Below are 286,882 nucleotides of genomic sequence, written 5' to 3'. Positions count from 1 at the left end.
GAACAGGCAGCTGCAGCACTGAAGAACGCTGGCCAGACAGTTACCATCATCGCACAGTACCGACCCGATGGTAAAACTACTGAGAGACCTTCTCACAAAGAACTTTATACGTTGCAAAACTTGTTTGAGCAATGAGTCTAAAAATTGGCCTTTAAAATAAGCTTCAAAATCTCTTTTTGAAGAAAATGACTAAATGCAATGGTAGGACTACTTTTTAAATAAGGTGGAAATGTAGGCGATGGGCAAAGAACAAAACAATGACTTAGTAATTTCTCATTTAGATTCTTTTTGAAACAAAGAGATCAAACATCTGCAGCTAAATCCATTTATCCACGCTTCAGCCACTGAAGGACTAGACATGGAAAAGAGAAAGATCTTTATTTTTATTGAAGCAAACATTTTAGGTGTCTGAGAGTAAAATATGGAATCTTATATGTTTGTGTTTCTCTGTTGCAGAGTACAGTCGTTTCGAGGCTAAGATCCATGACTTGAGGGAACAGCTGATGAACAGCAGCATGGGCTCTGGGACGACAACCCTAAGGAGTAATCCAAAGAGAGGCTTCTACATCAGGTCTCACACTAAAAGCAGAAGAACTACCTTTGATATTAGCCTTATAGGATGAGATCAAAGTGGCTCGAGGATACGGTTTTTGGGTTAATGCATCGTTTGACTGCAGCATAGCAGAAATCCACAGCTTTTTATCATTAATAAGAGTGGTTATATTGCAGCATAGTATGGATGTTTCAAATACTTCAAATAATGCAGATTTAGTTCCATTTAATGTTGTTTAAAGTATTTTGAGTCAGAGCTAAAAATCTACCTGCACAAAGCCAAAAATATGTCAAGCATATTTAACTAAAGAAAATGTCATTATTTGAACTCAGCCGTCCTTCCACTTGAACGCCATTATGCTGCCAACTGCTACAAAGAAACATTTGCAAAGCCTCGTTCAGTTGAAGTGTTGAGTTTTGAAAGTCAGAATAGGATCTATAGCCGCAAGAGTAGAAGTAGAAGCGTTATCAAAGGCAATGTATAGTCAGGCTTCAAAGGCACACAATATGAAGTAAGAATAGAGAAATAAAATGACAAGGCGAGCACTAGACATACAAAAATCACAAAAACTACAAGCCTTAAGAGGAAGAAGAATAAAGAGGAAAAATGTAAAGTATCTGTCTGCAAATATGTCTCAGTCAACAGCATTAGAGTGTTTATTATTGTTTCCTGGGCCTTTATATGCATTTAGCTACCATTTGATGTATTCACCGCCAATATTAGATTTACAGGGAGTACCAGCAGGACATCATTGCATTACTGTGTTTACTGTGTATACAACAGGCTCACGTGTATACTGAAGGTAATCATTTAGAGCAGTCAACACAACGTTACTGAAACGCTCTTTATTTTCTGCGCAGTTAAATAAAAATGTCACGATTAATCCATGGAAACTAAGCTCTACAGCCACACAGCAACCGACCCACATTGAATTTACTCTGAAATGTTCCATTTAAAGATTTACACCAACCAACTTATTAGCTATGTTTATTAAAGACAAACTAAAGAGTACTTGTGGTGCAAATTATCTTCAAAATCACTGCAGGTTGCAGAAATACTTTAAGCCAAAAACCAACAAGCAAACATCCAAACACCACATCACACTGCACAGAATACACACTGGTCTTTATAAGAAGTGTGGGTGAGAGGACTAGTCGCTGGTATTCAAGGTATGCTTTGCTTGACCGAAAAAAATCCTGGAAAGAGAAGCAGTTCATGGTTACATTTCACACAGTGTGTTATACGTCCACTGGCACATGGAAAGCAGACGCTGTCAGTCATGCTTTTAAAGCTCATAATTAGGCTAAATCCAATATTTCATACAAATTCTTCTTTTCTGAATAACTGAAGTCGTGCGGGGCACTCAGTGCTAGCCACAGGTGGCTAAAAACAATTATTTTTAAAAATGCCAGTATAGCAGCGTACCCCCAATGTTTTATTCCTATCCGCTTTGTCTTTATGAAAATGTCAAGCATGTTTCTGGTCCTCTCTCTCCATTTAGTCAGCACACTTGTTAAAATTCAAAAATTATTTTTTTAGTACACATCTCTTACAATGTAACGTTTCCAACTGTACGGATGTTTCTGTTATCACGATGCACATTAAAATATACTAAAAGCGCAGTTTTTGGAATATCAGTGGCTTTTAAAAAAAAAAGATATTTAAAGGCTTTTTATGAAATGCCTAATTGAAATCCTCTTTTTCCTTCCAGGGCTCTTTTTGACTATGATAAAACTGCCGACTGTGGCTTTCTCAGTCAAGCACTTGGGTTCAAGTTTGGAGACGTGCTGCACGTGTTGGACTGCGGAGATGAAGAGTGGTGGCAGGCCCGTAAGGTCAGCCCGCAGAATGAGGCTGAAGAGGTTGGCTTCATCCCCAGCAAGCACAGGTCAGACACTTTATATGTAGCAAACTTACTGAAATGTAGAGTAAAGCACTGCAGCTCAGTGCTAATGACAGGTTGTCTCACCTTTGTCACACATTTTTCTTCCTTACAGGGTGGAAAGAAAAGAGTGGTCTCGTGTTAACACCAAAGAGAGGGTACGTTTGTTCATTATAGCTTTCTGAAGGAGGGGAGTTCATTCAAAGTGTGTCCTGATCGGTAAATATCTGCTCTTGTCTCTGTTACAGGACCTTGGTCGGGACAGCTTGAGCACACAAGGTAATTCGGTGGATGCTCTTTTGCATCCATTAAGAGATTAGTAATATGCATTAAAGGTGCAAGTAGCTGGAACTAAAACAAATGTGTGAACAAAGCAGTGTTATCATCACCTTTGCTCTACTCTTGGCATTGCTGATATCTCTAAATGCCTCCCCACTATTATTTGAGCAGATCATTGACTGCCAGATATGAATCTAAGACTTCTCCTTCAGTATTTCCCAGAAGGCTATAATCCAAAGCACACATTACGTCAAACAGTCACGCCTTTAACACCTTGCCAATAATGATATCTCATACATTTGCTGCCACCTTTGAAGATACATCATCTGCCCTGCATATAAGTACAAACACGCGCATGTCGATGCAAACGTGTCATTTGTAAGAAGGCAAAAAGAAACCGAACGCTTCTGTGTTCTCTCACCAGGGAGAGATAAAGCCTCACACAATTATGAGACAGTTACCCAAGTGGAAGGTAAGGTGAAGTCTGTACTTTCAGGCTTTTATACGAATGTTCATTGTTTTGATTTTCTCTTTTGTGAATGATCCCGCTCTCTCTTTATCCTTTCATTCTCTTTATGATAAGTACATTATGCAAGGCCCATCATCATTCTGGGTCCTGTGAAGGACAGGATAAATGATGACCTGTTGTCTGAGTTCCCCGATAAGTTTGGATCTTGTGTCCCACGTAAGTGATTACGCTGTCAGTCTCGGAGACAGATGTGTTCGCCAGTTTTCACTTGCTGCCACCGCTGCACAATGCGACAATATTAAAGCGATGTGTGCGCAGTGCATCAGACAGAGGTGATGCTGAGATTCAAAATGAGGTGCGCTTTCTGTTCTTCATTTGACAGACACCACGCGGCCCAAGAGGGAGTATGAGGTGGACGGGCGAGACTATCACTTTGTGTCCTCCAGGGAACAGATGGAGAAGGACATCCAGAGCCATCGGTTCATTGAGGCCGGACAGTACAACAGTCACCTGTACGGCACGAGTGTCCAGAGTGTCCGTGAGGTGGCTGAGCAGGTGTGCAGCAGCGTGTTGGATAATGGGTTTTGTAAAATGGGATCATTACCTCCAGATTCATTGAGATATTGAAAAATAATGCCATAAAAACCACGGCTTTTAGTACCCAGAGTATGAAGTCAGGCACAAGGACATTACTTAAAGGAACAGTTTACCCCCAAATATATTTACATATTTTACCTCTATACCTGCTTTTTATTCATCTAAATGGGTTTGGGTTTGAGTAGATATGTGCAGACTCGACCTTCTATCATGTATAATATACTAAATAGCACTTGGGCTGTGTGGTGAAACATCAGTAGTAACGCTTCTTTCAGAAACCACAAAATCACAGTTTTTAGGAGCTTGAAGCACCACAAGGCAAATATTTAAGATATCTAATGGCAGATATCTCTTCAAAACTGGTCAACTGACGCAAAACACTGTAGATAAATAATACTAAAAGACATGGGGAAAAAAACTCTTACCCCTTTAAGTATGATGAATCCGTTTGCACTAAAAACACTTTGTGTTTTATAACAGCAATGCTCCGTTTAAGTAATAAGCTCGTTTAAGCTCAATTAACCTACAATATTCATTAGTAAAATAACATTCTATTTTTGTATTTACTTATCATTTCTGTTCTTGCTTGCATGCATGAGCAGCAGGGGAAACACTGCATCCTGGATGTCTCAGCCAACGCTGTGCGCAGACTACAAGCAGCTCAGCTTCACCCAATTGCCATCTTTGTGCGGCCCAAGTCGCTGGAGAATGTCCTGTATGAGCTCAAATCTTCTATATGCATTTAGAAAAAAAATTCTGACAATGATTATTCTTTACAGCTTGAAAGCAGGTGTGATTTTATATTTGTTTGATTTGATTAACAGAGAAATCAACACTCGCCTGACAGAGGAGCAGGCCAGGAAAGGAATGGACCGAGCCCTCAAACTAGAACAAGACTTCCTAGAGTGTTTTACTGGTAAGAGCATGCAGCAATCACATGTGCACGAGGTTTGGTTTTAGATTGCACTTAATTACATGGACATTTTAAATGTAAAGTCAACAAAAAAGTACGCTTTTTTCAATGCACTGTCTATCACTGTATTCTTAGCAGAGGGATTCACATTTAGGTTTTGGCAGAACCAGATGGAAAAACAGGATTTTATGCGTCTGTGTTTGCACTCAAATGTAGGATTACTCATAATCTATTTGATATGGAAAAAAATCATCTCTTTTATCATTACAAGATTCTAGAAACAACAGGCTGACCGTGTTTTGCTGGCGCTCGTACGCACACTTTAGAAGGTGATCAAACTTCCTCTTGTAGCTCTCGTAGATTTTTTTTGTTTAATGCCAACAAATGCCAGCGACCGGGCTCCGCGCTCCCGTTTGTACTGGCACGACTGAACAATCTGAATAAGAAAAGGAATGCCTTTTGGGAGGACTCAGGGCATTTTAACATTTAAGCGATGCATTTAGGGCAAATCTCAGCAGTTGGCAGAATATGAATGCGAGGTTTCACAGCAAATTCAACACTGTCTACAGTTTCTAACAAATCATGAACAGTGGGGGGGTGTGACATTTCATCAACCACTCAAAGCACGTGGGAAACTGTGTAGAACTACTTAGCTGATGTAAATGTGCCTCTTCTTTGATGTCGTACACAGATTGTAAAACTATATTCATAATTGATTATATCTTAAATTGTCATTTCCCCTGTTTCTCTTTATCCCCACGCCACCACCCAACCAATGTTTCAATTTCATCTCCTGTCTTTGCTCTTTTCTCTTAATTTCCTGCTGCCTGTGTCATTTTTTTCTTTAACCCATACCTCGTTCTATTTGTTCTTTTCTTTTCTCTCCTTCTGTCGCACATGCTGTGTCCCGCTGCAGCTGTCGTGGAAGGGGACAGCTTTGAAGAGGTCTATCACAAAGTAAAGACAGTGATTGAGGAGCAATCAGGGCCTTACATCTGGATCCCCACTCGGGAGAGGCTGTGATGCTGCACCCACTCGACCACCCCTCCCTCACAACCACCGATCGACCGCCACCCTTCACCCTCACAGCCAAGCCAGCCTCGCCTGCCTGCCTGTCTGTCCTCCAGCAAAGTCAGTGCTTAGGCAATCACTGAGAATGACACAGAGAGATAAACGCATACTAAGACAAAACACAGCGACACCGCGAGGCAAAGAACGATACCAAAAAATAAAAAATAAAAAGGAGAGAGACTCTGACACAGATGTAAATGCAGCGATGTATAAAGAGACTGAGAGAAAAGACTAAACCAGTATCCCACTATAATGAAGCCAACCCAGTTCACACTTTGCATTAAAATGCATCTCGGATACATGAGTGGACAGCTCTAGATGCAGCTGTGACTGCACCCTAAACTGGGTGCTGGTGGGGGTGGGGGGGATGCAAATATCCAAATCACAGATAATAACTTGTGTATATGTAATGTGTTTAACCTGTGTTTGGATACAGGTGCACTTTCCCACCAGATAGGGAGCAAATGAAGTGACTATTTCAGGCGGATTTCAGTTGCATTTTGATGCTGGGTGTGAACTGCAGCCCACGTCACCTGGAGCTCAACACAGCAGTCTAGATGTATGTGGACATGAGACATTAATTCTGAGCAGGGCTCGAAAGAAAATAAAGGATGACCTTGCAGAGATGGACCCTGAGGTGCTATCGCCTCACCTACAGAGCCATCTCGAGTCTCATGCCGACATTGAACACCTCAGTGCACCGATGTCTCAGATGGAGGTCCCCCCTCACTTTAAAAACAAACAACAAAAGACAGTGGCCACTCTTTTTATATCACCTCCTGGCTTTCTGTCCTCCTCGTCCTGCCACCTCTGCCTTGTTTCAGGACAGGAACGGGGAAGACCGAGAACAGGGGCCCAGATCCAGCTGAGTCCCACGTGACCAGGAGTCCTTTCTCAGCAAAGACCCGCTTTTTTTTTCTTTTCTTTTTTTTTTCTTTTTGTGATTCTCATCTTGGTTCTGGGTGTGAACTCAGAATAACACCTCAGAGGCCAAGACTGACGTTTGTTCGGGTCACCCCATGTTGAATATTGCAAGGCATTATTTAAAGGCAGTTCAAATAATTATATTGCTAAAAACCTCATACGCTGAATTTCTGCATGCATCCTCAAAGACAACGGAGAGAGAAGAGAAAAACAAAGGAAGAAAATCGTGATAATAATCTAAAGGAAGGAGAAAAAAGTGAAGGAGTTTGTTTTTTTTAGCATGTCTCAAGAAGAGAAGAGAGACATGATCATGTGATTATGGTCATGAGAGGCCAGTGCTGAGCATACTAGATGCTCTGGCGTGTAGTTTAGCCTCAACTCTCTTATGCACACAAACACACTCATGCACCCACACACACACACCCTCACTCCCTTACAGCGGCACACACACACACAACCGCACACACACACACACAGACACACAATCGTAGGGTCGTAAACTCAGCTGTAACCTAGCACACCTCTACAGGCGGATTGGCTGTTCTGACCTGCTAGTCAGCATCCAGGATGAATGTTATCTCTCTAGGCACAAACAGCAGAGCTCTTAGCTTCATCGCACCACAGCAAACTCATCGGTCATTCTTCCAAAAGATACCCCCCTTCCCCTGCCGCAGACGTACACACCGTCTCCAGTGGTCGCAGTTAAAAGCCATGGCGTATGTGTGTGTAAGTGTGTGTGTCTGCGTGTGCACGGTGGTGCTCGTTCATGTGCGGGGACTCCTCTGTGTGGGAGGAATATGTCCTTTTATCCGTTCTCTCTCTTCCAGTTTTCCCTGCTTCTTTCTCCTTCCCGTGTCCACACAAATTAAAGCTAAGTCATGTTTAACAAATAAATAGCCTATATATATAAATATATATATATGCATATATATCTTTTTTATGACAATTTCTAACGGGATTAAGTCTGTAAAAAAAATTAACATTTCCAAATAATATTCCATTGATTTTTTTTTTTGGGGGGGGGGGGGGGGGGGTAATATTGCAGTTTGGTTTTTGGATTTACACACAATCCCATTTTTCATGTTGCAAAGCGCAGCAGAAAGCTACACACAACTAACTGAACCATTGAAGTCAACGTAAAGCAGACCTCACACTAGAACCGAGAACACACGACGTGTTCTCGTACGCGCTGAAGACAAACTGAAACACGTGTGCAATGCAGCTGCGTGCGTCTGTGTGACTGTGTGGGTATGTGTTTGCCGCTTGTGTGCGAGAGTGGCAAGAAAGCGCGTGTCGTGTATAAAATAGAAGCGATGCTATATGAGAACATCCATCCTTATGGTTGTAATGTGTGTGTGTGTGTGTGTGTGAGTGAGCGAGACACGCACGCGAAGATGTAGTGCAATACTGCTATGATGTTATGCAATGAAGATGGTTTTATGGGTCTAAGATTTAAACTGTATAAAGTTTGCACTGACGGCATTATATGCTACAGGTATCGGCGGGATAAAGATGGCGAGCGAAAGCAGGAGGACCCCATGTCAAGATTTTAAGAGCATGTGTTTTGTATTTACTTATGATTTGTTCTGAATTAAAAGAGTAAAGGTGGAAGTATCGATGGAAGTGACCATTCATATTTATATTTGTTTACTTTATGCTCACATGCTTCTGTTGGCTCGGTTTGGAATAGCTGAAGCTTGTGAATGACGACTATCAATTTCTGTTTGAAATACATATATATATATATATATATATATATATATATATATATATATATATATATATATATATATATATATATGTATGATTTATTCAGAACTGTCACCAGTTGCATCACCTGTCTGTATATTTTTGTATTTTTTCACATTGAGAGAACTCTCGGGTCTTGGCCAGAAATGCTGTAAATATGTTGTTGGAGTGCCGTGTGGGTTTAGGTTTTAGCCGTTCACACTGCTGAATTGGTACAAGTGCAGCATCCATCAGAGCCACAGCCCAGTTTCTAACTGCTCAAACACAGAAACGACACACGCAAGGAGATATCAGCACGTCCACACACATGCATTTAACATTTACACATAGAGAGAACTCACGGAAACTACGACACACCGCGACACATCCATGAATTGAACAATATGTTTTGGGTTTCTTTATTTGAGGGTTCAGTGTATTTCTTAATATCTCTCTCAGCCATCCTTATCATAGTGTGATATTCCTTATAAAGTATATGAATTTTTACAGAAAAGACTGATTACAAAGTTACAACAGAGTCAGCTGATGCAGAAAAATATATTTAACAATGACAGTATCAAGCAAAATAAAATGTTCCAGTTCAGTGAAGCGCTTGTTGTAAATTAGCTATAAAATAATAAAAATTAATTTAAAAAATGCTTTCTGAAAATGGACTCAGCAGCCTTCTTTTTTTCCTTTGTTTGCTTGTTCCTGTTAATAGTTGGACTCCCACCCCAGTTCCACAGGTGAAGAAAATAACAGTCCGGCCAGAGGAGGGCACTCATTCTCCATTTACAGCTGCTTACACAAGCTCCACTCAGATGTATTTGCACAGACTTGGTCTGGCTCTTATTTGCTGGTTGCTTCCCCACCCTGCCTTCACTCATCGGGGGAACCATTTTCTCTTTAGAAAAGCACACAATCACGAGGATCCCTTCTTTTGATCGCATGATATGCTGCAGTGCCTGACTGTGTGTAGGTAGACATTCAGATTGCGTGTAAGGCCGCTGTGATGCTATATCCCTGTGATTGCTTAACCTCTTTGGATTAGAAACTCGCAAATGCCACGTTTATTTATTACCTGAGCTCGTTCTCTTCATGAACTCTGAATTTATTTCTTATTATGCAGCCACAAATTAACTATCGCCGCCAGAAAGCTTTTAAGCTTACTGACTTGCCAATGGGCAGGTCATTACAAACTCCTGCTGTGCAACCAAGCAACCCACTGAACTTTTGTTTGTGCTTGTGTAAATCCCATTTTCCCTAAGATATCCCAGCTTTGAGCAGAATCAAAACATATCACCTTTGTAGAGCTTAATAAGAGTTACTGAAAGAAGTTAAGTGGTTTAAATTACATTTTATCTCAAACCACTTATTCGGTTCCTGAAATACAGAACATTGTTATTCTATCTGACCCGAGCCCAGTGCCTGATGCATTATAACTACAAGTGACAAACAGAATCAGGCAGAAGGATGAGAGAACATCCATCAAAGACCTTAAACAGGATTCGAGCTGACAAAACGGTGAAGTCTTACAGCCATCAGGTTATTAACATCCACATGATTCTGTTATCCTCCTATCAGTCATCATGTCTACTTCATGTACCAAGGCACGCAATGCATATACCCACAAGCTGGTGTAAGAATGCACAGTTGGACTCTCGAAGAAGCCAGATGCCTGACAGATGGATAGATGCGGGGAGAGAGAAGAGGGGGGAAAAAAACAACAAAATTAAGTTGCTTACTTCAAAGTTAGAATTTGAAATTTCCTCCTAATTAAGAAACCGACTCTGTGAATAAACTCTCTCTTTAATCATTAAAGTGATTCATGGTTTGCAACCCTGATTCGCAGATGTACAAACACTCCAGTGCATGTATCCCGTCTTACTGCCAGGATGGGGGGGGGGGGGTTCCTTTTAAACAAAAAAGGGTGCTATGATTTACCAATCACTCGGACCCAAAAGCAGCACAAAGTCAAAGGGAAAACGTCTAAAAGATTTATTGACTGAGAGATGGTGGACTGAGTAGAGGCTGAGGAGTGAGTAGTCTTTAAATGGCAAGCTGGAGAGTAATGCATTGAGCAGCGAGGGAGTGATTGAGCAGGGAGGTGGGCGAAGAGAATGGTTTGGTGGTCATCTGTCTGCAGACAAGCAGATGACAGTGAGCAGACAGGCGATTTGGCACACACAGGAGGCTCAGCGGAGGTGACCGTGCGATCTGCCTCGGAGGAGTACCGAGGGGTTGGTGTGCCGCTGAAGCTGACTGAAAGAGGACGTGCAGGTGTGGCGGCCGCAGGGACCTCGGGCAGGGAAAGGAGTGGCCATGGCCAGGGAAACGCAAACACACAGAGATACACAGAAACACCCACAGAAACAGAAGGGAGAATGCAAGAGAGACAGAAACACAGGGACCAAACCAGATTTCTGGCAGAGCCACGACAGAGGGATGAGGAATGAACGCTTCCAAATGTAATAATTAAATCATGCCAGTTATTAGAATCAAATTTCTCTCCAAATATGAAGAATGTGAAATCTGGTGGAAGGAAATTAATCGTTAGACTGTTTGATCTTATAACTCTGTGCAATGGAGCCTATAGTCATTATGAGTTGCAAGTCTGTCGCGTTCCACCGGCAATTATTCACAGCGGGCTTCAAAATGGGCCGATGAGGGAGCAGTGCCTCTTTTTACCTGTTGCTGTACAGAGCTGCAGTGACATTGCTGGATTTGGATGAAAGAACAGCTGACGTGCGAGTGCTGGAAAGAAGATTCAACTGAGAATATTTTTTTTCCTAGGTATTCAAAGCAACCTCCAAACCTCTGAACTTCTGTACGGGGAAACCGGTGAAGCATTTCAGTACAACACAAGCTATCGCACAACTCAAAGCCAAAAGCCTTCAGTGGACCTGAAGGCCCCCTCCTGTGGTCTTCCTGGAACCTTTACTTTTAGTCCTAACTTCAGCAGGGGTAGCCTTACGAAAACAGTGGGATATTTTCAGTAGACAGGCCCACTTTTTTTCTTCTTCTTTGTTTTTTTTTTTACAGTTGCATGAGCTGTCAGAAAGGCATGCCTGTATTCGTCTGAACAGCTGTAACTCTTTGGTTAAGCTAATCCTCTTACATCTACATGATAATATAGCAGGCATCCAGGAGTCTTAAAAAAAATTCACCAGGAACAGTCAGCGATAGGCTTGCTTCACCGAGATGCTTCAGTCACACAGCCAAACATACGGCTCTAACAGACGACTGTCAGTATCATTTGTTACCTTAATTACAACACGACAGCGGCAGCCTGAAGTGGAGGATCAAACGCAGAGCCATTCCTCCTCGTTCATATTTCATACCAGCCCGCTGTGTTTGACTGATCCCTTCTTCTCCTCGTTATGCTCTCGCACCCCCGAGGCCCCACCTGGTGCCAGCTTAGCTGTTTGTGCAGGATGACTTTGAGTTCATTGCTCAATTGTTCGTGTCTCTATTGTTTATCACGTGCCGTATTAGTAAATCTGGATGATGTCAGTTTGGATGCTTCATTGCTCTTTATCCATGTATCAGACTGTCTGCATGAAAATGAGATGATTCATCCTCAGACTGATGATGGGCAGGGTGTGGTGCAGGATTTTTGCCATTACGATGACACTTTACACCGGTGTGAAAACAGCTGTCATCCCAAATCCCTAGACCAAGATAATAACTCCTCCTGCAGTTAAGTCTAATGGGTTCCTTTGCTTTTCTCTGAGTCTTAAGGGCTCATTTAAAACACACATACACACACACACACACACACACACACAGACACACACAGTGCAGTCAAGACAACCATCAAAAATATTTGTATGTGTTTTTTCCCCTTGTTTCTTTTTGTGATAATGATTTGAAATGGATTGTGATTTTACTTCTCTTGAAAAAAGAGAAAAAAACCAAACTGAATACCCATGCGCACCCAATTAAAGTGAGGAAGGGCGGTTTGTGAGAAATTTTTACCTCGTGCTTATTTAGCCGAAAAACAGCGACGTGGAAAAGATTTTAATTTTGCACCGTGAGGTTTTGCCAACCCGAGAGAACGAAAGCGATTTCAGAGTACAGCCTTGTGGTGTCACTTTTACTAAGCTGCATCTGCAAAAACAGAGCTTAACCAGTGAAAGCTTATAATGTCACCTGAGCCAAATGCACACGTTTCATTTTGTAGTATTAGTGATGAGGTACGATGCCATTAGGATGATGGCCCACAGAAACATGCCAGCATTTGCATTTTTAAATTTCTGCTTAATACCCCCGTTTGCCTACTGAGGAATACACAAAATACCAAATGCACACGTGTACAGCTGGAAAATAATAGATAATGAAAGCATGCAGACATTTTAGGGCATTTGTGGATGGCTCCTGTTCTGTTGCTTCAGAAAAGGAAGAGAAGCAGAGCTGAAAATATCCGATTGTGCAGTGAGTCAAGATAGAAGCTCGTGCGTGGCTCTGCCAGTAGAGCTTGGCTTACAAAATGTTAATGTGCATTTTTACCACTTGTTCCTGATGTGTAAATAGCTCTTTAGCTCATTACATGCTCTGTGTCATTATGTCACTGTGAAAACAATTTAAGACCGTTAGAAGTTCACATCTACTGAATGTCAGGCTGACCGGACTTAGACAAACCTGAGGATGCTAAAGATCAGCTAAAGTTTGATCTGCTATTGACTGCAAGGTGATTTGACATCCTTGGACCATCAAATGATTAGTTAAGTGATCTTGAGCAAAATCCTGAATGCCAGACTTTTAACAAGCCAGGGTTTTGCTACTTTTTTTCCCTTCCCAATACTGACATCAGACTGAATCTCATAATTTTAGAGACGTTAAATGTAAAACCACAAAAATAAACTTAGTAAAGGAAAGAAAAAGCGGAGAAAGGGATACTTCAAATCAGCAAATTAAGTCGATTACCTAAGATCCACAGACGGGTCCAGATTCTGGGTCTGAAAGGTGAAGTGCATTTAGTCTGCATTCTTTCTAATGGCCACCAGGGAGTAATCGCTCTCATTTTGTTCTACAAACCTCTATGATCAAATTCTCCAACTTCTCCCTTAGTTTAATACCTCCATAAACATTTACCTGGTGACTTTCTTGTCTCAATTGCTAGTTTGAAGTTCCATCTAATACAGCAAGGTGTCTATTTTGTAAATGATGGTGCTATTTAGAGTAAAAACGTATGATTAAGCCGAGTACGCTTTAGGGTGTGGCGATACTTGTGAGTGACAAGTTGCTACTGGATAAGCAGTGTTTTTGGTTTCTCAGACTTGGCTTCAAAAACCAAGATGTGGGCAGTGTGGCTACATTCATGCTTTATATACAGTCTATGATATCACCAGTGTCAGTGAGGTCAGTGAGATACATCACATGAGCGATGTTTTAAAAACAAATATTTCAGTTTTCCACTTTTTTTTTTTTGACACATTTTACACAAAAAAGATAGAAAGCGGTCACCTCAAGGCTAATGCTGAGGGAAAAGTCAAAACACCGCTGAGGTCGGTATGATTTTTTGCTTTGTGGCGGTGATTTTTGCAGCTTTACATCCAGTTTTCATTCTAGACCGAAAGGACTAACCAGCTGACAAACTAACAGCTTCGGTGAATTCTCTGTGACCGTGAAGTGTCATTGCTTTGCCAAAGACAGTAAAATGACCTGCTTTGAGTGCGTTTTTACATACAACATCAACACCGTTAGAAGTCTGGCAGGAACGTTTTTATGGCTCCATGACATTTATCCAAGTACATCTTCTGCTCGCGTCTATGTTTGAATCCTCAAAACAACTAGCTCTACTAGTCTCACAAAGCTCTGCATTTCACAGGTTTTGAACATTTCATGGCAATCACTAAAACAGGGATGACATTCAGGTGTCCTAACTAAGCGGCGTCGACAATAAACGGGGTGTGAAAAAAAACGCGGCTGACAAATAGCTTTGTTTTCTACCTTTAGTGGGTCATTCTGGTCTAAAGGCTCCTCTGGCTCACACTCTGGAGGTCTTAGAAGTTTTAGATTTATATTTTAAAGACAAATTGAACTTCACAAGGACATTTCTCATTTTATGTTTTCCTGTTGAAGCTCCCATTGCATCTTCCTGCTGCAAGAAGAAGAAGAATTTCATGCATTGAATACAGTAAATATGACAGCTTTGATGATATGGACACCCTCAAGCGGCATCTGAATGCATGCTGTCTGGACCCTCTGACCACTTACTGTATATAACAGACAAACAAACAGAAATAAAGTTTGACGCTTAGCCTATAAAATGTGCAAAAGGCTTTGTTACTGAGTCGGGATGAGTTGTTGACTTTTTGCTTGTACGATATTTGCACTCCAGTGAGATCCACAGAGATGCAGGCAATGCTTTTTCTAACATTTGACCTTTATATTTTCCGAACAACTTTCACAGCAAGTAAACAAATACTACTGTTGTGCACACGATATGTAGAATATAGACCCCTTCTCTTCATCATGTTCACATATAGCTCATTACAGACGTTTGCACATCTTCACAATCCATCCTCTGACATTTGTATACTCAGGTTTTTTGCAGCTGAGACTTGACCTCTGACTCAACTGTCCATTTTTCTTCTTCAGTCTTTCTCTCTGGGACACAGCAGATCCTTAACCTCGGATTTTGGGTGATATACCATGTGCTGTGTTGTCAGTGGGCTGGATCATTTGATGGTTGGAAGTGGATGTACAGTAACCCAGATGTTTTACTTAATTATTCTGCTTTACAGACATTACATCAACAACAACAAAAATGAAACAGCTGACCCCAGGAGAACGGGAATTGCTGGTCTCGCCCTGCCCAAATTAAGCATTGGTCTGGCCTTGTTAGCAAGCTTGAAATGCTAATGTCTGATTTACATTTTATCACTTAGATTTAAAATATGCAATTTTCTCTTGTTTATGCTGCTGTCTTTGCCAGACTTCCCAGAAAAAACAGCCATGAATTAAATAAGAAAATAGGTTGTGCTCAAACACCAGTGCTGTGATTTAGCAATGTTATTAGCTCTCTTGATATCACACTGTGGTCAAAATGACTGAACTTACAGAAGAACGAGCGGATCCGTGGCACATTTCATTACTTAAGTACTGGCACATCTCGTGGAAAGATGCGCTTCAAAATGGACAGAGAGATGGTACAAATTCATGCACCAGATTTCTAATGCTATTTTTTTTTTTAAAGAGAACACAACTTCTAATAGCCAAAGGCCATATTGCAGAAAAGTTGCATCATGAATCAGGTGAAGTAGTACTGAGCTGATCCATCATCATTTCGTATTCTTTAGCATTTCAGACCTTAGCTCGATTCCATCATACTTACATACATACAGGTTAATATCCCTCCCTGCTCCTTAAAGGCAATAAAGGCTCAAAAATTGTCCTCTCTGTTTTGTCCAAACACACTGATTTCTTATTCATGGGGATTAATTCAAGGAATATTGGCTGGAGTCTGATGGGCTGGATTATAAGTACCGCCAACTTCCTGCTGATTTTATCTACAGCACAGTTTACAAAAACTGCATGCCAGCGTTTGCAATAGGACGGAATTAATTGTAGTGTTGGAGTCAAGACGCTCGTGAAAGTAATCTAAGCGACACCGGAAATCGTGTTACATTATTGTCAAAATAAAAGCATTCCAGAAAAAAAACAAGATACCAGCTGAGTGCGAAACTGAGATGCGCAAAGAAATGAAGTGCTTCCTATAGCGCCATGTTTTAAGATATTTTTATTCAACAAATGTGTGAAATTACAAACATGTTATCAAACAGACACCAAATATATTAGTTTGCAAATAGGAATTTATTTGTCAAAACAATGAATGGTAAGTTGTGAATCATGTAAAGGTCATATATTCTCTATTTAGTTCTCTTTTTTCCCCAACTTGCTGGTTCATTCGTATAAAATGTTATCGGCCTATATAATTTTATTTTGAAGGTGCTTGCCGGAAATTCCATAACTTTCTTTTGACCTACGCTTTTGACGCTGCTGTTATGGTAACGAGAGTGGGCGGAGCTTGCCCGTGCCATTCGACTCTGGGTTTGATGCGGTGTTGAAGTCCTTGGTGACCAGCTTACAGTAGTCAGAGCCACGAGCGCCCAACTTTTGATATCCAGCGCACATTCAGTTCGCTGACTTACTCAGAATACAAAGTAGACGTTTTCTTCCAGTTTCAGTCTAATTTTTCGAGTAAAACCAGGCCAGCTTAGACCTGTCGCGCAATATATCCCCACCACCTTTCGTTGGGGTTTTTCCCCCCCGCAGCCAAATAGTCTGGTTGCTGAAGGAATTAAAAAAGGAAATTAAATCAGACTTTTTTTCCTGGATATTTTTCCCGAACGTGGAGATGTGGAAGAAGGTATGAAGCGACTGCTATGTGAGGACTAAATGTGTATCTAACAGATATGCAGTGAGGTGCCCTGGTTGCAGTCTGCTCGGTCATCGAGCTGAGGGGGGAGAATCTTTCTCTTTTTTAGGGGGAGAAGTCGTGTGGTGCACAAAGAGCTTATTAAGCCGAGCATACAAGTCTTTTTTCTTAACCATGCAGCCCGTGTGCTGACAGAGGGCTGAGCCTCACGAGGAGTTGCAGCACCGCGGTTTGTTTCTGCCTGTGTGTGTGTGTGTGTGTGTTTTTTCTAGACTTTCACCACAACACAAAGTTGGACAAGTTTTGAGCCTGCTTATAAACGCTCACTGTCAACGGAGCCACGTACGGACAGGCGTTAGTCAAAGTGTGCTTTCTCTCTGCGGCACAGTGTTGAGGCTTTTACTGAAGTCCAATTTAAATGCGGACTGGTTTTCGGTCAGTGGGTGCACAGCCGAGCTGCCAGTCGAGTGGCTGCCAGCGCCACTTGGTTTTTAATTCAAGTCGATTCATTTTTCACCTTCTGGTAACGACACCATGGAGCTGATATACCAGAGCATTGTCCTGCTGGGGTGCATCTTCCTGGACTGGGCTCTTCTGTCGACTGCAGATGAAGGTGAGTGGTTTTTTTTCCTCTTAAATATTTATTTATTTTCATATTATTATTATTATTATTATTATTATTTTCTTGACGTGCTGCCCACACTTGTCTGGGTGAGTGAAATGTCCAATTAGCATCACATCCCGTCTCTTACCAGCGGGAAGTGTCGTAAAACCACAATGCATTTTTAAAAAGCATGCTGTGCAAAACACCACACAAGTCATTTTTTATCCAAGTAATCGCAGAAAAATCACGGCCACAAGCTCACTGTTACTGATAAATAGCAGTAAGAATGTCACTGTAGACACTGTGTTTGCAAGAAATGGCTTTTTTCTCCTCCATCTGGCAGTGGATTATTTAGTTTGTTTTGACAGAACTGTGTCACCGTGGTGCCAATCAATATTGTTTTGTTTTTTTTTTGTTTTGTTTTTTTACAAGCTCCTTGTGGCTTCAGAAAGGCCATTTCTAAGACCAGCTCACTATTGTTTTTTTCTTCTTTTTTTCACTTTTAAGTCATCACAAGGTTCCCACTCTGCTTCCTGGGGGATTATTAACCATCTTACCTTAAAATCAATACTAAAACATTCAGTGGATAGAGGCTAGTACAGGCGTGGTGTGGTTTTAGTGGGTTAATGTAGAGTGCTTTTAAACTTTTACATTAAGCCCTGGAGGGAAAAAGGAAATCAAAACAACAAAAAAAAAACATCTCACATTTCATATCAAATGTGTAATCTGGATCATAATTTCTATTCAGTTCTGGCAGCAGGCTTGACATTAACAGGCAAATTGTCCTGGATCAGCTTTGTGAACCATGAAGGGGGAGAAACAAGGCAGCCTGAAATTATCTGTCATAATGTTAAAGAAGATGATGGTTTCAAATGGTCTGGTTTTTACAAGGGAGTATAGCTCCACATCATCAGCATAACAACAGGGGCAGTGTCTGGATAATTTGCTTAATGCAAGGGTGGAAGAGTAACTCTGAGTGAGCCACGCTGACAAAAAGCAGAGGCTGAGTGTTTATTTGTTCCTAGTCTTCTGACACGTCTCTGTCTTATTGTGACATTAATAGGGAAGTTTCGGCTACGCGGAGGGTACTGCAAACTGATTTAAGTTTGTTAAGGCTGCTGCCGAAACATCTCTCTGCAAAAGCCATTTATAGAAAATGGTCTTTGGAAATAATAGGCCTGTGTTTACCGAGGATCAAAGGATCACAACTGGGTTTCTTTAAGAGCTGTTGAACTGCAGGGTCTTTAAAAAGTACCTTACTGCTGTGTAGGCTGCTCGCTCCTGTTCACCTGCGAGGACTACGTTTTATTCCACGTTGTGCTTTTTCGTTTTTGGCACTGCTTATAACTTTGCACACAGCACTGTAGTCATATTTGCTCACTGGCTCACAGCTAGTATGTTTATTTCCCTCTCCATCACTTGTTGGCATTAGTTAATCAAGGCGAAATGACATGCAGTCTATATATTAAGTTAAAGCAAAATGCTGGCGTTTCTCTTGTAGTTTCCCAACACGTGCTTCTTCAGGTAGTTTTACTAATTTTACCATTATTCACCCCCCCCACCCCCCCCCCCCCGCAAAAAACCCCAAACAAAACAATAAGGCTATTAAAAAAAAGCCCACTTTTTCCTGGGTATTTCCATTCCAATCGAAAACCGTTCTAAACAGGAACTCCATGTACATGCATGACTTCACATATACAGTGCTGTGAACACAAATCTGTCAGCTGCATCTGGTTTGAGGCCTCAACCCTCCCTTCTTACTGAGGCTTCCAGTTTGGCTTCATGCTGTACATACACATGGATGTGGCGTACATGACATGGCCCGCAGTTTTATTAAAGGGCTTTTAAGGATTGGATTTGCCACTTGTGCACGCACACCCGTCACATGTAGAAGTTAAATTACTGCAGCTACCGAGAGCCTGAATTCTTGCGGGGAAAACTTTGTTGACTTTGTATTTTGAGAGCGTAGTATGGGATTTTCCCAGACACTTAATTTTGGTCAGTTTTCTGGGAGTTCGGAATTTGGCCGTTAGAGGAGCTGGAGATTCTCCTCCAGCTGGAGCAGCAGGTTTTTTGCAGCTGAGACTTGACCTCTGACTCAACTGTCCATTTTTCTTCTTCAGTCTTTCTCTCTGGGACACAGCAGATCCTTAACCTCAGGCTCTGTGTGGGAGGTTACGTCCCACATGTTTTTGGTGTCAGAGTTATTGAGCATCTCCTGAATAGCTTGTCAACTCGTCTCCGCTTGACCTTTTCTGCGTATTTGCAAAGATGCTGGTTCCAAACAGGTGCGGCGCAGACAGTGGCGGTGAAGAACTGGCGTGTAGACGGGAGCCGAGGCCTCGTAGCACCTTGTCGGCCGGCTCTAGAACATCTGTGTCTTTCCAAGTGTGAACAAGATGTCTGGTTTTTCGTGTCTTGGGTAATGACCCACTCCTCAGCCGGCACACTCTGGATCACTCCCCCCCCCTTGTTCTCCACCTAGTAGGGAATTCTGTAATGAACTGATGGGAGGGCAGATGAAGCTCACAGCTGCCAAATCTCTCCTCCTTTTCCAACTAAAGGATAAATGACTCATTTACACACCACTTGGTTGTTCAGAGCATGGATCTCTCTTCCCTCTGTCTTTGTGAAGATTAAAACACAGACCTTTTGATCAGATAATTAGTTTGGCTGGAAATTAATACCACTCTTTCTTTTTTTTTGGTTGAAATCTGCAGCGAGGATGAACACATACAGGCACACCAGACAACATTTTTGTCTGCCTTCCACAGAAAACACATAATTTACAGAAAATTATAACCACGGGTTTAAAGTATTAACCGCTATTAATAATTCCCACTTATGTACTACAATTTTAAAACATATTTGACTTCATAAATGTAAGCCATAATGACGCCTTATCCTCCCACACGCACACTCAACCTAGAAAGTGCTCATTTTGTTTCTCTCCCAGCCCCTTTATATCTTTCATGTACAATTTCTCTTTCTCAGCAATGCCAAGATGCAGCCGGTGACAGGACCACTGCAGTCTTTTCCACCTGTTCGGGTCCAGAGCTTTAATGATATGCCAACACTTATCACTTATCAGTTATCTCTTCCATCTTGCAATATGCGATGTGGCTTGAAGCCATTTTTGAGTGCTAGTGCACCTCTGTCACCCCTGTGATCATCTAAGAGGCTAGACGTAAATTCTTGATATGAGTAAATGCACTTATTTGGCTTAAATCTGCTGCAACTTTCATAAAATTGGGGAAAATGGATTAATGTAGGTGTGTTTTGTTGTTGTTTTTTCTCTATCCATTATTACACCACTGCAATTCTCCAGCGGGGTGCCATTAAACTGTAATTAAGTAATTAAAGAATGACTTCAGCTAAAAACAAATGAAAACAGTGTGGAAAGCGTGATGGGGAAAGGAAATGGCGTTTATGTTGATTTCATGTATTAATTTGAGGAAGGTTGTGCTCATTGGTCCACACTGATCACTTTACTGGTTCTCTTCTATCCAGAACAACTTGTGCTTTTCTTTCTTATCAATACATCAACTTTCCATGTTAGCCAAGTGTTATTTTTTGTAATCATTTCTACGATTCACCTTCTTTTAATCAAAGTCAACTGCACGTAGGTTTAATTGGTAGTGGAGAAATGGCTCAGTTGATGACTAAATGTCTCTTGAACTTGACGTAAACAGTTTTGAAATCCATGTCCATCTCTCTTGAACAGGAATGGGAAGTACATGTGCAATATGGATTTTTTTTATTTATTTTTTTTACTGCAGCTGTTACTTCCTTATAATTTACAAGTCATCTTTTCACATAATGCACAACAAGAGAGTGCAGCTGCCAGAGTAATATATTTGGCTGAGGCCTGGCTTGTTGGGTTGAAAAATACAGACAGCACTTTTTTAGCTTCTGGCGACGGAGCGAGGAGGGGGGAAGTGTCATCCTGTCTCTTTAGCGGTTTCTTCCATATCACTTTCTCAAACCACGGCTACCCTAATGCTAAAGCAGGTGATGGTAACATCTTTTTGTGTGGCACCTGAAAAGATGCACCATCCACTCTCTATTCCAAACAATGAGTTTGCACAGCTACAGGTTGGTGCCTTGGAGGCAAAGCAGTTAGTAATGAAGCCACTTTTAAAATAGTCAACTGCGTCAAAACGTATTGTGATACTTTGTCTGCAGGTAGGCATCTTTATCGACAGAAGCGCCAAGATTTTTCACTAACGAAGTTAATGAAGCTCCTGTTCTATTTTGGTGCAGATGCTTAATTAATGTGATTAGCAGCACCTGTGTTAACCTACTATTTCCTGTCCACATGGCAAATTTTTGCTGAGTAGTAAAGGCACTGAATTTCTGGCATATTGTTAATTATTTCTGAAAAACTAATATAAAATTATTAAACCATCTGTTGAGACTATATCTATTTTTCCTTATAAAATAGGCTAACCCCATTAGCTGACAGTGGTGCAGCTCTAGCTGACAAGTGGTGCATCTCCAAAGTGTTTTGGGTGAAAGTCACATGGAATGGCGAAGGTGAGACTACCCTCTAAAACCCAACGCCCATCATCGGTTTATTCTTTTTCCTCCTAGCTCGTCCAAGGCACAACTGCTGTGATGAATAGCGTAATGCCGCTCAGTCTAATCGAAACCCCAGTGTCTCAAATGGAGAAAGGATGTTTTTTCTATTTTTTTTATCCGAGAGGCCTTACTTGAGCCTCAATCCTTTCTTTCACAGACATGTATCCTTTTCTTTTGCTACTCCTTCCACATCCTCTGTCTCCTTGATGTTTGACTGGTGCTATGCTGTTTTCTCTTGCTGACTGTCTCCCCTGCCGTGGAAATGTGGATCGTTTCCCAGAAATCCTTTTAAATGGAACCGATTTTTATAAGAAAGGGATTTGCATTTAAAGCAACCTCCCCCCTCTCTGAAAGCCTGTAGCCCATCATCCTCAGTACCTCAATCCGATGATTAGCTTCCTCAAGAGTTAAACAGGCATCTGAGTGCCACAAGTACTCTCAGTCCGTGTCTCTCTCGTTCCCTTTCTCCCCTCCTCCTCTTCAGAGAGGGATACATATGGCAGCTGGGAGTTGCAGGTGGATGATAGTTTAGCTTGGTGAGAGGATACACCCCCAGCCCATACATCCATGTCAGGCATTCACTTTGGAGAGCCAGTCTGTCCTCCACCCACACGCTACTCTCTGAGAGTGGGACACAATGGGGACAGGCTGCAGCGGAGAGGGAATGAGGCCACAGCCTATCAGCCATAAGCACCAAGGAGAATGGCACTTTTAGAGGGATGGGGGTTCTCTTTGAAGTGAGTCAAGGAGAGATGGGCAGACCGGCATGAGTCAACGAAATGGAAAGAGCAAGTGCAGTGAGGGCAAGGAGGGTGCAAGTATGTGCACGTCTGCACAGCATATAATGAGCAAAGTTAGGTATACTGCCTATTTGCATTCTTTAATCACACACCTAGGGCCAGATATGAGAGATATATGCAATGGGCTAAATATGTGATTATAATAAAGGGATTAAGAAGGCCTTTAATTAGAAGACAACAACAGAGAAGGAGCTATTTATCTCGGGTCCATCTTTCTCATTTATCTTGCACACTAATCACAGTTCTCATTTGAGGCACACCGAGTATTGTGTTGGAAATAAATCCTTTGTGAAACGTTTCTTCATGCCATTGTTGCACGATACCTTATGATGTTTTTGTCGCTACATTCGAAAATAGAATGAAGTCTTAACGGGGAAGAAGCAACATGAGGCCAGCGAGACATCTGAGGCTGGATGTGCAAGAATTGATTAAAAAAGGCAACCTTGATTTAACAACAAAAAAAAATTCTCTGCTTGAAGCACGCTCCATCAGTAGACTTGATTCGATTCGTGTCTGGGATATTTTTCCTCACTGTGTCAGAGGTTGACCTACATCTTCCGTTTGGCCGTTTTGAGTTAAAATGCAACTCATTTGGTTCGACATCAACCTGGAGAGCACGTGCATATTTGATCCTACCTTCATGCATATGTACACATCTTGAGCGTGTCTCCCAGGTACTGCTTTCATATACCACTCTGAACCAAGTGGGCTCTGCTATATACGGCATAACATAGAAGCACTGCCGTGTAGCTGCCCTCCTACAGTTCTCACACAGCTTAAAGCTTTAAGAGAATGTCATGCTCCAAAATAGAGAGGGTCAAAAAGCATTAAACACCTTTCTTTTTTTTTGCAGCGTGGTATCTTAGTATCTAAATTTCTGTGGATTTGCCACACATGAAAAAGTTCTTTACCTTCTTGTCTTCCTTCATATCCACAAATAGCTGCTCAATCCCATCCAATCATTGCGCTGTTAAACTTTGTCCTTTTTTCTGTCATTGGACAAAAGCGTGGTTTAGCAATTCAAACAGTTTGCAAACTACTGAATCCGCCTCCTAATGAAACCATAATGTAGCTGGCTGAGGAGGCAAAATAATGCTCTTTGTACTCGAGCAAATAGCTCCACATCCGAAGATGAGTTTATCTTTATTCCAGATATATCGGTCACCGCCACACAAGCAGCCAATTGCAGCCTCGTAGCGGCAATTCGTGGCTCAATGGAAGAGAATTAACTCTCAGTTGGGTCTGTTGTTGGTTGAATGTGGGAAAAGTGTGATGTGTCAGAATAAAAGGGAAAATTCTCGCCGAGAGTCTGTTCTCTTGTATCTTTACTTAGATGTGTCAATCCTTAGATGGTTTATTTAGCTGGAGTCTGCACTGTTAGCTTCAAGCTGTCCACCTCCCACAGCAGATTAGTCACTGGGAGCTGTGAGAGTGAGTGTGTGTGTGTGTGTGTGCATGCATTTTCTTCTGCAATTTCTTCCCCCCAAAAATGAATTGGAGATTCTGCTTTAGTCGAGGCTTTGATAAAAACTCAGTTGTAAGTACAGCAGCAGACATTTTTGGGGCTCGTAGCAAGGTCGTTAGATGCATCACAGCAGTCGATGGCTCTATGTGGGTTTTTAATCTTTTCATCTAGAAAGATTTGAAATAATATAGGTCACCTGTTATATATTATTTTATAAAAGTAAAGATTTGCATGTCTTTTCTCTCCTTTATATATATTTTGCAGCTTCCAAAGCTGTAGTGCATCAATCTTTGTGAATGAAATAGTTTGGGTGTTTTTTTGTTTTTGTTTTTTTTTTTGTAGTCACGACTAAATGGCACAAAGCTCCAATCATGCTAATAATTAATCTATAGTTATCTAGCTTGCAAACTAGCTTGTCTAATTATTAAAAGACTAAGCCAGCACGGGGGTGGAAGAGTATCCTGCTGGTTAGGAAGATCATCCCAGATTTCGGCGCTGTGTGACTCCAAAGTATCCACTCTGCGGGGGTGCCAGCCTGTTACTGACCCAGACATCAGCCTTCCTGACAGGAGAACAAAAGTATGAATATCCTCTTAAGACACCGAGAAAGTGTTTGAAAACAAGAATGCAATTTGCACCTTCCCCTTTTGCTTTTGTCAGCTCTGGACTTTCAGTTTACGTTCTTCAAACTTTTAAGATGCTGACCTAAATTGAGGCTTGCGGGCATTTGAGAGCAGTGTTGACCACAGCGTAATGGTGTATGGTGGGTCAGTTATAGGGCAATGAAGTGTCTTTATAAACTGGTCACACCTGAATTTGGTCTATGAATATCTTCTGCTCTGGTTAAATAAGCAAATTAATTGCGTGCTGTAGGCCAAATGTTTATGCATGTTTGTAGAGGTATTTTCCTTCTTTGCTGTGATCAGTGTTGGAGTCGTTACTCAAAACGGCAATTATTACACATATTTCACTGAACACTTTTAAGAAAAGTAATGCAGTATGTTACCTAATTACCCCTGGGAAAAATTAATTTGTTATACTATTCGTTACATTACCTACTCGTTACGCTGTAAAATAGCTGAAACACACCGTCTCATAATCACCGTTTAACAATATAAACCTCAGGCTACAACCCCACACACCAACACAAATCCCTAATGAGGACACACATCTCTAAGTTCTTTCTCTTAGTAGAATACAAAGCTGACAACACAACCAAGGGTGGTTACAACCTGACTGCTCATCTGTTTGTTACCTGTTGAAATTCTGTATCTCAAAAGACAGAACTTCAGTGCTGATCCCAGCAGGCAGCTTTCACTCAGCTTTCACTGTGGGTTCTTGACTATCTAATCCACACTCTAGATTGCATTGCTATTTTCCTCCTCTGACACTCGAACTGAAATCAGCTGATTGTAGTGCAAATGCAAGACCCGGGATCAATAGGCAGGCAGACTAACAACTCCAAAGAATTGGACTACTTGGAAACAGTTTTCTTCAAGAACCGGTTCTCGATTCCCATCTCTCATCCAGGGTGATTTTTTTTTCTGATGTATAACAAACTGAAAATTTGTGACATTTGTCTTTTTGCAGTCAAACGTGCAATTGTGGCAGTTTCTTCTACCAACTCTATCACAGGATTCAAGACCATTTTATACCCAAAGTCAATGTTAGATTGATGTTGTGGATAGACGTGATTTTTGCACGATTTTTTTTAATCTGCTGCTTTGTGCCGCTGCTGCAGCAGCTGGGTTGGAGACACATGTATGATGGTGTCAGTCATAGTGATATGTCAGCAGAGAAGCTCAAAGATTTACAGATTACACCGAGGGAGATATTGCGACAGTTTGAAAAGATTCAACTTTGTGGAAAAAACTTTGAAAAAACACTGTAAACATCATATTTAAATGGATGATTTTTCATTTAGGCAGTTTCTGTATATCTCTGTACTCCAGCAAATATCAGCCTTTGTATCAAAGAAAAACTTTTTATCTAAGGCACAGCTGTGCAGGCTTCCATAACAGAAAATGGTATTGTAAAAGTCTCAAGCACTAAAATGCACCATCTAGTAAATGTCTGTTTTGTAAGATGCTTTGCTTTCAAAATCCTTGATAATGAGTGATAGTCTTTCAAGATCAGAAGCTTGAACTGAAAGATTAAAAGGTGTAGCACCCTCGCAAAAACATACCATGGAGTATTAGGGCCACCATTTGTGCAGTATTAGGGAACAAGTTTTGTTCATTTTGAAAAAGTTTCCAAGTGCAAATTTCAACAACAAAATACTATTTATAGAATAAAGAAAAAATTAAGTCAACTCCTTTAAGATGAATTTATGGCCCAGGTTAGCTAATGTGTTTGCTGTCCAGGGATAGCGGGTCTGTGTCCAGAGAGCCTTGTTGCTAGTTTGGGGCAGTGTACAAAGTATGTGGCCACTACTGCTTGTACTGTTGTTGGTCCTTCAACAAGCCAAAGAAATCAGCAAATATATAACATACTAGAAGCTGGAGCGAAACAAGTGGTAAAAAACAATGAAACATGTCCACTACAGTCCCCGTCTGTGCTTTCCATGCTTTATTTTTATATTTGAAGTTGTTGGTTTTTTTCTTTTTCTTTTCATTGCTCTTCCATTCCCGGTGAACTCCGATGTCATTCGTTTCCCTATTCCGGATCACTTGTCAACCAGTCAGCATTTGACAAATGCATACTTCATCTGCTTTCAGCAATGCAAGGTTTTGGAGAACAGTACAGGAGCATGTAATGTGGCTCTAAAAGGAAGGCGTTACTTGTCCTATCATATTTGCATTTGGTGCCCGCTTACAAGTTAATTTGTTTCTTTAATTCAGTTAACTTTCAGTAACTATCCTGTGTAAATAATGTTATATTTTTAAAAAAAAATCAATACTTATAACCCTAATTTCAAGGAGCCTTCCTTCTCTTATCTCTGTGAGTAACAACAGGGAGCGTTCATAAAGAGAAACTAGATCAACATTTTGATGCATTTCTACATCAAAATGTAGGACCATGGCCACCTTTAATTGTCTTTTGAGATACAGAATTTAAGTTAAATTGCATAATATAGGCGATTTGAGGGAAAAGAGAATATGAGTATAAATAAGAGAAGACGAATGAAACGGGAGAATCAAGAAATCAGTCAGCTGACAGGATATACGTTGCAGGTATTTTTTCTGAATTGGATAGTTATTTGTCTCTTTTTTTAAGCAAAAGTGTCCAACCATGGAGGACTTTGCTTTTTTTTTTCTTTTCCCTATGATACTTTAAAAGCAAACAGATTAATTTTAAAGAGTGCATTAATCCATTAATCACCACTAGTGGTGGGGTTTCGTAATTATGGTCTCCAGATTTCAGTAAAAATGATGCATGATCTGTTCTGCCTCGAAAGTCAACACAATCAGCCAGCACCAGTAATTTGTCTTCTTTGTATTTTGGGCCTCATCAAGTTATGTGTCTGTCTTTCTAATTTTATACGTTGTACAGTATCCGAAAGCAGAATGGCTTGTGGAATAGCAGAGGTTTTGAGAATTGCACTCTACCCTGCAAAATAAAAAAAAAAGTCTCATCAAGAAAATCTTTTTAAGTTTTCCTTTGTAATTCATTCTTTCTTTTATAGGATTCTGGATCAGGAGGCCACTAGGGAGCTGGTGCAGCCCGCAACAATGTTCTCAAAAAGCCTTTCAGTTTTTCTCAGACTTGGGTTATTTTTGAAGAAGACTTGAGAAACTGTTGCCCATAATTGGAAGTAGCAGGAGGTGAATTCTCACAGTGGCAGATCAATATGCCAAAGAATGTGAAATATGCAGCAAGGCAATTTAACCAATCATGCTTTATAGAAGTGAGTGCAGGGCCTTACGTGTTTAAAACCTGAAGTTTTTAAATGTGTCTGCTTGGAATTTAATTTGGAATGATTAACAATTTGGGCAGAAAGAAGGACGATCAATTCCTTTTGCCGCTTCTTGCCAATATTAGCCAGTTGCTCGTGTTTGCGGAAGTCCATTGGCAGGTATTTTATTATAGAAGTACTCATACAGTGGGGCAAAAAAGTATTTAGTCAGCCACCAATTGTGCAAGTTCCCCCACTTAAAATGATGACAGAGGTCAGTAATTGTAAAGCTTCTTACAGAAGACGTTACAGGTCTGTGAGAGCCAGAGATTTTCCTTGTTTGAGGTGACCAAATACTTATTTTCCACCCTGATTTACGAATAAATTCTTTACAAATCCTACCATGTGAATTCATGGATTTTTTTTTCACATTCTGTCTCTCACAGTTGAAGTGTACCTCTGGTGCAAATTACTGACCTCTGTCATCATTTTAGGTGGGGGAACTTGCACAATCGGTGGCTGACTAAATACTTTTTTGCCCCACTGTAGATGTCAGATCTCCTTAAGTGATTTTTTTCTTCTAGTTTACCTGCTTTGGGAATATACCTCACAGCTATGTGTATTTTTGTGTGTTTGAGATAAAAAAGGACTGTTTGAGTCTGAGTTGCACAAGTGCTGTTCAGCAGTTGACATCACAGGTCAAGACTCATTATTCGTAGGTGGCAATATAAAAAAGCCACGGAGGCAAGCTGATGTCTCATATCCTCTTAACCTTAACCTCTCATTTTATGCCGTGGCTAAAGCTTTTTCATACAATTGAGATTAGAGGTAAATATCCGCTGCGCGCTGACATGACTTGAATAAGTTAACAGTTTTTCTTTTCACTTAAACGCAGTTAATTAAGAGTGAATTGCAGTGCATTACAGGTGCACCCTTTGAATTCTTTTACCTTCTTATAAATCAATATTTGTTTTGTGTTTCAGAACCAACACTTTCTGGTGCGACATACAATAAAAGCTACTTTCCCTTATTCACAAAGGGTCACCACAGAGGGTAGCTCTGCATGTTTGAGTCTGTGTATTTTTATGCCAGATGCCCTTCCTGGCGCAATCTCAAAGGGATTCGTGTCTCCTCCTGGGATCAAACCAGGTATCTCTCGCTCGATAGGCGAATGTGTAAACCCTTTACGCTATAAACGTTTTACTTTAAAAGGTGAATTATCCAGGGATTAGGGCATACCTTCAGCAATGCAAGCAGTTTTAGTGTTGTAGTGAATTTATTAATAGCTAAGGAAGAGAGGGCGATCTTTCATACCGGTTCTCCAGCGTGAACTCGAAGATTCGCTGGGGAAATACACCTTCACTTGGAAATGATTAACATAATGATTCTGTCGAGCAAATCTCAGGTGACCGTGTAAGCCGGAGCCAAAACATTCAGAGGGCAGGTATTGTAGACCTGGTCTTAAATCCACAGAGCTTTGGGGTCAGTGGGTTTAATTCGGAGCACCGTTGATCTCTCTCCCAGCTTCTTTTGGTTTCTGTCCAGATTGAAGCTTCCTCCTTAACTAGGTCACATCCTGTCCTGGGACAGAAACCAACCACAACACTTATTGATATGCGTCCCTGCGGGCAAAAAAGAGAAAAGGTGTCGAGCATTAACACCTTCCCCAGCTCTTTCATCTTACTGCTCCTGTGAGGCTTACTTATAGTACCTGGGCTCATCCACATGTGCCTCGAGGGGAGGGGGTCTTTGTTATACAGTAGGTGGGGAGTGAAACTGTATCCTGCCCGGCTGCTATTCACGTGAATGATGTATGCATTGGTGGCACCAGACCAGGAGACAGGAAAAGGACAGGAACTACAGGAAGCTGGTGTCTAATCCCAGTAGACACAACTTTGTCAAAGACACACAAACACGCTTTATACACATACATTCATTTCATCACTCGCTAAGCATTCATTTTCACGTGCACTCGCCGTACAACAATAAACTGTTGAAATGTGACGGAAAATCCCCTCTTCCTTCTTTTCCGTGTCTTCATTTGCACTGTGAGATAAGCTTGGTGTACCAAAAATGATCATTCTTGCATACTGTCAGTAAAGCCTGGAACACAGTCACTTCTACCTCCTTAGCTTAGCTAATCATACAGACATGACAGCGCTATCAATATTCTCATCTAAAGCTGGCTTATTGGTTGGTAAGCTTCAGAATCTCTCTCTTTAACACCTTGCAGCCCATTACCCACGATCCTTCATTCCTCCCACTCAGCGCCGTGTTTGGCCAGCTGAGTAGAGGTGACAGAGGAGCTGGGCATTGTACTCCTCAGTCTCTGCATTTGTAACTTCACAATATGCGACACTTCTCATGTGACCAACCCAATGCAACAATCTCTGTGTCCCCAGAGAGCCTGTCTGAAAATGTGCACCATTATCGCATCTTTAAACAGTATTGCATCTCTGTCAGCCATTCTCTGTGGCGACTTTTTACTCTAAGCTGCTGCTGTGGACAATTGTAACCCATCACTCCAGCCTTAATTCCTGGCAGGAAAGCAAAACGCTGAATGTTTAAATGTGAAGCGTGTAGCTTTCAGATGGCTCCGGGGCAACAATCATGTCTGATTTCAGGATATTGGCTTTGTAAAATTACATGTGCCAGCAGTGTCCCCTGATAAACAGAAGATTCTCAGTTATAGCCAGAGGACAGAAAAACTCCTATCAGGAATCTACTTTGCTGCCACCGAGAAACAGAACGACCCTTCATATCAAACAAAGAAGACAGCAGATTATATTCCAAAACTATCAAATAAGTAGTATCCAAGTGCTTTCCTTTATTTAGCTGTTTATTAATTATTATATTTGTGTATTGATTAGAATACTTGGGAGGGAAGGAGACCTGAAAAATGGTATCATATGTTCAGTTGATGTGATATAAAAAGGATAATGTGTTCAAATAAATTGTCAAGATGACATCAAGATGTTAGCGTGTTAGCTGGACAGGCTAAATATTCAGAGCAAGTTGCTGTGGAATGGAAAATACATTGAGCCCATCCACTTTTTATACATTCGTCATCTGTGAATCCCAAATTTTCCCCTTCTCACATTCCTCTTTTTCATTATCCCTGCTCTTCTCCTTTGTTTCAATTTCGCCAGGTGTACAAGGGTAATTGGCTCTCTGTTTCTTTAATTAAAATGAGGTCTAATTGTAGCTGAAGCAGGGCAAATGTTCTTAGGCCTATAATTTCCCTATCATACTCCAGAGCCACAGAGAGAGTGGAAAATAGGCAGCAAACGGGCATGCAGGGAAGGAATGAACATACAAGTTAAGGATAGAGAATGAAGCAGTTGGGGTGGGGGGTCATTTATAATGGCTCCAGATCTTGAATATGAAGGCAGTTTGAAACCTGAACACGGCTCGATATAGAACATGGGGGTGAGGTGTTTTCTGTACATGCCCCAATTTTAAAAAATGAAGGGTCAGGTTTTACATTTCAAAAGAAAAGCATGTACAACACTCCCTGTTGTTGTCTTGCTTTGACATAGAACAGTTAAACCCATTTTCTTTTGTTTCCACAATATTTTTTTTTAACTTTTTGCCTTAACAATATTTAACATGTTGATACTGTGTTTTTTCTGTAATTGTTAGTCGAAGGCTAAGGCCTAATCATCTCGCCACCACCCGTATCAGTTTAGACTTCTCCGGTGTCTAGTATTGCGTACAGTTGTCCTGTAATTACTGTACAGTTGTTTGTTTTGGATGTTAAAATTCATCCAGATGACGAATTTTCATTGTTCCTACATTTTTCGAGCACTGGGGGCAATTTTCCGGCGGTGGGTGGTCGCCGCTGCTGAAAGAATGCAGGGGAAAAGCCAGCTTCCTCTAACAGGGCTTAAGACTGTATCTACTTCAGCGAAAGGCAAGGCCATGCAAGCACATAATAGGAGCGCTCACCATCTCATAGAAACACTCACGCTCACGCATCCTGTCTCATAAACCTTAATGATAGAGCAGTGATAAACAGTGATTACCATGCCTGTGGGGGTGGGGATTTCATCTCTACTCCTTCAGAAAAAAAAGAAAAGAAAAATAATTATAAACACAGAGGCAGGTGTGTATATGAAATGTGGAGATGTGGAAATATGTATAGCCTTTGTGGTAAGGGTGTTTTTTAGATTATGCTGGAGTGAACTCAGGGTAGACTAAATGTGGGGAAATCACCACTCTGAACTTTGTCATCCAATTATCCTCCTCATCCACCTCTTCCCTCTTTTTTTTTTTTTTTTTTCCCCTCTCTGCTCTCTCCAGGCTTTCCTTTCTTTTCCTTTGTCACCTTAGATTGTTGTTAGAAAGCTGGTGGGCTTCTGTGGTTTTGAAGTGGAAATGGCTGAGAAGCACGGTTGTGTTTCTTCAGCTTTCAAAGAGTGTAAAATTGTGAGATTATAAAAAAGCGAAATGGGGTATGAGAAAGGAGGACTTAATGACGAAAGCGGACCCGTTATGCTCATTTACAGCTCGCTCTTTTCGCTTTTGGGCTCTACTAGAATAGCTTTGACTTATTGACAGCCTCCTTTAATCCAACTTTTTTTCTGATTGGTTGCACCTTGCAAACAGAAGGTTTGAAGACCAGGTGGGTGGAGCCGAACCCAAACTCAGAGCTGTGTGTTTTGACCATATTAAGGATGTCCCCTCTCCATGACATTATACCGAGCCAAGATAAGGGGGAAAAAAGCTCAGGATTTACCTGAGCTTTAAGTTCAAAGGGATTATTTGCACATATGTTGAACTTACTATTTAAAACATTATAGTTCCATACTAAAGCCACGTCCCTTTTTCTTCTCAATATGATGCATGACCTGTTGCATATGCAGTGCTGATGACAAGTGATGCCATGTCCTTGCTTTTATATGCAGGTGGAAGGCAGTAAAAAAGATTTGACTAATTTGCGTGTACAGCAGGGAGAGTGCTGCGGCGAGAGTGGGATCGAGAAGAGTGAAAATTCTGTGTTTGAGTGTGTGTGTTGGCCACAGAGAAAATGTATTAAATTAGCTGGAGAGAGAATGTGAGCGGTGGTGGGCGTGATTGAGTGATCAGTGAAATCATTATGGGAAAAAACAAAGAAACAAAGAGTGACCTGTTATGGATGAAACAGTTTATTTTTATTTCATAATAGTATTGTTATTGTGTTACTCATTTATTGTAAGTTGTGTTTGGTGTTGCGGATATGCGTGTTTAGAATAGGTTTATTTAAAGATAAATTATATAAGATTATTAGTTTAAAAATTGAGCACTGAGATTTAAGAACTTAATTACAGTATAGATAATGTATATAATTTGCTTGTTTTATGCATCCTCTCACAGAGTGACTGTGTCGTGTCTTCAGCTCAAACTTCACTGGGTGTTTTAGCCCTTAATCATGAGTAAACAGAGGTTGTGGCTAAATCACTGCCCACCAGCTCCAGGCTTCTAACCCCCCTCCTCCCTTTTATACCCGAGCCAACAAGAGGCTCTTTCTGCTGCTTCCCCAGTCCTGTGCACAGCTGTTTTCCTGCTTGTTCCCTGAAACTCCAACTGTAGTGTGCGACTGTGCTGGGAAACCTCTACACTCCACTTTTACAGGAAACAGCCATACTTAACACCTTTTCTCTCCACACTCCTGGATGAGGTTATGGTATTTTAGATTTGTCCTTTTTGTGAGACTCATCACAGCCGTTTTCCCATGGCCGCAGTGGTATTTGACTTCTGGTGCCGTCTCCGCCGGTGTTGTTTGTGCAATTCTTCTCATTAGTCGTATTTCAGTCCTGCCCATTACCATTGTGTCTCACCTTTCAAGCTTCTTGTCCTCTCCCACTTTCAGGAGACTCTGGGGGTATTATTCTGTTTTGTAATTGGTAACATGTTGCAGTGCCCTCTTGCACATAGTGTACATCAGGTTTCTAGCCTTAATCACCCATGCCAGACTTTTCAGCTGTCTTTCACTCGTCTTTCCAGCATCACCAATCAAAATCATTCTTGTTTGCCATCCAGTCTCTTCCTGGATGTCACTGGTTACCAGAGTTTACTTGCTGAATGGGATGCCACAACTGCAGATACTCTATAGGGTAACAGTGACTTTCCACCTGGATCTGCTGTGTAGAGCAGCTTTGACGTATTGATAGCTCCCCTTTTAACTTTCTTCTGATTGGCTTCACCTGGCAAACAGAAGGTTTAAAAAGCAAGTGGGTGGTGCTTCTGTAACTAATCTCTACTCTGTGTGTCTCTCTGTGTCACTACAGAGTCAGAGAAAGAAGTAGGACTTCTCAGAGATAATTTTTTTCTTTTATAAAGATAACAATGCCGATCTGATTAACAGTCACTGCACTTATGCTTTCTCACACCCTGCTTATAACGCCCCTCCCCTGCCCAATGGCATCAGGCAAGGCAGACGAGTGGAGACTGTGTAGCTTCTCTGGCAGATCACCATATAGGTTAGTTGTATGATGATTCCTATTCTCTAGCACCAAACAGGTTGAACTTAAACACTGGTTGTTTAAAATTAAAGAAAAGATTTAGCACAACCTAGCATTTGGACACCAAGTGTTACTGAATAGCTGCAACCCCTTTATACAGTAAGGTATTCTAAATATTGCTCTCTTAATAATATAATCGCAATCACCGCCCAATTAAAGTGTTAAGGTCATCTATTCAACTGCTCGTTAATGCAAATATGTAATCATCCAGTCTAATGACTGCATATTTATGCATTTAGGTATGTAGACGTGGTCCAGAGAACCTGCTGAAGTTCAAACTGAGCATTTAAATTGGGAAAGAAGATGATTTAACTCACTTTGAATGTGGCCATGTTTTTTTGCTGCAAGATTCGCTGGTCTGCGTATTTTAGAAACTGCTGTTCTACTGGGATTTTCCTGCACATCTCTAGGGTTTACAGTGAACGGTCAGAAAAAGAAGAAAATATCCAGTGAGCAGCATTTCCCGTGGGTGAAAATGTTAGAGGTCAGAGGAGAATGGCCACGCTGCTTCCAGCTGATAGAAAGGCGACAGTAACTCAAATAATCACTCGGTACAACCAAGGAATACAGAAGAGCATCTCTGAAGGCATTGAACATGGAATCAGATGGGTACCATTCCTGTTAGCTAAGAGCAGAAAAGTGAGAATACATTTCACACAAACTCACCAGAGTTGAACAATGAAGACTGGAAAAACAATGCCCAATCTAATGAGTGTCCATTTCTGCTGCAATGATCAGACGCTAGGGTGTGGGGGATATTTTCTTAGCATACTTGGGGCACCTTAGTATCAGTTGGGTATTGTTCAAATCCCACAGCCAACCTGAGTGTTTATGACCACAGTGTACCATCTTCTGATGACTGCTTCGAGCAGGATAATGACAAAGCGATCATCAAGGGCGATCGTGGCTCGAAGAGTTGGCAGTTCGTCTTGTAACCGGAAGGTTGCCGGTTCGAGCCCCGGCTCGGACAGTATCGGCCGTTGTGTCCTTGGGCAAGACACTTCACCTGCCGCCTACTGGTGATGGCCAGAGGGGCCGATGGCGCGATATGGCAGCCTCGTTTCTGTCAGTCTGCCCCAGGGCAGCTGTGGCTACAACTGTAGCTTGCCTCCACCAGTGTGTGAATTATATAAATGCAATCTATTATTATTATTATTATTATTATTATTATTATTAAAGCTTAAATCGTCTCAACACAGTCACCAGATCTCAATCCAGTAGAGCACCTGTGGGATCTGGTGGGACAGGAGATTTACATCGTGGATGTGCAGTCACCAAATCTCCAGCAACTGTGTGATTCTGTCATGAATCTGTGCCGCAGAAATTAATGGCAGTTGTCTGGATTTATAGGACATGAAGACTTGGTGAGCTAGAGTTGTAGCGCTTGACACAACAGGAGCCAGATTCAGCTTTACCTCAGAATCTTTTTGCACCTTCGTGTGTATTTCACTGGGATGTGGGCTGGTAAGTGGTAAATGCGATTGCCTCTCACTTCACACAGGATCACAGAGATTAGTAACTGTAGGCGTTGGAGTTATTTTTGTAAAATACTACAAGTGCTGGTGTTTTGCAAAATATATTCAAAGAGCACGAGGAGTCCATGACAGCCTTGATGTCCTCGTAATGTTCGGTGTTAAAGGTTTCCCCAAACACCCTCTTATCCTGTACACAATCTTTCACAGGCAACACAATATCTACAACATCCACAGAAAATGAAAGTAACTGAGAGAGCGATATTAGGATTACACTGTGAGGATGAATTTTCATAATTTTGGCAGCAATATTTATCACACTGACACTGCTAGTCATCAGTCTGGGGATGGTGGTGTGAGAAATGGTATTAGATGTAAGTATTTTTCTTTACTTAGGGCTTGAGTTAATGAGTGTTTTTATTATTGATTAGCCTCCTTCTTTTTTTTTAAATAAATGCCTAGCACTGTTTTGTTTTCTTTTTTCTTTTCAGAGCCTAGTCAAATCTTCACATAGTTCTCACATTTTTGCTTAAACTTATCTGATGATAAGATTGCTGGCAATTCATCATAATTAACCACTGTGTTTTACAAGCTGACGGTTGTAGAGGAAAGAGAGAAATCATTTCTACTCTTGATGTTTTGTAGTGTGTTTTGTGTAGTTTAAAAGAAAATTCCTTTAATAAGCCTTTATTAAACTTCAATGGCTGAAGTCATTATTGAAGCAATAAAAGAAGCCCCATTGAAGAACTACGGGCTTTAGATAAATGCAGATGGAATCACAGAGTTTGTATTTAATGCCGGATGCGTGATTGTATGACACACGTACGCAGCAGATGTTTTGAGAAACAAAGCAACATGTTGAAGCGAGTAGGCGGTGGAAACGCATCTTAAACAACTGAGAAAAGCAACACGTTGTCCTCATTGAGAATTCAGAGTAATTGTTTAGTTTCTGAATGAGCTGTTCAGCGGAGTTTGTCAGCTCGAGGTAAACGAACAGGCAGCAATGCGAGGCAAGATATTGATATGTTATTAAAATTAAAATTCTATTTGAAAGTATGGATTTCCGAGGAATTCAAGCACTGCTTTATTATTTATGTGAAGGATATTGATCTAATGGGAAAACGTTTGAGTGCAAAAATCGAAACGTGGGGGAAAAAATAAAGCACAAAAAGTGGAGATCTGGGGCAGATGAAGCGTTGTATTTGTCTGTGTGTGCAGAGGGTGTACTGCGGCGTTATGGCATGCTGACTTAACTGCCGAGCCTTATATTGGAAGCCTAATTCAACAAAGCACCTTACTAACCCCAATGATAAACCTCCTGCTGAAACCCCCATTTCCTCCAGCATCCATTTTCATGGAAGCGCTCCTTGGTTTGTAGCCACATTAAATCTGTTTATTCGTAAAACCAAACTGCGCAACCCTTTTGGGATGAGCTTCTGTGGGGAACAGGTAGGGCACTAAAAGCCACTCTGTGACAGAAACCGCATCCCATCAGTGTAAATATGACTCGGAGCCTGCTAATGCAGCTAAAGCGGGGAGGGGAAAAAAAAAAGATGTCCTCACATCAAAAGAAGTCCCTGCACCCAAACTAAACTGTGCTTCCAGTTGCACGCAGTTCAGGTCTCGGATTTTATTGGGTTACTGAATCATAGCAGAAGTCCTCAGATTGTTTGTGAGCTGGCAGCCTAACCCTCAAAAGATTACAAAAAATCAATTCTATTGTAATCACAGATTGTGACTGGAAGGGCTTAAATCTTGGTGTGCCTGTGCACACGCCTGTGCATGCGCGCGTGTGCGTATCTGTGTAAGTCTGTTCGATTCTGCTGTTCTACTTGTCCCTGCTCTCCCTGGACAGACTCCTTTTTTTTGAGCAGGTTCAGTTCGACCGCAGGCGCGGCGTGTCGCTGGGAACTGGGGGGAGATGGGGGGAATAAAAACAAACATGAGAGGAAAGACAATTTTAGAGTAGTGGGAATGTTTCTGTGGATGTAATTGACTGGTGAAACCTCATCTTCTATACTAATCCCAGCATAAGCCATAGCTGATACTTTGCAGAGCGCTTGGGACTCAAAATATGTTCTCTCTGTGATTTTTAGATTCGATTGTGTGTTTTCTGAATGTAAATGAGCCTTATACGTGTCGTTTTTACATTTCCTGCTGTGAGTGGTGATATATTTTTTTTATCTCTTCTGCAGAGGTCCTGATGAACACTAAGACAGAGACTTCAGATCTCAAATGGACCGTCTTCTCCCATGCCAAGCCACAGGTATGTAACCTCAGCTTCACTGTGTTATCTGTATTCCTGCCACAGAGCCTAGTGGTGACTGGGGATTTTTGGCCTCCAGCTGTTCCTTTGTTACTTTGGCTATAAAAGATTTCCTTATATGGCAGGTAACTGACAGAGTAAAAGAAACACCAGAGTGAATGTGGGATTTAAAGTGTATTGAAAGCAGATGCTTTGATAGATCTCATCAACCTTGGAGTCGAAGTCACAGGCTGCTCGCAATTTTTGGTCCTGCAGCCAGAAAAAGACATATTTGTAATTTGATCAGCTGAGTAGTGGTTGCTAAGGTATTTCTGCCAGCAGCGTCTGTGACCAGAACTGCTCAACTTGCCGATTGCCTTGGAAGGAAAATGGTCCCAGTGATGGCGGTAGGAGGATTTCTGGTGCTGGACTGAAATACTCAACAAATGTGTCTGTGCTTTTGATTAAGATGCAAGGCTGAAGCAGGCAGACTGTCTCTAAATAGCCTGCACAGCATTTATCATTTGAAGCAGTTTATCAAAAGCTCTGTGTTGTCAGAAGAGTGGCCGGGCTTGTGTTTTTAAGCATTACCTTGGCACAAAAGAGTATAAAACCGTGATTTAGTCAATGATGACAAGCAGCGGTGGGGAGATGCCACGAGCTGTCTGCTTCAAAAGTGCAGACATAAAAGGGATACTGTATTATTCTTTATTTTTAGGATTAAAGGATTATGATACCCTTGTAGGAGATATTTGTGGCAACTTACAACCCAGTCAGATAAAAATTTCTGGCTTCTCAATTTCAAAAATACTTGAATGTCACTGTTGCATTAATAATTCATGAGGAAGCCAAATAAAGCTAATATTCATATTAAACCTTTTGGTGTAATGATGCGAGTGTGACAATTGTTTTAATGAAACTGGGATGTGCTTCCGACTAAATCTGTCACAGTTAGACCCTGTTGCATATTAACACACATCTATGGGCCTCCATCACACAGACGCGCACATTTGAAGGTAGTGCCATTGCGCTCTTTGTGCAGAGATCATGGCTCCCAGTTTTTGAACTTTTTGATTAGTTGTGCATCCATTTAAAACTTGACTGTCCTGAAACGACTCACAATCTTATTCATGAATCACTTGCTCTTTCTCACATATTAAGTGTACGCAAAGCTTTATTTTTATACTACATTTCATTCCAAGCAGGAGCACAATGCACTGCACAATGCACAAGCTCCTTCAGAGTGTGTATCACCAAACTATAAAGATGCTGTAAAACGAAAATGTACGTAAGAACGATGAAAACCAAAAGTCAGTACAAGGAGTAAGGTGAAAAAAGTGAAGTAATAATTATGATCGTTTGTTGTCCAGTTAGAGTAATAAAATACTTCAAGGTGAAGTCCACAAACAGTCAGAAATAAAGTAAAATGTTAAAGCCAAACAGCATGGATAAGCAGGACAGGTTTTAGTTTAGGTTTAACATTGATGATTTATTAGGTTTTTACAGTCTGCATTAGCCAGCATCAGATGCATTCAGTGGCCAATTCATTAGTTACCAGGTTGGACCCCTTACACCTTCGTGACTGACTTGAACGCGTGGCATAGATGCAGAGTGGCACAGATTTGTTGAACAGCAGTTTCTAAAATACTCAGACCAGCCCATCTGGCAGCAACAACCTTACCACATTCAAAGTCACTTACATCACCTTCTGCTCACTTTGAACTTCAGCAGGTTCTCTGGACCACGTCTACATACCTAAATGCATAAAGATGCCATCATTACACTGGATGATTACATATTTGCATTAACGAGCAGTTGAATAGAGGTGTGGGAAAAATCCAATCCATCTGACAAGAACAGCCATGCAACATTCAAAGGCACTCGAATCACTTTTCTTCCTCATTCTGATGCTTGTTTTGAACTCCAGCAGGTTGTCTTGACTATGTCTAGATGCTTAAATACAGACATTTAATTGGCTGACTAGATACCTCATGAAGACATGTGCCTAATGAAATTGCCAGTGTTTGTATATGTATAGTATTCATCTAAGTTGGATTGGCCATGTGTGCTACCTACTGACTGCGACTCCACCAGAGGTTTACCTGGATCATTCTCATAGGTGCAGTTAGACATGAACACACACTTTATGCTAAATAGCTGGCAAATCAAAGAACATTTATTGTCCAATCTGACTGCGTTAGACATTTGCTCTCTACGTGTCTAGTAAAGTTCAGTTCATGCGTGAAAATGGCTCTAAACAACAAGGCAAAATCAATGATTGTAAAAGATTTGTTGAAATGTCATCAGTGCCGGATGTATGTCGTAAATGTCATCCACTGTGATGTCGAGACTTCAGTACTATTAAATACAGAAGGTGTGACTTGCTGCCAAAGAAATGTAATTATTTTTTTCAGGAGGTAATCTATATCTTGTAAAAAGTATTAGATTACTTTTTTAAAAGTAACACTATATGCTTTTTTTTAAAAGTCCCATTTATGTAACTGCACTTTCTCTGTGTACTTGTAGCTCATTCTCTCATTTGCCTTCAAGTCACACTTCTCTTTGAATGGTTTTTGTCAAATCCAGATGAGTCCTCACAGATTCGGTGCATCTTCATCACAGAAAACATTTTGTTCACAGACACATGTGCTGCCAAAGTCCACGGTATTTATTTTTTTTGGGATTAGAAGGGAAATTCTTCTTTCCAGCGTCTCAAACCTGTCTCTCGGTGCTCTGCTGCACTGTAATTCATTCACACCACAATTCTGCCTCATTCAACACATCATCTGAAAATGGATTTTTAAAGATTTACATATTTACATAACCGAATTTCTGAGCCTCAAGTTCAGCAAATCTGCTAAATTCTGCCCCGAGTATGTTAATTTCTTGCTTGTTTCCCGCTCTTGGGAACATAGTGATGGTGAACATTTTGCTGTTGACTCAGAAGTCAAACATTAAAGCATTTTTCTGTTGCATTTGGCTGCCCAACAAATGTAGATTTCTGTGCAGTTTTTTTTTACTTCACTCATATTTGCGATATCCCCTCTTTATTCTTGTGTTTTAGGCTATAAATGTGTTTGAAAGGTGAAAGCTTTGTCTGTCTCGATGCTGTTTGCAGAAGTGTGCTTTGTTTGACAAGTGAGACTTGTATTCCCACTGGCTGTGCTGGAGCTCAGTGGGAGGAATGATTTAACAACCCAGATTCAAATTCGGGCTGGATTAAAATCCACAGTGGGCCAGATCTGTCCCACGGGCCTCTGACAGGTGCAGAAGGCCAACAAAAGATTGTAACATTATTATGATGAATAGGATTTTTAATGTGACCAATTATATAAATATATAAATACCCCAGTGAAAGTCTTTATAGGTGAAGTAAATCTACTCTGTGCTCACAAGTTATCTGGGTCAATCTGACAGCCCTTTGTTCTCTCTGCTCTCAGTGGGAGGAAGTAAGCGGTTTAGATGAGGAGAACAACAGCGTAAGGATCAATCAGATTTGCCAAACGGACAGTTCGTCCAGCCACTGGCTGCGCAGTGGCTACATCCAGCGACGGGGAGCGTCTCAGGTGTACGTGGAACTGCGATTCACCATGATGGAGTGCTCTTCCAGGAGCACACACCACCGTAGCTGTAAGGAGACCTTCAACCTCTACTACTATGAGGCAGACTCCAACGAAGCCACTGCTACGAACCCACCCTGGATGGAGAACCCCTACATCAAGGTACCCATTACATTACATTATAAAAAATAATGCAGGTTTCTTTTCTGTTGGCTAGTCTGATAAATATTATAGGAGCTAATTCGTTGTTTAATTGTTTGAGAAAATCAATTGAATTGAATTCTCGTGGTATTGCCACTCGGCTTCTAAGACTGTTGTATTATTATGTCTTGCTCAGCAGGAACATTTTTATATTTGACAGCGTAATAAACTGCAGGGCTTATCTTGATTATCGATCAGTCTGCCTATTATTTCCACAATTAATCGATTGATTCCACTGTGGTGGCTCTAATTTGCTTTGCTTTACCCAAAAGTATAAACAAGTGATGTATATCAAGAAAAATAGGGTAAAAACTGCCTGAAATGGTCGTGTCTGAAATTGTACTCTTAAAAAAAAAAAGAAGCAGCAAATCAATGGGAAAAAAAAGTTCTGTCGCAATGAGGGAACTCGAAGCTCCAAATCTGAAGGTTGCCAAGCAGTGAGGACCTGAGAAAAATAAGTTATTGAATAGCTGTGTGTATTGCTACCAGTGAAAGTCTGTTGCATTGAATTTGATGACTCACAAATACCCTCATAAACTGGATAAAAAAAGCTGTGCATGATGTCCAAGTCATTGTTGGGAAAAAAACTTAAATGATGAAACCATTAACAATAAGTATTCTTGCCTTTCACTTTTGCAGAATTATTTATAATCTCACCATGTTCTTGTTTTCGCTGACAAACAACTGTTTTTGAAGCCTCATAAGGCGCATGTGTGTACAGCATGCAGTACTGTGAAAAAGTACCAACTCTCACTTCTTCTTTATATAGGATATATGAAGCATATAGGGTAAATGGTGTGGCGATTGACTGAAATGTCTGCAAACAAACATGGTATATAAACAGAGTTTGTCTGAATAGCTTGAAACTCAATATTTGGTGTGACCATCTTCATTCTTCAACACAGCCTGAACTCTCTTAGACAAGCTTGCCTGCAAGTTCTCTAAATGTCTGCAAGAATAGTTTTCCAGGCCTCTCGAAGTACATTCAAAACTCTTCTTCAGATGTTGGCTGCCTTTTTTTCCCCATTTTCTGTAAAAATGATCCAAAACTTGCTTCATTAGTGTTGAGATCGGTGCTCTGGTGAGACCAATCCATGACTGATAGTGTTCCACTGTGTGTGTGTGTGTGTGTGTGTTTTTCATTCAAGTATGATTTTACTGCATTGCCAGTGTTTTTGGAATCACTGTCGTGCTGAAAAATGAAGCCGATGCCAAGCAGATTATAGCTGCATTGTGCATCATAATCTGATGGTACTTTTCTGTGTTCATGATTCCATCAATTTTGACAAGATCTCCACTGGCAAACTATGACAGATCCTCCATCGTGTTTGACAGATGGCTGTCGACACTCAGTGCTGTAGCTCTCTCCTGAACTTCTCTGCACATATTGATAAAGGTTTAAACCAAAAATGTCAAAATCTCGATCCATCACTCTGTAAGTCCAGTTATTGTGTAATTTAGCATACCGCAACATTTTCTTGCCACTTCCGTTTCTTAAGAATGGCCTTTCTGATGAGGCTTCACTTGGCCAGATGCATCTGCCAGGTCCTGTGTCAGGTCTTTGCTGGACTTTTTGCTATTTCTTAAGGACATGAATATCATATAGTGCCCATCTGTTTGGTTTTTAGGTCTGCGACTTATTCTTGTGTCCTCCACATGCCATTTTTTCTCATTTGTCTTTTAGGACACACTGCACTCCAAGTTATGCCAAGTTTTTTGGTTTACAGCTCTTTGTGAATCACCTTGTTGGTGCAAAAATAATACTTTATGCCTGTTAAACTGTTATTTTTTTATTCCTTTGTTAGTGTGAAGTAGCTTTAAAACACTTATCTGAAAATGTCTAGGTATTAGGACTGGATTAAAATGAGTAAAAAAGCAGACATGTCCAAAGAAAAACTTTAAAAGACCTTCTTCAGACCACTTTAAAAAGTTACAAGAAAGTCTGGCTCCTTGGAAGCAGGCTCAAGTCTTTTGCACAGTACTGTACACGTTTGTGACGGATTTCTTTCCCCCTCAGTGTGCAGCTTTTCATACAGATTCAAAACAAGTTTGCAGAGACCAAGATTTGCTTTAAATGTCAGTTTCACAACATCGTCAATGTTCGGGGACTTTTTTAATGTTCCAATCATGTTCTCGCCTCTTGGGAGCAAGCACTGCTTTAAAACCCACCTTGTCAGTGCATTCAATCTGTTTCACAGCCTGAATCTTTTCGTAATGTTTATCTTCTGGGTTTCATTTTCCAAACACATAGCTTAGGAATGCAGCACAGTCAATCTAATTGTCAAACCTTAGTTGTTGGCCGTGTCCTTGAACACAACACCAAACAGTGGCGTCAAAATAGTCCCTGCTTCTCAACTTCATTACCACCTAATAATGTAACTTTGACAGAAAAATAAAAGTGATGAAATGTTCGCCGTGATGAATTGCCTTCCTCTCCAGCAAGTTTCTCGTCCCTGCAAGTTGAGGTTCAAAGCACACTGTAATAAATGGGAAACAATGGCTGCCAGAAAGGCAGTGAATCAATGTAAAAATCACAGTGGTATGCTTTGTAAAATTTTCAGTAATATGAAGCATATGTAATTTCTAATTAATGGGCTAAACATGCAAAACTATCAGTTTGATCTTTTTCATGGCTGAACAGGAATGCAGGCGTGCAGGAATCTGGATATTACATAAGGTCTTTTCTCTTTCTCCCTGTCTTAGGTGGACACAGTGGCTGCAGACTTTCTACTAAGGAAGGACGGGGAGAAGAAATTGAACGTGAAGACCTTGAGACTCGGCCCTCTTAATAAGAGAGGCTTTTACTTGGCCTTTCAGGCTCAGGGTGCCTGCATGGCTCTGCTGTCTGTCAGGGTCTTCTTCAAGAAGTGTCCTCCCCTGGTCAGTGCTCTTTCCTCTTTCCCTGAGACTATACCGCGTACTCTTGTGCAAGAGGCACAGGGTGTGTGTGTGGAGCACGCAGCTCAGCAAGGTCCCCGTCCTCGGCCGCCTAAGCTCTTCTGCGGGGAGGATGGCCAGTGGGTGGGCCAGCCAACAACCTCATGTGCATGCGTACCAGGATTTGAACCAGCTGAGGGGTACACGAGATGCACAGGTAACGAAAGAGGCAAGGTTAAGCCAAATAAAACTGACATGCGTGCATGTATGCATATAGACTACACCCATATAGGCAACAGGGCAGGCAGACTAAACAAGAACACAATGGTAAGGCGAGGGTGGCGGGGAGTTCACTGAGGGTTGAAGTGTTTGAGAGGAAATGAGAGACCGAGGAAGTTAATGAGGCAGGGGAATGGCTGTGACACAGAGGAGACAGAAAGAGAGGTCAGGTGGAGCAGCACTTATCTCTGAAAGGAAGAGCAGGGTCAAAGGCTTACTGCTGCGACAACTCCTGGCTCAGCCGAGATAGGAGCGCAGGAGGACTGCAGAGGTGAGGGGCGAGAGGGAGGGGAGGTGGTGCTCGGGGTAAAGATCATAACACTTTGAGAACATCAAAGCAAAGCAGACAAAAAAAGAAGGAAGAAGCAGGATGATTCTCTCAGGAGCCGTGCAGCAGCTCTGCCTAATGAGTCCAATTAACAAGCCTCGCGCATGGACTACCCCCTCACACGCGCACAGACTCGCCGCATCGCAGCGACACAGATAAATGGCGAGCACTAAAAACACAGAAACAAAAGGAGAAATGCCACATTTTCCCAGGGAAACGCCTGGTTTCATCTGTCTGTGTTTGAAGGTAGGCTGTAGTTTGATCTCCGTGGGCGGTATAATGATTTTTCATAACAAAAAAATAATTTCCGACATTTTGCTCCTGGTGAGGTGGCATTTTCCAGCGTTCTGTCACAGAAGAGAGTTGCAAGGCAAAACATTCACAAGGCCATAAAGGGAAATTGCCTCGCAGAAAAGACCGGACAGTTAATTTGCTTGGGAGGCTGGTCATTTCGGAAAAATGAAATCGACGCCAGGGTTTAAAATTAAAATTCATTTTGCTGTAATACCATTATTTGCCAGAGACTATACATATATTTTCTGGGGCAAACACGAGCATTTAAATATAAAAGTTATGAATGCTGTCAAGTTGATTTAGTGTTTCATCTAAGTATGGTTAGAATATTTAAACCAGGTCTCTGAAATGAACTATAAGACCATAAATACTGCTCTGGGGGAGGGGTATATTTCCCCTCATGTGGCAGTATTGCTTTATTATTGTTAGACAAGTACATCATTATAAAGGTTAAAAACTAAATAGGTTAGAACTAGCCCCTAATCTACTCCAAACAAGATTCATTTCTATTTCAAAAGCTTTGTTTCGTTCAGGAAAAAATGCCAGAACCAGAATACTGACTTATCTTAATGTGAACTGCTGCAAGTGCTAAACAATCTTACAGCTGAATTCACTGAAAAGTTGCACAGTAATCGATAGCGACGGCTCCTGTAAATCACAGTGTTATTTGTGTCATCTTGTGGGAGCTCGTAAGCACCGAGGTTACAGCCGCCTCTTCACATGTGGCAAATTCCTTGCGGTAAATGTCAGTCAGGAACGATCAGCGAGAGCGTTGACCCTGTGAAATGTGTCAGTTTTTCGCTGCAGCGATGCTCCCGCTCGGTGTGAAAGTTTCTTGTTGTATTTCTCTCGCTCAGCAGCTGCGTATCAGCCGCCCAGACTGAACGCAGAAAGTAAACACGTTTGCTGCCATTGTGTGCGGTATTAGCAGGGTGACGGCTTATTACACATTCACATGTTAGAACAAGCGTTGGATCGGGCTTTGCTGGTGAGCAGAAGCTGAGGTGTGCACGGTTTCAGACCATGTAGTGACTGCAGCTAATGACTGTTGTCATTCTTAATTTCTACGTGTATTTATTTTCTTTGATCGATTGATTGTTTAGTCTGAAACGTCAGACGTGGTGATGTTTACTGCGATATGAAGCGAAGAAATACAGGAGTGGTGTTGTAGATTTGGTCAAAATTGTGCTTAATTGTTTTTCCATCGCTCGACTAATTGATTGTTCAGCCAATCCTTTCAGCATGAGTTCAGACTCCATTCACGGTGTCCTTACATGTTACCGCGGTGCTGGTTTGGGCTTTACAAAAGGAGACCTGGAACAATGTTTGAATCAATAAACAATGACATTTTTTTCATAAGGACCGCCACATGTCTGGTCTCATTATCCAGATATGGCCAGGTAAATTCAATGATAAGCAGCATGTCAGTCACAGGCAGTTTTTTTTTTTCCTCCACTAAATTGACTATTAGTGTCAGTCTCATTACTGTGATTGTCTCAGTTTATAGCCCTCATTACATGCTTCTGTCTGTCAATCTGCAGCCATCTGGCACCTAAGCACTCCGAAATAAAGGATTTATTTGCAAATTGAGTTTGACCCAGGCCTATACAGGACACAGTGAAGGCGTTATGCAATGTACTGTTGTATTTAATGCTAATGTGCCTTTATTTGTTCTCACATCTTGTCCTCTTCAGCGTGTCCTGTGGGCCAGTTTAAGTCAGGCATAGAGGGACAGTGCAGAGGCTGCCCAGGATTCAGCCAAGCCACCAACAGGGGGGCGTCAATGTGTGAATGTCGCCCTGGGTACCTACGTGCCGAATCAGACACTCCTGACACACCGTGCACTAGTAAGTAAAACAGTGCTTAATCCACATGCAAATATGGAGGTGCTAAGCAACACTCTTTACTGTCTCCTCCTCTCTTTTTTTGTCTTCCTCTGACACCTCTGATGCTACTTCTTTTTTTCCCTCCGGTGTCATTTAGCCAGGGTCCGCTGAGCTGCTTTGTGGCTTTTGTCTCACGGCTGGCCATTGAGATGCATGTCCTTTGTGACAGGTTGTTGGTGAGGGTGGGAGGGTAGGGCTTTCTGTCCAAAGTGAAGTAGGCATTGATGGTCTCAAGTGACACATCCATGCGGATTGAGGAATTTCAATTCAGGCTCATTTTGGGTGTGTGTGAATGGGAAGGGGGGTCTTTAATTAGGTGCGCTCTTTCGGAAGGGCCACAAAGCTGATGTGAAACAATGTGACACTGTGACTGTGGCTGTTACCCCTGCAGGTGTGATATAAATACCAACTGGAATTCACACCCACCAATTTTATTTTTTACTGATAACTTTAATTACAAAGACTTATCTTAATAATGGATCTCTTTAAGAAGCTAATTTCTATTATGTATTCTGTTGTTGTATCAGATTGCCTGAGCAGTTCGGCACGTAACGTTATTTTCAATTTGTATGCAAAGTTTTAAACCAGCCGAGCCACCTGAAATTCACGCCAGACCTTTTCCCTCCTGAAAATAGGTATACGTTTTTACATTTTTGCGACAGGCGTGGTGGTTTTTAATTAAGCGCATTGTGATTGCCAGGACTTAAAAATGCGTCACCTCCAAAAATCCCCTGTTGCCAAATGCTGAATTCAGAATTCATGCTCGCCCAGATTGAGCGTGATGTTACTCCACTCGGGTTTCCAATGAGAACACCATTAGCACTTAAGTTAGCTGCAGGCTCAGTGACAAAGCTCTCTCTCCTTGGCAGGAACAGAAACTCATTCACAGTGCCTGAGTGGTCTTGCTGTTTAGTTATGCTTGGCTTGAGGCAATAGCTATCTTCTTACAATTTTCAGGCGGTGATCATTATCATCCAGTTTTAGACAAACGTAATTGCACCAGTTAAATCCAGCAGCACATATGCTCCCGCTGTGACGCAAAGCCACTGCAAGAGCATTGTTCTGCTTCGTGAGTACATGTGCGGGCTGAGTAAAATGGCTTCAGCTTATATCAGAAATCATAAAGAAACAATATGTGTGGGTCATGGAAAAGTAAAACAGTGGCAAAATGGCACAGCGGAGATCAACACAGAACTTTCATATATTGTAATTTCACCGAGGCAACTTTCCACAGGGGAAAAAACATGAAGTACGATTCAATATTTTTTCCCATATAACTTGATAATATGTGAAGAACAGCTACTGGTGCTCCCTGAAGGTACTTTATCATAGCAAAAACAAAAAAATCATAACAGGTGATGCTGCTATATTGATATTGTTTAAATGGTCTTAAGAGGTTTAGAAAATGCTCCCTTTGGGATCAGGAAAAGGCCAGATTGAACGGAATAGTTTGACATTTTTGCGATATTTGAGTTTGATCGGATTAATGTGTAATTCTGTCATGTATACATGATGCTCCAGTTCTGAAAGAGAGTCATGTTCGGTGGGTTATGAAATCCCGAACATGCAACATGCAGGTCTGACCAACCATGAATCCTGCTTTTATGGTTAAGTCAAGCTAAGTGGATGCTGCCTGCAGCAAGAGATTTACTCATAATCAAATTTAACAACATCATTTGTTGTATTTTGTTTTAGTGTATATTACCTATAAGTAAAAACATTATAGGTAAGCACATACATGAAAGTTTCATCAATTTTCTCATTCAGCTCTTTTTTTATTAAGCAAATTGGTTCACATACAGGAACTTGGATGACTGCCAGTTTGCAGTATTTTTTAAATGTGGAAAAAGCGTGCTATTTTAACTATTTCTCTCACGGTAGGAACTCCCTCGGCCCCTCGCGGCATAATCCGTAAGGTCAACTTCACCACAGTCACTCTGGATTGGAATGAGCCGCTGGACAGCGGCGGCAGAAACGACCTGAGCTACGCCGTCAGGTGCTCTCTGTGCAGGTCACCAAAGGAAGCGTGCCTCCCCTGCGGAGATGGCGTCAGTTACCGGCCTGCGAAGGACGGCCTGCTGGGTCACAGGGTAGAGGTGTGGGGCCTGCTGCCACACACAACGTATACGTTCACTATTCAGGCACTTAACGGGGTGTCTCAGCTCAGCGAGAAGGAGCCTGCCAGCGAAAGTGTCAACATCACTACAAGCCATGACGGTAAGAGCTGCAGGAGGATGGGTGGAAAGGTATAAATAGTCCGAATTTCACTGTATTTATAATTCTGCTGCCATCTGTGCAGTGCCGCCACTGGTGTCTGTGATTCGGAAGAGCGACTCCACAGAGAGCAGTCTGACTCTACACTGGTCGGCCCCGACTCAGCCACACTACACCATCCTGCAGTATGAGCTGCGCTACTGTGAGAAGGTAAGAGCTCCCTGATGACATCCCCAAACTTTCCCTTCAGATAGATGATCTATTTTTTTTTTTTAACAGGCTCATGAGAAGAAAGCACTCTCAGTGCAGATGTAGTTAAAGGGTCACGGCACGCGGCTTAGACCATGTGGATCTGTGAAGAAGCTCTCTAAATTGTGCAGTATACACTTTAACAATTAAGATATTAGTAACATATTTGTAATGTTTTTTTTTATTATTATCTGATGTAATTGAAGTTAGTGTTCAGTTCAGGACAGTTTGACTAATTAACTAGCTTGACATCATCATCTGTTCTTCTTTCACTATTGCCTTGGACTCATTCTTTTTTTGCTTTTAGAAGGAGCAGCGTAGCGAAGATCAGTGCCACTCCATACAGAGTAACAGAAACCAGGCTGTACTGACAGACCTCCGCCGGGCTAGTCAGTATGAAGTGCAGGTCCGGGCGCGTACCCAGGCCGGCTACGGCAGTTTTAGTCCACCAACCATTTTCCGCACGCTGCCCGATGGTAAGAAGAGGTCTTGTTTTCTCTTGAAGAGGAGCCACACACACATTACTCTTTTTTCTTATTTAAAAAAGTAATTTCCAGTGGGGGTGTGACAGTCATTTATCCCTGCATAATCAATCTCTGCACAGTTTCTTTTATGAATTTATCATCTGCATCTTTGTTGACTCTCTTTAATAACCTAAATTCCTGCCCCCCCCCCCCCCCTTTCTTTACTACCTATGTAAACCTCCTGTCATGGCTTCTGTCGTTGTGTTGCTCTAACTCTCTCACTTTCTGTCTGCTATTTTCTCGTCTCTCTCTTTTGTTTGCCGTCTCTCCCAGGACGTGACTCTGGCTCCGAGTTCTTGGTACCTGGCATCTTTATCGCTGTCGGGATGCTGCTGCTTGTCACTTTCGTCTTTGTGGCCGCCTACTGCATACGGTGAGAACGGGAGGAAGGGAAATAGGCACAGGAAAACAAGATAGATTTGCAAGTGAAAGAAGCTCGCGGAATAACAGGAAATGGAGCGAAAAGGATAGAAATCAAAAACCAATAACAAACGTGACCCCAATTTTACAGTTTTGCACTGCTTTGTTCTTTTGTTTATACAAATCATATCTTATCAACGGTGGTTTTGCACTCTGTTACCCACACCTTTTCTTTTTTTTTCTTCCCCCTCTGTGAAGCAGTTCAGACACAAAGCAAGGCTCATGATTTCTTTTGCTTACACAGCTAAAAGCTATCCTGCTCATTAGAACATTTTCCTTAGGCTTCATTGTTTGAGTAAATAATGTCGGATGGCATCACGGGGAAAAAGAGAGGGAGAAGGTGCGTGCATTTGTGTGTGAGAAGGATGACGATAGAGGTAGAGGGCAGGGAAAGACAGGATGCAGGCGTCCCAACCCTGTTTCCACAGGACAGAACAATAGCTGTGACCTTGTGACACACACACACACACACACACACACAAACCAGTGAGTGAGGCCCAGATCTGCCACTAACTGAGGGTGGTGCATTATTGCTATTTTAGGCTTCTGAGGTGGAAGAGAGAAATGGAGGAAGGCAGCGATCCAGTAGCTACAGGGTTGTTACTGTACTGTAGGGATGAGTTTGCTCCAGCAGAATTATAATGGAGCCGCTTGCGTCAAAGAGCAGAACCATATGGGTTGTCTCAGGTATTCAGCACCACCACAAGTCACTGTGTATTGCGTGTTTACAGCACGGACAAAACTGTCCACAACAAGGCGGTGTTGGCTTCTCAAACCATAACAGTTATGATGTATTTTTAAGAGTGCATGTGGCTGAAGTGACCTCTGACCCGTGATAGCTCTGTTATGTGCTGTGCTGTTCTTATTGCATCTGAACAGTTGGTTGATGTGCATTACATTGGGTTGATAAAGCATTAGGAACACTTGTCCAAAAAAAAGTGAAATAAAACATCAATTCCTCAGATAAGTGCGCTGCAATCCTAATCTTGTTTCATTTATACTGATCTCTTTGTACCTGCAGCCGGCACAGCCGAATAAAGGATCCGGAGCTGAGTGACAAAAACAGCCAGTACCTCATTGGCCAAGGTAACACATCAAGGACATGCACGCTGAACCACAGCTCTGATTTACAATTCATTCACGTCGGGGAAATCATTTTTAATGTGACCGGTCTCTCTGTCGCTCATGGTTCTGTAACATTCCTGCTCCCACGCTTCTGTTTGTCTCCCCTCTCAAAGGGGTCAAGGTTTATATCGACCCTTTCACCTACGAAGACCCTAATGAGGCAGTGAGAGAATTTGCCAAGGAAATCGATGTTTCCTTTGTCAAGATTGAGGAGGTCATTGGTGCTGGTAAGCCCATCAGTATGCTTTTCCTGTGATTAATAAATCTGTAAACTTTGCCCTGGTCCATTCTTTCTGAGGACTTGCAGACTGCACAGGTTGCGTTTTGTTGTGATGTGTTGTTTTTATTTTTAGCATATTGTTCTCTCTCAAAATAACCTTATTAAAAAATACCTAATTACTAAATTAAATAGATTCAGTGACATTTAAAACCATTGCCCTGTTTCTTCTTTATCACTCAAAATTCAATTTGGCTGCAGAAAAAACACAATTAACTGATAAATATGTTCCCGATATTGGTGGCCCTCATTCAAACCAAAGGGCACTGCTAGCTGCGAGCAAGCGTTGCGTTTGTTAAATGTAACAGTTGTCTTCATAATGAGGTAAACTCATGCTGGGGAGGAAAAAACGGCCATAATAGTGTGTTTACGTGTCTGTGTGCTGCAGGCGAGTTTGGGGAGGTGTGTCGAGGACGGCTGAAGATACCAGGAAAAAAGGAAAACTACGTTGCAATTAAAACTCTAAAGGGTGGCTACACCGACAAACAGAGACGGGACTTCCTGTCTGAGGCGTCCATCATGGGACAGTTCCAGCACCCCAACATTATCCATCTGGAGGGAATCATTACAGCCAGCTGTCCAGTCATGATCCTGACAGAGTATATGGAGAACGGCGCTCTGGACTCTTTTCTACGGGTCAGTATGAGTCGGACAAACCAACGCCAAAGCACGCTTCTCTCAAAACACTGAAACACACCGTAGTGCCGCTCATTCTCAGACTGAACTGGTTCTGTCCTCTCCGTAGCTGAACGACAGCCAGTTCACACCCATCCAGCTGGTTGGTATGCTGCGTGGCATTGCTTCTGGCATGAAGTACCTGGCAGAGATGAGCTACGTCCACCGAGACCTGGCTGCCCGCAACATCCTGATCAACAGCAACCTGGTGTGCAAGGTGTCTGACTTTGGCTTGTCACGCTTCCTTCAGGAGAACTCCTCTGACCCGACCTACACCAGCTCTCTGGTGAGACAACAGCCATCCTCAGTTAATGCTTAAGGAGAAAAGCCTGTCATTCATTTCATACAAAGTAGTCTAGTAGGATGGAAACCATAGAAATGATCCCAATGTGTTAATTTTAATCTCTAGCACAGACATCAGGACACTGATTATCAACAATAGTGGTTATCAGTGTGATTTCTGCACTACAATTAGTTGTCAGTTAGATTTTTAAGATTTAAATAAATGCATAAATGAATAGCAGAGTTTTATTTATCCACATGCTTTTCATCTCTTGAAATATTATGTTGATCGTAAAACATTTTTAACTTTAACTTAGGATTTTACCTACCTTCAGTTTCCTCCCCAGCTCCCTGCTGGACCATGTTTACGTGAAGTTTCTGCATCACTCACTGTTTACCTTTCTGTGTAGGGAGGTAAGATCCCAATCCGCTGGACAGCACCGGAGGCAATAGCCTTCAGAAAGTTTACCTCAGCCTCAGATGTGTGGAGCTACGGCATCGTCATGTGGGAGGTCATGTCTTTTGGAGAAAGACCGTACTGGGACATGAGCAACCAGGATGTAAGTTGAAGCAAGAAAAGCCTTGCTGGGCTGTTTTTTAGATTTTTGGAAGGACTTTTCAGGTTTTGTTAGCCGAGTTTTTCCAGTCATTTCAAAACACTTGGAACTAGGTGATCAGTGAAGTGTTTAAATCTTGACTGTGACCATTAGACTCATGTTTAATGGTTGCTTCCGTCAGGTGATCAATGCCATAGAGCAGGACTACCGCCTGCCCCCGCCACCTGACTGCCCCACCCACCTGCACCAACTGATGTTGGACTGCTGGCAGAAGGACCGGTCGGCGCGCCCTCGCTTTGCGGAGCTCGTTAGCGCTTTGGACAAACTCATCCGCAATCCTGCGTCGCTGAAAATAGTGGCTCAAGAAGGAGCAGGGTGAGAGTGCTGATGTGTTTTTACAGTTGGATCAGTGAGGTTTTGGACCACCACGGTGGATTTTAAACCTAAACAAACAAAATGCGATTAAAGTGAAGCTTTTAATTCAAGATGTTTAACAAAAGTGTTGCATTAATTGTTCAGGAATTTCCTGTTTTTATGTAGTCCGCGAAAAATGTCACACAGCAAAAATCAAGCATGTCTTCACAATGTCTTATTCTTAGTGTCCATTTAAAGCCCTGACAGTGACAGGGCAGGCATTAGCCTCCTGCTGCCCAATCTTGTGCACCACCTCGGTGTCCTGCTGTGACCTGTCAGCCACTTGCTGTTCCCATTTCCCTGTCTCAACATTCTGCCTGTCGGCTAGTTATATACAGCTGAGGACACTCCACCTCTGACAAATCCCATTGTTTGTCCCTGTCAGTCACTCAGTTCGACTTGTCACCTGGAATGTTGCTGCAGGACATGTATAAGCTTCTCACTGAGGTTTTGGTGACGGTGAATGTAAGTTATTCCTTTGTTTCTGGATCCTGTCCCCTAGGCCGTCCTACCCCCTGCTGGACCAGCGCGCACCTTTAGCTCTCCCGCCGTGTGCTTCGGTGGGGGATTGGCTTAGGGCCATCAAGATGGAGCGTTACGAAGACAGTTTCCTTCAGGCTGGCTTCAACTCAGTGGACCAGCTGGCCCCAATCACCACACAGTTAGTTCATATTCCCATTTTTTTTCCTGCTCACTTATTTTATCCAAGTAAAAATTTGTTTAGGAAAATTTGTCTCTAATTAGTTTTTGTTTTGTTTGTTTTTTTTTAATTCTGTAGGGATCTGCTGCACATGGGTGTGACTTTGGCTGGGCATCAGAGGAAAATCCTTTCCAGCATCCAGACAATGACCTTTCAAAACAAGAGCACTGCAACTGTGACCTTCTAGCTGACCTGCCTCTTATTCTGGACATGACACCAGCACACAGGTGCTGCCAAGTACTGAGAGCACTCTGGATCCTCTTTCTGTGAGCCACTTTGAACACGGACTCGTAAAAGGGATTGGCGACTTTATTCGTGACCAGAAAAAATAGGGAGAAAAAACTATGGTGTGAACTGTTGTGGAGAGATTGGCAGGTCTCTGCCACACAGAGGGACCAGGTGATGAAGCTGTGCGGACTGACTGCTTCTTTATTTTTTTGTTCTTTTGTTTGTTTTTTGCAGTTTGTGCTTTTACATCCACCCAAGATTTGGACTCAGTACATGTGGTGAGCAAAGAGGAACAGCGGACCAGAGTTTACACAGTTCTGTATTGTCATGTCATTACAAAAAAACAAAACAAAAAAACCCAAACTGGTTTGTTGTCCCAAAATGTCACTTTGATCTTTCACCAAAGGAGACAAAAAAGACGAGAAGAAATGCCAAGATTTTTAGTTTTCGTATTGTTGTAATTATGAATGGGAACCGCTCTCGATGCCGACTACGTTACTTCAGAGACACCTTTCACATCAAAACGTGAACATTTTAATGTGAGATTTTACATTTTGTTGTTCTTTCTCCCCCATTTGATTTCAGTATTACCTCCTCTTTACTCAGGTGTGATGTGTAATGCAGACTTTGGAGAGCGCTGTACTTGCTCTAATCAGACTCCTGATCTTCCTCAAGTCTGGCTCTCACTTTGCCAGCTCAGCAACATGTGAGAAGAAAGGCACAGAGACATATCAGCACTTTTGTCATTTCAGAGTGAATCGTAATCTTCAGTAACTCCACGTGTTTCTCGTGGAGTGTGGTTGGTTATTTCTAACGCTGGTCTTTCTGCTGGCAGCTCAGTTTTATTATAGTCGAGCTGAACAAAGACCAAGTGGACTGAGAGACCACGAAAACTGTAGAATTGGTTTTCTTTATAGATAATAGCCAAGGACGCAGTCTGGCCTCAAACTTGTTTTTTCTTGATTATAACGGATACATTTTTAATTATCTTATTCTGTATTCTCCATTTTCCAGTGCCATTCATTTGTCTTTGTGAACTAAAATGCCATTTTTATAAAGCAGAAGCCTTTCACAAGTGATTCAGTTCTGTCTCATTTGAATGCACCTTAAAGGGTAACTGAGTAAAATGTGTCTGCTTTTGCTCTGAAGCGATGCAAAAAGAGGTTCCTAACAAAAAGCACGAAACACAATACATGACCTTAAATTAACACTCTAGCTTGTAGCCACTTTGGTTGGTTTCACCGGCAGTTTCGCTCTGCAAAACTAGTGATTCTCAGAGCTGTTGTCTTATTAGCAGGGCAGCACCTCTCACTTTGCCGGATGTAATGTCAGTAAAACATTTCTGCACTTGCACTAAAACGATTCCCTAAAATTTTGGAAGAGGAAACAAAGCACGGCTACCAACTGAGCCAGTCTGCTCAACGCAGTGTTTTTGCGTTTCTCAGAAAACTGCCTCTCGTACAAATATACAGTTAGCAGCTCGCTGTATCTGTTGCTTTCACTCATGACCTGCTCACAATACTTACTGTTTGCAAACGCAGAAGAGTTGAACTTCCAGCAGAAAGTGCCTGTGCTCCAGGAGCGTATCTTTGCATACTTTGTCCATATGAAGGCAAACAAATCTCTTGGCACATACAAGTTTGCACTTTTCAATCTTATCCAGGACCTGCCAGGATTTGCTGACTGATTGTTGTGCACTACCTACAGCTGGAGGCAAGGACATATGATGGAACAAAGCCTGGACTCTATGGATACATGGGTGCCTCCCCTGTAAGATATCCTCTGCCACCACAATGTAGCAACATTAACAAGTAGTCCAAAGGCTTTGCTCAGTTTGTCTTCAGTGGGTGTAAAATAAATGTCACATCACTCATATACCATCAAATACTCCGTTCACTAAATATTTGTAGAATATCTGTTTACAAGCAGTTTAAGTTACTTCCATGCTACTTTAGCTAACACACTGATGTCGCTAACATAGTATCTACAGCACTGAAAACTCTGGGTAAAGATTCCTTATCAGGCTAAACCCGGAAACGTTGGCTGATATCATTTGGAGTGTAATGCAGAATGATTTCATGCAGTCTGGTCTGTCTGTAACCATAAACGTCTGCGTTTTGCTTCAAAGGCGTGTCTTTACTGACAATATTCTGGCATTAAAAAGCATGAAAAGACCATTTTTACTTATTTAGATGATATTGTGGTGTCTGCTGAAAATTCTGGGTTAAAATGTTTTTTTCCTTTTCTCCAGTGCTACAAAATAAAATTGAACATGGGAAAGGATGCTAATAGGCAGTGGTCAGCTCACCGGATTGAGTGGGTAACCCATATGCTGAAAGGCTGATGGGGAGGTCAGGGTTTAGGCCTGCACTGAGGCCATTTACTTAATGTCTTCCCCCTGGTCTTTTTAAAAATCTGTCTCTTCACTGTCTTGGTAAAATAAAGGGTTAAAAAAAAGACCCAGAATGTGGAAACTGGATGCACAGCTAGCAGTAAGATCTGCAAATTGCTTTCTACTTTTCCCCCACAGCTCCGCAGAAACAGCTTGAAGTCATCAGTATCTTGTGAAATAAACATTTAACTGACTGGAGTTCAAAATGTTGAAATATTGCTCAAAGATGTTGCAAATGTTGAAGGATGAGACCAGAATTTTTGACATTTATGTGTATTTTACCCTAGATAGCAGTGCTTCAGGATACACCTGGGCTACTAAAACATACAGAAATGGCTCAGGTGCACTGAATCGCTTCTTCTAAACTTTTTAGGGTTGAGAGAGTTTTTAAAGTCCCAGAGTGCATAACAGTCATTTGAAATATGCAACGCAAACCTGAAATGTGATGCTGGTTATGACCTTACACTTACCCAGTGACAAACAGCAGACCAACACGTTCCTTTGTAGGCTTCATACTGAAGATCTCAATAATGGCAACTCTGAATAAGGGATAATGTTTATCCACCGTGTATATAGGTAAATATGAATATTTACCATCATTTCTCAGCTGTTTAACATGTCAGAAGGGCTTTGTAGATAGCCACGCTCATTTTTCACTGCAAGCGAAGCATGGAAACGGTTTAAATAAAAGGATGTCGTAGGAGGTCCATATCTGACCTGAAGTGATAACCCACATGGTTTACCTGTCTCCGGTCGTAAGGCAGGCTGTCCCAGTGACCCTGTTCGCTCCCGTCCCAGATTCAAAGAAAAAATGAGCACGCAACAAAGCAGCTACACTTTTGTCAAAAGGCGCACTGATGCTTCTGGATGTCTTTGAGCTTTTTTATTCCAGTGCTACTCAATGTGAACTAAATAAATGTTTCTTGGTTGTCTCGTTTTAATCTTTGGTTAAATAATGTGTTGCCTAAGATCATGTAAGTAAAATGTCTAATAGGATTTTTCTTTGTCTCCTTTGTGTCAGCCCTCCTCATCTATCCAGTTGGCCCGTTTTTAATAATGAGATGGAAACAAGAGAACGCAAGGACTTAAATGAGTCCCCAGCTTTGCTTTCTCGCAGCTTTTCCTCTTGCTTTCTGTTCCTCCAGAGAGCCTTTACCCCTGAGGGCTCAAAGCTTGTCCTCTTCTATGTTTCCTTTCCTGGTCCTCAGCCCTTTTAATCATGAAGAGATGTTCTTTTCTTCTCCTGTGCCTTGGGCTGAGAACAGCTTATGGCACAGCATAAGCTTAAACTCTCACACACACTTTTCTCCCCCTTCTTCTTCTTCTCCCATCTCCAAAGCTACAATAAACAAGCTAAGCTGCCAGGGCTTCCAAAAGCATTTAGGCTCATTGATTAATGTGCTTTGATTATCTCTGTGTTACTGACTCATTCCTCTTGTTCTATTGTTCTGGTGTGGACCACAAAGTATAGACCTGCGCAAGTACAGATTTTTTATTTTTATTTTTTTAAAGAAAAAGATGAGTAACTGTTGACTGTTGTTATGGTTTATTTTCAGCCCCACGGTGCATTTTGGTTTGCATGAATCCCAGTGTTGGGAGTGATTCAGTGCTTGAAAGAGAGAGATAAGCATTCATGTGGTTTCTACTTCTGTCAGTGCTTTGAGTGACCCCTGACCCTGCTGCATAGTACAAATCCAGCCTCAGCTTTGTCTGTGTATCTGAATGGCCATTCATTAGGGCTGCTGTCGGGCACTGAGTAGACCAGGCCGAGCAAGTTTTTAGCATTTGGTGGATTGTGTCATTCCCCTCGCATTCCTGCGTGCATTCGAGTGTGGAGAACGTGTGTGTGCGTGCATGGTCGCAGTGGGTGGGGGGCTACCCAGAGGGACAGGTACATGTGGATTTAAAGGAAAGGGGGAAGGGAGGTGATTTGAAATGGTTTCACCCTGTCTGGAGGAGTAAAACTCTCAGAAAATCTGAGAGTACACACATTAAATGTGTATTGGGAACGGTTTAGTCCAGCTAAGTGCACTCCCACAACACTGCAGGACTCAGAAAACTGATTTTTTAAAAATCTACGTCAAATTTAAAACAGTTGAGTCTGAAATGTTCTGGATTTGAGCTTCTGAAAAAAACACGTTATACCCATATTTGAATGATTATCCTATCTCACAGAAATCTCGGATAAATAAGTTTGCTTTGAGCAACCCCCCCCCCCCAAGTATCCCTCATGAAAGCCCCAGAGCTGCTTTATCATTCCACCCTTCAGTTTTTGGAAACCGCTGTCTAATTTCATTTTCCATTAGTCTTCTTTTTCGATCCGCAGCATTGGTTTGATTTTTCCACAACAGCACTTATCTGAAGATGGAAGTTTAGGCTGGAGATTGTCACTCCTATGCCGCTCTCCCTCCGCTTCAGCTGCCAGATTTCCTCCCCGAGATGACTCCCAGACAGTTTGCTCAAAATGGCCCAATATTTCTGAGCAAATCCACCGAGCAGCCAGCTAAGATTATTTTTCACCTGTGTACGCATTGTGATTTCGGAGGCACATTGCTCGGCAGAGCGCTTCCACTCTGTTTCGTATTAAATCTGATCACTGGAAAAGTTGTCACTCCTCGCTGCTCTACAGCATTTCTGTTGACTTTGCAGGAGATTGTGCCAGGCCGTTGCCGTAAATAAGAATTTGTTCTTTGCTGACCCACCTGATCAAATAAAAGTTGTTGGAATTTAATTATACTTTCATGCTGCAGTACAGTTTTATGTGGAATTAGTCTAGTATTTTTAATCATGTAGTTAATCCACTTAATCAATGTAAACTTTTAGACCACAATCCCCTGCTGTCTCCTCAGTACTGATGTAGAGGAGTATTCAAATATTGTTATATTAGCTACTGTCAGGCTGTTGCTTTCACAGTTAAATCGTTTGGGTTTATTTAAATGTATTTAAATGTACTGAATAACTAAGATGAACTAATAACTGAGATTATTTCCCACAATCATCTCTAGGGTTTACAGAGAATGGCTCTAAAAGACAAAAATATCCAGTGAGCAACAGTTCTCTGGGCAAAAATACCTTGTTGATACCAAAGGTCTGAGGAAAATGACCAGACCGCTTCAAGCTGAAAGGAAGGCAGCAATAACTCAAAGAACGACTCGTTACAGCCGAGGTATGCAGAAGAACATTTGGAATGTGCAACACACTGAACCCCGAAGCAGACGAGGTACCACGGCAGGAAACCACACTGTTAGTTATAAACAGACAACTAAGGGACAAGATTTAAAAAATGTATGTGTTTTAATTTCTGCTGCCATATTCAGATGATGGGATACATGCTGCCTTGTATCAGCAGTTCAGACTGGTGGTCTAATGGTGTGGAGGGGTAGTTTCTTGGCACACCTTGGGTCCCTCAGTGCCACAGCCTAACTGCGTGTTGTTAGTGGCCATGTCCACCCCTTCATGACCACAGGGTACCCATCCTCTGATGACTGCTTCCAGCAGGATAATGCTCCACATCACAAAACTGAAATCATCTCAAAGAGGTTTCTTGACCGTGACAGTGAGTTCGGTGTACTCGAATGGCCCAAACAACAGTAGGGGTGGGTGATGTACCCACAAAATTTTATCAAGATATTTCAAAAAACATTTGTAATAATGATGTTTGTGACAATATAGAAAAAATACTGAAGGAAATTTTTATGGATGCTTGCACCTTTCAGGCAGCAGCATTTGTACGTGTAAGTAAATAAAGGGCGTTTTTCCATCCATGTTTTCCAATGAGCCACTGTCTCTGATGACAGACTGAAGTGTGAATCCATTGAAATAAGGTGCAGCCAGCACAGCATACGATGGTACAAGTCACGCTTAAGTAAAAAGGTAGCCTAGGCAGCGTTTTCCCTGGAAATTTAACACTTTAGTTTAACAATAACTAGACAAACTTAAGCTTGTAACTTGTCAGGAGCTGCACCATACTGTCACAGATAATAACGCAGAAATATATTTTCTACCTGAAATGTGTTATCTTGGGTTGAGGTTTTTTTTTAACCAGCTGCATACAGCCCTGCTTTTCCACCATGTAACTCCATCAGTAATTTCCATCCACCGTTTGCTCTTCCTGTCGTATGGAGCGCAGCTTGTGATGCTTGGTCGAGCCATTTGATTACTTTTGGGTCACACATCACCAGCTGCTAGTATCTCATCCTTTGCAACCTGGTTGTACTCGACAGTGTTTTTGCCTCAAGCGGTGAAACGACTTTGTTGCTTCCACCTTTAGCGAGAACAGGGTTCTGACTGTGCTTTGTTGGAGGTTGTTGAAGTCGCTCCCTCTTTAGGTACTAAAATGCCATCAGAGACTGACACCTGTGTTTTACTGCCAAGCATTAATGTAAACCCATGGTGTTGCTATAGCAATGATATCACGATATAGTACTTTTATGCCACAGAGGAATTTATACCGGTATTATTATGGACCATGTGATATGGCAACAACAGTCTGGGATAGTAAGCTGTTGGGATGTGGTGTAGTAAATATTTGTGCATGAGGAATATTTCCAGCACCTTTATGAAAAATTAAGACAGTTCTGAACTCAAGAGGGAGTACAACCTGGTACTAGCAAGGTGTACCCAGTAACATGGTTGGTGAGTATATCTTAGCTAAACCTACAGATGGATCGTTTACTTATAAAGAACGAATATTCAAGCGGTTAAATAGGGTTAGGATGCAGTTCAAACAACCCTTTATTTGTTTTAAGATTTTAAAATGGCTAGGTGTTTCTTTATATCCAGCTGTTTTATATTTTAATATTTGCTACTAGCTATACATTTAGCTAACCGATGCATCTTTGTAAGTAAGGGTTGTTTCTTTTCTTTTTTTTTTTTGAGAGTTTAACACTTTGATTTTCATTTTTTAAATAATTTCTAGCTATATTGGATATATCAACATCTATCTATCCAGTACTGTATATTAGGGCTGACACAAACGATTATTTTGATAGTCGACTAGTCACCGATTATTTTTGCGATTAGTCGACTAATCAGATCATCATCCATTGGACGTACAGCGTACAGCTTATTGCACCAGCAGCATCTGGTCTTATATAACTATCATTAGCTTACAGCTTGAAGTGTTTGTGCTAACTAAAAATAAAGACAAGATGGTAGTTTATTAATTTTTAATGAAATTTGCAGATTGTTTCGGTGAAGTTTAATAAACTCCTTGCTTTCTAAAATATAACAGGACACCGGAGTATATTCTCCAGCGTCTCACACTTCTGATAATCAGCTGTCTGCTTGACAGTTTTAGCTGTGCAAAAACTATAACTTTAATCTCACTCAGGAACAAATAAAATACTAAAGAAAGCCAAACAATAACATTTTTAAGTTATCTAAGTGACTTATATATATGTTTAACCTGACTAGCGAAAGACGGCGGTGGGTTTGAAAACGATTTGCCGGGAGTCCGGTGTTCTCACGGCTCTAGTTAGCCTTGCCCCCGCTAGCTATCGAGCTAGTGGGTAACAGACATCTCCGAAAACGTCGGAGCGCTTTTGAAAATATGTGGTGTCTTGATAAACTGAGCAGATATTTGGGGTTTACACAGCTACATTCTCGCCTGAAAATATGTTAAACGTTTATTTTGTGACCCAGAAAGAATAATAAGAGTAAAGTTAAAACTAACTAGCTGCCGCCATTGTTGACAGCTGCGCTATGAATTCTGGGACACAGCTTCTTCTTCTTCGGGGTTTAACGGCAGCTGGCATCCTTGTACATGCAGTGCTGCCATCTTCTGTTTCAGTCCGTTATTACACTCTTAAATCCTACTACTCATTCCTGCGTCCTTTGTGATCTTACAAAGCTTCAAACGATGCGTCGACTATTAAATTAGTCGTCGACGATTTTAATAGTCGACATAATCGTGACTAGTCGACTAATCGTGGCAGCCCTACTGTATATTTACCTAACACTGGATAAACATTTATGTTACCTAGACTATTAGGTAACAGTTAGCTGTAGGTTTAGCTAGCTTTTTCTACCTTTTGTTGTTCTAGGTTTTTTTTTCAGGTACTTTTATAAGCTGTTTTTATTCCTTTTTGCACAACTTTTAATTATCTAAGTTCTTTATAACATTTCTGCTCAAAGCTATGAAAGCTTGTGTCAACCACTGGGAACCCCCCCCCCCCCAAAAAAGACTTTAAATAGTTATATATAGTTTAGTGATACTGATATATAGCTATGTACTTCTCAACCACACTTCACAGAAGAGACCACATTTGATGGAGGTGTTAGTGTGATGAAGAATGCGAATATGGGTTTCATCACCTTCAGGGTGAGTGAATGGCTCCTCCAAAGGTGTTTGCTGGTTCTTGCTCTGTCAGCTTTCAGCAGCCATCCATCTCCCCCATGGCACCCTTTTGTTTTCCACTCAGCTAAGATGTGCCTCTTGCCTTCTGTGAGGAAATGAAAGTCGTGTGACCTTCCCACTTCTTATCGTCTTCATGTGAATCACTCTATATTCTAAAACTCAAGCCACATGCGTCAAGGACCACTATGTTAAGCGGAGGGAAATAAAACTCGTGGGGCTTCATGTGGCAAAAAGGATTCTGCGTATGTGTCTGAAGTGAGGGAAAGTTCAAAAAAAGGCCATGATAGGAGATGGCAAACATCTCATGTGAAAGCTGTTTCTGATCAGTGAGATTGATTACCCTTTGTGAACTCAGATTGATGGCTTTACTCTTCAGTCTTGCGCTTAACCTCTCCTATAGGTCTCACCTTTAAGTCCTAACTCATCATAACTCCTCCACACTTCTGAACCCACTGGTATGAATCTTTACCCTGAGCTGAAATGTGTATGCACCCACAGTCACCTTGTCACTAACAAAGAACACACAGACTTCATAGCGACCACCGGGAATTTTTGAGGTTTGATTCAATCAGACAAAGTTTGTAGAACTTTGAGGATTTAGAGAAACTACCAAACAACAGCAATTTAAAACATGCACAAGGTTATTTTTTTACCACGCCTCAAAAGGGCTTCTAGTTTTGTCTGTTTTCTATCTTTTTCATAATTACAGTAAGGTTTGGCCTTTATATTTGTATTGTGGCCATAGATGTTTACCCTAACTGAATGTTTATCCTTCTTCTTCTACATTTAAATCACAGTTTGCCGAGCAATTGCCTGAATGAGCTGTTTTCATAAATGTCTACAAAGCAAATGAGCAGTAAACACAGAATATTCCAGTAAACAATGACACACATCTGCACTGAGAGCACATTTTTGTTTTCAAAAGCAAAGGTAAAGCCTTCTTCAGTCTTTTTATTTTTTTATTTTTTGGAGGAGTTGCATGAATGCGTATCCCCTCACAGCAGGTCTAAGGATTAAAGCACCCCCTCCTGATCCCCTGTGGCCCTCCTCCCTGAACCTACACCCACTCCTTTAGCCTGCTTTGGAACGACAGCCTGTCAGAACTATTGATTATACTGCAAAAACATGACCACTCACGTTTAGTACTGACCCCATGAGCACATTTGTGGGGGGACGGGGTGTGCTCAAATTGTGACAATATGGAGGGTAGTAAAGTGTATGTATGCGTGTGTTTGTGTGTGTGTGCCCACTTAGAAATCTGAGCATGGAGCATATGGTTATGATTTAACCAGCATCTGGATGCAATACAACAAGGTTTACAATACAAAGCATAAACTGTGTGCGTTTGAGGGAAAGGGTGTAGTATTGAAAGTAATCAGATTACAGAAATGAGGAAACTAACCTTGGGCTTATACCATCACCCATCAACCAAAATCGTACCCAGAATGGAAGAAATAACCGTGAACACACACTCGCTCTCTCAGATCTGTATTACTGTGTTTTGAGCGCCCTCTAGTGTGCAAAAACTTGGTTTATTCGATTTTTATTCTAATGCTGAGAGGAAAATAATTCATGCTTTAAATTCTCGTTTATTTACGAATCACGCGTTCAACCCTGATCATTCGGTAAACATGAAAGCATGAAATGCGTCCTGACTCTGCTTATCAGATAAGGGTTGAAGCTGCTGTCTGTGCAGGTTTGGGCTGAGCCTCGCAGACAGTGTCTCAGCATATTCTGACCCAATATCACTCCTACTCTTTACAATCGGAAAATCTGATTGTAAACACGGCGTGCAGTCTGCGCCACTGTTTCGGCTGGCAACGTCACGCAGAAGCGGAGAGAGGACTGGTCATTAGCAGTGATCTGAAGTCATGATAAATACATTCTGATTCCGAATCTGTTCTGTGGTCGTCCATCCGGACAGATTTGTTATTCTCGAGTTTTAAAGGTTGGGCGTTCAACAGCTTATCACAAAGAAAGAGGAGCAGCTCTCCTGCAAGGTAACTTTGAGGCAGGCTCACCATTACTCACCCGCGCTGCTTTGTCGCCGCCTGGTGGCCATGGCGGACTCTGACACCCTAAAGGAAAAGCAGAGTCATGTTTCAGTGGGTCGAGCTTAGGCCTGAGAGGATGCAGAGGAGGCGCCTGCTCTCTCAAAACGAAGTCCTCCTCTCACATCGGTGTATTGTGCAACTATCGCCTCTGTAAACATAGTTTCTGATAGGATTTGAACTATTTTTCGAGTAGGTCGAATGTGTACTTGTCTTTAAACAATAATGGTCCTTTGCTCTCTCTTCCCCCCCACCTAGGCTACACTACATTATGCACTGCGTTAAAGCAAACAAAAGAAAACAAAGACCACAGAAAAAACAACAGCAGTAAGAGCCACACCTACATAAATAACACACATGACCACACCTCAATGCCTGGCAGTACAACAAAAAGAAAACCACACAAGACAAAAAAAGCTATACCAATGAGTCCTGCGGCAATAAACTTTTAGTTTAAGAAGTAGAAAAAGAAAAAAATGCATTTAGAGAATCGTGTGCTTTTTAAGCACTGAGAACAATTATTTGAGATACAGGGTTCAGTAAAGACAGAGCGTTAGTGCCTCTGAATCAGCATGCGCTTACGTTTAAGAGACGCAGCCCTCTTGGAGTTGTAGTAATTATGATAGAAGTGATGGATGAAGTCATGCACTGTTGTTATAGCGCAGGGAGGTGGTCAGGGTGGAGGAACGGGTCAGCAAAACGCTGGACACAAATACACGAGAGAGCCGTGTTCATTGTTTCCATCTGGCAGCGGAGACGATGAGCCTTTAATTGTAACCACCATGTTTCCCTAGCTTTAAACATGCTCTTCTTTTTAGGCAAAATATGGTCTCTCCTCTTGTTGTCTGGATTTAACCCAGCCTTGAGCCTACGATGCGATTCGTAAGAGTCTTAAAGGATTTGGTAAACTTTGTCCTGCTGATGTAAGCTTGTCTTTCATTTTTAAGGGGAAGATTTTTGTATGGGCCCCTAAGTGGGAATTCCTGATGTGTCTGCCTGATATTTACAGATTGCTTTGACAAGCTGTATAAAAGTAGTAGCAGGTGAACAGCACTGAAGTCGGGCGTGATTTAAGATGAAAGGCCTTTCTGGTACACCGTAGGGAAAATGCCTCCATCTGAGGCAGCCCTACTACTCACACAAACAAGCAAGCTCGCCTCCTTCTCATCACTGTACAGCATGTACAAGGTGGCAACAAATAGCTTGACTCCATCGCGCTCTACATTCCTGGGTTACTATATTGTTAGACTGACGAAATCTATCTTTGCGCGGTTACGCAACAGATAACTAAAAACAATCTTCGCTGTTCTAACCCAGATATGTGATAGTTATACAATGCAGACAGCAGGTTCTCTCTCTCCTTGAAATCAAAAGGTAAATTTCTATCATCTGGCCCTCGTGACATCACGCATAATTATAAATCCACTACTTTGAGGAAATACAGAGTGCTATGAATTACACTGACCTCTGCCAGCTGCCTGTGTGACTGTGGTCAATTGAATGAGTGATTGTAGCAGCTTAATCCCGGATGATCTCTGGCTCTGAAAGCCACTACAGCAAACGCAGGGAGGACTGCACTTTAGGAACAGTGCCTGACCGCCACGGCAGCTGGAAGATGAAGGGGCAGAGATGGTTAAGCAGATGCATGAATGAGCTGGAAGTTAATCATTGAGCTAGACGTCTGAGATACTGATGCACTTTTTTGTGGCTTTAATAATCCACATTTAACCCACTGCTGAATACAGCAAAAGAGCAGATCCAAGCAAACATTTTCACCAACTTGGAAACATGAATCACAGCTGATCTGATTGTTTTCCTATCAAATTTAAAATAAAAGGAAAAGATATAGATATCAAATCTAAATAACAGCCTGCAGATATTTCACAGCGTGAGGGAGTTGCTTAATTATTTTCACATTTGATGCGAATTTCATTTTTGTTTCCGATATTGGCTTTTAAGCTGGGACTTAACAGCCATGCACGGAGGAGATTAGAAGGTGGATTTCTTTGCGCAAACTGTCGAAAAGCTGATGGAGAGAACTAATCCTCTCTATCTGCATCATCATTCTTTAAAACTGCACGCTTTCTGTCTGTCTGTATTTCTCTTTTCAGCAGTTCAATTTCATTTTAGTGCACAAAAGATGACCTGCCCTTTTTTATGTTTAATTTTTTATGAACAGGGCACCAGTAGCCGCTGATTTTTCTTTCCCCTCCAGTGAAAAAGGGTTTCACACATTGTGCTCTGCTTTATGGTTTGTGTGAAAAACTGTCGCAGGAGGTTTGGCTCGCGCATTAACCCAGACCCCGACAATATCACGCTCAGCAGTGGCCTGAAGCCAGGCTTTGAGAGGATGCCACCCTCGCTTTGTTTGAGGGACCGAGGGCTCGATGGCAGCAAGGGTGCTGGTTATGATGACAGCGCCGCTGCAGATCAACTGATCAATTATAGCCACGCAGGTATGAAAAACAAAAAAAAAGTCATTATTAATTTATATCTGAAGAAAAAGGTCAGCGAGCTGAACTCTCACAGCCGCCGCTGATTATAGTCACAGAAGAACAGACACTTCATCCGGGTGCGCTCTTAATCTGAGCAAATGTAAGCTGGTGGTGCTTCGACACAAATCCCCCCACTGTCCTTCCTTTGAGAGATAAAGAGAGAAAGATACTGATTGCTTTTCCTATCCATTTTTACTCAAAGACGCACCTCACATCAGCAGGAGTCATTGTTTGTGACTGGGTGTTGCTGCTGACATGTCGAACTGGCTTTGTTTTATTTTGGAATTAGGCTCCACAAAGGAGAAATCAAGACTTTTTTTAAAATATTTCGCAGGTGCTTTAAGTTCTCCTTTCCAGCAGTTTGATGTCTGACACATCCTCGGGCCGGATGCTTCAAATCTACATGAAACTCCATCAAAATAGCACTGCCTTGTTATTTTGTTTCAAACTTAGAAGCAGCTTTTGTTTAAAGTAGATGTAGCAGGCAAAAAAAAAAAGAAAGAAAAAGTAAGCAAAGCAGAATCGAAGAGCCATTTCATCAGTCGGGGTGCTGGAATCTAGGCAACAATGTTTGCCAGCCGTGGTGGCAGCGGAGGAGGTAAGGGGGGGAAATACTCCGTGGAGGACCTCTATGGCATCAGTAAGAAGCCCAAGGCGTCGACCTCCTCAGGGAGTATTGTGGCCAAGGCTGGGACCCGGAGCGGCAAGAGCTCGGAACAGAAGACTGAGTCAGAGGCCTTGGCCTCTCAGATCCTGGAGGCAGCCCACAGACTGGTGGAGCGACGCCGGCTGGAGCTGTACCTGAGAGAATGTGGCCTCTCCCTGGCTGAGTGCGAGGCTGAGCGCTCTGCAATGCCGTACAGGTATGAGGAGAAGACTTTACAGCATGAAACCATGAGGCAGTTAGAGTTTGTAGTTATGACTTAGTACATTTAATTAGGCCACTAAAAAAAAAAATAAATAAAAGCAATTATTAATAATAAAGAACTGGAATGTACAGCCTACACAAGGCTGCAGATTTAACTCAGGTCTGGGTTTCGGCTGCTTTTTTAGCGAGTGCAGGACTCACACTGAATGTCTGGATTTTACAGAGATAATAAGAGACCATCGCGAGCACTCAGCCATCCGTGGATGATCCATTTTAATAACATGGTTAATATTTTTCTAACATATTACTAATGCGTTGATGTAATTGAGTGTTTGGAGAGGACTGCAATTGAAAGGCAGTGAGTGGAGACATCATTCACGAGAGATGGGGGGAAAAAAAAATTATTATTTTTTGTTTTTTTGTTGTTTTTTTCTCACTGGTGACCTAAAAAGAAACATCAGGCGTTTGATGAGATTTCAATGCAGAGGACTGATGAGTGTACGTGGCCGGACTGCAGAAGCATCCGGTTGTTCAGGAACGCTAATGTGAGTTGTACGTGAGCCATTGTCTAATTCCAGCCTTTCCAAAAAACAGCCTGACGGGGTCAGGCATCAGTGGTGCAGAAGTTTGGGGTTAATGATGCATGATTTGACAGCGGGGGACGGGCGGTTGGTTGTTGTACCGCGTGCATCTCTCTGTTTAAAGTGTGGAGGCGAATGAACGGTGGTGTTGGCTACTCTTCAATCAGTTTACCAAAAACCTAGGGAAAAATAGATTTTTGTAAATTGAATGAGACCTGAAAAAAGGAGGGGTGGGGTGCTTGCAGAGAAGAGGAAGATACAGGCCAGGCTGCTGCATATTTCATTATTACTGCTTAAACACCATCATACTAAAATACTGAGTACAGATTCCATTACATTTGTCATTTTATTTGCTATAACACATCCAAAACATGCAAACACAGTCATCTAGTCTCCAGCACAGTTGCCTCTAGGTGGCAGCGTCATCATGGTGTGAAGACAAGTCTGTGACCAATGACTCAAAAGCAGAAAGAGGGACAATAGTGCAGGCCAAGGGGTATCATTTGCAATTTCACATCATTTTTATGCTCAGATCTAGGACTTACTTTATAGCACATTTGTACTGGCAGCGTACATTTTGATAGCTGAAACAAACTAACGGCGTACCAGAGTATGATTCAGTTGATTCGACCACCTCTGGCAGAACCGCTTCCATCACTTGAACTGCCCCACAGAGCCTCCAGTGGAAGTTGTTTCCACAGCCTCTGTGCGCCTTCATTTGCATGAGATCTGGACTCCCTCCTGACAGAAAATGATTACCTGTAATCAAAACAGAAGCCAGCATCTACCTTGACGTTCTTTCTCGTTTTCCCGGTTTAGCTGCAAACATTTGAGCTGCAGAAATGTGAGCTATTTAGATTCTGAAAAACAGACAACGAGGGCCGAATGAAACGAAGCTAATAGGTCAGACAGATTCGAACATGTGTGAATCTTCATGGATTATATCAAAGGAATTCTGTCCTCTTTTCGAGGAGCTGAATTACTTTTGAATAAAAACCGCGAGGAGAAACAAGATGCCTTCAAAGTCACAGGGTCAACGCCATCAGCTTTCTCAGAACGTCATGCGAATTTCATGTTGAGGCACACCTGCAAACACTTCTTAGCGTTCTTTAGTGCTATTTTAGTTCAAGCGTGTCAAAACCAACATGAACACCACCATGGGAGACGAGTTTTCTTGCTTCATCCTGCTTTAAAAAGATATTTACACATTTATTTATTTCTCTATTTACCAGGCTATGTCGAATTGTTCTGTTTTTAAGTGAAAATGGAGCCAAAAGGGTGACAGGCAAGTCCAGGTCATTTCATTCTGTAGCATTAAAGGAATATGCTTGCAAGCACTTATCAAAGTGCGGTTTGGCAGATTTTAGGGGATTATAGCTCAGAAAGTCACACTTTGTGATGAGTTTTTACGCTGAGTTGCATGAATAACCTACCTTTTCAAGGACGTTCAAATTATAGAAGCTCTTGTATAATCCAGCTTGAGAAGAAAAAAAGCCATCTACTGTATCCCCTTATTTTCTGATAATTTGATTCTATAACCTTATCATTACTAGGAAAATAAGAATGCACCACACATGTGCTCATTTTTGGTCTTTCTCCACCCAAATACTTCAACATGAGGCTCACAAGTGCTGGTTGTGTCCCGAGGTTTTAGCGCTGTAAGCTTCTGAAGTGGAGAACAGACTGAGTCAGTGTCATTACTGTGTAATACGGCGATGCCAGTGGCCATTATTTGGAGTGAAGGGGAAGGTTAAGCCTACAGGGAGATGAAGATAAAGAAGTCGACATGATTATGCAAAAGTTTGGCTATACAAAAATAATGTGCTTCCTGGAAAATAAGCGCCTTAACAGTGAAGTGGAAGTAATTAAATCTTCTCCTCTTTTGAAGCGCCACCACGGGCAGCATTCGTATTTTCTCTCTGCCTGTACAGCTGGAAACTTCCCCGTCCAAACTTGTGCTGAATGGTTCTTTAGAAAGAGCTGATTGCCAACTCAAAGTCACATTCTGCTGGCAGTGGATGCCCTGCAATCTGCTCTGGGACTGCAGATCTGCTTCAAAACACTAGATGTGAAACCAAATTGACAATGGTGACAAATGTGGGGTATTTTGCACATCGTCCTGCTATGTGAAGCAGACTTAGCGGGGCGAGCACTAACCACAGAGTAAAGCCTTTTGGATATGGCATCACACTTTAGATGGTAAACAAAGCCTGGAAGGGGCTATTATCATTGCTTGGCCACCAAAATGACACATCCATTTCATTTCATTATGATGGGCTGCAGGATGATCTGATATGCCCTGCCGTGCTATGCCCGTGATGTGATGTATTGTGACTTAGAAACCATCTATCCTCTGTTTGCTCAGAGGTAGTAATGAGTGTAATTCTGGTGATTGGGTCATTGATGGCAAATCAAGCTATCATTGGGGAGGGCAATGTTTTGCATAGGAAGAATAGGAATAATGGGAGTGGTGGGACGACAGAATTCTGGACCTTATGGAGGGAAAAAAGATGGTTTGGGGAGGGGGTTGAGTAAGTATAGCCTAATGTGTGCCTTTGTGATGAAATGTGTGCGCATCGGTGTGATGAAAAAATGTGGATCACACCCGAAAGAAAGGGAGGGAGAGGGAGTATCTATCCAAACCCCCACACTGCTTGTGTGTCGTGAACGTTTTGAAGCCTGTGGAAAAAAAAGGAGGGGGGGGGGGGGGGGGCGGTCTCCAAATGATGCTGGAGAGCCGAGAGGCGGCACCGAGCGTTTGAAATGTCTGCTGCAGCTGATTTTGGGGCCAGTATGCCGGCATTTTTCCCCCAAATCCGCGCACCCTGAGATCCTGGCGAACAACGGGAGACGTGCACAGTTACCGCTGCTGCCGGTATGTGAACAACTTCTCACACTGAAGCTAAAGATGAACCGGCTCCGTGCTTGCTGATTTTGTTGGGTTTTTTTCCCCCCTTCTTCTTCTTTCTCCATCGCTGTTGCATCAATTGGATGCTGCGTGAAGCCGCTTGGTGATGATGCATTGGTGGGGTTTGAGTGTCTTTACCCCCGATCTGACTTTTCTCCTCGGCGATGTAAATTCGAGCTATTGAGCCCGATCTTTTTTTTTTTTTTTTTTTTTTTCCCTTTTGCTCACCCACCTTGCGACAGTAAAATAAAAGGTGGGGGAGAAATATGAGTGATTTCGACGCGAGGTGTGAGGATGCCTGTAGCTGTGGTTGTGTCATTGCTGCGGCACGTTCCGGAGCTCCTCAGCTCAAGACAGTCTCAACAAACCTCAGCTGAAGAGAAAACAGCAAGCTGGCAAGTGCTTTATCACCCTACATAAGCCATACAGAGCCCGTGCATGTTATGTCGGACGAAGCCACTCTCCAGGGAGGGCATCTATTGCACTGAGATTTTATTGGGGTGGGAGGGTGGGGGGGCTTCCCAAGAACTGCCACATCCCCAAATTCGTCTGAGGACTGCTGCGAGCACACAAGCTCCCTGATGATTTTTGGAGGGCAGCCCTGATGCATCGTGTGAGTGTGAAAGCTCCGAGAGCCTTTTTGCCAGGTTTGCATCACCAGACAGGAGACTGAGCAGACGGTAACTCTGTGTGTGTCATGTTTAGAGGCTGGACTCTTGCCTGCTCCCTCCAACTCTGAGCCAAAATCTTTGACCTGCCCTGTCTGAGCCCTTTTGTATGAGCATCACGGCGCTGCCACAACAGCACGACGGGAAACGGTGTCGAGCAGCACCAACAGTTTGTAGACATTGCTGTTTGTGTGACTCCTTGTTTAAAAGACAAAAAACAAACCCAACCCTATACTCAGACTCTCAGAATAAGAGACACAGACATCAGCTGCCAGGATGCAGGTGTCTTTTGCATGCACTGAGCACAACCTCAAAAGTCGCAGCGAGGACCGGCTTTGTGGCCTTCGCACCGCTCCACCTCCTGGAGGGAGCAGTGGCGGAGTAGGGGGAGGTGGTGGCGGTGGAGGAGGAGGAAGTGGAGGTGGTGGTGGTGGTGGAGGAGGAAGCGGAGGTGGAAGCAGTGGACAAGGGAGCAATGGCAACTACATGTCTCAAGGTTCTGTCAAGACCAGGGAGGGTTCCGGGTCTCGTCAGACTCCTCAGGGTCACGCCCACATGAAGGAGGCTATTGGGCGCCACACCAATATGAAGTACAGGTGAGTATGAGCCTGACTGGGGGAGACGAGGAGCCGGAGCTTTATTGGTTGGAGAGATGGCTTTTATTTCGCTCTGATCACTGTGGCCTTTTGACCTCCACCAGAGGTGAAAGTCCTCCACCAGAAACAAGGTGTTGGGCCTCTTCTTCACAATGAGGCTCTACCTGCCTTGCCGGGCCTTCATTATTCCTAGTTCTGCCAGTCTCTTTGCTGAGATGTGAGGTGAATTCGAGGTTAGCTTGTCACCAAACATATCACCAGTGAGCAGACTGTGCAGACTGCCTACATATCCATTAGCCAGATGAGAAACACCTCAGTGAGAGCAATGACTTCTCTGACATTACAAAAATATGACATTTATTCCTAAAAGCGCTTATGGATATAAATAAAAAAATGCTTACATAAGTCATACTATATAGCCCTAATGCTATCACAATATTTCAGACAGTATGCATATGGGAGCATTAGCCACAGACTTTGCGTTAGCCTCTTTCTCATTTCAGCAGATTAATAATACAAAAAAAGCTTTCCTCCAATAACAGCTTCTCCTGAAACCACACTAGGACGCCCGGCTTTTCTTAGAGGTTTTAAACACATGTACTTTCATAAAATAGCCTTGCAGGAGACCATCGTATGCACAGAAAATCTCTGCTGCACACACACCAGGTCTGAGTCATAAAGTAGGAAGGAAATCCAACCAGATAAACAACAAGACAAGAATGCAATGTATGTTTTTCCTCTTTTAGTTTGTTGGCAAACTTGTGGTTTACCTTTGATGGATTAGAGCTTGAAGCTAAACAAGGACAGCTGTTCATGCACAGCTCATGCATGAAGGAGGCTCGTATTTATACATAAACATACATTTTTTTTAAAAAAGGGGGGGAAAGCACAAAGCATGCACTTTAACATTAGGCTGCAGACTTCCACAGGCTCACACTGTGTTTCCATCTTTGGGCTGTAAAATTCGAGAACTAGGAGGAGAGTTTTAACGACCTGGTTTCTTGGTAATCAGGTTGATTGAATTGCTGCCATTCTCTTCAGTCAATTTAGTTTCCACTTAATAAGATGCTTAAAAAGGGAATAAGGCACAGGACAAAACTAGGATATTTCCACTCCTATTTTTTCCCTTTAGAATCACACACATACAGGACTTTATGATTGGGCTGGATTTTTCCAGTTGTTCTGTCGTCTCTAGAAAAGTGTCACTAATAGGGAGTGCAGCAGCACAATAAGTCTATACAGCATATGGCCACTTCCAGTTGCCATTGGCAACACCCCAGGCATTGCCTTTAGTTTTTGTCTTATTTTCTAATCAGCCAGCACTGCTGTCGCTTATCAGTCCTTTCCTTAACTGAGTATGCTCAAAGCTCCACCACCTGCACCACAACAGTCTGGTTGTGGCGGCGTCGTGGTGGCCGCACATTCCTCATTTCACACCGTTATTACAATTACACAGAGGTCAGGAAGGAAGCAGGCTTCTGCCTTCACTTTAAACCACCCGTGAACTATATAGATATATAGAAAAGTGGGCCATGGCCACTGTGGTGTCATCCACTGGTTTGTGGAGTCCCGGATTTGACCATGTTTGGATGAATGGCTGGAATACAAAGGTGTGTCCAGAGACTGTGTAACTGCATCGCGCAGAAACAGATATCTGCTAATTATTGCTAAGTAACATAGAAATAGAATAAAAGAATATTACTCTGCAAAAAACACCTGAGCACAGATCTCTTGTTGGTGTCATTAACCACACAGTGAGTCCTGTGACTTGTCAGATGATTGCATTAAAAATGTTCCAGGGGGGCACAAACACACAGAAGAGGTCACGATGGGTGACGAAACATTTCCCAGCTTCTGCTCAATGGTGATAACGTTGAGTATAAATGAACTTATATTATATTATATATTTAGATGGTGAAAATGAGTTAAGGAGACCAATGTGCCAGGCTGTAAACATGCCCTATAATGCTGTTTAAACGCAGTGGGAGATTGAGTCACTCTTGTAGGCAGCCTCAAGTGGCCATTTGAGGAACTGCATTTTTTGGCACTCCAGCGCTGGTTTCTATTTCCAGTTCTGGATGCTGCTGCTTGCGTTGACCACATCTTTGTGGCCCTTCTGTCTCATTAACCCAAGTATTGATCACTCACAGGCAGGTCACAGATGCTCAGAGTCTTTCTTTGCGACTCTCTCTATCTTCTTTCTTTGATCTTGTTTAAGCTCACTGTTTTCTTTTCAAATGCTGCCCTTTTTTACTCCCTCACAGTGCACTGCAGCATTCTGGTTTGTGTGTGTGTTTGTGTCTGTGTGCGTGTGCAATATGCTGGGTGTTCAGTGTGGCCACAGGGTATGCATTCGAGCTGATGGAGAGGTGACTGTAGCGGTCAGTTCTGTCACTCAGCAAAACGTCTATTTTTAAAGTAACTAAACCTTCTGTTTTCAACACCAAACTGTCCAGATGGCCCATTTTAAGGTTCCATTTGGCACAATACACTCAAGTTTGAGAAAACTGAATTAAAAGATATGACAAGATAATGCACATTTCACAGACAACGCCAAAAATGATTCGACTTTCCTCTGGAATCGCATTTTTGTCATGTTTGCACCTAAATATTTCAAAAGAGAATTTATCTAAAAGCATCATTCACAAAGTTGTCTGTGCAAATTAAAATTCACATGAGTTAGAATAAAATATGGTATATCTGAGCATCATGAATTTCTTAAAACATTTTTTTGGTATGAGTTTAAAAAAAAGAAAAGGGAATTTGATTTACATTAATACTGGAGAAGACCATAGATCTATCCACCGCTGTTCCTCACAGATGGCCGCGGGGCACGCTGTGTCTGTGGCGGATGCCTATAAATCTTAATGCATGCTTGAGAGATGGAGAATGTGAATAGGGAAGCCCTACTCAGATAAAACATTCAGCACTGACATGCAGTAAACTGTGAAACAAAGTATTATTGTTAAAGAGCCAAGATGTGAGAAAATCAAAATAAGTTCAGGACAGCTGGAAAGACATGAAGGAGTTTAGGAGCGATTACCCAAGAATGCCGTTCTACTGTATCTAAAAGAACTCAAGTTAAACTTAAAGACATGTGATTGTGAAGAGTGAGAACAAACTATTGATGACACTTGCACGTGATGTTTCACATCACAGCCAGCAGCTTAGACCAAAGACTGGAGACGAGGAGCTGTTGCTGGTTCCATGAAGAGTCTGTGACCTGATGGGAATTGCTGTGGTGTTTTTGCACTTTGGCTTTTGCAAGGATTAATCAAGTAATAGAGACCTTGTTAATCAATGAGCTTTAAGTTCTGTCACCTTAGGTGCACCAGTTGACCTCTATCATCTGCTTTGGTGCAAAGCAACCGCTCTCTGTTAGTGATGTGGCTGTACTCGTGCTACAGATCAAAATCTTAAGCTCTACAAAAGTTCCCTGATTTCAGATTATTTTGCCAAACTAATGTATTTCCAAGCTGTTTCTACATTTTTAAACATTTAGGACATGCTGCTCCAGTTAAAGCAGACGACAAACAAAAGCCTCAGCTGTACCATAAAGAGAAAAACAAGAAAAAGAAGATGTAGCGTTCATAATAATACCTGATACTGGGTAAGGTCGCATGTTAAACTGGAGAACAAAGCCTTCATGTATTTTCATGAGGATTTGAAGTGTTCTGACATTCAGCCATGCAGAGAGGTGTCGTTGTCTGGAGGAGCGGAAGGTGGAAATCTCAGTAGCGTAGTCGCAGCAGCTGAAGCTTTGGCGTCGAGCGGCCCTGTCGACTTTAAACACGCATCTCATGCTCATTTAGTGCTGCGAGACGGTGACCTACCCTTATTACTCTCGCCGCGTGCCTCTTCTTAGCATTCAGATTCTTATCTCGCCCGCGTTTATGCGCTCTGACGGCACAGCGGCGTCACCGGCTCGCTTTGTTAATTTCACTCCACGCGCCGTTCACACGCGTGCCACCGAAGGCAAAGCGAAGTGTAACAAATCCCCAGCAGCGACTAAAATATTCATCGTAACCGGCAGGTGAAGCGATAATGTAGTGATTTTGACCTCACGCTGTTGTCATGATTAACCACGGGAAATAAATGGCCTGTGTGGCAGGGAGGAGAACACGACTGCGGGCTGCAAAAACCTTGACCTTCAGCTCTCCCCTCTGTCGCTCTGGGACATTTATTTATTTATTTATTTATTTATTTATTTATTTATTTATTTTCAGGAGGGGTTCCAGTTGACTGGGCAGATTAGTGACTCACTTTGAGGTCTGGGAAGTTTTAGGCAAAGTAACGCCGGGTGTTCACTTGCTTGATTTCAACCAAAACATAATCCAAACCATGATCTGTTTACTGTCTGCTAAACTGTGGCTGCTTATTTTCATCTGCCACCCACTACTACAGCACGCTGTACGGTGCTTAATGTTATAATTACTGCATATATCGTGCATCTGAACAATATCTAGGCTGTTATTATGTGTGCAGCTGCTTGTTGGGACTTGATTAAGTGTATGCAGCGGGCAACTTAATCCTCTCAAAATGCAAAGTGACCTGCGTGTCAGTGTTGTTTGATGAAGCTCAGAGTTGTCAATAATTGACTGCATTTGGCGGCTTACTCTTAACTGAGAGGCATCGTAATCGCGGCCAGAAAATCCACATCACGTCCTCGGAGTAAGGCTGTCTCATCAAAGTCAAAGACTGGTATTGTCTTCTGGCAGAGCCATCATGGCCGCATGTTGTTATTATGTAAGAGCAGAGGGCAGCCTAATGAACAAGTGTCCGCATGCTCTGGAAAAGACTCAAAAGGCATTTAATTAGATGATATCAATTCCTCTTTCTTCTTTTAAAATCTTACTTTTATTTGAAACTCTTTTCAGTGTTTTAATATATTCATTTATTTAAATAAATCTTGGTAGCATTCATTTGCCTGCCGTGTAATACACTGCAAAATTCATTAAGGCAAAGTAGTTGAGCTGTTTTAAATCACAGGGAAACAGGAACACCAAAGAAAAACGGAGGACGGCGCGATACTCAAAAACATGCTCGCGATTGCATTCAATCACTTTGAATTCACTGCGCTGTCACTCACGGGGGCATGAGATCCGGAAAGCGCCACATCCCTCAAATACTCGTCTTTATCCGTCTGCCAGCGGACATGAAACAGAGGCAGAGTGCAGCGACCTTCTCAGCGAGCGAATTTCATTAACATTTGATTACATGTTGGGGCGAGTGAACATTTTTTGGGGTTTTTTTTTTGTCGCAGGTCACGTGTGTTCCCAAACTTGGAATAAACAGTAATGACAGCGCATTGTGTCAAATTCAGCTTGTGTGAGCTCTTTCCTGCACCACTTCATTACATGCATTTTTAGTTAACGGGAGAGTCAGGACCACTAATAAAGTGTCAGCAGCTGATACGCAGAATTGGAGGAGAGCAGCTGAGATTGTGCGTGTGTGTGTCTTTGTGCCCCTTTTTCTCCCTGCACAGCATGTGTATTTTATAATTAGGACAGACCTGATTTCCTAACTGTTTTAATATAGCTGAATTAAAAAAAAAATCACATTTACATGAAGGGTCCATTGTTTAGGCTAATGCTTTTAAAAATAGCTACATCAATAATTAGTACACTCTTAGATGCTGGGGATTTGATTAGTGCCAGGCCATGTGGCTAATTTGGTTTCATTTGTCATATAAACCCAAAAATGTAGCTCTGTTGGCATGTCTCTGGATTATTGAGAATGACAAGCAAAGTAAAAGTTTGTGGTGGCGTTTTTTTTAGTGCCATAACTTCTGCCCACTCCATTGATTGTATTTAGGCAGGCACAGGTGAGAAAAATCTGTTCTCTGTAATTTGGGTGAAGTGACCCTTTAAAGCCACAAAACAGTGTGTGCAGCATTACTGAAAGAGAACAGACAGTCCACCATCTTCCCACACTCTGTGCTCAGAAAATGTGTGTCTAAGCATACACATAAAACTGACGTGAGTGTTATTAATATCTAGGTCTTCCCTCTGGAGAAGAGCCTGCTCAGCATGTGTGTGGCATTTTATGACAACTGCAGAGGGAAGGGGGAGAAAAAAAGTCCACCATTAGCACCTAACCATCTGTATATAGTGTCTTCCTCCTGTCTCAGGTGAAAACTAACTGTGAATGTCAGCACAGGTTAAAATGCTGACTAAACCGTGACGGAGCACCTGTGTGTCTCCTCTGTCTCTCTCTCTCCAGCGTTAATAATGTATGGACGAGGCAGCCAAGTTGCTACAATCATCTCGTTTGGAGATCATGATTTATGGCAATGGAAAAAATAGAGAAGAAAACACTGGAAGACCTACTTATAAAGGCTATAGAGAAGCATCTGTGTGCCCTGCTCAAGAGTGCATTCATGCATGTCTGCATGTGGAACTGTGCCTGCGTTCCAATGCAATTCCCATCAAGCGTGAATATTCACGTGAAAGCATCGAACCCCTCCCCATAATGACACATGCACAGCATAGATGTTTTCCGTTTATTGCACAGCGTCCCTCACATCCGCCTCAGATGAAATATAGGCCGAGCGTCTGGGTGTACTGCGTGCGGGAGATAGTGGGAAAAGACTGTCAATAGGGAGATAGTGCGAGGAAAGACAGAGCATGTGTTTCTCCAGACTCACTGATAGTAATTTAGCAGACTGCAGCATTGCAGAGAGCGGCGGAGTTGAGCGCAAGGGAGGGGGCGGCCAGTTGTCACACATGGAAACAGTGACATCCTCTATTGCTCAGAAGCACACGCGCACACACAGACATAAAAATGAGATTTTTATGTGGCTCGGCAATTGTGGAATTCGCCCAGTAATGCACACCGGTTTCAAATTTGCTCCCTGTCATGATGCGTTCACAAGCAGCGTTCACCAAACACGAGGCTGTCAGCTTCATGCACTCATCTTTAACAAGCATATCGGATAGAAGAGCATTTAACAGAAGAAGGAGAAGAAAACATTTGCGTAACAGCCGTATGCCACTGGATGCTTGACACACTCCACCGAATGCTGACTCATGTTTTGGTGGTATGTGTTTTTTCCTCACACGTAAGCCTTCTGTTTGCCGTCCTGGTCCAATGTGAAAAGGAAAGTATGGACAGAAGGTGTGTGACTAAGCTGGGGAACAGATTTTTATTGTCCTTAATTCACAGCTCAAAGCCATCATGCATAATTCTAATGAGTTTTTCTCAAGTTCCCTAAAAATACTAATAAAAAAGAAGGTAATAAACAAAAATAAAGTTGGGTATAAACCATATCGTTTATTTGCTCCCGGTGTGCAGATACAGAAGCTACCTCAAAAGCAATTTTGAATCAGTTTCAAGCTTTGCTTTAGAAGCTGATTAAAACTGTAGGGAATATTTTTTCCGGATGCTGTTATTGGCCCCACCTTGTCAAATGTTGCTTGACAAAAAATAAATAAAATCCCCTTTATTCTCATCCAAATAAAGTTGAGACAAAAAAGGACTGATTTGATGGATACTACAAAAAAAAGAAGAGCCAACAAAAACGAACAAAACAAATGGTAAAATATTCAGGTAGCTCATTTGAAATAACCCAGTCTCTGAAATATGTTTTTCCCATGTGCCTCATTTAAATTTACTCCCAGTGTTCAAAGTGGCTGTCAGCGTGAGAGAACAGACAGAGCTGTCATTGGTTGACGAACCACGAAGAAAAGCCAGCTTACCATACAAGGAATCAGCTACATCCAAACCCCGCAGACACATTTCCCTTTAAATAGCTTTCCTGACCTTCCACCTGTGTGCTTTTTTAACAGTTTAACGTAATGACACAAACAATATGTATTTCACACCCACATGGAGTGCTCACATAAAGACTGATGCCCCCACTACACACACACACATAAAGATCGTGAAACAAATGCTTACATATGCAGGAATCTAAAAATAGCATAAGGTTGGGAATAGAAAATAGACCAGGAAAATAAAAGCGGGACTTGTTCGACTGAGTCTAAATGCTCTGACAGTCTGTCTTTGTGCATTTGGCTGTTTCGCGGTGGACGCAGGCAGACAAGCCGAGAGGGGAGAGGCGCTGGAGATGAAAAGACGGCGAGCAGCGAGGTGCACTGCAGTTCTGCCGGCTCTCCAGCTGGCTCCCCGGCTAATTAGAATGGGGGAGAGCACACAGGAGAGCAAAGCATGAAGCCCACATCATTTTCAGCTGTACATGCTCCTGTGGTCAGAAATGCAGCTCTCTGCTTCTCCCCCGCCTGCCCTTCAAAATTCAGCTGTCTGAATAATCAGATGTGGCATGTCAGTTAATGGACTCCTCTTTAGCTCACAGAGCATTTTTGAGCCATTTATGGTGCAGACCAAAGAAGCTTTTGCCAGGACTCTCTAACTGCGCTGAGCTCCGTCCCCTCCAGGTGTTTCACTGGCCCACTGTAATACACTGAACTGCTAACATACGAGGGATGAAAGGTCAATTGTTCAGAAATAATTAGACAGAGGAAGTCATTTTACCAGAGGCGAGAAAGACTTTCACTCAGCAGCTGCAGTGGAGGAGTGAAGTGTCGGAGACTACGATAGAAATAAATTACATCTGTGTCCGGTTTTTAATTTTGTGTCGTACTTATGTTTTACATGTGACACCAGGTTTGTGTTACATGCTGCTACAGAATAATCAGGATCTCATCAACAACATCGCCATATTAAGGCGACGTTTAGCTTTCAAATCCTGATGTGTCCAGTAAAGCAGTGAGCCAGCTCCCTCATAGACGTGAATAAATAGTTTATAACGCTGTAATGTAGTTGTGAGTGGATGTGATTATTAATAAACCGAAACTACTTCAGATGGCTCGGAGGCTTGGGTAGAAACAAATAAGACAAAATGTGTGTTAAATACAGTGTAACATTGCAGCTGCCATCTTTTTTAAACTCCACTTAGGTATCTCTTAGTCTCATCACTGCTTAACCACAGTGTCTCCCTACTGAGGATTGCTCATCACTCACATGCGTACATCTTACTGACTGTGTTTGAAGATTGTATGTCCAGATATATTCCAACTGCCCACACATTTTGTGTGTGTGTGCGCTTTACAGGCATTTCTCATCTAACCTCCTGATTTTTCCCCTTTCTATAGGAACCTGGGAAAATCGGGCCTACGTGTTTCCTGTCTCGGGTTAGGTAAGTTGGGATGAAGGCAGGGAAATATTCAGCTCAGCTTCAAACTCTTAAATAAAATCCGTCTGTCTGTCTCTCCCTCTCTCTCCTTGTTCAGGCACCTGGGTGACATTTGGATCGCAGATCTCTGATGAAGTGAGCATTCTCTCTCTGTGTTTGTATGAGAAATCGATTCCCGCACACCTTCACTCGTTTGGTTTTTGTGTAACACCGTTCGGCGCACTGTAAACAAATCTCAGTGTTCACGATCGCAGGAATATGTGTGACAGGCCTTAAGACTGCTGTAGCTTGGCGAGATATTGTCTGTATTATCCTCCCTGAGTAGTGCCCTTCATGAACGACCTCTGGGTAATTGGAATTTATCCGCCGTCTGCTTCTCTCAGTCTCAGTTTTTGTGTTCTCTCAGATGGCGGAGAACCTGATGACCGTAGCTTATGAGAACGGAGTGAACCTGTTTGACACAGCGGAGGTGTACGCCTCTGGAAGGTCAGACTTCACTTTCCTCTCCTGAGCCTCAATTAAACTTTTCTTTTTTTAAATCGTCTGATTTCTCTCACAGCAAATACAAAAATTTAAACCTGTTTTTATGTGACGTCGTCTTTTATTGTCTGCCGTTTTCCATTCTTCTTCTCTACATTAATCTGGTTTTCTTTGGTCTGCGTGTCTTTATCATTTATTTATCTCGTTAAACGTTACATACAAATAAAGTTTATTAGCCTCAGCCCGTCACAACCAATGATGTGTTTCTCCACAGGGCGGAAATTACTCTAGGGAACATCATCAAGAAGAAAGGTTGGAGGTGAGATTACTCATTCTTCCTAACTGACTCACAGGCATGCAAACCTTTTTAACTCGACCAGATCACAGATTTACTTTAAATAATCCCTAATAATCCCTTCCTGAGATGAAATGCATTACTACATGTTTTTATTACTTTTGATAGCGGCACACCATTAAATTCTCTCAAGGGAAAGCCATGCTTGGGGAAAAAATGTAGAGCTTTATCCTCAGAGAGACTAAAAAGGATAAAAATGTTAAATTCCCTGATCAGAGATGGTGGCTGACTCACCCAGCTGCCTAAGAGACACATATTGGTAATAAAATGTTTTAATTTTAACACCAGAAAGAGAGAAAGACTGTCCGTACTATTAGATTTAGGATGAGCTGATTCCCTTAACTTAAATGTTATGCTGCAATCAAAATACTCACGACTCCTGTCCTTGCCAGACGTTCAAGTTTTGTCATTACGACAAAAATCTACTGGGGAGGCCAGTAAGTATAAGACTAAAACACTAGACTCTTCACATTTCTTCAACCCAGCCTCTTCATCATTTTAACTGAGGATCAATGATTTGTATTTTCACAACTTCACAGGGCAGAGACAGAGAGAGGACTCTCCAGAAAGCACATTATTGAAGGTACAGTCTACTCATGTATTTGCAAAGTGTAAACCAAATAAGGGGTTATTCTGGTCCAGTTGAAAGCAATTTAAATAAATTTCAGTTCAGTTATATTTATAGAAAATTCAACAGATCACACATCAGTTGCCTTGGGGCATTTTATTTTGAAAGTTAAATACCCTACAATAATACGGAGAAGACGAACAGAGCAAGTGCTTTGGCGACAGTGGGAAGGAAAAACTACCATTTAACAGGAAGAAACTTTCAGCAGAAACAGACTCAGGGAGGGACAGCCATCTGCCACAACTGGTTGGCGGTGAGAGGAGAAGACATTGGATAAATATTTTTCTGCAGCTTGACTTTAAACTGACAATTTAAAATAGAAAATGGGTCATTTGGAGCTGGACCACAACATCACCATAGATACTGTGGGGATCTCTCACTCAATGACTCAAATTAGCTGAGGTGAAACTTAGCGCACAGCTGGCAGAACTTTGATATAAAATGAAGTGGTGATTTACATATATAAAAAAAGGCAGAAGTGCCACAAACTGCAGTTTGTGGCACTTCTGCGTTAGCTTTAGGCTTATTATACATTAAAGACTATAAATGAAAGCCTTGCTTTATTAGGTTGCACTGCATCTTTATTTTGTATGGCATGTTTTCCTGTGTGTTACTTCAACCACTAATGATGTGGTTGCTATCATTCATTCGGAGCCCCCTTTACCTTTTAGTGTGAGCATTGTTTGACTCACTCAGTCAGCTCCGTGTTACACGTCACAGTAAGCACAATTTCATTTTTAACTGTGATGTCAGTGGACACTATTGGGATATGAGGTGCATTCACTTTGAAGCTATAGTACAGATGTTGATGGGTAGGATGTTTCAGAGGCCTGTCATCAGATTTGTTGGGTCAAAGAAAATACAGAGGTCAGGTGAAGGTACATGTCTTGATTGCTGTTTTCCAGCCATTTCATCGGTTCCAAAAATAATCCTAAAAAAGCTAAAGGATATGGTGGTGGTCTTTGTTCCTTTTGTAAGCAGCACGGCCGCAGGATGACCATTTACCTTGGACTTGAATGACTTTTTTATGTCATTGTCATGAAGCTTTTGATTTGGGGCCGTTGCATAATGAGTGAACTACGTGCAGCTCTTAAGGCTTGCACCGCGTGCAGGGTCAACGCTCAGATTTCGACTCTATGCACTATTTTTCACTTTGCTCAGGAAAAAAAAAGTCCAACTGCTGACTTACCCAAGGTTAGACACTTGCCCAGAACATTTGAGAAGCAGAAAATCGAACATAAAACAGAATCACTCATTTTACCCTCCACCAGCACACTGTACTGAGGATAATCATTAATATCTTGGGAGGAGCTGAATGCTGTTTTGATGCCATGTAAACTTAAAATGTAAAAAATAAATCACTTTAGTGATCTGGCCTAAGATTAGGCACCAGCATGAAGTTTGTATTTATAGATCTACTGGATGAAACTCCATGAAATTCCAAACACACACTCATGTCTCAATCAGGAAAAAATGTAATAACTTTGGTCCTTCCCTTACGCTTCATTGAGCATGATTACCAGATCAATATAATGCAGCCTGATACTTTGGTTTATTGCCAAATAACTGCAAAGCTATTGACACTGTAATTAGACTCTCTGTTGTGTAGCAGTGGCTCAAAACATCACTGTGCCTTAAAGTTATGACCCTTAGTCCAATAATTGACTCGTGTTTCTCACAGGTTTACGAGGATCCCTATCAAGACTCCAGCTAGATTATGTGGACATCGTTTTTGCCAACAGAAATGATGTCAACAGTCCGATGGAAGGTCAGTTTGAACCGCTTACTACTGTTGTAGCACAAATATGGAGGGTTTTTGTATGGTAGTATGTTTTATTTGTGGAAATAAGCTTTAATCAGATGCGTTAGAGTTGTCAAATGAATGTAATTTAAGTGAGATGTCGTGTGCTGTGATTTGCAGAGATTGTACGGGCCATGACGTTTGTAATAAACCAGGGTATGGCTATGTACTGGGGAACCTCGCGCTGGAGCGCAATGGAAATCATGGTGCTGAGCTCTCACTCTTAAAGTCTTACTCTTCACAAATTCACGAGTGTCAGCTTTTTTCCAGATAACGCTGATCACTTACCATTGCATTGTGTTTCCATTTCTGCGGCACCAGGAGGCATACTCAGTGGCACGCCAGTTCAACCTGATACCACCTGTGTGCGAGCAGGCAGAGTATCACTATTTCCAGAGGGACAAAGTGGAAGTGCAGCTTCCTGAACTCTACCACAAGATCGGTCAGGCATCCAAAAACCCCACAGCAACATTTATCTCTTCTTTTTAATTAAGTTTCATTAGTTTCATTCACACTTTCCTCGCTCTGTCAGGTGTTGGAGCGATGACCTGGTCTCCGCTCGCTTGTGGTTTAATCACAGGCAAGTACAGTGATGGTGTACCGGAGTGCTCCAGAGCAGCAATGAAGGTCAGTTTGATCTTCCACTTCTTCTGGCTCCACATCAGCCTCACTATAGTTCTTGATTTTATCGGCATACAGTGTGAATCAGTGCTTTTCTCCATGTTGGTCCTGATGAAGGGGTACCAGTGGCTGAAGGAGCGAGTGAACAGTGAGGAGGGTCGGAGGCAGCTGGCTAAAATCAAGGAGCTCCATCTACTGGCAGACAGACTGGGCTGCACTGCTGCACAGTTAGCCATCGGTATGATCCGAGCAAACGGCCTTAATTTTTTAGTGCAGACATACAGAGATGCAGCTTTGCTTGTTTTCGCATCATGTGACTGCAGATTAAGACTGAATTGATTCGTATTTGCATGATTTTCACTCCTTAAATGACTGATTCATTATGTTTAATCTTACTGTACACACGCAGGTAGGAAGTGCTGTAACGGTTCTGGGAGAAGTGTTGAAAATCGATGTCTCCTGCATGAAAATAACATTACATAATCTGTGATCTTGTTAATTAAGTGCTTTGTATATGTATGGTCTGCATTAAGGCTTTCAAATGGAATCCAACCACTGGTTAAATCTGTTAACATTTTTTTTAAAAGAAGTCTAAAAAATCAGCTACTTTACTTCGGTTACAAACTGATATTCCTCCAGCAATAAAGTTTTCCTGGTTTGCTCTTTTTACAGCCTGGTGTCTGCGCAGTGAGGGAGTCAGCTCAGTACTTCTGGGTGTTTCTAATACAGACCAGCTTCTTGAGAATCTGGGTGCCCTCCGGGTAAATATGTGCTGTATTCAAATATGCTTTTATGTTTTGTGCGCAATAAAAAGAACCACCCAAAAAAACAGCAGATGACACTTTAAGCTGATGCCACCCTCCCCTTCTTTCAGATTTTATCTCAAATGACCCCTCAAACCGTTACTGAGATGGACGCCCTGCTGGGAAACAAGCCACACTCGAAGAAAGAGTCACGCGCTTGATGATTCAAATCTCAGCGACGGACGATGTTCCGAGAAGATGAAGAAGACTTTGATATTGGGGAAACATCGCTTTTTGCTCTGCTGTATACTCAACAACTTGCATGTCCTCGGCAACATTTATGCTTCCAGTATGTGCGCATATCCATTCTGCGCAGTACATTATATCATGTAGAAGAAGAAAAAAAGAAAAAAGAAAAAGAGAACTCTCTCAATTGTGGAAGAAAAAAAACATAATCGATCATATATTGCTCACTGTTGATTGTTCAGAGACTAATTATTTCAACATAGAGGAAGGCTAAAGCTGGTCAATCAAATGTCAATCCTAAAATGAGGAAAGAAAGAAAAAAAAAAAGGCCACCTCTGCCCTAACATGCAACTTTACTGCGTGAACGGTGCTTTCATTAGACGTGTGAGTCTCCTCCCCTCACAGCTGCCTGTTATTCTGTGTGATGTTTAGTACCCAGCAGCCAGAGAGCTAAAGGTTAGTCCTTATGTGTCTAACCGAACATTTCCCGTAGTGTGCATGTGACTGCTCTGCCACACTCACCGCTTTATAGGGTTGGGAACAATGAATTACTTGTGAAGTAATAAAAAAAAAAAACCCACAGCAAATAAGCCACTCTGGTATTACTTTTTTTTTTTTTAATCACATGATTTAAAAGGAAAAATTGGCAAATGAATTTCAAACATGAAGGTTACAGAGTTAGAACTGAGTCTGGCAGAAATGTTGAAATAATAATAATAACTTATGTGTGCTGTTACGTTGTCAAATTGGCAATCAGAAATCAAAAGCCAGTGACATTTTGCAAAGTGACTTTTCCCAACCCTGCTGCTTTCTCAGCGGTCCGTTTGCCTCCTCTGTGCGCATGTCCCTTTAAGACAGAATAGCCCTAACAGGGTGTAAATGTGGCATGGCTTCTTTTCTTTTTTTTTACGGCTTATGTAGATTTGCAGTGCCCTTGTAAGCCATTTATTTATTTATTTTTTAAACTCTAAGCGGTCAGATAGTTTTATCCGACATAACCGTCCTGCTGGGCACGCTCGCCTTAAAGGCTCTCAGCAGTCTGCAGACACGGCTTGTGTGTTCATGTTGCATATAATCTTTGCATCGTCCTAAACTATGTCAAAAGATGCTGACATCACTTTCTAGCGGTGCCGAGTTGCTGATCTCGAGTCGCAGGTCTGAGACGGCTGGACTGAGCGGAAAGGTTGCTGGGTGTCTGACACAAAGATTGAGACATATTGTGGTGAACGTTACGTTTTCAAAAAGATGGGAAATAAAAACAATAAGTCTGAGTTTATGAAATGTGATACGAGTCTTACCACAGACCACTTAGGGTAAGATTTCGATTAATGTTAACTTTTCTTTTTGTTTGTGGAAGCCTGAAAACACAGCTTCTCTGCTCATTTCTCTCTCTGCATCGCTCCAAATTCGTTCCCATTCTCAAACACACGCACGACAGATTTTATACTGTGCACTTTGTCTTTTTCCCTTTAGTTTTGTAATGACTTCAACACTTTGTAATGTGAAAGGGGGGTGTCTTTTGTTTTGTTTTTCTCCTTTTTTGTGTGATTTGCCATGAAAACTAATCTCCGAGGTGGAGTTTTTGATACACCGGAGTTGTTTCAGCAGACACGAGGTTGCAATATATTGTAAATAGGCTCATGTGTTTTGACGGTGACGTAACAAGAGAGAGTTCAAGTCTGTGGTTCATGAAGGTTTTCTTAAAGGAGCCGCTGAAACGTGGCTCTCCGTGAGTCTGTCATGATGTACAGTTCGACTGAGCGTAGCTTCCTGTGTACATAGGTCCTTCAATCAAACCCTGAAAATGTAACTTTGCCTGCCTAACTTATATTTTACTGTCTTGCAACAAAGAGAAACCAAAACACAAACAAAAAATAATAATAATAATAAGAGAAGAGACAACTGATTGTGAATGTATCATGTCTGTTGCTCAAACCTACTTAAGGGACAAAGCACATACCCTGTTCCATGAAGTCCAGTGGTTTTTGAACCTGCAAACGTGCAAACATTTACATTGGGATTAGCCAACTCAAGCTTCTTGCACCCCCTTCTTTCAGCTGTTAATACAAAGTCAGATGAGATTTTTGTACTTCCAAAACCCGGAGTAGTCTAATCACAGGTGTGACGCTAAACCCCCAACTGCTAGCTACTCTTCCACGTTCATTTTTGGACCACCTTTTATTTGTGTACATGTGCGATGCAATTTTACGAGTTGCATATGAGGCGGCATATGGGCCGCGAGCACTAGGATTAGTCACAACCTTCATTCTCGCATATCATGTGCTCCCTTGATGGGTTTTAGCTTCCTTATGTACACTTTGATGATCAACACAATGTTGATGGACATACTTAGATGACTAAGACACTTAAACCTGTAATTGCTTCAGATTTTTGTTTTATTTTGTTCGACATTTTTATGCAGATAGAAAATAAAGCAGCTTTCAGCTACAGATTTTTATTTTATTTGTGGTTAAGCAGTGACTGGCAGAGGAATGTTCTTAACTAAAGTCAACAGAAGCCAGCAGATAACACTGAGTGCATAATGCATACCTGCAAAGCTCGTTTGTTCCTTCCATTTGAGGTTAGCCTGCACCTTTGTGTTGCTGCTGATATAACAGAGCTTCTTTGTGTTGCACCAAAACAGCACGAGTTGACCGAGCGTGGCGACGGGTGCTGACCGTGGAAATAGTGATTTTTTTGTGTGTGAAAAGGCTCAGGGAGATGTGTTGTTTCAGAGAAATTCGAAATCTCCTCACTAAAGCGTAAAAAACTTTGATTATTCATGTGGATCTTCAGACTGTTCTTTCTCAGAGGGGGAAAAACGTCCCTCTGTGAAATCTGGCATTAAGACTGTTTGTGCTTATGTGGATTTACACTAATCAGCTCCTTCTTTTCCTTAGCGCTTCTTGCGAAGAAACGCAATGAGTTGATCAAACTTTTCCTTTTCTTGTATGTTGACGATGGTGACGTTTGTGACAGGCAGCTTTGTTGCGTGCAATAACAGACTATATTTGTAACAAAAGTCCACATCTGATTAATCACTTTGCAAGCGCTGGCTTACAGTATGAGCCACACAAATATTCAGCTGCACATCCAAAGGAGTCAAATTTGCACCTTGTAGTGTTATTGTACAATTACATTTGGGGGTTTGGTTAGCACTAAATCGCAGGTGGATTTAAAACACTAAAAAGCTCACAAATTCAAGAAAGGTGCGAGTTAAGAAGCCTTGCATTTATTTCCCTGCTTACATCCTGTTAAATGTGTGCCAGCTCTTCACCCCTGACTCTTTCAGATGGATGGTACGAGAACAATAACTCAGCCGTGTGTCCGGCGCTCTGTGCCGTGCCCGCTGGGACGCCACACATGTTTACAGCGAGCAGAAAACATCTGTGACGCCAGCACCGGTAGGCCTTCTCTTACTGGATTCCCAGGTGCCCTCAGAGCGACAGATGAAACACATGTGCTGAAAAATATTGACGTCCTCACCGCCAACACAGACAACCAAGAAGGAAACAGGTCTTGCCACGTGATTCATCCTCTGTGCGGTGAAACAAGTTGGGGATAAGGTTATAAAGAAAGAAGAAAAACAGAGAGAAAGATGTTCAGAAGCACATTGGAGATCTACAAGCCCCCACATCTAATAAAGCACATTTCATACCTTACCCAGATGCTGTTGTTTTGGTCCTACAGTGAGCCGATTATATTAGAGGTCAGACCCGGTGATGAAATCCCAGGTAACCTGTAGCTTCTGCTGTGTTGACTAAAATCCTAATACAAATGTAATAATGCAGTGGAGCAAAGCAACCCATGTCAGCACGAGCTGAGCACTCGTGCACCGACTACATTTACTGCATTTGTGTCAATAAAGAGCCTGAAATCCTTCAGCCTCCATCAGAGTGCTGAGAATGAGCCCAACTCAGTGTTTCTCGTAAGGCTCGCCTCTGCAGCCAAATCCTCATGAATGTTATTGCTGTGTTACAGACCACTGGGTGATATCTCTTTGTTACAATAAGGATGGCTTCCTGCTACTTAGCACAGCATGAAAATGTGCAACAATCTGCTGCTTAAAATATTCAGAAAGAAGAACTATACGCTGTTTGAAGTAGAAACATTTGATAATACTACAGTGCCCTGCAGTATCTAAGACATAAAATCATTTTTGTTCTTATTAATTTAGGGACCGTTTTTAAAGATTTGTTTTACACAGACACCATATGGAAGTCAGAAACAAGAAGACAAGCTAAAATAATGTTGATTTGGATCTTTGCTGATAATTCGAACACTTTGTAGTTATTGCAGTGGGCTCGCCAAGACAAGGACAGGACAGCGTTTCACATGCACTTATTCCAATAGAATAACCTCCTTCGCACATTTCAAAAAGAGTCCATGCAGATCGTTTGCTTCAAGGACACATACAACCCCAAATCTCGACTCCTTTAATCTGACCCCACCTGCTACCATACAATAAATGGATGAAGTGGACTAAGCTACTGTGGACTTCCTTTTTATTGCTGTATTTTCACGTGTTTGGCTTTCAGGTTATGCAAGTGCATATATATATATATATATATATATATATATATATATATATATATATATATATATATCAGAAACTCCCATATTAGTAGAAATGTATTACTTAGGAAAGTTGGGAGAGTGGAGGGGGAAATAAAGAGCTCCCGCTTGTCCTTAATTCCTCCCCCTCTGTTTGCACATCTGCTGAATCACATTAAACTCCCCACAGGCCGCTTCACAACAGAAGTCCTCGACATCATTTCAGCGAGCTGGAGCCCTTCAGCCTCTGTTTGCTGCCATGGGAATGCATCTGAAGTGTTTTTTATAACTGCTTAAAAAAAAAAAACACGCACACAACCATCTCTTTTACTTTTCCTGCTCTGAGTCAGCTTTTACAAGCTCTTCAATTACTTTACATTGTCACAAGGAAAAAAAGAGAAAAAAAAGGAAGCCAGGTGATCACAGGTTACCTTTATTTTACTAAAATACACGTTTCATGCAGGGGTTTTTTTGTCACTTTCCACAACAGAAACACACCTAAACTAATGCCACCTCGGGGCTTCTTATTTTAAATGTTTTTTTCTTGTCTGCCGCACAACAACAGGCAAAGAGGGACATTAAAGTCACACGGTACAATATTCCGCATGTGCAAATTCCTAGTGGCTTCATAAATAGCGAGTCCTCATCTGATGTCACATGCCGTCATTAGCGAACCAATAGCGAGCCAGATGTATCTGGTCATAGCGACGCAGTTTACGCTGGGAAAAGAAAGTCATGCTCAATGCGCCGGAAATCAACAATAACGGAGTGCTGTATTGCTTTTGAAAATTAATGTCATAAAAAAATATGTGTGCGGTAAAAAGTAGCCTTAATCTATCACGTTTTAAAAACAAACAACCAAGAAAAACTTAGATGAAGTTGGTCAGCTGGATGCATCTTTTCCCTCCAGTTTTATTGCCACCTTTATGGCACCGACTGTGACCCTGCAGGGGGGGGGAAAGCACTGACAGGCCACGTTCCAAACAGTGGAGAAGGCATACGTGAATCAGAGCACATGACGTGTAAAAAAGGAGAGACTGAGCATGGAGGAAACTCTTTCCAAGGCCTGCTATGATCTTCGTATGAAAATAAAAAGAGGTAGGCAAATTGTCTCTGCTGCTCAGAAAACACTGGCAGTTTAATAAGATGCAAACGGGGATGAAGTGCTTATCAAACATGCTACACGCAAAGCCAGTTTTTTTCCCCCTAAGTGACAGTCCAGCACAGCATGCCTGAAACAAACCACCTAGCCTATTCAGAATAGTGTTCTTCCTTATGCAGCTTGTTGCATATTAATAATATTTAATCTTATAATAACTTTTTTTCTTATGTAAACAAGGAGACAGCGAAACACACGACTCATGCATGCATTATCATCTCCAGAATGTGGAACAATAGTAAACACAGACGGATGTTACTGCACAGCATATTTAGTGGCTTTTTGTTTTGTTTTTCTCTCTATTTTTTTTTCCTTTTTTTGTTTTTAGGCTGTGGGGGAATGTCAGAGAGCTTCGTTTGCTAACACAGAAATAAAAGCGACCACAGTTAGACCGCTCAACGCTTTTCTTTCCTGCCGCCTGTCTGCATGACATCATTAAGGGAGAACGACACGAAGGCAATCTGCTCGAGTTCACTCTCTTTCCCGCACTCCATCAGGCACGAAAACTGATCCTTGTCCCCGTTGTAAGCCAGGTCCGAGTAGCCGCTGGGCCCCCTGTGGATGATCCTGGGTCTGTCCCATCCGGATGAGTGCAGGGGGGATCGGTTCAAATACACACCCATGTCCCTTCTTCTGGACTTGCTCGTCGGGTGCATGAAGAGGAGCCAGGTTTGCGTGTCTGGTGACAGGAGCGACGTGCCGCAGGCTTTGCTTTCCGCGTCGTCGTTTGGGACAAATTCCGGCGCGGGAAAGCCGATGATGCTTCCCTGACATCCGTAGCGCGTTTCCACCAGCTCCGGGGCCATGTGGGGCTTGTCGAAGTAGACGCCGCTGTTTTCACTGAGAGCCTCACACCTGTGGCCCCCGGCATTACGAGCATTGCAGTAGAGGTGGCTCCTGCCCTCGTGGTCTATGATCTCGGCCATTTCACATTCGCACGACTTCTTCCGCAGCATCTTACCTATGTGCCACGTCTGTCCAAAGTCCTCGCTATATACTGACAGTGCACGTGGGTAGACTGTGCAAGGGATGGGGAAGGAGCAGCATCTGTAAGGAATGTAGTAGGCGTACGCAGGGATGATCAGTCGGCCGTTCTCAAGCTGAACACCGTGGCCGGGGCCCACGGCGAATGTGGCCCACTTGTGAATGGCCTCGCCGATCACGCTGTCAGTTAAGTCTGTCACTTGGCTCCAAGTCTGGCCGTCGTCTCGGCTGCTGACGTAGCAAAGACGAGTCTTGTTCTTACCTGTCAGGATCTGCTTCGCTTCCGTGGTTGTGCCCCACACACAGATGAAAAACAAATAGAGCGTTTTGGTGTTTTTTTCATACACCGGGCAAGGATTCATAGTGCGGTGGTTTGGCAGGCACACCGAAGACAGCTCCTGACTGGACGACCACTGGAAAAAAAAAACAAAATCCCAGAAACATGACAAAGGCAACATTTGAAAAGAGGACAACAAATCATGTCAACTTCAACTATGAAAATCAAAGTGATCATGTGGCAATGGTAACCTGCATGGATCCATCCTCTTTCAGGGTGCCTCTCCTCATAACGAAAATTTTGGCGTCATTGTCACAGGGTGAGGATCTCTTCTCTGCAAAGGCGAGGAAGGTGTGACAGTGCCTCAGATAGACGAGAGCAGGGATTCTGTATGTTATCCCACTTGGCTCCCTTTCAAACAAAGTTGTTTTAGGAGGTTCTTCTCCGCTGTCTCCCTTCGACGACGTGTTTCCCATGGTGGATCAGAGCTCCTGTGAGCAATAAAATATCCTAAAATGCATGACAGAGCCTCAGCTTCTTTTATAGTCTTGTTATAACAACCTTCAAAGCACAGACTCGGTGAAGAGTTCACACTCCAGCAGCTCCCTATAAACACAGACCGCTGCATTGCCACAAACAGCTCGCACCGTGCATGCACAGCAAAGCCCTTACCTTCACTGATCGCTCTTCACAGGTCCCACTCGTGATCTTTGTCTGAACATCATACCGTCTATAATCGCACGCGAAACCAGAGACCTCTGATGTTCACGACACTGATGCTGTTGGTTCATCAGAAACGAAGCCGTACCTGAGACCGAGAGAGACTTTTACGCTCCCTTCCGCGTTCGCTTCTCAGCTAAACTAAACGTCGACTTTATGCAAATGAATATATCCACCTTCGTATTTGATTGTGTTTTTCTTACTAGCACTACCGCAATAATGACTACATATCAGTTATGGCTGTCACTACCTACGCCGCTCTAAAACGGCCTTCCCCCGCAGGGACGCCCTACACAGAAGCTAGCTAACTAGCCGGTTTAAACAAACACAGGTCAGGCTTAAAATCTTCCGAGAGTAATTATTTGCCAAACAATACACAAAATAAAGCATTTCCTGGTTGTAAACGTGCTTTTTTAATGTCTTTGAATGCCTCAGGTTGGCCCGGCGGAGTATTATCTTGCCATTTTAGTTAATCTTTGAACACCTAAACTCACCGGTCTCTTCCGCCTTTAGCTTAGAAAAGAAATGTTACTGCCCCCTGCTGGACGGGAGAAGCGGTACTCGTCTTACGTGCTGTTGCTAAGATACAGAGAGCTACACTGAAGCTCGGGATCAAACACATTGTAGCAGTTTTTTGACATAGTGTGGTGATAAATGGATTTGGCTGCAGTCAGGATGACTTCAGAGTCCTACACCGCTGACGCAGGGCGGAGCTATCCTGTAAATTGTTTCCCTGCCGGGACTTCACACCACAGAAGACGAGACGGTATGTTGAAATAAAGCAAGGTTGTAACTAGCTTATATTAGTGAAATAAATATAGTGAAAACGAACAGCACCAAAACCAAGTTAGCTGGTTACTCTAATGTTGTAAATGCTGTAATGTGAGCTACTGCTATGTACAGTACAAAGTAAATATTATTTATCAAAACGGGCCCAGAAGTTCAAGCAGTACCAAAGGGCACTTTTATGAATGGAATTTGGGCCATACCCTAAATAATATTTGTGCTTGGTCTACTGAGCTGTCTACACTGTATTAAACTGTATGTGTCTGTCTGTATACAGGTGTATGAATGGTGGGATTAGTTGAGAGAAATCATAGTTGGCAAAAATCATAGTTTAATTTTGAACATACATGCCCACATATCCGTAATCAGACCAGCCCATCTGGAATCAACAATTATGCCACTTAAATCACCTTTCTGATCCTCAGTTTAAACTTCAGCAGGTCATCTTGACATGTCTAAGCCAAAATATACTGGGTTGTTGCCATGTCACTGGTTCATAAGATATTTGCATTAGTGAGCAGATGCACTGCTCAGTGAGAAAAGAACTGACAGATCCAGAATGAAGAGACTAACCAATAATGAAGAGTGTTTACCTGTGTGAAAACACCTGCTGGCGTGGTTTTAGTCATCCATCTTTGCTTTTATAGGTGCTGGGCACTGGCTTGCAGCTTACAGGGAGGCAGAGGAGCAAAAATACAGGTATCAACGTAGGAGAACAAAAGCAGCTTATAAAAAATGTGAGAGCGAGCTGGCTGATACTTCTCATGGAGTCACATTAGACAGAGCTTTCCTGGTATGAACCTTGAATTCAACACACAAACGCTTATCTGACAAAAGTTAGAAAAACAGTGATATTTTTTTATTTTCTTTTTCAGCTCCAGTTGCATCATGTTGACAGACCCTCTGAGCTCTGTTCTCTGGACATCAGCGAGCAGAAACTAAGCTCTGTAAGAGCCACCTTTTCCTACTTTTACTTACCTTTATCAGCCTGTTGGTTAAAATCATTTGTGATTAGTTCCTTTATACTGGGGGTCACAGGTCAAACCAGAAGAACTCGAGGTGTTTGATAACGTGGCTTACATCAACGCATCTATTAACTCCCTCTCTCTAGGTGAATATGCATGTATACATTATCCTGCAGATTTCATTCTAGCATCGCTGTGTGTGCCTCTTTCATGAAGTCATATCAGAGGCTGTCCATTGTTTTTGCTGCAGGATCTTTCAGTAGTTTTGTGTCTCTAAGAGAACTCAACCTGTCATTAAATGAGGTTAGCGACTTGATGTTTGATGCTGCTGCCTTCCCTCTTCTCGAGGTAAGATGACTCGGCGGTGCTTTGTAACTGTGAATGTGCAAAAGAGATGCTGACATTCAGAGGAAGAGTTAAATGTGTGCCATTTTTCTTCTTCTTCTTCTCTCCTTCTTCTTTTGAATGTGGTTAAGTTCACCCGAACAGTGCATTTTAATCCTCGCAGGTTCTGGATTTGTCCTACAACTGCTTATCACCTGATGCTATTGTTTCTCTCGGTCGGCTCCCACGTCTTAAGGTCCTTCATCTAACTGCAAATCAGCTTCAGCGTCTCCCTCCTAATCTGGGCTCCTCACACCAAGACCCCACTCAGCTGTAAGTGCCTGAAATAGCAATCTATTTTTTACCACGTTTCATCCACGATCAAGAGACGTTAGCCGTCCATCAGTTCAGATGATGAATTTGCTCGTCTTTCCTGCCCACTTTGATGTACGTTTATACTGAAAAGCTTCAAATGAATAAACTTCAGAAGTATGTGCACATTGGTATTGGGCAAAAACAGAATTTGCGAGTGTAGTCTTGGTCTTCTATCCCCACCTCACACACACACAGACACACATACACACACAGTTCTGCCCTACTTTGTGTTAAATGACTGACAACAAAACAAACTTTAGGTATAAAAAGCTGCCTGATTTACAAATTTACAAATCCAATAGTGGTAGTCATTAAACTGGCTGAATCCAGCTCCCATAAATAATTAGTAAAATATTCCAAGATGAAATAATTTATGGCTATCTTTTAAAATCTGTGTTAACTCAGCATGTTTTAAGTGTTATGATTATCATGATCCATGAAGTTATCCAGTACCTTGGTTATGATTTCATGACACATTTCATTCCTGAAACATTCACAAATGTAGTTTTCAAACCCACCAAAAGGGGGAGCACAAATGCTCCAAATTCACACTTCTGAGCCGGTAAACCTGCACTCACAGGCCACTTTGTTAGGTACACCTTGCTAGTACCAGTTTGGACAGTGTTTTGACTACAGAACTGCCTTAAAGCTCCATGGTACAGATGGAGATGGAGACAGGGCATATCCTGTTGGAGACAACCACCACAAGATGGGTACTGTGGTCATAAAGGGATGAAAATGCTCTGCAGCAATACTCAAGTAGGCTGTGACATTTAGACTAAGGTAGTGTGCCAAGAAAATGTCCCATTACACCACCTGCAGTTGCCTGAACCACTGATACAAGGCAGGTTGGATCAATGCTTTCATGTTTTTTCCAGTCTTCTATTGTCCAGTTTTGGTGAACTTGTTTAACTTACAGCCCTTTTTTCCTGCTCTTAGCTCACAGGAGCTTGGTTGTAAAGAGTGGATATTTGAGTTGCCCTTGCCTTCTTATCAGCTCGAAGCAGTCTGGATATTCTCCTTTGACCTCCACCATCAACAGCACTTTCTCCCAGAGACCTGCCAGTCAAGGGATGTTTTCTCTCTTTGAGGTCAACCTCTGTAAACATTCTGATGCTCGTATTGAACTTCAGCAGGTTGTCTTGACCATGACCACATGGCTAGAGGCAGCGAGCTGCTGCCCTGTGATTGGCTAATTTGTGTAAATGAGGGGTTGAATGGTTTACCAAAGTCACTGATGAAAATAGATACATAAAATCTTATTTCACTTTAATTGTATCATCACACACATTTAGCATTTCTTCGTTTACGTGTAGGCCGGCTAAAGATGAAGACACATGCTTTCAAGCTCTAGAAGTCCTGATGCTTGATGATAATGAACTGACCTCTGGAGTCTTCAGCAGCCTTAAAAACCTAACGAGGTCTGTAAGTTTTCCTGTAAAGACTTTTTGCATACAAAATATTCATTATAAATGCACTTTTAAAAAGTCTGCATGCATATTGCCAGCCTTTGTGCGTCACAGTGCAAGTGAGAAATTGCACTTTTAAATAAAAGTGTTTCTTAACATGGACTCCTTTATCACAAGGCACAGCAAATTAGTGGAAACGCTCATTAAGCATTTTTAATTGTTGATTACAGGCTAAAGCATTTAAGCCTACAGGGGAACTGCATTTCTGAAATACCGTTCATGCAACTGGTGGGTTTTTCCAAACCTGTGCAGACTGCCACTGAAGAAGAGGAGGAAGAGGGTAAATACTCGGCATCAGCTTTGTGTAATTCACATGTGTGTCCAAAATTTCCTTTAAAAATATCTCTCCCGATCCAGCACTCGCTCACTCGGAGCCTTCCGATCAGTATTTGACAAGAATCTCAGAGGTAATTCGTCCATGATCTTTTAGATGTGTCATCACTGTAGCTCGGTGTTATTCTCCCATTAAACTTGTGTGTCTCGTGGTCACTCTAGATCTTTCGCAAACACAACTGGGAGCAGAACCGCAAAGAATCCAGTTTACCTCTTCCAGCGCTGCAGTACCTCAACCTAGCTGACAACAAGGTGTGCTGCTGCTTTTTATAAATAAATCCACTATTTTTGGGAAATGAGGTAGCGTGACACACTGGTGGTTTCTCATCAGGTTGCTAAGGAGGAAGCACTGATGGCTGCCACTCTTTTCCCGAAGCTTCGTGAAATTGATATTCAGTTCAACCCCATAACCACGCGGAGGAGAGGTAATATTCCTCCTGTAAAGAATCATTTTAAAATAGGTGTTCGGGGCTTCAGAAACAACCTCATCATGTCTTTGTTTAAATACAGGAGATCCTCCCTTGCTGGCCTACATGCAGGAGAGACTTGGAATAACAATAAAGCAGAAGAAAACACCGGAGGTTGTGAAGCGCCCGCTGAAAGTGTCCACTGAACCAAAATGGAAGGTTGGACTTTTTTGTGTTTGATCACGATCCGTTGAATTTTGCTGTATCAATGTCCAGGCTGGAGTCTTAGGTTTAGTGATTTTGCAGAAAGGACGTGTGATTGACTCCAAGGTGGTCATATTTTTGGTAGCGTTTGCCTCTAAACTTGATTGTTTTTTATGAATTCTGATAAAACTCTGTAAGGGCGTAGAGTGGGGTCATGCTAACAATCCATTAAAAGTGGATTTGCATGCACTAAGGTCTTCAAGGCCAACTTAATGATTGATTGCTCAGAAATGGATAAAAATAAGTCTGGTGTGTGTTATCAAGCTTTTTGCTTTTGTATTAATCACTGTAAAGTTCCATTTCAGTGAATGAATCATTATGTTTTCAATGTTTTCATATTGGAGGTGGATGAAAAAATACCAAAGGTGTCAAAGAAGCTAATACTGCTGAATCCACAAATCCAGGCTGGCAAAAATGAAGGCAAAAACAGCAGAAACCACACCTTCCATGAAAAAAGAAAACCCTTCTTTCTTACTCAGGTATGTTCTTCAGTAGTTTTCCTCATTGGGATATAAAAATCCATCATTTTACCAAGTTTTTTAAATGTTAGTTAATGCCGCAGCATTTTAACGTAGTCAGTGTTATTTCATGCTCAGGCAGCAGATGGACCTGAGTTTGAATTTGGTCTTCTTCCTGAAGACAAAGAAACTGCAGACAGCAAGGAGAGAAAGCAGTTTGATTTCTTGATGGATGTCGAACCGAACCCTCGTGTGCTCAAGCTCAATGGTGAGGAAGGAGGAATGTATTTTCATCTGCAGCCATTTCGTTTTTTTGTCAATTGTTTCAAAGCCAGTAAAGTTTGGCTATACAGCGGGACCGTGGAGAATACTGATGCTTTCTTTCTCTCTTCCTTTCTTTGTGCAGGAATTCAAACAGCTGTTCGGATGCTGGAGCACACACTGAAGAATCTCCATGTTTACAGGGACTCGAAACCAAAGCTCGACAGCATCCAGACGCCGTACAGGGAGCGAGAGAAAAGGGTTTGATGTTTAGCCACGCAAACTTCATTTGCAGGCTCGTAAATTGCAATAAACCGAGCGACTTTAACTACGTTTTTATTAATTACTGCACACAGATTAAGGAGCTGCCACCTCTGAAACCTGTGAAGCAGCTGACTGAAAGGGTAGAGGACATGATCAAAGAAATCAGAGAGAGTAAAACAGTAAAAGTGGTCCCTTTAGGTATGCACATTTCCTACTTATACGCAGTGAATGTCAACATATTTCCCCTGTAAAGCCCTCTTTCTTTAAATAACACTCTGTTTTCTGTCCAGCCACTACCCTACAAAGCAGAGGTGTCAGTAAGCAAGAATATAAGGAAGCTCTCTCGCTGATGAGGGACATGAAAAGAACATATAAGATGGTCCACGCGAAAACAATGGAGCAAGAAGCCGCCATCAAGTCTGACAGAGACTCTGACCAAATCTGAGTTGAATCTCCATCTGTTTAACAGTCACATCCAAATAATTAGCCGAGCAGATTTTCTTTGGCTTGAAATGTTTTCTTTGTATTACTGTGAGTAGAAATAAGTAAATCGAGCAATGTTTTCCTCGACTATCAGCTCTAGAGTTGAAGTGCAGAGTTCACAAAGCTGTAGCAGATGCAAGTGTGTCTAATTGTAACTAAAAAAGTGTGCCACTGTCTGCTCCCCGTAAGCCTGACAGTTCTGAGCAGCTGTGCCGCCACGGCTGTGACCAGAATCCATCCAGGATGAATGCATTGTATTCATTAGGAGTTTGTCAGTAGAGCTCATTGCAAAAACAGAAAGTAGAGAGAGCTTTTTCTCTCTTTTTGTTTTGTTTTGGGTGAGGAGAGGTGTTTTAGACTGTTTGTGCACATTTATATGCAAACACCCTGTTCTGTTGAAGGAACACTGGGGTAGATTAACAGTGCAACAAAGTCCACATCAAGCCCTGCTGTATTTGAAAATGTTGTACACCCTCTAATGGTTCCCAATCAGCTATTCTCCATGGGTATTGTGCATCACCCTCTCACTCACCTTTTATATGGTAAATGGCCTGTATTTATATAGCGCTTTACTAGTCCCTAAGGACCCCAAAGCGCTTTACATATCCAGTCATCCACCCATTCACACACACATTCACACATATATGAGATTTTCAAAAATGATTATGTGGCTGATTATTATCTTTTCGTAACTTTGAACAGACTTCTGCAGTGCAGAATGATTTAGGTTTCGATGCCAATGTGCGGTATTACTACAAGTTGAGAGTGGTAGTTGTTTGTTTTCGTTGCTCATTCCCTTTTTGATTTCATGGTCTTGTCCATCATATGATTTTGATTATTTGTCTCGAGTGCAGCGTGCAGATGTGGAATGCATGTTCAGCCCCTGTGGAATAAATCACTTGGCACTCTGAAGATACTGGGTGCAGGGATTCTGGGTTTTTACATTCATGTCGGGACATTTTTCTGCTCCTGTATGGATTGAATCATAAAACATTTATGCATTTCTTACGCTAAACAAAAAAGCGTGCTCTGGCAGGGGGTTCGGTTTAAGACGGGACCCAGATTCAACATGCGAGGAGGTTGTAGGGAAAAAGGTGATAAACTTTTATGGAACGAGCCGAGGAACAGCTGAGGTGTTGATCTCGGGAGGGGAAGACACAGAAGAGACGAAGAACAGGCAGAATGGGCCTAATGCAGCACAAACAATGGATCAGAGTCACCTGATCCAGCCATAGAAGGAAATTTTGAAGCCTAATGTTAGAACAGAGAGAGTCTGCCTTCCAAACCCAAACCTGGAGCCTGGTTCTGCCTCTCATTATGCTCCCGGAAACAGTGGGAACCACAAGTAAGATGTACTCTGAGGGTTAACATGCTGCTCCAGGATCTTTAGGATAAAAGCAGCTTGGTTATAATTTAATTCTGCATTTCACTGTCTTTTTCAGTTTGATCAAAAATGTAAACACAACAGAAGATAGTATGTCTGTGAAGGTTCTCAGTCATCCAGGTCATCGTAGTCAAAGGAGCTTGCAAAGAAAAGCGTCTGGACTTCTTTAAGTTACTTGAAGACGTTTCGCCTCTCATCCGAGAAGCTTCTTCAGATCTAAGGTCAAATGGTGGAGAGTCCCAGATATAAACCTAGTGGGAGTTTCCCCCCACAGAGGGACAAATTGACCCCCTGATGGTCCTCTAATCGCCTGAGCCAAGGTGTGAAATTGGGTGTGGGTCCCAATCAGCCAGAGTTTCGGGTGAGTTCATTGTGAAACCTGGCCCCACCTTATCATGCGAATTCCTGAGATCAGATGGCCCAGGATGTGAGTGGGCGTTAAGGCGTCTGGGAAGGGATCTCAAAACTGGATTATAGATGGCAGAGAGTTGGTGTCGTAAACCACCGCCTCTGTTCAAAGATGGTCGCTCACAGTGGACATAGATGGCTTCTTTCACTCCTCTTTCAAACCATCTGTCCTCTCTGTCCAAAATGTGAACATTGGCATCCTTGAAAGAGTGTCCTTTATCCTTAAGATGCAGATGGACTGCTGAGTCTTGTCCCGTGGAGGTGGCTCTTCTGTGTTGTGCCATGCGCTTGTGAAGTGGCTGCTTGGTCTCTCCAATGTAGAGGTCTGGGCATTCCTCGCTGCACTGTACAGCATACACCACATTGTTAAGTCTGTGTTTTGGCGTTTTGTCTTTCGGGTGAACCAGTTTTTGTCTGAGCGTGTTGCTGGGTCTGAAATGCACCGGGATGTCATGCTTGGAGAAAACCCTCCTGAGTTTTTCTGATACACCGGCTACATAGGGGATGACAATGTTGTTGCGTCTGTCCTTCTTATCCTCCCTCGCTGGTCGAAGCTTCTCGGATGAGAGGTGAAACGTCTTCAAGTAACTTAAAGAAGTCCAGACACTTTTCTTTGCAAGCTCCTTTGACAACAGAAGATAGTGCTTAGTTATTGAAACCGGGGTGTCTGCATGATTGGGCGTGCGCTGCTTTAACATGGTGTTGTGGTTGTGTTGTATAACTACTGTGAATTTCTGAAACCTTGCCCCCGGGAAACATGCCTAATAATAAAAACAGTGAAAAAAATTACAGTAGCTGCTCACCATAGCAATGGAGTGCATGCAGAAGGAACTCTTTTAGTTTTGTGTGTGGAAGAGTCAGCATTGGGTTCCAGTGATATGTTTTAATGAAATCAATCACTGAGCTCTAGCATGAGAATCGCTGTCATTGTGGTGTCACACAAATCTTAGCGATAAACAACTTTCAGCATTGTAATTAGTTTAAAGCAGTGTTCTATTATTTTTTCACTAAAAAGTTAGTCTTGATGGATGAACAGTTTGACACAGTGAAAACAATCGGTACAGTGCTGCTCAGTGCTATCAGGCAAACACCTGGTCTCCAGTCTGATGGCCTTGTTCAGGTCTTTTCATCCTTAACTATATTTTTGCTGGTAATGAGGAGCCTGTGCCAAATGGCAGAGACACCCTTCTACAGAAATACTCTTTTCCAGTCCAGTGGAGCTCAGCTCCACACAGCCGAGCTTGTCTGAGCTGCAGCGATATTCCACAGTATTGGACACAACAGCTGCTGAAAATCCTCGATGCTAAATAGATTATAAATGATCAGATTGTTTTCATTATTGACTCTCAAATTGCACTTTTACTCCCTATCCAGGCTTGGGTGCGACTCCATTAAAGTGCCCTGAGACTTGTTGTTGCTTTCACTAACATTATGGATTTTGTTCTGCAGCCAGGAAGTCCTAGCATGAACTTATTTTGTTTGACCAGATTGCTGTTACAAAGTAATTTAGAAATGATAATGATTAGTACTTGCAGTCCAGTGCTGTCATGTTGTAATTCTTTAATGCTGGAAGAAAAATAGACATGTACTCTTGTGCAAGACGTTTGTTACACATGTTAGTTTTCCACATTTTTGGGAATAATCAGTCCCTCTGATGGCTGTCTATTCCAAGTACACTCTAGGCGTTTACTGACCTCATCACAAACTTGGAGATCTCTCCAAGAACTCTTCACGAGATTGTGAAAAAATAACTCAGATGCACTTAGTTGGTAAACCTTCCACTTTTTTCACCAGCTCTTTTGGGACATACACCTTCCTTTTCTTTGTTTGTGTTTGTGCCAACATGTGCAAATTTTAGATTATGTAATTAATAAAGCAGATGAATCTGATCATTTCTTTTCCCGCATTACCGTTGTGCAGGCGATGAATCCTGGCTTCATGCTGTTACCTCAGGCTCCTTCTGCAATTCTAAAAGAATCTGTTATCAGGAAAAAGTCAGAAGGATAACTACCAAAGCAACTACAAATTCCCCTTTGAGTCTGATCAGTCGATGAGTAATTAATCATAGCCAGTTGTGCTTGAATCTGCCAACACAGTTTCAGTGTGAGCAGTTGCTTTATATAGACATAAACAGTACCCCAAAATACCCCAAGAATGCAGTACAAAGGGATGTTTTATACTAACAGATGTTTTTATATTTATCAGCTATGTCAATAAATAATGACAGATGCAGGACACAAAGCTGTAAAGGCCCTGTGGTACGAATGGCTTCAAAACCTCTGGATCCTACACTTCCCAAAATGCAATTTACCCAGTTTGCACTTAAACCCCACATTCCCAGCATAAATAACCTCGATGACATCAATGTGATATCATGAGCATTATTTTTTGTTGTCATATATAATTGATTTACTTGTAGACGCCTCATGGGGGTGCTTAAAAGAGGACCTCTTATGCTTCTCTTTATTTTCTACCACATATGCAGCCACATGAAAAACAAAGTACTCTCACATCTGGTGAAAAGCAAACACAGCAAGTCAGCACAAACACCTCATACTAACTGTCAAACACAGTGGCGGAGGACTGAAAATTTGGGCTTGTTTTGCAGCCACAGGACCTGGGCATCTTGGAGTCATTGAGTCAACCGCGAGCTCTTCTGTATACCAGAGCATTCGAGGGTCAAACGTGAGGCGATCTGTTATCTGTCAACAACTAAAACTTGACTCAGACTGCAACAGGACAAAAATCTCAAGCACAGCAGCAACTCTACAAAGGAAACGAAAGAAAAGAACCAAGATGTTGCAATAGTCGAATCAAAGCTCAGACCTCAACCTGACTAAAATGCTGTGGCAGGACCTTAAGAAAGCTGTGCATAAATAAACACCCACAAAGAAAAGTGGTACAAATGACTCTAAAACGATGTGAGGAACTGATAAAATTGCATGGAAAACAATTCCTTTTAGTTATTGCTAAAGGCTACAGGCTACTGAATAACTGGCTGTAGGCCTACTTTGTTTTTCCCACAGAGCGCCTTCTTTTTCACTTAGTTTGTGACAAATAAATATTGATTCATATTGATGTTCATCTGAGATTTTCTTTAATTAATTTTAGAACCTATAAAGGACTAAATCTTTTTGTAATAGGTCTTAACATGTAGAGTTTTGGGAATGTCTACACCTACTGTTTTTTGCACAACAGTAAATAGACGCCAGAGCAGTCTAGATGCTTGGACTTTTAGTTCTGCATGATAGTATACCTATATATTAGGGGTGCAACGATACACAAAATTCACGGTTCGGTTCGGTTCGATACTTTGGTGTCACGGTTCGATATTTTTTCGATACAGAAAAAAATGTTCATGCCTTTTTAATTTGTCATTTATTAAATTTTCACGGCACATTCCGCACCACATCTCTGTGCGTTCATCATTTGTTTGAAGCCAGCTCACCTCCTGCAACTACTTTTCCGAAAATACGTGCTTCTTTTGTGGTTCGGACTCCTGACATTTCTTTGGAGGTGGAGGAACATCACAGTAATTGCTTAAAGGAGCTTCTTCGACATCTTTAAGAGTTCTAAACAAATGTCGGTCCTCCTCCAGAAAATCGTATGTACGCAAATGTAACGGAGGCGGAAGGCTGATTCTACTTCCCAGAGGTGTGGACTCGAGTCACATGACTTGGACTCGAGTCAGACTCGAGTCATTAATTTTATGACTTTAGACTTGACTTGAAAAAATGTTCTAAGACTTGTGACTTGACTTGGACTTTTACACCAATGACTTGGGACTTGAATTGGACTTGAACCGGTTTACTTGAAAAGACTTGATATTTTACCCCAAATACAAAATCTAACATGCATATTATATAGAGATTGAAAATGTGACGTCATTCACGGGTAGAACCGCAAAGGATTCTGGGAACTCGTGGCAAGCGGTACTAGCGCACGCAGGCTTTCAATTAAAATCAGTTATACAGCGATAAAAAGAAACACAAGAAGCTGTTGTATTATTAACTGCAATAGCCGGTCGCATGACAGCCACGGGAAGCCGACGGGTAAAGAGATCGGTTGTTATCGGATTACCTCGTTGAAGAGAAATTGTTCGAGCCATGTTTCCGAAGTAACAAAGAGGCAACGGATGGCCTGGATTGCAGCCATTCAAAGGTCAAATATAACGTCCCAGAACCCTCCAGTTCACAGGTTAGTCTGCTCCAAGCATTTACACAAAGGTCAGTGTTTTTTAGTAGTTAATACGTCATTTTCATAACATAATTGGTGATATAGGTTACAAGCAAGTCTGGCGCTGAACAGAAATTGTCGCGCTATGCTCCTTTATTTATTGTGCATAAATAGTGAATTGTCCTGACACAATATTGCGTTTCGCCTCTGTTATTATGGTACATTGACAAAAACATATACTTTTATTCACAGGATAAAACAGTTGTTTTGTATCACTAATTGCCCAGTACGATTACAGCATACAGTATTGTTGTCACTGCTACATTTCTGTGATGCTACCAGAAATTATTTCCACTACTAATTAATTACCGTTGAGCTCAAAGGTCCTATTAATAAACGGTTAACGAATGTGTATTTATGACGACGATTTGTGAGACTGGTAAACTTATGATACGTACGATGGTCTTTACTTTCTACACGGTGCATTTCAAGGTCCTGCACCCATCCGTCGGTAAACTGTACCTGGGCTTGTTGCAGTGACCTGAAGTTACTAAACTTCATGAGTGTGTGCACTCACTCCAAGAAGCGTATGATTATAAATATGCATATAAATATGCTACGATGAGATAGCTGACTTCATCTAACTAGCAAATGTTGTCCAGGCTACGTTGGTGATACAGTTTTTTTAATGTGTATGATATTTTTGTCATGCGATTTTAAAGCTGGTCCTACAACCGCATTCAAGAATAACATGCAGCGTATCTCAGAACTGTCGGTGAAAATTATTCTTGGAGCTAAGTTTAATTGAGCTGCATTTTAAAGAGGTGCAATTTCACAATTTGTGTATATTTTCTAAGTTCACTATTTTGTCATGTGTTGAGAAAAACACAGATTTTAAAATTACATGGTCTAACATTTACATTTAGCATAACTGCAACATTATTTTTTCGTTGTTTTTTTTTTTTTTTAAAGACTCGAAAGGACTTGAAATTCAAAGTTTCAGACTTGTGACTTGACTCGGACTTTTACACCAGTGACTTGAGACTCGACTCTGACTTGCCTGACATTACTTGAGACTTGACTTGAGACTTGAGGATAAAGACTTGAGACTTACTTGAGACTTGCAAAACAATGACTTGGTCCCACCTCTGCTACCTCCACAGTGGTTTTGTGCGAAGGAAGGAAACCTTCCTCCAGACGGATTGAGCAGTGGAGCCGCCAAGGGAAAACCCGGCGGCGTCTCGCCACCCTATCAATGTTTCTGTTCCGGTTTCCCGAATGGGCAGAGCTCTCAACTCTGCCACCGCTTTCCTGTGGCAAACCAAGCAGCACCAGCCCGTCTGGGCTTGTGGCCGCCGCCACCGCCTGATACCGTTCACTCTCCCAGTCCTCACTCCACCATCAGTGTCTTCTCTCTCGTCTCCCATCACTCTTATTGGCCTCCGGGACCTCACAGGTGTGTTGGGTTCATAATCAAGGAGGGGCGGAGACTTTCCAGGACAAGTCACCGATGAATACCATAAAACATGCAATAAAACCCATAAGAATACAACACTATACAATATTAAAGAAAGTAAAACACAACCAAACATGCACAATAAAAATATCTTAGGTAACTTGTCCCTCTCCACCCCGTGACATCCCCCCACACTAAAATATTAGCAGTCCCTGCTAAGGCCCAACTTGCGGTCCTGCAACCTTCTTGGAGTCTGGTTTCTTTCTTTTTTGTTCGGCCCCCAAGGAAAAATACAAAGTGCGCCATTCTGTCCAGTTCCACAACAAGCGAACCATTTCGCATTCCATAGCATAGCTACCCGGAAACCATTAGGTCCTAAGCTGCACCTCGCTGCCACTGTGGGGATACTTCCAGGCCTAACCTGGGCTTCGTGCTTCATCCCAAGCACTGCTGCCTAGCAGCAACCCATAACCCCACTTCCCGCAACCCTGCAGCTGACCTCCCATGGCAACCTCGGTCGAATATTCCTCATTTACTCTTCTTGTGGGCAACACTCATACCTGCGCACATTATCCATACCCATCTGCTCAGGGGTCCTTGGCTTTGGCTCCAACAATCCATCCTTCTTCTTTTGTCTAACCCTTTAAACTTCAAAAATACCGGGGCACCAGAATACACATACATCATCAAAGTTGCTATTCCCTCAGCTACCCCAACTGCTCTTGACCGGATCCTGTCGACGACGCCAATTATGTAACGGAGGCGGAAGGCTGATTCTACTTCCACAGTGGTTTTGTGCGAAGGAAGGAAACCTTCCTCCAGACGGATTGAGCAGTGGAGCCGCCAAGGGAAAACCCGGCGGCGTCTCGCCGCCCTATCAATGTTTCTGTTCCGGTTTCCCAAATGGGCAGAGCTCTCAACTCTGCCACCGCTTTCCTGTGGCAAACCAAGCGGCACCAGCCCGTCTGGGCTTGTGGCCGCCGCCACCGCCTGATACCGTTCACTCTCCCAGTCCTCACTCCACCATCAGTGTCTTCTCTCTCGTCTCCCATCACTCTTATTGGCCTCCGGGACCTCACAGGTGTGTTGGGTTCATAATCAAGGAGGGGCGGAGACTTTCCAGGACAAGTCACCGATGAATACCATAAAACATGCAATAAAACCCATAAGAATACAACACTATACAATATTAAAGAAAGTAAAACACAACCAAACATGCACAATAAAAATATCTTAGGTAACTTGTCCCTCTCCACCCCGTGACACAAACACGCATTGCAACTTCTTATCTTGTGCGCGTTTTTTATTTTGACAGCGAATGCGCACCTGCGGACCACTTATGTGCACCCCTGGTTATTTAGCTCGTCATATTGCAGCCACAGAAATTATTTTGTCCATGAAACCATAAAGCTGCACTTTCTTTTTGCCTTATAGTCTGATTTGTCATAACTTTTCCGTTTTGTGGTAAGCTTTTCTTTGGCTGTCACTTCTTCACCCTGACCTGTCTTATTTGGCTCAGCAGAACTAAAATATATATCCTGCTGCTTTTACACACACACACACACACACACACACACACACACACACACACACACACACACACACACACACACATAACGGTCAGCGATTCTCTGCGCGATCAACCTCTCACATGTTTAAGCTTGCTGCGGGTGAGTTCACTTGTCATGTTTGCATAGTAAGCTAACGATTAATAAGACGATGTCAGAGGAATTGGTGCGCAAATTATCATCACTCACAGATCAGTGCTGTCGCTCTCTATACACAGTTCGCACGATTGCAAAGTGAAAGCAAAAAACAAGCGCAAATTCAAACGCGATTTCAATATGTCACATATTGACAGTGGCTCACCGATGCCAATGACATAATTACCCAGCTACATTTCCGAAAGAATGCAAAAGCATTGACATATATTTTTCCTTCCTACGATAAGCCGATGGGCAGGGCGGAGATAGATTTTGGTACCCCGACTGGAAAAATCGCTAGCCCCGGGACGTTGGGCAGGCGATTTTGCGAGCCCTGTATCTGATTGAGGAATCACTCATCTTTGGAAAAGAGAGTTTATTACAGAGAAATAGCTCTTTCCAAAATAAAAGCTATACTATACGCTTCTTCTGGGCTATATTCTCAGCAGCATATTAAACATATCAGGTCCCCATAAGGAGAATCATGTGCTAACGGCTGTCTAAATGACTCGGCTAAAGTTAGTAGCATGCTTGTTGTTTTTGTCTGCTTCCACTTGTCTTTGCACTAGGATGATGTCGGAGTAAATGTGCAGTCATATTCGTTGCGTTCCCACTAGTGCTGTCAGCGTAAATCTCATTGAAATGACGTTAACGCCACAACACGGCAAATCTCCGTTAACGAGCTACCGCGGATCGCCTGTGCGTGGGGCTGGACGGCCAACACGTTAACAAGCTAACTGCGCTAACACACTAGTTCCCACCCATGTAATTAAGCATTGCGTGGCACATCCAACATACTGTTTTACTTTAGTCCATGACGCGCTTACCTTCAGGGTCATACGTCACATGAAAACCAAAATAGTTCCAAACGCCACATCTGAATGAGGGTGGGGGAGGCTCAATTTGCCATGTTGCAAGGAGAGCTTAACTTCTGTCTCGCTAGCTTGCCCTGCGCTCTTCCTTCTGACGATGCTGTCTGTGTTGAGCGCTCAGTGGATCTGCGCTCGACAGTGCAGCCTAGGCGGAGTAGTCGAACGCAGATTCACTGAGCGCTCAACACAGACAGCATCGTCAGAAAGAAAGTTGATAAAATAAATTACAAATTTTGTATTGTTCGATACATATGCGTACCTAACCGAAATCACTGTATCGAACGGTTCAATATCGATACGAATATCGTTGCACCCCTAATATATATATATATATATATATATATATATATATATATATATATATATATATATATATATATATATGAAGGTATACCTTCATCTCTATGTTAAAGTCCCTCCTACATGCTGTTTAAGCTCTCTTTAAAAGTGGAAGCCAGGCATGAAGCTAGCTTAAAAGGGAGGGTGGTCTCAAAAGCCAGTTTCACACAGTGGTTTGAGTGAGATGCTGCCCTAAGGCCCAGAACAAACTAAAAACCATTATTCAGCACTGTGACTCATGCAACACTCCTATAGCAGGGTCCAACTTTATAAATAAGGAGCTGGAAAACATATGTCTATGTTCAAGACTGGAGACATAGTCCACATAGCTTATTGTAATACACACAAAGCTAGTTTTACTTTAGATTGCAGACCAAAGCCAATAGAGAACCCTGTTTCTCTCTGTTTTCATTGGATTTTTCCTCACATTAACATTAACCGCAGAATAAACACATAAAAGCGACTTCTTCTGTAACCTCTTTGATGTTACGATGAAAAACTGATGAGTTGAGTTAATAACTGAAAACACATTTCATCCGCGCTCTTGGTGATATAACAGAGTCTGGCAGGGGAGTCGGATACTCTGTCCAAACGCAAAAAGAAAAATAACAAAAGACATGGCGAAGAAAGGCGCTGATGTCTTAGGCACGGCACATCTGTTTACATATTTATACGTCTCTTTTCTGTACGTCTCAACGCGGCACAGCTTCACATCTGGAGCAGTCGTCACAGCAATCAAGCCTGAGAAATGTTTGGGTAAGGTTTGTTTGACTCTCAAACTGAGGGCCAACAGTTAAGCTTTGAGGATAACCCTGTGGAGACTCAAACACCAGATTTGGCTCGGAAAGAATAGGCCTGAATACCTCATCAACACTCCTCATTACTCAAGTGCCAAATGAGCTCACTGCGGACTGAACCTATTCATTATTTCCTTTGATGGACAATTGAACTGTAACACACTTATCATGTAATCCTGGAAAGGCTTCAGATATTCTGGCTGACATTTGAAAAGAGGCCATTGTTAATTATAGATCATAACTGTAAAGTTGACACTTATTTCGAGGTGGGGGGTGGTGGGGTATTCCGCCCCGCTGCGATCTGTCTTTAATAGTTTATTGCCATTGCAGGCATGCATTAATATTTCTGACCTTTAACCCTCGTCGTTCAGGGGTAAAGGAACGAAGATTTAAGCGTTCGTGACATGTAGCCTCGTACTGTCCGTATTTTTTTTGGCCCGACTCCAAGCATCGGCTAAAATGATCAGGGCCAACTTAATTAACAGGAGGGTTAAGGGTGTAAAAAACAGAGCCCTTGATAGATTTCGGAAGTATTTTGAAGAAGCATAAACTCAGGGACTCTGCTGAGCACCTTAATCAGCTATGAAAGCAAACACATCTATCAGACTTAATTAACTCAACACAATTTGGCTCCCTTTGAATCAAAAGACTGCCTGATTGATTTGCAATGCTTCAGTTCCTCAAAAACACCATACGCATCTGTGAGGATTTAGTTCCTGCAGCCATTTACAAGATGCTATATTTGATTTTTTGTAAATGTAATCACCTCTACTAAGCTGCTCTTTTTGTCAACACTGCAAGCTTAAAAAGCTCACATATAGTTACTCTGCACAAACATGCAGCCTTTTCTGCAACGTGCACCAACTGTTCTCACAAAGGAACTCACATTTTTAAGCAACAGCGAATCAGATTTGTTAATAATCACAATTTTGGCCAAGAAGTGACTCCAATCCTGGGCCGAGTCGTGACCCCGAATCTCACATTTTCTTCCCTTCTCACTGAATCGGGGCTGCATGGGCAGCAGGGTGGAGTACACATACACAGGGAGCTGACCGACTGCATGATTTATACCTACTGACTGCCCCCAGCTGTTACAATTGCAAGAGCCAAGACTAAGCATGCATAGCTGAATTAACCCACGAGACGAATTCAAACATCCACAAAAAGTGGACTGATGGGATTTCCATTAAAAATAAAAACATATCACAACATCTGATACTGACTAGGCTGCAGCGCGTCTTTTAGAGGTAAAAAGTAACTTGCAACTCAACTGACTTGCTCAAAGGAAGGGAGGGCACATGGAAACGTTCGTTTAAGTTTAATGCTGCTAATTTGAGTTGGCAGCATCAAAGTAGAACACCCCTTTCTCACACTTTTCATTGGAACAGCCTGATTGGGCAACTTAGAGACAGACTGTTGTTAGCTGTCAGGTCTAACAGCTAACACAAAAATATGACAGGTTTTTTTGTGAGAGTAATGAAGGCACACAAGGGAAGTGCGTCGCTTTCAAAATATTGTTTCATGCCTTTAGTGAGAGATGGACAGAGCTGTCTGGCGCAAAGTGTGAAAGCAACACAATTGAGTCATTGTCTGAGGGGAGGGGACAGAGAGAGCATGTCGGGGGTTCACAGAGAAGGGAAGCAATATTATTCTGAAGCGCCCACGCAGTCTACCAAATCAGCAATTGCACTCTGACTGAAGCATGGGAACCGGCAGTAATAATTTGACACCTGTTGATCAAGCTGCCCTGTAGAAAGACTGCACACAGTGCTGCTGAGCAAAATAAACCTTTGCTGCTCCCACAGATCTGCTTTGTAGCTCATTATTTCCACGAGCAGGTTACACTGTATACGGTGTTCTCACTAAAAGGTGGTTTTGTTGTTGCATTGATGTCCTTTACCCCATTTTTATAAAAACAGATACTTGCAGTCATTCATCAGATTATAACAACAGACATAAATTCTAATTATTTGACTATCTGTTCTTCATTAAACCAAGAACTGAAGCGTGGATCCAGAAATAAATAGCAACTGTGTTGTTGGTGTGCCTGCACCATTTTTGCATTTTAAAATGATTTTAAAAAGTATTTCCAGCAACAAAAGTGATTCCTTCCATAGGCTGCCATGTTAAAATGGCCAACTAAAGACCATTTGAAAAAACCCAGTGTGGTAAACAGCACACCAGCATGGCACTGTGGTGGTTAGCACTGTTGCCTCAAAGCAGGAAGGCCCTGTCTCAAAATCCACCTTTTTTCTTTCTTTTTTTTCTTTGTTCTTTGTTCTTTTTCTTTTTTCCTTCTGGAAAAAAGACAATTAATCAATGTTAAACACCTGATTAATCCTCCATTGATGGTCTATAACACAGGCTGGTTTTTTTTTCATTCATATAGTGAGGCTTGAAGTTAGGGGTGATCACTTTGCCTGACAGGTGTGCTAGCACAACATCATCCTCTGTAGGTGAAGTCACTGAAATCTCCCAGCCTGTCCAAAAAGATTTTTCTTTTCATCCTCGGTCAATAAAATTCTAATTTTTTTGTTTTTCTGTTTTTTAGCACTAATGAGCAAGTGTGTGTGTCTGTGCATTGCACCCATACAATTTAAGACTGCAGTTTGACTGAGAGCGTCAACCCATAACTACTCCGCGCCATCCATCCATCCATCCATCCATTCTCTTCCTCTTATCCAGTTCAGGGTTGCAGGGGGACTGGAGCCTATTACAGCTACCAAGGGGCGAGAGGCAGGGTGCACAGAGGACAGGTCACCAGCATGGAGAGCATACTCCACTCATTTGTCCAATATGGTAACTTTTTATTCTAAAGAAAACAAAACACTAACACTGAGGCTTCAACAAACCAAAGAAGACTTCACAGTGGCTACGTCCATGTTGGTTATGATTCAGTCTTATTTGACTCATTCTATGTTTTAATTCCACTGATCATTGGAAATTCTGTGAAGCACCTTGTATCTTTGGATTAGAAAGGTGCTATAGAAATAAATGGTATTAATAATTCATTTATTTATTTATTCCTATTATTGTGTTTTAATAAGCCATAATTTCCTCTGGCCCACATCTGTGTAATATGGGATTAATATGTAAGATTTACTGTGATTAATTTCACACAATATTTTGAATTTCTCCTCATATTCCTTTAAGTTATTCACTATGAATCTTAGAAGATTACAAGAAAAAATTAGTATGCTGACTTGCTAATAGGGCCCTTTTCCCCCCAGTTCTAGGCAACAATGCAAAATCTCTTAGAGCTTCAAAGCATCACCGACCTCCTGCAAAATTTTGGCACACTGTGAAAAGTCTAACAATTTTATTTGAATATTCCTCTCCTGGCATTGATTAAACCCCTAAAAACTCCTTTCTATTCATGAGAATTATTTATTAGAGAGTTATTCCCTGAATAATAAACCCTTTGTTCTTGCTGGTTTGGATGTAACTTCAGTTATGCTTGTTCAAACCATTAAGCCCTATTAAAGAAGGCAGAGAGCACGATATTGATCCACCAAGCCGATCCATCAGAATGATGACGTATATAACGTGTCACCATTTATAACTTTACAAACATTACAGTGATAAATTCAATGAGCCCTTAGTTTGTCTAGGATATTAAACACAAGGTGCATATGCATCACTTACTTGGAGGGGCTGACAGTTCAAGACAGTTAACGCTGCAGTTTTTAAATAATGATTTCATTTCTTAAGGGAAGAAAATAATTGCCCCTTAACCAAATAACTGGTTGTGCTGGCCTTGGCAAAAATAAAGAACTGCAATCAAACATTTACAATAACTGGCAATGAGTCTTTCACATCACTGTGGAAGAATGCAGACTTGTTTTAATTCAGGCACACTGGAGGGTTTTTGAGCATGAAGGGCCTTTTTAAGGTCATGCCAAAACATTTCAATCTGATTATGATCTGGACATTAACTAGGCCGCTGCAAAACCTTTATTTGTTTGGGTTTTTTCTTTTATTTGTGGTTTTTAGCCATTCAGAGGTGGAATTGCTGGTGTGTTTTGGACCATTGTCGGGCTTCATAGCCTGATTGTGCTTAAGCTTCAGGGTCTGATCTGATGGATAAAAAGCAGAATTCATGGTTCCATCGATTACAGCAAGTCTTCAAGGTTGTAAAACAGCAAAGCAGCCCTAGATCATCACACTACCACCACCGTGCTTGACTGTTGGTGTTCTTTTTATGAATTCAGATGTAATGGGACTCAAAGCTTCCAAAAAGGTTTGCTTTTGTCTTGTCCATCCACAGAATATCATCAGTCTTGCGGCTCATCAAGATGATTTTTGGCAAATACATTTGTATAATAATTTTAAGAAAGAAGTTACTGGAGTGGAGGATTTTACTATTAAGTGGACATATAGTGCAACAAATTAATTGTTGTCATTTTGGTTTATTGTTGTTGTTATTATTAATTGTTATTAGGTGAAAGGATTCAGTCTCAAATTTGAGTTTTGGTAGATACACCTTTGGTATCAATTTCGAACTCCATGGCTCCTCATTCTCGGCCACACCGCCTGCCAGCCCAACCAGCTGCCCGATGACCTGGTGGAGTGACAACAATACCCATCAGCCTTATACAGCTGAAGGGCAAAAAGTAGAGGGTAACTCAATGTTAATTTGGGATCACTTAAATGAGATGACAGGATGATATTGTCAACAAAAAATATTAAATTCAGATAAATGGAAATTTTATGTATATTTCAGTGAAAGTGTCAGAATCTTTTGACCACTATTTTATACATTTAGTAGCCACCATTGCTCTGGGATTTTAAGAAATTGACATCAGTATGGGAGCTAACCTTTATTTTTAAGCATGTTTCAGAATTAGAGGTTCAAAATTATGAAATTATTGCAACCTTCACAAGCAAGGGATGTTTTTGGTAAGGACACAATATAATGATGACAAATTTGAGAAACACATTCACAAATCCAATTGTAAAAACTGTCAGTTTGTTGTGGGATTGGTCCAAAGTATCTGGAAAAGAGCTGTTCCTACACCCATATATAAAAAGCTGTGATCGTTATGGTGGCTGTAGCTCAGGAGGCAGAGCAGGTCATCTACTAATCAGAAGGTTGGCTCTCACTGTGGTTTATTTGAGTCCCAAAGCCTTAGAAATGACCTTGTAGCTCTTTCCAGACTGACAGATGTCAGTAACTTTGTTTCTCAGCTGTTTCTTTCTTTTGTGGCATGTGTTTTTTTGTTTGTTTGTTTTAACTCTTTTAGCCTACCTTACTTTGTCAGATAGGTTCTCTTTAAGTGATTTCTTGATTCAGCCGATCTGGCATTAATCAGGCATGTGTGTGGCTAGTTAAACTGAACTCTGGTTTCCACAAAAAATGTGGTTAATCACGGTTAATTAACAAGGAGGGCCATTTTTGTTTTTTACACAGGGCCAGGCAGGTTTGCATCGCTTTTTTTCTCTTATTTACCTGAATGATCTTTGTCTACTATTACATTTTTTAATGCTCAGAGATACGTGTAAAGTATGATAAATATGCAAAAAAAAAAACCAAAAACCTAAGACTATGGAAGAAGGCAAACATGTTTTCAGGGCACTAACATCTCAATTCCTTGAAACCAACCTTCAGTGGTTTTTCAGAGTTTATGTCTTAATGTGTCTGAGTTGTATTTGGTGGCACAAATATACAAACTATATGGGTAGTTTGAATGTTGTGGCTGATCAGAAAATATGAGTTTAAGGTTTAGTTTGAGCTTCTGCTTTTGATTTCCACGCCTCTGATAACATTTAATTTCCAGCTGGAACACAGTTTATCCGGCCTTCCGGAGCTCGATTTATTGGAAGCCTCCAGGCGATGAAGGTCTTAGGACTGCACTGCTGTAGCTGGCGTGCAGACCACTGATGAATCAGCAAATCATTCTCAAAAACAGTTAGACACCCTGCCTCAAGTAGAAATCCTGATTCCTACTGTGACTGAAATGCATCATTTCATACATAACAGCAGGACACAAATCAGAGAAAACTTTAAGGTATTTATACCCATGAGGGGTGGTACAGAGTGCATTCAACTACATCCGCCACTGTAAAATACACAAAAGGTATGTGGAGCAGTAAAATATCAGGATATTACAACAAACTGTGCAGCTGCATACAAAAAGAAGCTACAATAGGTCTTTAGCTAACAACAGAAAAGGCACAATTGTAAAAAGCTGTGCATTTACTCCCATGTAATGCCTGAAACTACTTCAAGAAAAATAAGAAAAACATTCAAGCAGTCACATGTATATACACAGAAATCATATAGGAAACAATACCCTTTAAATAAGGTGACAAAAACTTGCTGTATTTACAATAAATACTTTGATGACCACACAAACAAACAAAATGTGGCTTCTATCCCAACTTATATTAAAATACAAGTTCCTTTCATGTACTTAAGCAAAGCCTTTCCCTTCTTCCACAAATACTGATCCCACTGAGTGAATGCCAAAACAGTCTTTGAAGCCTTCGTCCCAAAATTACAACTGAATGAAGCTGCTAAGAAATCTACATTTCTTATTCACATGTTCACATTTTGTTTATAATTACAGCACCTAGCTAAATTCATGATAGTTTTTGAATTATTACAAGTACACATCATAAGCAAGTCAGCTGTCGAGCGCACTGCTACAGGCTGTGCAACCTAACAGTTTAAAACTAAAAATATGTGATGATTAAACATGATGGTCAATGATGGATTAAAAACAGTATAGATAATATATTTGACTTGCACATCCAAGTAGTTATTCTGAATAATGATACATATAGCGACAATTAGGGTGAACACAGGCCTTCGGTTTGCTTAGGATTTAGGAAAGTCACAATCTCCCGAATGCCATCTTCACAAATCGTGGTCTGAGGAGCTTTACTCAGATTTTCTCCTTCCTCTTTAAATTTTCTCCATGTCTCTGAAAAATAAATGAGAACTGATGTAAACCTGATACACACACACACAAAATCACAGTAAGATAAGTCTAAAATAATGATTTCAAAATCTGCCACATAAATCAGTCGCTTCAAAAAACAAACCTTCATCGAGTGTTGTGAGCAACGTGCAGTTCTCTGGATGATCCAAAATGTCTTTCCTTTGAATGTCGCCAATTTCCATTAATTGCAAAACGCCTGTAAGAATAAAGGACTCAGAGGAGAATCACACAGAGGTGCAGCCGTGCTGTATGTTTGTCTTGCTTTTCACATTTTGGAAACTATAACCCCAATTTCAGAAGAGTTGAGGGGAACAAAAATAAATAAAAACGGAATTAAATGATGTATTTTTCATAGAACGATAGAAAAAACATTAAACGTTTAAACATGTGACTATTTTACAAAAGTAAGCTTATTTTTAAATTCGATGGTAGCAACACGTCTCAAAAAACTTGGAACAGGAGCAACAATAGGTGGGAAAAGTAAGTTGTACTAAAAGGAAACAGCTGGAGGAACGTTTTGCAGCTAATTAGATTCATTGGCAACAGGTTAGTAACGTGCCTGGGTAAAAAGAGCATCTAGCCAAGGCAGAGTTTCTAAGACGTAGTCATCTCTTTTCATTCCCTGTGTGTTTATACAACACTCTGCATTTAATCATTAATAGTTATGAAACTCTGTTTCTCTCTCCCTCCCCTCACTTCCAACCAATCACAAGAGATGGATGTCCCTTCCTGTTTCCTGCTCAGTGGGAGTTTTTCCTTGCCACTGTCTCCAAGCACTTGCCATAGGGGGACGTGTAGGAGTGTCTTTCTAATATTGCAGCATTTTTACCTTGGTGCTACATAAAAACAACTAATTGAACTGAAGGTAGTCACTAATCTGCAAAAACTGCAAATAGTGGAGCAAGTTCAGAATCATTTTTCTTGGTATAAAATTAAAAGATTCCATCATCTTAGTACATAATATCACCAAAAGATTCTGAGAATGTGAAGAAATTTCCGTGCTCAAAGGAAAAGGCCAAAAATCAGTACTGGAAGCCTATGATCTTCGGTATTGCATTAATCACTTCGTGAGCTCAGTTCACTGTGCCATCAACAAATGCAAGTCAAAGCTCTGTCATGCAAAGAGGAAACCACATGTGAACATGATCGAGACACATCGCTGTTTTCTCTGGGCTAAAACTCTCGAGGCAAAGTGGACAACTGTCCTGAGGTCAGATGAATCAAAATCAGAAATTTGTCTTGGAAAACATGGATGCCGCATCCTTAGAACTACACAGGAGGAGCTCGGTTTGTTGTCCAAAAGTTCAAAAGCCTGCATCTCTGAAGTATAGAGGTATAGAGGTGCATTAGTGGCTATGAGTTTGGCAGCTTGAAAGGCACCATCAGGCTTGCATCTCGGCAAAACAATGCTAAACCGCATACTCCACTGCAGTCCAGACCTTTCACCAACTGAAAACATTTGGCGTGTCACGAAATTAAAAATACAACAAAGAAGACTGTTTTAGCAATAATTTTATATTGGACAATAATGGGACAAGATTCCTCTCTTAAAAGTCCACACATTTATTGGCTGTCGTTAAAAGAAGAGAGGTGGTACACACTGGCAAACATTACCCTGTCCCAACTTTTTTTGAGGCATGTTGCGACCATCAAGAATATATTTTGATCTTAAAACTGTACATTTTCTCAGTTTTCACTTTTAGATGCTTTCTGTGATCTATTGTGAATAAAATATGGGTTTATGAGACAAATCACAGCATGATGTTTTTGTTTGCATTTTACACAGCATTCCCACTTTGTTCTAATTGGCTTTCTATTCTTTTTTGCTCTGTTGTCAAGTGTTAGGTGAGAAGAACGACAGTCGTGACACACACTATATCTTTAATATAAAGGTACGACTAAGCTGTATATCAAAGATGGATGTAACCACCATAAAGCTACTTTAGGGTTTGTGAACTACCAATTTAAAGCCTCAAGTTCAGGATTTCTTCTATTGCTGTCTTGTTTTTAAACCAAAGCTGAAGGCACTCCATCCTCACGTGGTAGCTTGAACCACAAGGTAGACCCTCTTTTTCTCATAGATTTTCATGTGTTTTTGGTACAAATCAGAGAAGTTGTTATTAATAATTTAGATTTAAGGCACTTCTGCTGGAGGTTCAGGTCTGAGAGCTGGAGCAGTGGTGCAGCTTTTATGTACAGTCTATTGGAGGGAGTTAAGTTACACTCTCATAAAGACTGGAAATATGAAGAAAATAGCTTGGCTCAGGTAAGAGAATCTGCTGACCAGCACCTCTAAAATGAATGAAAGCCACTCTGTATGCTAAGTGAGTGATGATACTGAACAGTCAGGAAACCTGTACATGCTCACAATCTTCTCATCTAATACTCGGCAAGAAAAAATGAGCACGTTTGAAAAAAATGTTAACTTTTCCTATAATATAGCTCAGAGGAGCGGGTGCAGTACCTTCTATAGTGTTCCATACTTGTACTTCAACTTCAGCAGTACTTTGTCTTTCAACAGCAATGATCCTAACTGCGTTGGGTGAGTCAACATTCAGAGCTGATTCAACTTTATACACCAAGAGGTTATTTTTATGTCCGAGATAGCACTGGGTCTGGTTACTTTCAGCTTTAGTCTCTGGGGAAAACAATTAGGAGAGCGGTTGAATGGATGATGTTTACAGTCCATCAACATCAGATCTGTATAAACAGCCAAAGTATTGTTTGACTACCTGGACAAGTCTTGCAGCACTTTCCCGCTGATTTCATAGGATGTTGGCAAGGGTACTGGGTAGGACATGTGATGCGTTTGCAGTCCGATATCCCGTCAGTACAAGTGCACAGGATGCATTCCAGGACTTTACCCAAAACTGGGTGCCACATGTCTCCATGAGAGTATGTCTTGCCATTGTATAAACACGCTGAGAGAAATGGAAAACATTTGAGTGTTGCGCTACATATGGAAACGATTGTAAAGTTGTGAGAAGCATGTACATAAAATAAAATGCCTACAAATGATCTTTCTGTTTTGACAAAGTCTCACCTCTTTGGTGTTTCCTCTGCAACAAAATCTTCACGGTGGTCTCTGAAGCCCCTTTAAGGTTGAGTTTACTGAGACTCGGGCCTCTAGGAGAGGTCCTGGGTGCAGTGGCGCGGTTGGACCGCACCCTGCTCTGTTCTCCAGAGCACTGATCAACCGAATGCCTCTATGTAAAACAGAAGACAATGCAGTAATCCTTCATGTATTTAGCTACTGGAGATACTTGCTTTGCCCCCAAAGTGAAAACTGAAGGAACATCAGAATATGCCCCAAATCATTAAAGTTAATAACATTGCTAAAGACATCTGAGTCACTGCTTTTAGCTCATTTTTTCCCCTTTAAATAGGATGACAGTGCAGCTCAGTGCTGCGCAGTGATTGGGCCAAATGAACCACAGATTGTGCCTTTGTCACTAACAATCACAGCAAATGGGTGATTCACAAAGAATCTGAACAATATGATGCCAAGTTGGGCGGATAACTGCATAAGGGGGAAAAAATCAGCCTGCTTGCTCCGACTTTTGTCGTGATCACGGTGACACGGACGAGGACAGCTTACCAGATCCTGTTAGATTTCAAGCCCTATAATTAAACTGCAGCTACTAAACTGGTGAGACCACTTTGCAGTCTTAAACTAAATTTAAATATAATTTTCAAATGCAGGCAAATTTCCCACAAAAGCAATCAGCAAAATACATACAACTCCTCTGTTTAGCTGATGGTTTCCATCCTCAGTTGATGAGGACCCACTGACGCCATGATCTAAGAGAAAAAAAGGGGAATGTAGATCAATATAAAAAAAAAACACTCTTATTAACCAGCTACATTGCTCAGCCCCTAACCTATATGTGAAAATCCTAAAATAGTGCTCCTTACTGCTTCGTGAATTCCATCTTGGAAACTGAATAAAGGCATTTTGTCAGCTCAGAGAAGATTGACTACCTTTACACAGCAAACAGCAGGTATCTGGAACAGACGCCGGGGAGGAACAGGTGATAGGTTGGCAGGTTTTCAGAGCACAGAAGATGTTTCCATCCTGTGATAAGAAAAAAATCCAATATTAAGAAAAAAATGACATTCGAGAACTATCTATTGTAAAAAGTGGAATGAATTAGATAATATTATAATAATAACCATGCTGTGATAGCAAAATGTATTTTAACAGCACATCATATCGCTACCAAAAAAACAAATTGCCCTTTGTTCAGATACAGCACGGCAAAGAAATGTGCCGAAAGCTTTTTTCACTGTTTTTAAACCTGTACCTGTAAGTTATTCACTGGTTAAATAATTGCTGTTTATTCTGTTTTTGTACAACATTTTAAGCAAAAAGCACTTAAAAGCTTAAACATTAGCTTGTCATGCTGCTCTATATTGTAAAGTACACTTTGTATTATGTGCATGTCACAGCCAAAGCAAGACAGCAATGCATTTCACTTACAACTGCATAACACTGGCAGCTACTTCTTCTCATACATGCAATAACACTATACTTAAAAAAAAACACACCCCACACATGTATATAATGATTTTTCTTTACATATCTAACATTTCAATATGAATTACATTGCAAAGGTTCTGAATATTCTCCTATTTCTTTTGCATTTTACATCCTTTTTACAATCAAACTCTCTCTGAAAAATGAAAACTCTTTATTCAGAAACTAAGAAATGAAAGTATCAAATTAGACTGAACTCACAGAGCATGTGCACATAACACACTGATTGCTTTGCTTGGATGGGAAGAGGTTGTGTTTGGTGAATGTCTCCCCGGGCTGATAAATGCTCCCATTATACCTGCAGGATTTCACCGAAGCCCTCAGCCCTGCAGGAATCCTCGGCTCGTCTGGGAGAGGGGGGAGAACACACCAAGCAGGACGGGATGCTTTAAAAACCACAACAGAAGTAGTTTTTCTCAAAAGCTTAAGCTGACAGTGTGTGACGAGTCAGTCTACCTGTGCATCTCGGACAGCATTGCTGAGGCTCAGCTACAGGGTTTTCACATGGCAGGACAGGGCACTTGATTGTGTTACATTTCACATGGCCTGTCTAAAAGAGAGCAAATCCCAGAATTTATAGGCTGCTATTTAAGCAACTTTGGCTTCTTTTGGTGTAATATCCCTTTAATGTATCAACTTTACCTCTGTGCAGACGCAGCGTATGCAGAACATGTACCCAAAAGGCTCTAGATAAGGATGCCAGCTGTCTCCTGGGATATATGTCTTGTCTTTGAAAGTACACACCAAACCGGACCCTGAGAGTTAAACAAAAAAAGATGAGCTACTGAGAAATGCATATGGCGCAGATAAACGGATCGGCAGAAAATAAAGACATTCACACTACTTCAGTACTGCATAAAACATTTTCCAAAGCAACTGTCACCTTTGAGTTGTGTAAACTGGGTTAAAACGTGAAAAACGTATCAGATGCCAAACAGCGGACTGTTCCCTAAGACTATTTAGAGAAACAGAAGTCATGATTTAACTTCTGCTGACTTCTGTGACAGCAAAAGAGAAAGAAAACTGTGCAGCAAACACGTTAATCCTAATATACGAGTCGCGGAATCCGAGCAAACTTTTCTCATTTGAGTCGCATTTTCATGCTTTTCTCCCCCTCCTTAACATTTAAAGCCCCCCTCAAAGACACGTTTGATCAGGAAAGAATAAGCATCAACAGTCTGCTCTTACCTTTCCGGGGTTTTAGCTCTGCAGCTGCAAACCAAATAATGAAAATGAACAAAAACATGGACTTCATTTCTTTTCTTGCTTCTTTTTTTTTTTTTTTTTTTTTTTTTTTTACATGTGCCCGACTGACTCTTCAATGCGCAATAAATATGTGTTTCTGCGGGACAGAAACTGCAGGACAGTGTGAAACAGGAATTTTAAAAAAAATCCTACTTTTTTTTTGTTGGATAATCTATGGCGCCTTCTTCAGGAGACAAACAGGGATGGCATTAGAGTGGACGTATCACAAGTGAAACAGCTTAAACAGCGACCGCGTTACAGAAGTGGAAGAATGTCACTGTTTCAAGAAAAAGTGTCAGTTCCTCTCTTTAGAAAGTAGAAAGTACCAAAATTACGGCAATAAAAGCACTTAAATAATTTAACCTTGCACTCATGTATTTGTATCAGCGTTAATAGGAATTCCCTAAAAGCGTTTCTTTAGCTGTTTGAGACAGGCGCCGTTTAAAATGTGGATTGAACTGTTTTAATCTTTAACAGTGTGCTGGAGTTGTAGCAAAGAGGTTATGAACCAGGATTTATGCTTTGATTATTCATAAAGTGATAAAACAAAGATGTTTGTATTTTTTTTTTATTAAACGAATCAGTAAAAGTGACCCTCTGTGCAAATGATCTTTCCAAAAGCTGCTTGGGAGTCACGTGTTAAAGCTACTGCTGTTCACTGGATATTTACTTCTTCCAGACCATTCTGTGTAATCGTCAGAGATGGCTGGGCAAAACTTCCAAGCAGATCAACAGTTCAAAGTCACTTAAATTACTTTTCCTACTCATTCTAATGCGACAGGTCCATCTTGTCCACATTTTTAAAATCACTGGGCAGCTGTCATGTGATTGGCTAATTAGATGTTTATATTATCAAAAGGCTGAACAAGTGGAGTGGCCATTAAGTTTACATACAAAAACTATATTTCCTGGCAAAATCTACATACTTCTGAAAGATTTATCAGAAGAACCCACTGGTAACAGCAAAATATCTGCACAACTCTTTTTTTGTTTTAGCATTTAGTTATATGAAAGAAAAACAGTAAATCAAAGCATCGCTTTACATGTCAGTTTTGCAACAGAAGACATAGTAAACGCCAAAACCTCATACCAACCGTGGAAGGAGTATTGTAGTTCGTGGCTGCAATGATCAAGGAAACAATAAATTCACAACTGTAAAAAATGGCCTGTATTTATATAGCACTTTACTAGTCCCTAAGGACCCCAAAGCGCTTTACACATTCAGTCATCCACTCATTCACACACTGGTGATGGCAGCTACATTGTAGCCACAGCAGCCCTGGGGTGCACTGACAGAGACGAGGCTGCCGGACACTGGCGCCACTGGGTCCTCTGACCACCACCAGTAGGCAACGGGTGAAGTGTCTTGCCCAAGGACACAACGACCGAGACTGTCAGAGTTGGGGCTTGAACCGGCAACCTTCCGATTACAAGATGAACTGCAGAGAAAGACATTACCGGAGGATGTCAGAGCAGCAGCCCCTGACCTCAAGCCAAGGCAGCGTGTATGATATAAAACAAGACATCAATAGAGAAAATGTAAAAAAGGAATTTAGTGCAAGTAGATACACTGTAACTGCCATTATGATTGGACAGTGATGTATCACAGTTGCTGATTTGATTATAAGATGTTTATGCATGTAGCTGTATTGAGTGAGAGCTTTTCGCCCTGCTGAGAGAATAGAGACGGGATCAAACATACAAAGAACTAATACTTTTCTCCATTTATTAATACATTGGGGATAAAACGATACAACCATGTTAAAAGAGACACTAAGATGCTGGGAACACCTGCATGAATTCTTGTTTGTAACAAACAAAAGACATGAAATTTAAAAAAAAAAACAAAAACAAAATATAAACAAACCCAAACAAACCAGAAAACAAAACTGAGAGCACAACATCCTAAGAAGAAGTCTGGTACTCCGACTCCTATTATGATGCCTTTTGTAAGCAATCACATGGCTTTTTAATAAAACATTTACACTGGAGTTAAAGAATACACAGTCAGTGCAGGTTTACAGAAAGATTTCTAAAAGAGGGTTTCCTCATGTGACAGACAAAAATGGTATGCTTCCATCTTTACAATGTGACATAGGTTTAGACTGAAAAGAAAAATTCAACAAACCAAACCCTTGTTAAAATATGAGATTACGGCTTTAAAAAAAAAAAAAACTGTACTGGACATTTTGGACACTGTCAGTGCAGAGTTCAATTTTAACTACCTAACAGCTGGATTTTTAAAGTTCATCCTGCGCAGCCGTGCTTAAATCTGCTAAAAATATTCTGCCATTATGGTTTTATGCATCTGAACACTCATATAACATGTTTATACTATACAGTTCACATGTGAGTGTGAGGCAAATGTTAAATGTGTTTAACAACCCAGTTCTCAGACACCAGCACACCTGAAGATCCTCCACTGAGCAAGTTTTTATAATTTTAGCACAGTCTTGGTCACAAAGCATGAGAAAACACTTGCTTGTTGATACATAAATTAAACGTTTGTACATCTGAAGTACAGGATATTGCATTATAGGATGAATGAGACACACATAAACGCACTTACGTGCTCGCACACGCAAACAGCAGACAGACAGATGGCACACGTGCCGGAGACTCAAGAGCTGCTGCCGTGCGCCCCCGTGTCGTCCTCGCGCTTCTGCCGTTTCTTTGCTCTGATTGCATTCATGGCTTCTTCTATGGAGCGAGTGTCCCTCTTGTTGGCCACCGGCACTGGGACAGAAAACAACCAACACAATGACCAAAGAGAATGACACAAAGCAAAGTGTTTCATTTCTGTAAGCCGGCCTCTACACTCACCACAGCCATAAGCCCTGTTGGCCTCAAGTGTATGTGCAGCATCTTTTGCAGCTGAAGTGCCAATCAGGTGACTGTACTTGTCTCTGTAGTTAGAGTTGGGGCATATTTGTGACTTTTCTGTCTGACTGGATGCTGCTTCTTCCAGTGCAGCCTGTTCCTAGAAGTGACAAGAAAGGGCAACATGGTGAGAAATTCAAGGTAATCATCATCAAGCACCAAAGTGAAATGTGATCAAGAAGTTAATTTTTTTTAAATTCAACTTAATTTCTTTACCTCAGAGCCATAAAGTGCCTCCACTCTTCCACTTTAACACAGAAGTAGCATAAGTAGCAACTACCATTATCACTGTTTCAAACTTTGCATATGTATGGAAGTGTTTTTTGGAAGCTTCTTAGAAGGTACATTTGTTTAGTTTCTAAATATTTAAATATAGGAATTATAACATTAGACAAGAAGAAAAAAAAATAAAAATTATATATATATATATATATATATATATATAAATAAAAAAACAGAGGAACACCAGTCTTACTTTTAGTCTGCGCCGCTGTTCGGCCAGTTTGGGGTCCCACTCTTCTCCCTTGCGATAGGCTTCCAGCTCCTCATCTGATGGAGCAAACTCCTGCCACAACAACATTTTCCCATCAGTCATATAAAACTAAAAAGATTGTTTTCAGATCCAACACTGGATTTCAAAGCACTCGTACCTTCTTGAAAAGCATGACGTAACGGCTCTCTTCATCCTCCCCAAAAGAAAAAGACGTCAAACCAGCCACCTCTGCAACATCATGTCTGAGAGACAGGAAGAGATGAAATCTTAATAGTATCGACAAGTGGGGGAGAAATGTGTTTCAAGGCAGATAAATGCTTGTTTTACTTTTTAGTAATGAAAGAAAAATAGTATGTACAATATACTCCTTTCAATCTTCCCCATGGGATTGTATTTTCTTTTCTGTTGTGAACTGTCTTGGATGAAATCTGACACCTCTTTCTCCATCTGAATAAAAGATGCATGTGATAAATAGCAGGATTAATTTAGGGCGGTCAGAAAAGCTCTGCATCACAAATTCATTTTGTCTTAGATAAGACACTTAAAGGTCTCACCTTTTTCCTGAACTCTGCTTTCTTTCTTTTCTCCTCTTCTTCCATCTTCTTGAGCCTTGCTGCTTGCTCTTCAAAGAACAACAACTGATTTTTAATGTGTTTACTCAGGCATTTTAGTACTGAAAACTTTCAGAGTGCCCCGCTGTTAAACACAGAACATCTAGTCCTACTGCAAAAACTGGTCGTTTTCCTTAATGACCCAAGGATAGTAAAACAACGGGCTTCCTGTAATCCCAAAATCACCAGGCATCAGATCCTATTATCTGTTGCATGTCTGTGATGTTTTATACAGATGCACACTCTCTAAAGTTAATTAAAGAGATTTGGTTGTGCCCATGTCCTCACTACAACTGAAAAGACATTTCTTTGTTGTTTATTTGTACCAACACTCCACTCAGTGTTGCCAGTGTTTTGAGCAGGACTCTTGAAAGCATTAAAAGTGCATCTACACAAACAAATATCCCATTTTTACTGGAGCCATATGAAACTTAAGAGTTACTGCAGTTCTTAGTACATGTGCTTTTGTTATAGCTGCTGACTGTAACTGTAAGCTTTAAGCAGCCTACACAATATTTATCAATTAAAGGGAACCAAGGTAGGAAGCACATTCCCAGACCTAATAGTTAAGATTTTGATAAGATGTTGGGAGACAGAAAGGGTTAATGACCGGTTAATGACCGTGAATTCGAATAACTTGGGTTTTCAGGAAACTGCATTTGAAAGCCGAGCATTGTGAAAGCTCAGAGGTAACTTAATCAGATGGCAAAGACGGACTGTTCTCGGCAGGTTTGCGTTTCAGCAGCTGCCCGTAGCTCAGACTTGTCTGCGACAGTCTGCAGCATGTTGTGTTGAGGCGGTGCTAACTCTTCAACCAGGTCAGCCGCCGTTTACTGAAAGCTGAACTGACCAATGGCAGCTCAAGAAATGCCTGGTTCGCCTCTTCTTTCAATTTTCACATACGTTTAAATCCCGCGTCACGTTCATTTAAACGGATTCAGACTAGCTTGACGCTATTCGCTGTTTAGGCGATACAATATGTACCTCGTGCCTTTCGTCGGCTTTCCTGGTCGCCGACTGTAGGAGGTTTTTCCATCGAGTTTAGGATTGAACCGAGGAGGTCCGCCATCTTGAAATGATAGCGCAGACCTGTAAAGGCTGTTTTTAGCTGCAGCTGTACAGGCTGCGCAGGCGCGGATGAACTGAGCCGTCTTCGCCGGGGCAAAATATCCGCATTTCAATTACACAGCGCCACCTTCTACCAGAAGGTTGTACTGCACAACTGTAGTGGAATCGATTTAGACTTCTGTTTCTCTAAATCGCAATTACATTTACCAGACCAAAAACAGTAAGCGCGTTGAAATACATAAATTGCTCTGTGCTTCATCTTGTTGCAGACAATCGTAAGGCTGCTGGGCTTCTCATGCTCATTCTTTTTTTTAAATTTTATTTTCAATTTGAAAAATTGTAGCCGAAGCCCATTTCTCATTTGATTGGCCCAGTTTCTAGGTTTATATGTGTATATAAATATTTGTTTTGTTTGTGTTGTTTGGGAGGGCCAAACATGCCAGCAAATAACTTTGCATGAGCAGTAGAGGGCATGCTGTCCAATTATATATATATATGTCTCTGTTATTGTTTTGTTAACAATCATTCCCTGCGTCACTGGACCAGCATGTTTTGTGCAGTTTGGAGTTTCCCAGCATCAGCAGTAACACATGAACTACTGCCATATTCAGAGGTGGGGAGAGCAGTACGTGCACAGAGGCTTGAACGTGCAGCAGGACAGACAGAACTGTTCTGCTTACCTTCTGTAATACAAATATATTAGATAGTCCTTTACCTTTAAATGCTACATTTTCTTTTGAAAGAGTCCACTCTCGTCTAAATTAACTGCTCTGCTCTGCCATAGGGGCATATCCTATAAGAACTAGTTTGTGTTTTGCATATTGACAGACAGTTACAGGGATGGTTCTTTTGAATAATAAACAAAAAGAAACTTCAAATTCTCAAGAGGCTGCAGCTGTTGATTATGCTGAGTGAACCGACAGTCCTGACCTTCAGCCCTCAGACTCTCATCACTCAGTGATGCTCTGCTATTGTGATTTGGACAGAGCACGCCGGACTCCTCCCCCGTGCTTCAACTGCTGTATAAATGCAGCACCAGCGCGTCAGCGGCAGTGTCTGAAAGCTCATTGGTACCCAAACATGAAGGGACTGAGCTTGGTTCTCCTCGTGCTTCTCCTGATGCTCGCAGCTGGGGAGGGTAAGGATTGAATGCATCCGCTTTGTCACAGTAAGAGACTGAAATGAAGCAAATCAAAGTGTCGCATATGCTCAAACTACACCGTAAGTGTACTGGGCCTGTTTGTGTTTGAACTGAGGAGAAGTAAGACATCATAAAACGATACAACTTTCTATGTCAGATACATTTTAGGTGCTGTAAATATCTGAAGGATTCGTTGCCACCATAGCTTATGGAAATGCCAGTAAGCCAACATTCATCAGGGATGCTGGAATGTCATTTTTAAATAATTATCTACAGGAACTGATCCAGAAACGCAGTACTGGACTTGTGGGTATAGAGGACTCTGCAGACGGTTCTGCTATGCTCAAGAATACATTGTTGGTCATCACGGCTGCCCCCGAAGATACAGGTAGGCGTGGAACGATTGTTATAGTGCTTTTGCTAAAGGTACAAACCCATAAGAAATTATCTCTAATTGCAAGTTTAACTGAAGTTTTACTCTTCTATTTTTCCAGGTGCTGTGCTATGAGATACTAGCAGCGCTCCACTTGCCTAATGCTGCCTGAAAGTTATCACATCATCAGTTCTGACATATTCAGTACAGGCAGCTGTGGTCATAGTAACGCTCCTGGATGAAACTATGACAACTTTACTGTCATTCGACCCCTCTTGGCCTCCCAGCATCCTGTGGGATCTGACAATGAGTGCTTTTGAAGTGGACTTTCTGTAGCTAGACAAAGCTCATTTGCAGCTCTTAGGTGTGTATCTGCCATGTACCTCGCATTCTTTACAACAGAACTGTTTGAGCTGTCACCTTTACCTCTCTGGTCTGCAGTGTTGACAATAAATGCATTAAAATAAATGTGCTGATGTTTGGTTTGTTGATGCCATTAAGTTGGGATGCTCCCAGTCAGTCTAAACATAATTTACATCTGAAAACCATTTAAAATATACAATTAATTTCCATATTCCACCAATTACGCCAACTTGGCTTGACCTTGGGAAAATAAAAGCATAGAAAGCAGTCTGGGTTGAGTCTGGCATGCTGTCACCCCAGCCCTGTACTGACAGGAGACAATAATGGTCAAGTGACTGACCCAAATAGCTGTGATGGATGGAATAGAGCTTTTGTGAATGAAGTGTTATGTCTCTTGTCTGTGTTTATGTTATCTCACCATTCTGTCTGTCTGGACAACATTGTCTAGAACAGACAGGCAATGTCAGGATCCACCAGTCACGACTGCAAAGCAAATTCATTGTCATGTTATCTGCCTCTCTCTGATCGTAAGGTCAGATGTTCTTGCTGATTGGCTCTGTGGTTTTCATTATCGATTTCATTTTACGAAAACGTTAAACTGTTATGTTTAAGCACTCACCACTAATCCACTGCAAAAAGGCTGCCATCATATATTTTGCAACACTGATATTTAGCAACTAGCTGATTGAAACATTAACTTATCCATATGGTCATGATGTAGAGTCAAATGAGCCATGATCCGAAGGTGGTCAATAACTGCTTTGGGGTTGTAGGTGTTAAAGGCATGGATGATATTTGTAAACATGAGCCACTGTATTGTGCCCTGCATTGTCATCTGGGGTGAACTATTCAGACAGCACAGCGTGATCAAACTACAAAAGGGAACCCACCCCCCAGCCAGACCTGTTTATACGTCCGTCTGTCTTCATAAAGCTGACAACAACAGCTTAAAACAGAAAGTTGTGTTTCACAATGGACTGCTGGGAGTATTGAGGTACTTTTAAAAACCTGACACTTGTTTTTTTAAAAACAAAACAAAAAACTGACACTCATTAATCACGTGATAATGGGAGGAATGAGCAATGTAGTGAAGAAGTCAGAGAGCTGAAATCTGATTTTAACAATTCAAATTCCTGCAGTGTCTTTGAAGTTGAAATACATTTATTTTTAACAACATGAATATAACACTCACTGGCAACTTTGTTGGATAGGCCAGTTCAACTGCTTGTTAATTAGCCAATCACATGGAAGCAACTAATTGCATCTAGGTATGCAGACATGGTCAAGAGAACCTGAGCATCAGAATGAGGGAAGAAAGTGACTTTGAACACGGTATGGTTATTGGTGCCAGTCTTGGTTTGTTTTATTTAAGCATGCAGGTGCTGTTTCATTAATGATTAAAGTGAAATGAAGTTTAAACAATATGCAGTTAAGAAGAAACTCACAGAATTACTCAAAGAGTAGTCAGTGCGGGAATGCTGATCAGAGAGTGCGTGAACTAAATTGCAGCATTGCTAAATATGAAGAATGAGAACACAGGACTCAATGGAGTCCTATGAAAGACTAATTACATCACATAATTCAGTAGCTTGCAGAAGCACCTTTAGCAGCAATAAGCTGAAGTAATAACTTGTTTTCTGCTGACTTTATCAGACACTGACATCATTGTGAAAGAATTTTTGAGCCACTCCTCTTTAGAGCAGCTTCAGTTCATTGAGGTTTGTTGGTATTTGTTAATGCAAAGCTCTCATTTCAGTTGGGTCGAGATCTGGACTTTTTTCAGCCGTTCTGTTGTAGTTTTGCTGCTATGCTTGGATGCATAGTCCTTGCAAAACAAGCCCACATCCTCACCTATCCACCACCGTGCTTGATAATTGCTATGAGGCTTCTGATATCCTATGTTTGGGTTTTTTGCCAAGCATTGCCTGGTGCGTTATGGCTAAACATCTGCACTTTGGTTTTTATCTTGTGGTTGGTTCAGATGCAATTTTGCAAACCTAAGCCTCTGATGTCATGTTTTTCTGGAGGGAATATGCTTTCCCCCAGCAACCCTTCCACACAAGCCATACTTGTTCAGTCTTTTTCTAATTGCCATGAACTTTAATATCCTGATGATACTGCTATTGTTGATCTCTTTTATAGGAACTCTAACATTAACTATTTCTTTCAGGTACATATGTTGGAAAAATGGTGTAAATCACGTAATTTGTTTATTAATAACAACAAAACAAAAGAGCTGGTCTTATTACACATGCACCGTAACAGGTCTTTCACTTTCTGGTCAGTCTGCAGAAGTCATTAATAGCTTGAAGTATTTGGGAACATATATTGATGACAAGTTTAACTCTGTGATTAATGTTGACTCAGTTTGCAAGAAAATAATCAAAGAATCACAGTTTCTTTATAGGATGTTAAGCGACTTTGGAGTTGGCCACAAAGTTTTAGACAGACTTTATGTCAGTTTGATTGAAAGCATCCTTAAAATCAATATTTCAGCCTGACTGTGGCAATTAAGAACAAACTGCTGGAAAACTTACTAGAGATGGCACGATACCACCGATACCGATACCATAAATTTGGATATCTGCCAATACCGATATGAATCCTGATATCCTGACTGATGTGAGTCAGCTGTGTAAAAGTATTTAAGCCCAGGGAAAGGTGAGCTCTGGGCCAGAGTGCCATTTGTGTGGTTGCAGCTAGTGAGCTGCTCTCTTTTTGACTTTGATTTTTTTACTGTATTGACCAACGGTTGAGTCTTGTTTGTTTTCCTTAAATGGTGATAGCGGCTTGTCCGTCTCTTTTAGTTGAGCTACTTTAATAAAACTCTTTAATTTAACCCTTTTGCCTCCTTGACTCCTTTTTCTGACCTGGACACTTTTTGTTACTTCCCCCTCACCACCTAGACCCCTCAGGGGAACGTAACAGATATAGTGTTTTTTAATCAATAAAACTGTTTTTTAAATATCTTGCTGCATTTTGTATAAGTTCATACTCAAATTTTAAAACAACAACAACAACACTAAGGCTATTCTGTTATACCTGTATGCAAAAAATACACTGCACCCAAAATATTTCATAATTCAGCAATACTGATCAGTCTAATAAACTTAAGCCTACACCATCCTCCCTATTCTGGTATTTTAAAGAGTACTTAGCGTAAATATTAAGCAACCTAACTAATAGGGTTCCAACTCCCAGCAACAACAAAAAAAAAATAGGGAACCACCCCTCACGCTCCACCTCATGATGCTTAATCGACGTAATCAACCTTAATTTGATGCAGTGTGGAAAAAAAATGCACAGAAATCAATTATTTTCCAAGAAATATTAAATAGATTCAACATCTTTCTTCAACAGAATTGCAGACTACACAGATGGTACCTTTACCAAAGGAAAAAGTACTATAGCTTACTAGGGTATATTAGACTTAATAGTTACTATATACAGTAATGAACTTCTATTCATTTTACATAAAATTAAAACTTTGGGTGTAAGATTCAGATAATTATTTAATACTTATTATTTAATTATTTTAAATGAGAATAAGAAAGAAAAGTATGTCTTTTGCCCCCTTTTCCCTGTTAATGCCCTATCGGCCCCCCTGGCTAAACTTTGCTAGATCCGCCCCTGCACAGTTACCAGCCGTCAGTTGCGTGGAAAAGGATCCTGGAGTAGAAAGTAATATTAAATAAATTCTAACAACAGCTTATCAAGCTTAAACGTGCTGCTGTTGTTCAGCCGCTGGTTTCATCTTTCTGGTGCAAAGTGGGCCAAAAACAAACAAGAGAGACGGAGTCATGACAGAAAAGCCGATCAGCTGATCATTAATCAGTTTCATGATTGAAGTAGCAGCAGGAGAGGGAGGGAGAGAGAAGAGGCAGTGGCTCCATATATCGGTTGTTAAGCTTAACGGGAATGATTTACTAACATTCAGAGATGAACTTACACACTTGCTTTACTTCTCTCTGGGATAACTTTGTCGGAGATGAAATGCCGGGTTGGTAGCGAGGCTACAAATACTCAAACAGACCACCGACAAGTCTGGCGAGCCACAGCCGCTCTATCACGTGATGCATACTGCTCCTACTGCTAATGTTATGAGCCGAGTTACGCCATGTCACAAGTTTTGTGAAGTGATTTCATGATATTTAATGGATCGGATTACATTTTTTATTTCTCTCTGATATCCGATCCAGTAATTTAGGCCAGTATCGGACTGATACCAATATGTAATATCGGATTGGTCCATCTCTAAAACTTACTGGTCGACAACAAATTTAATTGGATAAGCTGTATCATCAGACTGTTTGGAGGAAAGCCTGGTCTATTGTTGCTGACCCTGAACACCCTCTTGATTCTGACTTTGAATTAATGCCCTCGGGACAACAGCAAGGATTCCTCTAACTAACAAAAAAAGTGGTCAAAGGTGTTTTTATTCTTGTTGTATCAACGTTTTATGTGTGGGTATGTATGAATGTGTGTTGATGTGAAGTGATTTGATTGATTTGTTTATGGCTTGGCAGACCAAAGGCAATTTTCAATGAATGTAAATAATAAAGTTATTCTATTCCTAGTTTAACATGTTAACTGAGGCCTGTAGAGTCCTAGATGTAGCTCTTGGATTTTATGCAGTTTTCTCTGAGGATTTACAGTCTAACTTTAGGATGAATTTGCTGGGATTTTCACAGCAAACAACAGCAGTGTGTTAACACACACACACACACACCTAAAGATCAAGGCCAGTAAACCAATAACGTGTGTTATTATAGAGGTGCTCACACTTCCTGATGATCAATTAATCAAGTGCATCTGATTAGTAACTCCTGGGTATGAGTTTCACTCTTCTTCTTTTTCCCCCTTTTCAGTCTTATTGGAAACAGTAAAAGCTTTGACCGTTTGTGTTTATGACTGTTATTTACTTCTCCAGTTACTCAAATACCATGGTGAATATTAGTTGATTGTTTGGGAATGTATTTGATATCACAGCTATCATGACACTATTATTCTTGTGGTTATATAGCTCCAACATACTGGTAAATAACTTTTCTAGTGAATCTAATAACTTTGATCTGGTAGAAAGTGCACAACTTCCCTTTAACATGTTACTTTCTTCAATGCCACTAAGCCTTTAGAAAGGCTGTGAAGGCTGTTTCAGTGTAAGAAACCTTATGGGTAGACCACAACCAGTGTGAAAGTTTTGATGTTTAATCAAAGAAACCTTTGTAAAAAAAAAGTAAACAGATGTGGAAAAAAAAACCCTCTCCATATTTAATACCTCATAAGCAAATACTGAACCAACAAATCTGGAACAAAGTTTAATCAGTTAAAATGTTAAACACAGAAACATTCAGATATAGCTTGTTGTTCAGAGGCATGAAATGTAAAACATTCCCTGACAGAGGGGGTTATACTGATCAGTTTTTCCAGAAAACTGATTCTATGAAGGTACATGTAAAACATCAACTGCAAAAAAATGTACTAAACTACTTTCATTACCATGTTTCATATCAGTGCAAATTCAACATTTAGGTGAATTTTAGTGCCATGAAAAAAAAAAATTCATTCCCCTTGAGGTAATACAATGTTGCAGTCAAAAATTATGCTTTGGCTATATATCAACTTTTACCTAGAATCTAACCTAGTGTATTTAGTTTTTGATTACACGCTGTAACTCCTAATAAATTAAAAGCAATAATTTACAGCTGGGTCAGAGATTTTTTAAATTTGTTGCTAATTTAAATTAATGAATTGCTCAAATCTTACAATGCTCAGATACATATGATGTAGACATTAATTAGCACCACAATTTTACTGCAGTTACAGCAAAAGACAGTGTAAGCATAGTGTTTGTTGCATCCACAAGTGGGTTTTGCAGAGGACAATTAATAGATCATCTGTAATAATGCATCTCACAAAACCAAGAACACATGTCAAGTTCACACATATGTCACTCATTGGGTTAAATGTGCATTAAAAAAAACAAAACACTTTAATTCACAGTTTCACTTGTTTTTACTTTTTAAGGATCCTATTACATTTATTATTAAACTATTCTGGTTTTCTTTGCTTTAATACAGTGAAGATTTAATAAAGTATTCCAATTAAGAGGATTTTCTTTTGCCCACTAGAACAAAGCAAAAGGCAGTCTTTGTTTACTACTATAACCTGAATAAGAGATCTGAGCACTATAAGTTTTAAGCTAGTAAAACTGAACTTCTCTTATTCCGGATTTTTGGTATGATTTAATGTCATTAACCAACCAGAAGAAGGAATTAATACAAATTGTGCAAAACCTCAAGGGGATTCTGAAATTTTATACAGCACTGTATATGACAACATGTAACTTCATACTTCCAGCAAAGACATGCTCTCACTTGGATGCCTGGATGTACAAGTCAGGCATACTGGGTTAAAATCTGTAAGACACCACTGCTAAGACGGTAAGGTGCAATATTAAAACATAGGTGGCAAAGCACAACCTAGGCGTATAACAATTTGTTGTTCTACTAAAATGCTGATTGCCAGAAGGAAAACAGCTGTTGATAATGCATAAAGCAAAATGCCCTTGAAAGTACAGCAGTGGGCCTGAGAGTCCGATTGTCTTAGCACAGGAGAAAGGTGTGATCTGGTGTTCTGTCTGATATGCCAACTGAGCTTGAGGCTAAATTGTGCAGAAATTCACAATGTATTCTGCTTGCTCAATTTATACTTTGACAACTTTTTCTGGAGAATTTGTTGGGAGAAAGAAAAATAGTAAACTTTCTATTATGAAGAACCTTAAACGTCTACAACATGGCAAATGAAGTGAAATGAGAGAGTGCACCGACAAACGATCTTTCAAACAATTTATAAAAAAAGGAAAAAAAGAAAGAAAAAACAAACAAACAAACAACTTGCCTAACAATAAATGTGCCTGCCAGGGCAGAACAATGCAAAATAAAAATTTGAACTTTGCAACGTACATACTTTTTTGTAGATACAAAGCTACCGGTCTTTTTTTTCCCCCCAGACAAAAAAAAAAAAAAAAAAAAAAAAAAAAAAAGGACTATGACTCACTTGTAAATTGGCAGCAAACATTATAAAAGAACAAAAGAAAACCATAAAACACTGTATAAACGACTCAGGCCATTATGAACAAAATCTGCAAACTTATTTACATTGATCACTTAAAACAGAAACATATCGTCCATCATCGCCTGCACTATCGCACCCGTAACGGAACCAGCCACATGAAAGCAAGATTTTCTGTGCCAGCCTCTTCCAACGAAAGGTTGCAGATGGGTGGGCTCAGTGGAAACCAATTAAAAAAAGCAAACACAAGGAATACCTGTACCTCCAGTGTTTCTCACACCTAGTTATTACTTGGGCAGGTCAATGAAGTATATTTGAGGACTCTTTTTAGCTATTATTGTTTTTTTCCCCACTCAAGAGATCACCAGCTTTTAATACTCAGATTACAAATTAATCGTCAACAGTCTAATTTTAAAAGACAAGTTACAAGTAAACTAGCTAGCCACTGCCTTCTTGTATTTCCCTTCCACCTGACTTGATAGCCAAGTCTCTGTTTTAATGTCCTTTCATATCATTCAGCTGCTTGATCCAGGCTCCATCAACACTGTCTAGGTGGGGATGAGGAAAGTAGTCACTGTTGTCCAGATATCCACTGCAAGCTAGCAAGGACCAGTGGCGGTCAAAGGCTCATTTATAAGACAATGAATTCACTGGAGATGGTCTGCTATTTATTTGTCCGGAGATGCTTGGTCAGTTAAAATATTTACTGAGAAGCACATTGACAAAATGTGTGTAGCTTCTTTTGAACGCTGCCACCCGACACCCATCCCCAACACCATCACAAACAGAACCCAGATCTCTGGGAAACACTGAACAGGCCTTATTGGTCAAAGATTAAAAGCAGTGAGGGTGTGATCTGCCCCAACAGAATGACAGGAAAAAAATAAAATAAAATAAATAAAATACAGAAAAAATGGAAGTTTGTCAAAACAAAAAGCATAGTCATACTGAAATTTGGTTTAAAAAAAAAAAATACAACAAAATAAAAACAATATTAAAGCAACAATTCATTTTCCAGTATTTTTTGTTTATGCTTACATGTATAGAATAACTAGAAATCAACACGGGGCTCAAGGGACTACTGGATGAGCATGAGAACAGACCCACAAAATAGAATGTCTCTGATTTATACAGGACTGATGACACCACAGGGCCTCAAATCGCCTTTGCCTCAATTTTACGCTCAGTTGTATCAGTCAGCACCTCATGAAGGACACTGGAGACAGCAGATAAGGTATGGCTATGGCTTAACTGTTTAAGAAAAAATATAAGAAAAAAAAGATGGCTGCCTGCTACAGATCTACTTAAAATAGTCCTTGTGGGCTGAATAATAACATGGATGTCCCACCATCTCAGTTCAAATTTAACTGGATGCTATTTTGGCTGTTTAGCAAACCTTTCCCCACTGTGCCTCATTATATTTCTATTTATTCAGACACCCCACTTTCCACTTGTTAAGGTCTTTGTGTGATGTAGGTGCTTTTTCTGACGTCGTATTCAAAACATGAAGAAATTTTGAGCACTATTTAACATGTATGAAAGAGAATTCAGCAAAATTTAGCTAATTAAAAAAACAAGGCAAAGAACACGGTGCGCATTAGGTTTGGAAGATGGGACAAACACATAGGCCATTAGTGTTAAACTGTCTCAGTGACTGACCGTGTGTAACTGTTTTAATCATCACAAACAAATGTGCGCTTATATGGTTGCCGCAAGAGCATTCAAGGGTTTAAACATATATTTAACAGGTAAGGCAGGATTTCTAAGTCTTCAGTAGTTACAGTGGGGGGGCTACATTCACAAGTATTGTGCGCAGTGTCTTGCACAGCATAAAACACTTTACTTTTCAAAAGATTTAATATCATCTCTTCAATGGCATTGTATGCATTATAGTGCAGCTTTGCTTACGCGACATACAGTTGATGAATATAACATCTATCACCTGTTAAAAATGGTGATTGCGACCAATTGGATAAGACTTCCCATCGTCCAATCCTAATATGTAAAAGATATAGAAATATGGTGGCACAGAATAACTTCCTGAAAGTAAAGATATGGCCCAAGATATTCCAACCCAAGTTATGGCCATGGATCAAACTGGGGGCATCAATACCACTAGATGGACCACCATGGAAATCTGAGCAGATGAACACCTCTTCCACACTCAGGCCAAACTAGGAGTTTTGTTCCAGGTTACCCATGGAGTCCTATCAGAGTTTACTCCACACTTTTAATATTTTCTAGTCACAGAGGACTTTAACATCTTTCTCTTTGACAGTCTGCATCCTTAAAAAAAATGTCATTCCACTTTTGGTCCCATTTTCCTTTCTGTTATTCATCTTCAGCATCAAACGCCGGAGTAACGGTTTCAAGGTTTCAGATTGTTCCTTGTAGTCCAGTGTAGATGGCTGGCTTGAATGTATGATGGTGGTTTAGGCTACTCACATTCAATGATGTTCAAGGCAGGCGCAGTCATTTGTGAAATACATAGATTGGCCTCTGAAAACCTGTCAGGATGATAGATAAATAAATAAATAAAGAATAAATAAATAAAGATGAACATGGCAGCAAACTGCAATGCTGGATACAATCCTGAGAATATATCTGCTTTGACAAATCATTGTGTAGTTACCTCTTACTGAACACTTGGGGGGCCCAATGTATTCAAAACTGGTGAAGCCCACTTCAGTTGTAAGATATGACGAAAACAGGTCAGGTTTGAGACGGATGCTGTGATAATTCCTGCTAATATTATCCTGTCAGGCAAGGGGAAAAAAGGGAACATTTGTTATATTTCAGCCAATCAACCAGGTTTTTTAAATGACCGATTTATATTCAGACAGTCTTCCAGCAATACAAACGTCAACCATGTCATCTCAGGTTCTTACAGTTAGCTTCTTTCTCCTCACGTAGGACTCCCAGGGCTGTGGCTCCAGGATGAAAAGGCCCCCATGACGGAGATGTCTGTAGACCCTCTTAAAGAGCCGCTTGAGGCCACTGTCCCCCCAGTTCAGGTGGACCCATTTAGTGACGCTCAAACACAGAATCACATCATATTCTGGTCGTTGTGTCAAAAGAAGATTATCGCTCTCCAGTACATAATTAGCCTAAAGGAGAGAAGAGATGAGGTGAGAAAAATAGGCCCTTCTTGTGCAATTCAATTTCATGGATCCAATACAGACTTCTTTTGAAGCTGGTCACTGCTGAGAAATTGGAAACTGATTAACCTCCCAAACTAGAATCTCAATCTCACATTTCTACCTGTTGAGTTTTGGTCAAAAATCAAAAACTGTATATAAAAGATGGAAACAGCCGTCATGACATCATTCATTTATAAAGTCCTGATCTGGGGTTTCGAACATGGCTATTTGGTCAGTGCTATCTTTGATATTTTACTTATTTATTTATTTTAGATCAGTAGCCCTGAAAAAGCAGTAGATCTGACTGAGGAAATGGGGAACAGCATTATGGGAATAGTCACTATTTTGAACACTGATAATATATATATATGTATTTTCCTGTGACCCTTTGTGGGTCACAGAAAAGCCAAAATCTACAGTGTTTAGTACACTGTTAATGCCGTAAAATAAACCCACTGCCCACATTTGAGAACATTCTTTAAAAAAAAAAAAATAAATAAATTCTCTCAAAGATGAAGCTTAGTTTTTAATATTTAAATGTTCCGATTAGTAACTAAGAAAAATTCATCAAAATCTCAGAAGGGTACTGCCCTAAAATATATTTCCATTCATTTTACCAGTGTCTGGTATAAAGCAATGCACCTCCACTGGCAGAAAGTAGTAGTAGTGCTAATCTTCAACCAGCATTAAAAGATAAAAGTAGAAGAACACATTAATAACCTGACATCCTGATAAAACTGATAAAATCTTTTTACATTGTCAGCCACATGCACCCCACTTTGATTTTAAGTGGGCTGGACTAGTAACACTCCCTCCTACTGGTAATGTAAAGACTATTAAAATCTCAGCGATATCTTAATATAAGAAAAAGAAACACACTTTTAACAACACATCTCAGTTTTTCTACACAATAAGAAGAAACATTGCTGTAGTAAATTAAAGAAATCTGTTAGCATGAATAAATAAATGTAAAATTACAGAAAAAAAAAAAAGTTCTGATAGCTCACTGCTCAGACTGTCCTGCAATTACAACACCTTTTCTGCCTTTTTTATTTTTTTTAATTGTTAATCTACAACTTCATTATTTTGGTGTGCTATCAATATCCAATTCCACTATCACAGAAGAGGCAGTTATCAATTTCCTTTGGAAACTATGTATTTTTCCCCTTTTCCATTCAACAAATACATATAAAAGGACTGCAGAGTGCAAAAGCAAGTGTGGCTTAAACACAGTTGATTTCAGACACTTTAATGGAACCTATAATATTTATTATATCACAATATTAAATTGCTCTTTGCCGTTTTTACCTATTAGTTCAAAATCACCAGTTACCTAAAACTCAGGGAGCCTATAGTTTGACTGACACACACACACACACACACACACACACACACACACACACACACACACACACACACACACACACACACACCCCAAAGTAATAACGCAGGGTTAACATATAACAAAAAATATATAAAATGGTTTTTCTTGATTTTTACTACTTTCAACACTGTAGAGACATACTGAGGTCATCAGATATATGAAGCAAAATATATGGAATTATGTAGCAAAGAAAAAAAAAGATAAATTCCTCAAATTCCTCAAAGTAGCCTCCCTTTGCTTTGTTGACAGCACTGCAAACCCTTGGCCTTCTCTCAGTGAGCTTCATGATGTAGTCACGTGAAATGGTTTTCACTTCACAGGTGTGCCTTGTCAGGATTACTTGTGGAATTTCGTTCCTTCTTAATGGGGTTGGGACCATCATTGGGGTTGTGCACTAGCTTCATGAAGCTCATCGAGGGAATTCCAAGAGTGTGCAAAGCAGTAATCAAAGCAAAGTGTGGCTATTTTGAAGAATCTAAAACATAAAACATGTTTTGAGTTATTTCACATTATTTGTTTACAACATTTACAACATCCATACGAGTTAATTTATAATTTTGATGGCTTCAGTTAGAATCCGCAAAGTAAAGAGTCATGAAAATAAAGCAAAACCATTAAATGAGAAGGTGTGTCCAAACTTTTAACTCGTAGTGTACATTGTTTTTGTTTGGTTTTGTTTTATTTTTTATTTCCTCCTAGTTAGTTCATTTACTCTGTTTTTTGGGAAGCATTTTACAACGCTGGTTTTGATAAGTGTTATGCAAATAAATTTTACAACCAATTACTGTATGGATTCATCATAATACCTTTTAATATTTAGCCACGGCTCAACTAATGTGACAATAATAAAATGCAAAGGTCAGTTTTTTTTTTTAGATATAATATATATATATAACTGTTTTATAGTGGGGAAGAAAAACAAAAATTCACAGTGAGAGGAAGTGTGTGCACAACTTGCATCAAGTTCTCTTGCGAGGCTGGTCAGTTCTCATAATGCACACACCTTTTTGTGCATTTTTACATTTTATTCAGTTACCCTAACATTACGTTATAAAGCAGGACACAGTGTCTAATTTTTTTGAATTTGCCATCTAGGCTTAAAATATGCAGCAACACAGAAATCTGAGCCATATTCCCAAAAGGGAAAAAATAAATAAAAAAAAATCCTCTCTTACCTTGATGAAGGACACATTTGAAGGGAACTCCCCAGGCTGCACCGTGGATGTTTGTGTTAGCGGGGGTGCAGCAATGGGACCCCTGGAGATCCGTAGGGATACAGGAAAAGAGCAGCTCTCAGAGTGATCAGCGGGGGGTGAATCACAGTCTTCTTGCTCCATTTCCTCTGTTTTGCTGCCCTGCCTCTGGGTCTCCATCTCATCCGTGTGACACGACTCATTGTCATTTCCATCATCTGCAGGGCCACTTTCTGCTTTCACTGGTTTCCCATTTTCGTCCCTGCTCTCGACTTCGTTGTGCTCTTTTTCTGTGCCTGTGTGACTCGCGTTTCCATTTGTCTCCTCCTGTTTACTAGTCTTTTTGCCCTGCATTGCTCGCCTGGCCTCTTGGGTCTGCAGCTCAGACAGATAATGTCTTATGTTTTTACGAGCTGCATGTATCAGACCACTGTCAATGTCAAGGCCCAATATGCGGGCGGGTCTTAGCATTTTGGCGATATAGAGCGTTACATGGCCTGAGTTGCACCCCAAATCCAGTACTTCTTTACCTCTAAACCACTCGGGACGAAGCAAACGTAAACGAGGGTCTTCACTGCAGCCCGGGTTGCGGTATCCATAATACTTGTTGTAATTCCCATACTGGAACTTCTTCTGCTGTTCCTTTGTATGAGAGTGGGGCTGCTGGTGCTGGCGTATTCCAGGGCCTATTTTGGAACCAGATTTTGGTGTGTGAAAGGAATTTCTTGCTCCCCCTGCACCAAAATGCCTGTCTCCAGGTCCCGACTTGCCAATCGGAGTAGAATGGGTGACAGGGGGCTCCATTTTGCCCGAGTTGCGCCTTCGCTTGCGTCTACTTGTGTGCTGGTATGGTGCCCCTGAAGTGGAATCCTCCATGGATGCAGGTGGCATTTCCTCCTTGCAGCTTGCTGAGCTGCAATCTGTGTGCTCGTGGGACTCTGCCATGACACTAGAAACACTACCGGATTCGTTGTTGGATTCTAGTGCAGAACATGAGGCTAAGGTACCTTGAAGAGGTACAGAAGGACCTGTTTTAACTTCACTTTTTCCTGATTCTGAGAGGTTCATTTGTGTGGCTGAAATCCCAATACCGCCACCACTCCCACCTCCACCACCTCCTCCTCCCCCATGGTGCCTGTTGCGGTGTCTCTTCCTTCCTCCACTCTTGAAGGGAGAAGCCAAAAAGCTGCTGTCAGCTATCCCACTGTTCAGGTTCAGTGGATCTGTGATGTCCCTGGGGATGAGTATCTCCACAGGGTCTCGACTTTTTGCTGGCAGCGGAGAGGATTTGGGAGTCTCTGCATTCAGCGCCTTGTTGACCTCCTCATCCAGCAGGCTGTTGAGATTCAGTGGGTCAAAAATGTTCCCACCCAAGAGGAAGTTGGTGGGCAGGACAGAATCGCTCTCAGAGTTGGCCCTTCGTCTCCGTTTGCCAGATGAAGGATGCTTGAAACTAGAATTTGCAGTGTAGCGCCGCTTTGTTAGCTTCGTTTGTTGTTGCTGCTGCTGTTGTTGTTGTTGTTGTTGTTTGGAATGATGAAAGCTATTTCTGCGATTGATGCTATTCTCGTTCCCTCTGGCTCTCTGTCCAGCATTGTCTGCGAGGGTGAGCGCATCAGTTGTGCTGGTGTGTTTTGGCGAGGCAGCAGTGCCCAGAAGAGGGCAAGCAGCTGCAAAGTCAGGGGTAGCTGCAGTTCCCTCCATCATCACAGACACACCACCGTAACCTCCAGGACAATCCGTGAGCTGCAGAGATGACGTTGAGCTAGGCTGTGGACTGCCCATTTTTGCAGTATCTTCATCAACAGACATCTCTTTTGATTTTCAGAGCTGATGAAGACATAGAAAGTTTTTTGTTGTTGTTGTTTTGTTTTGGGGTTTTTTTTGGGGGGGGGGAGTAATTTTCTGAACCTGAGAAACAAAAGAGACAGAGAAGTTACAGGAAGGAAAACTCATGTCATAAACTTAACATTCTTTTAGATATGGTGAACAAAATTGCTTTAAACATGATGCCTCCTTATTGTTGTCATTACACACACACACACACACACACACACACACACACACACACACACACACACACCTGTTAAGTAAAGTAACATAAGTTGGCTAATATTACAACAAAAATATGCTCAAGCCATCCTGGGATGTCCAGGCACTTGCACATCCAAGGGCCCCTGTATCTGTATTTATACCTATGTGGTGGGAGTTAAAAAAAATAACCCTTTACATTCCACTGTGATTTCCTAATAACGATACACAAAATTCATCTTTTTAGATACAGAGAATCTCTTGGCTCGCACCCTTATCACATCTGTAATGTGGTATCTGAAGCGTGTCTACACAGGGGTTGCTGACCTGAAAAGTTTAGGAGTCCCCGTCTAGCACTGTTACCCAGTTAGCAAGCTAGCTCTTAGCTTCTCTATCGCGGGCCAAGAAGATTGAAACGTCGAGTAAACGTTACGGTCTACTCCGGCCAGAAAGCGCTACCAGACAAGCACCAAAGTACCCACCTCGATATGCTGCTGCCCGAACCCCACTAAAATCGTGAGTCACACTCACGAAAGTGATACCATTTAACAGATGGCCACGCGTAGTCAACAGGGTAGCAACCACCATCAAAATATAACAGTCTCACCTCGCAGCTCGCGACTCTCCCCGCCTCCGGCCGGACTGTCACTACCCCGCACTCTCTCCGCTTGAGCTAACGTTAGCGCAGCTAGCACAAGTGTCCCTACAGCGACACAACAGTGCTAAGCTACGCAAACAAGCGAGCAGGCACGGCACGGGTATCCTGCACTAGCCTGTAGGCAGCAAAGGCTCCGGTGGCCACGAAACTGTCTCATCGACTTCTTCAGTCAACTCCTAGTGGGCCAGTGTGAGGCAGGTTGGTGAATAAATTATTCCATTCGCTGACAGAGGCGGCATGGCGGCGCATCCGGGCTCCGAGCTGTAGCCCAAGATGACTGGGGCGGAGATCTCTGACTGGTGGCTGCGAGGCGGTGAGGAGAACTCCCCTCTACGATATTATAATGAGCCTCCTACTGCAGGTAACATTAGAGCTGATGATAGTTTTGTTATTGATTGATTAGCAGCTTAAATTTAATTCATTTATTAGACAATATATAAAAGGGAACAACTTAACAAAACAGGAGGGCTGAGGGACACTCAAAAGTGAACATAGAGCTTTCCCGCCTTGGTTTACTACCCTGACTATCAATTCAGCTAGTTGAGATTAGTTTCTTTGTTGCTACTCGATTATTCGACTAATTTGTATAGTCCTAAAGTCAGACTTTAATGCATACACCCTTACAGCCCTAGTAGACTAATATTAAAGTAGGCCTTAATGGTAGCCTGAGTACTGCATAGCCTGCACATTAGGGTTTTATAAAGTTTTGTAAAGCAGCAACCTCACAGTTTCCTTTTGTATGTCCTTTCCCAACTGATGTGCTCAATGCACTTTTGCAAATGCACGTTTCTGATTATGCATGTCAGGGGTATCACACATGAGGACTGTGGGCCAGAATCAGTCGGCAAAAGCAGCCCACTGGATGGAAAATGTGAAGGAGGACATAAACTATTTATATTTAACTGAATTTTAACAACTTCTACAGCGTCTCCTTCCCACATGGCCATTTATGCTACAACAAAGTAAACAATACACAAACAATTAAAAAAAATAAGGTTCCAGTTTTTCGCTATCTACTGTAGAAATGTATGATTTTTTTTTTATAGTGGGTTAATAGTATAAATAAAAGGCATCCAAAACATTGACAAAAATGTTTTTGTTTCAACATTTTAGTTTGTGCAATTTTTCTCTCATTTTACGCACTTATTTCTTACAATTTAAGCCTTAATCAGAAAAACTGCAATGTATTGTTGAAACTGCCCTTTTTTCCCCTAGTATTAAAATATTTCAAACATTAAGTATGTAGTGGAACTTTTTATACAGTGACAGAAAGGGGAGTTTCACTGGTTCAGCTCATTTAAGATCAAAGTGTGCTCTACTTAGCACCAATATTCACTAATATTCAAGAAGCAGTAGCCAAACAATCCCTGTAGTTATAATCCCTAAACATCACACGCACACATTTGTACCCTTTTTAGTACAGAGTACCATACCATACCATACCAACTTTATTTCTAAAGCACTTTAACATAAAACCAGGGTTTCACAAAGTGCTGTACATGTTAATAGCATACGTAAAGAAAATTAAAATGAGATACGATAAAATAAATAGATACAATAAATTAAAACATGTTAAAACAAATTGAGTCAACCCCTCTAATCAATGCCAAAGGCTTCAGCGAATAAATATGTTTTAAGAGTATATAGAGTAGCCTATGTAACATGAAGGTATATAGGTATATAGTGGTATATAGTGTGATGAGAGCTCACACTATATATGCAGGCATAATCACACCCATTGTAGGTACATGCATACCTTCATAGGGTGTGAACTTATTTTTGCTTTTAGTTTTGAAACTGGATGTCTCTGTCCCACTACAGCCTTTGCTTAACTGTCTGCATGATGTTAAAGACTGGTTAACACAGAAATTTCTCACACTAAATGAAAATACGACTGAAGTTATGGTTTTTGGAACTCATGCCCCTTGGAACAAGTTAACTGATATCCTTGGTCTTCTTGCTCCTCATCTTTCTCACACTGTGAGGAATCTCGGAGTGTTTTTAGATGGCTCGTTTAAATTAGAGAAGCAAGTGTCCACAGTTGTGAAATCAAGTTTTTATCAGTTATGTGAAATTGCCAAAGCTAAGCCTCATCTTCCTCCGAGAGACGTAGAAACACTTATTAATGGCTTCATCACCTCTAGACTGGACTACTGCAATTCTCTCTATTTGGGTCTTCAACACTCATCTCTCCATCGCTTGCAGTTCGTCCAAAATGCTGCTGTGAGTCTTTTAACAGGTTTTAGAATGTATGAACACATCACTCCAGTTTTCGCAAATTTACAAGTATTGTATTGATTCTAAGATTCGTTTACTTTTAAAGTTTTAAATAATATGGCGCCTAGTTATTTAAACAAACCCCTCAACATGTATGACCCCAAAAGAGTGCTGAGATCATCTAACTAGATGCTTTTAGCACAACCGAGGTCTAGATTGAAGCATAGAGGAGATCGGGCCTTCGCAGTAGCAGCACCCAGACTCTGGATTAATCTGCCAGAGGATATTCGTACTTCAGAGTCTGTTCAGTCTTTTAAATCGCATCTTAAAACTTTTTTACTTTGGCTTTTAATTCGAGTTCAGTTTGTGTACCATCAGGCCTGTTTTATGTTTTTAATGTTAATTTGTTGTCTTCTCATTTATCTGTATTTGATTCAAATTTATCTATATTTGTTTCCCTATTGCTTTCTCTTGTTCTTAACTGATTGTGAAGGACTTGGGTTAACTCTTTTGAATTTTGGTACTATAGCTTTGATTCTAACTTCAAAGTTAATTTAAGTGACACACTTTACAAGAAAGCCCTGTAAAGTGTGTCATAATTGCTATCTTGACCAGTGTTTAGAGCAGGGTTTTCAAACTCATTTTACATGTGAGGTCAAATATAGCGCATGTCAGTAAAAAGGCCCTTTCTGTCAGTGGAAATAAGTTTAGATGCACATTTCATTCCTGCCATATTTCAGTATATGAAAAAATGAAGTGCAATTTCAACAGCACATCTCAGTTGTATTGCATGGTAGAGAAATGCCACTCTATTTAATTAAAGAAATTTGTCAACATGAACCTTTGGGGCTTAAATTGTAAAACATAAATGTGTAAAATTACAGAAAAAGTTCTGGCAGCTCATTGTCCAGACTTTTAATGGAGAAAGTTTTTTTTTAACCCACAAATAATAAAAAAAACAGACATTTCTATTGTGCGTTATCCATCCATTTTTTTCCACTTATCCGGGGCCAGGTCGCGAGGGCAGCAGCCCAAGCAGAGAAGGCCAGACCTCTCTCTCCCCAGCCACCTCCTCCAGCTTATCCGGGGAAACGCCAAGGCGTTCCCAGGCCAGCCGAGAGATATAATCTCTCCAGCGTGTCCTGGGTCTGCCCCGGGGCCTCCTCCTGGTGGGACATGCCCGTAAAACCTCGCCCAGAAGGCGCCTAGGGGGCATCCTTGTCAGATGCCCGAACCACCATAACTGGCTCCTTTTGATGTGGAGGAGCAGCGGCTCTACTCTGAGCCCCTCCCAAATGGCCGGACCTCTAACCCTATCTCTAAGGGAGAGGCCAGCCACCCTTCGGAGAAAACCCATTTCTGCCACTTGTATTCACGATCTCGTTCTTTTGGTCACTACCCACAGCTCGTGACCATAGGTGAGGGTAGGGGCGTAGATCGACCGGTAAATTGAGAGCTTCGCTTTTACACTCAGCTTCACCACAACAGACCTGTACAGCGTCCGCATCACTGCAGCCGCTGCACCAATCCGTCTGTCGATTGTGCGTTGTGTGGAGAGGAAAAAAAGAAACAAGCTTTTTTTTGTCATTTAATAATCTATTATCTTGATGTACTAAAGACTCAGGGGGAGGACATTAATCAGTCAGACAAGCTTTACATTTTTTGAAAGTAGACTTAAAAGTCCACAATGTATGCTCTTCTTCACATTTTTCAAAGATTTCTGATTCTGGGCCTTTTGTTCAACACCCCTGGTCTACACTGAGCCTTTTATAAACCTCTGCATCAGCTACAAATTGTGTGCAGTGTACAGGCAGCTTCTTTTCACTTCCATCACCTTTGAATTATAATTATCAAAATTTCAAGACACGGAAAACTTGATGTTTGGTGGTGACAAGGAAACATTTACTGAAAATGATAGATTTTCAGTAAATGTAAGCTTTGTCTGTCATTGAAACAGAAACATTAGAACTTAAACTTTAAATATAAATAATAATAATAATAATGGATTGCATTTATATAGTGCTTTTCTAGGCACCCAAAGTGCTTTACAATTCCACTATTCATTCACTCTCACATTCACACACTGGTGGAGGCAGCTACAGTTGTAGCCACAGCTGCCCTGGGGCAGACTGACAGAAGCAAGGCTGCCATATCACGCCATCGGCCCCTCTGGCATAAAAAATAAGTGTGAACTGAACTAAACCTCATTGTGTTATGGCCGCTCAGACTGTCCTGTTAGTATAAATTAAAATATGACGTTTATACTAACTCATAGAAAACGTCAGTGTACTTTGATGTTGTATGGATGGATCAAGTAAAAGGTATGAAAATACAATTAAAAGTTCAAAAAGCACTCCTTCACTTTTTATAAACTGAGTGGGCTGGATTGGAGTCTCCTTTGTTATCATTTTTAAGCAGGGGCAAGAGGTACTGGAATTTCCTGTATCTTGTTTTTAAAACCTTTTGGAAGATAACCTACTCTCTTAAAATGACAGTTAATGGTCCAACCCTAAAGTGAATCTCTCGACATGGCATGCTTTATATCCTGTATTTTTTTTTTTAGCTAGTTTTTTTTTTTCTATGATACAAATTAACTGTAAAGTAAGCTATGGTAAAATGAAGCCAAGACCAGTTGTAAAACATGTTTAATTTGACCTGGCCTGCTCAGTAAACTCCTTTTCCTTCCCCCGGCGATAAAGACTGATATATCATATTAATACCAATATTATTGTGCTTATTAATGTGCAATATATATTTGTGTAAGCTCATTATTTAGTGCAGTTTATTTACAAAATTAGTTATAAAGTTTCTCTAGGTGCAAAAATAGAACCCACCCAGTCCATCTTCATAATTTCTTTTAACAGCATATACTTCTGTCTCCTTGGCAGCTTGTTTCTGCCACTGAAAAAAAAAGTATTTAATGACAGCAAATTCCACGTTCTATTCCTTATTTTCTATATTTCCCAAGATGTTTCAGTTAGTATGTTGAAATTTTGAGATAATAAATTTTACTTATAGATTGCAGTTTATTTGTTTTATTTTTGTTTTTATTTTTTTCAGAGGTGGAAACCAGGATCCATAGTCTCCCAATCTTTTGTATTTTGTACCTTAGAATAAAGGATAAAGAGATGCTGTGCTGAGGGTGGTGCTATAGTATTTGGGATTTACTGAAGATGCTGTCCTCTAATTATCCAGAAGGGGGAGACAAAACATGATTTTGATACTATGCTGAGAGTACACCATGGACTGCAGATATTCACCTTGGTAGGATTTCTTTTATATAAGTGTTAAGTCTAATTGTTGAATGTTGCCATTGTGTTTCTTAAATTTGTACAGTCTTAGTTCAAGCAGTAGGATCAAAGCCATTCCTTTGATCCTGGCCACCTCTCCAACCACTCTGTGCTGGGGGAGGTTTTATTGTAGATACATCCTATCTGGAAGATCTGTTTCTTTTGATGTAAACTTCCTGGGTTTACGACCCTTTGGTCAGCAGGAGGTCTGACACACACACACACACACACACACACACACACACACACACACACACACACACACACACACACACACTCTTACAGAAGTTCACACATATACATAAAATGCTTTGTCTTAGAACAAAGGGGGCGTGGCTTTGTTCTGACGTGTTTTGTGTGAACTGTCTCCCAATAAAAGGTAGCAGGAGGAGGTCAGATCTGGGGGTCATTTTCGTGGTGGACACAGACGAGGCCTCCCTTGCGCAAATAATCGATCGATCGACTGTCTTTTCTTCATGATGAATAAATCTCTAGAATTAGCGGGGCTTGTGGAAACACAGACCCAACATAAGTTCTTCTTCTGGCTTAACATGTTGCAGTTACTGTTGTTGCTCTGCAGAAACATTGAATCCTAAATGTTACCTTTTAGCTTTTAGCAGATAAAGGAAGGCATTGCTTTTGAGAAGGTAGTTTTGTATTCATGAGAAATTCTCAGATTGCGGTTGGTATGACTAATGAGTCTAAACAACAGAACGGCCTCATTCCAGCCACAGAGAGGCTCCGACACTGCTGCTGTGGCAACTTTAGTCTTCAGGTAAACGATGCCTCTAGTGAAATGTTGGAAGACGCTAGTATCGCTCAAAAAAAAATCTGTAAAAGTTTGAATTTGTGAGATACATTATATTAAAACATTTTATTGACATTTAAACTTAGAATCGCAATATATTTGAAAATAATTGTGTTTTGATTATCTCACTGAAAATGTACAGTAATCTTTTTAATATCACAAATCTCTTTATTTAGGTGTTCTGGGAGGCTAATATAATAATAAACTAGAATGCTTCAATATAGTTAAGAAAACTTTTTTGATTTAAGCCGCACTAAATAGAAACAGGAGCCTAACGCTTGATGTTCTTTCCCTTAGAGTTGACAGTATCCTCTTATAATTGGGTTCCAAAGCAGTGCCTTAGAGTCTGCTGGGTAAATGAGTCACCCCCAGCCTCTAATCTTTATAGAAGTGGAAAACAGAAGAGAGGGTACCTGTTCCCCCGCCTCTGTCTTTCTCTTTTCTCATGCTAATGAGGGTGCGGTCCTCAATCCCGGGCACCATCTGTCCTTCCTCAGGGTCTGGGCCCCAGCACTCCAGACGTGTCCAATTGTTAGTGTGTGTCCAAGCAGAAAGTGGTGACTACACATGGTTCTTGTGGCCCAATAGGCTGTACATCAAGAGCACGAGCCTTGATGCTTTGTGTTCAGGAACATCCACTGTTTGCTCTGCGTGTTCAGATTTTGTGTGTGATGTCAGTGTAAGTAACCGTTGACCAAGGGATCACTGACAGGTCAGCATGCTATTGTAAGTGTCGCTGTCATAAGATATATTGGAGGTATTATGACTCATGTCTTGACTTAGCTAACAACTATAAATTTGATGCACAATTCATTCAATGTTGGCAGAGTGATGAGCACAGTTTTAATGATTCAAATTGAAATACGATTTTAGTTTTTGCTACATTTAAATTGTGCATTGCAAAAAAAAAAAAAGTATAGGACCGCATGAACAATAAATAAAAACAAGGTACAGTATTGTGCCAAAGTACTGAGCCATCTCTCTATATTTTGCAAGGAAAATGCAGAACACATGCAAACATGCATGGAGATACAGCACATAAGGCAAAAACAGAGTTTGCACTATTCTAACAAGCTTTACAGTAAATGTTTGTTATGAAAGTCTTTATTTGTAACTCTCTCAGGCAAGCTTTCTTGTAATTTCTTTAACCATGTATGCTTTTTATTGCATTGGCAGTGTGTTTGGAATGAATGTCATGCTGAAAATGAAGCTATTGGCAATCAAGTTGCACACCATGCCCATATACTGCAAGTTATTATCTAATAGCTCTTTGGTAGTTGTCTTGTTGGTGCAAAATGCTATTTTATGCCTGTCAAACTGCTCAACCTTTGACATTGTTCATTCAGTGTGTATTATTTGTCTTTGCAACAGGCTGCTGGTAACAAAGTACCTAAAGATGCCATTTAAAATTAGTTCTTTGCTACATTGCGTTGATTTAGGTGCATTTTTGGGTGTTTGTAAAGAAAGGTCAGGTAAGTGTGAACGGCTTCAATATTGTTTTACCTGTCCAAAGAAAAACTACTGAAAGCTTAGCTAAAAATATAAAGAATGAGGAATTGCTCAAGATTTTTGCACATAGCAGAATAATGACACAGAAAATGTATTTTCTTTCAAGTCGCTGTCCACCAAAATAGGATAACATATTCTGCAGTATATTCTTCATGCATTCAACCAAAGGAGGTGGATGCTGTGACCTCCTTGAGCTAATTAGTAAAGCTTTGGTGACATGCATCATCCCCACTGAGCTTAGATGAAATTGGGTGTCTGAGATGTGACAGATGGATGAATGAACTCAAGGACCAAACTGCCCTTTCTTAAGTCCATTATTGTAGTGGGAATAATAGAGTGACATATCAAAATGTCATTTGAAATTTCAGGAATAATAACCGGACATGATAACCTTTTGATTTAAATAAAACTAATTATTTTCTAGAGTCTAAAAGATTAAAGGATGGGTAAGTTGCAAAATATTCAAAAGTCAAATTAGGTAAATATTTTCAAAATTTTCTCCCTAAAACAGCACACTGTTGAACTTTAAAGTTAAAAGAAAAGTCTTTTGGGGGGCCTTCACATTCTCATGCAAGGAAAATTTGGAGGAACATGCCCTTTCGTCATAAATTCAGTAAAAAAAAAAATTCTCATCTTGTCTTTCTATTAAGTATTATGCAGCTATAATGAGGTGTGCACAGTAACCCATCTAAGAATCCTCGTGAACTGACAAGCTAGCTTACCAGTAAACTGACACTACACTGACAAGCAGATTATGACTTTCCATTGGGCATGCCCTCCTCATTTTCAAAGCTACATGCTGCTGGCTGCATTGAGATTAGTTATTGAACTGTCCAAGCAAAGGGAAACAAGGCCGCTTCAGAGCGACTGCACACAATAAGCCAGCTGTCAGTGGGAGGGGCTTTTTTTCAGACCAGTGTTGTCATGGATAGTACTTTTGTGCTGCGTTGCCCTTTGAGAGTTGATAGGTGCGCGTATGCAAAGCTGCTATGCACTGATTAATATTGACAGAAGGCTTGATCGAGGACAGGCAAGTGGGCAGAGTTCAAGCGTGCAGCGGGGTTTATGCAACACAGAAATGTCAGTAAAGGTGACGTGAAATATGGACACCCTGTTTGCACACTCGTAGTTTGTGAATAACCATGAGGGGAGACAGCCTGCAGAGTGTGTATTTGTCCAAGAAAGTCTGATGCATATGGATAGGGAGGACTAGATCAGCCAGATCGCCCCAAAACAAGACAAGAGGACACAGTATGATCTGATAGACTGTGGTTACAGTGGCATTACAGCTGCCACGAAAAAATAGCTTGTTTCTAGACACACACGCGCATGCACACACACACTAACTGACTCCCAGAGGTCTTTCATTTGCCTCCTCACACCTGTTTTAAATTCAAAGGTGTGTCCCTGAGCCTCGTCTTGGCAGCATCAGAGCTGATGTCCTTGGTCAGTGTTTTGTTTGAGTGTGATTTCACAATGCTACACCGAATGATAAACCTGCACCTCTATGCTGCAATAACAGTGAAATAATGTACAAGAGTGGTTTAGTGTTATGATTTTTAAACCGTCGTTTACAGCCTTCCTTTGATATAATTGGGTTACAAAGGGATCCAAACAGTGCAAGACTAATATGCATTTTCATAAGGTAATCTTGTGGCCTTTAGGCAGAATTTCTTTTTTCATTGTGTTTAAAAATGTGATGTAACACCATGCCATTCTAAATGAATTACACTGATGACTTATTATATCAGAATTTTAGTCATTTAAAAGTGTTTTGCTAAGCCCAAGCTTGTTACATACCACTGTAATACTGAACAGTCTGCAGCCTTGTTTTAAAGACTGAGACCCCAAATCCCCCCACACCTACCCACTCCACCAAAAGACCAGATTTCCCACACTGCATCTATCAGAGGCTGTAGTACCCTGAATGGTAAAAGTTAATGTGTTTAACAGCAGAATGAGACTGTGCTGAGTGCATACTATTTAACACTAACATCTATTTATTACCTTTTTTTTTATCAGAACAAATGTATCAAATTGATTTTATAGCTGTTACATTACATTAAACACATCATAAGTGTTACTCTTCTCAGAGTAGCGCACACTACACAAAATATCAGAAAGACCAGCCTCCATTCACACCAGCGCCACACCACCCACATGGATAACAGTGTGGCACAGCCTACCATCCATGATCCAAAACACAGAGTAGCAGAATATATTCTCCCTTTCAGCCTTCGCATCATCTTTGAATAGACCAGTTGGGGGAGAAAAACGTAATAGAGTCTGCATTTAAAATCATTGCAAAACAGCTATGTTAAGTGCACAACATTAAACCGTGCTGTAATCTGTAATTACTGTGCTCTGCTCTCTGTGCTTACATTACAGTTCAGCATTTTTCACTCTGAAAAATGAGCAGGCTTAATGAGCGCCTGTCGTAACCTATCAATAGGTTAGTCATAATCAGCAGGATAGAGGCCCACTGACCTCAATTATGTTCCTTTGGGGGGATAATCTCAGCTGCGCCAGCATACACAGAAACTTATTCTGATTGTGGTTGTTGCACAGATGAGTGTCTTATACATGACACAGTGCACAGTGGAGGGTTTAGACGAGGTAATTTGATATGTTAAAATTTAGTGAATGAAAACAACAAAAGACAAGCATGCTAAGAAAGTATGCGTTCCTAAACTACATGAACCTAATCAGCATTAACAATTATTTTAGTATTGTGTAGTTGCTAAAATAATTTATTGATGCCCATACAAGAAATCAAAGTTGTCTTTGGGGGTTTTACATTCTTTACATACACCTCTGCTATATATATATATATATATATATATATATATATATATATATATATATATATATATATATATATATATATATATATATATATATGTGTATATATGTATATATATATATATATATATATATATATATTTCCTGTGAGGCTTAAAAGTCTCTCTGAAGATTCCCTCTACCTCTTCTCCCAAGGCGCAGTGAGCGCTACCATAATGTGATAATCTAAACCATAATTTGATATGTTTTATACACTAGTGATTTACCACTGCTGTGATTATTTGATTCCAAACCAAAGAACCCATCATCTCAAATGTCTTCCTTCCATTTTGCCCAGTGAAAGGCTTCATTCTTCTTGGACTGATGAAGAAGAATCCTCAGGAAATGCTGTACACAAGCCGTGATGACATTTCACATTTATATTGCAGACAGTTATGCTTGCAAAATGTGTGATGTTTTTGTTGATCACTGGCTTTACAGAGTTGGTTACCAGAGCGGTTCACCCTGAGATCAAAAAGGTGGAACAGGATTGGAAAGCTTCTTTGCATTTCCTTTTCCTCAGAAGGCAAAAACCTTTAAAGAATAAATAATAAATCCACATCTTACAATTCTTTATAGCAGTATGTGTAAGATACTGGAAAAACTAGTTCACTCCTTTAATGTTACTTGCCTATGTGGTGTTAAATATATACAGTATCCTGCTGATAAGACACGTCATCAAACAAAACTGCATCGCGACAAGTATGGCTTAGAAGATGAATCTACATTTTCCTTGAAATGAGTCACATGTCATGAAAACAAGTATATTCTAGGTTTGTTAATAATGTTCCGCAGTAATCGAGATCCCACCATGAATTCAATTCAGTCTACTTCAGTTTTATTTATGTAGTGCCAAATTACAACAGCGCTCGCCTCAAGGTGCTTTATATGGTAAGGTAGAGACACTGCAATAATAGAGAGAGAACCCCACCAATTAAATCATCCAATGAGAGCAAGCACTTGGCAACAAGGGGAAGGAAAAACTCCCTTTTAAGTGGGAGAAACCTCCAGCAGAACCAGGCTCAGGCAGGGGCAGCCATCTGCTGTGACTGGTTAGAGATGATGGGAGGAAAGGACCTTACGCCATAACCTTCCACACCAATAAGAAGCATTATGGGCTGTGTGGACCCCGACACATAGTTATATTTCTCAGGAGATGCATGTCAGATTACATGGGTGGTTACGTCATAGGGTAAAGAAGGCTTTCCAGTTACACTGTAAGTTAATACGTAGATTTCCTGCTGAAGCAAAAATTGCACATTGAGCCCTTTACATATTCACATACAAGGTATTTGGAAAACATAACTTTTTCTATGCATTTTTGTCCAGAAATAAACAATTTTGTTGACTGAAAATCAAGCTTTTGAAAGATTTTTCCAGGTTGATGATTTCCATCTCCATTTCATTGATTACATGTGGATGATAATAATAAATATAACTTAAAGGTGCACACTTTTGATGTTTTTATGTCTTTTTTGATGTCAGATTGTGTATGCTATTGTTCATAAGCTTCTGATTGGCCAATATTCTCTACAGTATCGACACCTGTTGCTGTAGCTCTTGTTTTGCATTTCCCGAGGTTTGAGATCTTTTCCAAAATGAAAGATACTTGTGTACTTGAGGAAGGAGACTTATGCTGGAAAGCTGCATCTATAAAACATTTAGGTACAGTGCATAAGCTCATACAGTGGGGCAAAAAAGTATTTAGTCAGCCACCGATTGTGCAAGTTCCCCCACTTAAAATGATGACAGAGGTCAGTAATTTGCACCAGAGGTACACTTCAACTGTGAGAGACAGAATGTGAAAAAAAAATCCATGAATTCACATGGTAGGATTTGTAAAGAATTTATTCGTAAATTAGGGTGGAAAATAAGTATTTGGTCACCTCAAACAAGGAAAATCTCTGGCTCTCACAGACCTGTAACGTCTTCTGTAAGAAGCTTTTCTGTCCCCCACTCGTTACCTGTATGAATGGCACCTGTTTGAACTCAACATCTGTATAAAAGACACCTGTCCACAGCCTCAAACAGTCAGACTCCAAACTCCGTCATGGCCAAGACCAAAGAGCTTTCGAAGGACACCAGGAAAAGTATTGTAGACCTGCACCAGACTGGGAAGAGTGAATCTACAATAGGCAAGCAGCTTGGTGTGAAAAAATCAACGGTGGGAGCAATCATCAGAAAATGGAAGACATACAAGACCACTGATAATCTCCCTCGATCTGGGGCTCCACGCAAGATCTCATCCCGTGGGGTCAAAATGATCATGAGAACGGTGAGCAAAGATCCCAGAACCACACGGGGGGACCTGGTGAATGACCTGCAGAGAGCTGGGACCAAAGTAACAAAGGTCACCATCAGTAACACACTACAACGGCAGGGAATCAAATCCCGCAGTGCCAGACGTGTTCCGCTGCTGAAGCCAGTGCATGTCCAGGCCCGTCTGAAGTTTGCCAGAGAGCACATGGATGATACAGCAGAGGATTGGGAGAATGTCATGTGGTCAGATGAAACCAAAGTAGAACTTTTTGGTATAAACTCAACTCGTCGTGTTTGGAGGAAGAAGAATACTGAGTTGCATCCCAAGAGCACCATACCTACTGTGAAGCATGGGGGTGGAAACATCATGCTATGGGGCTGTTTTTCTGCCAAGGGGACAGGACGACTGATCCGTGTTAAGGACAGAATGAATGGGGCCATGTATCGTGAGATTTTGAGCCAAAACCTCCTTCCATCAGTGAGAACTTTGAAGATGAAACGAGGCTGGGTCTTCCAACATGACAATGATCCAAAACACACCGCCTGGGCAACAAAGGAGTGGCTCCGTAAGAAGCATTTGAAAGTCCTGGAGTGGCCTAGCCAGTCTCCAGACCTCAACCCCATAGAAAATCTGTGGCGGGAGTTGAAAGTCCGTGTTGCTCGGCGACAGCCCCAAAACATCACTGCTCTCGAGAAGATCTGCATGGAGGAATGGGCCAAAATACCAGCTACTGTGTGTGCAAACCTGGTAAAGACCTATAGTAAACGTTTGACCTCTGTTATTGCCAACAAAGGTTATGTTACAAAGTATTGAGTTGTATTTTTGTTATTGACCAAATACTTATTTTCCACCCTGATTTATGAATAAATTCTTTACAAATCCTACCATGTGGATTCATGGATCTTTTTTTCACATTCTGTCTCTCACAGTTGAAGTGTACCTCTGGTGCAAATTACTGACCTCTGTCATCATTTTAGGTGGGGGAACTTGCACAATCGGTGGCTGACTAAATACTTTTTTGCCCCACTGTATATCTGTGAGTCAGATATCAGACTAATAAAATACTCAAATTTTAGTCTGCAATAGTGTATGGAAACCAGTGTGATAGCACAGCTGTCAGTTAAGGCTGCTACACTCCTAGCTATGAGAATTAACATAATCCATATGCAGAAGTTATTAAGAACAAACACAGTACAGTTGTTATGAAGGGGAAGGCAATGTACCAGTTTGTTATAAAAAATTATTATTATTTTTTTAAAATCTTGTGTTTACCTGGGTATTTTAACAGGTCTATTCATGTAGTGTTTAACTCTAGTTCTTGGCACTTCTACAATGGCTTCATTTTGCCAGTTTGGAAGTTGGTTTAAAGGAAAAATATTTTAACATGTGAGGAAAAATGGAGGAAAAAGAGCACTGAAGTGAAATAAGCTGGCAATATGCTTTAAATGACCGCTTTAAATGACCACTTTGTGGCTCTGTTTTTGTCAGAACCTACTTTATTAATATACTGTAGTAGGGCTGCACGATTAATCGTTAGAAAATCGCGATCTCGATTCATACTTATGTGCGATCTCATTTCCAAATGACAACGATTTAAAAAAAAAAAAAAAAAAGACGACGATTGTACCGCATTTTGATCCGGGACTTAATCTGCATGAAAACAAGCGCTCACTCCTCCTGCTCAACAAATGACAAGGGCGGAGCCTTATACCACGTGATACAGAAGCTGTGCCGTATTTGTAATGCTTAAATGTTTGATATTACAAAGATAATCTGGGTAAATATAAAATGCAATATTCTAATTAAGCTCATCTTGTAACCGGAAGGTTGCCGGTTCGATCCCCAGCTCTGTCTGTCTTGGTCGTTGTGTCCTTGGGCAAGACACTTCACCCTACCGCCTACTGGTGTTGGCCAGAGGGGCCGATGGCGCGATATGGCAGCCTCGTTTCTGTCAGTCTGTCCCAGGGAAGCTGTGGCTACAGCTGTAGCTTGCCTCCACCAGTGTATGAAGTGAGAGTGAATGAATAGTGGTATTGTAAAGCGCTTTGGGTGCCTTGAAAAGCGCTATATAAAATCCAATCCATTATTATTATTATGGCTTATGGCGTCAGGCTAAAGAGGGTGATGGCTCTCACAGTGGTGGAGCCTTTGAATTGGCTTTGTAACCCCTTCCAGACTGATAGATATCAATGACTGTGTTTCTTATCTGTTCTTGAGTTATCTGTTATTGAGTCTACTTCTTTGTCAGACAGGTTCCATTTAAGTAAGTTATTGATTAGACTCTGTCTTGCAGTAATCAAGATACCAAAACTGAACTCCGCTTTCCAAAAAGTGTGGTTAGTCGGTTATCTTTGAGTAAGTCAGGAAGGGGGCAAATAGTTTTTCACTGCACTGTATATGTTTTAGACAAGATTCTATGTAGATATATGTAGAAACTCATCTTTCTCTGTCTACAACACTAGTAAATTTCAGACAGGGCTTATTACAAAATGTCACCACAGAGATGCGCTCTGCGTCCAAGGATATTTATAGGATTCTTTATATAAACCTGATCACTGACAGGAGCCTATGGATACTAGTAAATCATGCTCCTCTGAGATTCAGCTGCGACTTGTCCTGTCGGCTCCTGATCTGAGCTTTTACTGCCAAGCATTAGGAAATGATTTGCCTTGTGTATTGCTGAGCTAAGTTTAAGTAAACAGGAGCACATATTTAGAAAAGTATTGCGTGATTCACTGCAGCAGTGAGAATGGAAAATATATTAGTAATGGCAACACACAAATACAGCACAATTCTTGATGGAAGCAGAAAAGCTTAATGTGTGTAAATCCAAAAAATGTTCTTATTACCATTTGTTGTGCTGATCCTAATTAAAACATGTCATGCATGCTTATCCATTGGGATTTATAATGGGGTAGCAGGTATGAGTACAGAATTTCTAAAGGGCATGTGGCTGTGAAAGAAGCACACCGGCTTTAGTAGGAGGTCTGTGCCCTTTCTAATCATTGTTGCCATCCCGGTTTGGGTTTTGTTTTGTTTGATTGTTTATTTTTTCAGGAGACAAAGGGCCTTCTTTTTTTTAGATTGAGAATCAGTATCCTCAAACACATTTTTTTCCTTTGGTGAAAAGGCTTTGTCATTTTACTTATGCTGTCAGATTTATTGTCATTTTAACACTTTTCTATAAGTGTGCCTATCTGCCTTTTAGTGTATAGTTATCCTTTGTTTCCTTAAGAGCAAAGATTATTTTCAGCTTTAACACTTTCCCCCATATAGACAGCGTTTTACAGCCCTCAGTGTCACCTTAATGACAAGTTTTGTCATTTATATCAATGAAGAAGTGGTTAAAACAGGCTGCAGGGTTTTATAAGCGTTTCCCTAGTAAGTCGATCCCCCTGACTAATTTCCGATGCAACCCAGGTTGTTTTGTTGTGGGAGCAGGGCCGAAACCACTCAGTTAAGAAACAGGAGTCGCCTGTCAAGTTCAAATGTTCTTGTGGCTAAGCTAAATTAGCATTTTTCCTTCTTTTCTATATTGGCAGGGTTTAATGAGTTCATCCTAAACACTTGCCTGCAATAGATAAAAGGTATACTGTCAGAAAATAAATGTGCACTAGATCAATCCTGAATGTAAAATCCTCAAGATTTGAGAGCCTGAGGATTATTACCAAACACTAACACCTAATATTATTCTAAAAAAAATCTAATTATTAAATAAATAATTCAAAGCTGTTTTTTTTTTAGTTTTCTTTGAAAATATATTTGCTGTTCATTTAAAAAAAAAAATCTTAAAAGCTACCTTCAAATGTGAATGAAAGCACTGCAAGGGGGCATTATCTTCCTGCAGTTCTCCATTTGAGTGAACAGACCGTCACCGAACAGCCATATTACTCTCTGACAAGGAATCGACATTACAGGGGTTGTCAGGACAACCAGCCATGATTCACAGAGCCACAGATAGGCCTCCACCTTGAGCTAAAAGCACTAGCCATGAGACTGAGCAGATGCTGTGCCAGTCAGCCAATCACAGGTGAGATAGAGGAAAAGGATGACATCATAGGCAAATTAGGGCAACTGCAGCGACAGTTTTGGTTGTCGTGTTCGCCTGCTTTTGAACTCAGAGACTCCGGTTTCACTACCTGCAAGTGTTTGGTGGATTTATCTCAAATTTCAAGGTGTAGGGGAACAAACAAACTAAATGAATGTTGGTAAATATTAATATAAAAAAAACAAACACTGTTATGTTAATTTGTCATTAAAACATGTTCTCAGTTACATTAAAATAGATATGATAAGAGCACTAACCACAAAAGCAACTTTATATATAAACATTGATACAGAAAATTAAATGTTATTTTGTTTTTTTTTGTTTTTTTAAAAAAACATGGGGAACATGCAAAGTAGGTAGTTTATCCTTGCATAGCAACAGCAACTAATTTGTTAAATAAGCAAGACAAAGAAAACCCATTAGGCTGAAAGTAGCAGTAGTTGTAGTATATAATAATCAATCCATCTATCTTCTTCCGCTTTGTCCGAGGCTGGGTCGCGGGGGCATCAGCCCAAGCAGAGAAGGCCAGACCTCCCTCTCCCCAGCCACCTCCTCCAGCTTATCCGGGGGAACACCAAGGCGTTCCCAGGCCAGCCGAGAGATATAATCTCTCCAGCGTGTCCTGGGTCTGCCCCTGGGGCCTCCTTCCAGTGGGACGTGCCCGGAACACCTCACCCAGGAGGCGCCCAGGAGGCATCCTTGTCAAATGCCCGAACCACCTCAGCTGGCTCCTTTCGATGTGGAGGAGCAGTGGCTCTACTCTGAGCCCCTCCCAGATGGCTGAACTTCTCACCCTATCTCTAAGGGAGAGGCCAGCCACCCTTCGGAGGAAGCTCATTTCCGCCACTTGTATCCGTTCTTTTGGTCACTACCCACAGCTCGTGGCCATAGGTGAGGGTAGGGACGTAGATCGACCGGTAAATTGAGAGCTCTATTATAATAATAATAATAATAATGATAATAAAAATGTTTGGATGCATTTGTTTTCTTTTTACAATTAACTGTAAAGTCTCTACTTTTCTTGCAAATTAATTCTCTCTGACTTTGATGCTATTCTAGCAGAAATGTTTGAGAGGCTTTGCCAGTTCTGATTGTTTATATGAACTCACCTGTGTTAAGCTGTTCTGTTCTTATTAAATCTGATGTTTTTTGAAGTTACAGCGGCATGTACTCACAGCTCAGGTTAGCATCGTGTTTAGTGTCTTCCGTGTTTGCAACAGAAACAGTCTTGAGCTTAATGTGCAGCATAATGCCATCCGCCCATCATACTCCCTCTGCAGCTTTGAGCTGTTAACCAGAAAACCAACTGTGTCTGCCTGTTGTCTTTCCCCTCCCCTGGACCAGCTGCCTGCATTAATATTCAACCCCTCAGCCAATCAGCAAACCAGGGTGGATGACATCATGGGCTAGGGAACAGTGAGCAGCCAGTGAAGCATCCAGCCTGCCGAACAAGCTTGCTTTTAGGGTCAGGAACTGGTCTGACAAGAGAATGGCAATCCTGCCTTTAAACTGTCATTAGGACTGTACGGTCAGCGATGAATCTACCACTACTCCGGGCCCAAAGGCGTAACCTGAGCAAGAGAATGTGAAGACATATTTCAGGTAATTCCCTCTCTGTGTGTGCAATAAGGGATGTGGAAGGGGGAGGCAGAGGAAGGAGGAGAGGAGGAGGGGGCTGTGTATGTAGGGGTGCTTTGTAGCCTTTTTTTCTTCCTCCACTCTGCATTCTGCCCTGCTAAGGAGGCAGCTGTTTCATCAGCAGTCTCTCAGTGAGGGCGAGATGGAAATGGATGCCTGCATCAGATGGCACGGGCATGTTTTATATCATTATATACCATCCTGTGCATCACATTGTTTCTGTGTACACTCCCTTTTGCCTCACAAATAGCATCTTTATTGAAGGAGGGGTGCAAAAATCAATGGTGGCATTTGTACAGGCCTTGTGGGTTTGTGTGTGTGTGTGTGTGTGTGTGTGTGTGTGTGTGTGTGTGTGTGTGTGTGTGTGTGTGTGTGTGTGTGTGTCAGTCCTGGAGAAATGCAGCAGCTGCAGCGGCAACACTGAAACAAAAAAGAAGCAACGCTATTTTGGGTCTGTAAACCCGCGGCTTATGGATGGATGTGAGCTGTATATGCTTCGGAGGGTACGTGGGTGTGTGTGTGTGTGTGTGTGGGGTGGGGGGGGATGGATGGTTAATATGCTGATGGATGCTCTTTTGTTATCTCTGCACCGCCTCACGTATGGTCTCTCTAGAGTGGGCTTCAAGAAGAAATGAGTTGTATTTCCATTTGTGCCTTTCAGTGATCTCTCACCCACACAGCGGTGAAGTGCCTCCGCTTCCTCGCTTTAACATGGATGTGTGTAGCAGCTTCATGGCGGCTGTGGTGACAGGGAGATATACAACATCTGGTCACCTGACTTCACTGGGGATCGGAGTGGGGGTGGGGGCCGGTGCTGTGAAAGCTGAGCTATTCTACCTCAGATTCTTCTACAGCTCTCGGTGGTAGAGGATGATGGAAGAATTGGCCACAGTACAAAGCTGAATGTGTGCCTCTCCATCACCTGCTCCGATTTTAATTTTGCCGTCCCGGCCAACGTAGAGGAAGGACAGATTCCTCTCCCAGGAAGCGCAGTCATCCCTTGAGAAGCAGGGCCTGATGGGAGACCTGTTGTCTGGCTTTAGTGTGAAAGAGGAAGATGTTAGGGAGTCATATCAGTGATTTAGGGAGGGTGAGATGATTATAAAGTGGATTGGGGGAGGGGTTACTGAAGCTGTTGCTCGCTATGAACATTGGCCTTTTACATTGAGATCGATGTCTTGCATGCCCTTTCACACTAATCCTCCTGTCCACACTTCAAGCAAATATGACTGCATTTCAAGCAGTTAAACTACATCTTTTACTACATTTTTGCATTAAAATATTTAAGGTGTCTACTATATAAACTCCTCAACACCAAGGCAGAACCATTGGCTTTTTTCCCCCCATCACAATTTATCTAATATACGCCCAGAACTCTCTGGTTGGTCTATTAAATTTTTTTCTTCCCAGTGTAGCACATCACCCAGCTCCAAGCTTTCCAGAAAAATGGCCGGATACAGAGTGGTAATCCAATGCAGCGTCACAATCAGAAGGCGGCGAGACAATCAGGTTTTGCTATACCATCAGAGTAGAAGTGTTTAATATTTATGCATCCCTCTGTCGAACTGATCTGCGAAGCTGTCGCTGGAAAATTCGTCTCCACTGATCTCTTGGCTGTGCTTCACACCAGTCTTAGATGCTCTGCTTCACATGCCACATTGCATTATATATTCATCGCACCGTTATCGACACAGGTCTATTACACGCAAATGGGCAATTAATAGCTCTCCATTTTGTATCTGTGCGTGTAGCTGTTTACCATCAACAGAGCGCGTTCTTACCTGTATGAGCTTTTTTCTGTGAGTTGGTTACGCACCTCTTATATAAAATAGATATCTCCACTCAAAGTGTTATACTCTTGAATTTTCTGACGAGTGCAAAGTATGCTCAGTTTAACTGAAAATCTAAGTGAAATTATAGACTCGGGCATATGTTTGTTATGTAAACATGCACTCTGCTGGCAAAATGGAAGCATATTGTGGCTTGACTTTAATGCAAATGATTTCCCCACTTGTGACCAACTGACCACTGTGTAACTTTAGTACTTTTCTTTTACTTGTGATGTTCATTGATTCATCTGCCCAGGCCCGAGTAGCCAAAATAATGCAGTGTTTTTATTTAATGTGATCTTATCAATAACACAGTAGGAGCAGCACTTCATTAGTGTACTGAAATGATCCTTTATTTAAAAAAAACATAACTATGGCAGCCAGTTTGTTTCCATGTGTATTATGTGCTCTTCTGGGTTTCCCCATGTTTTCCATTGCTCAGTGTAACCCAACACACTCGGCTTCTCTTACCTCACCTCAGCTAACAAAAGCAGTAGACACAGAACCTCATCTTGGCCTGTAGCCTGCTAACTGGCCTGCCTGAAATATGATAGCAGGACACACACACACACACACACACACACACACACACACACACACACACACACACACACACAAAACACATACAACTAAGCCTCCATCTGTTGAGGGCTTAGTCTGAATGAGTTATTCTGCTATTGTTAAGTGAAGTTATCGTTTGGGACTCATGCTGAAAGTGTACTGGCCCTGTGTGTGTATACATGCGTGTGTGTGCTTAAGGGTATAGATGTTGAGAGTGGAGCACTGGTCTTATGGTAGGTGTGTCAGAGCTACAGTCTGTGTTGTGGATTAGCATGTTGGATTGCAAGCCATCTGGCCATTTTGTCTCCGAAAGGGGAGGGGAGTAAGCAGGAGAGATGGATGGAGAGAGACAGAGGAAACACTCACACACTGACACATTGACACAGCTCCCTGTGTAATCTCCCTACTTGATGTCTGTTGCTACTTAGACAAATATACAAGCAAGCTTATTCTATCTGTTTATGTGTTGTTTGTCTGGCTGCGTTCATTAAAAAAAAAGATATTGCCTGCAGTTTATAATGTTTCAAATACACACCGCAAATGTAGCCTCATGATAGATATTTCAGATGTATTTAAGTTCTAATGCCTTAACAGTAAGATGGATATTCCAGATGGATGCCGGCTGTGGAGAATATAGGGATCAAATTTTGCAGGGGGAGTGAGAGGGTTGGGGGTGGGTTAACAGATTAAAAAGTTTCTCTTTGTCATGGGTTTGCAGAGAGTTGGAGAAGTGAGTGAGCTTGAATAAGTCTGAAGATGAACAGATAGAAAAATATTAAAGGCCATCAAGTAGGAATAGTTTCCAGAGAACGAAAGGACTCTAGATGATCTGCAGATACTGTGACCACAAGGTGACTGTTTAATCTCCTCTTTTATAAGATGTAACTCCCTGATCGTTTGAAATTCACTTTTCAGACCTTTTCTTATTATTATTCTGGTTGTATGTGCTTTGCTTCTTAATGAGAGAACTTCACAGTTGCTCCATCTTTCATGATTGTATATCAAAGATTCTTAGTGTGTTTGGAAAACATCTGGAGAGCCAAAGAAAATTCAGGGCAGAGTTTGGAAAAAGTTTTGCTTTTGTCCATATGATCTTAGCTTTGTGTCTTCAGGTAGAGGAGACCTTGGAGCAGTGTTGACGCACTGCTTTGCCTCCAGATGAACTACTAGTGCTTCAGTTTGTGGTCTCAGTTGCATCGAAGTAGAGTGAGCGTGTCTCAGCTGATTCTCTTGTTGACACAAATATTAGTCCCATGCTAGTGTTTGCCTATGCAAAACCACAATGTAGCTCTGTGCACTTAGCAGGGGAAAGGTTATTAAAGTAGAGCACAGTCGGCTGTAGTGAGAGAACAGTAAGGCTATGCGATGAACAAACAGAACACACCACAAAGCTTTTTAACGCTTCGCACAGTTTCAGGGGAAACTATTTAGTGACCTTGAATACTTTGCTGGAATAAAAAAAAAAAAGAAAGCACTTGGGGAGACTGTTTCCACTCTTTCCTTCAGTCATTACAATTGGTACATCTTAGCCCTTTCAGTGGTACTCGGAGCAGGTGCACCAGCTGGCTTAGGAGGGAAATCATGCCCCTTTCTGCCTCCAGATGGCCCTCGGAAAAGCGCATCCATCCCACAATAGTGGATAAAACCCTGTGGTACCTTTTTTTTTAAACCTGACAATAATAAAACATGTGATGCTCACCTGTACTTAGACATGCTATGGGTTGTATAGAAAGTCAGGTCAGCAGTCTTTGAAGAAAGAAATGAAAGTATAGTTTGATTCTAAACTGAGACAAATTACCTGTTAGTCATGAGACTTTTTACCTGTAATAAGCCTGTAAAATGAAAAACTAGGTGTGTGAATGCTGCCTCTTGTTATTCTTTTTGGAATTCATGTTGAGGTTATAATTTACATTTAAAGATTCATGAATCTTTATTAATAGTGTTTTTATTTCATATAAATAAAACAGTGGATTACAACCATCTGCTCTGTTCAAGGATTTGAGGGTTTCCTACCTCAACCTCATACCAATTTGTAAAATGTTTTAGACATCTTGAGTATTTTGCAGTTTATACATTTAAGAACATAACAAATCAAGATTTTTGTTTAAATCTGTCGTATTGCTTTTACAGTAAAACATTTTCTCAGGTTGATCTGATATACTTCTATTAAGGATGAACATATTATACTGGGCATTTGAAGGTTTTCTTTTACTTTTATGGAAATCATCATCTTGGTTTTCTGAGAGCAGATGTAACCATAATTAGAAAAGGGGATGGAGTGCTAAGTTAGCAGCTAACCTTTACATGCTTGGTTAAATAACTGCATCTATAACCTTGACTGGACCTCACAGTAAGCCATAATATTTGTTTAATAATCATGTTTAAAATGCTGGATTAACAGATCCAGTTCACTGACTCAAATTAGTGGAGGTAAGACAGGTGCCCACATCAGTGTCCCCATTCAACCAATGTAGCCAAGCCCCAAATTTAAATCTTAACCTTCTGTCTGTTTTATTGTTGTTGGATTTTTTTGTATCAGGCCATTCCCGTAGTTTTGTCATTTTTAACAAAAGAAAGTATTAGGATTTGTTATTGAATTGCAGTGGGCTTCAAGTGGTTGCTGGATATACTGCACTTTTAGCACGTGCTTAATCTTTCAGCCCTGGAGTGTACTACTAAGTGTGAAGTAATCACTCAGTTGAAGATCAAAAGACCTGGACTGGAACCTCTCAAAAGAGATGCTCTCCGCCCTTGTCCCATTCAACTGTGGAAAAATTTGTTCATGGAGAGAACATGATCTCACCTGGATGCCATCCAATTGCCAGCTGTACTGGGCAAGTTTGAGCTAAATGGTTCCTGTAGCCAGGTGAACTTTCTATTCTCGTACTACTAGCAGAATTGAGCTGAGGTTTTACTAGTAATTTTTCTCTAGCAGATTTATAAATTAGTCCGGAACACAGTTCTTCTATCAATATTCCTTCTTACTCCCACTGTAGATGCATCAGACCAATAAGCAGAAGCATTTGAGTTTGATTTTTCTGTCAGTGTAAAGAAACTGATCCAAAGTTAACCGATGGATTTGGAGCAAACATTAAAAACAGTTGCCTATTGAAGCAGGATTTGCTTGCTTCGATGTAACCTCATGGTTAATCAATAACGATAAAGGTCTTAAATGTCGATTTTCAGTCATCAGAAACTCGTCTATTGCTAAGCTAAGTCTATTCTCTAAGTGAGGCTCATGCATCAAAGAAAAGCAGACTCTGACCACAACACAATTTTACCTGGAGGTGGGCTGTCAGGATGGGCTAAGAGAGGCTTTTTTGAATATGAGGAATGAGGAAGCTCATCCTGTTAGGGAAAGTATTGATCAGTTTGCTCTGTTATGTCATAAATGCCCATAAATAAACTACTAGTCATAGAAATGTGCTTTGAATACAGTTAGAATTTTCTGTCAGGAAGGAATTATCACATGTTAACAATGCTGCTTAGCTCATTTATACTGCTGGCAGTTCAGATCTGATAGAAATTTACCACCTGACAGGATAAACTGCTTCAATTAAAAAGTACTTCTGTTCCAGCTCATACAGAGAGAGCCACTCAAACTGTCATAACACACAGGGAACGGTAATTTTGTCAGCTCTGGCTGTTCACTAGTACTCGTAACTATAGTTTATTCAATTATTTTAGAAAGTGTCTTCTAACCTAATATTTTTTGCAATATTTACACAAAAATCTACAGCCAATGAGAAAAGCAGCACTGCAGGTTTAAGACATGACATGGTGTGTGTGTGTGTGTGTGTGTGTGTGTGTGTGTGTGTGTGTGTGTGTGTGTGTGTGTGTGTGTGTGTGTGTGTGTGTGTGTGTGTGTGTGTGTGTGTGTGTGTGTGTGTGCGCATACACACACTTGAGGGAACAGCACTCGAGCAGGTTCGCCAGAACTAAATATTAAATGACAGAGTGAGCTCTCAAGCCTCCCCAGCAGGGGAATTTGGGAAAGGATGGTGCTCAGTAAAATGAGAGTCATGCTGGAGTGTAGACTGTGGGGGTAAAATGAGCCTGCAGTTTCTGCTTTGTTTTAAATATGAGGATCGGTGTACCCAAATCTGTCAGGAGAGTGTTGTTTAATTGAAAGTAAGTGAACCAAAGGGATAATATTTGGTAATACCACTGAATCCTTTGAATGCGAGGGAATAAATTGGCTACTGAAGAGAAAATAAGGCAGGTTATATCATCGTGCCTTTGCAATCTAATCAGTGTTGTGCTAATTGGAATGGGACAAGATCAATGTAAAACTTAACAGCCAAGCAAAAGGGTTCATTGCAGTAATCTAATTTAGCAGCATAGGTGAGAATATTGTGCAATATTTCTTCAGTGTACAAATATAAGCACCTCAAAACTGAGTGATTTTATCTTCTTAGTTTTTATCTAAATGGTTTAGCTACTGGAACGCTTAATTTATTCTTGTCATTTGCAAAAAGTCAGATATGTATGATACGCATACTGTCCAATTTACATTAATTTAATTAATAGTGATTTAATTTACACTGATTAGATACAGTTTCAGTTCAAAGTTGGGAATCCTTTGGAAATTTTTACATTTCTGCCTAAATGTGACACAAACCGTGAACATAACTTTCATATATCGGAAAAGTAGCAAAACAACCCAACTAAACTGTGGTGGGGCGTGGTCTGCGGTGCCGTGCAGGGAGGGCTCATGCACCTGCGCGGCATCCCCAATTACGCCCACCGACCTACATAATTGTGTTGTTGTGTGTTACGGTAGTTTTTTGTGGTGTGATTTGCAGCTGACAGCCGAGAGCTGCAGCTAGAATAAATAGAATGGCTCTAACACCGAATCTGTGGTCCTGCCGTGTCTCAGTCACGCCACATAAACAAATGAAATGCGAGTAGAAACGAAGCAAGTAAACGTCGACTGTTGACCGTTAGTTTGATGGTAAAAGTAGAATCAGGTGTTAGGGTGCTGCCTGTTTTTAAATTAAAACAAACATGTATCTAAGTCTGATCTTCAAAACAATCAAAGGAATAAATCATGGCATCAACAAGTGAGATTTATTGATTTTCATCAGTCTGAACAGGGTTACTTAATAAAACAAGACCAGTCACATTTCGTGTGACCTTGACATTGATCAGATTTTCACCAAAATTAATCAGCTCAAGCTGTTATTAATATCTGCCGTCACACAAAATTTGAACTTGATATCTTGAAAACTGTGAATGCTAAACTGCTAACAAACAGACAGAGAGACAAACATATTGCATGCTCCCTCCCTTCGGGGAGAGAAAAAACATTTGGAGCAAGGTTATTATAGTTAACTGAACGCTAAAACTTGATGTGAAAAAAACATTTGAACTCACTAAAATAAAAATTAAAACTGCTTTCAAACTCAAGACCACTGTTACCCTCCACAGGAGTGGTTTAATTTAAGGAACCGTGGGTAATCTTTAAGCAACTAAAAGCCTCTCTCAAGTTAGCTAATGGTCATATTTGAGTCCACTATGATGAGAAGACTGGATTAAATGGTATATCTGACAGGGTTGCAAGGAGAAAACCCAGAACTTCACTAAAGGAACAGTGGTTTTCATCTTCTGTCTGTTAAAGATCGCATGAGAAAGCCAGAAACATATTGGAAAGCCTTTGTCGACAGATGGGAACGAAAGGAAAACGTTGCATTTCCTGCAAAAGAACCTCAACCTTGGTGGTGTTAGTGACATGGGTTGGGTCTGATTTTACTGCATCTGGGTCAACGTGGTTTGGATTGTTCCTAAAGAGGAATACGTGAAATTCTTGTTCTTCTACCAATAGATATATTGTGAGAGGAACCTGAAGGGAAGAGTTCATGTCAGGAAAACCCCAAACATCCCAAATTTGAATGCGCCCGAGCATTAGAACAGGATACAGTTCCTGGAAGCCAAAGTGCAAGGCTGCATTTAGTTTAACTGCACAATAGGACATACAGTACTCGACATACTAAAGAGCTATTCTTTTTCTGTACATACATATGTATATAAGTAGCATTTCCCACAATTGATAAATGACCGGGTGTAATATTTTCATTTAATTTGTTTAATATTTATAATTTCTTTCCTATACATGTGGTTTTGTAGACTATGATCGGATGAAACAAGATCATACTCTGGCTCGTGTCTAATAATAGGTCAGTGATCAGAGATATTTCCAAACTGTGCTGTGCATTTTAAAAAAAGAAGAAGAAGGGAACAGAGAGCTCTATTACAAACACTGGATTGAAGTAAAACACCACGTTCTGTCTTAGAAAAGCTACTTGGATAGAAAAATATACTGTATGTGCATCAGCTGTGTTTCAGACCTCAGATCTCTGTGTTAATGGACATTTGAAGTGCTATTTCAAAGTGTATTTGAAAGCTGTTTCATTCATTTACTTTTTCCTTTGATATTGTGTAATCATGCTCTAGTTGGCATATTATGAGCGGGTATAAGCCTTTTTACTCACACGATTAAAAGATGTTCATAGCTTTCCCCCAAGGCGCGTGTATCCCCTAAAAATAGATGTTTTTTTTGTTTGTTCCAGTGAAACATGTGATTCTTTTTACCCTGGAAAAATAAACAAATGAAAGAAGTCTCACTCTTTGTGCAGGGAGGCATACTTTTGAATATGTTGTAAACCTGTCATCAGGCTCTTGATCAGGTATGGTTATTATATTATGGAACTTATATTAACTGTATTGGCATGACTATTAGAAGTGTGACAACATCTTTCTACATACAGCCAAACTTCCCCCACTGAAACATGAAACGAGGAATAAATTTGCACACCTCTGTCTCACCTGCCACCTGTTACAATAAAAGTGTGTGAGGCAGCTGTGACTTGTCCCTTTCATGAACCAGACGTTGGAGCTGTATGCAAAGCAGAGTTACAGAGTGTTGCAGTAGAAGCTTTAAACCAAAGAAGTGAAGCTTCATTTGACAAAAGTTGAAATGTCAGAATTTCTTTTGTGACTCGGGAATCAAGTCGCTGTCATGAGTTTTAGATGTGCTTTTGATGCTTTTACTTTTTCTTTTAAATGTTGAACAGTATTACATTAAATTGTAAAATTCACTTTACTAATGCAGAACAATAGAAAGTAAGAGCTGTAGTTTGAACATTTGCGAGCTTTAGAGGTGCTTGTGTGCGCATTTTGTTACTTTTAAGAGAGTGCACCCACTATCAATTCCAAGGTTTTACATATCACACATCATATATCCATTTTAATACAACCATGTCATTCTAAATTCAGTAAAAAGCCAAAATGCTGAAACGGTGTGTGCAAAAAATCAATAAATGGAACAAAAAAGAATATTTACCTTTACTGTTTCAGATGTCACCACTTATATTCTCTGTTGGATTTCACCAAACATGATACTGTGCTATATCCAAACATCTCGTGCCAGCTCTCAAGCACGGTGGTGAAGCAGTGATGATTTGAGCTTGTTTTGTAGCCACACGGTACCTTGGATGATCTGATATCCTCGTGTTGGTGTTGTTCCCAGACCATCATGAAAATGTTGTTCCAGGTTCAACATTGCAAGTGACCAATCACATTTTTGTGACGTTATTCTTTTGCGCGCCAAGCCATTCATGCATTTATGAAATTCCAATGTTGCAAGGACAATATCAATTCTGCTTACTGTTTATTAAAGGGTTACGGTTAGGGTCAGGGTCCGTTGATCGGCGGACAGAGGCGGTTTCACGCAGCTTTATTACAGTTTTTTGTTTTACGCCGGTTTTTCCCGAAGTCGCAAAAGTATGACGTCACAACATTCTGATTGGTCACTTGCAATGTTGATCCTGGAACAACATTTAGTATGATGATCTGGGAACAACACCAACACGAGGATATCAGATCAACCCGGTACCTTGCAGTCACTGAGTCCATGAACACTTTTTACCAAAGTATTCTAGAGCCTTACAGCTAAAACTTAGCTCGAGTTGAGTCATAACATAGGCCAGTGATCCCTCAAACACTAGCAACTGTACAAAATGATGGCTGAAAAAGAAAAGAATCAAAGTGGACCGGTCAAAATCTAAACCTCAACCTGATTGAAATGCTCCCTTAATAGAGCTATGTATAAGCACGTGCCTGTAAACCTTAATGAACAAAATTCCCTTTTTTTCAAAGACTGGTTCTGCAAGCAAGGTTTAGAAGAGTGTGCTTACACACATCATTTCAAGTTCTGTTTACCTTATTTTAAGACCTGGTTAGGATGGGATCATTTGTTAGGTCCTGATATGTAAAACCTTCGAACTGACAGATGCCGTACTGTGTTTTTACCATGACTGTAGCTGTGTGCCTTTGCTTCCTGTGCTTATGTTGAGATAAACAATCTGCTGACTGCATTATCACATGTCCCTGTTCAGACATAGGAGTGGCACCAAGCTTCTCATCTGTCTGCAACAAACTGTCAGAAAGTGTTAATGTGGATGACAATCCAAGAACTGCCAAAAATAGGTTTTTAACTGTCAGTGTCAGTGCCTGAAGAAATAAGGATTTTCTGACTTACCTATTTACTGAAATATTGTACACCAAGTTTCAAAGCATAGTCACAGCCTTGTATTGATAAATGAAAACAGCCATTAATTTAGTTTGACCACGAGTCCTCTTTAACAGACATGAATGTCAGACATCGCTTCCCCTGCCCCCCAGTTGAAATGTAAGGGGATGACATATGGAAGCGGGCTACATGACTGCGGGTTTTCTTCTGATCTTGAGGGTCCAGCCACGGGGGAGACGGGCATTTGTGTAGTTACATGTTGACAGCTGTTATTGTGTGACACTGTGTGCGTCTGTAAAGTGAAATTTATCTGACCCTGTGTTTATAAAATGCAGAGTAAAAGTTCTGTACAGATGGAGCAAATAACAATGATGATGTGCAGCTTCGAAGTATCCCTCCTTCCTCCTTATCTTTTGACCGTCCTCAAGCTGTCTATCCCATCCCAAGTAATCAGCATCCTTCATAGAAGGACAGCCGAAGCCAAGTCAACCAGAGAGCGTGTCCTAATCAGGGGCATGGAGAGCTGAGCTTATGGAGCCCTCCCCCCACTGTGGGGCCATTACTGGGCTGCCATGGGCTCAAGATTAGAGCCTCTTCCTGTGGTTAGCCATTCAAATTCAGCATTAATGTTTGAAAGAGCAAGGAAAATGCCTACTCTTCATGGATATATCAATATTTTATAGAAGAGAAATGTGAAAACATCTCCAGTAATGTCTGTGCTGGTTTAGTGTTTTATCTTATTTCTTTTTAGGAGGCTTGCACATTTGTATATCGCTGTCAAAATGTCACATTTTTCTAAAGCAAGTCAAAAAGGATGACGCTGGGGGTGTAACTTCTGTCAAATTAACACGTCATGGATCATTGTTACAGCTGCACTTCTCCTCTTCTGCATTTTGACTCAATTAAAAGTGAAACGATGGAAATCTGTCTTACAATCCTTTTTTCCCCGTTGCTGGTGTAGTCCAGCCTCGTACCAGTAAATTCAGTATCGGTAAAAGTCATTTGTACACTTGATGTATAAGAGACTGGGCTGTGTGTGTTTCAGAAATAGTAGCTGCTTGTTTCAGGGACAGTGTACTTACTGACTGCTTGCCTGCCTGTCAGTCTGCACAGTAAATAGGTCAGTGTTTTATGTGAGCGAAGAATCGGTAATGTCTGGGCCTTCATGAATCTGCCATCTTTAGCCGTTCAGCAGAACTGCCGGCAGGAAGGTGATAAGCTAAACAGCCATACAGCATTAGAGACCACATTTAGATTTGTAATATCTAACTGTGATGCTGCTGCTGCTGTTTTTGTTTGTTGTGCTCACTCACGACTGCCTGTCATTAAAATAAACAGAAGCATCCCGAAGAGGGTTTTGGGGATTTTTTTTTTTAGCCATCATTCAGCCACGTTGCTTTCTGAGGACAGTTCTTTCCTAACGTTATCATATTTATGAGCACTTCAATGTTTTTATATAAGTGGTGTGTGCTCTCGAGGAGGACACGAGTATTGATGAAGCAAAGGAGCCCTTTCAGACAGGTACTCGTTTCTAATAATCTGACAATATGTCAGCTTCACGTGTGACCGTGCACCTCTGAAAATTTGCCACAGTAAACCCACTTTTACTTTTGTGACATCACTCTGCCCAAACTGCTCGCAGAAGTTCCTTTAAATTGGTTTATTATTGTGTGCTGGAAAAAGTCTGAACAGATTCATCAGCTGTTCTGTAAATTGTCATCATCAGAGTGCAGACGACCCCGCTCATGTGCGTTTTAGTCGTCAGAGACACACCGACCTCTCCAAAGCCACCTAACTCCATCCATATATGTTGCTTTCTCCCACTCACTCTAAAGCTTCACATCTATTACAGTGACATATTTTTTTTAACTAAACCTTTACATTACAGCAGGTATGTGACGGGTCAGGCTAATGAGACATAAGTAGTGACTGCAATCTGAAATTGGACAAAACATTAAAAGGAATAAGTCAGTGTATTGCTTCCAGCTGTTTCTATAAATATGCATTCCTGTGACTGTGTGTCATCCATGCTGATGATCAAAGTAACTATTAAAATAGTTTCACCAACACTTTTTTATATCACTGATGGGGACTGTGTAGGGTGTACCCAGCCTCTCGCCCTCTGACAGCTGGGATAGGCTCCATCCGCAGCCTGCCACTGTGAATTGCATAAGCGGATGGATGAGTTGTTGGGTAGAAGTCCATGTAACTGTATGTATTGTGAGCCCAATGCATCACGCATGCGTCATGGCTCCTTACTCCTCTGTTTAATAACAGAATGGCTATTAGAAGCCAACAGTTTTACAAATCCATGTCTGAAAAGGGGGAACAACTAACCCGACTAAACCTCAAGAACTCATTAGTTTTATGTTTGAAAAGTTCAAACTCTCCTGTCGTTGTTTGATGTTGTAACCACCGATTCTTCCCTCCATGTTTTCAGACCAGATATTGACTCGACAGATTAGAGCCCCATCGCTGTTGGCAGGTCTCGCTTGTTTAATGCGCACGTTACTGAATCCACTTCTGTGCGTGACAGTAAAAGCAGTGTGACTTCTATCGAAGCAAAACTGATAGCAAAAAAAAAATGATGTTAACGGATTAACAGAGGCTTTAGTCGCAGCTGTGTGAGTCTTAACAGGACAGGGATGTTTGTGTTTTTGCAATGATCCATAGACAAGGTAGACAGACAGCTTGGATGCCACTTTGTGACACTAAATCACTTATAGTGCTGCACTTTTTCACCGATTATAAAAAATTATACCCCGTGAACTCTCTTAATAGGATAGATGACAGACAGTCAGCCGGTCTGGTTATGGATCATTTAGAAACGATCAGTAACTGTGATTGAGAAGCAAAGAAAAGGATATGAGGAGGAAAAAAATCAAAAGCTTAAATAAAAGTTTAGATGTCAAGTTCAACAGTATTTCCACACTCGCTGTAAGCCTGGTGCCACAGTATTAAGCCATAAAGCTTAATAATCCCTGCGATCCTTCAGCTAAATTTGGCTGATTGTGTCAGATTGCATATAAAGGTTACCAAACCTTGTCTTCCTTATTGCCTGGACAGCCGTGCTGTATACACGCCCTGTTTCTTTAATGTGTCCACATTGTGAATTTCCTCTGTAAATAGCAGAGTTTTGTTGGGTTTTGTTGTCAGTGACACGCCCAAACTCCAACCTAAGCAAACCTGTTTTTTGTTGTCGTCTGGAGTCTCGCATGGAAAGCGCCAGCATAGTGCTCCCCCACCAGCAATATATCTCATAAGATCTTTGAAATGCGGTATTAAAATAATAGCAACGACATAGTGGCGTTTTAAAATCATAGTATGTCTCTGGAGCTGACTGGTTATTCAAAAATAGTCGGTGCCTTCTAGCTAAGCCAGATCAAAATCTAATTTCAGTTAACCGTGCTGTCAGGAGTGAGTCACTTTTTTTTTTTTTTTTTAACAGATCATTCTTGGGAAAGGGTGATTTAAAGGTTTCTCAGGGATTCAACTGATGTAACCTCTGTTAAAGGAAGATGCTGCAATATTATTTTTATCCCTATCTTCCAGTGGTGGAACGCTTCTTGTTTTCAGTTCTTGTTCATGTTCATGTTTTACATTTCAACTCTACATTCATCTACAGCGAGCTGGGCTGCTATTGAATGCCAGCAGTGTGCATGGGCTGATATTCGCCAAATAATTTCCGGCAGTCGTTGTTGAATAGTTAATCTAATTGAAAAGATCGCAGTGCGAGCTATCACGTCACTAGCAGAGGAGAATACCAAATGCTGTCTAATTAATTAGACATAAAGATTATGTTGGCAGCTTTTATCTCAGATCCATGTTTAATCTCCAAGCTTTTATTTAATGTAATATAAACTTTCACATATTTTGTAGTTTGTTTCTTACGAGTCATAAACTCAATTCCTTACACATTAAAGCATATTGGTAATGTTATGCAACGGAAGAACATGTTTAATGTTTAAATGGAATAATGAAATCTGTTTACTGAATCCGTTGGATGTTTACATTCAATCAGCAGTTAACAGGGAAACAGTTAATGATGATGTTGTTTTTGTGGGTTTTTTTGTTCTTAATCTGACATGTTTCTGAGGTAGTTACTGCACAGTTAAATAAACAAACAATGAGCATGTTTTGAGAAGCCTTGATTTGTGGTTCTGGTGTCCTGCCCAAACAGGTTTATGATGAAATGACACATTACTGACAAATCCCTTTCACAACAAGACAAGAATTTGAGGCAGCAGATGGAGATAGCCAGAGGTATTGTGTAATAACGCTGGTAACTGTCAAAATCTGATGAAACGGTGGCTTCTTATCATGTCGCATCGTTCCACTAATCAAGTTCTTTTATTCCAAACCAGTTCTTTTGGGACGTTAGGGAAGAGTGCAGCGTGATCTATCAAACTGTGCCTAGTGGAGGAGGAGATGGTTAAGTACAATTGTAAAGGCCACCACGAAGGCACGTGTGTGATTCGTCAAAGGCAAGGCTCGCTGTGTAAAAGCTTGAGAGCGTGTCTTTGTTCGCTTATGTAGGTCTCAAGCAAGGGGGCGGCCCACATGGATGGCCCGCTTTCTGGGATGCCTGTGCTGCACATCACATGATGGGCTTGGCCTCAGGGTGCGGCACTCAAGGAGTCTAAGATGTGTAGATGCAATGGGTAGATGGAAGATTAGAGCATGAGTGATGGAAATATTTACTCTTGCCAGATTCTCTGAGAATCAGTTCTTGGTTGTTGAGTCAACCTTTAAATCTAAATTAGATTTAAATCTGCCGTGCAAAATATCAGCCGTGTCCACATAGGAAGAATTAAGTGTACTAGTACTGTTACTTATATTTAACCAGGAAGTACTCCTGAAATCAAATCTCTTTTACAAGGGAGAAAATCAGAAACATAATCAGAATCCTTAAGGAAATTATATGGTTACAGTTGCTCCAAGACAATAAGGACAGTAACAGACTGAACTAAATGAAATAATACAATAGATTACAAAGCTACAAAATATAAGAAATAGCTGTAATATATAGAAATAGAACTTTTAAATATCAAGAAACATTGTGACTCCTTAAACCCTCAAGAAATTAATCAATTAGTTTTAATAATTATTACCTTATCCATCACTTGAAGGGCTGATGGTTTGGTCCCGCAATCACTCCACATACCGAAGTTTTGCTTACCAAGACACTGAAACTCCTGATGGCTGTTGGACTTCTTGCATGGCAGCTTAGCTGTTACTATAACACTATAGCACTGTAAAGTGCTTTAAGTACCACTGAGGTAGAAAAATGTAAGTGCACACCATTTGCATGAACATATTAATATAAAATACCACTGTGGATTGTTTTTTTACTGTGGCTTTTCTACTGTAAAACTGCCCCTTAAACTCCATGGCTTGCTCCTGACCTTAATAAAGATCAATCAGGCATAGCTTCTTCATGAAGTCATGCGCAGCCACAATCCTGGCAGATCAGCTGATCTCACTGCCAGTCCATATTAGATGGGGTGTGAGCCGATGGCCTACACGACCTACAATTTTAGCCTGTCCACGGGTGCTGTGCATCAGCAAACCGCTTTGCAACCCACCAGCTCCTTCTTTTCATGTTGTATCTGACTTACTCATTGTCATTACTCATTGGTGTTACTGATACCTGCTCCCTTTTACACAGCAGGTCTTGGTGAACCAGAACACCTAATATGTACTACAAATGGAAATAATGCTTTTGTGTATAAAAAATGGTATTCCTCAGTTTAGCAAACTTAACATTGTTGTGTATTATGCATAGGGCTAAGTGCAAGTGAAATTCAAAGCTAAGATCAGTGCAGAGGGTTTTTGTAGCTTTCATCACCTGCTGCTGTTTGAGTTCTTACTGATCTATACATAGACTTTTTCACACTGAGCTCCTACACCTCTCTCCTTCTCTCTTTCCCAGGGCATTGTGAGTGCTACTAAAGATGTCTGATAGTGTTGATATTGAAGAGAAACCACCAGCCCCCCCCTTGAGAATGAACAGTAGTTCCCGAGACTCTTCATCAGTGAATCACGCATCCAAACCGCTTCCAATGGCTCCTGAAGAGAAAAACAAGAAGGTCCGCCTGCGTTCCATCTTCCCCGGGGGAGACAAGAGTGAGTATCCTTCTCAACATGTCGCCTTCAGGCTCAGCAGCACATTGGATCACATGGTTTACTTGTTTCCTGTGTGTAAAGAAAAAAAATAGATGTTATAAATGAGCTTGTAAGCAGATTTTTGTCAATTTCCTTTAGCAAACAAGAAGAAAGAGAAGGAACGTCCTGAGATATCCCTACCCTCAGACTTCGAACACACCATTCATGTTGGCTTTGATGCTGTAACAGGAGAATTCACAGTGAGTATCGCTTTCACCCGATGATCAGGCATATAAATGAGGACAGATGTGCTTCTAAAATTCACCTCTCATTTGAAAGCAAACTTACAGGCACACATTTCAAAATTCACATTTCCCTAAATTGATAGAGTCAGCTAGTAATTAAATTTCCTCCACATAGGTTTGGTAATACAAGTGACCCGAATGACAATCACTCGAACCTATCAAGTGAAACCTGCACTTGATTCCTTCAGTGTTTCCTGGTAAATTACATTTTAGGTCCAGGTAATGCCAAAGACAATAGACTGTCTTTGGCATTACCTAGTTTGTGATTCAGTAGAGCAGTTCCAGCACAGATTTTTAAATGCAAAGGTAATTATTCTAATTATTTAAAGCTTTACAGATGTATGAATACAATTTACTACTCTGTGGTGAATTTTGAACAGTAAAAACTACAGTCTTGGGTAAAACTAAGTTCACCACATTATTCAATAACTCGGGGAACCACCTGTAATAGCAATAATGTGAAGTAATTGTATGTCTCTCACATCATTGTGGGGGAATTTTGGCCCACTCTCCTTTATGTTCCTTCATTTTACTGAAGTTTGCGAGCATTTAATTAAACGCAGCTCTATTAAGGTTCTGCAAAAGCATTTTATTCAGGTTGAAGTCTAGACTTTGACTTGGCCACTGCGACACCTTTTTTATTTTTTTATTTTTCAGCCATTCTCTTGTAGATTCATTGCTGTGCTTGGGATCATTGTCCTGTGCCATGACCCAGTTTCTGTCAGACAGCCTCACATTTGACTCTAGAATATTTTTTGCTATACCAGAGAAGTTTTTAGTCGAATTAATGACTACAAAACAAGCCCCAAATGTGGTGCTGTGCATTATGGCCAGGCATCTCCACGTTGGTTTCCCTTGTCCAAAGGACATTGTTCCCAAAGTCTTGTACTTTGTAAACCTAAACTATCCCGCCGTGTTCTTATTAAAGAGAAAAGGATTTCTCCTGGCAACCTTTCCAAACAAGCCATACTTGTTCAGTCTTTTTCTGATTGTACTGTCATAAACTTTAACATTTAACATGCTGAGGCCTGTAGAGTCTAAGATCTAGCTCTTAATTTTTTGTATGGTCTGACCTTGGGATGAATTTGCCAAATTGTGGGGCTGTGTTAACACACATTTGAATGCTCCAGACCAGCAAACTGCTAAAACTTGTGTTTTTTTATAGATGTGCTCACACTGGCTGATAACCAGCTCATCAAGTGCACTTTATTAGCAGCACCTGGCTGCATAACAGTTCTTTTGGAAGCAGTAAGGGTGTACTTATTTTTTCACAGGACCATGCGGACTCCTGTGTGTACAACAGTTGTTTTTATTGCACTCTTTGCATTTGGTTAGCATCCTTGGTGAGATTCTCGTTAATGGGAAAAGTATTAAAAAGATGCAGTAAACGATAAAAACAACATATTAACATATTCGTACACCCACTCACTCATAATAACAGAGATACATATATTGAACCTAGACTAGTTTGACAGTGCTGGGAATAAACTACTAATGCAAAGTCTAGTCTAGTCTGTCCTATACTAAAAAATAATTGTAGGAAGTTTGCGTCTTATCATCACAACCCTATAAAAACGTCCTTACACTAAGGATTACATATTCGGGACTATTTGACTACCAAATGTGCAGCACAGGACCAGTAACAAATAGTTCCTTGTTCATTTAAAAGCTATGTGCCTGTGACACACAGAGCTCTTTTAAGAGTTTTGAAGCAGCCACTTTTACTTGTTTCAGGGTTTTCAGGGAGAATAAAGTACATCGCTCTCGATTTTTCCCTTGATCTCCCTCCAAGTATGATTTCTTTTTTTTAACCTCCATTGCCAGCCTTTTTTCCTCCAGCAGCTGATTTGCTTTTAATAGTAAAAATGTGCATGAGTTTACAAAGCTGGCATGAAAGAAAGCCATTGTTGACGGATATTCACTTCCCATTAAAGATAAAAAAGAATTGTCTCAAAAGATTATTTTATGCTCCGAGTAAAGAAAGCAATAATGCTTTTATACTAACCAATTAAATACAAGGATAAAGCTAGCGGCTTTCTTTTAAAATTCATTTCTTATAAAAAGCTAATCAATTTTTGTTGTTGACTGGCAATATAAAGAATATTTATTTACATGGAATATTAAGGATCTTTTTATTTAATCGATGTGTTTCAAATTGTTGATCACTGAGCTTTAGTGATCAAATATACCATGACGTTAAAAAATGTGAGAAAAGCCTACATAAACATTTTGTGTTTCTCTCAGACACAGATTGATCCTTTTGTCTCGAGATGCTTTAACCTGTGGCCTCTGTCTCTTTGTAAAGGGCATCCCAGAGCAGTGGGCACGGCTCTTACAGACCTCGAACATCACCAAGCTGGAGCAGAAGAAGAACCCGCAGGCCGTGTTGGACGTCTTGAAGTTTTATGACTCCAAAGAGACCGTCAACAACCAGAAGTACATGAGCTTCACTTCAGGAGGTAATCTCACCTAAATACTCATGGAAAATGTCAGTTAGCGATATAAAAGGCTAAAAGATCTGCATCTAATACAAAAGATTTTCAGTATGTTGTTTTAAAAAAAATGTCTTCTTTTCATTTCAGACAAGTCAGCACATGGGTACATAGCAGCAAACACTCTGGTGAGTTCTTGTAAACCTTCTTTGGTCACTGTTTGTGGTTTTCTATGACTAAATAATTTATTTAGAAATCATAATCTAACAGAGTTTATGCCAGTTGCTCTCTTCATATCCCTGGACTTATTACGATGGTATATCAAATCTCTGACCCATAGCCAGAGCCACGATCTCTGCAACATTTTATTGCTTTCAAAAATGTCTGATTAATGGATGCAGGCAAATAAATTCTTATAACTTATCAGGTAAGTTGCAATATTAGGTGGTTTATTTCTTTGTCCTGATGCTCAGAGTATTAATGTGCCTCTCCACCTACACCCCAGTAAATCTTCATCACTTCACCCTCGCTGTCTCTTTCTGGGATTTTCTAGAATAGACCGTGTTACTTTAAGGCACGTTCTCTTCACACAGCCTTCTCGCTCTAATGGACAGAGTGTGCGTGTTCCCCTCTGGAGGCTTACTGCCATCACTATGTGGCATAATTCCCTGATTTTTGCGTACATGACAAACACTCTTGCAGCTCCCGCATAGAAACGATGGCTGCTGCGAGAGCCACCACTGAGCTTTGTTTATTTTTCCAATCGACTTAACCAGATTTTGAAATAGACGGAGCTTCAACTGCATCTAGAAGGACTCCCGCTGTGCTGACCTCATTCCTGACTTTGACCAGAGTAATCTATGCTTTCTGCACGCTGGGTGAAGAAGTGGAATCCGAGTCTGTTTAGTAGGATTTGCTGCCCCGGGCAAACTACGCTGGGATCTCTTAATGCAAAGCTATTGCTTGATACAGCTGTATGCCTGTGAAGGGCAAATGGGTGTGGCAGTCCATCTAAAAGATTGTGTGAGTGAGCACAGTAAGGCTATTCTAAAGCATCTCAATCTTGGACCGTCACAGTGCTCAACAGCATGCAGAGGTGACTCAGCTATCGGTCATAGTGCCAATTTTAAGTCTTAAGGAAACAGAATTACAGGAACGTTGCCAACCAAAAACTCCTCTATTGAAGAAAGTCCTCATCAGCTACAGTACCTCATATTATTTCAACATCACTTTATGCAGAAAAATATGTGAAAACTAATGTTTTGTTTGCTGTAAGCAGCTCTGTCTACAGCCAGAAGCGACCATGTTTAAATGGGTGCACTGCACAGATACAGATGCCTCTAATTACTGTGAAGTAATCTCTAATAAAATGACTAACTGCACATTGCTACAACAGCCTTTGTCTCCATCTAACTGTCAGTCAAAGCAGCTGCACTCCTAACTTTGGGCGTAAACAAAAATCCAGCTTCTTTTTTTGTACCAGGTTGTAAACATAATTATTTCTGCTGTAATGTTGAGCATTTTAATGTGGAAGTGTGCAGCAATTTACTTTGCAGCCTCAAGTGGTGATTAGAGAAACTGCAGCTTTTGCTATGTTGGTTTCATATTTTAGCACGTAGAGGTTGCTACCCATAATAATAATAATAATAAAATAAAAGAAAAACCCTATTCAATGTCTATATCTAAGATTTTCATTTGAGCTCTTTGAACTTCAGTTTGAGCCCGCGGTGTCTGCCTGACCTTGACTTTCGCTCAGCATACATATATAGCTGCATATTTTGGCAGTACAGACATCGTGCTGCATCCAAATCCAAGATTTGGTCAGGCAGAAATTCACGAGGAATTTAAAGTGCCAAACGTTATCCCCAGAGTCCTCCTTTATGAGACATTAGATACACCCCAGAGATTATTTTGGCAGCAATGATTACTTTGTGCTTTTTTTTAATTGTTAATAGAAATTACATTAGTGAAATGAAACAGTCAAAATAATTTGACACATTCTCAGGAGACATTGCCTGTCCTCAGTTTTCTTGGCTCTTAATTGTTGCTTTAAGTGATTCATGTTTGGGTTTTCCTTCTTTATTGGAGCTTTTTAGGAATCTCTCCCAGTTAGCCAACCGTTGAGTCATATGGTATAAGGCCACTTCACCTTAGCTTCCTTTTATTACGAGTTTGTCAACAAATACCTGTCGCTAAACCGCTGTTCGTGTTACTACATTCATAACAGGAGCGTGGGTTATATCTCACATTGCACTGGCTGTTTTCATCACTTGTGTATTGATGTTGTTACTGTAACGTCTGATACTTTGAAATCCAGCATGGTTGGTGCATGGGTCTTTTTTTTTTTTTTTTTTTAAATGAGAAGAATAATATTTCATGCAGTTTGGTTGTGCTCACACAAAACGTGCATTCTGTGGATGGTTAATTGAGAGAAGAGTTTCCCAGAGGCTTTGATTTTTATCAGCAGCGAGTAGTGATTATGCTCGAGTATCTACAACAGTTACAAACTCCATCGACATTCCTGGCTGCCAGCTAGTGCAACATGACTGCGAAAAGTACTAGTCGTTTACTTAAACACAGTACTCTCGGGTTTCAAAGTAAATATAGTGGAAAGACATATTTTTGACACATCACTCTGCCTTGTGTGTGTGCGTGTGCTTGACTAGACTGGGTGTCATTCAGCTGCGATCTCATTTTAGTTGAAAAGGTTGGTTCATCACAGAATCAGACATTAGGCGCATACATGCATCTGCTCAGGATAATGTTATTGTCAGTACTGTAGTGTCCAAATATGATGGTTATATAACATAAAAAATAATAATAAAAAGACAAAGATTGTTCAGGACTTCAGTGCCATGGACAGGTCTCAGGTGACGTAGTATATCTCTATCATGTCCTTTCCTCTTGCTGGCTGTGGGATATAATGCACGGACATGACGTCCACCTCTGCCCCCTCCACCCTCTCCTAAAGTTCACATAGTCTTACACATGTGTGGGTTTGTTTTGAGTAAATCCTCCCATTTTCAACCTTCACATTCAGAACCGGCTGCTGTCATCTGGGCCTCCTGTCAGCCTTAGAACCTGCAGCGCATTATTTGACAAGGTAACTCCTCCATATTACTATCCACATGACTTATCTCTGCATTGGCCTTGAAGCTAAATTCAACTATTTGACCTCCTACTATTGACTATGCCATCTGGCTAATGCAAAATGCACACAATATTTCATTATGAAAGCATCATCACTCTCTGCACTGAGATTTCACGGGGGATTGATTGGATCTTTTTGTTTTTGATGTTCCAGATATATTTGTCATCTACCACAAAGAGCATCTGTTAATTCTTTTTTGACTGGATCGTGTAGCAGAGCAGTGGCGCATGCCACAGAGGGTTGTGATGACTGACAAACTGCATGTATGAGCTCATACTCCTGAAAATTTAATCCAGTAATTTGCCTGTAACTTCATCACCATTGTAGACATTACCGCATGGCTCCCTTGCTGGCTAACTGCTTACAATTAGACAGACAGCCTTTCCTGTACTGCAGTCTTGGCCCAGCCCACTTTGGAGCAGGTCAGAGGCCCAGTATGTCTGAACGAAGGACTGAGACTTTTCCCTCAGCCAGACCCTTTCCCTTTAATCACTAGAACTAAGCTGCACTGCTTCATTTATGCATGACAAGACTTGAAATAGATGAAGTGTTTCCATTCCATAAGAGGAAGATGATCCAAGGCAAGTAGAGTTTTGGATTAGAGGGGGAAAAGGCTGAGCATTAGACATAATAAATATGTCTGGGGCTTATTAATCACACTTGTTAAAAGGTAACTCCCACATCAACGGTATGTCTGCAGCTCACCACCATGCTGCACACTGCTGCAGTATGCTATCTCTTACAGTCAAATATTTAACAGTTTGTTACTTAAAAAATTCATTCTCATGGCACACCTTACCAGTCCCCACAACTCCAAATGCTTCTGATAAACTGCACTGGATGCCACCTCACTCTTCTCTCTTTAGCTCACACCTGACTTATTCTTTCCTTTGCTATTAACTTTTTTTTTTTCTGACAATTAATCCTGATTTGTTTTTGCTGCTTTCATGTGAGTGACACTGAAAATTGTTTTGGCTTCATGCTAATCGCAAGCTAACTTAAAATCAGTTTTGAATGCTATCTTTATTAGTCTCGGCGTACTTTTGGCCTTTAGTAATCTGATTATGTATGTATGTTGCACAGAATCATTTTGAACCTGAACTGGCCAAGAATCAGATCCTGCACTTTGGCTGGTTTGGGGTCTACAGACTGTTCACAAATAGCAGTAACAAAGAAAAACTGTAAAAGGAAAAAACAATGGATACGTTTAAGAATCTGCACTTTTCTTTTCATTCTCTTACTTTCATTCACTGGCACATACATCTACATACATCCACACTGACTTCTAACTCTACCCTCCAGGGTGCCAAAACATCAACAACAGAACCCCCGATTGCTCCGCCTGTGTCAGAGGAGGAGGATGAGGAGGAAGAGGAGGAGGAAGAAGAAGAAGACGAAGAGGACGACGACGATGAACTGCCCCCAGTCATTGCCCCTCGACCGGAACACACCAAATCTGTTAGTTGGCATCGTGCGCTTTGCAGAATTGTTGCGCTGTGATACCTCTGCAACTCCTTTGATATCTTGCCTCTCTTGCAGATCTATACGCGCTCCGTCATGGATCCACCAAAGCCTCCCACCCCCGTGAAAGAGGTGCTGACTCCACCGGAGTCACAGGTCCAGCCGGAGAACACGCCCAACACAATGTATCGCCATACCGACCGGCAGAAGAAAAAGTCCAAAATGACGGACGAGGAGATTCTGGAGAGACTCAGTATGTACAGTTACAGCTCCATGTTCTTACGCTCTGCCCTCTCCACACTTCTGTGGATAAATTTAGGAAAGACAGCCTCATCTATTTGCCCAAAATCAGTCGCATTCAATGTCATTGTCAAGCACAAAAATATAAAATATAAACTCCTTTGAGGTTCAAATCTGTATATTCATTATAACAACTCTGAGGATGTGACCATTTGTGTTCGGCACTAGCTAATGCTCTGATGTGTATCTGTGTCGATTTGTGTCAGTGTGTGTGGCCTGAGCTGTGCGCTGTACTGATTTAAAAAGAGAGGCTGAATGTTTGGTTTCCAGTAGCTGTTTTCCATATATTACATCTAGTACACAACCTCTATATTTGGTAGAATAATTCAAAAGAACATGGAATAGTGGATTTCTCCCATCTCTGCAATGCAACTTTAGCTGAAATACCCAGAAAGCTCTGTGTATTAGATGTGAGTGTACATAAGCTCTCTGTGAAGGGTCTGCCTGAAATGAAAGGCCATAAAAACATTTCCTTTTTTTCTTTTTTGTGTGCCTGTGTGTGTTTGGATGAAGCGTCTCCTGACAGCGTGCACTGACACACACAGTACAGGACAATCATTATATATCTGCTTTCTCTCTGTCTCAGGGAGTATTGTGAGTGTGGGGGATCCCAAAAAGAAGTACACACGCTTCGAGAAAATAGGACAAGGGTAAGTCTTTCCATGATCATCAACCAGCCGTCACAGTTACTGAAATAGAGCAATTTCAGGAACAGCCAGCCTCTGCAGGAGATGGGGAGCTGTAGTGACCACTTCAGGGGGGCAGAGGCAGAGGGGAACCTGGCTGAATTACTGGAAGAAAAATAAGTAGAGAGGAAATGAAAACTCTATCCCGAAAAGGCCAAGAGCCAGATTAGCTCTGCCATTTTGTGTCTCTCCCTTTATCTCTCCTTGTCTTTTGTTCTTTTTAACACTGTGGCTTTCTGTCACTCTCCCTGTACATATGCACAGATAAAAGTGGTGTTGCTGTTATCGGCTCTGACGCGCTCACCTTTTCCATATTGGATCAGGAAGCTTTTATTGAAACAGTAGATGATTGTATATTTATTCTTTGTCAGGCTGACTTAAAATGTGCCTCATTATTCAGAGTTGTACAGGTGTAGCTGACAGCAAGAGACAGAGGGGGGAAAAACAAAGCCTCAATTCACAGTGGAGGTTTTTTCTTGTATTACAAGTTATGCTTCCTAATAAGGACAGATTGGCTGCATACCATTCCTTTGAGCAGCTATTGGAAGCAAGTGTGTGTGCTTGTCATTGCTAAGGTTTAAATTAGGAAATCTAGCTCATTAAGAAGAAGAAAAAAAACATCTCTGGCATGAAGTGTGGACTTTTCCCCCTCTATGTTAATTCACAATTTCATAACATCATTAGAATACAACTTAATTTGAGACTTCTCTCCATATCAAAAGAAAAGGAAAAGGGAAATTTGGTCATATTAACACACTACAGTTAGCATCTGCTCATGCAACAGTGCAAAGGTCCAGGAGATAGTGACTCTGAACATGAGATCAGTCTGATGTAATGCAAGTAAAACCTGATTTATATAAGTCTGCCCTCGGGGCTTCTTTGTCACACCTCATATTTTAATCCTGAAGGTCTCTGAATAATGTAAAAAGTCACCACTATTTGCAGTGCTGGTGTAATTTTGATCTTGTGTTTTGCAGAGCGTCCGGGACTGTGTACACTGCCATCGATATAGCAACCGGCCAAGAGGTATAACAGACTGTAAACTGCTCAAAAAATGTAAAGGAACTCTTTATAATCAGAGTACAGCATCAACCCCCAAAACAGGAATCGTTTTACAGGTGGAGGCCACTGACATTTTTCCCTCCCCGTCTTTTCTAACGTTTTTTTTCCCACTAGTGTTGCATTTAGAATGAAGTGATACCTGAACCCTTCATAGGTTGCACGGGTAATCCCCCAGGATGACACATCAGTATGTGCTATTAACAGTCTTAAGAGCATGGAGGAGATTCCTGGACATAGGCAGTTCCAGGATGTAGGCGAGCTGGACAGGGCCGTAGATAGTCCCAAACCTAACAGCTGGACCGGTATCTGCTCCTTTGAGCAAGGAGGAACAGGATGAGCACTGCCAGATCTACAAAATGACCTCCAAAAGGATGCTAGCGTGAATGTCTCTGACCAAAACAATCAGAAACAGACTATATTGTCAGACCCTATGCTGGTGCAGTGGGTCCTGGTTGCCTCCTGGTGCACGACAAAACCCAGCAAGAGTATGCAGGCAATACCTAGATGAATGATCCCACGTTTGCCTGACCTAAATCCAATTGAACACCTCTGGGATGTTATGTTTCAGCCCATTCAATGCTGCCAGGTTGTACCTCAGACTCAGTGATGCCTTGGTCCAGATCTGGGAGATCTCCCGGGACACCTTCGTCTCATTAGGAGTATGCCCCAGTGTTGTCAGGCATGCATACATGCACGTGGGGGGCACACAAACTGTTGAGTAGCATTTTGAGTTTCTGCAGTGACAGTTCAGCAGAATAGATTAGCCTGCCGCATCAGTGTTTCACTTTGATTTTCAGGATCTTTGATTTCAGCCGTCTTTAAGTTGATAATTTCCATTTCCGTCAAACGATGCGGCATCCTTATCCAGCAAGACGTTTTGTTTTTGAAATGTTCCTTTCATTTTTTGAGGAGTTTATTTAACAACATTAACATTCTGTATATTGTTTCTTTTTCCTTACCGAGCCATCGGGGAACTTATTGTACACCCAGTATATCTTGTCTGTTTTCTCAGGTGGCCATTAAGCAGATGAACTTGCAGCAGCAGCCCAAGAAAGAGTTGATCATCAATGAGATCTTGGTGATGAGGGAAAACAAAAACTCCAACATAGTGAACTACCTTGACAGGTTTGATTTCACCTGTAGAGTCACAGAAATAAGTAGAAAGATTTATGCTTCTGTGTTAAATCTACACCGTAGGTGTAATGAGTTAATTATGGTAATTAATTATAGTTGTTAATTTCTTCATTGGACACAGTTAAAGCTTGATGAGCTGAAGAGTCGTAGTGGAGATTTTTTCTTCTTATTCCAGCCTCACGTTCTATGCAGTCACCTGCTTACTACATATATGTTGCTAGTTCCAATAACCAAACATTACACTACAATTTAATATGGATTTACTGTTATTACTTAAGTTTGCAAGTAAACTTACCCAGTGTATAAATATAACTTTGCCAGTAGCAGCTGATCTGTGATCAGAACAAAGTTGATGCAGTTGACTGTAGAGTGATTTTGGCCTAGTGTGTATTATAGTTACCTTAATGACATTGAAAAATCCTCTCAGCCTTCTTTTCTTCCTCATCTCCTCCTCTTTCTTGCTGTTCTTCTTCTAATGGTGGTCTCATTTCATCTTAAGACATTACTGACACCTAGTGTTGTAAAACCGTATAAGCATTCAGCAAGGGCACTCAGCTCATGGAGCTTTCGAGCATCTGTTCCACTCGGCTCCTTTTTTCTTTTGCTTTATGTCCCTTTGTCCACAGCTAGCGGTAACGTGCTTTAGCTCTTGCTTCTTGTCGTAGACTGCTCTGTCATCTCATTTTCTGGGCAAGGCTTGAGACTCGATTTGCCAAAGAAATATTAAATATGTGTTTCTCACTTTCTCTTTTATTAGTTACCTGGTAGGAGATGAGCTTTGGGTGGTGATGGAGTATTTGGCTGGAGGCTCGCTGACAGATGTAGTGACTGAGACCTGCATGGACGAAGGCCAGATTGCAGCAGTCTGCAGAGAGGTAAGAAGCCAAGTTTAGATCAGCAGTACTGCCAGATGACCCTAATATTAAGGTGGACTCATGTAGACAAGTTTACGCATTTTACCCAGCCTAGAGAAAAGGACCGTCTACGTCTAAATTTTTCCTGAACACGGACTTTCTTTCGTAGGTGAAGTTAGTAATGGGTTTTTTTTCTCTTCAGTGTCTGCAAGCTTTGGACTTTCTACACTCCAATCAAGTTATCCATAGAGATATAAAAAGTGACAACATCCTCTTAGGGATGGATGGATCCGTGAAGCTGAGTAAGCATTTATTCATTTTATTCAATAAACTTTGGCTTTGGTGAGGAGTATGATCAGGTTTAGAGACACTGTGTTGTGTTAAATGAAAGACTGCTGGGATCAAATAAAAAGAATAGAAATGCACGACTCAATGTTAAAACACCCTTGCGTCTCTCTGTCTCCCTCTCTCTCACTTCCTGCAGCCGACTTCGGCTTCTGCGCTCAGATCACTCCCGAGCAAAACAAGCGCAGCACGATGGTGGGAACGCCCTACTGGATGGCACCAGAGGTGGTGACTCGGAAAGCGTACGGCCCGAAAGTGGACATCTGGTCTCTGGGAATCATGGCGATAGAGATGGTGGAGGGAGAACCACCTTATCTGAATGAGAATCCACTCAGGGTAAGAGACAAAGCACAGCCACAACACGGAGGCTCAGTAGCCGTCTATGGTTCTTACAGTTTACGTGGAGATAAAATATTCGTATGTCTTTTTTCTGCGGTCCTTGCATGTTTGACTGCGATCATCTTTCCAGGCGCTCTACCTGATCGCAACCAACGGGACTCCAGAGCTGCAGAATCCAGAGAGACTATCATCTGTGTTCAGAGACTTCCTCAACCGCTGTCTGGAGATGGATGTGGACCGCAGAGGTTCTGCCAAGGAGTTGCTCCAGGTAAAAACAGAGACTTGAGAAATAAACAGTATGTAGACACGCTACCATCTGCTGCACTTTGACGAATATATCCAACTATGTGAGTGATGTGGTGTAAACGAGCCATAATTCTTACTACTGCACAAAACCAAATTGAGCTCAAAGTGTTGCATTTTGGCGTTCATCATCTTGTTCTTTTAACAAAATTATCTTTTTGGATAGGCAGGTCATGTACTAGGTTATCAACTTTTGTTAGTTACCCTGGAAACTGGATAATGATTCTTGGATAATGATAATAATAATTTCTCTCACCCCAACCGGTCGCAGCATATGGCTGCCCCTCCCTGAGCCTGGTTCTGCCGGAGGTTTCTTCCTGTTAAAAGGGAGTTTTTCCTTCCCACTGTCGCCGAAGTGCTTGCTCATAGGGGGTCATATGATTGTTGGGTTTTTTTCCTCTGAATGTATTATTGCAGGGTCTACCTTACAATATAAAGTGCCTTGAGGCAACTGTTGTTGTAATTTGGCGCTATATAAACAAAACTGAATAGAATAGAATAATATGATTCTAAGCGTACTATATTAAATCTACTCTTATGCTTGTTTTAATAATCATAACTGTATTTTTATGATATTGCAACACTCTTTGGATTCATAGGTACATTTTAAAAAATGATTTTTTGCATTTTCAGCATTCTTTCCTCAAGTTGGCGAAGCCTCTATCCAGCCTGACGCCCCTGATTGTAGCTGCAAAGGAAGCCATAAAGAACAGCAGTCGCTAAGGATGTGCTCTCTGTCCGCACCCGAGGCTGGAGCCCCGCCTGCGATGAGTGCTTTCATCACATCCAGGGGCTTGGGTGTATGGGTGTATGGGGGGCGGGTGACGTGACAGTGACAGCACAAGGAGGGGTTTGTGTGACTTACAGTGACAGCACAAGGACAAAAGACCCCCAGGCCTCAAATGTAGGATGGACATCTGGCCTTGCAGCGTCTCGGCCCATGCTGCTGAAAAGACCTTGTCTCCCCGTTTACTCCTCCAGCACTCTGTACATGTAGAGCAGTCTATCACAAGTGTGTGTGAGTGTGTGGGTGTGTTGGCCTGCGTGCGCGTATACAAACTGTGCACATTTCTTTGTGTCGTACGTCCTGTTTGGGAGGCGGTTGCTTCCCAAACCGAAAAAAAAAAAACCATGAGAAAATTGAAAAGAAAGCGTGCTCATTTTCAAGAAGAGGCTCCAAGAGCGACGAGGAGAGACAAAAAAACTAAACTTGAAGAGCCTGAATTTCCTTCCCTGGCAAGCTTTAGGCTTGATTATCCCTCCTCCAGTCCTTCCCTTCATGGTGCACCATCGGGCCACACCTGCACCTGCAGGGACTGGCTGATGTGAGAGCGTGATTCTGGACCCAGCCTTTGCCTGCATGACTACGGCTCTGTGGAAAAAACATAGCTACTCCTCTGCAGACTGTCACATCTCAAGGTGGAATATTTTTGCATTTTCTGTGTGTGTGTCTGTGTGTGTGTTTGTAAATGCGTGTAGTAGGGGTGCCACTACAGGGGAAAAAGTCAGGAATAATTTCACATGACCTATGCCAGCTTTAAACACCCTTTATTAATCCATTTCATATCGGTGAAGAGTTGGAGTTGGCGACGGTTGCCTGAAGTTTTGGCTGTTTCCTGTTGCAGACACACATGATCACTGATGCCAGAGCCAGAGCTGTGTGCTTGAGATGTTTATATTATGGAGATCTGTCATTTACTCATCCTAGAAGATGGTCATCTACAGTAAGTTGGAGGTCCAGCACCACACTCAATCACACCCAAGGATGCCCCAAGAATCACAGTGTCCTTAGTCAAAATACACCCAACAAACAAATGCTGTGAACAAAAAATATCTTTATCCAATTGAAACTGACAAACACGACATAAAGGGAAAGTACTTCAAATGCATGTGTTGTGTCCAATGAGCCACTGACCACCAGCTGCCCCTCCTTCCTTCCCTCCTTCCTTCCGTCCTTCCTTCTTCCTTTTTGTACTTATGATGCTGCTCATTCATTCTTTTTTTCCCCCCTCATTTAATTGGATGTTATGCAAATTCTTTCCGTGATATTTACATTTTATCACCTTGTGGGTGTGCGTCAGATCAAAAAGAGGGGGATGTTATCAAGGGAGTGAAGCAGGAAGCAGGGAGTGCCATTTTACGATTGTACCTTGCCCTATAGCGCTGAAAACCCTAGCCGAGGTTCACATTGATCGCCATCATTCCTTCCATACTGGGTTTGCTTAAACTCACTCCTCTGTACAGAAGTTTAGATTTTGTGTCTGTATTTGCTGCCTTCATTGGACATTTCCCATGTAGCATCCCCCCCCCCCCCCGTGTGTGTGTGTGCGTGCGTGAGTGTGTGTGTGTTAGGGGGCTACCTCAATCTGCACTAGAAGATGCCTCACTCGTGTTGTCCACCTTGACTTTGAGGTGCAGGGTAGCTGCTTAGTCATATTGTACCTCCACTGTCCAGCGCAGAAGATGGAGTGACGTGAGACAGGAGGAAGCAACAGAATCCATGCATGTAAAACAAACTATACACTGTATGTCATCTTCAGATAGGTTAAGATTGTTAGGATATGTATGTATGTATGTAAATACGACGGGAACCCCCACTTTTTTTTCATAACTATGTAACTTAAAACGACAATATTCAGGTTGCTCTGTGGTATGTATCAATAATTGTTTTGCACCCTGGAAATAGAAGAGAAAAAAAGAGAGAAAAGCAAACACACAAACGCCGTCTCTGCACTCCTGGATCCACCTCTCCTGTTTGGGCTTTATAGGACACTCCTTCATCCGGACAGAGAGCCGATGAATGCAGCACTCTGTGTGCGGGCCCACATAGTCTGTCCTGAATACCACTGCTGAGTGTTTGTGCGTGTGCGTGTGTGTGCGTGTGTGAGTGCGCGTGGTAGGTGTGGGTGGCCTGTTAGGAAGCTTCGCCAGCCCTGGGACATCTGGCCTCTGCCCCATGTACAGGTCTGAACTATGAGCACAAAGGTGAATTTCGGGATGAGAGACACCGCCGACGTGCCCCCTTTTCTGTGGTTGCTCCTGTACATTCCTATCTTCTGAATGTGTAAACCTGTACACGTGGTGTGAAAATTCCTCTATTAATGTCTATCAAGAGAATGGAACAAAGACAAAAAATGTTACTTTTTAAATTATTATCTTTATTATTATTATGATTATTATTACTACTACTCTTATTATTGTCTAGCTTTGTAAAACTGCTGATCCATCTGGCATACCTCAGCAGGCCTTCCCCCATCTTTGGAAAAGGACAAATGAGTGAAGGGGAAATGAGGTTTTGGATAAACTATTTTTAATTGTGGTTGAAGCAATAGACTTTTTGAACTTTGAATTGTGCATGGCTGTGTCTTGAGTGTCCAAAAAACAAAAAAAAAAAACTGAAGGAAAAAAAAACAACAAAATATTGCAGTTTGGGAACTGGACTGAAATAAAAAGAGGAAGAAAACCAGAGTCGTAGCAGTGTTTGGTCTTAGGATTTCTTTTAATTTTTGTTCCATTGAGGATTTTCTTAGTACTCATGAGAACGAACCATGATTGTAAACTGCTGGAGGAAAGAAACGGAAGAGGAATGCATACATGTAACACCAGGTGTAGCATGTAACACGTTACTCTGCAAAAAGGCGACTGTACAGGCCGCGATCTTGGTAACTGTGAGGCCTGAAGGACAAATACTGCCATGTTTCTCACAGTGTCGTATCAGAATAATCGGGGTTACAAACACATCAAAATAAAAACTTTATATATAAATTATAAAAGCATGAATTAAAAAAAAAAAAAGATCAAAAGTAACGAAAAGGGAGAGATTTTCAGTTTGTCCCATAATTCCCTGCTCACATAAATTCACCTTCATACAAATGCATCCCGCTGCTGGTTTTGATGCTTGTCAAATAAGTCAAAGCTGAGAAAGGATTCAGCCCTCTCTCCGGTCATATGGCAGTCAGCTGAACCGAGGTGACGATCCTTAGGCCGATGGTGCCGGGCATCTGCCGTCCTTGATCTGTGAGCTGAAGCCTCTGAGGTTCGGTGGGGTCGTTCACTGACCCGGACAACACGACTTGGCCCATAAATTCATCCTTCACTGCGTTGCTGTTCCACACCTGAGGAGAAACAGTCAGTTTGAAATATATTTATCTCCACACTCTAAAATGTAATGGCAAAACAAATGTTTTCACTCATTAAACAGATTAGGAATTTAAGATTTGCACACGCAGGATGAGACTTGGTCCAGTATGCAAATTAGGCTAGTGGTGTAAAAAAAAATGTATTGTTGTTGTTTTGGCTTTTATGAGCAGAGACGGCACTTAGTTTACATTTGATGCAGAATTGTGTGTAAGACTTCAGGTAAATTGAAAGTTTATTCACTGTTAAAAGCTGGGAAATTTGTTTTCTTATGCTCTTGAAACCTTTTACAAACTCTTTAATGAAAACTTTACAGTCTTTGAGATTAAAATAACGCTGATCTCTGAAAAGCACACATGTCTGAGAGACATAGTTTCAACCGGACAGAGGTGAGAAATCCCTTTGCTCCACCAGTCACTGAGAATAATTCCATTAAGCAGGACTAATGAGATAGACTGCATATTACCTGCACAGTTATGGGCTTGCTCAGCTTTTTCCTGTAGAAAACACCGCTAGTTGCAAACTCTGGGTTTAAGGTGTCCTTGTGGATGGTGGATTTGACTGACTTGCCCTCACATGATATGATCACGTAGGGGTCTGCACCTGCGTGAAAGAGAACCAGATTTGGTGGATTAAAGACTCATCACGCTGAACAGAAGTGTTATAGCAGGAAGTTTAACTTGTGGAAAGTCTTCTAACCTCCTGTGCGGTCCTGATTCTGCAGCCCCTCAGCTGAATGTACATAGACATGAGTCACAGCTTGTGGGTAACCAATGATTGAACTCCAGCATTTTACCTGAGGCTTGTCCACTGTCAGCTCCCTGTGAGAGTAGAGAAGAGTTAAGAGTTGGCAATGTGGCCTTGTTCTTACTAGAGGCAAACTGAAAGAGTGGAACAGTAACATTACACCTATGATTCATAGACAAGGCTGAGTGGATGACCTGTATTATTAATGAGTGACTATGAGTTGCTGTGCCAAAAAGAAACAAAACAAAATCTGGCAAAATAAAATATTTGGCCAAGAAAAGCAATAGAAGTTACTGTAAATCACATTTAAATGGTCCCTATTTCCCAAAACACTAATTTGAATGTTTTCTTGGACTAAAAACGTACAAACAGCTGCCATGTCAGTCACTTTCCCAGATAAGTGCGTTATTTTTGGAGTTATTGATATTACATTTTTGTCTGACAAACTCAGCTACACACTGTTGTTGGCTTGACCTCACATCTACGGCACTGTCCTACCTGCAGCCGGACTCCACATCAGTGAAAACCCGGAGCATGAAATCGCCCAGCGTAAAAGGCTGGAAGGTGGTGGGGAAGATGACATATCGGCCCTGAGTCAGACTGATCCTCATGAACACTGTCCGAGCATTGATGTAGGTTGACGTATTTACACACTTTTGGGTCAGGATGTCATGTAAACGGTACTTCCTGTTCAGCTCCACCTAGAAAATAATTTGATATTTTGTGAGCATAATTTACCAAAATCCTGTGCAACACAGTTTGGAGCTACTTCAATAAATTTCAAAGGAAATGCGATTACAAGTGACACATGAAAATATCACCTAAGAAGCATATAGTACGCTCAAAATGAATGCAGCTTGACATACAGGGTGAGCTTGACTGCAAGCTTAGCTTGCAAAAACAATTGATCAAAATAATACGACGTAGCAAAAATATACAAGATTACATAAATTACGTCTACTATACAAACAAATCTGGGTAGCAGAATTTCATTTTTCCCTGTTTAATTTATAGCCATCTTACTTAAAGGTGACTTGAACTCTAATGAACTGCACTTTTTACTGCATGAAGGAGCAAAACCTTCCGCTCCACCGCAGTCAGCTGCATCAGTATAGCAGCAATCCGAAAAAGTACCTGGGCAGAAAAATGACTTTTAAACTGCATTTTGCTAATTTTGTACTTAATTAAACTACATTTGAATTCGTGCCAGAGTCAACGAATACATGTTCTTCTTGTTCATCATAAACTTTAATTGATGCCTTTAAACGGCGTAGTAAAGAGAAGTGGAAAAGAGTTTTCTGCCTCCTGGTGGCACAAAATAGAAACAATAATTGAATTTTAACACGCGCGTTACTGTGTTGAAATTTTATGGTGCTGATATTCATTCCTGTCCAGAGTTTTGGCAGCACTTCTATCAGCGTGATAATAGTGCACAGTGTGTGTCTGAACTTTGCCATGTCTCTGTCAACTAAAGTCTCATTACAGGAAATGGGCCGTCAGTTTTGTCACACTGGGTTTCATGGTCTCATTTAAAGGTGACAATCTAATCGCAACATGCAGGACAACATCAAGTTTTAAACCCGTTTCTGAAACACACCCCAGGTTGTAGTGATCGGCACTTATTGTATCTTGTGTCTGTTTCAGAACTCAGTGTATCCATGTATTTCATACTTTTCAGCTTTTTTTTGGCCTGGTTATGATTTAGCAGACATAACACGTGAGTCCTAAATAATCCCTGCACACTGCTGCACAAGAACACAGGCATCCGAGCCGTCTGAAATCATCACAAAGATTTGAGTTTGGTGTTCGGTTCCACGCTGCTTTTCAGCCTGAAGCAATCACAGAAAGTATGTGGTACCTTTTTGTGTTTAATCATTTATGGTTCAGGCTGCTGAAATGGTCTGTTTTGGTTCTGATAAAACACTCAAGGGGTGTAAGTTGTTGGAAAAAACAAACTTATCACTGTTTGGTCATTAAATGAGAAGAGAAAGTCAATTCAAGCCAGATTTTTTTGACCAAAGTGATGCAGGATGGGGTGAAAAGGCTTTGCTTTTGACCAAAATAAACTGAACTTTGATTAATGTTTTCATTCCAGACAAGAATAATGAGCCGTTCACTAAATGTGGGCCTGCACCGTATTATTATCCCTCATTTCTAGTCCTGCATATTGAGACAATTTGACACATTTTCTTTAGACTTTAAACATTTACAATAGCTGTGAAGCTGTGAAGAAAGTCCCCTCAAACTCAGCACACACAGCAGACATTATTCTGACAAATGAGTATGACATGTTTGGCTATATTTTAAGCATTTCACATCTCCCACAAACACAGTCTTTTCCACATATGGAAGGGTTACATGACACTGTGATACCTTAAAGATGCCAAAGCCAATGGTAAGGTTTTCTCCGTGACCTTGAGGTCTGTGGATTTTCATGTCTCTCTGTTGCAACGAGATGAGGACCTCATCAGTCTCCTTTGTCACATCAAATAAATACTGCAAAAGAAGTTGAAATGGAGTCATCACAGATGTGTACACATACATGAACAGAGGCGATGTAAGGAGAGAGGTCATCCAGAGCCTGCTGTACCTGTGGGTTCTGCAGGAATGTCCGTTTGTGGTTAGCACAGCCCCCACAGCGGTTTAGAAGTGGGTCAGCATTTTTGGACCAGCTGCCAAAGTGCACGTACTCATTCCAAGTCTTATGGACGCTAATCAATGAAGTATTTATGACACGGCACACGTCTGCATCAGTGAAGAACTTGCACCAGTCTGTAAATGACATCCTGAAGATTTGAACAGAATCTATTATTAAAATCTGGAAAAGTGGGATAAACTGTCCTGAAATAGTGCTGTGATTGAGGAAATTCATCACTTACCAGAACTCTCCATCATCTTCCACTGTGATGCCAAGCTTATGCCTCTCTGTGTCACCAACCTTTGCCCATTCCTCAGAACTGGCAAACAAGAATAAAGCAAGGAAGAATGTTTAATGCGCTTACAAACAGCGCACAGATCAAAAGACATTTTTTCATTTTTGGACAATTGCCTGTCTGAGCCAGTAGCAAAAGTTTCCACAGAGACTTTGTAACACTGAAAAAATAAAAATACCTGAAACTCCTTTAATAGATCTCTGTAAAAGTCTGTAAATAGTTCAATCTAAAATGCTGTAACATCCCCGAGTATTAGCCAACAACTTGCCCTAACATTAAATTACATTACAAATTTAATTTACAGACAGATGGAGGTTTTGCCATGAAGAAGTCATTATTTGGCATTATTAGGCTCAGTCATTGTAATTCATTATTATCAGGCTCTCCCAAAAACTCCCTAAAAATGCTTTAGTTGATCCAAAATGCTGCAGTGAGAGTACTGACACAGACTAGAAATAGAGAGTGTATTTGTCCCACATTGGCTTCTCTTCACTGGTTCTCTGTTAAATAAAGAATCAATTAATTCAATTAATTCAATTAATTAATCTTCTCCTGTTATACAAGGCTTGAATAATTATTCTCCATCTTATTCTAAAGACCTTGCATTAGTGTATACCCCATTAGAGCACTTTGCTTTCAGACTGGGGGCTTACTTGGGGTCTCTCAGGTATTTAAAAGTAAAATGGGAGGAGGAGCCTTCACGCCACTGTGGAACCAGCTCCCAGTTTGGACTCAAGAAACAGACACCCTCTCTACTTTTAAGATTAGTATTGAAACTTTCCTTTTTGATAAAGAATTGTTAGATTATTCTGTTATTATATGTTACCTTATATATGTAATCAAAGTAGTTGAATTAGAATACTGCTGTAGATCACATTATACCCTTTAATATAGAGTGTGTGAGCTGTATGTAGTTTAGTTCTCGTTATACTTTTGAGTTAACAGAACATATTCACATATTAGTTCATTAGATAAATGTGCATCACTCTGTATCCTTGATCTGCTGGGAATGTGTTACACTGTTTTCTTGACATGCTTAATTGTTGAATCATGAAGAGAAGGTTGTAAGCAGGTTGTCCCAAAGCAGGTTGTGAGCATTGATACACCGAGTATTGTCCCTCCTTCAGCCCAAAGATTCAAAGAATTGGGAGATTTCAACAGAATATAGATAAGGCTGGGTCTGACTGTTAGGGTCTTTATGGCTTCTTCATCTTCTGATGTAAAGTGCCTTGAGGCATCTGTTGTGATTTGCTACATAAATAAAATCAAATGTGATTGAACTATTTGAACCAACGAACCACGGCTCTGTTTTCCATATGAATCCAAAAAACACAAAAACAAGTTTGTAAGGCAGACAGCGTTCCATTTAAAAAGGCTTTTTTTGGCACAGTGTCTGCTGAAATCAGAACACATAGCAAAGACAAAATTAACTATAACAAGCTTCCTGCTCACCTGTCACTCCAGGCTCCTTTCCATTCAATCTTACCCCAGGGGTTTCTCATACGGATCAGAGGAATGGTTTCATTCTTGAAGTAGGCCAGCAGCCCATGACCCAAACGAACCCTCTTCACTGCAGTTACTGAGTACGCATGGCCTTTCACGAGCCCGTTTATCATCTTGAGCTCAATTTCATGAGGCTGTGCCTGTAATATTTTGCAAACAATTACTATCGGCATGTTTAAAGTGCTTAAAACACAAAGACGTGTATATTCAGAAACAGCACAGACCCTGATGGAGCAGCTTATGATTCCTCCTCGGTCGTACACCTTCAGCAGGTCATCAAAAAGCTTGTCTTGTTTTCCTTGGTCCTTATAAAATTGCCCTTCTTCTAGGCTGATGGCTTCAGATACAGCTCCACTGAAATCCACCACAGCATCACCAGTGTTTCCGCCCTCAAGGGACTGATAGCAGCCAGAGAGCCTGGGCACAGATGGTGTAAGAAATGCAGAAGTTTAGTTCAAAGCATTATAAATGCAGACGGGACCTAAAACTAAACCAAGTAAGAGTCTCCCCCCCAATCAGGCTATTTAAAGTATACTGACTTTGCATAGGCCTTTTCCAGCAGAGCACTCCAGAATTCGTTGGGGTCTTTCGAGTGGCAGTAGATGAGTTCTTCATTGATCGTAGGGAGTCGGTCATCGACCACCACGTCGATCCACTCACCAAAGATCCAGAACTGAAAGTGGAAGATTCCTGCGTAGTTCTCGGGGTGTTTGTCATCCCACTCCTGCTCCTTCCAGTCAGGAATCACCTGATTTGGCATGCGACATCACCCAAAATGAAATGTGCCCACAACAGATAGATTTGAACAAAATCACCAAAACATAAACATACTATAGTTTAGTATACACTATAACGAGTTCAACAAAACCCTTTAAATTACATCTTTGCTCATAAAGCGCTGAGTGCACGCAGAATTCAGACAAAAGATCTGCAGTTCTACACAGTATAGTGGAAGCATGCCTATTTAGTTCACATTATCTCATGACCAATAAATGCAGGTGTTGTAGTGTTTTATGTGTGTTATAAAATCAAACGTTTGCAGTGGATGGAACATACATAACGCTGTAATAAAGAATTGGCCATTAAGTTCTCTAGTTGTACCAACCCCAGGGATTTGAGAACATATAATGTGGAGTGGGTAAGACAAAATAAGTGACATAGAATGCATAGCTGATGTATCCTCACACTTTCAGTTTTTCTTCCTCTGCTCATTTCTTGCAACTAAAATGTGGAAAAAAGGTGAAAGATTTCTACAAAGGACTAAAACTTTTTGGTTGACATTTATTCTCCATCGCTAAGCCCCTCCAGTTCCTCTTCAGGTTTCCCTCTTTTCCCTCTTCTTCTTTGATTTGTATTTTATTTAAGAAAAAAAGATAAACCCAATACAGTCAAGTTTCACAGACAATTTTCTAAATAGCTGAATTTTGTATCTCTCAGGTTTCATAGTCCCTTTGCCCTTAGTTATTAGCAAAGTTACAGTACAATATAATATGTTTGTCTGCCAGATATATTGAATATATCCATGGGAGAACTTCCTTCCTGAAACGAATACCCTGCTGCTATAGTTACAGTATTTAAGTTTTATTAATGTACAGTTATCAACTTTAACGCACCAACTCCTCGACACCCACATTAAGAATAAAGCAACAAAGTTAACACACCTTCTGCCAGAGCTTTGGCTTCAAGGCCAGACAAGAGCAGGCTGCAACAAACCAGCAGTTTCCCACAACTCCCTGGTTCAAATCATGGGAGCTGATGCCCTCAACAAACAGATGAGGTTTTTTACTTATCTCCTACAACAGAGAAAATAACATGACAGACTGTTAAGACTTTAACAGTATTGAAAAAAAGTATAATTATAGGTTTAGTTTTTTCCTTTTCTTACATGCTGTCTTAAAAACAAACATGTGGCTTGATGGATATTAGCCTTGGCCACTTACCGCAGGTCGTTTCCACTTTACCCTACCAGGAGGTGGTTTGTTATAATAGAGTGAAGCGTTGGTGGCTGGAAACTCTGGATCCTCAAACAGCGTCTTGTTCCTGATGCAGTCATTCTTCAGGTCAGCGTAGTGCTGTTTTTTGTACGGCTTCACCGAGGAGACCATCGTGCTGAAGCCTCACAGCTGCAGATCGATGAGAGACACCAGACATTTTCAGACTATGTAAAGGAGGAGGTCCCAAAGCTGATCGCTATTGGGCAAATCCAGCTGAAACTGTTCTCGTAAATCTCAGCGTTGTTTCATTGCCAGATCATAGCAGACTGACCTTTGACCCAAAGTCCCTTGAGACAGTCTAGGTTTACTGATGAGCATACGATGTTTACATAGCAATATGCAACTTTCTTATTAACTATATTCTAAAACAGGAAATGAAAACTTTACAGTTAGAACACAGATTAAAAAAAATGAAACATTTGATGTAAAGGGATTTTTAATCATCTGACGAGCTGCAGTTTTCTGATTGAATCAAGTGTTTTACACTGATTTAGATCCATCAATAGTGTTTGAAATCTTAAGAGAAAGTAAATAAAAATACATCACATATCATTCAAAGATCAACAGCAGTGACAATATTTGTGGCCAAAAGACTTTATGTAAACTGGCACGTATTGTGAGAATAATATTAATTATATTAAGGCTACATTTTACTTTGTGACAGAGGGAGTGATCATCATCACAGCTGTTTTCTCCAGGGAATGACTCTTGAACTCTTCGTCCCACTCATGTCAACTTCTGAGTGCTGTGTTTAGTCAGCATGAGCCAAAATAATTAGTTTTGATAAAGCTTGATATTTCATTTTTGCCAAGAATAACACACCACAGTGTACCAAATATCCTTTACTGGAAGCAACAAGCATTGAATTAAGAAACACTTTGTAACTGTTTCTTTATAAAATCAAACAAGTTAAAAAAAAAAAACAGGGCAGGACAGGACAGGAAAAATGATTTAGAGTGTGCACAGATCTAGCAGACAGACAGAAAGAATCGAGCTAACTCCAAAACGTAAAGAATGAGAATTTTCAGATTTTTCTATAAAGTTCAAAATCATTACAGATAACTCATTGAAGACAAGAAAACATATCTGCACTATACCTCTCAGACGGCAGGTGTGCACCTATAACTTCCTGGTCAACAACAAGGAAGTTTCCAGGTGTTGTACTTGCCTGTGTCTGAGAGCCACACCCCGATTGTTATTGTTCTTACTGCACTGGATCTTATCGCCTTGGCATTTTACTGTTTGACCCGAATACTTTGTGATGTCATGACTCCCAGATTTCTGAAATGGATGAATAAATCATTCTGTGTCTGTGGGTAAGGGAGTACACAGAGTTGTTGGTGAGTTTGTGCTTGTGTGACTGTTATCGGTTTGAGAGTTCTTGGCTAAAGCGCTCAGACAGGCTATTTTTGGTTGGTTATTCCATTTACTCTTTTTTTTTAAAGGAATATAAGTGTTTACGTGATGAAAACATTTGTTTCTCAACAGCACTTTGCAAGATTATGTCTCATACTGTCCTTTTAATCTGTATAATAAGTGAATGGCAGTTGACATTCCCCCCATATCCGGCATATCTGCCGGCACGTGACAGTGTTGTTAGAGATACAGTTCAGTGTTTTAGTTTCATACCACAAAACCCCCCCAAAAACTAAAGCATTTTATAGTCTGAGTTTATGCTGATTTGTGCCTGGGTAAATGTAATTATTATATTGTTATAAAAATTACTTTTAAATGGTATCAGTGTGTTACACAGTAAAAATGGCTGCTGGCCAAAACAAAGATAAATCTGAGCCATTCAGTAAAAAAAAAACAAAAAAAACAAAACAAAAAAAAAAAACCCAGATGCAGTAAATCCCATGAATCCACAGTAAACCACATATACTTGTTGAATGTTAAAACTGAAAGCACTTAAGTGCTTAAAATCTTAAGAGCAACACTCACCTGTCGTCTTGTCCTTGCAGTGATGGGCTCAAACACATCCAATCGTCCCGTGGGGGCTCCTGTGAGAGCTGTTTAAAGATCAGTCCCAAACTCGACACTGCAAGTTGTCCGGTCCTTTCATAAAGTGTGCAATCTGGTTTATCTTTTTTTCAGAACTAGATGCCGTTTCTTGAGTTTTAACTTGTAGCACCGAGCGCTTCCGTAAAGAGTAACACATAACACAGTGCCTGAGAACTGGTCTGACGAGCACCTCTGCAGCAGGAGGTGTTAGGCTGACATGGTGATTGGAAGGTGGGAGGGACGGTGGGAGACTGAAACTGAATACTTTCGGTACTACCACCCAGCCCCACTAAGGTGCAGCAAGTATGAACCTGCCCTGTTTTTTCCTTAAACATTAAAACTTAGATTTAACAAACATCCAAACACTGTGTCTCCGTGATGTAGTGTTGCATATCTCTGCTAAGAAACAAAAACAACAACAACTTGCATTATTGTTCTTTAACTTTTACCATGTCTAATTGAATAAACTAATAAGCCATATGTTATCCTTGCACTTTAAGTGAACTGTGGTAATAGGACAAACTGGCAGGCACTGAGTGTTCTGGGCTTAAAAAGCACAAGAAACACTTTGACTTCCCCTGACTGAGAAAAATCTTGAGTGGCTAAATCCAGCCTCGAAACTGAGGAAAAACTGAGCCAACATTAATAAGGTAAATCCACGAAGGAGTAAAGGAGACAGGCCAAAAAAGAAACTGAACAGATTTTCAAAATAACAATAAATCATCTGGATTAGCTGTGATATGAGAAAATACCAAACATGAGTTTCTGATGTGATAGATAACGAGAATGAGTGTATCAGTGAGCAGGGTGATATCTAGACACACACCATATGACATGAGATTGTTTGAAAAGAAGGAAACGCTTCCTGTGGTAGAAACGGGGGGCCAGATCGACGCTGTCATAACTTAAATAGTGAAGATTTTAATGAGCGCCGTCTCATGGTTTCTTCAGTAAATGAGTCACGAGGTCAGCGCTGTCAAAGCCCTCTTCCTCGTGGGAATGTATAACCGTCAGTTATAAACATTTGTTTGCCACAGAAAACACGCATGCGAGGGTGGAGTAATCACAGAAGTGTAGTTACATATCACCACTTAAAGGAGAGATTTAAATTGATCTGTTTTATCTACATCATATTTACATTGTGTCATAAAATTGGAAAAATAAAGCCAGTGAGAAATAATCCTTTCTGGAACGTTTTCACAGGTTCTGTGAAAACTTAAGTACACCCGATGACTCAGCAGCTTGTAGAACCACCTCAAGCAGGGATGGATGTGGAGCTTTACTAAATGACGTGTCCTTTGTGGTGTCACAGAGGATGATGTTATGCCAATTACAAACTAAGATGGACAAACCGTCACACCCTCTCCGTGACGTGCTGGATGGTCACAGGAGCACATTCTGCAAACGACTCATTCTATTGCAATGCACTACAGAAGCTTACAGGAAATCATTCCTACCTGTTATACAGCTCCCCCTCTAAGGGAGCTGCACTGTTTTTGCTTTCAGTATCTTGTATATATTGAAAGAGAAAATATATGGATATTGTGTGTTGTTCAACTTTGGAGCATTTATTTAGACACTTTCCCCCCCATCTTATATTTTAATTAAGTCTGTGTAACAAAGGGAATGATGGAAGGGATTAGTGATGTATTATTTTCTGTATGACTATCAGTCTCTAACGTCACTGTGAAGGAATTCTGGCTCTTCACAACATTGCAGGACATCACTCTTAAGGTCCTGCTGCAGCATCTCAGTCTGCTGTGGCCTCAACTCTTTTCTGGGCTTCTTTTCTTTTTCTAGCCATTCTGTTGTAGATTTGATCACTTCAAAATATCAACAAACAAAACCGGGGCTCCATACATACTTTGGTCTATAGTCACAGTCCTCTCAGGATGACTCTGACCTGCTGAAACGATCTCAAAACCGTAATAAAAGTACAAACGTAGCGCAAAGGTTTTTTTGAATTTTTGCCGAGTGCAATCATGTTCTCTTGAGAATGGCTCTTTTTACTTTAAACTTTACATTTACAAGCCTATTGCTGTGGCTCCAGAAGATATTTCAGTGTTTTACAGCTTCCAGTAATGTAATATTGTGAAGTCTGAAGAGTATCACAGCTGCTTAAACTATAAGAGCAGATTTTTGTGTCTTTACAAAAGCACTCACCATCAGCCCCACCCCCACAGTACATGCCATAAATAGTCATCCTTTTCGCAAACCAGGCACATATCTACATTTGAATTTCTTTACTAAGGAAGCTGCTTACAATAGAGGATTTCTTGTTTAGTCTGATCTTAACAATGAACAACCCCGATGGATCTTGTGACATTACGCAGTTTCACTTCTTTGGCAAGTTTTAGAGTCATTACACAAAAATCTTTTCTGCGGGTTTTACATTTTTAACATTCTTTTTAAGGAAAAAAAAGAACCTGTCAAACATTTACAGTCGTTTTAAAAGGTGAGATAGTGTAAATGATACGTTTCTGTTGATCTTCCTCCTCGTTCTGAAACATGCCCATTTAAAAGTCAGAGTGGAATTCAAATGTTTACTTTTGTGGGGTGCCTCTTGAATGAACCTTTAACTTCATTAGAGCAAACAACAGCCAGCAGATGGCAGGAGATTCATATGGCAACAAACGACAGCCAGCATCTCAGCAGGTTTTGTTAAAAATCTGTGTTTGTAGTGCCATTCTTGAGTCTTACAGAAGAGAGCGCCACTGTAGAGTCTTTGATGCTGGGAGGCGGCCACGTTCTCCAGCACAGCACAAAAAAAATTCTGTAGTCATGATCCAGACAGAAGCTGGTGTAATGGCTTTACATTAAAAACCTTTAATATTTAATATAGTTTTATAGTGTGGATTAAAAATTAAATGCACTTATGTGACTAAGCAATTATTGTACAGCACTATCATTAAATTCCATAGTTTAGATAGGCGTAAGGGTGAGTGGGTGTTGTTGCAAGTATAATGAATGCACAAACGGCGCTTGATGACAGTGACGATTATGGGGATATGTTTGTACCAACTGTGAAAATCTGAAGCAGTCACTTTTGCATAAATCCAGACTGTTTATTTATGGCCAGTATTTCAGAGTTATTAAAACCTGACATGCACTCCCTGGCCCATTTTCTTAGGCACATCTGTTCAATTGCTCCTTAAAGAAAATGTTGAATCAGCCAATCACATAGCAGTTCCTCAGAGCACACAGTCAAGATAACCTCCTGAAGTTCACACCAAGCATCAGAATTAAGGAAAAAGGGTCATTTAAGTGACTTTGAAGGTGGCTCAGTTGTTGATACCAGACAGGCTGTTCTGAGCATTTCGGAAACTGATCTACTGGGATTATCCTTCATAACCGTCTCTACGGTTTACAGATAATAATCATAAAACAAAAATATCCAGTGAGCAGCAGTTCTCTAGGCGACAATACCTCGTTGATGCCAGAAACCAGACTGCTTTGAGCTGACTGGAAGGTAAAAATAACTCTGGTAACTACTGGTTCCAACCAGGATGTATTCAGAAGAGCGTCTCTGAACACACCAAAAGCATCAGATGGTCTACAGCAGCAAAAGACCACACGGGCAACACTCTTAAGAACTGAAACTACAACAAAATTTGCACAGGCTCACCAAAACTGGACAACAGACTGGAAAATGTTGCCTGGTCTAATGAGTCTTTGCACTTGGATGGTGGGATCAGAATTTGGCATAAGCATAAAAACGTAGCCTTGTGTCAATGGTTCAAGCTTGTAGCATCAGTGTGGAGGATATTTTCTTGACGAACTCTTAAGTATTGTTTAATTGCCACAATCTACCCAAGTACTGTTGCTAACCATGTTCATCCCTTTATGATCACAGTTTGCCCATTTTCTGATGGTTGCTTTCCACAGGATAACACGCCAAACCTTTGAGATGTGGAAGAACGGGAGATGCACATCATAGACATGAAGCTGCAAATCTGCAGCAATTGTCAATATGGAACAAAATCTGATGACCAACTTGTTGGATCGGTACCATGGAGAACAAAGGGCAGCTCTGAAGGCAAAAGGAGCATTGAAGCCAGCGCTAGGAAGGTGTAACTAATGAAGTGGCCGGTTCTTTCTCCACAAATATTTGACTCTGTCCAGCTCACGAATTCTGAAAAATCTTGATGACTACAACACATATACTAACTTGCCAGCCTGACACTACTGGCAGCTGATCAGCTGTTTGATATATTAGGGCACAGCTGACAATGAGAGGCATTTCTTGTTCCCATGGTGATGAAAATGCTTATGGAGAGGGATCCACAATGAGAACAATTACTATTTTTACATTAGTCCTTTATTTTTATGTCTCCCAGCACACACACACTCCACTTTTCATATTTCCTATTAGTTTTCTGCTGTTACAGTAATAAAAAGAAACTCAACAACCAGAAAGGTGAAATACAATCGTTTTTAATTGCAAAAAGGATACCGGTTAATACATTGAATGAAGCACTGAAACAAGCCACTGTGACATTGCAAAATACCACTAAAAAGGACATTGTAAAATTTCAGAGAAACAAAATAAAGTCATTCATTCGATCAGAAAGGCATACATATGAAAGAGCGAACAGGAGGGGAGCATATTTACACCACAACCGAGAGTCCTGTGTCTCTACAAAACAAAGTGTGTTTGGAGGCCTCCTCATTTAAGACGTTTAAAAATGTTTTTACAAATGGCCGTTAACAAAGTACAAGCCTGTTATGTCCCAGTTTAACTTTCTATCAAAAGATGTTAATTTTAAAAAGAAAAAAAGAAGAAAGAAAAGACGGGGGGGAAAAAAAGGCACCATCCATCTTACATGGCGGCATCTGGTTTACACAAGTCAACCAAAGTACTGTGGTAAGCGTTTTGTATGCTGTAAGTATTAAGCTGCAGAAAACTCAAGCTGACGAGAACAGTATTAGCACGTTAAGTTTTACAGAACTAAGTGTTTGAGAAGACTGACAACAAACAGGGTCTTTTGTACAAAAAAAAATTAAAAACAATTGGTGAAGTGAGGTGTCCCTGCTGTTGGATTAGCTGATAATGTTACAGTAGCTGTTTTGCTGGTTTAACAGCGCTCCCTGCAGGAGAAAGAGTGTAGGACACAGCACCAGATAGTGTTGCTTTAGCCCATTACAAAGCTGCTATTTAAAGCTCATCTACAGGGCAGGCACCAAATCACTCCAAAGATGTGCAACTTTGGGAGTGCCGCTTTGTCACAATAGAATAACTACACGGAAATGTCGGGGTTTTGTTCGTTTCTTGTTAAGGTTATTTAAAAAAAAAAGAAAAGAAAAAAAAAAAGCCATGTACAGAAAGAAAAACCAAACTGATTTTTTTTTTTTTTAAAAACCATTCTCGATTCCAAATGCATAGATATTAATTTAAAAGAATGCTACATATGCAGCACGTCATCTGTATATTGAGAAATTGGTTGTAGTCACACCTTGTAATGCTGGCAAGTAGGCAGTAAAGTGTCTGTTGCTGTGGTGAATAAGTAGCTCCCTGCTTTGTGCTTCACCATAGTCCAATTTAGAGATTTCTCAGGCTCTATTCCCTGCAAAAATCTGAGAAAACCCCCTTTCAGTAGATTTGCTTGACATACGATGCGAGTCCAAGTGATAGAAAAAGGGAATATGGCGACAGAAATAAAAGATTGCACACAAAAGCTTGGGGGGGGTGTTTAGAGCTCACGTGAGCAAGGAAAACTAGGAAATAAGTCCTACACAAGTACCCTCAATATAAATTAAACTTTATAAAAATTTAAAACCCACACATCGATTTAGACAACTGTTATGTTTTCATCACTCCTCCCCTCTTAATTGGAGAACTATGCTGAGCCATGCAAGAAAAAGGGAGATATCCCACTACCGTTAGCGCCCTGATAAAACTAACCGCCTCAGATGAGCATGATTTAAGCATGACATATTTGGATGCTTTTCAAAGGTAACATGCATAAAACTCCAGGTGTGCTTCTTCCACAATATTTTTATTTTAAATTGCTTAAAATGAAATACTCCCACTTTTTTTTTTTGTTTTTTTTTTTATTTCTTTTTTATTTTATAAGTCTTGGTCAAAAAAAAAAAAAAAAAAAAAAAAAAAAAAAAAAAGAATACTTTGGCTTTGAGACCTTTATTTTTATTTATCATTTCAAACTATAAAAATGTCACCACTACTTGCTGTGAAATCACTTCTAATAAGTACACTGTAAGATGTGATAAACTGGTTTTAAAAAGGGATTCTTCAGACTGTCGATAAAAACTGTATACTGGATGTGCATTGGCTTTTTTTCTTCCTTCAGAAGGGCCTGTTGGATCTTCCTTTGGTTGTTTTTATGCACAGTTAGGTCCTTCAAAACAACATCATGTGCTGCCGCTTGTGACAATCTAAAAAACACAGGGTGGGGGGGGGTTGTTATGCAGCATGTAAAGCCTACTGTCTGTATAGAAGGTCAAAACAGAGGACCGGCCAACTTAAAGAGGCGTGGGATGCCTTTTCTTTACATAATCGTCCCTGCGCCTGATTGGATGAGATGAACAGCAATTAAAAAATGTGAGGTTGAGGGTTTTAGATCTTCGTTATTACATATATCAAGCCGGCAATATGAAATGTTATTAAGGAGGCGCAGTCAGGACTGCATCCCACACGTCCTCTGTCAAGGGGACTTCATTGTATTTTTTTGTCCCACTTTACTTTGACCGTACCCTGTATCATGTTAAGCAAATGCTAGACATTGTAGTGACATTACGGAAGCACAGCAATGGACATTGGGCGAGATGTTATGATGGATAGCTATACACAGTATTTACAGCAGGTTAGAAAGACTAAAACTGGCTTAACAGACTTCCTCTGACAAGAAACCTTTCACTTAGAGGGCAGAAGGACACGGAGGAACATCACAAATACGATAAGTGATACAAAAGTTTTGTCATTTCTGACCAACACCCCTAAAAATACCCATTTGCTGCTTGGAATTCTGTGACTGAAATGTTTAAAAGTTAGGGTGCGTCCTTTATCAAAAATGTATGTATTCAAAATGATTTTTTTCCCTTCAATAATGAAATCTGTATGACAGTGATCAGTGAGAACCTTTGAGAAACAGTGCCCATCCCACATAGAAAAAGCAAACCTGGAAAAAGTGAGCTGATTGTGAGAAGAAAAATGATTTCTCTGTTCTGTTTGTGCCATTCTCAAGCAGCAAATGGTGTCGTAGCCCTGTTGGCTAAGGCCTTTAAAAAAAAGAGACAAAGAGTGGGTTATGCTAAACAGGTGGCACTGTGAGTGAAGGTGGAAAGCAGCAGAGGTATAAAACTTCTGTGTATCTGATCTCAAAGAAAAAAAAATAATAAAACTGGAGGGGAGGGTGGCAGCAGGAGCCAGGAGTCTACATTGATTCACCAAGAGAATCATCATCATCCAGAGATAGGGGCAGGTAGAGATCCTGCGGAGATCCAGAGGAGCACAATTACTTTTGTAAACTCAAACTAAAGAGCAAAAAAATAAATAAATAAAACACAAAAAAGACAACAGGCAACAAGATGAAAGGTCAGGAGAGGAGGAGGAGAGGTTAGGGTACCTTCTGCTTGTTGTTGAGGCCTGGACTGGTAGGGGTGGAGGTGGGGGAATGCTTGGAAATCGGGGTGGACAGCTGGCTGCTGGAGCCCGTCCCGTTGGCTGGGAGAGCCAACGCAGAAGTAAAGAGTGGGGAGGAAGACAAAGAGGGATGAGGGAGGAGGAGAGGGGAAAGAAGTAGAAGAGGTAAAAATAGAGTGGATTAGAAAGTTTGCAAGAGAAGCAAAAAGGAGAGCAAGTCCTGAACTGTGGCCTCATTTGGCTGTGATGTACAGGGACCCTGCTGGTCCAGGTTTTAGGAGGCTGACAAGTTCTGTTTGTTAGGTGACGTTTTATTCACTCGCTCTGCGTCTCCGCGACGTTGCTAGGATTCTGTGTGTGTGGAACACCGTTTATATCTAAGAGCAGTGTGATGTGATGTAGCCGTGAGTGTTAAGTGGCTTGAAAGACTTTTTGTCTATAAGAGATGAAAAGAGCTTGAGCCAGATGGCCGGTCTAAGTTTAAGCCAGCGACTGTTGGAAACACAAGGTGGATAAAGCTTCATTGTAAAGCCGCTGGCTTCGTTTAAACACTCGGGCAGATCGACAGAAACCCCACAGCCAAACAGAGAAATCACAAGTCCCATTATCCTGGGCTCTTTAAATAAAATAACTGCACTCTCTGCTCAGTCTGTGTGGGAGAGCTGCTCGTGTTTAGATGTACTGATTTTTGAGACACTCAGCTGTGAAAAGGGCCAAAGACATCAAACGAACACAGAAAGTTGCCCGCACTGCCACGGTTTGGGTCTCAGATTTCTACATCTGGAATATTTATTCGGCTTCCGCAGAAAACCCCTCGCATTGTGTGGTTGTTTTGATTGCACATTACTGCATGTCATTGTGTACTTTAACGCTGGCACAATGGCAAACGCACACTAATACAAACTGCTATTCAGTATGTCATGGTATGTGTGTTAAAAGAAGCAGAAAAAAAAAAAGCAGAGATGTTGGTGGTAGAATAAACTAATCCTCCATTTCAAATGAATAAAAAAAAGAGCAGTACTGGGATTTCTAAATACTGTAATACCTCAATACTGCCCAAGTCTGCTGTAAAAGAGCCGTATTAGGACACGAATTCTGTAAAGTGCGAGTCTTGCTATGATCACGCCGTTTTTAAAGTGTACAGATTCCCTAGTAAATCCCTGAGACTGTTCAATTTTTCATAACATTAAAACATCCGTTTCTATTAAGGATTCAAAGCATAACTCAAAACATTACTGTTGTTGGGTGGAAACATCCGTTTTATATGGTTGTTTTAGTTTAAAGGCTTTTTCATTTGAATATATTAAGGTGTTAAGACTTGTTATGCCATAGCAAACGGCATAAACGACAATCATTCCAAAGCATAGAAAATCTAATTTCATTAAACTCATCAGTACTATTGATTAACTGACATAAATATGCACTTCCTTTCATGCCTCATGGGAATTACAAATGTGCTTAATGGGTAAATAGTTTACTGCCTCCACACGATGCTGGCCCACCACCTGCTGTGTTGGAGTCCAGACATTTACCATTGGTGATCAATAAATATCCATGACAGCCAAATGACTGAGGAAACCTGTAGAGAGCAGGAGACCTCGCCTATTATGTAATGCAGCAACAGTACATGAAGAAGAAGAAAAAGAAAAAAAAAGGGGCAAGCACTCCATATTCCTCAAGTCGTTTTGTTTGCTCGTTTTAAATCATGCCGACGATTTTAATAAAAACTATTCAGCCGCTGAATGGTAAAGCTATGTAAACCCGGATGGTACGATTTTCCTCACATGAAATATTTAAGCGTGAACCAGCTGTAGAGCCTCCATGCTCTCTCGCCTCCTGGATGTTATTATTAAATGTTAAAAAGTGCTTGATCGTCAAACAAACAGCTCAAAGCTGTTTAAATTGGCTTTGTTTACTTTTCATGTTTTATTCATGCTTTTAAAGAAACTACAGCAGAAAGATTATACTAAAGCTCAGAAGACCCACAACAAAGAAAAGCCCCCAGTTTATGCTGAGATTGAGTTTAACTATTTACTGCCTTTTAATCAAAATTACACAGAATAAAATTCAGGTAATATTTAAAGAAAAAAAAAGGTGTGATTAATGATGTCATGGCATATTTTTCCTTTCAGATTAAGTCAAAGGTCAACATCAGTTACGTGAATCTGCTACAGTATCATCTTGTAGTTTCATTCACTTAAACAGAAAAGACCCTGTTTTAAATTTTACACCAGCTTTGATTTCTAAGGTGTGGTCGGCTGCTTTTAAAAAAGGGAAGGGCTAGAGTGTAGGTGAGATGTATCGGGCTCACTCGATTCAGCAGGAGACTTGCAGCGCTTGATTGGACCAGGACTCTTGGCTGAACCTCGCTGAGCTTTGGGTCCCTTCATCACTCTGCATTCTGTAAAGAGAGAGAAAATAAAAAGCACAAAGAAAGTAGTGAATAACATTTTTTCCCCTACCAACAGAATAATTGAGCTGCTCATACTCCCCAGTAGAAGGTTTTTCAAAATGTCTGAAATGAACCCACATGAACCCACCGTTCATGCCTCGAGTTCAACGTGTTCATTTCTGTTACGTCCTTTTTTTCCTCCAGCAGCTTTTTCCTTTGTTGCCAACCTCACATTTTAAAAATTGTGTGTAATCAATTATGATACATTTCTTCCCCCCCAACAACAATTTGGTGTTACAATAAACACAACATGCATGTAGGAATGTGCAGTCCATTCTGGGTCACTGTATTAATCAGGGTAGACAGACTCCAGACACTGCTACTCCTCCCACTGCATCTTCCCCTCTGTTTGTACCGTCAGGCTCTCTTCCCTCCCTTCCTCCTCTCTTCCACTTTTGATGCTAATTATACTATCTGTCCTCCCTTCGTCTCCTGAGATCTCGCCACGTCTGTCTTGTCTCCTTCTCTCTCAACCTTCACACACCGTTGGGTACAGGCGCACATTCACGTGCTATTGTTTCCAAGGTGTGCCACCACGCATCTGACAGTACCTCAGACTAGCAGCTTGTCAAATCTTCTCAGTGGTCTCAAAGCAGAATAGAGTCTGTTAGAGTCCCTTTTGGCTTTTGTTAATGTTGCAACTGCATAAACAGACCTGCAGGTACTCATGCACTCCTTTCAGTCGGCATATTTATCATAAGGAGTGTGAAAAAATAAATAAAAATACTCGGGCGATATTAATCCATTTTGGTAGCAGTAATCATGTGATTGAATATATTTTTCCCATGTAGATCTTTCAAAGGTCATCTCCAGCCCAGAAAATGTTAAAGAAATATTTCATAGCATATTTGTCGTGTGTCTTTCTTGCCCGTACAGATTCTTAAATTTGAAAAAATGTCTGCTTGATCTCTATAATTTGTTATAGATACAGCCATCCATACCGTGATGAATCACAGAGAAGCCAGTCTCATCAACTCCACTGAAGCCAACTCAGAAATGCCTGCTTGAGCCACTCAGCCATTTTATTTAGCATTGGCCCCAAGATTATTATAGGCTGAATGAAATGATTTAGCTCGAGTTCAGTGGGGGGAGTACACAGTTAGAAAAAGAACGCAGATCATTATAAACTAACCGGCATCTCCATCCTGCCGAGAATCTTACAAGAAACGAAAAGAGACGAAGGTAACATAATGATGGTTATGAACCCTGCATCAGCACTGCGTTAACATAAAAAGGCAGACTGAATGTTTCGAGGAGAGCACATTAGGTGGAAGTAGGTTGTTAAAAATAGGGATTTCAAGTCTGCGGGGAGAAACTCAGAGGGTTGGCTTTATATTTTCTCTCCTTGACTTCTCAGCAGTATCACCACCAACAGATCAGCTGGCCTAAACCTGTCACAGGACAGATTAATGGCTCTTCTTTTTCCTGCCTTTTCCCATCCCTGCTGCCGGGTGCAGATAAGACTTCTCTCAGCCTCCTTTTTAGCCTCCCTCACACATATACAATTCCATCCACAGAGCATTGTACATGAATAAAACCTGATGAAAAGGATACATTTCTTCATCTCTGTAGACACACACACACACACACACACACACCCCCAAACAGAGTACACTTTTTGGATGCTCATGTGCAGCGTTAATTCCATCTTGCACAACTTGCACAAGAACTCTAGAAATTGGTCATAAAATTGTGCAAATGAAGCCGTGCAGAGGATTCATGGACAAATATGTTAACGTCATTTGCAGTTACAGGTCATCTCTCTATACAGCTGATATTACTGCATGATAGTTCAGTCTCAATGTATTTTTTTATTTATATAGCACCAAATCATAACAGCAGTCGCTTCAAGGTGCTTTATCATGTAAACTAAATATTATAAAGTAGCCCTACAATACTAGAGGGAAAACCCCAACAATCCAATGATCCCATTTGAGCAAGCATTTGGCAACAGTGGGAAGGAAAAACTCCTTTTAACAGGAAGAAATCTCCACCAGAACCAGGCTCAGGGAGGGGCAGCCATCGGCCATGACTGGTCAGGGCTGAGGGGAGGAAGACAGGATATAAAAACACTGATCCAGCCCAAACTATAAGCCTTTATCAAAAGGAAGCCTAATCTTAAGAACAGAGAGCGTGTCTTGTCTCTTGAATCCAAAGTGGGAGCTGGTTCCACAGAAGAGGGGGCCTTAAATGGGAGGCAGAGCCTTCAGCCTTAACTTTTAAACACTAGAGAAACCACAAGTAAGCTTTCAGTCTGAGAGCAAAGTTCTCCAGTGGGATGATATGGTTCTATGAGGGCTTTAAGATAAGATGGGGGCTGATTAGCAAAGCCCTTACATGTCAGGAGCAGGATTTTAAACTTGAGTCTGGATAACTGATCACTACTGTGGCTTTTTTTTTTTAAAAAAAAAAAGGGAGATCATAAACTGTTCAACCCCTCCTCCGACAAGCTGCATTACAGTGTGTGGCTACTCGCTTAAGTTGATTCCATAATGGGATGCAAAACAGACCAATTCAATCATGCTTACTAACCATTCTCATCCAAAGAGAAGTCGTCCTGTGCGTAGCGGAATTTCTCTGGTCCGCATGCAATGAAGACGTCATCATCGCCAAAGAAATCTTGGAGGCAGGTGACCTATTAAGACACAATACAGTAAATTTGAGAAACTGGAATATAAAATATAAAAGTAGAGTCTACTTAATCCATGGGCTTTGGCTTTAATAACATTCCTCATGTGTATATGGTTAGGCCTTTGAAGAAAGCCTAGATATTTTCTACAATCTATGACAAGGACTAAGACTACCAAGATTCCAAGGCAGAAAAATAAAGCCAAAACCCTACATTGACCAGATGTCGATAGTTGTGGTTCCAAGTCATCAGGTACTATAGAAAGAGTACCCTCATGTATCTTTTATACCGTCCATGGTCGTGGCTGATTCGTGCCAGCCTGTCTAAAGAGTTTAAGTTGCTTTGATGTGGCCACAGACCAACTAATTTGTCCTGTCAGCCATCAGCCTTTTAAATAACTCAATGTGCTTTTAATGATGTTTATCTTATATCGTGCTTTGTTATATTGTTGCGCAATTACCATTGATGGTTGACCACATACAGGAGCTGTCAAGTGGGTGATACTGTCCTCTAGGAAAACACTGATTCGAACGCACAGACGATAGAAAATACTTTACTGAACACACTCAGGCACAACAGTGCTTTGAGCTAAACTAAGAGCAGCTAGCATGCTAACCTAGTTAATTAGCAATAAAGGTACAGCAGAATGAGAAAGCATGGAGGCTCAGGCATTTAGCCCCTTTCATTGCACCAATGTGTTCAACTGAATATTGATCCACTGCCCATACATAAAATATAAAGACATTCTCAATTGTACTCCTGTTCCCTCCATTTATCCTGGAGTTAATAGGAGTACATGCCATAATGGCAATCCATCCAACATATTTAAAAAAAAAAACAAAAAACACAACAACAAAAAAAAAAAAACCCACACGCAAATCTGTACCCGATTCTAGTGACAAGGAAAGTTTCAGGGACCACCAAGTCCTTCATATTTTTCTTCTCCAAGGAGCAGAAATATCTGCACAAATCCGGCAGTTGCGGAGGTGTTTTAATCTGAATAAAAGACTGACGGATCTAGGTTAGGAGCATGTCACTAGCAAAAGTAACGTTTAAAAGGCCAACTGAAAATCAGAATCTTACTATAGAAGCTACGATTATGAGTTTGCCAAGAGGACTGCCAGCTCAAATGTCTATCACTGTATGTTAGATATGCTAAATGAAAATACACACACACACACACACACACACACACACACTCCGGTTTACGTGAATGAAATCACTAAATAAAAACTTCCGATCTTCAGGTTGTAGCAGACCTGTGTGTTTTGCTCGTCTTGTTTACATACCTTTAGATTCATGTAACAAAACATTAACACAAAAGGCACAAAAAACCCCAGACAGATGACAATGTTACACCTTTACTGTAATGTTTAAATGATTCGACTTCCTTCCCCGGGGTCTTTTCACTCTAAAGCAGCTGTTGACACAATATGGCTTACTGTATGGACAGATGTCTTTGTGCCACACCTTCTCCCCCGTTCTCCATTATACGGACTCTGTTACCAGCTCAGACACGCCTATTAAAGCCATTCAAGCTAAACACTGCTCTTCTTTCTTGTGCTGATGAGATCTGTTACAAAGCATATCAGTCAAATTTCCACTCTGCCTTTCAACACCTGTTGAAATCTCTTCCTTCTCGTTTAGAATTATAGGATCAAAGCACTACTACAAGTGAACTACAGATAACTTGCCCTTTATTTAAAGATGGAATTTGCTTTTTTTTTTTTTTTTATTTAAAAGCACGTCAGTTTTCACCAACGCAAGACTGTTTAGAGATCCACATGCTGAAAAACAGCCCCATGTTGGGGCCCATGCCAGGGTCAAGATGCATCATGGGTTGCCACTGTGATACACATTCAAACTATGAGCTCTGGATAATTTGGGATCTCACCACCCCAGCAGCTGCAATGTTGGTTCTCCGTCCTGCTAGACAAGCTAAAAGTGTGTGGTGGTGACTTGTTGGCGTGGCATCCAACAGCTGTACCCTCCTCTGTGCCCCACAATATTTCCCCCCCCCCATCACAGGCCTTTCAGAGCCCTGCCGAGGTACAGAGATGGTGCTTCGACTCCAGGGATCAAAACCTAATTGGTTTTTCAGCTGGGGCTAATTTACAGGCTACACACTTGGGTTCTCTTTAGTGTTCGTTATCAGGAAATTGGATACATACATACATACTACTTTCATTAGGTTAAACTGTTGTATGGCAAGAAGGGCACCTGACAGTTAATCATAATATGGAAGCATTAGTAGGTGTTCTTTCTACCCTTAAGGCGAGTGGGTGGAGGAAAGGAGATGAAAATGGGCCGAAACAGCGTGGGTGGGTAGACGCTACTGCATGTTTTTAATAGCTTTAGGAACAGAGATGATTAAAGGGATAATGTTTTAATCCTATAGTCTGCTACTTTATTCTTTAACAGATCGCTACTTAAATTTAAGATTCTGGCTGCCTGGCACGCAAGACCACTTTAACTTCCAACAACATGTCTAATCTCTGATGGGAGAATTCAGTATGAATGCTTCAAAACAAAAGATACTGAATGGGATTAAACATTGAAATGTCTGAACAATTGTACCGCTGCAAAGAAATTTAACTCATACTGGCTTTGGAAGCTAAACTCCTCACCCGTTCTCTTATCAGAGGCTGAAAGGAAATTAGCCTTACGTTCAAGCTTCCATAGTAAAAAAACACCCAAAAACCCACCAAATTTCCTATCAAGAGCTTTGGACTTTTAAATGTTTTCAAAGTCCTAAATCCACATTGTATGATTACAGTGTCAAACTCTGCCCAAACCTCCATCTTGCGTCAAAGTCAGCAAGCCTGTTGTGTATTAATAGTGACTAACACGCCATAAAATTGGCCTGATAAGTTTGTACAGTTGGCAGAAATTTGTGAGGAAAAAACAAACAAACAACTGCTCTGCATGTGATTAGATCAAATGTAAAATGTCAGAGTCCATTTAGAAACATGGCATGAATGAGGAAGGCACATGCCGGCTTGGGAGCGCTTAGGTTAGGAAGCATCCTCCCTCGATCTGAAAAGGTCAACCTCACCCATCTGGCAAAGGGGTCCGTGAGGAGGACAATGAGCCGACCTGATGCCATTTTACTTAAATGGATCAAAAGTGCTGTCATACTGCATTTATACATATTACGCTTGTACTGCACATGTCAGGGTGAGTGTACCCATCTCTGCATTTACTGGGATGATATGGGCGTATTTTTTCTGAAAAACTGGCTCTTTACAGACTCCAGGTGCCCTCCACCCTCTGTCCCACCAAGCCCATCCCTAATCTCTGCCTCACCAGCTGTCAGGTCCACATGACCCCCAGGAAAAAGGGAAGAAAAAAAAAACAAAAAAAAAAAACCCACCAGCAAGCATGTAGGGAACCTCCAATAACAGCAACTGAATTATTCAGAGTTTCTTTAACCCAACTTGGCAAGGGCAAACGCCCTTTAACTGGATGATGGTCTTCAGTTCCCCAATGCCAATTAAGAAGTGGGTGGAACCACGGTACTTAATTTCTGCAAAACAGAAACCTCCTGGGGTGAACAGTAGGTTTACCTCTCAGAGGTAATTTGAGAAATTTGGCTCCATATGTGCAGCACAATACGATCTCTATGAAACTATTTGGAAAAAGCACTGTAGGATAACAGTTTTAGCCATTGTCATAAAACACGACTGATATTAATAACATAGCAAAATAAGTGCTGTACTTGCACAGGATCAGAGCCACCCTTTACCACAACTGGAGGTAGTCTGTACCCTCAGCTTTCCAGCATATGGCATGCTACACATTCTTGTTTCAGGTGCAACTAAAATGCCTTTGTGCAAAGCAGCAGGGAGCATTTTCAAACAAAGCTATGCATCCTTTGTCTCCCCCCCCCCCTTTTTCTTTTAAGGACAGCTGGTTAATATTGACTTCAGCTCGGCCATTCAGCTGCAGTCTGAGCAGAAATGATTCACAAAGACTTGCATCCATCCATTTGTAAAAATAGTCACAATAATTCCTGTCAGTGCAAAAGTAAAGCTACTCAGTGCTGCATTCCAACAATTTCACTAACCACTACTCACCTTACGAACAGTAACGACTGAACATAAGCTTTAATGAGTCAACAGAAGGTTAAACACTGGAATAGAGTAGTGCGTAACTGATTACACACATCTGATGTGCTCTGCAAAGTATTCTCATATCAGCCTAAGGAGAGAAAAAAAAAAAAAAAAAAAAAAAAAAAAAAGGACCTTGCTTTTTTCAGCCTATGGGTAAAAACGCCCACAGTCTCTTCACTGAGCACACAGACCTGATCAATATCAGTACCTCTGCACTGAGTGGAATATTCCTCCAAAATACACACTCTCCAGTTTTTTCATTTCAGACAAGTATAAAAAAGCAGCACATCAGATTATCTTTTAGGACAGCAGCAGCTCAGGTACTGAGAATTTCAGGACAAATTTAGTAAATTGAAAAAGAAAAAAAAAAAAAAAAAAAAAAGGGGGGGGGGGTGCATTTGGACATCAGTAATTGCTTTACAGGAAACTGCTACCAGTTGCCTTTCTGACCCATCTATGACCTTCATGCACCAGCGTACTGCTTGTGCGTTATCGTAGGTGCTCTGGATGCATTTGGAGCACAGATGAGCCAGTTAGGCACAGATATCTGCACAGTCATGGGGACCAGCTGGTGCCTGATGCCGTTTTAACCCCACCCCTCTCGACCCCACGGAAGCAGGCTTTCCATTTAGCTGACTGATGTGGCCTTAACATTATTAAACAGTGCTTCCTCCTCTTCTCCCCCAGGTCATGCTCACTTGTTGATGTGGTGCTCATTGCATGAAAGTGGGGCTGTTAGAAGCTTGTACATGTATGCTTATTCCCTCTATGTCTGCTTGCAGTGCTTCATCACGAGGGACCACGCCCCTCCGTCACCCTGCCTGTCTGCTTGACTCAGTTTAGCTGCATTTGCGTGCACGCAAATGCAGTGAGCTTTTGACGGATGAGGACTAGAGGGCAGGGCAGGTAAGACCCAGCGTAAAGAGCACACTCAGCGCATTACAACCATTGTCACAAACTGAATCCATCACGGTGGAGCTTATTGCCATGACAACTGCTTCTGCAGTATGGCAAAAGCAGACATTGCTAGAGCACTGATAACCAGGGAAAAGCAGGCTTTTCTTGCCCGGTAGCAGATGTATTTTAGTCGTTAAGAAGCTTTGAACCCGAGCATACATCCGTCTATTAATTCAGTGAATAATTTGTTACCATAGTTATTAACCGCTAAAGTGAACTGGAATCTTTTGTTCTCTGACAATAACAGCGCGACCTTGTGCCTGAAGCATCCATCCCCCCCCCCCCCCTCTGATTGTTTAACAAATTCATTTTAAATGTTAAAACAAAACAAACAAAAAAAGAAAAAAAAAAAACAAAAAACATGAAATTACTGTCAATGCAAAAAGAAAAGCTGATTTTCTGCCTGTGACTGATTCGGTCATAAATGCAATGCAGCCTCAGAAAAGAGGATTTTTTAATTGAATACTTCCTCAGTCACATCTTACTTTCTCTTAATCTCAAGCAAACCTTAAAAACTAAAGATCCCAACCCGAGTCTTAATATTAAACACTCAAATCTGTTAAAGCTCTCTGCTCTGCTCCAGACTTGTGATAATGCACCAGGACAAAACGACACAGCAGCACAATGCATCATCAAGACGTTTCACAAATGATATTTGATTATGGCGTCTGTTAGACGATAACCTTTTCTTAAGTGCAATTCAAATGAGCAAGCAGTGAATCTTAAATGCAAATCAGAGCCAGTCTCCTCTGCAGACACCTCTATCAAAGAGGAAAGAATACAAAATGGCTGCCAGCAATTAGATAGACGCTCTCCAACCTGATGTAGAAGCAGTGAGGGCAAATGAAGTAATGCACTTTTTTTCCCCCTCCATAGACTCAGGGAATAATTAGCCCCCCCATCAGTGCAAATAAAATGATTCTAATTTGCTGTAAGAATGGTAATCCTGAAGCCACTGGCCCCACCCTTCCTGATTGGGCTGCAAAGCAGCAGCATTTGAGGGAAAAATGGGAGTGATTTTGTTCACAGCACTTGCAAAGAGGGGCGAGCGGGCTGTCTGCAGAGTCCATTAAGGAAAAGAGGAACGTCAAAGCATGAAAAGCAGCCATTTTAAAAATGCCAGGAAGACAACCTGCAACGCCTTCTCAAATTTTGGGCACCAGCAGAGCTGATTTAAAAAAAAAAAAAAAAAAAAAACCACACATACATACACACACGCTAGAGTGTGCTCACACAAGTCACACCCAATGATGGAATGCAAGCAGGTAAAATAAACATGACATGTGGTCTTTTTTTTTTTTTTTTTTATATTTTCAATACTAAAGGGTTGCTTTGATAGTAAACTCTCACACCCACTACAGGATGTGGTATCTGACAGACCGGTCCACACCAGCTGGGCTCTCTTTGTGCCTGGGATGTGGTCTCCTAGCAACCAGTCCCAGCAGCTATCGCAGCGGAATGGGAAGAGGAGGATCGGCGCAGAGTCAGGGAGGGGTGGGCACTGCATCAATATTGCTTCTACCATATCACCTCCACCACAGAGCAGCTGCAATGTGCCTCTGCACACAAAGACGCCATAATAACGTGCACTGCGTTTCTCACATTTCTGTGCATTAATGTGAAACGGGGAGTCGCAGGCAGGAGCAACAGATCAGCAGACGTGAATTGTGAAAAAAAAAAAAAAGCTAGAGCTACCATGATGGCAGCACAATCAATATGCACTGATTGGAATGCCTGCAATATGATGGCTGTTGATGGTGTGACCACAATTCATTTATCATTACGCATGTGTGTGAGGGAAGAGGGAGGAGGGGAGGGATAAGGTGATTTCCATCTCCAGCAGGAGCTTCGGGAGAAAACCAGCACAAGACCCGGGGCGGCCAGACTGCACCCAAGGGACAGAGCATTAAAATCAAATAGCCTCCCATCTATCATTTCAGAACACCTCCCCTCCTCCAAGACGCATCGCTTTCCAGCATTATTAATACAAAAAGAAAAAGGCAGTTCAACATGTAAGAGATACCCCAGTCAGTAATGCATTTGTAATCAATAAGACAGGAAAAGAGGGTTTGCGCCTAAGAATAGGCAAACATTTAGCCATATCAAAGAGAGGATTGAGGAACAGATGCGCGCGCGCACACACACACACACACACACACACACACACACACACACACCTCATCCCTGCATCTGCCAATTTGCAGCGCTTCACACTAGTCTGGAACTCACAGGTATACAGGAGTAACGTTATCATGAGAAAAGCAAGATCAGTTATACTATTACGGTTTAATAAAGTCAAAAAGGTCACCTCTGCAGACAAATCTGAAAGCACAATCCTCTCCATAGCCAACCTTTTTTGTAATGCCACACACACACACACACACACACACACCTTTACAGTGACATCTCTTGATATTAAGGAATTAGTTAAGTGCATCATCTCAAACCTTTCCACAGCCTTACAGCTGGGTGATGCTGTATGGTTGCGGCTGCGCTTTAAAAGTATCCCAATAAAGTGTGAGCATGAATAATATATTACCGGTATGTCCTTTTAGCTTAGCTGGTGTGTCGAGTAAACAATAGCATCCCCAGGGAACGACTTTTAGGCAATATTAAAATGTGCGTGTGGGCGTCTCATGCGGACATTTTTCTTGGTTTTAGGTAAATTCATATCGTTAAAAACGGCAGCTCGGTAAACTAGTATATATGTGAAATAGATAGACTTAAATATAATATTGGTACAGTGACCATGTCCCAGTCTAATGGATTCTCCCACAATCGGCAGCCAGTTGGGTTCAAGATCAACAAATGGCTGATAATTTTACCTGGTTTGACAAACTGAGCTAGTCATATAAAAAGACCAACATTGCAGACTTTGAGATGATAGACTAGTAATCCTGTTACTGTGCAGGTTTGTCTATACCTGCATTTTTACCCTACACGTGCTGTAAGGGTAGAAATTTAACCAAACGGGTAAAATACAAAAATTCAGAAAATAAGGCAACCTCTTGGCCAGTAAGGATGTCAAGCATTTATCTTAAAATTAGAACAGATGAATGTCAGCACTTTCATTCTGGAATCATTCTTCCAAGCACGAGAGGATGTCTTGACTGGTTGTTCGAACAATGGTCATTCGGTGTGACAATGTTTGCCTCCGAATGGGAACAAAATGGCAACAATACAGGGCCGGGCCCTTTTTGCACACTATAGTGGGAAGACATCAGAACTCCGCAGGACTTTTAAGCTTTTCAAAGCCAGATGGGACTCAGAAATACCAGTGGCCTAAAACCAGCTGAGCAACAAAAGGTTGGCAGGCAAGACTCTAATGTCTCTGACCACAACACAGGTGACTAGGTAGCATCAGAGAAAAAAAAGTCTGAAGACAAACTGCTGACAGCGAAGGTCATACAAAGGTTGTTCCCACAGACGCTTGGATTTCTCATGGAGCGACTAAGTCATTGTTGGCTGAGGTTATGACAGAACAATAGGATTTTGTGGGCATCTTGTGTCACTTTTGAAAGTCATTGGAGTTAAAAGGAAACCACTGATGAGGCAACAAGATCGTTTTGTCTGGTTTTTTACATTTCTAAGCTAATTATTCTGCTTCCTGCTTTCTCTTGATCCCGTTCATCACTGCCTGTGTGGGGGCAGATGTATGAATGACACACTGTCCCTCAATCCGACCACAAATTTTCCTATTGTGAGACTTCGTTTACATACAGTACTGTACTGCCTTTATTTCACTTATTTCTCAAACAGAGGGCTCTATCCCAAATTAAACAAATGCAGACATAGAACTCCATCCGCAGCATGGTTCATTTGAATTTTAGCAGGTTAGACATTTTCATATGCACATCACATGCTGTAAAGTCAGATTTTCAGCAGCACGTGTGAGCCAATAACTTTATATCACGGCGTAAAGTGACAATACCTGCTTGCCATCCAGAGTGTAGATCCTCTTAACCACGCCACTCTCCAGTTTAATGGCCTCCGTGATGTCAGTGAGCACCTGCTCAAAGGAGTGTGCGGTCTTCTTATTGAGCAGGAAGCGGACAGCTTTGCGTGGCTTCACGCCGCTACGCATGACCGTTACGAGCTTGGGTCGAATAAAGTCCTTGGTCTCCCTGGACTCACCGGCAGCCTTGGCAGCTAAGGACTGCATGTTCTTCTGGCTTGCTGAGGCCTTTACATTCACAGACCAGTTGGGGTTGACGTTCTTTGTGTAGTCAACTTTCTTGTAGAAGTTCTCTGATGCGCAAACATAGCTTTCCCCTGCAGAGTCAAAGAGAAATTGGGTTAGTGTGTCGTAACACGCATATTATTCAACTTTGGCACCTGAGAGTCCCGCAGCGTCTCTCTACTCAAAGATTTGAACCTTCAGGAACTTTCAAGACTAGTAGGAGGGAAGAAAAGGTTTTTAAAATGACTGAAAATCACTTTATAGACATTAGCATGGCTGCTGAGGTCTTGTTTGAAGTTCACAGACAGGCTTTGAACCACCAGGCTGCGTTGCCATGAATATTTGCAAAATTTGGATCACTGGATTGCCACAAACTTACCCCATTTTACTGAGATGGTAGCACCATTACGACAAATACCATTAGAATTAACCCCTCTCCACTCAGTATGGAAACAAACTTGTTTCATGCTTTACCACTTTGGATCAGTCCTTGCTTTGAAACCTGAGGTAATAAGATAAATGTAGACTGTTTAATAACCATGTGTCAATGATTGCTCTTCATATACCGAATGATTGCCACATTTTCCTAAAATATCTGCTGTATTCATCATCAGTTCATAGTTTTCACTGCAAGCTAGACTTTAAAGACAAAAGGCTGCTGGGGGACAGAGGGAGGGGAAGAAAAAAAAAAATCTGGCAAAAAGGAGGCAATCCAGAAGGCAACAATTAGGCCAAATGTGGAGAAATTGCAGAAGAGACAAGAGGAACAAAACGGGATTACACTGTGCAGAGGAGATTGAACAATTAATTATATCTCACAAAAGGAAGCACAATGAAATAGCCCCGCCACCCACAGTGCTAACTCTGCACCCCTGCTCGACACACATATACACAAAGATAATACACACACACACTCCTATCTTTCCTAAGCAGCTCAAGCGGCAGAGATGATCACCTCATTTTAGACAAATTAAGCTGCAGTTTATCTTCCAGCTTTACCCAAAACTCACCCTGTCTACCTCATCCCTCAGCAGCCTTAAAGGAATCTCGCAAAGTCAAGTCTGTGTGCGAGTGGAGAGAAAGAGGGGAGAAGAGAGAAAAAAAAAAAAAAAAAAATCTGGGATGTTTTACTTTCTAAATATTATACCTGAGAAACCCTCATTCAAAAAAAAGAAAGGGGGGGGGGGGAGACAGGACTGGGGTTTAAGCAGCATTTAACTAATATCGTTGCTCTCACTTCATCCATCTGACTTTCCCCCTTTTCAAATTGCATTATCCCTCTGACACATCCCATGTCGCAAATTCAGCTTCAGGCTGCTGCAAATAAGCGACAATTTGACTGGAACAGCAATTTGCGACAAGCAGGTCAACACATGGATCATCCGGTTTGATGTCGAGCGAAGATTTCCTTCAGTCACCATGTTTGGCAACTTTCACTACATAAATTTTTGGAGGCAAATGAATCACTTCTTGTCCTAGTCGGTGTTCTGGTGCCAAATGGAACAAGAGCAATCACGGTGGCAGCTGCTCTTAAGGGTGTCTACACTACTCCAGCTATCAGACAGAAATGAAAGCTGAACAGCTCCCCAGATTCTTACAGTAGCTATAATAATCGTGACTGCTGAATCAGAAAAATCCGAAAATCATAAAAAGGTGTAACTTCAATTTATTTGGATTTCTTCTCACTGTTGCTATGGGTACTGTGGGAAAGGTTTAATAAATATGCATAAAGAAATGTGGCTGGTGGTTTCTTCAATGATGAGATCCTAATGATTTCAATTAACAAACTGCTCTCTCATGCTGAGTGTAAAGATCCAACTTTAAAGTACAGAAGGAAGCCCTCTGAGAGTCTAAACTCAACACTGAATCCCATTAAGATCAAGACAGAAGACCCACTTTCAGCTTTATTAGCTGCAACAGGAATTCCCCAACAGCAAGATGCTAAAATACAATTTACATTTAAGAAATGAAAGAGCATGCATGTGGATGTTTAAAACAGATTGGCTCTTTCACTGCATTTCCCCATTTGTCTCGGTTTTTTTGCCTTTGTCAAAAGAAAAAAAAATGTTTTAAATGTTTTAAACAACTTCCGTCAAACAAAACTGCCCAACTACCAAAAAAGTAGACCGATGTCAGTCAACTGCATAAACACAACTCTTTAGCCTAGAATTTAATACATCATATGGGAGATTAGAGAAGTCTAGACTGAACAGATTAGACTTGTAATCTCAAAAAACTGCAAGTTTTATGTTTCTTTCTAATACTTCTCAGCAAAGAAACTGGCAGGTATCTTGAGGGCCCACCTTTTCACAGCGGTTCTACCTTTACTAAAACCTTACAATGCACCAATATTTCATGGTGTTAAATCATACATTTGCTTGGTCCTGCTGGAACATTTTTACCTTCCTCTAGGTCATCCAAGGTTGTGATCTTGCGTGCACCATCAATAGTGAAGATGAAACGCACACCCTGTGGCAAATTGATGTGGTCGGACAGCGAGCGCGTCAAGTCGGCCAGGAGGGCATCAAAGGTGCGGAATCGGTCGTTGGCTACAGCGTACACGATGCCTTTGAAGAAGCGGTCTCCGTTGCGATAGAAGCGCACCTTTTTGGCTTTCTTCTCATTGGTGAGGGCCTGCAGAGTGCGTGTGCGGTAGAAGCTGCAATGGGCGCTGTGAGTAGGGCTGGGGAGTCCATTCATACGCCCGCCCCGCGGGGTACGAGAGGCCTTGTCTCGCTCATCAAAATGTCCAAAGTCTAGCTCCATGATGACTGAAAGTTATGGTGGTCGTGACAGATGTGTTGGGGTGGTGACCAGCTCCAGAGAGTCTAGGGAAAGAAGGAAACAAGTGCTTGTAATGTATCACCAGATACTGCAGTAGTATTAACGGTTAATGGTCGTATGTTCATGACATTTCACTCAGAGCAACATTTAATTCCATGATTGTGACTTATTCATAAATCTGCATCTAAATAAACCAAAATCCAGAGCTAGGTGAGGATTAGGCACAGGAATGAGATTAAGATGATTAGCCAATTGTATCGCTAATATTAAAACTGGAAACCAATAGTCATTGAAGTTAAATTTGTACAGTGCTGCCCTGGCACTGCCCGTTAATTGTTTGCTTCTAAGACAAGGAGTATGTGTCCACTCATGGCATCTGAGGAACTTAACACCCAGTGGATTTGCTATTTTTAATTCCCCTGATATTTATGCAGTATAAAACACGTATCCAATATAAAGTCAGTATAAAAACATGGACATGTTTTATAAGAAATTAAGAAAAGAAAAATATGCCGATCGGAATTCCACCAGGTGATAATTGTTGTTGCAAAAAGACTTGAGAAAACAGCTTTCTGACTTGACCTCCATCAACACTTTCCTATGAATTTATGGGTTAGACACTCATTTTGGGTCATACCAAATTAAAAAAAAAGAAGAAAAGTCAAGTCAGTTTTTAAGAACCTTGGTCATACCATGTTTCAGACTTATGAAACCACACATTCTTCGTTAACAAGGCGGAAACAATAATGCTGAGGCTTCAAAATGGGATTTGAGAAATTAATGCATGACATCTTGGTAGTAACGTTCATGCCCCTGTATTTATCCCACTGTTAGCACGGAGCACAGCTAACAGGCTAATGTTTGCCTCCGTTTTCTTCTCTCCTAGACTGTCCTCACATCAACTATTTCAATAAAGCTGCTCTCATTTAAATCATTTTCCTTTTTTGTAGTTAAACAACATAATGAGCATTACATCATTATGACACACGGAGCACATTAAGGCTTCATGTTAACCAGCTGTCATTTATAAGCCATTTCCAAAGCTGGCACTGTGCGCAGCTAAAACCCTGATTTAATCATGATATCTAAAAGGAAAAACAAACAAACAATGCAAATAATTCAGAGACAGCTGCAGGTTATATTTACACAGAAAATAGTCACTCAGACACAGCAGCAACGGGACGCTTTCTCACATTCACTTAAATTAATTGCATAGCAGCCATATTGGTACTGCCTTGTTTTAGCCAAGGTATCCATGGCAACAGCCGGCACACCATTCTTCCTGAAAGAGGCGTGGCCAACCGGTGCATTTAAAGCTACACGTACTAAAACCGCTGGTCATCAATCCTGCATGTCAAACTAAAACTTTGTCACGCATGCATTAACATTTTAAAAATCATTTTTAAAATGTTAGTGCAGACTCTTTGAATTTCTACACATAAAATAGTATGACCCTAAAATACTCCAGATGCAGTGAGTGTGCAGCAGTACGTCTCACTGACTGTTACCACACTGCTTTATGTGGCATGTAGCACATGATAGCTCCCCCTCTTCTTCTGAAGTCCGCCTACAGACACCTCTGTGCAGCTGTCTCACTTGGCCAGATGAATCAGTAAGTGATGAATCAGTAAGCTAACCACTAACACAAAAGGTTTTGGAAATAATGATGATGTCAACTTGTATATTGTCCTATTAGATATCTGAGATATCAATGACATCAACGGAATCACAAGGAAATTATACGGCTCAACAACTCAAAAAAAAAATGCTTATTCTATGGAGGTTGACTGCCCAAGGTTTTATAGCAAAAGTAGTAGTCTGCTAGTTAATCTTCCACCTGATGACCACAAATAAACTTGCCAAAGCCACAAAAACTCATTGAAGAGCATCTTCAAACTGATACTTTTTCAACAACTGACACACAGACACCCATTAAACGCCCACACCCATTCACATGAAAGGGGAAGTGCAAAGTTTAAAGCCCCGATCTATGAGCAATGTCTCCCCAATTTAAACTTTAAAGGAGAGTATTCTTTTTAAAAACATATTTGACGAGACCGAGCCGAATAGCACAAATGTGAAGTGTCACATTTCTGTCACTTCTACGGGCCCCGATATCCTCACAGGACTTGTCATTATTGACTGAAAGGTCACTGGTCTTTGAACACAACTCCACTCCGAGTGGCATTTTAACAACTCAAGATTTGACTTTGACATTTTTCAAGTCACTGAAGACAGAATTCATTTGGCATCTTCTGCCACTGAAAGTCAATCTTGCGCCGTAATATGAGGCGGAGGTCCTCCAAATCATCAGGGAGTGTTTCAGTGGATGTAGTGAGGATATGAAATTTTAGGTGTCATTGTTTTGCAAAATTCTCAAACTAAAACTAAGCTTTTCACTTCCTTCTTCACATGCGAGTCATCTGATGTACAAAAAACACGGTTCGCTGCTTTCAGTAGACCCAACATGGTTATATGAAAATGAAGAAAGAAAGAAAAAAAAAAAAAAAAGGAAGCAGCTTGGAAAACAATAAAAATTTGAGGCCCCACCTTTTAACAACAAGCTGTTGTGCTGTGATATTCATTGCAAACATATATCCAGCCTTGGTGCTAATGTTAAGAAGGCCTAAACCAATTAGTCAAAACATGCACAGAAACTGGTGAATGACACAATGTCACAGCCCATAATCCTCCGATATCCTGCCTCTTTTAGTACCACATGATTACAGCACTGTATATAGTATAACCATACTGACAAACGGGGGGTGGAAGAGATCACCACCCATCCATGTGGCAGGTCGACACCCCCCTTTCCCCACCAAGCATGCTAACCTTTGGCTGATCTGCTGACTGGTGTTTTATGATAAGCACACTGACAGGGGAGGGACTTCTGTGGACTGGGTGCTCCTTAGCTGACAAAGGCCAGGTTTCAAGCCCATCTGCTGCACTAATAAGCAGAGCGAGCAGTGACCCTTCCCCAGAAAAGCAACCACTAGGACAGTCCATTGTCTCAAACGGGGTGCCTGCCTTCAGAGTGACATCACCATCGCTGCTGCTCCTGCTGCAGCCGGCTCAGTCTCCTGCTCAAGTCCAGAAAATACATCCTCCCACAGCTTTTTAGTGTTAATCTGCACGGACACGACTGTTTAAAGATCACCTCTCTTTGTGGCTGACACACTTGACGTTATCAATCAATAAATCTGGTTAAAAATATGCGCGCTTTCCCCACTTCCAAATTAAGCGCAAACCTGGACATCAGGCAGCACTGCGGTATCATTGTGTGGTGTCATTGATATATTTGTCTGGTTCTGTGTTCCTGACTGAGCCACCCACACCCACACACACTCCTGACAAACCAGCACCACATTATGACTCTCCAGTCCGCGTCAGGAAAATTGATCTGCGTGCGGTATGTCTCACACCAACACACGGAAAGGTAGGTATTAAAAAAGAGAGAATGAAAAATAAGAGCCACGAAAGGAAAAGTTTCATGACACTACTCTTTTCATTTATGATGGATGGCGTGTGGCCACATGGCAGAGACAGCAGCTTAAAATGCAAGTTCTGCTTGAAATGAAAGGGGAGGGTTGGGCGTGTGAACGCCACAATCCACCTGCTCAAGCCTAAATCTAAAAAAAAAAAAAAGCCTGATATAATCCCCTTCCAAAATGCAAAAAAATAAAATAATACAGTGATATTCAAAGTTGCCCCCTGAGAGTCAAAATCACTGCAATGTAATATATACTTTCTTTAAAAATCACTGAAGTCTGCTGATTATCCCACCCAGTAGCGGACTCACCTGCGTCGCTGATTGCGGAGTGTGTGGGGGAGTGGATGTGAGTGTGTGAGTCGATGCTGCAGGATAGCGGCACGCCGTCTCTCCCCTCGCCTTTGTCTGTTTCCGTCTGAGTGCCGGAGTCACTCCTTGCTTGAATCGAGCAGCCACTGGGTCCTAAAGAGCAGTGGACCCGCCCACTGAGGAAAAAAACTGTAGGTGCCAGTCAGTGTGGGCTGGGGTGGAGCTCCCATCAGGGTCACCAAAGGTAGTTCTAACGAGCAAATGAGCAAGAATTAAAGGTGGGGATTATTTACAAGTCATGGTTGAAAGATGAAAGCGGCTTTTATCATGTGATGTGTGAGGCAGATCTTTCTGTTAAGATGGGAGAAGAAAACTTATTCTTTTTTATTTAATTTTTTCCTGTAAGAATTTCAGCTATTTGTTTTATTTTGAAGATTGTGGCTTTCTGTGAGTGAACTGTGAGAGCTGAAGCTAAGGCATCACGAGTGCGTCCCTTTCAGACAAACCACAGTCTGATGCCTTTGGTCTGGTGGAGCTCTTTGTCAGGAGCAGATAAAAGCTTGACTAACTCGCAGTGATTGTATTTGGCTTTTTGTGTGTGTGTGTCTTCTCCTAAAGGAGGATTTCATTGTCGGTGAACTGTATATTAGTATCCCAGAAGTTGATTAAACATCAAGACTGCCCATGTTCAAAAGGGCAGCTTGCATTCAGCCAACTTGCTTTCTTGCAGAACATGTGCATTGTGAACATTTCCCACAGCTTCAATGGAAGGTGATTGTTTTCTGACTTGAATTCTACTTTTCAGTTGCGTGTTTGCTCTAGTGGAAACAGGAAAAATAAAATACCTGATAATGGGTACGTTGACCCTAATGGAACAAAAGTTTGACTTTGCTTATGAGGCAGTTTGTGCGATGCAATGTTACACAGAAATCATGCTGTCAAACAAAGAGGAACTCGTGCTGCAGAAAGCAGTTACTATGCTGCTCGACAACAAAAAATAAATAAATAAATAAAAATTACTTTGAAACCGCAGCTGATCTCAGTGGGAAAAATCATGCTGCATATCTGTAGTGATGTGTACTTGTTAATGTGTTAGGAATGAAAGGATGCCACGTGGTTTGATGGAAATGAAAATTATCAACCTACAGAGAGCTGATTTTAAAGACATTGCATAGAGCAGAAGGCGACTCCATAGAAATGTCATTGCAACAACTCAAAAATGGTACTCGGGAGTTTGTACGGCCTTCCTGACATTGTCATGTACGCATGCCTGGCAACATCATGCTCCTAAGTTCACAATGGATGGTATCCTAATCGATCTCCTCGTGGATCTGGATCAGGGCATCACTGAGCTCTAAGGTGCAACCTCTTGGCAAACTAACCATAACGTCCCAGAGGTGTTCTATTGGATTTAGGTCAGGTGAGCATGGAAACCAGTCAGTGGTGTCATTTCCTTCCTCCTCTAGAAACTGTCTGGATACTCTCACCACTTGAGGCCCTGCCTTTTTATGGACCAGGAGAAACCCAGAACTGACTGCACCATTGTAAAGTCTGAAAATAGGTCCAAGAATTTCATCCTGATGTTTAATTGCAGTCAGGATGCTGATGCCTAGCCTGTAGAGTTATGTGCATCCCTCTATGGATGTGCATCCCCAGACCATCATTGACCTCCACCAAACCGGTCATGCTGAATGATGTTACAGGCGACATAGCGTTCTCCACAGCTTCTCTAGACCCTTTCACGTCTGTCACATGTGCTCAGGTTCACCCTGGTATTCTATAGCGAATTCCCATCAGGCTCCAACTTGCTGGGCTGTGAGCACAGGGAACACTAGAGTCAGCCTCTCAGGCCACCCTCGTGTATTCTGTTTCTGATTGTTTGGTCAGTACATTCACACTAGCGGCCTGCTCGAGGTCATTTTGTATATCTGGCAATGCTCATCCTGTTTCTCTTTGCACAAAGGAAGAACAGTGGGCAAAGCCACTCTGTTTCACAACGATATTAGTTGGCAAGTAAACGGTTTTAACCCTTGTGGCTATGAAAGTTGCTATGATTTTATTTTTAAATCTTTGTGCCAGTTATGTTGGTGCCGTATCAATATCACTGAAAACTCTGTTGGCCTAGTAGAGGCTTCATAGCTAACACCATAAACAGGGGAAAGGTGAGCTGCAGCGCTTTAGAGTTGTCACTTAATACTCCCAACAGGAATAAATGTAATATCGAGCCAAACTTCACATAACAAATGTGCACCATTGTTCTGAAATTTATGGACCAGAGATGACTTCTGGGGCTCAAAAGTAGGCCACAAAACAAGCGTATAGAGTTCCACGAACGGCATTTTTCCAATAATGCCTGAACAGCATAAAATTTTTAACACCTCCAGGTTCGCTAAAAATCAGTCTGAGCGCTCCTACACCATATTTTCTTCTTTATGAGCCTAAATGTCTCAAAGTTCTGTTTTTCAAATCCTGTTCTACTCATGAGTTATCAAATCTTGGGTTATATTATTCCATTTTATAGTTTAAAAGGCAACTGAGTGCATTCTTTCAATCTAACTTGCACTGGATTTTGGATGTAGATAGAAAACGAGTCATAATCAGCTTAACATACTGTAGAGTACAGTCAAATTTTGTAGATTCGGATTTCAGCCTTTTTATGTAGATTCTGACTCGATTAGACATTCATGTGCATGTTTGCATGTGGGAATTTAACTGCTCAAGGCATCAGGATGTTAATTAGGCCTGCAAATAAGGATGGCCTTTTTTATACTGTGGCAGCCATGTTCAAATTGATGCAAAAAAACACACTGTTAAGTATCCCACTGTGTTAAATGAAAAGACAAATGAATAACAGGTCTCTGTGTTTTTTTAAAGAGCCAACAAAAGAAGTTGACTCTTCTCACAGCAGACTTCGGTGTCTTTGTCGTCTATTCCTCTCCCCTCAGGCAGAAAAAGCTTCACTTTAAAACTCAGCTGTTGTCACATTCTGGAGCCTCTCCTTTGCATGTCACACATAACTCTAATTCACTCTGATCACTGGCTGTGCCACACCTCCCTCAGTGAGCTCCCCAAGGGCTGTGGACCACTGCCTGCAGTCTGACAAAAGGGACAGAGGAGAAAGCGGCAGTGCAGGAGGTGGTTTATTCGGTTGTGAGTATATGGGGAGAAAGCAGATTTGGGGGTTTTGGCTCTCAGCTGGGTGCTGTGTCACACAGAGCCACATGCCAAAAGTGAACATGTACTCAGCGACTTTCCAAATCTGGTCACATAATTCCATTTTTTGGCTATTAAATCAATGTCTGTCTTTCTATCTGACTTGAATATTATTTTTTTTAAAATGGGCCCCAAAGTTATACTATGTTGGAAAAATTCCAGTTGATTTCTTCGTTTAGAGTCTGATTCACAAGGTTGCTCCATCGTCTTAATCTTACACTTGATTCCAGTGTTGAAGCTCAATAATTCACAAGTTAAATCAGTGGGTGGGAGAAACCACTCCTGCCTTGAATTATTTTTATTTCAGTGTGTCATCTTCAGCCATCACCTCATGTGGCGTCCCTCAGGGTTCAATACCTGGGCCCATTCTGTTCTCCCTTTACTCCTAATAGGTCATATGCAACTTACTAGCTGATTGGGAAGATCGAATTGAAAATCCCATCCAGTTATTTGTTTTTTGACAATCAAATCACTTTGGTTCCCTTTTCACTGCATTGTGTTAAGTGTTTTAAGAGTTTTAAGCTGCTGTGACATGACTAAATCCAGTGTTAAGAGGAAGTGTTTCACATTGAATACATCTGACAGCTTCTCTCTTGTTGTCTGCTCATATTTTATCAGTGTTTTTCCCGGAGAGAAATGGAGATCAAAACCTCCCAACACAATAAAAAAAAAAAGATGAAATGGCATCCATAAAAAAAGGATATATGGATGGCAACTAGAAAGTTCTGAAGGTCATTCTAGTTGGTCACCAGTGTAGTAAACAAATAACAAGGAAGAATTCAAGACTATATTTATCTCTTTACTATTTAACCACAGGTACAATTTCCGATATCTAATTTGTTTTTATACATCTCCATGGTCACATTGAATTTTAGTGTGCTTATTTAGATATTTCTGGGTCAGCAAACATAGAGCAAAGCACACTGGCCAGAAGCACTCCTGTCCTTGCTGTCCTTATCACAAGGCTGAACGAGGTTGACTGCAGGATAAGCATAAGTGGTTCACAGCTGGTGTCTGGGGGAAACACGAGAGAAGGGCGGAGAAGGGCCGATGGCAAGGGTGGGGGTGTGTGGTGGTGATAGTGGGGGGGTTGCAACCATGACGACTGATGGAGGAGGAAGTAAACAGATGTCCACAAGCTGGCAGACCAGGCCCAAAGTGGTCAAGTCACTGAGAGACAGGTGGGTATCCAGAAAACACAGGGGGGCTACAGCTTGAGGGTGAATGCAGAATGCAGAACAGAAACAGTGTAGTGTCCAGGAATAAATCTGCCATCAAGCAACATCATAAACTAGACTCAGATCTTACTGTTACTGGATTTCTCTTTCATTTAGAAGAAATGCAGTATTCACTGACACCGCATGACTCCATCTGGTGTAACACACTACAGCAAAGTAATTACTGAGATGATCTCGAGTCAAAATTTTCACCCATCTGATGACAACCGATGACACTAATCAAGCAAAAACATCCTTCTTATCTTATTGATCCCATTTGTCCTCTCTCCACCTTTATTGTAGATTGATGTCTTGCAGTGATGCAACAGTGATGACAGTGCATTTCTCAGTTCAGCACATTTAACTAATCTATAACTTTCCTATTCATAAATCATTCACAGTGTTTTGCTGACTCACAGTAACAGACTTGACTATAGACTTGAAACTGGAAAGCCATCAGTTTAAATCCCCTGATAAGCTTCTAAATCTGAGTGCATAAAGTAAAGGAGACATGCTGTCGACTCCCTCAGCATTAACTGTCAACATGACCTTGAGCAAGGCACTTCAAACCCAGCTGCTCTGAAATGAACTGGATCTGACTGTGATGACAGAAAAGAAAAAGAAAAAAAAAGGAGGAAATGCAAGTTGAGGAGTTTGGGGTTCAGGGTACTTTTCAGGAAATCCTGCTGCTCTTATAGTTGTGATGGGCAGAAATCGTTAGTGTGCTGCCATGTGTCATTAGTCTTGAGATTTAACCAGGAGTGACAGTGATGAGTGAAATAGGAAAACAATCCAAAGGGGATGAATAATCCATGGGGGATTAGCCACAGGATAAACACCTGGACCTATAAATGAAGAACTTAGGCAGTTGAATGATGAATGAAAAATGCTGAAGGTAAAAAATCCCAGTCCTCATTTTGGTTGAAAGTGACAAATCTGAACAACTGTAGATTGAATTGCTACAAAAGTGTACATTCATGTTTCCAGGAGGATGAATCACTATGACACAGATGATCTCCTGACTTTTTCTATCCTTTTTTGTTTTTTAGATTTTAATTTTTAATTTTTTTTTTTTTTGCTTCATCTCATTTGTTGCTGCATTATTTTAATCAAACATAATGAAAATCCTCTACACAATAAAGGAATAAACTAATGACTGTATCCGAGTTAAAATCCCTGACCCGTGACGATTTAAAGGGAAGTAATTTATGCACATCTGCTTCCACGGTCTGACTCCAACAGGACTCCTGATGATTTAATGGTGGTGTTACGGTAAAGAGATGAGCAGGACGCACTTCTTTAGTAATGGCAGCATCATTAAACGAGACCTCGTCAGTTACCATAGAAGCTTATTCATACCCAGCAAAACTCTGAGAGGCTTATTCTGAGTCTAATCAGCTGCAGCCACTCCACGAAGACAGTGATGAGCAATAGAGGATGACATCATGGGACAAACAGTTAAAGAAGCATTTTTTTCTAAGACTCAAAGTCACTTTTAACATTGTTATGAATATAACTTATATAGCATGCTGAATGAGACATGGGTGTTCTTTTCTCCATGCTCTGTCTGCCCCTTTTCTAATTTTCATTTTATCTAAACATTTATTTATTAGATTTGTGTATTTTTATCATGGCTGTTGAACAGCCATGTGATGTGCATCCATGTTGTGGGAGTGTATATAATATACCTAAAGGTTTAAAACGGGATTTAGACCAAACAGACATTTTTTTTTATAGGTGGGTGGCTGGGTGGACAAGTTACAATTAGGGAGAGGATCCAAAAAAGAAATGCATGACCTGGATTCCCTTTATGCTCATTTAAATCACCATGTGGGGAGTCACCATTGTGCTGTCTCAAGTAGCTTTGTCTGCTCGGCAGATTTTCTAATGAGGGGCTTTTGGAGGAGGATGACAGAGCACTCTGCCTGTTCAGTCGGGGAGGAGGGGCGTTTAAAGGAAACGAGCAACGCTCTGTCCATGGATATGCCTAATACTAGATCCCCCCTACTCAGATGCCCTGCTGGCAGCTTGGCAGTGCCATTAGGACTGAGAAGGGTGGCATTAGTCTGAAACTCTCATTATGTCAGATACACTGAAAACCTGTAATCCAGGCAACAAATGATAGGGGTAGAATTAAACCCAAATGGGCAGGAAGGCAGCAGAGGTGTAATTCAAAGTACTCCGTTTTGTTTGTACTTTACACAAGGCAACTTTAGTTAGAGAAAAAAAATCATGTACTTAAAATATTTGTACATCCATTATGTCTTTTGTACAAAATAAATAATCAGGCTTGGATGTTGAAAGTGTGTAATGCATTTCTTCAAGTGGCAAAACTGTTAAAAACCAAAAATAATGATAATAATTATCATGATAATATATATACACAAATGTAATCAGTGCTGCAAGAAAACTATTTTTCTTGCTTTTTTTTTTTTGCATTTTTCTTGCAATATTTCTCATGGAGCAGGTCACATTCAAGGTGGAAAAAAGAAAGAGGAAATGGAAGTATAAGCTGCCAAAGTAGGTCAAAACAACTGGTTTAGCACTGCTGATATCATGTGAGGCAGATGTTTGACAGTTTTTTGGTCAATAATTTGCTCAACCAAAACTGTGTGAAGGTCCAACAAAATTCAATCACATCTACTCCCTTTCCTTTTATCTTTTTTTGCATTTTTTGTGGAATCAAGTAAATCGGTCACTTTAACTTGCTATCTGCACCATGTAAGGATAGTAAGCATCTCTTGTTCTTGTTCTTGTTGGTGTGACAGTGGAAGCAGTTGTTAGAATAATTGCACCCTGCTCCAGCACTGTAACAGTGGCAATATGTGAAAACACTCTCACCTCCACTGTCTTACCTCCATCTTTAGACAAACTTTTGGAACTATTCAACTTATTAATTCCGAAAAACTTCCTGCAAGCACGGCCTCACCTTGGAGTTCATACCCTGCAGTTATGCAGTTCACCAGAAGATGGAAATATATCACAAGGCATATGGACTGAAGAAGAACCTCAACATGATCATGCTGCATAGAGGAGCAATCCTTTTTCTTTCAGAGAAAATAAATGCCTCAGTAAAACAATATTGCCTTAAATACATCAAACATAATATCAAAAATAAATACAGGCATTAATTTCTAAAACCAAACACACACTGATATCTTTTACTGTTTAAATGTGTACTTATTTTTTGCATTGCATTGCATTCGTTTCTTTGTTTATTTGTGAGTGTGGGAGTTTTGTTCCTCTCTAATACTGTATAGTGATTGATTGATTGATTGATTGAATCTTTATTTTGAACATGTTGAAAAAGTATAAAAAAAAAATAGAATTAAAAGAGACAAATGAACAAAGCAAACAAAAGGAAAACGAGCAACCACAACTCCAAATAACATCCATGTTCAAAAAGGAGCAGGAAGAAGCATAAGCTTATTTAATCCCACCCCTTTTCCACTATCTAGTATCAATAGACTACAGAAATACCTCCTTGTAATTACATTATATGTTATGTGTAATTTTTTTTTTTTTTTTTTTAATATATACACATATATGTTTCTATCTATCCATACCTACGTATATACACACATACGCACATATACACATTTTCAATAACCCTATTAACACCTGAAGGATACACAACCTACAATTATATATATATATATATATATATATATATATATATATATATATATATATATATATATATATATATATATATATATATATATATACATACACACATACATACACACACATACACATATATATATATACATATATATACATATACATATATACATATACACATATATATATATACACATACATACATACATACATATACATACATATACACATACATATATACCCATACCAACACACATGAAAATATTAGACAAGAACACCCTATCAAATCTCTACCTTTTCCCTGTACCCTGTAAAAACCATATCCTTAAACCGCTTTTTAAACTGCGCCATGCTTGGACATTGCTTCATATCTTTACTTAGTCTGTTCCACAGCTTCACTCCACACACAGAGATGCAAAAACTTTTTAATGTTGTACGGATACGAGGATGTTTTAAATTTAATTCCCCCCTCAAATTGTATCCCCGTTCCCTTTTAGAAAACATTTTTAGAATATTGTCAGGAAGCAGGTTATTTATTGCTTTATATATAATTTGTGCTGTGAGAAAATTTAAAAAGTTAAATCTCATTTTACCCTTGTCATTTAATTTAAGGATTTATTAGGTGTTTGTTTTTTTAATCTGCTGCTGTTTATGGACGATATACAACGTATGCGTTTAGACATGGATCATTGAGGGATTGTTTTACAAAAGAGGTTAAAAAAATTTCAGAGAGCTCAGCCTACACACTGAGTGTTAGAAGAGGCCAAATCAGGATTAACAGAAAATACCAAGAAGCTGACAGTCAGTTCCTCTGTTGCACTGTCACAACAATTCCCAACAAACACAGGATTTCTGTGGTCAGCCTGTGCATAAAAATCCCTCTGTTGGTCTTTCTAAAATCAACAACACAAAGTGTATGAAAGTGGTGAGAGCAGAAATAGTTTTTGCTAGAGAATGTCGCATGTGTGCCCTCTGCTGGATTATTAAAACATCACAATATTTGCTTTGGTTTATGGGCGATGCCAAAAGGGGCAGCTCGCAATGTGATCTGAGGTACTTTCCATTCACGAAAGCTAATGCAGATATACACAAACATTTATAAAATAATAAAAATAATTAAAAAAAAACTATTTTAAATCCCAACTATTGTCTAAACTCAGGCGGAGGAAATCTCTGCATGTTTATCAGAATCTGCCCCTTTGAAGGTGTCATTGTGTTACTGTTTAGTCTGTTTAGTCACTCTATACACAAACCTACTTTATCCTACTGTGTTCACTGAGTTTAGCTGAGCTTTAATAATGTCGTTTCTTCCGCCTTGCTGTATAATATGTATAATGTGTTTTTCAGCATTTAAATCCTTCTATTGTGTACACAGAAGAAAATACTTTTTTCGACCACTGCTTTTGAGAATTTCTTTATTTTTACAAACTTGTTGGGCGCCTGACAACAAACCAATCCACAAAGATCTAAAACAAGTCTGAATACGATGACTTGCATTTCAAAATAAAAGCACAGACACTGACACTCGTGTATCTCAGGAGGAATACTATAGGATTTATGTACTGAGTTCACGAACTGACAAATAACAAATAACAGTTAAATGTGGTTTTGTCTTTGTGTGTCTGTTTATTTAGAGATTTTATTTTATTTTACTTAATTTTTTTCATAGCTAAAAAGACAAATAAATAAATGGCATTCCACTTTACACTGCAACCTTTTTTCTTTGCGATCATTTACACCAGGGATGCCAAAATTGTTTTAGATTGAGTCCATATGCAGCTAACTTTGATCTTACATGGGCCAGACCAGTAAAACTATGATAAATGTCTAAAATCACAGAAAAACATTTTGGTGATTCATTGCTCGGGCTGTTTCCATGAATTAATTCACAGAGAATATTCTTTACTATGAACTATAAAAGCAAAACAAATAGAAATTCAATTAAAAAAAATGTTAGAGTAGATAGTAGAAAACAATTTTTTTCGTCATTTAATTGTTCATTACTTACTTTGTTTTTTAGTATGAACGGCAATGAGTTGGTGGAGTCTTTATTATATGTTTTTATATGTAAAACATACGAAAATTTAGTCAAAACTCCGGATGATCGGGCTGGAGTCTTTTCTGGGCCGATTCTGGGCCCTTGGCCTAATGTTTGACACCCCTAATTTATACAAAGAAAGTTAACAAAGCAGTAAATGTAACCTGAAAATAATAATGTAATGTTATCACTATACCAAAAATACTGCCAATATAATATAATATAATATAATATAATATAATATAATATAATATAATATAATATAATATAATATAATATAATATAAACCCATAAAATGGATTATTTTGAAAAACTGATTCAACCGGATGTCTCCTGTTAAACTGTTCCAGCTGGACACGCGTGGAGCAGTGTGGGCTATGGTGGGAGAGGAAGCACGCAGACCTCCAGCGAGTTTAGTAACTGTGACCGACGTGCTGCCGTGTACCCTGTGAGGAGAAGATGTCCGTGAACGAGGTGTACGTGTTCCGACCCTTCAAGCTCATCGCTCTGCTGTGCGTCTTCCTGGCGCTGTGTCTGGACGTGGTGGCTCTACTCAGTCCAGCCTGGGTCACCGCGGAGCATTTCTCCCTGTCTCTGTGGGAGTCATGCTCCCAATCGGTGGCTCGGCATCCCACGGACGAGCCCCAGTGGAGCTGCTTCTCCACCCTCACATCTGGTAGGAACAGTGTGTTTTGTTTGTTTAACAGTGCGCTGTTGCTCTTGGAGCCCGAATGCTGTTTTGTTTGTTGAAGAGGTTGAAAACCCACGACCAAGTTTTTTGTTGTTTACAGCTCAGATTGATCCTATAAACACGTTTTCGATCTGAAGGGTGGTTTTAGTGATGTGGTGTTTGTAATTATGTCATAGCGCACAGGATATATCCTGTTTTGAAATAAACAAAGAGGATACCGGACTGCGCAAACAGTCTGACTACAAGCTCTGACCACCATCCCCTGGGCAGACTTTGTTTTAGTTGGCTGCTGGTCAATAGATGAGGCATTCAGACTTCTCGCGCAGCTGATAAATTTCCTCTCTACATTCCAGATCGATGACGTGGTTTCACCGTGACAGCCTCACAGTGATGCTCAGTGACAAAGCCACACCTGACCAAGCTTTAACTGTTGATTTTTGTGACAGCTGGATGAGAACTATTTAACAAAGGGCTGGTGCTCATTGTTTTCTAATGCTTTAACTCTGTGCTTAGGTAAAGTGTTTATATGCAAGAAAGCTATGCATAATCCCTCTGGCACACAAAGAGTTAACCCACCCCAGCAAGCAGAAGGCTTTTAGTGGATTTGGAGAGACACATTCAGCATCTTCCCCTTCATCGACCTCACCAAGCCAGGACCCCCTAAGTCGCCTTTTGTCAGGCAGAAAAGCCACGTCCCCCGACCCCCATCCTTTCCCCCCAGGGAAGCAAATCCGCATTAAATTTACTAGATTTGGGAACAGTTGACTTTTGTCCTGTACAGTAAGGCTATTAGCAGGAGCTTTCATCTTTATTAAACACACAGTCGCTCACTGTTACTATTGAAATAAATAAAGGAAGACTTCAAGGATAAAATTGGACCGTTCCATTTAAGTTTCCTCATTTTGTAGCTTAAATGTTTAAAATATTTAAAATTTTTAGCTGTTGATCATTTTTCACAGGACTTTGCACATGCACCCTTGGTGTGATTGACCTCTCTTTGATATTGTGGAATGTGTTGGGGTGAATAGGAGGCGGGTTTGTTGCTCTGAGTGTCTGCAGAACTCATTAAAACAAGAGCGGATGGGTGTGTTGAGGTTAAAGGTGCAGTTCATCCAGTGGCGAAAGAGACTAATTAGGCACGTACAAAGGTTCTCACCCTTGTTCTTGAATTTCATCTACAGTGGCAGTTCCTGATAGAAAAATTCACCATAGCTTTTTACCATCATTATGACAAATAACCAGAAGCTCAGGGAGAGACACACCCAGCGAAAATTGTGCGGTGAGCTTGTTAACCAAATGCAAATTCTCTTTCCGAGCCAAGTCGTTTAAGGTAGGGCGGGAGATCAAAGAGAGGATGCGCAATCAAGGTCGAGCAGACAAAGATTTTCTCCTGAATGTGTTGCTGGTTTCAGTCTCTGTACCAACACTTGCTTGAACAGAGTTAAGCTCCATTCAAAAAAGGCCACGTGCTGCTTTTAAAAGCCTGGTGCTGTGGAGGTCTTCCCAGGAAAGAATGTGACGCGCAGGAAGATTTTAGTTTTACTTTTCCAACAGGAGCAGTTTGTTTGGAATATGTTAAGTAAATGTGGCATTAAAAAAGCCACTGTGGCTGCAAGAATTTGGAAGAAGCTGGCATTCACAATCACAAACTCCTGTTTCATAACCCAAAGCCTCCAAGGACCAAGGAGACATATACATAATACATAACCATAGACTGTATTTGGAAAATTTTGATTACAAACTCAGTTCCAAGAAAGTTGGAACCCTGCATAAAATATAAATAAAAATGAGTGTAAGGGTTTGCAGATTTCAGAAACCCATATTTGTATTTGCAGTAGACCATAATAAACATATTGAATGTTTAAACTGAGACATTTTACTATTATATGATGGATACATCAACAGCACATCTCAAGAAAGTTGGAGCACAGGCATTTTGCAGCTACTTAGGAGCAGGTCGGTAACATGACTGGGCATAAAAAGAGACCAATTGAAAACTAGAATTTCACCCATCAAAACTGGAGCTGGACGTGCCTGGAATGGAATTAACCATGCATTTCACTGACTGAGTTTGCAGACAGGTGGAGGTAACAGCATCTACCTGCCAACCTCCTGCTTTGAAGCCTTAATGCAAGTTAAACGAGCATTAAAGAAAATAAATGGCAGAATTGTCACAAAGCTGTATATTAGTTTTAAAAAACAGATGTGTTTGTGTTCTTTTTTTTACCAGATTGCAAAAAAAAAAAAAAGTTTTATTTTTCTTGCAAAGTTTAACATTTGAACATAGGGCTGCTGATTTGTCTCCATTTGTATGCAGTTCTTGACATTTCTGCACAGGCCTGATTTTTTTTTAATTCCAGAGGTTGCCACATGATACTGTCTTAGGACTAAAAATGTAGTTTGTTGACATGCACAAATATGAACAGCTAGAAAAGTAGGGCAAAAATGTAGCCAACCAGCAGGACAACTAAGATTAAATAACGTGAGATTCAGCCTTGGATTTTTGCATCTGTTCTCATTACAGGGACTTTGAGTCACTAATTATGTTCTTGACGGTTGCATTCCTGATGCGGGCCTGATGGCTCTCTGCGTCATTCAGTTCTCTCTGCAGGATTAGCTCTTGTTTCGTGTTTGTCAACACAGCGGTTCAATTCAGCCGTGCTCAACTGTGAATCGAGCTTTTGTTGATGAGTAGGATGCTCCTCTTTAACCTGCATGTGTCCTGTTCTTGCAGACTGGCAGATCGCCACCCTGGTGTTGCTAGGTGTCGGTGCAGCCACGACTCTGGTGGCCTTTTTGGTGGCCGTTATTTCCCTGTGCAGGGGCACGCAAAGACAACACTACCGCACTGTGGCAATATTCCTCTTCACTGCAGGTATGTCACCTTTCCCATATATTTATTTATTCATTCATTCACTTTTTATAATGTTTGGCTAATAACCCAGTGTTTCAGCAGTTTCCATATATGCCTGTGTTTGTGCTCCACTGCTCACATTAAATAGAAGCATGCAAAAGACACAGGCGAGTGAGCCTTGCAGGCTGAGCTTGTTTTCTCTGTGGTATTGCCTCTGGAGACCTGCAGGCTGATGTGCCAAGAAAAGGCAGCCACAGAATTTGCAGACTTACCAACAAAGTGAAGTCACTGAGAGGAAAAAAACAAAAAAAAGCCACCACAGACTCCTCGCCCATAACTGCCTCGTAGTTGGACTGCTGCTTCTTGCGTGCTTTGTAAGAATTGCCCTTAGGGTAAAAATAAACTGTGACACTGATGAGAATGAATATAAATTAAAAGCGTATAATTAAAACGAGCGGTCAGAGCATATTGCTCCAAATGGTATACGGCACCAAAGTGACTGACTCAAAGATTGTGCTCACTTTACTTTCAAAACGGTGATGAAGCGCAAACCACTTTCTGCTACTTCACTCGTGCCAAGTTCAAGTTTTCCAGTTTGCGAAATAAAATTATATAAGGAGCAGACAATTTTACACTGTGCCTGTAGACCAAACCTGAAGTAATAACTGTCACATTTTAAGAAATCTACAACCCCAATTCTAAAAAGCTTGGATGCTGTAAAATGTAAATGTAAATAAAAACAGAAAATTATGTTTTGCAAACAGCATAAATCTTTATTTTATTTTATTTAATAAAGGAAACGTATTTGAGAAAGTGTCCCTTTTTTTAAAAAAAAAAAAAAAGGAAAAATTAAGTGTAATGGCGGCAATATGTCTGTAAAAAGTTGGAACAATGCTATGTTTATCGCTGCTGAGTGGAATGATGTCCCGGTCATGTCTGAAATTGGATTCTGGGAGCTTTGAGTGCCGACGGTGTCTTTCTAAATATGTACGCAGCCATACCATCAGAGATGCTTTTGGACTGATTGCTGTCAACAAGATGGACAAGATCTCTTCTCCATACAGGGAGTGCAGAATTATTAGGCAAATGAGTATTTTGTCCACATCATCCTCTTCATGCATGTTGTCTTACTCCAAGCTGTATAGGCTCGAAAGCCTACTACCAATCAAGCATATTAGGTGATGTGCATCTCTGTAATGAGAAGGGGTGTGGTCTAATGACATCAACACCCTATATCAGGTGTGCATAATTATTAGGCAACGTCCTTTCCTTTGGCAAAATGGGTCAAAAGAAGGACTTGAAAGGCTCAGAAAAGTCAAAAATAGTGAGATATCTTGCAGAGGGATGCAGCAGTCTCAAAATTGCAAAGCTTCTGAAGCGTGATCATCGAACAATCAAGCGTTTCATTCAAAATAGTCAACAGGTTCGCAAGAAGCGTGTGGAAAAACCAAGGCGCAAAATAACTGCCCATGAACTGAGAAAAGTCAAGCGTGCAGCTGCCAAGATGCCACTTGCCACCAGTTTGGCCATATTTCAGAGCTGCAACATCACTGGAGTGCCCAAAAGCACAAGGTGTGCAATACTCAGAGACATGGCCAAGGTAAGAAAGGCTGAAAGACGACCACCACTGAACAAGACACACAAGCTGAAATGTCAAGACTGGGCCAAGAAATATCTCAAGACTGGTTTTTCTAAGGTTTTATGGACTGATGAAATGAGAGTGAGTCTTGATGGGCCAGATGGATGGACCCGTGGCTGGATTGGTAAAGGGCAGAGAGCTCCAGTCCGACTCAGACGCCAGCAAGGTGGAGGTGGATTACTGGTTTGGGCTGGTATCATCAAAGATGAGCTTGTGGGGCCTTTTCGGGTTGAGGATGGAGTCAAGCTCAACTCCCAGTCCTACTGCCAGTTTCTGGAAGACACCTTCTTCAAGCAGTGGTACAGGAAGAAGTCTGCATCCTTCAAGAAAAACATGATTTTCATGCAGGACAATACTCCATCACACGCGTCCAAGTACTCCACAGCGTGGCTGGCAAGAAAGGGTATAAAAGAAGAAAAACTAATGACATGGCCACCTTGTTCACCTGATCTGAACCCCATTGAGAACCTGTGGTCCATCATCAAATGTGAGATTTACAAGGAGGGAAAACAGTACACCTCTCTGAACAGTGTCTGGGAGGCTGTGGTTGCTGCTGCACGCAATGTTGATGGTGAACAGATCAAAACACTGACAGAATCCATGGATGGCAGGCTTTTGAGTGTCCTTGCAAAGAAAGGTGGCTACATTGGTCGCTGATTTGTTTTTGTTTTGTTTTTGAATGTCAGAAATGTATATTTGTGAATGTGGAGATGTTAGATTGGTTTCACTGGTAAAAATAAATAATTGGAATGGGTATATATTTGTTTTTTGTTAAGTTGCCTAATAATTATGCACAGTAATAGTCACCTGCACACACAGATATCCTCCTAAAATAGCTAAAACTAAAAACTACGTCCAAAAACATTCAGCTTTGATATTAATGAGTTTTTTGGGTTCATTGAGAACATGGTTGTTGTTCAATAATACAATTATTCCTCAAAAATACAACTTGCCTAATAATTCTGCACTCCCTGTAGTTTTCCAAAAAGAATTCCAGTTTCCGATTCGTCTGATCTCAGATCAGTTTTCCACTTTGCCTCAGTATGTTTTAGATGAGCTTAGGCCCAGAGAAGACGGCAGAGTTTCTGGATCGTGCTCACATGGCTTCTTCTTTACTTTTGTGGATAGCACGGTGAACTGTGTTAACAGACGGTGATTTCCGTGACAGAATGATTCCTGTTTTAATGCAGTGCTGCCTGTGGGCCCGACTATTACGGGCATCCAGTAATTTTTTGGAATTTGCCCTTGTGCGTGGAGATTTCCCAGATTCTTGAATCTTTTGAAATAATGTACTGTGGACATAGAGGTATTGAAACTCTTAACAGTTGTAGATTAAGGAATATTCTTCTAAATTTGTTCCATCACTTATAGATTGGTGGACCCTATCCTTTTTTCTTTTTCTTTTTTTAGTTCCACTTATTTTTCCAGGCTTTTGTTGCTCCTGTCCCAACGTTTTTGAGACTTGTTGCTACCATCAATTTTAAAATGAGTTCATTTCTTTCATGAAACAGTAAGGTATGCTGCTGTGTGGGTGTCGAATGAGCTGGTAGGTGGATTCTGTTACCAGTTTCCTCTTGTTACAGTCTGTGTGATTAGCTAACCGAGCCTGGAGCAGATTCATGTTCAGTGTAGAAACAAGACTTGTATCATCTTTCAAAGTCACACACTCTGAATGAAAGTGTTTCTTTATTTGTTAAAGTATTTCTGTTGCAAGTTTTCTGGTTTCTGTTGCAAGTACAAACAGTATGCATTGCCTTTTAAATACAGCATTAGATAACAGTGTGCTGCTGAAGGGAAACTGTAAGGGATCTTTGTCTTGCTCTGTATCTGAAACCTCACTCACAAAGGACCACTGTGGTCGACTTAATGGCTGTGGTTTTGACTGTTAGCCACTGACGGAAAAGCAGGGGAATGCTGTGTTATCCTTTCCTATGTGTAATTACTTTAAGAGCCTTGCAAGAATACGGCCGCCACACAGGCACGCAGTCCTCGACGGAGCAACAGCAGAAGGGCTGGACTGTTAAATACCCCTTGGCTTGACTGTGACTGTGAGGTATTTACTTTCTGTCCAGAAATATGACCTCAGCAGGGAACAAGCTCAGCCTGGGCTCCATCAGCAGCACCGCAGTCTCAGGCTACAGCCATTCCTCCTTCACACCCATTGCTTCTTCCCATAGGAAGGAAAGGCGGAGTCATACTTGCACAAAGACCGTTCCTCAGGCGTCACCTAGCATGCGTGAAAACGAACTGGAGCCGTTTGTGAGAGAAGGCCACAGTACCCTTTTGAACACCGACGCCTGGACTTCTGCATCCTGCGCGATGCAAAGGAAAAATGATTCACAGCCCTGGAAGCTGTTTCCTCGTGTGATACCTCGTGTGTCATTGAGATGAAAAGAATAAAGATGATTGTTCCACGCTTCACCAAAAAGACGAGAGAGTGTGAGAGAGAGCTGGGAGACTGGTTTTAGTTTAAAAGCCAGAATCTGCCGTTAACGTCAATCACTCTGGGGGAATTAAAGACAGGCCACTTCAAAAAGCTTCCAGCTTCCAGCGAGCAAGAAACCCACAGGGAGGGGTGTCACACAAAGATTGTTCTCTTCAAAAGCGTCTATTTATGGAGATGACAAACTAGATAGAAAACACAGAAGCCCATGAATGCTGTAACACACTTTTTTTTCCCCTCTCTTAAAGCGCTTTTTGATCCTCGCAAGATAAGTGAATGCTATAAAAAGCTAATTCTTGTTATGCACGGATTGAGGCTAGATATATTTTCCTTAGATTGCGCGTCAGCCAAATCATTTAAACAAAGGACAGAATTATTAGAGTAAAACAGCTTTTCCAAACAACCTACTTTTACTGTGGATGCTTAAATCATTTTACTTTGCACATAAGAAAAAAATAATAATTTCACTTAAAATAAACGAACATTACCAAGGTCAAAATTATTAGCACTCCTGATGCTAACAGTCAGTTGTGTGTCCTTTTTGCTGGATAACAGCCTGCAGTTGTTAGCTGTAGTTTTCAGCGTGTCTCTCACGCGTCTGCTGAGCAATCCCAGTCCATTCTTCTTTGGGGAATCTCTCCTCCAGATGTGATGGTGTCCTGTCATGGACCTTGGTCTTCAGTTCACTCCACAGATTTTCAGTAGGATTCAAGTCAGGGCTTTGACTTCTGATGTTGATCTTCTGGAGGTCGTCCTTCACCAGGAGTGTGAAGTGTGTTTTGGGTCGTTGCGTTAGAAAACAAAGCGATCACCCAGACCCCGTTTAGCTGCTGACTGCTTGAGGTTTTCTGTCCAAATCTTCACATATCCTCCTTTTTTATTCCTTCCACCTTGATGAGATTCCCAATTCCAGATGCACTGAAGCACTCTCTTAGCATAATACTTGCACCACAGAGTATGGTGTGGGTTGTACACCTCTTCCTTCCATCTCTGTGGCCAGAGAACACTAGTTTTGTCTCATCCATCTCATCTAATCTTTCTCCAGGTTGTCCTTGGCATATTTAAGTCTAGCCTGAATTTGCAAAATAGGAATTTTCTTGGTCTGCTGCCTAACAGTCTTTACTTTAAGACTACACTTCCTGATTTGGCTCAGTCATTCACATGTCTTTGCAGTTGTTCTGGGGTCTTTAGACACGTCTCTCGCTAGTTTTCTTTCCCTAGGCTGCTAGGCTTGTTTGGTACTTTGTAGCTCGCTTTGAATTTCTTGATGATGCTTCTCACTCCAGTTTTTGACACTCTGTGATAACTTTGTGTATACATCTCCTGCTTTGGGAACATCAGCAATTCTTTTTCCCAAGTCTAAATTGATTTCTTTTGTTTTTGGCATGATGCTTTCTCCACTGGCAGCTCAAACCCTTGCTGAAGTTTTTATACTGTACTGAAAGAAAACAAGCTCTGACTTTGACTCAGTAAAAAGTTATTTTTTTTCCTCAGGATGCTTTTGTGTGTGAAATAATACTGTTATAGAGTGCAGACAGAACAAATTTATGCTTTATGATAATTCCGTCCTCGTCTATAAACAGGACGAGGCTTATTGGGGAATAATCAGAATGTGTTTGCATATAATTGTTTTCATCTATGGCTCCTCAGGAGACATTCATTTATAGTTGTTCGTGCTAAATCTTAGGCAGCTCATTGTGACGAGATCACCTCACGGAACAGAAAGGCAGAGAAGAAAATCGCTTTATATAACCATTCTCTGCTTACCTATACCAGCTGCCTCCTCACTTCTTACACTTAAGCCTCTTTTCACAAGTAACTTTTTGCCTTTACAGCCATCTGTTTGCTGTCAGATTTGTGTTTCGCCTCGAGGAGGCCCTTTAATGTCACGTTTTTGACTTGAATCATGAATTTTGGGAGAACTAAATGGCTTTCACCTTCTGAAAGCACGAGCTAGTTATGTTATAAAATGATGTAGAAAACATTAAATGGATGATTAATCTGAAAGGCTTTACTTGTAGCAGTGATTATTTTAATGGTGTTGGAGTTACTGGGTTTGTTGATTAATCGCTTGGACAAAGGACAAATGGACGATTTTAAACAAACAGTGTCTCATGATTGTCTCTGGTTTCAGTGGTTCTGCAGGCCTGTGCTCTGGTTCTCTACCCGATCAAGTTCATCGATGGAACGGTCCTGCAGACTTATCACGAGTTCAACTGGGGCTATGGGCTCGGCTGGGGGGCCACCATCTTCATGCTGGGTGGAGGAATCCTCTTCTGCCTGCGGACGGACATATACGAGGATGCAATGTACTGAACTTTGTCAGCCCTCTCTGCTCTGCTGGAAATACTTAAGAGGAGAATACAGACCCTACGTGTCCATTTCCCTTGCTGTGTTATTCTCGCTGTTATTTTTAGATAGGCCAGGGCTGTAGGAGTAGACTGCCCTCCCCCCCCCGCACCACACTGCCCCAGCCCTACCGGTATCGGGGGCGAGGTGGTAAAGCTAAAGCGCAGAGAGCTTTCTGGACACGCTCGAGCCACCGACGCTGGACGTTTCCACTGAATCTCTATTGTTAGAGAGGAAAGCAGATTCTCAGCACAGGCCTGGATGTGCAGTGAATATTTAATAGGACTGACTGATCACGTTTCCTTTTATTTTTGTAGCTTTTCATGAGGATAAAAAGCTAGTTGTCAGTTTATTTGTGGCATGATTTCCCACTTTATAGGAACAGTGAAAACCTCACTTCCTCTCGTGTGTTAGCCGAAACATATCTAGTAACTGTAAATTACTCAGCTTTGACGTATGCTATTGAGTGTTCATACTTTTGATTTTTTTTTCTTTTAATGACACCAGTTTGTCTCAAATGGAAAAATGTAAATGTGTATAAAGTATTTCTACATGAAGAATTCTGAATAAATAATTGTAGTTTTGGGAGCATTTGGAGTGTAAATTGTTGCTTTCAGTATCAAAGGTGACATGCGGACACTCTCTGCTTACACGCTGACCTTTGACTCACTTTTTTTACCGCCCCTTTTTAGACTGGACAGCAGGGAGACAAAAATGCAAACCACTTTCATTATCGAGAGGACACATTCCTCAAAGGAAAACATCCCAGGCTGTTTAAAGAGGCAGCACCAGCTCAGAGTTATGATGGGTTTTTTATTTTTTTTATTTTTATGTTTTTAGTTTTTAAGTCCGTTTAGTTTCAGTTAGTTCCCAGAGCAGATTTTCTTGTTTAGTTTAGTTTTCATTGTTTCAATGTTTTGTTTTTATTAGTTTCTGTGTTTGTTTTAGTCTTTCCGGTGATTATTGAACGGAGGCGATATCTCAGAGCGAACATTCACATTTCTTCTAATATTTAGTTTCTTAATAGCCTTCTTAATGTCTTGTCTGGCAGCTTCTGCAATCAGAATCAGAATTAAGAACCGAATGCACTGCTGTGACAAACACATTTGCTTTTACAAGACGAGCTCTATAAATTCTCTATGGGCTCCTCTTGTTCATGTTTACTGTTTATTTATTCATTCTCATTATTGTTATTTTTATTATTACTCACAGTGGCTAAAATAATCATGTCAAAGCTGAAAGGCAGGAAAAACACAAAAGTCAGAAAAAAGAAACTGGGAGAATCAGGAGGAAATCTAATAAAGAAGACAGAGTACTGGATGGTCTCCTTTGTTACTTTGCTAAATTGAACTAATTTAAAAATATATAAATTTTCCATTTAATTGTATCCATTGTAAACTGTTACATGTAATGGAATCTGGTCAAATGAAATGTACTTGATTGGTAGATTAATGGAAATATACTTGGTATAAACTTAATGATTAATTATTTGAATAAATAACCCTTTTTAAAAATATATTTCAATTGCATTTTTCTCACAATTGCTGCTTTGTGGTTATATAGGGTCACAAATGGGATTTTTCTGAGTGCAAATTCAAGAAAATCAGCACATAGATTAGAGTAAAAACACTTTTTAAAGGCAGCTGACTGTCTCAGTGAACCCATGAATGCCTCATCAAGCAAGATGTCTGCAAGATCACAAAATTCTAGTTTTTATTGTAATTAGTTGAAATGTTTTTTCCACATCTAGTTTGGGTTTTTAGTTTTATTTTAACTATAATAACCTCACACCAGGTTGCATGTATGTAAAGACATTATGTGCTGGTGCAGACATGGGCAGCACGTCCTCCTGTATTTGTATTCATGACATGCATTTTCTATACATTTGCAAGAGACTTTTGCACTGCTCTGTTATTTTACTTATAATGGACAATAATAAGCTTTCAGCTGTGTTTTTGTGCTTAAAACCTTAATATTTTGATCTTTTACATTTTTAATTCGACATGTCTGACAGTGCACGAGTCATAGATGTTTATTAGTGCTAATGAAAAGCACGTTTAAGAAGTCCTGTTATTTCTCAGGGTGTTTGGGAACAGAAGGTATTGCCACACTTGGAACATCCTGCTGAAGTCTTCGTTTACCCTACAGATTACAAAATGCAACAGCTGCTAAGGACTCCGGAAAAGTTGATAAATATTTTTTCCACAGCTGCAGAAGCGTGAAAACTCCCCAGCTGTGGACAGCGTGTACACAAGAATCAACAACTCTAAAGGGGAAAGGGTTCAAATCATTGCATTGTGTGAAGCTGATATTTTGCCCCTGTGACGGGTGGAAGATTTTTCCTCGTCTCATTACCTCCCAGGAATCTTTGAAATATGCTACACAGGTTAAAAGGTGAGGCGTCATGTGTCAGGCTAAAAGAGGACACGCCAAGTTTTACCAAAATATCTGTCAGGTGTGATCCAGTTTTAGTTTAATGTCCCTGATGCATGTAAAACCTTTTTCTTTTTTTTTCTTTAGCTAAAAAGTAAATTTTAACTAAAGAAAAGTCCTTTGGCTGTAGAGCCAGCAGAGCAAAGAGACTCTTGACACTGAGCAAGTGAAATATTTACTCAGGACACTAAAAAAAAAAAAAAAAATTTCTATGGTACAAGAATGTTTTTAAGCATTAATGTTAGATATGCACCCACAATATCCCAGCTGTTTCACATAATATGCACGTCTATCTCTTTGGCAGGAGGAGGTTCTGAAATGTTTGCCCACTCGTGTTAGAGGTCTCAAGTTGAAATGCCAGTAGATCTTTATGCTTTGCACTCCACCCACACAGTTGCTGTGCTCGCATAAAACGTTTCTGCAAAGTAAATTGACATTTTCACTAAAAAAGAAACCAAAAATATCAAGAATAAGAGTAAGTGCCAGATACCAAAGTCTCCTCTATATTTGCTGCATTTTCTTGAGGATTATGTTTAACCAGCACCTCAATAGTAATCATCTTGCCCCACCTAGTGGTCATGCTGAACATGTCAGGTGCTGCAGAGTGAGGAGGGTCACATTCAGGCACATTCTGGTGTAATAGTGAGCTCCCCCCCCCATTTTCTCTATGTGCTACAAAGCTTTTAAAAATAGCAGTAGATTTTACAGTGTTTTTCATTTTTTTTATAAAAAAAAAAAAAAAAAGGAAAAAGTCCAATAAATGAATAAAACAAGAAATACCCACATGCAAACGTCCTTTATGAAAGCCATTGGGACATAAATCACTGTTATTTGTGTGAATTTGTTTGCATCTGCTTGACGATAATCTGGCTGCGGAGAGTAGCCTGGCCCCTCGGTGCAGTAACCAGCCAGGCCCTGCACACTTTTACCACGCAGGGACAGATTCCAGTTACTGAGCCTGGGGGACAGATGAAAAATTCACCCCTGGTACCTGTGGAAGAAATTTGTTTTACTGATACGACTGATTATGCACAGATGTTCTAAAAAGCTGAGAACATTTTAAATCCAAACCTGAAGTTGTCCAGCTTATGTGTTCCTTAACAGTGGAAGTCCTTGTGAACAAGGGTCAGCGCACTAGTAAGTCAGATAAATGGACTGGACTGTAACAGCCGGGCTATACATTACCCTCCTCCAAGTCCTCTGTTAAGACTGGCTCCACCAAAATTACACATTAACCCAAGAGCATTTCTCTGCCCTGCAACTTCTTTGGGTCCCATTGAACCCAGATGCAAAGGACACAGCAGGGTGTTAACGGGGAGCAAAATTCAAGCGTTTTATTGCTTGATGCAAAAGACAAATGCAAAGTCTACAAAGTAACAGCATGTGAAACATGCACAGGGTTGATTGAATAAGACGATACAGTTGGAATCAGCTGACAACACTTAGGAACAGGTGAAAACAATCACAGCACCGTGAACAAGACAGGAAATGAAAACAAGAGCAAATGTGAAAAGCAACAAAAAAAAAAAAAAAGTAGGATCAGCAAGTAACAAAGAGAAACACCTGCTATCACATAAGAAGACACAGAAAAACACAAAAACCAACACTAAACATGATTACACAATCTGGTGCAGACAAGCCAACAGAACACCAGGACTATAGTAAATAAATAAACAGTCACTGTGGATGGGGGCAAACTTTAACAATTGCTCAAGTATCTGAAAACCATCTGTTATGTCATTTGTAGTTGTCCACACTTTCAGTGCACATGTACACAAAAATAAAGACATGTTTCATATGGACACACTTTAATATATTTTCCTCTACCGGTATTAATTCTCTCATTAAGACTGTGACTGTGTAAGAAGTCCGAACTTTACCACCAAGCTAAGTAAGTAAACAACAGAGACACAGCTATCCATGGGAAGCAGCCAGCTGCCTACCTGACCTTGTGGATGTCACTGAATGTTGGATCAAACACTGAAAGCTGCGGTCAGCCCGGAGCCAGATGGTTATTTTCCCAACAAGAAAGCAAATATCTTGCAGCTGAAGCTCTCCGTTTAATTGCGTTTCTGCTATAGACTCATTCGTTTTGGGGTTCTATAGTATACACATATAAGCTTCAAGAAAATGGTGTAATCATTTAAACAGAGCGTGTTAAGATGTTTGACATGTTTTTCAACACAACTCCAGTCTTTCTCAGGCAAATCTGCACGAGTGTATGGCAAGAAACATGCCATGCTCACGTAATCTTAACAGAGTTTAATTCAGCTATTTGTTTACAATCAGTCTATCCACGTTTCACAGGAGAGTCAGCTGAGAAACATCCAAAAAGACTTATTTTATTTATGAAATGCATATGCTACAGATTATCTGGGCAGTAGAGGGCAACAAGAGCTGATGATCCATCAGACCATAAAGCATATACAGTACTCTTGAACGCATGAGGGAGCTGGGTGAACTTCATAAGAGATTATTTCATAATGGGTTTTGGTGTTGAGCCACATGCTACAGATACAGTACAAAGACCATTTTCATGTGATAAATAACGAGGGTGACAGAGATGAATAAACATCAAGACATTGATATATCAAATCAAACCGCTTCCCAACACCAGTTAATGAGCTGTAAGAGAAATAATAAATAAAATCACTGAGATTAGCATATGACAGATTATCAACGTGAACCACTAAAGCAAACAAACAAATCAGACACCCATGTGGGAGCTGAGGGAGTATTACACTGACTAGCCACGCTTCCACTCTGCACTCCACATTTAGAAAAGTCAGGGAAAAAGGCTAAGAGTCGTCGAAAAGGCAGGCTGCATTTAACAATGCATTTGTTTCTTTTAAGGTCAAAAGGCACAGACTTTAATCCTTTAGCCTGTCTTTATAGGTAAAGCACAACAGGCTTATTCTCCTTTATCAGCTGAGGACTGTAAAGATCAGCAGAAAGGCAGCTTTCATGCAGGTATATGAGTTAGTTCATGTAGGGGGATTGGCAGACAAATATGTGGAACTTGCACTGGATTTATTCATACACTCCTCAACTTTTACAGTCAGGGAAAAAAATATTTGAACTGCCGCTGATTTTGTACATTTGCCCACTAACAAAGAAATGATCAGTCTATAACTTCAATGGTAGATTTATCTGAACAGCGAGAGACAGGACAAACAAAGAAATCCAGAAAAATGCATTTTTAAAAAGTTATAAATTTACATTTTCATGAAGAAAATAAGTATTTGATCCCTTTTGCAAAACGAGCTTTAGTACTTTGTGGCAAAACACACACACACACACTAGGATCTGGAGACTGGCTTGGCCACTCCAAGACCGTAATGTGCTTCTTCTTGAGCCAATCTTTTGGCTTAGCTGTGCGTTTTGGATCACTGTCATGCTCACGACTCATTTTCAATGCTCATCCATCCTCCTTTTGATGTGGTGCAGTTGTCCTGTCTTCTTGGCAGAAAAACACCCCCAAAGCATAATGTCTCCACCTCCATGTTGACGGTGTTCTTGGAGTCACAGGCAGCATTCCTCCTACTCCAAACACGGCAAGTTGAGTTGATGCCAAATAGCTCAATTTTGATCTTGTCTGACAACACTTTCAGCCTGTCTACCTCTGAATCATTGATATGTTCAGTGGCAAACTTCAAACGGGCCTGTACATGTGCGTTCGTGAGCAGAGTGACCTTGCAGGCACTGCAGGATTTCACGGGGTAGTGTGTTACTAACTGTTTTCTTGATGACTATGGTCCCAGCTGCCTTGAGAACATTGACAAGTTCCTCCTGAGTAGTTCTGGGCTGGTTCCTCAGCATTGTAATTATCACTGAAACACCACAAGGTGAGATCTTGCGTGGAGCTCCAGAAGGAGAGAGATTGGCAGTTATTTTATGGTTCTTTTGTGAATTATTGCACCAACTGTTGTCACTTTCTCACCCAGCTGCTTGGCAATGGTCCTGTAGCCCATTCCAGCCTCGTGTAGGTCCACAGTCTTGTCCCTGACATCCTTGGACAACTCTTTGGTCTTGACCATGGTGTAGAGCAGGGGTCCCCAACTCCAGGCCTCAAGGGCTGGTGTCCTGCAGTTTTTAGATGTGTCCTTGATCCAACACAGCTGATTCAAATGGCTAAATTACCTCCTTAACATGTCTTGCAGTTCTCCAGAGGCTTGGCAATGAACTAATCATTTGATTCAGGTGTGTGGATCCAGGGTGAGATCTAAAACCTGCAGGACACTGGCCCTCGAGGCCTGTAGTTGGGGACCCCTGGTGTAGAGTTTGGAATCTAGATGGATTTATTGCTTCTATGCACAGCTGTCTTTTATACAGGTAACAAGTTGAGAAGGCTCAATGTCAGCTCATTACCTGTATAAAGTACACCTGGGAGCCAACAATCTTGCTGATTGATAGGAGATCAAATACTTATTTTCTTACTGAAAATGCAAATTAATTCATAACTTTTAAACAATTCATTTATCTTGATTTTCTTTGTTATTGTATCTCACTGTATTAATGAGCACATGTCCCATTGAGGATGCTGTTCTCACTGATGACGTCTTTAGTGAGAAATACAAAGACATGGCACTGAAATTAGAATCTTAGTCACCAGATCAGAAATCTTATGAAGGTAATGATCCAGATATCTATAATTATTGCCATAAGAAAGGTAAGTGGAAAAAAAAAAATCAATTGCAAAAAGAAAAGGGAAAGATGTGCATTTTGCTAATTTGGCTGAACCAGTAGAAACATCTTAGATCAGTTTGAGTTATGCTTCATTCTCATATTTGTCATATTTGTGGTACTTGATACTGAGGAGAAAGTTCCAGCACAATTTTTACAGGATTCAGGAGCATCCCATACTTTCAAACCTGAAAGCTGTGTACAAGTCAGAGGAATGGGTCTGCAAACATGTGCCTATGCATAAAAGTTTATGTGTTTTGTGGCTGGTGAGACTGGTGTATGTCCAAAAAACGTTTCCATTGTCAGTTCCAGCTGATCTGTCTGCGTCTTGGTCTGATATAGGAAGACACAGATGGCTTAGTATTGCTTGCATCTTAGGTAGGAAGTTAGACGAGGTTATTTTCTACAGAATTGCTTCTTTATTGCAGTTTTATAAAAAAATGTCTTCTGAAATCTGTGCTTCTCCTTAAAACGCAGATTTCTCTGCACACGTAAAGATTAGCCAAGTTGCCCAGATTATAACAAACCCCAATAACAATATAACTGCTACTCATATCTATCTAGTACCTCCCTCAAGCAGTTTGAACATCCAATTACTGACCGTATGAGTCCTCTTTCTCATTATAAATTGTGTTGTGCTCTTATTTGTTAACACTGATGCACCAGTCAAATAGATATCCAGCTGTGTTCTATCATTGCAACATCTGGAGTCAAGGCCATGAGCCAATTCATCTGCTCTGAGTGACCGAGACACGGTCAAAATACCAGATAAATGGAAGTCTTCTAAAAGCTCCCATGGTAGATTGCCTAAACCTTATCATGTGTGTAATTCCACGTAAGGAAACATTGGAGGAAGGTGAGAATAAACTTATAGAAATGCTAAATAAAACACTGGGGGATTTAGATGGGAAAAATGTAAACAACTTGTTCTTTTTAGACATGCAAACTCACACAAATGTGTAAGAATATGGTCTTACTTGAAGCAGGTAGCATATATGTTTAAATTAGTATTGCTGTGGGTACTTCCTCTAATTGGGCCTTCCCTTGTATTTTTAGAATTTAAACATGTGTTCACTTAGTAAAATCAGTACAGGGCATCTAAGGCAAAAAATATTAACAAAACCAGATTCTTTTCCCCTACCAAGGAAGGAAGATTGTGTTGACTAAATAGGGATGGTAAAAATTGTGGTTTTGCTCTTGGCAGGTTGCCCGTTCAAGAAGAAGAGCAGCATCTGTGTTTTTGTAACCCTGTCAAAACATATATTCTTACAGCATCATGCTGGTTAGACAGTGTAATGCAGCCCGAGAACAAGGTTGCTGTGTCAATGAGACTAGAAGGGAAGGAAATATTAGGTCTACTGTGATGCACGAAGTACCTGCTGACAATGGTTACATTTGTGAATAATAAAGGGCAAGAACTTTAACCATAAAAAGATCCAGATTAAATTCAGACTGAAAGATCAGGGGAAAGAGAGGAAATGCCTGATTCAAACTTGGCCTCTGCAGTGGACCTTTAGAATATGAGTTGCTCAACTCAGTGAGTCACACTAGTGTCCAGAAGTGATGGAAGACGATTTTGATTTGCTCATTTAGAGTGAGAAGCTAATTCCTTTCTTTTGACTGAGGATTTTTAAAGATTGGGACACTGTAAATGCGCCTGAGTCGCTCGTTTATAGTAACGTCTGTCACCTGGATCGATGGTTCATCTGAAGGCTGTCGTGGTCCCGGGTCAGCTGACCCAGTCTTGAGTTTTACGGGCTTTCCAGTTTTTTGTTTATTTAATGTGAGATATTTGGGTTGTGTAATGTCTGTATTATTTTGTGTACTCATCCATGTTCCAAATTACTTTAGAGTTTAGTTCCCCCCAGTGTTTCATCCTCTCCTGTCAAGTCTGTGTTTAGTCAGTCTTGTCTTATTTATGGTTTCCGTGTTCTGTCACCCATTGTTTTATTGTGAGAGTACTTCATCTCATTGCATTCTGTTAAGTGTTATTCCTGATTTATCCCTGTTGTGTTCCCAGCTGTATCCACTTCCCTAATTACACCTGTTCATTGCCAGGATGCTGAGTCACCTTCCCTCCGGCTCTCCCAGATCCAGTGTCTCTATCCCCAGTGTTCACAGTTTTTAGGTATGCTTTTTTTTTATGCATTATGTTTGTAGGGTTAACACTAACACCAACCCTAACACAGTAATGTTTACATATGATTTTATACTTAATAACATACCAATTTGTGTCAGAGACACACAGCATAACAATTCCGAGCACAGGCTGTTGGGTGGTGGAGGCCATGAGAGAGGGGCCAGGTGGCTCTCATTTGGTGGTTAAGTACTGATTGATCAATCCATTATCCAATCTTCCATGCCACATAAACACGCGCACACACAACCCACATGATCTTGGGTCATAACATAATACATGCTTACACTTCATCCCACCATCATTATTTTAATTTTTTTATTCTGTTGTCTGAGCAAATCATCCCCAGATCACTTGCAAATGCTTCTCACCCAGTCTTCTGAAAGGTCCCACATAACAGGTTTCTTCCTTCTCACTGTCACTAAGTCCTTGCTCATAGTGAGTCATAGACTGTCGGGGATTTCTTGTATTATTGTAGGGTTTGTTTACAGTGTAAAGCGCCTTGAGGTGACTGATGTTGTGATTTACCACAATATGAATTGAACTGACACTGCCTCTCCATAAGGTTCAGTGTTCAATTCAAGATTTCGTTGATCATTTTAGGGCTATTCAAGGTCAGCTGTTTCCCTATATTAGTAAAGTACTATATCAATTCGTAATCACTACGTCTCTGAAATCATCTGCTCAGTACTTGGTGGTTGTATCTTGGTCCAGGTTAAAGAAAAAGGAGATTAAGCTTTTGAGATTCTGCCCTCCCAAGATTTTGGTTTAGTTTTGATTATGAAACACTTTCTGACTTTTGTTCTTGAAAGGGCCATATAATTATATGATGATAAAATCACATCAGCACTTTCATATTACAAAATATGAATATTACAAAAGTGGAGTTTGCTGAGGTTCACTTAACAACTACACTGCAGAAGTGGTTTATAAAACTTGCAGCAATAATTTTCAGTCATCATGATCACTATCATAATTTCTGTTAACTAAACAAAAGCTTCCAGTAGACCAGTCCCTTTCCCAGCTGGGATAGGCTCCAGGCCCTTTTTTTGTTTGGATGGGTAAAAAAATAAAATTAAATCAGATTGGAGCACGAACAAACAGGAAAATGAAAACAAACAAAAGATCAAAACACAATGTGGGAGCTGGGGGAGTATAGGCAGTCTGAGCAGGCCGGGCAGTCCTCATGCATAAACATATGCTTTATGTATACGCACTTTATGTGCATGCACAGCTAAAACAAACAAGTTAGTTTATTTTTTTATACAGCTGTAACGAGGAGCATCTGGAAGTAAAATGTCAGAAATAAAATATTCCCCCGCCTTTATGTTTTGTGTAGGTTGCCACGTCAATGATCTTGAGGTATTTTAGTGGTTTTGCTCTATTTGGTGTCCTGCTTGACTTTAACACATCAATCAGATTCAGCTGAGTGGGAATGAAGTACCACGACCAGCCAAGTCATTCAGAACATCAGGAATGTCCTAATAGCTACAGACAGATGACAGTACTGACAAGCACAGTGAATGAGTTATGACTTGAAATTAATATTTCAAGTTAAAAAACAATCAAATCCAAATAAATACCTTTTGCACAGAAATGATTAGAGCATTTCTAGAAATAGAGGTAAAGTTAGAAGTGTGTGGTTATTTATTTTTCTACAGTGCTTTTCCCACTGTTACATCCACACAAACCCACTCAAAACCAAATCTAAAGACTCTTTGCACAGCAAGCTTGCTGGGGGAAAATGCTCTTCTGGTACAGATTTGCCTTAGTGTTTAAAACAAAAATAACAAGGTATGTGTTGTATAAACCATTCCGATGATTCTTTTCCGTCAGGTCCCTCAGGAGATTTTACCCACCTTACATCCTATTGCCCAAATCCTATTTTGTTTTCCAGATACAACTGTGATGGATACATGATGAAAAAATTAAGATATTCATAATTTATATTACAAGAGTGGTATGTTGTTGACTATGCTGAGGTTGGCTTACAGAGTACACTGCACAAGCATGTACAAAACATGCGACATTGATTATTATCATTATTTCTGTTGGATTACCACCACCACCATCTATCCCCCATGATAAGCAGTTAAAAAATGAATGAATGAATGAATATCCAAGAATGGATGATGGAAAGACAAGGTTATCTGTATACTGTATTAATGTTCATACAGTATTTTATTGTTCTACCTGAATGCTTGTTTGTTCTTTGGCGTTGCTGGGAGGCCCATGATAAGTTGAATGAGGTTCAGAAAGCTGAGCTGATGTTATCAGTTTCAGCTGAAGCCTCACCCTTGTCCTGAATAACTCATAACTCGTTGGCTGCGTTACTATACTCACTCAGTATTCATTAATAAACTATGTAGCTTCTCTGCAAAACCACGTCTCACACTTATTTGCGATCTGGAGTGAACAAAGCGTTCTCCAGTGCGCCCCAGTAATCTTTGCCAATGAAAAAAAAAATGGAGTATGTGTTTGCTTCCTACAAACTTACATTCTGTTAAAACAGAAAATCCCTTTTCTCTTTTTTTAGTTTATATTTTTTTAATGCGAAGATGTAAAGAAGAGACCTTGAACATTATTCTTTATTTTAATTAGAATTAAGCACATAATGAAATACATCAAACCCAAATAAGAGCATAAAATACATTCATTACAAGCACTATTATTCCATAAAATATGCTTTAACATATAAAAGCTGGTAAGAATAACACTCAACACCAACTTGATAGCCTAATTTTATAGTATATGTTCTATTGCTTTCTAAAACCCACCAACCCCAACAGGATCAGAAATCAAAAAGATATATGTGATCCATTAATTTAAAAATTTAAACATTCATTATTTATTTGGACTAAATGGATGGCAGCCAAAAAGCACTTTCAATGTCATAAAAATTGGATCAACTCTATGATTTAATACAATAAATGGTGTTTGGCAAGGGTTGCACAGAAATAGATGTAACATTGTTTGGCAGGTTAGTTTGGATAAAGTTCAAGCCTCCAAAAACGGGGGGGGGGGGATTAAAACTGGCAAAGACATGTGGCATTTGAAACAACTAACTGGTTCAATTTCTCCATTTAATTCATCCATAGGTGTCAGCAAAGTTCCTTGACTCCAAGTATTTAGTAATAACTTTGTTGAAATCCATTTAACATTTATGAAACACATATTTTACACTTTACACAAAAACAAAAACAGTCTTTATTGTGTGAGCTGACTGGCAAGAATTGAGGCATGAGGTAAACAACAAACAGATTTCACTAAAAACGTTATTTCTCCACAACATCAATACAAATCCATGCGAAATGAACCAGATAAGAAATCATAAGTAGTAAAAAAACATATTTAAAAAACGTAATCCCAAAGTAAGTTCTCCTCCCTTAACAAATAGGCAAGTGTCATAGCTAAAAAGTAAACAACGATAGGATACTTTCTGGTACAGTGAAGCAGTCCAGTTAACAGGCCAGTTCAAACATTTATATAGAAAGGTATACACAAAAATACAAAAAATATAGTATATTGGAATAATATGTAGTTATATGATATAATACAAACACAGACAAACTATGACCTTCAGTCTAAATGTAATATCTTCTGAAACATGTGATTACAATCTCACTGTCTGCATGCTATGCCATCTTTGAGTGCTTCATTGTGCCTTTTGAAACTACAGAACCTAAACAATGACTGAGGAGGAGTGCAACAGTAAAATATTTATATGAGGTCCTCTTTGCGTCGGAGGAAGGTACAGCTTTTCTTGCCTTTTTAGGCTTGTGTGGGACCAAGAAGGGGACGCCTGGCAAACAGGGATGTAAGCAGAGACTCCACTTTTTTCTCTTGCACTGGTTTCTTCCTGAGATCCAAAGGACAGCTTAGTGCTCTGTTTGCTTTTTATCTGCATGTTGGCACATTTTGTAATGGGTGTGAATATACTTACAGTTTGAACATTGCCCACGCACACAGAGACAGCACTAGCAGTGCAATAATGGCAACAGCGATGTAAATGTAGACAGGTATGGCATCCCATATGGCATCTGGTTCAGGTGTCACGTCTTTCTGCTCTATAATAAGCACACAAAAGTAAAATCAGGTTGGAGAACAGCTGCTCATCTTCGATGAAACACATCAACAAAACGCTATAAAGTGAGGTCAACTGAAATCTGTATAACTACGAATCAGCACAAACAAACTGTCCAATATATAAGATCTGTATTTGCACGGTTTGCAGACAGAACACGTTCTCCATGCATTGTCCAAATTTTAAATTTCTTGTTGCTTGCTGTAATGGACTGGTGGACTATGAGAGTTGGGATAGGCTTTAGCCCCACCTCCTGCCTACCCGTGACTGGATTCGCGGGAAATAAATGGACTTTTCTGTTGAAAAGCATAATTATCAGAAGTTGTTGTAGTAGTGCAATGAGAGTAGTAGTAATAGCACTATACTAGAAAGTCTGATGTCTTTGTCTAAACCAACTCCAGGCCTTATTAAATGGTTAAATGATGTCCTCAACATGTCTTGCCTGGTAATGAACTCATCATTTGACTCAGGTGTGTTGACCCAGGGTGATATCTAAAACCTGCAGGACCCTCGAGGCCTGGAGTTGCCCACCCCTGGTCTAAACCAACCAACTGGATCTCAATGAAAGACTCACATGAGCACACCAATAAAAAATTTTATTCTGTGAAACTTCATAGGCCAAAAATACAATCGTATCCTGCATACTAATGCTTACAATCATAGTCTGAACAAATGTTTCTAAGTAGCAGTTGAAATGATTTAAAACAGGACAAGGGAAGGTCCGTTTTATGGCATGGTTCAGCGACTATTTACTTTATAGAGGCCACAATAAAAAGTTTGGGACACAACTGATCCTCCACATTGTACACCACCGCTCTGGCCTTAAAGTGCCTTTCAGATGTAGAAAAATGTTACATCTTACAAGATGCATTTTATTTACAACCTGTTGCTATGTTGAGATATCAATCATTACATTCACAACAGAAAGAAAAAAGAATTACACAGAAAATTAACACAACAATCTACATAAATTCTAATATTCCGTCTTTCATTGGATTAGACTGGAGATGTTCTTTTTTGTGTTTTGGATTTTGGACATTGGATTAATACTTTTGCAACATTAATTTGTCCAACATGTTATAAAATATTGTGCCGAGCCTGGATGAAAATGATCCTTCAGCTTTTCCTTCAGGGGACTTTCCAATCGTGGCAACATCGGTGGCTACAAAAAGCAAGAAAAAGAAGAAATCAGAACATTGTTATGCATATTTCGCTACATTGGTTGTATTGACATAAATTGAAGCGTACTGCATGCTTGAATGAGATAATCTTAAAACTTACTATTTCTTGGTGGCGTCAGGATCTTCCAGCTTGAAATCAACGAGACTACTATGAGGGTTTAGCAGGACTTGTTGCTAACAAAAGAAATGCTTTACAGCTTAGTTTGTAAATCCTTTACTTACAGGAAACACACTTTGAACAGATCGCTTAGGAATATGAGATGAAAAGTAACACTCAGGAATTTAAAGCCTTAATGCTGAATTGGTCAACTAATCACTTTGTGTTATCCAACATCATGTAGTAGCTGTGGCTCAGGAAGTAGAGTGTGTCGTCTTCTTTTTAGTAGGTTAGTGGTTCAATGACGGGCTCTCCTAGTTCGCATGTTAAAGTCTTCCTGGGCAAGACACTGGACCCCAAAACGCCCCTGGTGCAGTTGTTGGAGTGTAAACGTTTGTTTAGGGGCTTGTAGCAAGAAAGTGCTTTGGGTACCGAAGTTTATAACAGAGACAAGATAAGAAAACTGTCTTCTATCATAGATGAAAGTATATCACATCGTGTTTTATTCTAAATATAGCACTCAAAATTAACATATGTGCCACCTTATGCAAAGTACAGACCTTAACCTTCTAGATTCAGTAGAAATCCATGATTTTACATACTGTACTGTACTTTATTTGCTATTTTTATATACGGTCCCTCTTCTAGTTAAAAGCAGCTTTGATTAATATTTCACAAAAGTCAAGAGAGAGCTTAGCTGTTTCTGATATTCCCTTTGCAATATTTTGCTAGTAAACAGCAAAATATTGGCCTTTTTCAGTTGTATTTCAAAGACTCGGTGAAGAAAGGACAGGAAAGGAGGGGCAGAGAGAGAAGGGGAAAGACACGCTGCAAAGGGCCGTGGGTCTGACCCGAACCCGGACTGGCCGCTGTCAGCCGTGTGGCATGTGGCCGACTGCTCAAAGCACCGAGCCAAACTGGCGCCTAATCTTTTGTTTTTTAGTATAAATGTCTTTATTTTTTCCAAAACAGGCAGTTCCAAGCTTTTGGCTTTTGTTATGTTTAATGGGGGGGGGGCTTTTTGTATTTTGATTAGTTGATTGTATTTTGATAAATATTCCTACTGCCCTAGGAAACCAAGAGTGCCACTTCCCAATATCAGTTACAAACTCATCAAAAAAAAAGAATGGCTTTTTTGTGTCAAAAGAAGAAATTATATGGTTTTTAAATGAAAACCTGAAAACATCCAGTACTCCAGAGAGCCAAAAAATAAGACGTTTTTGTGCGAAACATTCTTACCTGGTTGGCATACTGGATGGCTCCAGTCACTCCAGTAGCTCGTGCTCGCACAGTACTTATGCACCTTAGACCGAACCCTGAAGCAGTGGGTCTTGTTGATGTCGATGGACAAACTCAGGCTTGTCCGCCCTCCTGGCAGAGATTTTGTCTGTCAATGAAAAAGATAAAGTAAATAATTACTACAACAACAGAGTTAACAGACCCAAAAAGTACTTAAGTTTTGATGAGTTTCGTCATCTTCATTTCGGTTTTATGACAGTTTAACTCACTCACCACTTTGCTGTCTAACAGTGTTAAGCAGCTGTTTTTGATCTGGAAAACCAGATTTACACTTCTTGTAAGTACTGGGTCTTTAATGCAGAGTTCTGGGCTCATACCCAAGCTTAAGCACTGGGCATCTGACCAATTAAGGCTACACTGCTTTGTCAAGCAGACAGCTTTCAGCTGCGTCTCAAAGACTCGTAACCCTATTTTATTTTGTACTTCATGGTACACTTAAATTCCCTTTGTAACCTCATTAATCTCCACTCAGTGATGGTCATGAGGATTTGTTTTAAAATTTGAGTTTTTACTTATTTTTTTATTGTTCTATTTACTTTAAAACACATCCATCATTTTTTTCTTGACCTTTTACTGTGGGATTAAAAAAAAATAATTGCATAGCAAAGCAAAACCACAGACTCTAATAGTTTCCACTTTTTAAAGGTCTATAAAACCACAAAGTCAAATTGTTAGCAGCTTTGTTATTAGCTGCCCAAAGCCACAGTGCCTGAAGTAATGTTAAGGCATTCCTTTCAATAAAAAGATATTTGATGAATGAAAAAGTTTGCATGTTTAATAAAGCGTGCACAGCTAAAACAAACAAGTTAGTTAATTTTTTTTTTATACAGGTGTAAAGTGGAATGTCTGGATGTACAACAAAGGAAAAATGTCAGAAATAAAATGTTCTCCCACCTTTATGTTTTGTCTAGGTTGCTGTGTTAATACCAGTGATCTTGAGGTATTTTAGTGGTTTTGCTCTATTATTGTGTTAAAGTCAAGTGTGACACCAATTAGATTCAGGTGAGTGGGAATGAAGTACCATGACCTGTCAAGTCATTCAAAACATCAGGAATGTGCTAATAGCTACAGACAGCTGATAGCAGTGGCAAACACCATGAATGACTTATGACTTGATTCATTTTTTCAGTTAAAGAAGACTCAAATCTAAATAAATATTAATGCAATTAAGCTTTTGCACAGAAATGATTGGAGCATTTCTAGAAATAAAGACAAAGTGAGAACGTGAATTTTTAAGGTGGATTTTTTGCAGTTTGAGACATAAAGCTCTTCCCTGAATGTTTACAATCTCAAATCCTGTGTTTACTTGTTTTTATGCAATGCGTTCCCCACTTTTAAATCCCCACAAACCCACTCAAACCAAATCTAAAGACTCTTTGCACAGCAAGGTGGAAGGGAAAATGCTCTTGTGATACAGATTTGCCTTAGAGTTAAAAATAATATTAATAACAAAGCACATGTTGTATAAACCATACCGATGGTTTTTTCCCATCAGGTCCTTCTTGAGTGTGTTCCACCTCATATTCTAGACAGTGGCCAGGAACCTTTCCATCTGGATGTTCCCAGTGTAGTTCAAACTTGTCAGGACCTGTTTGCAGATGCAGTTTTTTTGTGGCTGCACACTTCACTGCATAAATGCATCAAGAACACAGGAAAACAAAATCAGCAATTGTGATAGCATGCAAGGAGGTATTACAGATGTTGCGGATCTCGGTCAAATCAAAGTTGAGCAAGCGGTGAGTCAAAACTGGAGCAGGAAATGTATTTACCATGGTTCTGGATTTGCAGGGAGGCAAACGTTGGTTTTAGTGGCCCCTCAGGAGAGCTTCCATTTAAACAGAAGTTGATATCAGTGAATACAGGAAGCGGTACATCTGCAAATGTGCACCCTATCGTGACACCGCCTGATGTCTTGTACTTTGGGCATTCCTCAGCCTGTCCAAGTTCTTTGTGCCTGCAGAACAAACAGATCAGATAAGCTTCTGTATCCACATCCTGCTTTACATAATGTGACAACATCAAATCTTAATCAGCAAAAGACATGAGTAACTCAGTACTGAGGAAATCCTTCCCACTAAGAAAAGTAAAAGATGCATTTCAGCGTGAAGTGATCTTAAATGTTTCCGCTGCAGTTTCCAGATAATTGCGTGGGTATGTGTCTTAACAAGATTTATTCTCATTAAACACTATGCACATAAAAGTGTTGCCCAGTTTTCTTCCGCTCATCAGTGGAAGAAGACAACTGGATTGTTTTCTCCTTTTATTCTCCGGAGGAAATTAACTGGAGCTGTTCTTTGTTTTGTGGTGTTCTTTTATGAACGTAAGCCTCATTAACAATTAAACAGTGATGAAAACAGCACACATTATGAAAAGAAGCAGGTTTTACAATCACTTTAGTTATTACACCATTTTTTTTGATGTACTGCCCTTTTTCATATCTTGTTAACTGGTGAATAGAAATCTCATCAAATATTAGAGAAAGTGGACAGATTTGTCTCAGGAAAAATTAAACAAGCTGATTATGTCATTAGCCGTTCCAAATGATAGTGGAATATTTTGTTATGGACCACAACACGAGCCAACAAAGCTCTGACATGGCAGACATACCAGAAATATAGCTTTTGCAGGGAGTTGTCTGGTATCTTTTCACTTCTTCTCCACTGGCACTCTGTGTACTCCATGTTGTGGAATACACATTTAAAATCCAGGACTTCAGTACCCAAAACACCTAAACATGAAAAAAGAAAAGAATCAAATTAGCTATGATCTTACTAATACTCCTTTTCTGTAATCACAAATCTTATAAGCCTTGGAAGGCTGACCTGTGCTGGGAGATTTCTGGATGACTTCAGTGTAGTCTGTGCTCTTGATCATAGTATCGTTGGTGCAGGTCCCACTCAGCAAGGTGTAGATTCTCACTCTAACATCTTTCATCAGGTCAAACTGAGCAGTGTAGGTCCTTTTACTTGTCCTGATGCTCTGCAAAAGCACAAATGAGTTACTACATGCCAAAGTTTCCTGATCTACTGAGTTTTTTCTTATTTCATTTAACAAAGATGTGTAGACAGTTTTCTCCCACAAAACTTTTACCGTATTACTGAGGCTTGTGTAAAAAAAACAAACAAAACAACAACAACAACAAAAACACAACTTATGCATCAATTTTTAGTAAGTCACATTATATCTGCTGTTTCATATTTTACTTGAGCCGTTTAAAGGATATAAAAGAGCTTTGCATAGTTGTCTAGACACGTCTCATTATCAGGCACAGTTATCATAGGCGCAGATAAGCTCGTTCTTTCACTCATTGTAAGATAATGATCAGTGCGTCATACTAATTGTTACTGAGACATAACTAACAGCATTGCCTCACCCACATTAATTGGAAAAAGTATCAAGAATATGTTCTGTTTTTATCTTGTTTAGACATAGATGCTTGGGCATAAATACGTGGAAGTGCAATTAGAAAATCCCCACAAATTTGGGTTTAAAATTACAGAGACACGAATCCCATCATGATGAAGCAGCTTTAAGAGGCTGTATGTTTGTGATCTCTGCAGAGTTACAGTCCTGCTGAGGTGCTTTTATACTGTAAAGTCACTTAAGATATCATTTCAAGTAAACATTTTATTGCTTGTAATTACGGCTATTAATTGGCCCATTACCAGAGCAGGTCATGTTCTTGAGAAAATCATTCTGGGAGGAGTTCAGGCAGGTAATGCGCTTCAGTGTAAGATCTGATAAAAAGACTAAGCACTTACAGCCCAGCTCTCCCGGTAGGTGTTGTACTCCAGCTGATATCGTACTGAGCACTCTGTCACGTTAGGCAAGCTGTCTGGGGGATTCCATGTAATCTCCAGTTGTCCAAGATGCCCCGGGTCTGTTATTACAAGGTTCTTCGGAGGACTCACTGTAAAGGAAACAAATATTTGTAGAGTTTGTGTTTATGGGAAAAAAAAAAAAGCTTCTTTTATATCAACAGTATCCAGTGGAATATCTCAAACTGCTGCCAAATGTAAAAATAAATCTCCTTCTGCATCATATTGCAGGATAGGCTCTTTCCTCAGAACTCCAGTGGCAGAGGGCCATATTTAAAAACATTTCATATTAAAGGAGAAGCTTCCGTTTGTGTCATTTCTATCAAGCAAAGTCTAAGTACATGAAAAACGTCTGGGACCAACCTGTAAGCCCATTGCAATACGTGCTCTCCTTCCAGGTTATTAAAAGCAGCATCAGTGTTGCTGTGTAAGTCAGCCTGCATTTTCTCGCCATCAGTAGTTTATCGAGTGTATATTCAAGACTAAAGAAAATAAAAATTAATTAGGATAAAAAAAAATACAAAAAGAATTCTGATAAGTGATCTCACTTCATAAATGATTTAATTAATTTTTTAAATGTCGTGAATAAAAGTAAAATAAACACAAATGTCCAGATTAATACTTACGTGATCGTTGGCTAAGAGCGCTGTTTTCCTGCTGCAGCAGGTTCGGGCAGAGCACAGCAGACTGGCACGGCGTGGGTGGACTGATGCATTTGTAGCCTCCCCGATTAGGAAAGTTTAAGACTACAAGTGAGGAAACAATTGAATAATAAACAGCGGCTGATTACTGTAAGTAATAATATCAAAATGAAGATTCTCTTCAGTGGAAGTGCAAAGTAAACACAGATAGGGAGGAGTCTGTAAAACGATTAGATTGAACCTGTATGTAACATTTTGATAGAGATTAAAAGGTACTCATTACGCGCGGCAGGAAGGGGGGAGAGAATAAAACCTAAGGATCCGTATGGCTTCACTTTACATGTCAAAGTTTATTTTAATTAAAGCGAATCCTTTTCCAACCTGGGCTAACAATGACTGGTCTCTGTGAGCACTTGGATGTGAGACGAGTGTGCAGGGACAGTCTACAAAGCGCAATACAGAAAAGAAAGAAAGACATAACATACATAGAGGTTTTCCCCCCCACAAAAATTACTTATCCTGATCACCTCACCAAGTTTTTGTTTTTTTGTTTTGTTTTTTTTGTACAAAATACTATTTTGTACAAGTGGTCTTATTGTGGTGATATTTAGTATTTAATGTGTTTTTTTAAATTAGTAAAATTCTAAAGTTACAAACTAAACACTAATAATAATAATAATACAGTGAACTTTTAATAGTATTTAATCATAAACATCTTTTGTTTTTGGACCATTGGTTTCTATTTTGTTTATTTGTTTGTTTTATTCTATATTTTCAATTTTTGGGAGGTAACAGTAGCCAAGCAAGCGTAATACTGCTGGGAAAATGGAAGGGTTTGGGGGAGGGGGGGTTGGCTCAAGAAGGGGGTGGAAGTAAAATCTATACCACTTTAAAACATGTGGCTCATGACCAGTGACAATTAAAGAAGCAGTCAAAAGTACCTGTATGGAATTTACAAGATGGCACACAGTTTGGGGTTGGGTTCTTTACGTGTGTGTGTGTGTGTGTGTGTGTGTGTGTGTGTGTGTGTGTGTGTGTGTGTGTGTGTGTGTGTGTGTGTGTGTGAGAGAGAGAGAGACAGAGAGAGAGAGAGAGAGAGACAGAGATGGGGGGTTAACAGAAAATAGTATAACCAAGAAGAAATTTATAAGAAAGTCATTTGATTAATGCTCCTGTCATTGCCATTACCAAAATTCTATGTTTAGCTTAAACAACAAAATTAACATTTTGACAGTGAATGCATGGCCAGCAGTGCTTGCCAAATGGCATACATTATACATACTTATATTTATTTCCCTACATCTTAAACAGTTTTCTGTCCCACAATCTCATTCAATAAAACAACTAGATGTTACAAATCCCTGATATTGCATTGTTTCTAGTGCAGAAAGTCTTGAGGCTTGGTTACTTTGAGGAATGTCTTATTCCTGCCTATTAGACTCCATCCCCAGATTTCACTCCATGTGAGTTTTCTCTTTTCAACACACTCCCAATTCATCCGGCGACCCTGCTTGCCCAGCACGTCTGGCTGCTTCCTCCCGTCAACGCACCATTGCTCATTGTTCAGTTACAGATGCCTGTTGCCAGAGATGTGTTACTGCTCCAAGATAAAATCCTCCTCTGCCCTGTTGGACGTGACCCACCACATCATGATGGAGAAGAGCAGATTCGGCCTGTAGCTGTGACTGGGATCCACTTTCTCCCTGTTGCTGGTTGGGAGCACCACCTCCCACTATGGGCTCTCAGGAGTCCACGAGTGACGTCTCCAGCCTCACTTTTGCACATTTAAACTCTTCTACCAAGCCAGGGATGGGCAATGACAGCATCCCGTCGCTGTAGAGTTTAAGGCTGTTAAGGCATTTCGAAAGTACAAGGCACTTCCTCATGTAGACCTCAGCCTCTCCAGTCAATTTGCATGATTAAGCATGATTAAGCAAGACCTCGTACATCATCAGCAGCCACAGTAGTTTGGGTAGCAACCCAAACTGCATGTTCTCTTTCACTACATCCATGAATCTTGTCTGTGATCTTCCTCTTTTCATACTGCTGTCAGATGAGCACAATGTATATACACAGATGAGTGGGAGCATTAGCAAGTAAACCACCAAATTACACTGTGACATAACAGATAAACTGGGTCTTGAAGTTACTGCGTACTGTAAAGAAACTTCTTTAATACTACAATAGTAGTGAAACACTACTATTGTGATACAGTTCCTTGTTTTTTCATGTAAATTTGTGGATTTATTCACATTGCCTTCTCTTCATTGATTTTGTTGTAGTTTTCACTTCCCTGTGCCTAGTCTGTGCTTCTGTTATGTCACCCATGTTTAGTCAGTTTTGTCTTTGTGTTTACTTTGGTCTGTCAAGTTTGTGTCTTAGTCTCCGTCTCATTGTTTTGGCTTCCTGTTTTATTTTGAGTCTCTCATCTCATGTGCATTATGTTCATTTCTGCTTCCCCTCTTGATCGTCAATTGATTTTGTTCACCTGCGCCTTGTTTTCAGCAGCTGTGTCTCGTTCCCTGATTACATCATGTGTATTTAAGCCCTCGGTTTTCCTTGTTCGTTATTATGTACTGCTTGTCTGTTAGAGTGGGCCCCTTATATGTTTCCTAGTTTCTTTCACCGACTAGACTTGCGGCCTCGTGTAAATAAAGGCTTGGTTTTTGCTCATTTAAACCTGTCTGGAGTCTGCATTTTGGGTCCAAATTCTTCACAACCATGAGATCCACGCCATGCATCTGAGGCCGTACTGCATCTTTCAGAAGGGATTCAATCTCACAAGTTTTTTATTTGTATACATGAACTATTTATTTGCTGTTTATTGCAGGGAAATTGCCTTGAAGTGGAAAAATGCCTGAAGGTAAAGACTTGACAGAAGACAAGGTATTGCGTTATTTCCCAACTTGGCAAGTGTAAAGAACTGCCTAAAAGCACCTCACCCATTTTCATTTATTGGTATCTGTCATGTTAGAACATTACAACAAATTCTACTCAACTTCAAAATAATTGGCATCACTGCTTGTGGCCAACTATTTTAACACAAATCATTTGACTTGATGTCCATATGCAGGTATATGAACATCGGGTGGGGGGGTGGTATTTGTTTTGTTTGTTTTATGGAGAGGGTGGTATTTTTCCCATAGGTGTGATGATAGAAACTCTAAAAGTGTCACGGTCTGGTGGAGGCAGACTGTATGGAGTGACGTAGAGGACCAAAAATGCAGACACAGAGAACGAGGAAGAAAACGTGAATATTCACAAAAAGCGAGCCATTTAATATGGCTGATTTAAAAAAAAAAAAAAAAAAAAAAAAAGTACAAACATAAAACATAGAGGCACACAGGAAAGAACCTAAATAGAACTAAACTGGGAAAATTAACTACTGAACAAAGAACAAAACCTTGAACATGGAAAGGCCCTGGAAAGGTGGCATGGAACAACAGACGACCTGACAACGAATGAACAGAATACACACAAGGGTGATGAGGGGAAGTGGAAACACATGGGGAAACAGCTGACACTAACCTGACATAACAAGCTGACTATACTGACATAGGACATAGACCTTCAAAATAAAACAGGAAACATGAGACGCAGACATGACAACACAAACTTGACAACAAAAGACACTAGGCACGAAACACATGAAGGGAGAGGGAAACTTAAATACAGTGGTAGAAAACACAAAGGGGATCTAATAAACAAATAACCTTCGCCAACCTAATGAACTTAAACATACAATATAAACATTAAAATAAATTAAAACTCAAAACGCTGGGTCAAAAGACCCAGGCTCATGACAAAAAGGGAACATACCCTATTTAAAAACACTCATTTACCATAAATCATGATTTATATTTGAACATGTTGATCGCTTCAGAAATCCAGGACCTGAACTAAAAATGTGCAATATAGCCTATAGCTCAGACGTTAACACATCTGATAACAGAGCACTACTATTTATCCACATTTGAATCTCTTACATATCCCCAAGGATCTGGTGCCAATTTTATTTCCTTATTCACGCTCTACATTAAAAGTATTATTCACAGTCATGGTGTCTTTTTCAATTTTAATGCTACCTTCTCTGGGTGTCATGTCATTTTCTACCACTGAACGTCCCTTGTGCAAATGGTAAAACTAACTCTGCTAATCAACAGCAAAGTTTGTGCAATCATTTTTTTATTATCTTAGCGAATTCTCAAAAAATACTAATAGTTTCTCTTTCAAAGACATAGAAATAGTTTTGAATCACCACACCTTGTTTACTCTAACAACATTTTCACCTACCTGAACCAAAAACAATTCAACACCGCTGCCAGGTTTTTGTCCAATGCCTGGAAGACAGTATAATCACATCAGTCCTGATTTAGCCTAGGATCCTTCAAGGGTTCTGTCCCAGCTTTCTTACCTCATAATACCCTATGCCCCAGTGTGTTTACGCTTACTTACTAGGCCAAAGGTCTTGGTCTTATCTAACGTTCTCATGCACATTCACGCTATGATGGATGCGTCAGGGGCAGCTCAGGGTTTAGTATATTGCCCAAGGATAATCTGACACATCCACCCACTGGGAGATCCATCTATCAACCTTCTGAGTGTTGGACAACCTTCAGTATGGCCCATAGGCCTTAAAGTATTGCATAATTACCAAAAGGTTGATTCTGTTCATCTGAACGTAGCATTTTCAGTGCAAGAAACATTTCGTCACTCATCCAAGTGACTTCTTCATTCTCAGCTGACTGAAGATTTCCCCTACCTTATAAAAACATTTGCACGATAACTGAAACTAGCACACTGAATGAACAATGAGCTGTGAGGTCAGTTTCTTGATAATTAATATGCAAATTGTCATGACCACTGATCAACAACCACTGATCAAGGGATTTTGATCAATGGCCATGAGTACCATTCTCAGAGAGTTGGGGAATAGCTGCAATCACAGCATTGTAAGATGGCAAAGGATGTGCCCTTAGGGCCCCTCCTAGATTCAGAGATGCTCTTTCCCTTTTCACGTAAATGGCCTCCTTGACTCCGTGCTCAAAACAGCGTTCCTCCCTGTCCAGGATGTGTACATCCTCATCATTGAAAGAGTGTCCACTGGCCTGTAGGTGTAAATAGACTGCAGGAGACATGGTGTTTAGAAAAAATGCATCTCAACTGTTCCGATACTCCTGACACTAAGGGTTTTCGCTTTGGCAGCAGTTGTCCTTCTCTTCTGGATCTGCTGGAGCTTTCTTTAGGCAACTTCCCAGCTTTGACAAATGTCCAGCTGGGATAATCACATTTACTCAGGGCCTTTTTGATGCGTGCCTCCCTGGCCGCTGTGTCTGTGGGGATGGTGTTCGCTCTGTGTTGTAGCGTCCTGATGACACCCAGTTTATGCTCCAGTGGATGATAAGAGTCAAACCTGCAGGCAGATGAGACTGAAGAAATGACGAAACGTTTCACTCGCTGAAAACACAACGTCCAGATGAACAGAATCAACCTTTTGGGATTTACTTACCTGGATGATTGAGCATGCATCAAGATATTGCATAATTACATTGATGGCTGTGGAAACACTGTTTATCCTTTTCTATAGAATATTCCAAAGTTTTGTTTGTTTGTTTTTTGTTTGTTTTTAATGGGCTTATATTATATCAAAAGATGTCAGATGTCTGATGAAGACATGTGTTGTTACCTGGCTTGTGTACATATTGTCAGAGCCTTTCTTTATCCTTTGTTGTCTAGACCCTCATTGTTGTGTGTCCCCTTCATCTATGTTTCCTTGAAGATTCCTAGTATTTGGTTTCCTTGCTCCTTCCCACCTAATCTTTGGGGGATTTTTGTATTTTCTTTTTTTTTTTTTGAGAGAGAGAGAGTCCTACATTAAAGCTTCATTTCGAGTTTATGTTTCAGTCTCCTGAGTCCTTCATTTAGGTCTCCATCCTGTTGTGCTATTTTCAAAGTCAAAGTCAATGTAAACTTTATTGTCATCTCTGCTATATCCAGTGCAGCATACAAACAGACAAGACGACAAAGCTCTGGTTACATCAGGGCAAAAAAGCTAATAAATAGTTATAAAAAGGAGTAAGAAAAATATCCACTTAAGTCATAGAGGATCAAGAGAAGTTGCGATTAGAATTTGCAATTTACAGTTTACAGTTTGGAGTGGTTTAAAGTGACCAATGTAGCAGCTTGTAAACCTGGAGTTAAAAAAATTGTCCATAGAGCAGTATTTTGTTTATTTTTATAAAATGTTACCAGATATTATAAAGTAACCACTCAAATGAAAGTGTTAAATATATTAAAGAGTTGCATGGTTTTGCTTGTATTTGTATTTAGCTTTCGATCACCTTTTGAGTCTGGAGCTGCCATTTTTCATCATGTGCCATTGAAAGCAAAAGAAATACTGAAAGGTAGGGCAACCAAGGAAGACCACCATGGTGGATTTCTTCGGTTTCCTCAGTTTCCTCAGTCCTTGGTCTTCCATGACATTAAAATTAAAGACCTGCTCTTCAGAAACAAGATGTGTCTGTGCCAATACCTAAAATGTGAAGACTCTATGAATAGCAATATAATACCATAAGTACCCTCACAGGTTTGGCCCTCAGAAAGCTGTCAGCATACCTCCTGCCTTTATTATCCCTGCATACTTAGTGGCTTCCACAATCAGCCCATACACGTTTACATGGTACTGACAATGCCCTTTAAGAGAGGTATGACATATGTAATTCATTTAAACAAGAAATGTGCAGAAAAAACAAAGTTTGAATCATTTCTTCAGTTATTTACCAAATTGCTGTTCAAATATATATATAATTCAATATTAAACTTGATATTTTATCTATTATCTCTATTTTTTGGTGAAATTTATTCAATTTTCAAACATTTTGAGGTTCTGTAGTTGAGAGAAGATTTCCTGTAACAAATGTTCAACTATAAAAGAAAATGAAACGGCCAAAGAAAAACAAAATTAAGACTCAAAAGGGACTCTATACAGTGACAGGCTTATTGTTGAATACTGGGAGCTAGCGTATCGGGAATTCCTGCCAAATTCAACCCTGTTTTCCAGGGAAAAACACATGCAGTAACACATTAGTTTCTGCATGTATGTGCCTGTGTTTCAACTGTAAAAAAAATCGTACTAAATTCTAGATAAAAGGACCTAACGTTTCTTTGCAGTACAAAGTTCAAAAGTACAAATCTATGTCCCAAAGTGTCTGTGTTTGTGTGGAATTACATTTCCACGCATTATTTCCAATAAACAGCACAGCTTCAAAACTTAAAAACATCAGGATGCTGCAGAAAAATCTTACTTAAAGCAGAATGCAGTAATTTAAACCCCTGTTACACTGCAATGTGACTGTGGGCATAAATAATATTTAAGGCCATAAAATAATTTCTGGTTTATATTATCATTTAAAGACTAGCATATTGACTCAGAAACAGTCCTGGAACACTGTAACTGCATTTGATCCTCAAACGCAAGCCACTGTCATGCAAAGAAAGAAAAGGTCTAGCAACACTGGCGCCAATGCCAGGCTTGAGTTCATTTAAGAGGGACCGAGGCAAGAAGGAAACCATTGTGTGGTTTGACAAATAAAAAAAAATAAAAAAAAGTTAAAGTTAGCTTTCCAAGCTAAAGAAAAAAAAGATATAATGTGACATATAAATGCATGGTTTAAAAGCTTCCATAAAGGTATGCAGGCACCATTAACATGAAATAAAGTATATACACATGTTGGAATGGGTAGTGCCACACAGACAACATTGTTTTTGAGGATTCTACAGCAACAGCAGCACGACTCTATAGTGAATGAAACCGGAGTGCTACTCAGAAACACGTAGTGCATTATGCACTGGAAAAATATAACAAAGTAAACCCACAGCTGCTGAGAAGTTGATAAGAAACAAGGAAGAATGGG

The 286,882-nt window shown here is 40.7% G+C and overlaps 13 protein-coding genes and 1 long non-coding RNA gene across 29 annotated transcripts in view; 7 read left to right on the top strand and 7 right to left on the bottom strand.

The window, feature by feature from the left end:
• Window positions 1–6,933, top strand: part of dlg4a (discs, large homolog 4a (Drosophila)) — a 60,931-nt gene extending 53,998 nt beyond the window's left edge. For all 4 annotated transcript variants that reach the window (XM_026181401.1, XM_026181400.1, XM_026181399.1 and 1 more), the window contains 11 exons: window positions 1–70; window positions 457–571; window positions 2,265–2,441; window positions 2,551–2,593; window positions 2,684–2,714; window positions 3,139–3,186; window positions 3,298–3,399; window positions 3,566–3,738; window positions 4,383–4,495; window positions 4,605–4,696; window positions 5,610–6,933. The exon at window positions 1–70 is cut by the window's left edge and continues 33 nt beyond it. In XM_026181401.1, coding sequence (XP_026037186.1) covers window positions 1–70; window positions 457–571; window positions 2,265–2,441; window positions 2,551–2,593; window positions 2,684–2,714; window positions 3,139–3,186; window positions 3,298–3,399; window positions 3,566–3,738; window positions 4,383–4,495; window positions 4,605–4,696; window positions 5,610–5,716 — 1,071 coding nt within the window. In that variant the 3' untranslated portion in view covers window positions 5,717–6,933. The remainder of the gene's footprint in view (window positions 71–456; window positions 572–2,264; window positions 2,442–2,550; window positions 2,594–2,683; window positions 2,715–3,138; window positions 3,187–3,297; window positions 3,400–3,565; window positions 3,739–4,382; window positions 4,496–4,604; window positions 4,697–5,609) is intronic.
• A 9,508-nt stretch (window positions 6,934–16,441) lies between these two features.
• Window positions 16,442–57,569, top strand: ephb4a (eph receptor B4a). The gene is made up of 17 exons (XM_026181539.1): window positions 16,442–17,412; window positions 38,255–38,325; window positions 41,745–42,026; window positions 44,769–45,159; window positions 47,538–47,690; window positions 49,611–49,946; window positions 50,029–50,153; window positions 50,500–50,668; window positions 50,990–51,089; window positions 52,158–52,222; window positions 52,375–52,488; window positions 52,927–53,174; window positions 53,284–53,499; window positions 53,906–54,055; window positions 54,234–54,427; window positions 54,969–55,127; window positions 55,245–57,569. The coding sequence occupies exons 1-17, from the start codon at window positions 17,334–17,336 to the stop codon at window positions 55,351–55,353; spliced, it is 2,961 nt and encodes a 986-aa protein (XP_026037324.1). The 5' UTR covers window positions 16,442–17,333; the 3' UTR covers window positions 55,354–57,569.
• A 4,692-nt stretch (window positions 57,570–62,261) lies between these two features.
• On the top strand, window positions 62,262–89,615 carry LOC113030327 (voltage-gated potassium channel subunit beta-3). 3 transcript variants are annotated; one of them, XM_026181683.1, is made up of 14 exons: window positions 62,262–62,421; window positions 83,425–83,468; window positions 83,563–83,600; window positions 83,872–83,951; window positions 84,220–84,264; window positions 84,693–84,737; window positions 84,840–84,883; window positions 86,610–86,696; window positions 86,850–86,935; window positions 87,051–87,171; window positions 87,262–87,356; window positions 87,468–87,588; window positions 88,023–88,111; window positions 88,225–89,615. In XM_026181683.1, the coding sequence occupies exons 4-14, from the start codon at window positions 83,872–83,874 to the stop codon at window positions 88,312–88,314; spliced, it is 903 nt and encodes a 300-aa protein (XP_026037468.1). In that variant the 5' UTR covers window positions 62,262–62,421; window positions 83,425–83,468; window positions 83,563–83,600; the 3' UTR covers window positions 88,315–89,615. The 3 variants fall into 3 exon arrangements, with proteins under 3 accessions (XP_026037468.1, XP_026037466.1, XP_026037465.1); XM_026181681.1 differs by lacking the exon at window positions 62,262–62,421 and adding an exon at window positions 68,838–69,553; XM_026181680.1 differs by lacking the exon at window positions 62,262–62,421 and adding an exon at window positions 72,874–74,311.
• Window positions 89,616–93,305: 3,690 nt separating this feature from the next.
• LOC113030328 (sialidase-3) lies at window positions 93,306–96,591 on the bottom strand. Of its 3 annotated transcripts, XM_026181685.1 has the most exons (4): window positions 96,528–96,591; window positions 95,986–96,121; window positions 95,565–95,804; window positions 93,306–95,449 (listed from the first exon to the last, which is right to left on the bottom strand). In XM_026181685.1, exons 3-4 carry the CDS (start codon window positions 95,787–95,789, stop codon window positions 94,448–94,450), a joined length of 1,227 nt encoding a protein of 408 aa, XP_026037470.1. In that variant the 5' UTR covers window positions 95,790–95,804; window positions 95,986–96,121; window positions 96,528–96,591; the 3' UTR covers window positions 93,306–94,447. The 3 variants fall into 3 exon arrangements, with proteins under 3 accessions (XP_026037470.1, XP_026037471.1, XP_026037469.1); XM_026181686.1 differs by lacking the exon at window positions 96,528–96,591 and having other exon boundaries at window positions 95,565–95,823; window positions 95,986–96,521; XM_026181684.1 differs by lacking the exon at window positions 96,528–96,591 and having other exon boundaries at window positions 95,986–96,521.
• A 7-nt stretch (window positions 96,592–96,598) lies between these two features.
• Window positions 96,599–103,008, top strand: xrra1 (X-ray radiation resistance associated 1). Its single transcript, XM_026181679.1, has 17 exons — window positions 96,599–96,799; window positions 97,467–97,612; window positions 97,695–97,766; window positions 97,858–97,930; window positions 98,035–98,132; window positions 98,293–98,441; window positions 99,800–99,904; window positions 100,123–100,232; window positions 100,310–100,359; window positions 100,448–100,537; window positions 100,617–100,710; window positions 100,796–100,911; window positions 101,301–101,435; window positions 101,553–101,682; window positions 101,821–101,936; window positions 102,032–102,137; window positions 102,230–103,008. The coding sequence occupies exons 1-17, from the start codon at window positions 96,688–96,690 to the stop codon at window positions 102,382–102,384; spliced, it is 1,857 nt and encodes a 618-aa protein (XP_026037464.1). The 5' UTR covers window positions 96,599–96,687; the 3' UTR covers window positions 102,385–103,008.
• Window positions 103,009–119,548: 16,540 nt separating this feature from the next.
• On the bottom strand, window positions 119,549–126,310 carry chrdl2 (chordin-like 2). Its single transcript, XM_026183098.1, has 11 exons — window positions 126,227–126,310; window positions 125,681–125,793; window positions 125,495–125,588; window positions 125,240–125,385; window positions 124,483–124,576; window positions 124,241–124,302; window positions 123,545–123,707; window positions 123,234–123,422; window positions 122,966–123,139; window positions 120,605–120,697; window positions 119,549–120,483 (listed from the first exon to the last, which is right to left on the bottom strand). The coding sequence occupies exons 1-11, from the start codon at window positions 126,291–126,293 to the stop codon at window positions 120,350–120,352; spliced, it is 1,329 nt and encodes a 442-aa protein (XP_026038883.1). The 5' UTR covers window positions 126,294–126,310; the 3' UTR covers window positions 119,549–120,349.
• A 1,685-nt stretch (window positions 126,311–127,995) lies between these two features.
• Window positions 127,996–131,406, bottom strand: spag7 (sperm associated antigen 7). The gene is made up of 7 exons (XM_026182994.1): window positions 131,252–131,406; window positions 130,211–130,278; window positions 130,015–130,103; window positions 129,814–129,898; window positions 129,639–129,728; window positions 129,107–129,263; window positions 127,996–129,019 (listed from the first exon to the last, which is right to left on the bottom strand). Exons 1-7 carry the CDS (start codon window positions 131,334–131,336, stop codon window positions 128,904–128,906), a joined length of 690 nt encoding a protein of 229 aa, XP_026038779.1. The 5' UTR covers window positions 131,337–131,406; the 3' UTR covers window positions 127,996–128,903.
• Window positions 131,407–141,275: 9,869 nt separating this feature from the next.
• mepcea (methylphosphate capping enzyme a) lies at window positions 141,276–148,703 on the bottom strand. Of its 2 annotated transcripts, none has more exons than XM_026181104.1 (5): window positions 148,642–148,703; window positions 145,986–147,914; window positions 143,175–143,393; window positions 142,919–143,042; window positions 141,276–142,793 (listed from the first exon to the last, which is right to left on the bottom strand). In XM_026181104.1, the coding sequence occupies exons 2-5, from the start codon at window positions 147,813–147,815 to the stop codon at window positions 142,759–142,761; spliced, it is 2,208 nt and encodes a 735-aa protein (XP_026036889.1). In that variant the 5' UTR covers window positions 147,816–147,914; window positions 148,642–148,703; the 3' UTR covers window positions 141,276–142,758. The 2 variants fall into 2 exon arrangements, with proteins under 2 accessions (XP_026036889.1, XP_026036890.1); XM_026181105.1 differs by lacking the exon at window positions 148,642–148,703 and adding an exon at window positions 148,517–148,635.
• A 292-nt stretch (window positions 148,704–148,995) lies between these two features.
• LOC113030051 (serine/threonine-protein kinase PAK 3) lies at window positions 148,996–199,009 on the top strand. Of its 3 annotated transcripts, none has more exons than XM_026181109.1 (16): window positions 148,996–149,053; window positions 184,156–184,349; window positions 184,488–184,588; window positions 186,939–187,092; window positions 187,216–187,253; window positions 190,106–190,168; window positions 191,519–191,674; window positions 191,756–191,930; window positions 192,564–192,627; window positions 193,641–193,689; window positions 194,738–194,850; window positions 195,617–195,734; window positions 195,916–196,015; window positions 196,198–196,394; window positions 196,528–196,665; window positions 197,334–199,009. In XM_026181109.1, the coding sequence occupies exons 2-16, from the start codon at window positions 184,178–184,180 to the stop codon at window positions 197,421–197,423; spliced, it is 1,728 nt and encodes a 575-aa protein (XP_026036894.1). In that variant the 5' UTR covers window positions 148,996–149,053; window positions 184,156–184,177; the 3' UTR covers window positions 197,424–199,009. The 3 variants fall into 3 exon arrangements, with proteins under 3 accessions (XP_026036894.1, XP_026036893.1, XP_026036895.1); XM_026181108.1 differs by lacking the exon at window positions 148,996–149,053 and adding an exon at window positions 167,052–167,267; XM_026181110.1 differs by lacking the exons at window positions 148,996–149,053; window positions 190,106–190,168 and adding an exon at window positions 167,052–167,267.
• A 1,171-nt stretch (window positions 199,010–200,180) lies between these two features.
• Window positions 200,181–210,194, bottom strand: LOC113030050 (calpain-5-like). Of its 2 annotated transcripts, none has more exons than XM_026181106.1 (13): window positions 209,956–210,194; window positions 207,961–208,143; window positions 207,682–207,813; window positions 206,560–206,768; window positions 206,245–206,437; window positions 205,970–206,160; window positions 204,464–204,541; window positions 204,175–204,370; window positions 203,958–204,080; window positions 202,083–202,285; window positions 201,537–201,658; window positions 201,304–201,440; window positions 200,181–200,815 (listed from the first exon to the last, which is right to left on the bottom strand). In XM_026181106.1, exons 2-13 carry the CDS (start codon window positions 208,123–208,125, stop codon window positions 200,645–200,647), a joined length of 1,920 nt encoding a protein of 639 aa, XP_026036891.1. In that variant the 5' UTR covers window positions 208,126–208,143; window positions 209,956–210,194; the 3' UTR covers window positions 200,181–200,644. The 2 variants fall into 2 exon arrangements, with proteins under 2 accessions (XP_026036891.1, XP_026036892.1); XM_026181107.1 differs by lacking the exon at window positions 209,956–210,194 and adding an exon at window positions 209,112–209,131.
• Window positions 210,195–216,138: 5,944 nt separating this feature from the next.
• On the bottom strand, window positions 216,139–238,692 carry LOC113030791 (neuronal migration protein doublecortin). Its single transcript, XM_026182507.1, has 7 exons — window positions 238,529–238,692; window positions 234,348–234,773; window positions 231,697–232,037; window positions 222,600–222,702; window positions 219,927–220,016; window positions 217,599–217,696; window positions 216,139–217,463 (listed from the first exon to the last, which is right to left on the bottom strand). The coding sequence occupies exons 2-7, from the start codon at window positions 234,709–234,711 to the stop codon at window positions 217,407–217,409; spliced, it is 1,053 nt and encodes a 350-aa protein (XP_026038292.1). The 5' UTR covers window positions 234,712–234,773; window positions 238,529–238,692; the 3' UTR covers window positions 216,139–217,406.
• Window positions 238,693–248,945: 10,253 nt separating this feature from the next.
• LOC113030905 (transmembrane protein 47-like) lies at window positions 248,946–259,187 on the top strand. Its single transcript, XM_026182697.1, has 3 exons — window positions 248,946–249,296; window positions 252,046–252,186; window positions 258,382–259,187. Exons 1-3 carry the CDS (start codon window positions 249,080–249,082, stop codon window positions 258,561–258,563), a joined length of 540 nt encoding a protein of 179 aa, XP_026038482.1. The 5' UTR covers window positions 248,946–249,079; the 3' UTR covers window positions 258,564–259,187.
• Window positions 259,188–265,359: 6,172 nt separating this feature from the next.
• Window positions 265,360–282,286, top strand: LOC113030672 (uncharacterized). Of its 3 annotated transcripts, none has more exons than XR_003273627.1 (3): window positions 265,360–265,659; window positions 267,733–267,840; window positions 280,537–282,286. It is a non-coding gene; the product is annotated as an uncharacterized LOC113030672 (long non-coding RNA). The 3 variants fall into 3 exon arrangements; XR_003273626.1 differs by having other exon boundaries at window positions 265,360–266,568; XR_003273625.1 differs by having other exon boundaries at window positions 265,360–267,840.
• On the bottom strand, window positions 270,919–283,372 carry il13ra2 (interleukin 13 receptor, alpha 2). 3 transcript variants are annotated; one of them, XM_026182323.1, is made up of 11 exons: window positions 283,263–283,372; window positions 278,955–279,074; window positions 278,692–278,810; window positions 278,272–278,420; window positions 277,333–277,489; window positions 277,118–277,238; window positions 276,280–276,464; window positions 275,986–276,137; window positions 274,451–274,598; window positions 271,793–271,916; window positions 270,919–271,708 (listed from the first exon to the last, which is right to left on the bottom strand). In XM_026182323.1, exons 3-11 carry the CDS (start codon window positions 278,780–278,782, stop codon window positions 271,621–271,623), a joined length of 1,215 nt encoding a protein of 404 aa, XP_026038108.1. In that variant the 5' UTR covers window positions 278,783–278,810; window positions 278,955–279,074; window positions 283,263–283,372; the 3' UTR covers window positions 270,919–271,620. The 3 variants fall into 3 exon arrangements, with proteins under 3 accessions (XP_026038108.1, XP_026038110.1, XP_026038109.1); XM_026182325.1 differs by lacking the exons at window positions 270,919–271,708; window positions 271,793–271,916 and adding exons at window positions 272,509–273,095; window positions 273,215–273,243 and having other exon boundaries at window positions 283,263–283,369; XM_026182324.1 differs by lacking the exons at window positions 270,919–271,708; window positions 271,793–271,916 and adding exons at window positions 272,509–273,095; window positions 273,215–273,288 and having other exon boundaries at window positions 283,263–283,367.
• Window positions 283,373–286,882: the final 3,510 nt, after the last annotated feature.

The sequence above is a fragment of the Astatotilapia calliptera genome, chromosome 10 (assembly GCF_900246225.1).
Source record: "Astatotilapia calliptera chromosome 10, fAstCal1.2, whole genome shotgun sequence".
NCBI lineage: Eukaryota > Metazoa > Chordata > Actinopteri > Cichliformes > Cichlidae > Astatotilapia > Astatotilapia calliptera.
Note: the sequence above shows the minus strand (reverse complement) of the source record. Positions and strands in the feature narration are given on the sequence as shown.

Excerpts from the sequence above, each read along its gene's own strand:
- ephb4a (XM_026181539.1), top strand. The coding sequence starts at position 17,334 with ATGGAGCTGATATACCAGAGCATTGTCCTGCTGGGGTGCATCTTCCTG. Across the intron at positions 38,326-41,744 it reads TCTCCCATGCCAAGCCACAG|TGGGAGGAAGTAAGCGGTTT; the intron begins GTATGTAACCTC and ends CTCTGCTCTCAG. Across the intron at positions 54,428-54,968 it reads GTGGCTCAAGAAGGAGCAGG|GCCGTCCTACCCCCTGCTGG; the intron begins GTGAGAGTGCTG and ends CCTGTCCCCTAG.
- LOC113030327 (XM_026181680.1), top strand. The coding sequence starts at position 73,992 with ATGCAGGTGTCTTTTGCATGCACTGAGCACAACCTCAAAAGTCGCAGC. Across the intron at positions 83,601-83,871 it reads GATCGCAGATCTCTGATGAA|ATGGCGGAGAACCTGATGAC; the intron begins GTGAGCATTCTC and ends GTGTTCTCTCAG. Across the intron at positions 83,952-84,219 it reads GAGGTGTACGCCTCTGGAAG|GGCGGAAATTACTCTAGGGA; the intron begins GTCAGACTTCAC and ends GTTTCTCCACAG.
- LOC113030328 (XM_026181685.1), bottom strand. The coding sequence starts at position 95,789 with ATGGGAAACACGTCGTCGAAGGGAGACAGCGGAGAAGAACCTCCTAAA. Across the intron at positions 95,450-95,564 it reads AAGAGGATGGATCCATGCAG|TGGTCGTCCAGTCAGGAGCT; the intron begins GTTACCATTGCC and ends TTTTTTTTCCAG.
- xrra1 (XM_026181679.1), top strand. The coding sequence starts at position 96,688 with ATGGATTTGGCTGCAGTCAGGATGACTTCAGAGTCCTACACCGCTGAC. Across the intron at positions 101,436-101,552 it reads AACCCTTCTTTCTTACTCAG|GCAGCAGATGGACCTGAGTT; the intron begins GTATGTTCTTCA and ends TTTCATGCTCAG. Across the intron at positions 101,683-101,820 it reads TCGTGTGCTCAAGCTCAATG|GAATTCAAACAGCTGTTCGG; the intron begins GTGAGGAAGGAG and ends TTCTTTGTGCAG.
- chrdl2 (XM_026183098.1), bottom strand. The coding sequence starts at position 126,293 with ATGAAGTCCATGTTTTTGTTCATTTTCATTATTTGGTTTGCAGCTGCA. Across the intron at positions 125,589-125,680 it reads TACGCTGCGTCTGCACAGAG|ACAGGCCATGTGAAATGTAA; the intron begins GTAAAGTTGATA and ends GCTCTCTTTTAG. Across the intron at positions 123,708-124,240 it reads ATCAGCTAAACAGAGGAGTT|AGGCATTCGGTTGATCAGTG; the intron begins GTATGTATTTTG and ends TGTTTTACATAG.
- spag7 (XM_026182994.1), bottom strand. The coding sequence starts at position 131,336 with ATGGCGGACCTCCTCGGTTCAATCCTAAACTCGATGGAAAAACCTCCT. Across the intron at positions 129,729-129,813 it reads ACGTCATGCTTTTCAAGAAG|GAGTTTGCTCCATCAGATGA; the intron begins GTACGAGTGCTT and ends TTGTTGTGGCAG. Across the intron at positions 129,264-129,638 it reads AACAGCGGCGCAGACTAAAA|GAACAGGCTGCACTGGAAGA; the intron begins GTAAGACTGGTG and ends TGTCACTTCTAG.
- mepcea (XM_026181104.1), bottom strand. The coding sequence starts at position 147,815 with ATGTCTGTTGATGAAGATACTGCAAAAATGGGCAGTCCACAGCCTAGC. Across the intron at positions 143,394-145,985 it reads CAAATGTGTCCTTCATCAAG|GCTAATTATGTACTGGAGAG; the intron begins GTAAGAGAGGAT and ends TCTCTCCTTTAG. Across the intron at positions 143,043-143,174 it reads TGAGGAGAAAGAAGCTAACT|GATAATATTAGCAGGAATTA; the intron begins GTAAGAACCTGA and ends CTTGCCTGACAG.
- LOC113030051 (XM_026181109.1), top strand. The coding sequence starts at position 184,178 with ATGTCTGATAGTGTTGATATTGAAGAGAAACCACCAGCCCCCCCCTTG. Across the intron at positions 184,350-184,487 it reads CTTCCCCGGGGGAGACAAGA|CAAACAAGAAGAAAGAGAAG; the intron begins GTGAGTATCCTT and ends AATTTCCTTTAG. Across the intron at positions 193,690-194,737 it reads ATATAGCAACCGGCCAAGAG|GTGGCCATTAAGCAGATGAA; the intron begins GTATAACAGACT and ends CTGTTTTCTCAG.
- LOC113030050 (XM_026181106.1), bottom strand. The coding sequence starts at position 208,125 with ATGGTCTCCTCGGTGAAGCCGTACAAAAAACAGCACTACGCTGACCTG. Across the intron at positions 206,438-206,559 it reads CTGGAAAAGGCCTATGCAAA|GCTCTCTGGCTGCTATCAGT; the intron begins GTCAGTATACTT and ends ATCTGTGCCCAG. Across the intron at positions 200,816-201,303 it reads GCAAGCCCATAACTGTGCAG|GTGTGGAACAGCAACGCAGT; the intron begins GTAATATGCAGT and ends GTTTCTCCTCAG.
- LOC113030791 (XM_026182507.1), bottom strand. The coding sequence starts at position 234,711 with ATGGAGCTAGACTTTGGACATTTTGATGAGCGAGACAAGGCCTCTCGT. Across the intron at positions 222,703-231,696 it reads ACACTCTGGATGGCAAGCAG|GTCACCTGCCTCCAAGATTT; the intron begins GTATTGTCACTT and ends GTGTCTTAATAG. Across the intron at positions 217,697-219,926 it reads CAAGTCTCCTGCTGAATCGA|CCAACGGGACGGGCTCCAGC; the intron begins GTGAGCCCGATA and ends TGGCTCTCCCAG.
- LOC113030905 (XM_026182697.1), top strand. The coding sequence starts at position 249,080 with ATGTCCGTGAACGAGGTGTACGTGTTCCGACCCTTCAAGCTCATCGCT. Across the intron at positions 249,297-252,045 it reads CTTCTCCACCCTCACATCTG|ACTGGCAGATCGCCACCCTG; the intron begins GTAGGAACAGTG and ends CTGTTCTTGCAG. Across the intron at positions 252,187-258,381 it reads AATATTCCTCTTCACTGCAG|TGGTTCTGCAGGCCTGTGCT; the intron begins GTATGTCACCTT and ends CTCTGGTTTCAG.
- il13ra2 (XM_026182323.1), bottom strand. The coding sequence starts at position 278,782 with ATGGCGAGAAAATGCAGGCTGACTTACACAGCAACACTGATGCTGCTT. Across the intron at positions 277,490-278,271 it reads CCTACCGGGAGAGCTGGGCT|AGCATCAGGACAAGTAAAAG; the intron begins GTAAGTGCTTAG and ends GTGCTTTTGCAG. Across the intron at positions 277,239-277,332 it reads CCAGAAATCTCCCAGCACAG|GTGTTTTGGGTACTGAAGTC; the intron begins GTCAGCCTTCCA and ends TTTCATGTTTAG.